Consider the following 288,358-nt stretch of genomic DNA (forward strand, 5'->3'; position numbering starts at 1 on the left):
CTCAGTGTGAGCGGCCATATGCCGAGGCCGACTGGGGTTCAAAGAGACAGAAGCAGAGATGCAAAAAGCAACTGTTAAAGGCGGCCCCATCCAGGAAATACACAACCAGGCAGATGAGCTCTGAGCCAGCTCCCTTGTGAGAGGACAAAGAGAGCACATCAAGCTAGTCACAGTCAGAGAAACAGGACTAAACTGGAAAAACAGGCTGATCTCCAACACATATAAACAAAGGTGTTGATGTCAGCAGCACAGCTGATATTTCTCTCCAGGATGGTGTCATGGCCAAAAACAGGAACAAACCAGATGAAGCTACTATGATGAGAAAAATCAGAGAGATCATAATGTTAGAGATTGAACTAACAGATTCTGCAGATTGGGAGAATAGAGATAGAATGAAACAGAATTATGAAATAGGGGTCCCTATGTCCTCCAGCAGTCTAAGCCTATAGCAGCATAACTATAGAGATAGCTCAGGATAACATGAGCCACTCTAACTATAAGCTTTATCAAAAAGGAAAGTTTTAAGCCTAGCCTTAAAAGTAGACAGGCTGTCTGCCTCACGGACTAAAACTAGTAGTTGGTTCCACAGGAGAGGAGCCTGATAACTAAAAGATCTGCCTCCCATTCTGCTTTTAGAAATTCTAGGAACTATTAGTAAACCTGCAGATTGAGAGTGAAGTGCTCTGTTAGGAACATAAGGAACAATCAGATCTCTGATATCAGATGGAGCTTGGACATTTAAGGCTTTATATGTGAGAAGGAGGATTTAAAATTCTATTCTGGATTTAACAGGAAGCCAATGAAGAGAAGCCAGACTAGGAGAGATATGATCTCTTTTTAATTTTCCTCAGAACTATGGCCACTCAAGCCATTGGAACAAAAAACCACAGAATCAGCTACTGTAATTACCCTTGTAAAATCCTTTTAGGATGGATACAAAGACCAAATGGGACATAAATTTGTATGTTATGCATAAAGAGCAAATTAATTAGAATAACTGATTAGCATTGGGCTTGGCATTTAATTTTTTTTTTTTATTTACGCTATTGCAGGATAAATATCCTGAGCAAATTTTACACAACAAGCCACAGTAGCCCTGCTTTGTATTAGTGTGATGTTTATTTCAAAATGTATTAAGCTTAAAAATACATTTTAAGCTTAATAAATTTTATGCTAGCTGGTTTTAGCATGGCTAACCAAACAGTTAATGGGAACTGAAGTCAAAACTACTCGAGTGTCTGTTAAAATCAAATATCGTGGGGAGATTGCGATTTAGTTTTTTACCAACTTTTAAAACTTTTTATGATAAAAGGAGGGAAATATTGTGCTTCTTGTCAAATGTTTCAGTTGAAAGAACATTGGGAAAGCTAGCTTATAATTGTAGAGTAAAAAGTGAACACAACATCCATGAAAGACAGAGAAAGTTTTATTTTAGTATCAAACAACACATAATAAATGAAAAAGTGCATAGTTTTTTATTTGATTAATATCACAGCCTTTAATTTAAAAAAATATGGATGCTAAAGTTATGTGCAACAATAATCGGTCCAATCCTTTTTATGAGAAAATTAGATCAAACTAACAAAGATTTCTCGTTTTAAACAACACACTTGTAACAATTCAACACAATTAATTTCTAAAGGCAAATTATGTAGCAATGAAAAAAACTGTTATCGATACACTTTAAACTTTTACAGAAAACTGTTTCATAATAGAATGTGAAGGAAGCAATAAATCAGAGTTGGCAAAATGTAAAGTGAATAAAAAAATTATAATTAGATTTTATGTGAGAGAAAATAATTTTCCCCACCACTTCTAGCAACTCATTTAGTACAGTAGATTTTGGACACTTTTAACTATTGTAGAACAGTAAGAAACAAAAACGTGAGCTGCTGTTCAAAGCTTTAGTTCTCTTCATTTTCCCTTTGTTTTCTTTTTCTTCGCAGGATACCATCATAAAAATAAATATTGCAACAGTAGATTGGTTTATCCACGGTTTCTCTTCATTAGATATCAAGTTAGGCGTACTTTTAGTCCTGATCTCCTGTAAACCACTTCTGGCCGTGACTGCAACCCGTTAGCTGATTGGTGCTCCCGTCGTAACCAGCTTGTAATAAGCTCCATTCATGGCCATGAGCTGGTCATGCGTCCCCTTCTCAACGACAAAGCCCCTGGACATGACAGCGATGATGTCAGAGTTCTGAATGGTGGATAGGCGATGAGCGATGACGATGCATGTCCGTCCCTCTCTGGCTTTGTCCAGGGCTTCTTGAACAGTCTGTAATTACCATCAAAACACACGCGTATAAATATAAATACATCGAAGTGTGTGAAATAGTGCTGACACACGCACTGCAGACGAAGGCATGATCTGATCTCCGACAAAGGAGACCAAACCATCACAAATTACAGCTATTTGACAATCACGTGTTGATTACTATCATTAGTATGTTCCAGTGGATCAGTGCACTGCAGAGGTCTCTTTGCCGCTCAGCATGGTTCAACCCTTTCAGATGGAAAAGCTACCCAAAAGGGCCACAGATAATGTTCGTCTAAGAGAGTCTCTACCAGAGGGTTGGGATGTACTGTAAGCAGCTTGAGATAATAATAGACATGATGAATGATAATGATGTTAACGATGATAATAATTAACAGCCTGTCCTCTTTGCTGGGGTGCCCAGAGAGCACTCAGCAGCTGCACTGTGTTGGGGGGAAAAAAGCCTTTCAGTTTACTGAAGTGTACCTTCTCGCTCTCCGTGTCCAAGGCGGAGGTTGCCTCATCCAGGAGCAGGATCTTGGGGTCACGTATGATTGCCCTGGCAATGGCGATGCGCTGTTTCTGACCACGAGACAGCTGAGAACCCTGAGAGCCCACGTTGGTGTTGTATTTCTGGAGAAGATTTACATTTTTCAAGACCCAGTCACACCTTGACGATTTAAACTGACATCTTCTTACCCATTGGCATACGCTGAACTTTCCATGTATTTTTTCAATTTTGGGCGTATATATTAGGAGTCCAGAACTTATGTCCAAAGACAGCCTAACTTATACATAACGCAGGGCAGCCTAATGCCCATGAAATGACACAAGCCAGTGTCCTGAGGGGGGCAGCGATGCACCCGCAGGCGCCCCACCTGCATAATTTCATCATAGTATTAATCTAGCTGCTGTTTACCGCCCACCAAAAAAAGGGAATAAATAAATCAATAATAAGAAAAAAGAAAAACAAAGAAAGAAGGTTTCCAGTCGCAGCAGATTCAGCATCATGTCTGGTAGGAAGTTTGTTGGTCGTGGGCGTGAACGCAGGGAGGATCCATCAAACTCACCTTCTCGCTCACCCTATGATGGGGATGAAGTCTGGAGGAGAACTGACAGTTTCCTCCTGAGAACCCCCATTTATACCAAAATGCTGCCAATACGCCATTTTACAGTAGCTGTACGTTCAGCGGTTGTCTGGAACATGTCAAACACGTTGACATGTATTAGAGATAAGTTCTCAATAAGTTATGCTTAACTTATGCCCAAGTTACTCATAGGTTTTGGATAAGCTAGACACCATTACTTGTGTGTAACTTATACTTAATGTATGTCACAATCAAATAACTTACCTGAAACTTATGCCCGAGGAATGAGCGTACTTCAACGTACTTGTTTCACGGTGTTCATAACTTATTCAAAACTGACCCATAACTTATCCAACGCATGCCAGCGTCATTGCCAGATATTTCGTACGTCAGGCATAAGCTGGCTAAATTGTTAAGGTGTGACAGGGGCATTATATTTTGCTGGGTAAACCTTTTCACCACTAGAACAGTCTGGGTTTGGATAAATTTGTTATACAACAGTAAAATGTTAATTGCAAACAAGTTTAGTCTGGATCTGGTTCAGGGTGTACCTTGCCTTATACCCAATGACCCATCATGGGTGGCTTAAGTTGCCACATAACTCAGTGTTAACAGAAGCAGATCCACACTTCCTGTTTGACACATTGAATATTGAACATCTGCTGTACCTCTGGGAGTGCCATAACAAAGTCATGAAGCTGGGCCTTCTTGGCAGCCGAGATGACTTCGTCCATGCTGATTTCTCGCGAGTTGTCTCCATACTTAATGTTCTCCGCAATGCTGCAGTCAAACAGCACAGGCTCTTGTGAAACAATGCCAATCTTGGAACGAAGGAAGGGCACGTTGACGCGAGTTGATTCATGCCCATCAATCAGCTGCAAGAATAAATGTATTTTGCCATTAGTGGAAAGTGGTCTAATAATCCCAGAGTGGAAATACAATCGGCATAATGAGCTATCATAGCACTATCTCTGCTGTAATTTTGCTCCTAAATGTCCAGAAATGATTTTGTCCTTTTTGAATATCTGGCTGACCATTAAGGCAATGTGATCTCAAACCATTTCCATCGCAGTTAAGACCATTTGATTCCTGGCAGAGATCCCTGCCTGGCAGAAAGACAACCCTCTGGTACAAGAACTACCCTTTTTAAAGAGGATGCACTCAGCATTTCTCACCAGATCAATAAAAGTAATGTCAAATACTTCCATCAGCACCTGCATTGTAAGTCTAGCAATTATTTCTTGAATATAAAAACATCAAGCGTTTCATTTCCAGTTATGATGTGCCTCATTATAGTGATTGTACATCACATTTAGCTAACTGAAAGTTCAATATCTGGCATTTCTCAAAAGGTCAGCATCAGCTGTGACAGTGTAATGGTAAAAGGAATTAAACCCATACTTCTTCTCTGCAAGGTTTGAGCTGGCATGTGACAAGCTTGGAGTTAAAGCTGTGAAATAGTTTGTATCATGTTGATTTTAGCATCATCATGAACTGAATGACCCTCAGTCCTCATTAAATGCACAACCCAAACTCCAGCTCCCAACTCAAACAGTACATGTTGCTGCAGACTTTATTGAACAAGTACAACACTGTCCCCAGAATAAAAATGACTTTGAATGTCTTGTAGCTTTTCTCACCACTTTGCCATGATCAGGATCATAGAACCGCTCTAGCAGCTGCACACTGGTGCTCTTCCCACAGCCACTGCTGCCCACGAAGGCCAATGTCTGTCCAGGCTTTACTGAAACATTTAAGCCATTCAGCACCTGGATGTCAGGTCTAGTGGGGTAAGTGAACTTGCAATCTATGAACTCAAGGTTCCCTTGGAAGTTATCCTAAAAAAAAAAAACATAAGATAGTGGGATAAAAGCAGAACACAAAGTTTGGATAAAATTATTTTACTTTTATTTTTTACTTCTTCCCATACCCATTTTTCTCCCCTGTTGCTGTAGACGCTGATGGTAGGCACACGGTCCAGCAGCTGGAAGAAACGTGCTGCTGATATCTTAGCCTTGGCATAATCCGGAGTGTAAGAGGAGGCTCTGCCTAAAGCGGTGCCGCTGGTGACGATCGCTGAGATCACCCTGAAACAGAGATAGGTTGTTATTTCTCTTTCATTGTTCCTCCTGGGAGACATTTTTCATAACTCTGTCGTCTGATCTTCAGCAACTTTTTATTTTTCATTACAGTCTCAGACTCCTAAAATGAAAAGCATTGTTTATGGTTTGTGACAAGAAATGTGGAATGCTTCATAGCTGATCTTTTTTTTTTCAAATTCAGTACCACATACATAAACATTTTTCATTTTAATTGTAATTGTATATACACAGTGATGTGCAGGGGGGAGAGGGCAATTGTTTTTGAAAGGTATGCTAAAGTGGCCTCTTGGGAGCCAAAACATGTGTTAAAGTGCCCTTTCTGTAACCCAAATGCATCTTCAGGTGCCCCCTTGGGAGCTAAGACGCGTATTAAGGTGCCCTCTCCTGAGCCAAAATGTGTATTAAAGTGCCTTTAATACACATTTGTAAGCCAAAAGGCATGTTAAAGGGCCCTCTTGAGAGCCAAACACATGCTTAAATGTCCTCTTGGTAGCCAAAACGCGTTTTAAAGAAACACATGGTAAAGAGCCACTTTGGGCATCAAAAAGCATTTAAAGGGCCCTCTTGGGAGCCAAAGCACATGATTAAGAGTCCCCTGGGGTGCCAAAACATGTGCTAAAGAGACCATTGTGTAGCCAAAACACATATTAAAGCACTCTGAGGAGCCAAAATGCATCCTAAAGTGCCCTCTACAGTTGTGACGATGCACTACCTGCACCTTTTGTTTCTTCCCACCCCTACCCTGTGCATGCCACCAAGTATACACATCTAAGTAAAGACACACTTGGGCTCATTTCCCTGCTAATAAACTTAGCGCTGGTTGTGCTTTACACCCTCTAAGCAGCTTTAAAGTAATATACAACATAAAAGCATATAATAGTGGGGGAGTGGTAGCCTTGTGCGTTGGAGCAGTCCGGTTGTGCAAGGTTGCAAGTACCCTGTTCAATCCCCACAGCCTGCACTCTGGGTCCCTGAGCAAGACCCTTGACGTCACACTGCTCCCTGGGGGCCACACAATGGCAGCCCACTGCTCCCCAAGGGGATGGGTCAAATGCAGAGAGTTAATTACCCCATTGTGGGGCAATAAAGGGATTTACATCTATCCCAAAGTTATGCACTACTTTGTGTCCATGTAACACACACAATTCTAATAGTGTGTGATGTTACAAGGGGCGTGAACATTTTTTAGATTGCCCTGTCTGTAAAGCTATATTAAGGAATAGAAAAAGAGTGGCAAGGCTTTGTATAGTGTTCCCACCTGAACACCAAGCTGAAATGGAGCCCCTCTTGTTCCACCAGGTAACCTCCAAACCTGAAGGACGCACCATTCGTCAAGAAGATCACACACTGGGCGAAACCATAACAAGCCCCGTACACGTTCGCCTTCTTCAAGGCCGCTTGATACGGAGCGGTCAAGTGAGCCTCATACGTTTCCACAAAGCTCCTCTCCTTCCCTAAGCCAGCAATGGTGCGAATATTGTTCAAGGCTTCCCCTGAAATCTGCAAACAAATGAGAAGAGTTGAGAGCGGAGATTTAAGCGGCAGACTGAGCACAGAACCTGTTTCTGATTCAGATTTCTGTTCAAATGTGACAGAGAGGAAGATCTAGATAAGACAGTAGCTCTATTCTTATCTGTATCTTCTTCTATTGCTGCTGCAATAAGCCAATTTTACCCCCACGGGGATCATTAAATTTTCATCTAATCCACTTTTCTTGGATGGGTGGCGTTCACTGCATTGCTATAATTAACATGGCACAAAGAAAGTTCACAGTAAATTGACTTCTGAACACTTTTCATTTTGAACTTGCTTTTGTTGTGTTGTCCCTTTCCTCTGTTTTTTGTCTCTGCTCTGCCCTTTAGGTACATTATGCTTTAAGCTTCAGAAGCCTAAGTGTTTTACCCAAATCACAGAAGCGACCGAGAAACGTCTTTCCTGCCCAAAACTGAGAGAAATCTATTTATTTTTATGAAGAGGCTCAAACTTTGAGCTTAAAATAGACACTGCTGTCAGGTCTTCTCTTGTCAGCTGTCGAAAGGTAAGACAGCAGATATCACCCAACACCTTTATGGGTACCAAGATTACTGTGATGTGACTTCCTGACTTGTCATTCGATATCTGTATGAATCCATTTTCAGACTGTCCACTGAGTTCTAGTTACATGTAGACATATGTTCTGTATGTTTTTTCTGACCTGCCCAGCAGATTCCATGGCCTGCTTGTCCTGCTTGGCGAAACCTGTGAGCATCTTGGCCTGAAAGCCACCTGAGAGAGCGATGAACGGCAGGAAGCAGAGGATGAGGAGTGTGAGCTTCCAGCTGAAGTAGAAGGACATGATGAGGGCCACGCCGATGTTGGTCAGAGAGTTGACGATCATACCAATCTGGGAGCCTGTAGCCTGCGGAGGAAATTAAAAAGATCATCAGGTCGCTAAACGTATCCCCTAAGCATGATCCTTCCACCACCATGTTTAACCATCAGGATGCTTTGTTCTTCTGGTTTTGGTCTCTATAGCTCTGTTTGTATTAAGCAAACATTAGTATTAGTATTTAATTAATACCAATTTCATGTTTCATGGTGGGATAGGTTTTTATATTTTTTGTTATTTTTTAGGATCTAATCAGTATCTCTTCTAGGATTTCCCACTTCCTTCTTCCCACCAACTCTGACCAACCTCCCTCATCACAATGCTGCCACCACCATGTTTCACAATGATTAGTTTTTCTCCTTTCATATTGGTTAAAATTTAAAAGATCAATGGGAAAAGGACCTGGAGTCACAAATTACATTTAATCTCTCTTAGAGCAAAATATTGTCACTGGTTAGCCTGCTAGAAAACCCCACAGGTTTAATAATGCAGCTTTACAAAGTAAGACAGATGGGATATTTGTTTTATCAGTTACACAACCAAAAGCTGAACGAGTCCCTGACATTCTTTATTACTATTGAGGCTTTAACTCTCACCCCTTGCACTTGCGAAGCATCAGTTGCCAGACGAGTGGTGAGCGCCCCAGGGCTGTTCCTGTGATCATCAAACCAACCAATTTCTTGCCCAAGCATGGCTTTGAAACCGATTCGCCTTAACCTGCGGGTCAGCAGCTCTCCAGACTTGGCAAAGGCATAACCCTGCAGACACATGGAGAAAGGAACCTTTTATTAAATCTAAAACACCCTCACATCATCAGACGGTTATATGCCTAATCTGATTCATAAATTCCCGAGACTCAATACCCGATCTGAAGGAGAAAAGATAAAAAATTTCTTTATTTGATAAAGGTATTCATTTCTCAACCTGGAAGGTTCCCCTGTGACTGTCTTTGCTACTTTGATGAAAGGAGAGAATGAAAGCAGTAGAAAGCGTTACAGCAATCAGTCATGTCAAAGCTAACTGCTGTGCTACCTGCAGCATCTGGGTGAAGAAAGAGACGACTCCAACAATAACAAAGAACACACAGATTCCATCAATCTCTTTCCTTTGAGCCTCAGGGTCTGTCACAGCAAACGTCTGCAACACACAGAGTAAACATGCAGAAAAAACAGTATTAATTTGAACCATCACGCATGGATATGTGATTTTTCACATTGCAATCTATTATATCGTTTTGTTTTTTTTTAGGCCAATAATGTAGAGCTTAATAGTGAAGTAGATGAAAAATGATTCATTTTTATTTGGCTCACTGAATACTTTATAGATCTACTTAACATTTAATGTATTGCTCATCTTGAGAATGAAACTTTTTCCCACAATTCTTAGCAAAGGAGCTCAAGCTCTGTGACTTTGACATGAATAATATTTAGCTGTGTTCCCGCATCTTTTGCAACCTCTATCAGGTTTCCTTAAAGCTCTGCAAGTAGCTCCATCCTTCTTTCTGCCAAATCTAATCTTTTCCTCGAACCTCTGCCAAAATAAAGCAACCCCATAGCATGATGCTAACACCACCATGTTTCCCTGTGGAGCTTGCCTATGATGATGTCATTTGCTGCAATGTACTATAAATATTTTTAACGTAAGTCGAAGTATCAAAACAACAAATATGAACTTCATTTACAAACATCAGAAGGCAATTGTTGAACCCCATTTTAGGCAAGAGTAACAGAGTAACATCTACTTTCTGTCTGTAACATAAAATTCCCTCCAAAACACTCATAAATCCAGGTTTTTTAATAAATATGTGATTACAGTGTTACTTAGGAAATTGTCCAGAGATTAGTTGGAAATCCCTCAGATCATACCGCCAAGATTTGACTGAACAGCAGTGCATAAACTGGGTTAACTCCTCCATTAACTGCAGCCCCAAGAGATCCAAAAAGCATGTAAGGCCACTCAGGCGCGTTGTACTTCAGAATCCTGGCAACTGGAGCAGGTTCTACAAGTTCATCGTCATCCTCTTCTGGTATGGCTTTCTGTGGATATGCAGTAAAAGGGTTATTAAAACAACTGTGCTTTCTCTCTATGGATGGATGAAAAACTATAAAAAGATTTAAAAAATGGTGCAGATAGATTGCAACATACCTTAACTTGATCTTCTTGGGGCATTGCGAAGGCTCTGGGTGCGAGATCTCCAGCAATGGGTACTGAGGATTCTGGGACCAGGTTGGAAAGCTGGGATCGAGACCTCTGGCGGATTGAGGCTCTGTTCAAAGGAAAAAGAGTTTCTGAACATCCTCTGCTTATTGTTTATATAACTATTCAGGTCTAATGTTAATACTCCACATTGTTGATGTAATTTAACTTATTCACAGGAGCCTTCAAGCCTCTCTCTTCTCACCACATTACATTAGCAGCTCTAGATACAGAATCTAAATGTCGAAGTAAATGTAAAAGGTAATTAAATAAATTACAGTGCAGGTGACTCCTGTATTACAGACAATTTTAGCTATAAATAGACAGCAGGAGTAATCCGTTTTAGATGCACATTCAGAGCTTAGTAAATGGTGTTGCCAAAGTGGGTGAAAAGGCAATTAATGAAGATATGGGTTCCGAAAATACCTTAAACTGGCACGATAGCTGCCCGCTCTGGCGAGATTTAACCGCTCTGGCTCCTGTTCTTCTTCATCAGCCACTGATGCATGACAGATAAAAGGAAAATGGTGGACATATTTAATACATTAATAGCAATAAGAACTCAGTTCGTGTGCTGCGTGTAAATTTCCTTGGTTTTAATGCATGTAATTTGAGACCAATTTAATATTTTCTCTACTGATTATCTTGTGATGAAGAGCAGCGACCATCAGGGTGAGAACTGGTTGTGAGAAGAGGCAGAACTAGCACTATTATGGGAGCGGCCACAGACCTTTACTGTCATTATGAAACCAGTATGAAGGTGTTTAAATAATGTATGATTGACACAGAGTCCGACCAAGAAGACCCTCAACCATCAAAGTTTATTTTGTCCTTCCAACTTTCCATACAAGAAACCTATCAGCAGGTGTACATATGAAAACAAATTTTGACGTTTCTGTCACGGTCTTGGTTCGGTTTAAGTTTTCTTTTGATTATTTAGTTCCACTTTTATCCATGTTTTTCTTTGTTTTATTGGTTTAATTCCTATTTTGTGGTTTCTGGATATATTTGGGTTCTTAGGTTTTTCTTGGTTGCCCTCTGTTGCCCACTTGTGTTGGTCTCCTTTTGCCTAGCTTCCTTCTAGAAGCCTCTGTTCACACCTGCTCCCAATCAGCTCATTAGTCCTGTCTTTGTTCAGTCTCCCATATAGACTCCCCTGTGCAGTTCCTCAGTGTTGGTTCCTCGTCTTTTCCTGGCTCCCCAAGTGAGTTTTCCCATGAAGTTGTGTTTTTTGGTTATTTTTTACTTTAGTTTTTGGATTTTTGCCTCAGTTATTTTATTAAATCTTCAAGAACACACCTCTGCGTCCTCACCTCTGCATTTGGGTCCTCAAAACCTCAACCCAACCCTGAACAAACAAGACTTCAATCAAAGACCTGGTCTTCTACAGTGATACAACTCCAAATGGAATAAAGACGTCCACAGATATGTTGCCATGCTTGTCGATCAAGTGCCAACAGATTAGCTGTGTTTTATAATTTACACTACCGGCCAAGTGAAAGAGAAAGTTTCATGAGCAAAGCATCTTTATAAGAATGGATACCTCAAAAAATCTGACAAACAAACCAGGAAAGAAGGCCTTCAAACACAAAGCCTGTAACTGATGAAAGAATGGCTGTGTTCAGGGCTCTATTTTTGTGTTTTTATTTTAAGGTATATTTTTACTGCAGATAAAAATCTGAGTCAGCTGTAGTTATGATCTGGTGGAGATTTACAGTTAAAGAACAATTCTTGTCTCCACCACTTAGAAAAATGCTCTCACTAAATGTAGCTTAGGTGGAAGTTCAACTGAAGAAGATGATTGCTCGCCTTCATCTGCCTACGACACAGCCAATCAGCTTTGAACCACACCACCACGAAAGCTATTCAACATCCAGAATTCATCATAAAAGGCCTCCAATCAGCAACTCGTCTGCTACCTAATCCGCAGGTGGTGGTTGCACTGTGTGACTTTATTCAGATGACCCTGCTTCAACCCACCTCCAGCCCCTCCTCCACCTTTCGTAGCTAAAGCTTCATCAGAGTGTCATTCCTCCCAGACTCTTTCTGCATTCCGCATCTCGTTTCAACTGGTCCGGCAGAAGACCGCCATGTTGAGCCTGGTTCTGCCAGAGGTTTCTTCCCAATGGGGAGTTTTTCCTCTCCACTGTCGCTTCATGCTTGCTCATCATGGACAGGTTCTCTCAACCTGTGTTATCCAAACTGGACTTCCATCTTCCAGGCCCTGAGTGAAGCTCTAGTATTAGCTGAAGCAGTCCACTGGATCTCCCCATATAGCTCAGCAGACCGTCTCGCTAACCAGCAGTCTACAGACTGACCGACTTCATCTATCTCATCTCCACCACCAGTTTCTGGCCTGGGGGGGGAACAGCCCTGTTCTTTACCCCTGTTCATGCATATCTATCAAAATTCAGCGCTATGTTTCCTGCTGAGGTCTGAGCGCCAAAGACCAAGTAATTGTATCAATACATTTCTTCTAATTGTCTTTTTTCTTTGTGTGAATTTTTCAGATTGAAATGGTTGGTATAGGGAAGTATTCAGTGGATCAGACACTTGGATCTTGTATTTTTTTAAATGTATTGACACCATAGTGGAGAATTAATTGACAAAGGACTGGACACTTCAGAACAAATAATCAAAGTAAATATAGCTGAAATCAGCTTCCTCCATTGGGTAGATGGATTTACCACTACTTTAAGAGAGTTAGGAGTAGAGTGGCTGCTCGTCAGGAACAAGAGGGGTCAATTAACCTGGGTCAGCCATGCAATCAGGACTCCTCTATGTAATATCGAATAGTGTGGAGACCCTATGGCAGACTTAGATTAAGCTAATTGAATAATTTCTCTTCTGCCCAGAATGAGCAAAAGTGTGTGGCTGAGGAGAGTGATGTCTGGGTATCTAGTCTGGATATGACTTTGTCTTAGATAAATAGAAGATGATGAATCAATGAATGAGTCAGGATCCCTGCTTTCATTGTTTTCTTTACAGTTCGACACCAAGATGCACTTTGGGGGAAAAATTAAGCCAACTACTGAGGTTTTGTGCTTTGGGCAAAGTTTTGCTTGAAAATCCTTGGTCTTGAATTTAATGTGGATTACTGTGACACTTGTGATGTAAGTTACTAATCAAGCTCTTGTCTATATGCAAAAAGATGTTTTCTGATGGCATCAGCATCAAATTAAAGGAAAATGAATCTGTGCATTCAGAAAAAGACAATAATGTGAAGAGGAATGCTGCAGATTTAAATACTAATCTGTAAACTCTACCTCACAATTAGAGACTTTAAGAATCCTAACCCTTATTCAGGCACTTTGGTGCCAAATAGTTTCTAATTCCCATGACTCAATTGGTCTGGAAAGGTTTGGTCTCATGAGGGAAACTCTATGTCTGATACTCCACTAATATGGGAGGGAATTACGTTAAATGCTATACTTACTTTGCCTGGCTTTCTCATTCAAAGCCTTGTCTCCTTGGCTCTGCAGGGTTACCAGAGTGAAGTATACCCCCTTCCTCTCCAACAGTTCGTTGTGTTTGCCCCTCTCCACTGCCCGGCCATGTTCGAAACCAACTATCACGTCTGCGTTCTTAATGGTGGACAGTCGGTGAGCAATTGAGATGGTGGTGCGTCCCATGCGTACCTGTAAGGAAGATCAAAACGTCACCTAACCTGGCCACATGACACAGAACTTATTGCATTATGACACGATTAAGCAAATATCTCACACACTTTATCCAAAGCTTCCTGGACAATAGCTTCACTTTCATTGTCCAGAGCAGAGGTCGCCATGTCCAGCAGTAAGATGCGTGGGTTCCTGACCAGCGCACGAGCAATAGCTATCCTCTGTTTCTGCCCACCGCTCATCTGGCCCCCACCTTCCCCTACCAAAGTGTCAAATTTCTGCAGGATTTTAAAACAGAAAAGAAAATTATACTTTTTAGATTTGAAGTTAAACCACGTTTCACTCGTTCTTCTTATTTCTGCGCCTCCTTCACCTGTGGAAGGTCCATAATGAAGTTGTATGCGTTGGCCTCCTTCGCAGCAGTGATGATGTCCTCCATAGAGACCCCGGGTCGACCATAGCGTATGTTCTCTGCAATGGTGGTGGCAAACAGTACAGGTTCCTGCTCCACGATGCCAATCAGAGAGCGCAGCCATTGGATGTTCAGGCCTCTGATGTCATGACCGTCCAGTGTCACCTGAGATGGAGGCCACAGTGAACTGGAGCTGACGCTAAACTTGATGGATGATGCTTTTAAAGCACTGTACCACATAAATGTTCACTTTTTTTCTAGTAACAAGTAGTTTGGAATGAAAAAAAGGTTGTCTGTCTTTTTGGACAACCTTCAGAAAGCAATATGTCTTTCCTGAAAGGCTAAAAAAGGGACTGGAAATTGTGTGAGGATCTGTAATTCCGGTAAAAATGAAAAATTAGGCTTTTAGGAACCATTAACTGAATAATGAAACAGATTATCATGTACCTCTCTTGCCCACGGGGGACGGTTATTTTTGAGAGCTGAAAGGGAGAGAGGAGTGTGTGGAGGAAACTTCAATCTCAGGAGAAACGATAGTAGCAGCGACAGAGAAACCAGCTCACTGTGGTGTTCTGAGCGTGGCGCTTACCATCCCTACTTTAGGGTCGTAGAAACGCTGAATGAGTTGAATGGCAGTGCTCTTCCCTGCTCCGCTCGGCCCCACAAAGGCGGTGGTCTCACCCGACTTCACAGCGACGTTGAGCTGGTCCAGGATCTGATTACACACAGGTCATTGCTTCACATGAGAGATATAATTATACCTAATTCCCCTTATATATATATATATATATATATATATATATATATATATATATATATATATATATATATATATATATATATATATATTGTGCAAATTTTTAAAATTTACAGAATAGATGTTAAGTAGGCAGTGAGGGTTGTTGGCCCATATGGGCAGTTGCCCAGGGTGGCATTATTAGGGAGCAGAGCATGGGTGGGATCATGCATGGTGCAGATATGTTGGTTTGGGGAGCCACTAAATTTAACTTGATCTTTTTTAAGTGGCTGATAATCTGAATGATGCAACATTTGAAAATTTCTAATGGAAAAAAAAATGAATCCAGGCCAGTAAAAATGTTTAGAAAAAATTTGCTTTTTTTTCCTCCAATTGGCTTTTTTTTTTTACTTTTGTTGAGTTGGAGTTGGCTTGTGTGCTCCTCTGAAAATTATAGAAAATAAATCTTCAAATCTTTTAAGCAGTACTTCACCTTAACTTCAGGCCTGGATGGATAGTGGAAGGTCACGTTGTGAAATTCAATATCTCCTTTCACCCTGTCCAGCTTATATCCAGCCTCTGATAAACAGTCAATCTCTGGCTCCTTGGGTAACAAATTGCAGAAACATAACATTTATGATAAGGTAACTAATCAAAAACATGAAGTTTCAATAGGAAAGTCTAAAGCGTGACACATTCCTACCCTGTCAATAGTCTCAAATATTATGGTTGCGGCTCCACGGCCGGATGCAAATGACTCCAAACAAGGGGAGGCTTGTCCCAAATTCATGGCTGCAATCAGCACCCCGAAAAACACCTGAAATATAACAGTAAGTTTTTGTAGGATAATTAAATCACAGGGCTGCATTCCATCAATACCAATTGAATACCTGCAGTAGTGTTCCCGGAGTGTACTCCCCTGTGTCTATGACAAGAGTAGAGCCGTACCAGAAGGCCAGTGCATAGCACAGGAAGATGATCAGCCACATGTATCCGGTGAAAAAACCCATGATCATACCCTTCCTGATCCCCCATCGCTGAGCCGAGATCAAGTTCTTGTCATACCTTGAAATAATTGTATACAAGTCCAAATGTAATCATGTGGAAAATAATGAGCACACTGGAAAAAAACGAAATCTAGATTAGTAATTTTTTTCTTAAAATAAGTGGATTTGTCCTTGAATTGAGGAGGTAAAAGAGGCATTTTGCCAATGGAACAAGACATTTTACACTTAAAATAAGAAAACACAATTCCATTGTCTTATTGCAAGTATATATTATCTAATTATCTTATTTTAAGAGTAAAAGTGGAAAACTATCTGATTTACCTACTCAAATTAAGGGTAAATACAGTTAATTTAAGAAAGTTGTACTTATTTCTAGATTGTTTTTCCAGTGCACTCTTTGGTAAAATATACAGCCTTGCATAATCAATACCTTTCTACTTCCTTGTTCTCTCCTCCAAAAGCAGCTACAGTTCTGATGGCGGAGAGGACCTCGTCAGCCACAGCTCCAGCTGTCGCGTAGGCCTGCAGCTCCATTCCTGTCAGTTTAGCCACGAACTGCACATCAGAGAAACATGAAAGGATGACTGAGATGGGCTGAAGCTTGTGTCAAATATTTGACATTAGATAAATATTCTCTCTTGAGTCTAAATGTCTTTTTTTACCAAAGCCATGAGACCTGCTCCAATCCCAATCAGTGGACTGACAGCGATGATGACGAGCGTCAGCTTCCACCCTTTGACAAACCCGACGCAGAAACCACATACAAACGTGGTGAAGCGCTGGATAAATATGGCCACCTGGTCCGCAATGGCGTCATTGATCTTGTTTATGTCACTGTAACACATACATGAGCGCTGTAAGTCCCACTCTCAGTCTAAGAGACAGTCTGTAAGTCTGAAGTAATGCCATCCCTTCTTAACTCACTCTGACATGCGAGTGTTGAGCTCCCCCACAGAGGTGCAGTCAAACCAGCCGATCTCCATCCTCATCACTTTGCTGAAGTACATTTTTCTGATGAGCTGAATCTGCCTGGCAGCGGCTGTCACCCACAGAGAGATCTGACAAAGGGAAGAGGAAGGTTACACTTCAGTCATCTTTAGATATAAAGCGAGCGGTGAAAGGGTAGTATCAGATGACATTTTCCATTATGGAAGGATTACACACATTTTATAATAATATATCTAAAAGACGCCTTCTTCAGGATTCTATACTGAGGATCAGCGGCGTTTGTGCATAAAAGGAAAGCTGCTACCAAGTAACATATGGTTTCCATGATTTAAAAAAACAGTTTTACATGCTTAGAATTTTGCCATTTTCACTCCGACACCCTCAAATAAAATGTAGTCCAATCAAATACATTCAGAGGTCTGATACTAAGTCTACCAGAGAATCAGAAAAGAACATGGTGACTCTGAATTTTTCAAGAGACCAAATCCACAGATATTGACTTAATGGCTTTCTGCACGGTGGTGTAGTTTGTAGCATTGTTGCCTTTCAGCAAGATGGGTTTGAAACCCATACTAGGACCTTTCTGTATGTAGTTTACATGTTCTCCTCATGCATGTTAGGATTCTTACAGGGTACTGCAGCATGATAAGCTGTTCAGGAAGGCCAGCTCTGTGATTGGATGCCCTCTAGACTCAGTGCAGGATGGGGGCAAACAAAAGGATCTGTTAAATGTGGAAGTTATGTCCCCTTGAAGGCAGTTGCGCCTCAGGACTTCCCTTCCGGTTCTTTTCCTGGGAGCAAGTTATTTACTACTCTTAACTCAAACTGGGTAAAACCATATAAAAAAAGGACTATAAAAAACAGAAGTAAAATAGTAACAGAGTTTATTCCAGATCAGGTCATTACAGGGCAGAGAAAATGCTTGGAGCTTGTACAGCTGTGGGCTCAAAAAAGGTCAGCAAAGATTGAGCCCCGAACAAGGTCATCTCCTGCTTCTTATACCTCATGGGTCTATGTGTTGCATCAAGTGGATGCTTAGCTGTCCGTATTGGAAACTGACACGCCATCCATGCCCTGACCTGTATGCATCTTGCCTCTATGCCCAAGAATTATAGATAGCTTCCCTTTATCAGTCCGGCTCCAAGATGTGCCCATATCCTGTGTATCTTTAAAGGACAAGAAGGCTGTCCTATTTAGATGACCTCCTTACACACAGTGACATCCACAATGTGAAGGAAGGCCTTCTGCTCTCTCTAATCTGGCCCAAAAGTAACAATGCACATGATGTATAAAGAATAAACCTAAAAGATCCTAAATAGATAAACATCTCTGTTTGATGATGTTTCTCACCCCATGCATGAAACTGTTGCAGAACTGAAGAGCTCCTTCAGTGACAGCCTGCTGCACCTTAAATGCACCAGGGAGCATTATCACAGATCCTTCCTCCCAGCAGCTGTAAGACTTTATAACCACCACTGTTTCCAACAACCTCAATAAGTTGTTACAATCATGCTGATTTCACAGAGTTTCTACCTTAGTCAGTTAAATAACATGCTGCTGTCATTTTGCACATCTCTCATGTTGCTGCTATTTTCAAATATCCATTACTGTAAAAATACCCATAGCTGGATATTGGTTATTTATTCTCCTTTTGGACAGTTTTATATTGTGAAAACACTTTACAGTACAGTATTTTTAACTCTTCACTAGCATATTATTCTTATACATATTTTTAGGGTCCACATTTGAGTGACATTTTTTTTCTATAATCTTTTTGCTGCTGTAAACACCAGTAGTGGGACAATAAAGTGGGACAATAAAGTGATTTCCTATTTTATTCTATTCTATTCTATTCTATTCTATTCTATTCTATTCTATTCTATTCTATTCTATTCTATTCTGGCTTCCTCTCACAATCCAAAAGCATGACTAATATTGATAGACCAGAAGGAGGAATGGATTGACTTAATGGAAGAAAACCTAAAGCACATTTTTGGTAGCCTCGTGAGACCATCCTGATCTTGCGAGCTTTCAAAATTTCACTCGCAAATCAGTCTGGAGACTCTCCGTTGAAGAACATTTGAAGCCGTTCACCAAATGAACGTCCAATCAGCGTTGGCTTTGAGGCGGGTTGAGGTGTGACGCAATGAGAAGCGTGACAGTTCAGTCTAAAGAACATGGCGGCTTCAGCCGATGAAACTAGCGTTAGCGTGGCTATCGAGCAAGTTTTATTGGAATTACAGAGTATTTCTTCACTGAAAGAAGAGCAAAACACTGCTCTGGAGGCTTTTCTCAGAGGAAAAGATGTTTTTGCTCTTCTCCCGACTGGTTTCGGCAAGAGTAGCCTGGCTTGTGGTTGTGTTTTCGTCGTGGCTCTGTTAGTACGTCATATGCTTTGTTGATCTGATTGGTGCATTTGGCCCGTCTATCACCAACATAGGCCAATCAGCTAACCAGTATTTTCGCCCCTTCCCAAAATTACTTAAACGGAAGGTTTCCAGATGGATATGCTGAGCAAATCCATCTGGCGGAGTCAGGTTACATTTTTGGTGCCAAGTTGATAGAAAACTAACATCGCCCTCAACCTGTGCATGGTCAAACATGGAGGTGACAGTATTCGCTGGAGTTGATGGACAGATGATGCAGCCAAATACAGGGCAGTCATTTTACTGGCAGCACAACTGCCTTAGTTGGAAATTTATTTTGATTGATGTGTAAGTCTGTTAAAGCATAGTAATACCTGTCTGTTGCATGTCAGAATTAATGTTTTCTCAAGTATTCCTGTCCAGCTATACAGTTATCATCTTCATTGTGTATGTGGCAGTGGCGCCATCAGGGGGTTGGCCAGGGGTGGCCATCGCCAGGGTAAATTATAGTTGCTTCAGTTTAGCATTTCACCCCGTTATGCACAACCAGCGACGTAACATAAAAAAAAAATCACACAATAAACTAAAATATGAATAGGTGTTTACTTAAGTCTTTATGATTTTTACAGGCAGGTTTACCACAATAGTAGATTCAGACCCTGAAATTATTGCTTTAAGTTTGTGTGGCCCCATCTGGTCCCCCCTTTGAAGCAGGAGGCGCCACTGGTACGGCAAAGATTTGGGAATAGAATGAGAGCTATGCCCTTAATCTAAAAACAAAGTGTAATATTTTAATAAGGCAGGAGCCATGGATGTCTCCTCATCTGCAAACGTGTATGATGTAATGATGTGAATGATGTAATGATGTGAATGATGTAATGATGTGAATGATGCGATGATGTGGCAGACTGGAGTTGTATAAAAATGTTCTTTAACTCTGAATCGAGGCTACTTCAAAGAGATGTGAGCCTGGCTGGTAAGCTGCTGCATTCTGAAAAATAAAGCAACTTCTCTGGTCTGACTAACATTACAATTTATGTCTAAATATGTTGTCATGTCTCATGTTTATTTACATTATGAAGCGTTATTTAAGGAGTTTGTTCTGAGTGATCTCTTCTCTGGAAAAGAACCGGAGAGAGAAAACCTCAAGGTGTAAATACAGAGCTTTCCTTTCCTTTAAGTAAAAATAGATCAATATCTAAATGTATGGTGTTGCAGATAGGTAGTTACCCCCTTCAGCTGTTGCAAAATCAAATTCACAACATACATGTTACACATCTGATGTCTGTTAAAGGTTAAATGATTGATTCCATCAATAGATTTCTAGATGACTTGTCTTGTTTTAATTTTAGGATTAAGGGAAGAAAACATTGTGATCATTTCAAGACTAACCTGAACGTATCCGAGTATGAATACAGACAATCCTATCCCAACATAATAGAAGGCAAACATGGTCATTTCGTGTTCGATGTCAAGAAGCCTGAAAATCAGCAAGCGAGGCGGTTAATAAAACATACAGAAAAAAATTTAATGCATATCTGGATCTTTTTTAGTAACATCTTCATGGTAGATTTACAGCATCAAACATCTTTTCTCCTCCATATTTAAAGCCCACTTACCCACACGACATGTTTCCCAGTGGAGTGAACATCTCTAATGTGGAGTTGATAAGACCCAGGTCCGACAGGTTCAGAGGCAGACTCAGGTCTGCTGCTGCGCTGTAGTTCCTCTTCCACTGGATGGTGTTGTTCACGCACTCCTTCCTGTCGTCGTTCAGCTCGGTGAGTTCGATGTCGTACTCGATGAAGGTGTCGGTGAGCATGCCGAACACCAGCAACATGAGGGGCTGGGCCGAGCCATGCAGCACTGCACACAGGCTGCCCACCACCATCATCACAACATCTTTGCAGGTGGAAAAGCGGAACTGGGAAGTAATAATTGGGTATTAGGAGAAGAAACCTCAGAGATTAAAGAAACAAAAAAAAGTGGATTTTTACCAGCTGGAAGAAGCTGACTCTAATAGCAGGTTGGTCTTGGTTTCCTTGAGCTCTGTGTGAAAAGAGGAGGTCAACCATTTTTACATGTTAGTTGAATGCAGTTAGATATCCAGAACATCTCCATTTGGTACTCACTTCTCCGTGTTCTTAGAATTAGTCATGGACCTGGAAGGAACAAAGCAGAACAGTGAGTCGTTGCCTCCAGGAAACCCTTGTGAAACTATGGCACAATGAAGACTTAATATAAAATCCCTTCTGTTCTCATTATGCAAACAGTTAACAACAAGATGTTCTTTTAAAATGTTAGCTGGAAATCACTCAGCAGTGTTACACAAACCACAATATTTTCCCATGTCTTTGCCACAAGCAGAGGTGCCAACTTTTATGTACTACGCATGCATTAAAGCAAGTGAGAGGTTTCAGTCTCCAAATACAATGAGTAAAGATAATCTGCATGTCCGGCTGTGTAGATTAAAGCAATAACAAGCTGAAAATCTATCAGATATAATTTACTACAAGCTATAAATACAAATCAAGCCAATTGGCTCAATGCTTTTATGCATCTAGTCTACTAGTGTTGGAATTGGATGGAAAAGGGATTTGAGTGAATCTGACAGTTGCATGTCTGTTGTGGCCAGATGGTGTGCTATTTGCACAACACATTTAGATCAGCAGATGGGCAGCGGCAGCAGAGAACCACGCTACATGCCACTCATGTCAGCTCAGGGCAGGAATCAGAATCACTGCAGAGTGTCTCTTTAAATGTCAGTTTGCAAAAATCTCAGCATATTGAGGTCTACACGCCTTTCTATTTCATGTATGTGTTTTGACCTGATCTGCGTTGCAGCTCTTGCGCCGTGTTGAGGGTTGTTGTCCCGTTTTTTTCTACAAGAGCTTGGATTTTTCTGTATTTGGCGCTGTTAAAATTTCCTTCTCAAAACAGTTTTCCTGCCTCTTCTGAAAACAAAGCATCCCCATAACATAATGCTGCCACTACCCTGCTTCAAAGTGAGGAGGGTACGTTCAAGGTGTCATACACTATATTGCCAAAAGTATTTGCTCACCCATCCAAATTATTGGAATCAGGTGTTCCAATCACTTCCATGGCCACAGGTGTATAAATTCAAGCACCTAGGCATGCAGACTGTTTTTACAAACATTTGTGAAAGAATGGGTCGCTCTCAGGAGCTCAGTGAATTCCAGCGTGGAACTGTGATAGGATGCCACCTGTGCAACAAATCCAGTCGTGAAATTTCCTCGCTCCTAAATATTCCACAGTCAACTGTCAGCTGTATTAAAAGAAAATGGAAGTGTTTGGGAACGACAGCAACTCAGCCACGAAGTGGTAGGCCACGTAAACTGACGGAGCGGGGTCAGCGGATGCTGACGCGCATAGTGCGAAGAGGTCGCCAACTTTCTGCAGAGTCAATCACTACAGACCTCCAAACTTCATGTGGCCTTCAGATTAGCTCAAGAACAGTGCGCAGAGAGCTTCATGGAATGGGTTTCCATGGTCGAGCAGCTGCATCCAAGCCATACATCACCAAGTGCAATGCAAAGCGTCGGATGCGGTGGTGTAAAGCACGCCGCCACTGGACTCTAGAGCAGTGGAGACGCGTTCTCTGGAGTGACGAATCGCGCTTCTCCATCTGGCAATCTGATGGACGGGTCTGGGTTTGGCGGTTGCCAGGAGAACGGTACTTGTCTGACTGCATTGTGCCAAGTGTAAAGTTTGGTGGAGGGGGGATTATGGTGTGGGGTTGTTTTTCAGGAGCTGGGCTTGGCCCCTTAGTTCCAGTGAAAGGAACTCTGAATGCTTCAGCATACCAAGACATTTTGGACAATTCCATGCTCCCAACTTTGTGGGAACAGTTTGGAGCTGGCCCCTTCCTCTTCCAACATGACTGTGCACCAGTGCACAAAGCAAGGTCCATAAAGACATGGATGACAGAGTCTGGTGTGGATGAACTTGACTGGCCTGCACAGAGTCCTGACCTCAACCCGATAGAACACCTTTGGGATGAATTAGAGCGGAGACTGAGAGCCAGGCCTTCTCGTCCAACATCAGTGTGCGACCTCACAAATGCGCTTCTGGAAGAATGGTCAAAAATTCCCATAAACACACTCCTAAACCTTGTGGACAGCCTTCCCAGAAGAGTTGAAGCTGTTCTAGCTGCAAAGGGTGGACCGACGTCATATTGAACCCTATGGATTAGGAACGGGATGTCACTTAAGCTCATATGTGAGTCAAGGCAGGTGAGCAAATACTTTTGGCAATATAGTGTATATCCCTTATAGATCCAACCCCAAAGCTACCATCAACTAGTAAAGTAAGTTGTGTTATTAATTATTGTATCTATAATACAATGCCTCATCAGGCAGGTGAGCAATTTAGAAAATATTTCCTGACAATTAAGTGACAACCTCCTGACTTGGTAATATTGATCAAAATGACTAAATGTGTTAATAATTTCCCTTGGCACTTATTAATAGTTAGCCACACTAAACCAAAGCGATCGTTGCTCAATAATGTACTAATTGGACTTTAGATATTAAGGTGGTGTTTTAATGGATAAAACAAAAACATTTTTAATCTCTTTTTAATTTTCATTGTATATATAATAATGCACTAGTATTTATGATGCTATACTTACATGTAAGAGCCAGCTGGTTCTGAAACAAAAACACAGGAAATGTGCTGTAATCAAAGGTTCAAACTGCTAACTGTAATATAGACATCATTCCCCCGCTGATTATCATTAGGTCAGCGTTTTTTATTGTTAGATTATATATAAAATAGAGCATTACCTTCGCCGGAAACCTCATAGCTGTGGTTATCCTGTCCGAGTTTCTTGATGCTTTGTAGTCTTACGGATCCCGCTGGCATGGCGGCACTATCAGTTTGGGTTGACTCCAAATGTAAGGGATTGTCAGGGATGTTCAGATCTGGAGGCTTTCCTATCCACGATTAGAAATGGATCATTTGTCCAGGTCAGTAGAAGCTCCACGGTCCGGTTGGTTGATGCACAGCTTCTGGAAGGTGGTTGCAGTTGTGACAGAGTGTCAGGTGGGTACAGGTAGACACTCTTTGCACGTTGGCAGCAGAGTCACGTGGTGTTATTTGGGCTTGGTTGGAACTTGGGGTCAGATTGCTTTGTTTGAAGGTAAGTGTCCTATCGGTTCCTCTACTGGAAAGGCCAGTGACCTCGCACAGCAAACATTCCCCCTGCTGAAGCCCTTCACTCTTTCTGTGTATTTGCTAAATGTGGGCATGTGGGTTCATAAAAATCATAGCTTTAAATGATCATTATCTACTTCCTTATGAGAAATACAGTCTGGTAACGAATTAAATAATATAACAAGCTTTAATATTTCAACTGACATGTGCATAACAACGCTGACTGAATAATGCACGTCAATACTGTTAGAACCTGCTTAGGCCCAGAGGTCATTAAAGGTAAAAGTATCAGCAAATCCACGTAGCAGTTCAAGAGCAATTCTTCAAAGAGAAGGTTTAAAAGTCTCCAAGATCAATAACAACTCTGGTTCTTCTAGTACCAGAATTATTGAAATTGGACAGAAAAAAATGTCACTGATAATAAATAGGAGTGCTGATTGTAGTGAGGATAATAACAGTTTTTCTGGATGGTATTCAAAGCCATAATTATCTATTGATTTGATATATTTGACCTCAATTACATGTTTTAACTTGCTGTAAGCCTAAATAATCTAAATTAGCTCACATAAACATCTGTCATTTCATCTCATCAGGGCCTAGTTTTATACTTTGGACTGAAATACTACTATTTTTTCCTACTTTTCTGTTGAGTTTTGTTTTAAATTGAGCTTTACTGCGATTTGAAAAAAAAGCACATTAAAAATAAAGTGTTTAAGACAAGAAGAAGGAGATTCTGTAAACGCCGTAGTCGTATTCTGTGATTCATCTTAGCACCGCTGGAGTTTTATGGTATGAGCAGCCATTGCTTATAAGATAATGCAGTAAATTTAACTAACAGCTCACAGATAGTGTCAGCAAGAAGTAGCTAAATTTAGTTGGTGGGTGTAAAGAAAATGAATATTCCAGTTTGTTTATGATATCTGGCTGTTTATTTAAACTGGCACATTATTTATTTATATTTTTTATTACAATAGAACAATGTCACCTAATGACTGTCTGGCTAAGAATGTTAAAAATATGGTTGCACGAGTTTATGAGTTAAAACAAGCAGTTTCCCCCTTTAATTCTGCTCCTTGTTGGTACAATGTGTTAACAGAGCCGCCATCTTTGTACTCTCCCTTCCTAGAGATGTTATTTTTGTACACTGTCTTGATTCTTCCTTCCCATTTTAAGCTATCTTGGATGAATGTTTGACTGTTTATCTGTTTTTCTTTTATGGAAGAAAACAGAGAGGGACCCGTTTACCCACCTTCACCTGTTCTGAAGGTTAGCCCAGTGCAATTGGCTCTTAGACTGTCTCAAAGACAGAGTCCTCAGTCAGTCCGGGGCGGACAGAACACCTTTGATGTCATCAGTCTATGCACAGGCTCCCCTCAGGGCTGCGTCCTGAGCCCCCTGCTGTTCACCCTGATGACACATGACTGCGTCCTCAGGTTCACCACCAATCACATCGTGAAGTTTGCAGACGACAACACAGTGGTGGGCCTTATCAGAGACGACAACGACCTGGACTACAGAGAGGAGGTGGAGCAGCTGGTGAACTGGTGCAGAGATAACAACCTAATCCTGAAGGTGGAGAAGATGAAGGAGATCATCGTTGACTTCAGGGAAAACCGTCCTAACCACGCTCCACTGGTCACTCTCACCTGGACTGAAAAAAAAAAAAAAATCACTGATAAAAAGGACATAGAGGCGCATATACTTCCTGCAGAGGATGAGGAGAGCCCACCTGCCCCCACCCATCCTCCACACCTTCTACAGAAGCACCATAGAGAGCGTTCTGACCAGCTGTCTCACTGTGTGGTGTGGAGGCTGCAGCGCCTCAGACTAGAAGAAGGTGAGGAGAGTAGTAAGAACAGCAGAGAGGATCATCAGGGCTCCTCTTCCCTCCATAAAAGACATTTCATCCCAGCGATGCGTGTCCAGAGCCCATAACATCATAAATGACCCTTCACACCCCCACCATGGACTGTTCCCCCTGCTGCCCTCTGGGAAAAGGCTTCACAGCATTCAATGCAGGTACAGCAGATTCCAGAACAGGTTCTTCCCCACCGCCATTAGACTGCTGAATGTTGAAAAAACTCTAAATCATGTCACAGACATCAAACTGACCATATCAATGCATTTTTTTTTCTCCCACAAAGTTTCCATTTTATCACTGCTGCACTTTAAGAAATGGAAGAGTCATGAGAGCTGCACAAAACGAAATTTCATTTTGTATGTACAAAATGACAATAAAAGTTGTCTAAGTCTAAGTAATTGTACCATCTGGATCGCTGACATAAACAAATTATCCATCAAAAGGCTCTTAAAATTCTGAGAGCTGGAAAAGGCATAAAAGTCTGACTAATTAAGTTTATGAAGACTATTCATGCTTTTTTGGGATTGTGTTTCCCCCTAAAACAAGATGGCAGCCACATTTCCCTACTTGAGTTAATATAACGGGTTTTAGCTAATAGGTAAGATAAAATTAGTAGGAAGCTTTTCCCTTTAAAGTTTTTTTTAAAAAATCCATTAGACATTGTTTCCAAGGTTTGAAGACGTTTCGCTTCCCCTCCAGGAAGCTTTCTCAATTCAAAATGTCTGGATTCGCATTGAGTTTGAGGCTTTATAAAGAAAAGGCCTTGTATTGCTTGGAAACATGTAAATTGAAACTGACGAACGGGTCGTTTGGTTCCATTGTTAGCCTGTAATATCTGAAACCTGTCTATGATTCTGAAAGGTCGGTCGTTAAAGGGGAGGATTGTACTAGGAGTCTTGTTTCCTCTATTTTTAAACTTCAATTAATGGTCCTAATTGATCAATAATGTCATGAGCAGACTTTTTAACCAACAAAAAAATTTTTTTTTCTTGGAGACCGACATTTCACAGCATGAGAGCTATCCAGCCCCTGCATCTCACATCAATAGGACTATTGTAGGAGGAGAGGGGAACAATCCTGACTATCTATAGTCCGAGAAAGAGAGAAGTGACTCTAGTTTTCAGCCTGGTGCCTCATCAGATTGAGATGGGGAACCAGTGATGAGGATGAAGAAAACACTATTTCTGAAGGGCCAGTCAGAGCATGATAGCAGAAGCAGCGAATGTTTCACTGATAGCTTTGGTAAAAAGAAGAGGAGGAGGTTGCAGGGTAAAAAGAAAAAAAGCAAAAAAGCTGTGCACGTTATTATAGAAGAGAAGATAACAATGTAACCCTCAGAGTATATATGTGTTGCTATTTTCCTTCTCAGCAGTTGGGGAAAATTGAATTTGAACTTCATCCAACTGCTTTACTATTGAACCTGATGAGCTAATGAATCCACTTCCCCTTAATACTTCTCTAAACTATTTGATCAGGACCTCACTGAGAACATAGCTCACTAAACAATTAGGTTATTAGATGCCAAATTAAAGCATTGATTCTACTGGAGCTCGCCCTGGGTGTGGTGAAAAAGGCCACCAGTGGAGAGTTAATGGTGAACCAATAGCAGGTTTGACCGGATGTCTGATGTAACGCCACTGAAGAAATTCAAATGTTTGTCCGTTAATCATCCGTATTTGTCATTGTAACTTCGTACATTCCAATGAAACATGAGGTGTTCGTTAACCCATCCATTGGGGAGTCGTTAAGGGTCCCAGTCTGTTGGAGTCAAACCAGGAAGATCTATTTTAGGAATAAATGTTTACTGTAATTCAAAACCATTTTCCAATTAATAAAATACCAAGAAAAGCTCAAAGTCTGAGGCGGTATCTACCCTTTGAACCTTTATTATCTTTGTGTGAGCAGGTGTGGCTTTGTGTATGACCGCTTGGATTGCACTGGGAAGTCTACACTGTGTGCAGAATTATTAGGCATATGAGTATTTCGACCACATCATCCTTTTCAGACATGTTGTCCAAGCTGTATAGGCTTGAAAGCCAACTACAATTAAGTAAATCAGGTGGTGTGCATCTCTTTAATGAGGGGTGTGGCCTAATGACATCAACACCCTATATAAGGTGTGTTTAATTATTAGGCAACTTCCTTCCCTTTGGCAAAATGGGTCAGGAAAGGGATTTGACAGACTTTGTCAAAAATTGTCGGATGTTTGGAAATTTCCAATCAAGCGGTTCATGGCGAATAGCCAACAGGGGCGCAAGACAGTGTTGCCAACTCCTCAGTAAGGAAAGTAGCTATTGGCTGTGCTATAAGTCGCTAGAAGTCACTGAATGACGTCATTGCATAATTTGCATAATCTAAAAAAAGTCGCTAGATTTGTCGCCAGTCACTTTTTTTGAAAAAGAGTCGCTGGAGGGGTCTGAAAAGTCACTAAATATAGCGACAAAGTCACTGAGTTGGCAACACTGGCGCAAGAAGCATGTTGAAAAAAGAAGATGTAAAATAACTCCCCATGAATTGAGGAGGATCAAGCGTGAAGCTGCCAGGGAGCCATTAGCCACCTGTTGTTCCATACTTCAGAGCTGCAACATGTCTGGAGCGCCGAGACGCACAAGGTGCTCAATACTCAGGGACCTGGCCAAGGTAGGGAAAGCCGAAAAACGGCCACCTTTGAACAAGACACACAAGACAAAACGTCAAGATTGGCCAAGAAATATCTGAAGACTGATTTCTCCAAGGTGTTTTGGTCTGATGAAATGAGAGTGAGTCTTGATGGGCCAGATAGATGGGCACCAGGCTGGATCAGTAAAGGGAAGCGAGTTCCTTATCGATTCAGACGCCAACAAGGTGGAGGTGTGGTACTGGTATGGGCTGGTATCATCAAAGATGAGCTTGTGCGACCTTTTTGGGTTGATGACAGAGTCAAGATCAACTCCCAGTTTCTGGATGACACCTTCTTCAAACAGCGGTACAAGAAGAAGTCGCCATCATTCAAGAAAAACCTGATATTCATGCAGGACAATCTGCGAAGGATTGTCAACCTGTCCAGAGTGTACCTTGCCTCTCGCCCATTGACAGCTGGAGATGGGCACCAGCACCCCTTGCAACCCCAATTGGGACAAGCATGTCAGATAATGGATCGATGGATGCAGGGAAATGCTCCGTCACAAGCATCAAAATACACCACAGTGTGGCTGGCAAGATAAAGTCTAAAAGGGGAAAAAAATTTATGACATAGCCCCCTTTTTCACCTGATCTGAACCCCATGGAGAACCTGTGTTCCTTCATGAAATGTGAGATCTACAGGGAGGGAAAACAGTCCACCTCTCTGAGCTGCACGCAATGTGGATCGCAAACAGAACAAGACACTGACAGAATCTATGGATGGAAGGATTTTGAGCGTCATGGTGAAGAAAGGTGGCTATATTGGTCACTGATTTGTTTTTGAATGTCGCAAATGTTTATTTCTGAATTTTGAGTTGTTCTGTTGGTTTACCTGATAAATATAAACAAGTGAGATGGGTATATATTTTTTACTACGTTGCCTAATAATTCTGCACAATAATATTTACCTGCACACACCGACATTGTCATAAAATGACCAAATCTAAAAAAAAAACCACACATTTACTTCCGAAAATATGAAACTTTGATATTAAGGAGGCTTTTGGGTTGATTGAGAACACAACTGCCAACAGTTAAAACCCTGGCAAAGAGTTTGGGTTAGGAGGAAATGTTCTACAGCTGTGCCAAACTATCAGAAACACTTCATATCATGTTTAACTTTACATTGATTTTAATATAAAAAGGGGCCATTAGCCTTAGAGGTCTGGAAACATTTTGGAAGAACAGGTTGATTGGTTGGATTTGGAAGATGATCAAGATTTATTGACTGTCGTGTGGACAATCCTACAGGGCTGCCTGGTGTCAAATAGCAAAGAGCTAAACAGTCACCCTGCTGAGCTCCTGTGTCTCTGTCAACTTTACAAGCAAAGTCCAACACTTTTGAAAAGGGGGAAAAAGTCGCAGTGCCAGGCCTAAAGGTTGTGTCAGAGTGCAATCCACTCCTCCACATGGGAGGAGTGAATATGGCTGACATGATTGCTTTTTCTCACACTCCTGCAAAGCTACACTGCTGGTAGATGTCCATATTTTGGGAGATAATTTACTTTGCTTTCAGCAATTCATGACTCCTCCAATGATTCCATGATTCCCATTGGTGCTGAACTTTAGTTGGATGTTTCCAGAGGAGTCATTTGACGTGAACATCAGAGAAGATACTCTTCCACAGGATCAGAAAACCCATCAAAAATGTCACTGAACATCCCTTTGATGATATCCGTTACGATGGGATTGGCCTCTTCTTTGTCATGGCGTTCCAAGATGGACAGATCTTGGTCAAATGCAAGATATACAAAGTGAGGCATTGTATTAAACAGAGCATCTAGAATATTTGCAATTATGCTCTCAGTGGGGGAGATGTTTGTAAAAGAACAGAGAGAAATAGAAAAAACATTTGGATGACAGAAAAATTGTTTTTTATGTCTATTTTTTAAATTCAATGATATTAGCTGAATCATTTTCACTTACTTTTAAATGCTCGTTTTTTTTTTTTTTTTGCTTGACACCACTTCTTAATATCTCAAAATACAGATTCAAGTAACATATTTATTCCATTATTTAGAGTGTTTTAATGTCTATTACATGAATACCTACAAAGATGTTCAACTACATTTTGTTCAACCCTTAACAAGCATTGTACCCTGGGGGTTAATTGAAAAATTAAGGTCATAATTAAAACAAAACCATAAAATCGTATTATATTTGTGAAGGTGAATTTGAAAAGGGTAATTAAATATTTTTTATATTTACTTACTTGTGTATTTTCATTTAAGGTTCTAAAATATGAATAGAGATTTAAATAAATATATGTTTAGGGGTTTCTTTGTCATTGGTTAGATCAGCTTTAGTCTTCATTCATTTACAACCAGAAATGCAACACTTAGAAAATAAAGTTTCTGTTTTTTTGTTTGTTTTGTTTTTTAAGAAAAGAAAATATATATTTTTTTCATATTAATGAAAATGTATTAATACACAGGGCTTCAAAAGATCATTTGCATATAATGATAAAGCAATCACAGTGTAAATAGATGTCAGTGCTTTGATAAAACAACACTAAATCCTTGTATATATTGTAATTGTGATGGTAACCTGTGCAGAAAAGAATGCCAAATGTCAAAATTTGGCATAAAACAGAACTTCAGCGATTGAAGATTCACCCCTGGATACAAAATATACTCAAATCTTATGATATTTGCATCAAAATTATGTAAATTTGTTTCTTAAACCAACAAAAGAATGTAAAGTGACCCGGGAAGATTACTGTCCGGTCAGGAACTGGCTCCTGAGGGGTCTGTCAGTGCACCGGTGGTTAATGCCCTCTTCTAGCTACACATCTGGTCGTTCATGTTGGCCAAAAGCCACATTCAGACTGAAGCACAAAATGCTTAACATCTATAAAAAATGTTGAAGGTAAACTAATAGAGCCTAAAATAGAGTAAAACATTAAAAAATTGCCCTTTTCCACATAAAAGTTTCTCGGCTAGTAGAACAAACTGGCATTTAAAGAAAAGTTTTTCATCTATGCTTTCTTGAAATCTGGTTTTTAAAAATTAATTTTTCTTAAATAGAAACTTACGGCAGATTTCTATAGAAAAAAAATTCAACGCACAGATAATTGTTTGTCCTCGTTCGTTTGAATGTGATTCTGAGGTTCATCATGACAACAATCTACCTGCTTTTGTACATGAAAACAAGTGGGTTGCAGTGAACAGCTGGTCGTTCACCCCGGCCTTTAAATGTTATCAGGACAAATCCAACAAAAAAAAAAACGTCTGTAAAACTCTGCATCTGATACTTTAAATGCAATGTTGCTTCATGCAGAATAGCCTCCTAACTAACAGACAGCAGCTGCAAGTTTAAAATGAACTGATTTATAGGGCACTCAGGAAATACTTTGAAAATCAACATTTTAAGCCAATTGTGTTACTGGAATCCAGGACAAGATCTTGTTACCTTTGTAACATTTTGATGGCAAAAATTATCATCAATGCAATAACAAGAAACGTTAACTTCCCCGAATATATTAAGGAAAATAACAAAAGTGCTTCTATAAGAAATTCCTGAAAAACACAAAAATGCTGATACTGACACTTATGTTTTTAGTTTATAGACCTAAATGTAATTGTTAACTTGGCTTATTAACTTTTTTACTTTTCTTTTGATCTTTTCAATTAGCTTTTTAACTTTTTTTCTTGACTTGTTAATCTAATTAGTAAAATCTTTAAATAAGATGTACAGTCATGTAGCAGCATCTTTACTGAATGGCTGGATATCATAGATCTTGTGCTTCTAGAACTCACTGAGGGACTGGCATCAAGTAAACACCTGATAGTATTTAAATAATTACAATTTGTTGTTCTCTTTTGTAAGTGTGGTATTTTTTTTTTCTCCCCCAGAAGTGAAAGAAAGTGTGACAGGAAATGAATCCGGAAACTACACTGCTGCCACCTGGTGGAAGATATGTGAACAGCTCCCCACTCAAGAAAACTTCCCCAGTGTGATTCCTGGCAGACTGAAAGTGTTTTTTTGTAGCAAGATTCATTGTCTGCATCCTTGCATGGAATAAAACACAATAACCTTAGAAAAAAAAAAAAACGTAATAAAAGATTTTTCTTTTAAATTCCAGCTTTAGAAGCTAGGGAAGCATTAATGTATAAAGTATTTTGCATCTCTTCCTAAAATATTCACACTTCTTGAACTTCTTCATAATTTACAATAAGCTTCAGTGTATTTTATCACAATATGCTGTTTTGCTTGTTGCAATATTATTGTTTTGTTTTTGTTTTTTTTCGTAAAAGTTTACAAGAATAAAAGTCTTAAAAATGTGAAATCAACTGTATTTCTCCCCCTTTTTCTTAAAACCTGACAACAGAATAGAAATCTCCAAAAGATAAGAAGATATTTAGGGGTATCAGAGGGGAAGGGGAGCACTTTTATTATGTACTTTCTCATTTTTCTTTTTAACACATTATATGCCCTGTAATGCACTTAGAGGAACGCTTTAGGTAAGGAAACCCAGCCACGGCTGCAAAGAAAAGAGAAGCGGCAAGAAAAAAGTAAAAATAGATCATATAATTAAAGATATATACAAATATATTAGATTTTAGTTCAAAATTGTGCAAACAAAAAACAAAAAAGGTGGAGAATTAAACCCACAGGGACTGTTTTGGTGATGAATGCTAAGATTATCTTCAATGTATAGAAATATGATGCAGATATTGGTCAGATATTAATGAATATTCCATATCTAGACCTGATTCAACAGCTAAAAGATAAATAAAAAATAAAGGAAATGGTTAAAATGCAGCAAAATGTGGAAAAGTTGAAGGCGCATAAAGTTTCCTAAGGCCCCGGGTCCCCTGCCAACACTCTTCACCTTCATTGATGGCATGTTGATGAAAGTAATAAACAACCGCAACCTTTATGGGCCCTTTCTGGCCTTATATTATAATAAAATCCAAAGAAATCTCAATAAAAAACGCTTAAAGGTCAAAACAGAAAGCCTCGCTCGCTGTTTGGTGTTGGAGCTCAGCCAGTCTCCAAGATCTTATCTGGACTGAAAAATATCTATTTTTTTATTAAAAACTTTTTTGCTCTATCTTTTCACCAACTCTGCATTTGTTAATGTTAGCTTGGTTTCATTAGCCTGTGAGATTTAAGGAAATGTACATTTATAAATGAATTAAGAGGGAATGGATGGGGAATGTATTTCATCAGAGTCGGATCCATCGGCAATGCCCCCTATATTCAGCTATCAGTGTTGGACTTTATCATCACGTCGTTATCGATATGTACGGAATTAATGAGCCGTTTTTAGGAAGAAAGAAATAAAATGTAAAGACATTTGTATTCAAATGTAGTGAGTAAAAGCAAAACAAAGTATTTATACTGTTATTGGACACCTTTGAGTTCTGGCTCTGGATAAATCCCATGTGGACTTCATCCAATAGAAGGTTGCACAGGTTAAAGTTTTTGATTTTTATTTCAAATTTTCATATTTTCCAAACACTCAAATTGCAAAAGTTATCATTTTAACTTGTGCTTCAAAGTATAAATGCTAGAAGTAATTGGAAATGTACGGAAATGTTTTATATTGTTAAAACTCTTTACAGTACAGTATTTGTTTATTTTTCAACTCTTCACTATTAAGCTATTCGTATACATTGTTCTAGGGTCCACATTTGTTTGACCATTTTTTTCTATAATCTTTTTGCTGCACTAAACACCAGAATTTCCCCCATTGTGGGACAATAAAGGGATTTTCTATTCTATTCTATCCTATTCTATTCTGTTGTGTTCTATATGATTCTATTCTATTATGTTCTATATAATTTTATTCTATTCTATTCTGTTCTATTCCATTCTATTGTATTCTGTTCTATATTATTCTATTCTGTTCTATATTATCCTATTCTGTTGTGTTCTGTTCTATTCTATCCTATTCTATTCTGTTTTTATCTATTCTATCCTATTCTGTACTGTTCTATATTATTCTACTCTATTCTGTTGTGTTCTGTTGTGTTCTTTTCTATTCTATCCTCTTTTATTCTGTTCTATTCTATGGTGGGGTTTTTTATCTATTCTATTCTATCCTATTCTGTTCTTTTCTTTTATATTCTATTCTATCTTGTCCTATTCTATTTTATTCTATTTTGTTATGCTCTGTTATATTCCATTCTGTTGTGTTCTGCTCTATCCTATTCTATTCTATCCTATTCTACTCTACTCTATTCTATTCTGTTCTATTATATTCGATTCTATTATCTTCTATTATATTATCTTCTATATTATTATATTCTGTTCTATTCTATTCTATCCTATTCTATTCTATATTATTCTATTCTATTATGTTCTATATTATTATATTATATTCTGTTCTATTAAATTCTGTTCTAGTCTATTCTCTGCTATTCTATTCTCTTCTATATTATTATATTCTGTTCTATTCTATTCTATCCTATTCTATATTATTCTATTCTATTATGCTCAATATTATTCTATTCTATTCTATTTTATATCCTAAGGGCTGTTTTAAAATCTGTTGTATATGTAATGCGCCAGCTTTCGCCACTAGGTGGCGCATGGTATTTCGTGTTTCGACATCAACTTATCAGATTCTTGTTTTTGTTTTTTTTATCTCATTAGGTCCCCTCCAACAGAAGACACTCTGTCAGTCCACGGACATTCACAGTGCCGCAGGTAAGACTGGAGTTCCTTTCCCTAACTTTTCCAGCATATAATCCAGGAATGTTGACAGATTAACAGTGCGGTGAAATCCGATGCCACTCTGCACATTATTTTGCTTTTTGCTCTCCATGCACTCTATCGATCTCTGAATGTTATCTCAGTCTTGCAACAAAACATGGCGGCATGAGAGTTTCCTCCTTTTGTCATCTTAAAAGAAAAGGAACTGTTGTGTCTAGCTTAGTTTCAGTTCTCGATACTTTTTAGGAAAACGTTTGAAACTTTCTACAAAGTACTTCTCTCGAAAACGTGACGTCATGTTTTAGGCTTTGACCTCTAATTACCTTTCTTAATTAATAACCTGCTGAATGTGATATATTTTAGTTGGTAGGTTTAAACTCACTTCATTAAATAAGTGTCTGTTAGAGAAGAAAGAGGTGAAAGACGAGCCTGTGATCTGCAGCTCCAGTATGGAACCACGTTGATGCCAAAATAATAATAAAAAAAAAAAAAAAAAAATATATATATATATATATATATATATATATATATATATTATATATAATATATATATATATATATTATATATATATATATATATATATATATATATATATATAATATATATATACTAATATTTAAAATTCTGGCCTTCTGACACCGTTTAAATAGTAAGTTGTGTTTGGCTTTGTTTAAAAATTAAAAAGAAAAATAAATAAATAAAAGAAAGTAGCAAAACACAATAAAATTTTCTGAAGGCTGATGATGTTGCAGAGTGGGGCTGCAAAGCAAACAGCTTTTGTTCTCCTTAACCCAAAGATGGATGACTGGGACAAACATGACTTAAGTCTGTTAAATGCATTTTGCATTCATATCTTGTCAAAAAGGGAATATTTTAGAAACTAAATCTACTGATGATTTGCACTCTTTGTTAAAAGCATCCTTGATGTTTTTCTTCTTTTTCTTAACTGCTGTTTTGTTGGCTCAGCTCTTGGATACCATCATATACAGGTGCTGGTCATAAAATTAGAATATCATGAAAAAGTAGATTGATTTCAGTAATTCCATTTAAAAAGTGAAACTTGTATATTATATTCATACATTACATACAAACTCATATATTTCAGATGTTTATTTTGTTTAATTTTGATGATTACAAATGACAACAAATGAAAATCTCAAATTCATCATATCAGAAAATTAGAATATTGTGAAAAGGTTCAAAATTGATGGCCCCTGGTGCCACACTCTAATTAGCTAATTAACTCAAACCACCTGCAAAAGCCTTTAAATGGTCTTTCAGTCTAGTTCTATAGGCTACACAATCATGGGGAAGACTGCTGACTTGACAGTTGTCCAAAAGACGACCATCGACACCTTGCACAAGGAGGGCAAGACACAAAAGGTCATCGCTAAAGAGGCTGGCTGTTCACAGAGCTCAGTGTCCAAGCACATTAATAGAGAGGCGAAGGGAAGGAAAAGATGTGGTCGAAAAAAGTGTACAAGCAAGAGAGATAACCGCACCCTGGAGAGGATTGTGAAACAAAACCCATTCAAAAATGTGGGGGAGATTCACAAAGAGTGGACTGCAGCTGGAGTGAGTGCTTCAAGAACCACCACACACAGACGTATGAAAGACATGGGTTTCTGCTGTCGCATTCCTTGTGTCAAGCCACTCTTGAACCACAGACAGCGTCAGAAGCGTCTTGCCTGGGCTAAAGAGAAACAGGACTGGACTGCTGGTGAGTGGTCCAAAGTCATGTTCTCTGATGAAAGTAAATTTTGCATTTCCTTTGGAAATCAAGGTCCCAGAGTCTGGAGGAAAAGAAGAGAGGCACTTCATCCACGTTGCTTGAAGTCCAGTGTAAAGTTTCCACAGTCAGTGATGGTTTGGGGTGCCATGTCATCTGCTGGTGTTGGTCCATTGTGTTTTCTGAGGTCCAGGGTCAACGCAGCCACATACCAGGAAGTTTTAGAGCACTTCATGCTTCCTGCAGCTGACCAACTTTTTGGAGATGCAGATTTCATTTTCCAACAGGACTTGGCACCTGCAAACAGTGCCAAAGCTACCAGTACCTGGTTGAAGGACCATGGTATCCCTGTTCTTAATTGGCCAGCAAACTCTCCTGACCTTAACCCCATAGAAAATCTATGGGGTATTGTGAAGAAGAAGATGCAATACACCAGACCCAACAATTCAGAAGAGCTAAAAGCCACTATTAGAGCAACCTGGGCTATCATAACACCTGAGCAGTGCCACAGACTGATCGACTCCATGCCACGCCGCATTGCTGCAGTAATACAGGCCAAAGGAGGCCCAACTAAATACTGAGTGCTGTACATGCTCATACTTTTCATGTTCATACTTTTCAGTTGGCCAACATTTCTATAAATCCTTTGTTTTTATTGGTCTTCAGTAATATTCTAATTTTCTGATATGATGAATTTGAGATTTTCATTTGTTGTCATTTGTAATCATCAAAATTAAACAAAATAAACATCTGAAATATATGAGTTTGTATGTAATGTATGAATATAATATACAAGTTTCACTTTTTAAATGGAATTACTGAAATCAATCTACTTTTTCATGATATTCTAATTTTATGACCAGCACCTGTACACTTCCAGCTTCAAAACAGCTAAAACACTGAGCTTAAGTTCCCATTGTGCTCTATGTGTGTAGAACAAAATAATTTGTATAAAAATAAATTAAGCTGATTGAATTTGCTTTTAAATGACTGACAATTCCTTAAGAAGCAAACGTATCTTAAGCTGATCTGGAATAAATATGCAAATTTATTTAACACAATTATTTGTTCATATTTATACTGTGTTCCAATGAATCAATTGTAAATAATATTACTTAATATTAATAATAATGATAACAATAATAATAATTAAAGTGACAGAGGAAATAGATAACAGGATTTAATTCCTACCTTAAGATGAATTGTGGAGGCCTTAAATTTAACAATTCTTAATGGATCCATAGCTCGGATATATATCTGGAGGTTAAATTGACTGAAATGTTATGTTCTGATGAAGAAAAAGAGTGGAAAAAATATAAAATGAGAGAAAAACAACAAACATGAATGGTGCTTTTAAAGAAACGGCTTATTTGAATACTTGAAATACATTACAAGAAAAAAAAACGGCGAAAATTTTGACTTTAAAGCAACAAAAAATAAAGGTACTTCCTCTGTAGGTTAGCGGATCCAGATTGGTAAATAAAATCTAAATAGAGATGTTTTAGCAGAGTTATCGCAGACCTAAGTGTGACACAAGCATCCGGGTTAGCGGAAACAGTTTAGAACCAATCAGATGATGCAAAAAAGTGTTTTTTATAACGATTATACGGCAGCCAGCTGTTAAAATTAGAAAAAAAATATTTCTTTTGGGACATTATAAAGAGCATAATGAAAACGCAGCTGAGCCCTTCAGCATGATGGACCCGCCTCCTGTGCTGTAATTGGTCATCAGCTTTATCAGCCTGAATTACCTCCTGTTTAATTCAGTTTGGCTGGTAACGCCAGGAAATTGTTAAACCTATCCAAGACTTTTCCTGTGCCCATGTGCTTTAGACAATAATTAATCGTTTTAGCAAAAGAAAACTCCATTTGGGTTTGGTTTGAAGAAAAAAAATCTTTTAGGGAAACTGTTTTATTCTCACTGGTAAGTAAAGCGGACCAGGTGTAGGCTTTTAAACGTATACTATGCAACCGGTGTTGATTTTCCAGCGAGGCTCCCCCCAGATGGCGAAAGTAAAAGTGCACTGTCGTAAATATGCTCAGCTGTTCTCCTGGTTTCTCCGTCAAGCCGGGCGCGGTTGTTTTGAGCTTAGCAGACAGGCGAACGCGATGAATCACCATGTCTCTAAGTGACTATTTTGTTCCGATTTTCGAGTTTGAAAATTTAGCATGTTTCCGACATGGGCTTTCGCTGTTTTCTCGCTGGTTCCGCCATAGTAACTGCACAAATATTGCCACTGCACTAGCAACTAGCATGCCTTTCACTGGGGGCGTGTAGCAGTTCTCGCCGTAAAGCAAGACCGACTCTTGCGATGCACGAGACTTCTGAGCCTGTGGGTGCGGGCCGAGGGCTCCTGCAATTGCAAGTACGGTATTTCCCCTACAGACCACCAGGGCGGCCGAGAAAACCTTTGTTCGACCTGAAATGACTCGTTTAATCATCCAAAACGTTATGGAACACATTAACTGAAAAATGTTGCATAGTATGCCTTTAAAGAGTTCTTGAGAACCTTATTGGAGTTCATGGCATTATTGACCATTTAAAATACAAGGATTTATGGACGAAAATATTTGGCCTCTAAACCAGACTTAAAATCCTTTGGTTGGGGATGAAGAGAGAACCCAAGAATCAGTCTGATGTAGGGCTTAAACAGTCATTGGATTAATCATTATTAGTCAATTATTGAAATATTGATCAACTAATTAATCGTCAAGTGGAGTATAGAGACTCCAAAATATGGCATTAGCTTAAAGACCAACCACCTCCGAGAAGTAATTACACTAAAACAGTTTGCATTCAAGAGAAAATAATTTTTGTCTGTCAATATGCTCTATCTAGAAGTCTTCAAGTGGCAGAGTTAGCTGAATTTGGATAAAATCAATTATTAATATTAATTAGTTGCAGCCCTGATATTGATCCATAGAGAGCTTGAAACCAAAAAACGCAGAATAAGCAGATATTATGCCATAGCTTATGTGTTATAATCTTTAAGATGAAAGCAATTGCAATATAAGCTTCATTTATTATATTAAATTATCATAAAATTGTCTTACATGTATTCAGGGGTCATATGAAGGTGTCTACAAATGACCATAAGATCAAAACAAACTGGACAAAATGGAAAACCGCACTGGTCTGATGGCACTTCTCTCTCTAAAACCAATTCAGATCAAATAGTTTCTAAAGAGCTCTTGGGCCAACCAGATTGGTTCTGTTGCCGGTTCAGACGTTGGGTAATTTTGTTTTTTCTGTCTTAGCTGCTGAAAAAGCTGCTCCGGCTCTGAAAAACGATTTTAGAAAAACATCAGATTTGAAGCACATGCTGAAATAAAAGGCAGCTGCAAGCACAGAATCTGGATGATAAATCAACTATCTGAATAAAAAAGAAACTCAGTCTGTCTAATCTGCTCACTAAAGGATGGTGCAATCAAATGTGAGGTTTAATTGCACCGTGAAGGGCATATCTGCTAGCTAATCTGATAGGCTTCTTAAACCCTGAACAGTATGCACCTTGAATGTCAGTATTTGCTGGAAAGTTGGGCAAGACCTGTATTTACTTCATTTTTTAAATTGCCCCTTTACATTTTTCTTATTTTTTAAGCCTTTTAGTTGCAATAATACATTTTTTTTAGATTATCAAATAAAATGTATATCAGAAAAATAACTTGAGTTTAAACAGATTTTATCGAAGGAGCTTTCTGGACCAGGTTGGGCCATTTTCCATTGATTTAGGGAAATTTTTACCTGTTCTTACCAGAATGCAAGAATTTATCCACATTGGATGGTTTCTCGAACATGAAGACTCTCTTCAAGTCTCTCCAATCACACCAGGAATCATCAAAATTGTGTCCCTTCTGTATGATTTTATCGCAGGGGTAGAACATGTCACCCATGTTTTGGGGACTTTTACTGACAGCAAATGGTCAAATAAAATACACCACTATTAAAACAGACTGGGTCCATATGTCCGCATTGGTTTTGGCCTTAGATCTTTTTCATTGACTTAATTTTAGCCCAGTCTTTTACGTGAATTAGCAAAATCATAAACGATTTTATATGTCATTCTGTTCTGTTTATACTTCTGACGCATAGCCTGTGCAACCGACAAATCTGTCTCTGCGCGCCACCACGCCCCCCGCGCAGAGGCTCTGCAACCGTCGTCGCGCACATCTTGACTACATGTCAGACAGTTGCAAACCCGCACAGACCTCAAGCAGAAGTGCGCAGACAAAAAGCAGCTGTGATTGGTTTTTGGTATAACTTTCTGGCTGTCTGTGTGGTCGCCCTTCTCGATTCGGTGCCTGGGCGCGTCATTTTTAGAAAGCCAAGGAATAAAAACAATGGATACTCTAGATCCATCTCCGTGTCCGTGATATCTTCCAGACGGGCCATTGTTGTTTTGGAAAATAAACACTCCAGGCGGTGCAGACGAAGAAGTTCTCGTGACCATCCGCCGAAGATCTTGCGAGTTCTCGAATAGGCTCTTTGCGCTTTGGCGGGAAACTACTGTCCATCCCTAGAAATTGCAGAACGACGGTGCAGAAGCATGCCAGCAAAACTGGTTCACAACAAGACACAAGCGAGTTGTAGAAGTATAATCCGCCCTTAAGTCATCAATGTGCCCTTGACTAGGATGACCAGTCATATGGAAGTCATATTTAAATGTCAAATCATTCTGGCTTAAATATGTTTATAAATGTATTCTTAATCAGACCATATGTCACAAAATTTTGAAAATTCCTATTTTCAAAAAAATCCTGTCTTAAAATCTGTTTTTTCCGTAATTTTATGCAGGCCAGTTATACGTCAGCCTGAACACCTAAATTCAGCCAATCATATATCAACGGTCATCTGTCAATCACATTTTTTCGGTCATAGCATCTTGATTCATATGTCGCAGCTAGTATACGCAACGGATGAAATAAGAAATAAAAATTATTTACTTTCCCATTGAGTTCCGTCCCAGTGTTCACGTTGATGGACGTCTGTGTCTCCGGCAGGCGTAGAGCTAACAGAACTGGCAGCGTTGCGAGGATAGGGCTCCAGCATGTACGGCTGGAAGCCTTCTACACCAAACCAAGCTTCTGCCGCCCTGGCGTCCTCTTCCACAACATCTTTGTCCCCGCTTTCCTCCTCTAAATAAAAAATGTATCCACGACTTCCGACACAAAACTCTGCATGTTTTATGCTGTCCATAGCATTCCTTGACAGTGTCGTTACTAAGTGCTAATTGGTCCCAATGTAATTTGCCATTGGGAAACTGCTAGTACTAAGTTGCTAACTGGTTAGCAAGATGCTTCCGACAAACCGGCCACAACCAAACATGCTGGCGAACCTTCCGCCACAACAATCCCGCCCCCTTGATAAATGACCAATCACATTCACTTTATTCACCTGTGTAAAGTCGGGCACTTCTTGGGAAAATTTCGGAAACGCAACGGTTGGAACAGCCGCTTCACTACGACTTTAACTGAGTTCCCTATAAAGTCCACTGTTAAGTCCCTGCTGTATATGGACACAGTAAGCTTGCATGAGCTATGAGAACAGCAAATTTGAAACGTGCACGAGGTCATGTGCATTGGATGGCGCACATGACCTGAAATATATATTTGTAAACATTAAACCGAAGCCAAGATTAATGAGTAAAGTTTGTTTTAAAAATGTAAGGAATAGAAAGTACAGATACTTGTGTGAAAGTGTAATGAGTAGAAGTCAGAAGTAGGAAGAAAATGAAGTAATGGAGTAAAGTATAGGTACCTAAAAACTACTTAAGGGACACCTCTGCTTTCAACCCACTCTGGTTCAAACTGCAAAGGTGCAACTTTTAGGTTTAGGCAAGACATAGATAGCACTACAGGACTTAGCAGACGTAAATTATCCAGAATGCATTGCAATGCAAACAACATGGCGATGTTTGTGTGGAAATAACTAAAGCTTAGAGTAGTTTAACTTTAATTTTTAGATTTCAAAAAAATATTTCTAAAAGTTTTTTGTTTTTTTTACAGCTTGCTCCTGTTGATGTACAGGAACTAATAAGAACAACCGTTTAAATTACAGACATGTTCCTGTATCTTCTTGGCCTGGTCGTCCTCTTCTACCTGTTCCGTTGGATCAGAGAGGTGCCCAGGGTGGGCGATAAGGCCAGCAAGTATGTGTACGTCACAGGCTGCGACAGCGGCTTCGGGAACCTCCTGGCTCGCCATCTGGACAAGTTGGGCTTCCGAGTGATCGCTGGATGTTACACCGAAAAGGGAGAGGAGGGACTGAGGAAGGCCTGCTCTGACAAACTCATCACAACTCACCTAGATGTTACCTCCAAGGAGAGCTTGGCCAAAGTTGCTGCCATGATTAAGGACAAAGTGGGAGAGCGCGGTGAGTTGGGTTATAGATGGACAGCTATGCATCAGCAAATATTAATTTGTGCACTGAGTTTGTGCATACTTTACAATTTCTACTTAAAATCTGCATTCTTATTTTGAGTTGTACATTAAATTTGTGTCTTTTCAGGTCTTTGGGCTGTGGTGAACAATGCAGGTATTGCTGTTCCTTCCGGCCCGTGCGATTGGCATACCCTTGACGATTACAAGTTAATGCTGGAGGTGAACCTGAACGGAGTGATCGGCTCCACACTAAGCGTCCTGCCTTTGATAAAGAAGGCCAGGGGCCGAGTGGTGAATGTCGCAAGCGTGTTTGGGAGAATCTGTGTCACTGGGGGCCCATACCCTGTCTCAAAGTTCGGAGTTGAGGCATTCAACGATAGTCTCCGGTGAAATATTAACCCGTGTTATGACTAATCTGCCAATGTAGGCCTACTACATGCTTTCTGGTTTTGAATACAAATGCATTCCTCTCAGGTTCACCATGGCTCCGTTTGGTGTCAAAGTCCTCTGCATTGAGCCAGGGTTCTTCAAAACCAGTGTCACAGACAGCCAAATCCACATCAAAAATGCAGAAACGCTGTGGGCCAGACTGCCGCAGGACGTCAAAGACGACTACGGGGTTGACTACATCGGAAAAAGTAACCAGAAATCTTCCACATATTTCTACCATTCTCAACGTATTTGCTTAATTTGATTATTTTTGTTTTTCTAGCAAAAGAGGTGATAAAAGAAAAGGTTGCCCAGATGAGTGACGGTGATCTGATGAAGGTGGTGAGCTGCATGGAACACGCCGTGTCCGCTGTCTGGCCGCGCAAGCGCTACTCCCCCGGTTGGGACGCCAAGTTTTTCTGGCTGCCGCTGTCGTACATGCCAACATGCGTGGTTGACTACATCTTCCTGAAGACTGCCATTCCTATTGCCAAGAAGTTACAGTAACCCTCCAGCTGTGCATCTACTTCATGCAATACTCATTGTAATACTTTCGGGAGTCTGCTCACACGTTTTGAATTGTTTACTATAATGACAAGGCCAAACTTTAGTCTCAAGGACATTCTCAAGGCCACCTTATCCTCTGTTCAAAGAAAGCTCAGCATTGATGATAGCCAGGTGTTAAAGGTTAAGGAAAAGCAATAAAACACCCAGCCTACTTCTTATATCATTACTAATCAGGCTGCGGCAGGACTAACATCTCGTTTTCAGAAAGAATTTAAGCATTCTATATGCCCAGAATGGAAATCCGTTTTATAAAACCTGTGTTTATACAGTGGAATCAGACGAATACTAGAGCCTGATTATTTGATTTGAATTTTCTCAGACATTGATGGCCTCAAAGGCTACGTTCACACTGCAGCCTAAAGTGACCCAAATCTGATTTTTTTTTTTTTTTTTTGCTCATAGCGGCCCAACCCAGGCCACTTGGCTCTGTGGTCCTGAATCCGATATAATCTGATCTTTTCAAATGCAACCTGCATCTGAACGACCAGGTTGCATTTATTCAACCTGAACGCCATCAATACCCAACAATTGTCACTATTCCGGGTCTTTCTATGAAGAAGTGGCAAGAAAAAGAACCCTGGCAGACGATGATGCCGAGAGCAGTATTTATCTTTAACCATCCTGAAAAGATTGTGCGCTAGATGCCCTCCAGTACTACCATCCATGCTTACTTCCATAAACACAAAGGACGATAGCCTGTGAGGTCATTGCGTCCTCTACTGGGCCTGCAGGAGACTTGTGTTGTATGGCTGCAGTTCACACAGATCACATATTTGAATTTTGGGAAGGGCAACACAAAAAAAATTGAGAATTGAGCATCAAGACCTGCAGTGGGAACGTAGCCAAAGTCTTCCACTTGATTGACAGCATTTGATTCCAAGATCACTGCTGTTGTGCACCCTGGCACACATCTATTCTTTAGAAAGGAGCTTCAGTTAAGGGACAATAGTTTGTTTTGGGCATGGAAGGGTTGGATTTTAATCTTTAGCAGCCTTCCAAGATTAGATACAACTGATATCACCGTTGGGCAAGAGCAATTTTACATAAGTTGAAAGGGAGCATCTTTACCCTAAGACCGCATCACTCTTTAGTTTAAAGCCTTCCTAGAAGACCTGTCATTTTTATACAAACGTCTCCCTCCACCTGAAGGTTTGGTGTTTAAAAATGGACCAAATGTCCTTCAGGAAAAGTAACTTTGCTTCTTTTAAGTTTAAGTGGTGTAAATTCAGCGTTTTGAAATGGCAATGAAAGCTCAATAAATGCTTTGTGGATTAAAACAGGCAATCATGTAGTCTACTTGCTGTATCACTCTTAATATTTGCTTTTGAGTTTCGACACTTTGCTTCAAGTATTTCATAATACCTAGTTACACTAAACCTCTTAAAACATGTATAATGCTGTTCATTTTACAAATAAGTTGCCTCCTCCCAATGTTTCCTAAGCATTATCCCTCTAAGCTGTAGTACCACCATGTGAAGTGACCACCTTTAAAGTTGGAGACAATCAAGTTTCTAATTGTCGTTTTATTTCCAAACATAATCTGCAACACATTTCAAATAACAGCTCAAGTACGCCATCTTGTGGTCGGGGTAGAGGACAACCATTTTATGAGATTCCTCACTAGGGACAGAGCTCTATTACAATAAAGCTTATGAAATATGCATTTGACAAGTCTGTTTGTGTAAAGACAGCGATTTATTCCATCTTTCTCTGGAAACATTAAATAGAACTTTCTTCAGGATGACATGACAGGTACATTTGTATGTTGACATGTTTTACAAACCAAGTGCTCCTAACCACAGGACCCTCCCCCTCTCTAATCAGAATGTTTAGGTGTTTATGAGTGCTCCTCAGCCAGCTTCTCAGCTTTCTGGACCACTTCCTCAATGGGACCAACCATGTAGAAGGCCTGCTCAGGCAGATGATCATACTCTCCTAGAACAACAAAAGAGAAGGGTTATTTTGACGTATTAAGATCTTGAGGACAAACTGTGGACAGTTCTAAGAATTTTCCTGAACTTGCCTCCAAGGATGCTCTTGAAGCCCTTGATGGTTTCTTTGAGGGGCACCAGTTTGCCCAAGTGACCTGTGAAGACCTCAGCCACCTGGAAGGGCTGGGACAGGAAACGCTGGATCTTACGTGCGCGGGCCACAGTCAGTTTGTCTTCCTCAGACAGCTCATCCATACCCAGGATGGCGATGATGTCCTGAAGGGACTTGTAGTCCTGCAAGAAGAGAAACCGGTTACTGTAAGAAAAATTTAGAAGTAATAAATTTAAAATAAAAAATCCATTCCCCAACCTGGAGGATCTTCTGCACACCACGGGCGACGTCGTAATGCTCGGCTCCTACAATGTTGGGATCCATGATACGGGAGGTGGAGTCCAGAGGGTCGACAGCGGGGTAGATGCCCAACTCTGCGATGGCACGGGACAATACAGTGGTGGCATCCAAGTGAGCGAAGGTGGTGGCTGGAGCGGGGTCAGTCAAGTCATCAGCAGGCACGTAGATAGCCTGGAGAGAAAAAAGTATAAATGTCAAAGACGGTTCAGCAAACAACTCGAGGATCCACAATATTTTTATTAAGGAATTCAATTTACGGCTGTAGACACTCAATTCTATTTAAGAATAATCTCAGTTGCCTCCTAAATGTGCATGATGGAACCTGCTGCTGACTGCATTTTTTAGGCTTAAGCTCTGACCAAGTATTTAGACACCGTTTATACTATGACTTAGCATCACTTTTACATTTGGAGTCAAGCAGTTATATTTCTCAAGCCAGTCAGTTATTGAGAACATGGGAAAGAACTCCATGCATGTTGCAGTTTTACACATAACGCAGTTCTTTCCCTTAACATACATGAACGTCCTTTGTACAGAGGGCTTTACCTTGGAGTAGACAGGACTCAACTTGTCTTTGTGTTAAGACACCACTATCTGCCAAGTGTCTGCCATTTTTTTTACATGTTTATAAAGGATAACATTTTCTGTAGAGATTTTCCTCAGTTCCTAAAAGTAAAAATTTGTTGCACCTTTTTCCTTAGCTAGTGTAGGACATACCAACTAATTTGATTCAAATTGTATTTTATTTTTTTGCCCTTTAGTAAATAATTATACATTGCAATTTAAACAACGTTTTACAATTCAAGAAATAAAAGGTCAACATCTTCTATGAAGTAGCATGACTCAAATATGCCTGGTTGTTCAGATCGTTGGTTGCTGCTATTATAAAAGTTCTTGGTGCAGCGTTTTTAGCAGCCATATTCTGAATGCTATCTAAAGTTGACTCAGTTTTGTATTTTTTTTTATTTTTACACAATGAAAATCATTTTATAGTGTGTATAATTAGCAACGTATGAACAAATCAGGCCCCATGCTATATCGTTGTCCTCCACTAGAGGGCAGAGGATAAGTACAAACCAATCTTCAAAAAAGTAAACTTTGCAGAATTACTTGCAACAAAGACATTGTGCTGCTAAAACCGTACCTGCACAGATGTGATTGAACCCTTCTTGGTGGTGGTGATCCTCTCCTGCATGGTACCCATGTCAGTGGCCAGAGTGGGCTGGTAACCCACAGCAGAGGGGATACGACCCAGCAGGGCAGACACCTGAGAGGGCATGGGGTCAATTTAATTGGAATATTTGGAGTTAAAATCCACATTTACTGTTAATTTATTAAGCGTTGCAGACCTCTGAGCCAGCCTGTGTGAAGCGGAAGATGTTGTCGATGAAAAGAAGCACATCCTGACCCTCCTGGTCACGGAAGTACTCGGCCACAGTCAGTCCAGTCAAAGCCACTCTGGCACGGGCACCTGGGGGCTCGTTCATCTGTCCGTACACCAGCGCCACCTACAGGGGAAGGCAACAACATTAGGAAACCCTCCTAAGAATACCACCATGTCAAGGACACCATTTCTAAAAGGATCCTGCCAAACCCAACCTTGGAGGTGGTGTCCTTCAGGTTGATGACACCAGACTCAATCATCTCGTGATACAAGTCATTTCCCTCACGGGTACGCTCCCCCACACCGGCGAACACGGAGTAACCACCGTGGGCCTTGGCCACATTGTTGATCAGCTCCATGATCAACACAGTCTTTCCTACGCCGGCTCCACCGAACAGGCCTGGGAGAAACAAAGAAAAGTGTTTCTATGCTGCAGAGCAATGCAGGAATGGAGCATTAGCTTAGCATCAACAGGACAGTCCAGTGGGTTTTCTTTGTGCGATTCCATTCATCGACTAACAGTCAAAATTTTTCCTTGTGACACAAGTTTCTGGGAATTTAAAATAACCAAACCTTGCTTTTAAAAACATGAGCAGGATATAATTGAAGTGGTTATTTTGATCCTGCAAACCACTATCACATGTACAAGGTCCTGGTTTAAAAAAAAAAAAAAACCTCTATGATTTAGAATCACAATTCAATTCCTGACAATGTTTTTTATAAATAAAGTTATCCCAACATAAAAAAAAATAGCTTATGGATTTAGATAAAGAAATCAAGAGATTGATTAAACTGAACCTGTATGACAAGTGGGTTCAGTCTGGATTTTAGCACCAAAGTCTAATCAAACCTTTAAATTGAATTAAAAAAAATAATCACTTGTGGATCATGCTGGGCAGTCTACAATCAACACATATATCCATAAGGTTTTATTTTCAGTTGTTCAATAATCACCCTAATGAGATCAGGTAGGCTATATAGCCTGTACAGCTTCTTTAATACGAGTCTACAGCCAAGTAAACGAAAGAATCAAAAAACGCTTCCCAATTTCAAACGGACATGGTTCTGCAACAAAGCAGAGTGCAGAACGGATGCAAAAAACTCATTTCACTGGTTGATGTGCAACACAGAAGTTGTCCCGTTGCAGAAAATCTGGAATTTGTGATCCTCCCAAACCGTGTATCTGGATCAGATTGATCCAAACCAACATCGCTCATGAAAACCTGAAGATTACTCGATCCTGGATCCCAAAGGAAAGGATGAGAAAATGCTCAATTTCATCCAGATTAAACTTTGAAAAACAAGGCCAAATTGCCGATTCCCTCCCTTGAATTTATCTGTTAGCTATTAAGCTAGCATGTCAACATCTAAAAAGCTCATAGTAGATATGCACTCAAATCAGCTGGTAAATGAGAGCGATTTCCAGCAACTGTGAGGTAGAAATAAAGAACCCGTTTTTGAAGCGTCTCTAGATTTGAGGTGTCCAGTTATCTGTTCTTTAGAAGTTGTTTTATTGGACAACGAAAGGTTTGTTGCATTTCATCATGCCAATGCATACCGATTTTTCCTCCCTTGGCATAAGGGGCCAGCAGATCCACCACCTTAATGCCAGTCACCAGGATCTCCTGCTCCACGCTCATGTCTGTGAATTCAGGAGCCTCAGCATGGATAGGTGCAGTCCTAGGAAGCAAAGATTTAAACATTTTAATTTCCAAGACAAGGACGTTGTTTTGAACAGGTTTATTTAAACATGCATTTGTTATTTAGACGCACTGTTTGGTAGTAATGGGACCCCTTTCATCAATTGGCTCTCCGATCACATTCATAATCCTGCCCAGGGTCTCGGGGCCAACTGGGATTCTGATGGGGGCACCAGTATCCAGAACCTTCTGTCCACGAACCAGACCCTCAGTACCATCCATAGCGATGGTTCGCACTGTGCTCTCCCCTGTAAATGGAAGTTTGTTTAAGGTTATACTCCAGACGCTGGTGAATGTTCTCCATCATCCAGGTCATAGTAATTCCAAAAAAGTTAAAAGCAATCCACTGGACTTGGTTTCCAAGTTTGAAGAGGTTTTGCTTAAAGTATATGCTTAACCTTTAAAATCATATACAATTTCTTACCCACTGGAAAAATGTTAAAGCTATGGAATATGACAGAGTCAGATGATTGCAGTTTCTGTTGTCAAAAGTCTGAATCCACCCTGCATTTGTTTTGGTATGGTCTATTGTGTCTATTATGGGTGGAAGTTGAAAAAAATTATTTAAGGATTGGTCCATGAAGCTTGATGCATTTCTCTTATACTGGGAGAATTTATCAACAGTACTGACTTAAGTTTATTTAACCATTGTACTTGGCCAAAGATTTATCTTTAAAGCCAAAAATAGATTTTCACTTAGTATTAATTTCTTTAAAACATTTAGCCTTTTTTAACTTTAAAAAAAGGCTATATGGCTGAAACCGATGAAGCCAGAAAATATAAAAACTGATGGGAAGTTCTCAAATGTTTATTCTGAAAAAGTAATTTGTGGACGAATGAATGGATAAATGAAAGTGAATGCGTGTGAGGGAGGCTTTTGGGTTGGTATATTATCTCTGTAAATGCATCCTGTGTTGTCATTTATGTTGATTTAATAAAATAAAAAATAAAACCTGGGACTCAACGCTATTCCTGACATTTTGAATTGAAAAAGCTTCCTGGATAGGAAGCAGAACGGAACTCAAACAAAGTCCAGTGGATTGCTTTAAATGTGTTTGGAAAGTTACAATCCAGATTTCTCACCAAGATGCTGAGCCACCTCCAGGACTAGCCTGGAGTCGCGGCCGGCGACCTCTAGGGCGTTCAGGATGGGAGGGAGGCCCTCATCGAACTGGACATCGACCACGGCGCCGATGACAGCCACGATGCGGCCGGTGGCGACGCTTGCAGCAGCCGCAGGAGCAGCAGCATAGTCTCTGCCTGTAAATGGAAACATCCAGAGTGCAGGTTAAACACCGTTACATGCTAAGATTATCTTTAGCTAGATTTTTTGCAGCACCACAACAATCTGATTATTAGGATTTAGCTAACTACAGCGCCTCATTGGGGAGGCAATGTTATGAATGACAAATGACTAAACAATTTCTGAAGCCAACTACTTTACAAAAACATGTTTTATATACATACAGCTCCTATTTGCTCATTCTAATATGTCTGTTTAACGTTGTCTTTTTTGCAGAGGATGGTGTAAGCTTGCTAACCTGCTAGCCTAGCAGCGCCCCATGTCATTTCACAAAGGTCATTTCTGATAACATTATGAACTGCACAGATTGTTGCTTTTTAATACAATAAAATAGTTCAAAATACATTAAGGGCAGCATAAGCGCTTTTTCTGTTTCCCAGTAGGTCAAAATAAAGTTAAAAATTGACCGTTTTATCACAGAGGCCTACACCGTCACCGGTAGGCTAGCCAGCGTGTTGCTAGCTCGAGCTAACGCTGCAGCTGCCCTCGCAGATTAAAATCCATTTTCTCGCGGTTTTCTCTCAAAATAATCGCCCGGCATGCAGGGGACTCACGCGAAAGAACGGCTGGGGATCCGACGAGGGCCTTCAGGGGCTGGACCCCAGGCTTGAGAGCCTGCAAAGCCCCGGTGCAACAGCGTCCCACAGCTCCTAACATGGTTAAAATGGCTGAAGGTGGAAGGAGACGGAGCGATTCGGGGCTTTATAAATCAGTGAGCGTCCGGGCGGACTGCGCATGCGCCGTTGGACTGGACATGCGCAGATGCGATGCACAGACAGCTGACATTACTCTGCCCTCCAGAGCTGCTGTCTGGAAGGAAATGTGACTAGCAAAACAAAAGGTTAAACATATACTTTATTTGCTCTTTTGGAAAGTAAGATAATAGATAGTAGATAAGGTTATTAAAAAAATAAAAAAGATACTTAGGTCTTAATGAGATGTTTAGTTGGGTATGAATGGGGAAGCAGATAGGAAAGCTATAAGATTAGTTTATATAAATCTAATTAGGTCTACAATTGATTATAGAAGTATAGTGTATGGATCAGCATCGGAGACGGTACTTAAAAAATTAGATATCATACACTATCAAGCATTGCGTTTGATAACTGAAGCAATTAGGACAACTTCAGCATCAGCTCTACAGGTGGAGGTGGGTGAAATGCCGTTTGCACTGAGAAGAATACAACTGTCATTAAATTACTGGGTTAATTTGCAAGGACACAATCCTACACAGGTAACTTTACATTCCTGCAGGGAGAAAGAAAGAGTTAATAATAAGTCATTTGTTTGGACAATTATTCAGAAAGCAACAGAATTAAGATTAAATCATTTAAATATTAGTAAAACAGTTCCATTATCAATAACACCACCTTGGATTTCACCTGAAATAATAGTAGATTTAACAATATTGGAAAGGAAAAATAGAGAATAAATGTATATATGTAATTCTATAATAGTGGAGGAATATATAGAACAGTTTTATAATTATGTAAAAATGTATAAGGAGTTTAAACTGCATATAGGGAGGAAATTAAATTGATTATCTGCTTATACGGCAGAAATTATTGTATTGTTAGTTGATGTAGAATGGATTGAGGAAGTGAGACCACTAAGAGCTTTTATATGTTCAGATTCAAGTTCTTCATTGATCAGTTTACAAAGAAATCATTCAGAAAGCCGTCCAGATATTTTATTAGAAATTCAACAAATATTGCATCTTATTCAGATGATGGGGTTAACAGTAGTGTTTCTTTGGGTTCTTGCACATAATGAAATGGCTGATAAGAAAGCTAAAGAGTCGATAAACAAAAGTAAGGGTGATATAAGAATTGACATGAGTAAATCACAGGTTAAAAGTATCATTAAAAGAAAGATTGAAGAAAAATGGGAAAAACAGCAGGAAGAAGATATAAAAGGAAGATGGCTTTACAGAGTACAAAGGAAGGTTGGGGAAGTTTGAGGGCAAATTGGGAGGAGCAGAATACAGGAAAAGATGATAAGACTACGGTTGGGACATACAGGACTTAATTCAACATTACAGTTAATAGGAAAACATGAAACAGGAAGCTGCAATGTATGTGGGGAATCTGAAACGATAGAACATGTTATGCATAACTGTAGGAAATATCAAAGACAAAGAACACAGCTGATAAGGAGTCTTAAAAAAGGAAAAAGAGCAGTATTATCTTAATAAATAGTTTAAGGAAAAGCACTTACGATTTAGGTTATAAAATTATGTTTCATTATTTATTTTTTTAATAGTTTTTTTTTTAGCATGTTTGTCCTGATTCCACACTCCTTACTGGTTGGTGGGGGTAATGCACCATATAGTTCTTTGTCAACCACCAATAAATTCTAGAAGAAGATTTTTTTCCTTTAAATTTTTCAGCTTAGTTTGACAATCAATGTCTAAAAGTTACAGTAATACACATTATAGTGGTGTTTTCTGCAGAAAGGTGAAAATCTGTCATGGTGATTTGTGGCTTTTAATAGATTTATTTATTTATTTCAGTCTGAAAAACTCACAAGAAGAGAAAAGACAGACAGGAGAAAGGTATTGACAGTGTTGGGAAAGTTCTCTTTCTACGTGAACTAGTTCAAAGTTCAGTTCACACATTTTAAAATGAACTAGTTCAGTTCATAGTTCACAATTCCAAAAAACGAACTAGTTCATAGTTCTTTTTTTTTTTTCATATATTGCTCAATTACACCATAGCCTACTGTAGAACCACAGACAGCAATTATTTTATCAGTTGTAACACTGAAACTGTGCGTCAGATTTCATCTTCATATCCAGTTTTGAATCCTTATCCAACCAGGGTTTACATTAGCATTGAGGGGACAGCATTTCCCCATTGTTGCTTTAATGCTTTGTTGCTGTCCATTCACTTCACACTAGTAGCAGCTGCAGCTTTCACCCCTACAGTATATTCTCAAAAACATCAGGAAAAATGTGCTGCTTGAATGGTCTTTTTTATGAGTAATTATTAAAAGAAAAATAGGAAAGTAGTCTTTAAGGTGCAAATGTTTTTTTTTATTTTAATAATTTTTTCCATTTGAAATTCCATTTCAATACATACTAAAAAGGAATCCTGGAAAATTATACCAGGCAGGTTTAACAAACAAGTTACATGGATAGTAAAACCCTCAAGAACAGGGGTCTTCTATGTTTTCCAGACCAAGGACCCCCAAACTGATGGTGAGATGGAGCGGGGACCCCCTATTTATATATATTGTATGAAATTGTGTCCTATAGTCACTCTATTACAGATGGAGTAATGTAAAGAAATTAATTTCTCCCTGGGATTATTAAAGTTTTTCTGATTCTGATTCCTGGTTGATGGGACAGGTGTTGTGAAGGAAACGGTGCCCAGCTTGAAAGAGCTCCTGTGTGTCGCTGAATGTGTGCATTGATGACTGAAAGACATCTTCTGCCTCCATTTATCTGTTTATTACAGTGTGTTGATTTCATGTTAATGAGTATTTAAAGACATTTCAATAAGTGGGAAAAAAAATGCAGGGGGGGGGGGGGGGGGGGGGGGGATATAAAAATATCAACTAACCATGCAGACTCTCATGCAGTACCCCCGTAGACCCCCTAGGGGTCGCGGATCCCCTGTTGAAGACCTCCGCTCAAGAAGATTTTACTAACACAAACTGAGGGACCAGGCTGAGGTAGGAATTCAAGGTTACTGAAGTGCGGATTTTTTTACTGAAAGCCGGCGGGCAACTTGTTGCCATCATCCTCACCGACCACCTGGTCATAAACCTGTTTTAAGTCGCCTCCATGCTGCTGTGGCTTCCACGCTGCATTTTGTTTTGATGACGCACGCGGCTGTAGGCTACGACGCTGGTAGCTGCTGTTGCCAGATTGGGTGTTTTTCCGCTACATATTAAGGCCTGTTTACAGTGTGATTTAACCGGGGTTTCGCCTGGAGGGCTTTATAGAAATCTGGCAACCTATTGAACGGAGTTGAACTGAGAGAGCGTGCAGTTCACAGACGCCAGAATGAACGAGTTCACAATAACGTTCATCAGGCAATAATGCAGTACGTTCAGTTCACGTTCGCCCAAAATATGAACGAGTTCATGAACTTTCGTTCAATGAACGCGTTCAGGCACAACACTGGGTATTGATACAATTACTTTAGCACTGGATGTGCATAAACAGGAGTAAAGAAGAGGGCTGTTTCCCCCCCCAGGCCTGAAACTGGTGGTGGAGTGGAGATAGATGAAGTTGGTCAGTCTGTAGACTGCTGGTTAGAGAGACAGTCTACTGAGCTTTATGGGGAGATCCAGCGGGCTGTGTGAGCTGATACTAAAGCTTCACTCAGGGACCTGGAAGATGGAAGTCCAGTTTGGATAACACAGGTTGAGGGAACCTGTCCATGATGAGCAAGCATGAAGCGACAGTGGAGAGGAAAAACTTCCATTTGGGAAGAAACCTCTGGCAGAACAGGCTCAACATGGCGGTCTTCTGCCAGACTGTTTAAGATGAGAAAGGGAACGCAGCAAGAATCCAGGAGGAATGAACTCTGATGAAGCTTTAGCCACGATGGTGGAGGAGGTGATTGAGGTGGGATGAAACGGTGTCATATGAATGAAGTCACAGCGTATCCGCCGCCTGTGCACAGGAGAAGACAAGTGGATCGGAGGCCTTTTAAGATAAACTTTGGATGCTGATTGGCTTTCGTGGAGGTGTGGTTTAAAGCTGATTGGCTAGCAAGACGTTTCTTCTGTTGAATTTCCGCCTAGGCTCAATTTTTCCAAGGATTTCTCTAACTTTTACTCCATCTTTTCAACCACTATGACCTGCTTTTCTGTCCCTGCTGTCATGCTACCTCCAGATGTTGGTGAATAACTTTTTTTTTGTCTCTGACAATAGCACCATACTACAGCTATTTTGTGTTTATCCGTAAATGATAGTGGAATAGTTTACTGTGAGCTTATCTGTTTTAATCAAAGAGGAGCAATTACCCTGTAAGATTTTCATTGGACACATGAGCTACAATGTAAAAATGTACAATCCTCCGCCTCTGAGATGCTTCAAATGGCAAAAATTCATAAATATAGCAACATTATGTAAAGGAAAACAACGGCATGGAAGCTGTGTTGGAGAGTACGAATATGGAAAATGTGGGAAAGAAGTTGAAACAAATGCTGTAACTGTGGTGGAGAACATACTGCTGCATATCGCAGTGTGAAGTCAGTAAAAGATCTGAAGAAATAAAAAATAAAAAGTGAAATTTGAGCTCGGAATAACTTGTGCTGAAGCTGTAAAAAGGATCCCATCTCAGTCAGAAAAACCCAAACCAACAGTTCAGCAAATGTCCCCAAATTGAAGAAGATTCATTGATTGTAAAAAAGACAAGGAAAGCCAAAAAAATCCAAATAAAAGTGAAAGCTGCAGAAAAGTATCTCGAAGTTAGAGATTTAAACTGGGAAACGGTTGAAAGCCTGATGGGAAAACCAGTAGGACAATCAGAAACTGGTAGAGTGATGATAACTTAAAGATAAATTAGAAATTATGAGGACAAATGTGATTAAGTATTTATTATGTTGGGTTAAGTTAAACAGTTCAGAAAATTATTTTTTTTTTATTATTGTTTTTCCTTTTTCTGGGGGTGAGTCTTGTTTCCTGTTTCCTTGTTTATCTCCTTATTAGTTGGTGGCGGTAATGCACTTTAACTAGTTTGCCAACTGCCATAAAATCTCACAAGAAGAAGAAGAAGGTTGTTTATTGTGTAAATGAAGTCACTCCTGTTAAAAACAAAATAACATTTTGCTGTTGCACAGCACTCCTAAACCTTTGACCGGGTACCAACTTCCAACCCACAACAAACCAAGCTTTGCACCATTCTATTTCAGGACATTAACAGCCTAGGTCTGTATTTAGTTGTAGTTCTTGTATATTATTATTTATTAATTTTCTTATTACATCAGATTAAGGAAGTTAAATTTGCAAAAAAAAAAAAAAAAGAAAGCCACGTTTCATTGTAGAATCATTCAAATTCATCTTATTGTAGAATGTGGCTCTTTGGACCCTCTCCAGTGGCTCTTAAAAGTGGCTAAAATGTATATAAAGAGCAAAATAATGTATTATAATAAATACCAGTATTAAAAGCTTTGGTGTTTTTTTATATGAGATGGAAAAGATTAAGATTAAATGAACCAGAATATGTTTTAAGAGCCATTTTCCTTTACTTAGCTTTAAAATGTTGTGTTTTAAAATTATTTTAAAAGCAAAAAATACATAAATTGTTGATTGTTTGAGATGGCAACGAATTTCCTATACGAGATAATTGAAAAAAGGTTGTTTAAAAAAAAAAAGTCATGTTATAATTAAATTTTCGGCTCTGAACAAGTTTTACTTAGTGGAAATCGAGGCAAAACGGCTCCTTGGATAAGAAAGGTTGCAGACCCCTGATGTAGAGGGGGCTTCTTCTTCTTGGATTTATTGGTGGTTGGCAACAAACATTTAGTAGCATTACCGCCACTTACTGGTATGGAGTGTGGTTCGTGATGGACTATCTACTAATAAACATGTATATGATTTCTAAGGGAAAAAATAAAATAAAAACTACAAACTTATACATAACTTTGTATTCTACTCGTCTATATCATACACACATTCACCCTCTCTATAATCAAATTCTATGAAATAATTTAGTTTTCTTTAAAAATCCAATAATTATTGGTATATGTTTACTGCCCAAATTCTCCCTCAAAATATCTAATAAAGGAATCTTTTCCTTTATACAGTCAAACTCTCTCCTCATGTATCTGCTCTCACTTTCATATGTATGACATTCCAGTATAACATGATCTATTTATTCAGATTTTCCACAATAATCACTTTGAAAAGTGTATAATTAAGTCCTGTATGCCCAAATCTTAACCTTGTTATCATGCTCTCCTCCTTTCTATTTCGTCTTCCATTTCTTTTTTCTACCATCTTCTGAATTTTATAAAACCATTTTCCTGTTTTTTCTTCATTCCACCTTTTTTTTGTGCCTTTTTCCATCAGTTTTTCTTTAATAATACTCTTTCCCTCTGATTTACTTGTTTTAACTGTAAAAATAATAGGATTTTGAATTGCCCTCTTTGCCATTTTATCTGTCCTCTCGTTTCCTTCTACTCCAAAATGGGCTGGAACCCACAAATACAACTATCGAACCAATATTTTTTATTCTGAATAATGTCTGAAATATTTCTAATAGAATATCTATCCTACTATCTGACTGATTATATTTTAAATTTAATAATGCAGAGGTTAAATCTGAACAAATTACTGTTTTTAATGGTTTTATGTCTTCTACCCATTGTAAAGATAATAATATTGCCAACATTTCCCCTGTGTATGCTGATAATCCATCTGAAATTCATTTTCCTATTTTTAGACTGAGTTTTGGTATTACAAAAGCTATTCCAATTTCCCTTGTTATTTTTGATGCACCTGTACTAATAACTGTACTAAATTAATATCTACCTTTTACGATTTATCTTGTTTCTTTTCCATTAGTGACTTATCTACTATTGCTTCTGGTAGAATCCATGGTGGTATAACTGATATTAGTTTCTGAGTGATTTCTAAATTAAATTCTTTTATTTTGTTTTCAATTATCCATCCAAAACTCCTCAATTCTTTCTTTTCTTTTTCCCAACATGGATTTAAAATTTCCCGAGTTGGATGGTTGTGTAGAGGACTGTAAATATTTTAAATCTACAAAAATGTTCAGTACCACTAGAGGGAGCCACTGGCACACTTTTAAAACCACAAGGGCTAATTATAAAAGTGTCTGATCCTTCAGAGCCACCATTCTCCTCTTAGAGCTGAGAGTCTTAACCAATATGTCATCCTTCAGCCTGTATATTTTTTCATTTGTCATATATGCACCTCTCATAAAATAAGTTGATAGAAGATAGTAAAAATCTGAAAAGTGCGGCGTGAGTTTAGATTCAGATCGTTATAGGCTCCTTAAAGCCACTGCAAACAATAGCTCCTCTTCAGAGGACACCTATTTCATCAATAAAGGTAGAGATTTGACAGAGAACTTTAAGATTTATAATTTTTCACATGAATCATATGGGAGTTGCTTAGGGCGACATTAGAAGGATGCTTAAGTACGTATATGAAAATTTTGGCTATTTCTTGACTGAGCTTTTTTGTTGCGTTTATATGCAGTCATAGGCGGGTTTAAACAGGGGCCACCAGGGGCCAGTGCCTCTGTAGAACTGGTTCAGGGCCTTGTAATGGTCCTATGACCTAATGTATTATTATGATATTCACTGAAACATCGTGACAGATTTTTTTCTTTTTTCCATCTCATTTTTTTTCCACCCTTACAGTTCTATTTTAACTATGACTTTATCACATTTACTTACGTTGTACTTCTGAATTGGTTCAAACTGCTCATTTTCCTTTAAATTAAGAAATAAAAACACGTGTTGTTCCTGAATCATGAATGTCCATTTACAAATATTCCAAATAATATGTTTACCTTACCTTGACTGATTATTCCAAAGACTATAAACATCATACTTTTGTAAAACTCAATATTTCAGTTTGGTCCAACTTTATTTATTGACTAAGAGACATGATTTATATCTTAAATACTCTATAATGTAGCACATAATCTCTAAAATCTTCTAAAATTTTCAAATGCCTTATAGTCTTTTTTCTTATTTTGCTCTTTGTGATATTTTTGCAGCCAGTAGATTACAGGCTATCATGTTTAATTATTGAGTAAAACCCATTATTTTTCAAAACAGAAACTTTGCCCATGATGTGGCATTACTGGCCACATCCACCATCACCACTGAAAACAAATAATGGAACCATTTCTGGCATTTACTTAATCATATATAGTTACTTTAACATATTTTTTTCATGCTAGCAGAGTAGGACATTAAAAAATTGTGTTAAAATAACTAAATATGATTAAGTAAATGCATTATTTTTTCAGTGAAATGGTCAGCCAATGAGGTCCCATTCACCAGCAAATGAGAGTGACATCACGTGGTCATGCAACTTGAATTAGATATTTAATCGGAAACTAATTATTACAGTTTATTTTTCCATGATAACGGAGCTTAAATTTTTGGTAAAGTGAAATCAACAGTTAAAAGAAAAAAAAAACTATTTTCAATTGGAACAACATACCATTTAAATGTATCTACATTACACTGACATTTCAACATTTTTAATTCTATGCCCCCATGAAAATTCTTGGGCCCCACCCTGGCCCCCTTGATGAATTTTTCTAGAACCGCCGCTGTATCTATTCAATGCATAGTTTCTGTCATCTGCACACAGTTGAGACAGATAGACTGTATTACTTTATGTGTGCTTCAAGCTGATTCCCACATTTAGATTATTTCATAAATGTAAAGTGATTTTGGGGTTGGCTCAGGCAATCATTCAACAGTTATCCGGGAAACTGAGAAACACCGCAAACAGTTTAGACATAAAACAGCAAAAGGGTTTAAAGCAGGGTTTAATATTTACTACTTTTTCTGCATGAAAAAGAACACTGGTCAGAGATGATGTACGGGGTTAAATAAGGAGCAATTTTAGACACAAACGATCAAATTCACACCTGAAGTTGATTAAAATAATATTTGAAGACAAGCTCTCTGACCAAGCTGGGCTGGATTTTGCAATAATTTGGGTCTCTTGATATGCAAAGGGCATGAAGATTAGTGCATTGCACTTGGAGTGCAGAGAGTTAATTTTGTTGCTTTGTACTTCTGACAATGTAATGGCAATAAAGTTGAACTCTATGGTTCTGCAAAGTATTGACAAGTGGGATAAAAAGATTTGTAACCAACCTTTGAGCTCTATTTTATATTATCATGAAGTCCTAATATATTTGAAGCTTACAGTTGTGACATGTATCATAGTTGGTATATGATCAAAATTCCCTATAGGGATCTGTGAACCTTTTTAGATATGTAGAAAATATCCATATATTTACACTAGAGGGCGCTGTTTCACAAAAGGACACAGACAGGTTGTTGTTCAGTTAGAATAGCAGCATGTAATTTCTCTTTAGATGACTTAAGTCATCGATGGCTACCAGACCGTGAGCAGAATCTGCCAAACCAGAGATTTTCCAAGCATCTATAATTAGTTAGCTTATCCAAAAACAGTTAAGATCTACTTCAAGTCAAGATACCACTGTTGAGTAACTGGAACATATCTCAGAAACAGTTCCTCTTCCCTGTGTGTCTGATATCACAGCAATTTTATTTAACCATGCTTGGCATTCTTTCCCAACTCAGCAGATGAATATCCGACCATCTGCACGCTTAGACAAAGCCCCGCAACCGTCTGACTTCATCTGCAAAAGCACGGCACAGGCAGCATTTGAATTAGGCATGCCTCAAAGTGAAGCCTGATGACTGATGACTGAGATCGCTGCGTTGCCAAGCTTTTGTGTTTTGTGTTTCTTGATTATTGCAGACACACGCTGGGGTCGCCAGCAGCTGCCAACACATGGGTAGACTCCTAAATATTGAGATAAATATTTTTTTTTTAACCAAGGAATGGAGCTGAGGTCAATAAGTTGGATTCCTGTGTGGAAGGAAAGAGTGTTAGGTTTCTGTGACTGACTGCAGCTGCACTGGTTTTGATGGAAACCTGACTGAACATGTTTCCTAAAGAAGCATATCCAGCCTAGAAGGTGCAGTATTCAGTAGAAAACTCAGAGACCAATGTGTTGAATTGGTTTAATAAAGATAACCTTCATGCAACCTTTATGTTGTTTTTGTTTTGTGAAGTATTTTGGCTAATCCATGCTACTGTATTAGAGTCAACCATCAGCAGACCCCGTTAGTGCTTTTGAGCTATTGTTTTATTTAAGAGTTCATTTGGTAAACTGTACTGAGAGTGCTGAAGGGATGCCTGCAATTATAATCACTTTTTGTTCTTTTATATCCACCACACTGCCTGCAGCATGCCTTCAGGCTGTATAGTAATGCTACAAGATCCAAAGGCTAAAATGCATAAAAAATTCTGATAGAAACTGTTCTGAAAATGATTATAAAATACACGTAACCACTGAAATACTGGGTATGCTCACCAGTAAATGCTGTGGTTTCCTTTTCCCTTCAGGATTGCCTTTATTCCTAAAGGCATATAGATAATGTGTTTTTGGGAAAATATTTTCATTTTTTTCTTTAGATTCACTGGCTGCATGTCCACCATGAGAATTGGCTACTCCAACACATCCCAAAGGTGCTCTGTCATTTAGAAATGCGTTTGTGGAGGTCAGTGAATGTATCGCGCTAAGGAACTGGCTAAATAGCAAATATAAGCGTGTTCCAATCAGTCCCAAATCCCTAATTTACACAAGAGTCACTATCATGTCAATGTGTGTGTGAATTCATTATTTTTTTTATGCTTCTATGGAATAAAATGTTATCTAAATTAAGGCTGCAATAAATCCTTTTTAAAAATACATTCAGTGGATGTTTAAAGTTAATAAACTTTTAAAAAGACTTGAATTTTTTATAGGAATTAAAGGAACAGCACTGGTTTAAATCCTATCTATCTGATCGATTTCATATCTTCAACATGCTCAAATGTTACCTGTGGAGTACCACAGGGATCAGTGCTAGGACCAGTTCTCTTTACTATATGCTCCCAATCGGTAGAGTTATTAGACAGCATGGGATTAATTTTCACTGTTATGCTGATGATATTCAGCTTTATTGGTCTATAAATCCAGATGAAGCTAATCCATTACATAGATTACAGGCATGTCTTGAAGACATAAAAACCTGGATGACTCTTAACTTTCTCCTTCTGAATGGAGACAAGGCAGAAGTCATAGTCTTTGGACCAGAGTCTTTGAAAAAGAAGCTGATTAGTCAGTCACTTCATTTGGATGGGATTAAACTGATTTCAGACTTGGTATTTAAATCCCATATCAAAGAGGTTTCTAGAATTTAATTCTTTTATCTGCGCAATATTGCAAAAATTAGAAATATTCTGTCCAGGGGTGATACTGAGAAACTAGTCCATGCATTTGTGACTTTAAGGCTGGACTATTGTAATTCTTTACTATCAGGAAGTCCACAAACTGTAGTTAAAAGTCTTCAGCTGATCCAAAATGCTGCAGCCAGAGTTCTGATGAAAATGAAAAACAGATCATATCTCTCCTATCCTGGCTTCTCTTCATTGGCTTCCTGTTAAATCAAGAATAGAATTTAAAATCCTCCTTCTCACATATAAAGCCTTAAATGGCCAAGCTCCATCTTATATCAGAGATCTGATTGTTCCTTATGTTCCTAACAGAGCACTTCGCTCTCAATCTGCAGGTTTACTAGTGGTTCCTAGAATTTCTAAAAGTAGAATGGGAGGCAGATCTTTTAGTTATCAGGCTCCTCTCCTGTGGAACCAACTACCAGTTTTAGTCCGTGAGGCAGACACCCTGTCTACTTTAAAGGCTAGGCTTAAAACTTTCCTTTTTGATAAAGCTTATAGTTAGAGGGGCTCAGGTTATCCTGAGCAATCTCTATAGTTATGCTGCTATAAGCTTAGACTGCCAGAGGACATGGGGACCCCTATTTCATCATTCTGCTTCATTCTATCTCTATTCTCGCACTCTGCAGAATGTGTTAGCTCAATTTATAATGTTCTGCTTTGTCTGCTTTTTCTCAGCATAGTAGCTTCATCTTGTCTGTTCCTGTTTTTGGCTGTGACGCCATCCGGGAGAGAAATATCAGCTGTGCTGCTGTCATAAACACCCTTGTTATAGATGTTTCTCTGACTGTGACTGACTAGATGTGCTCTCTTCATCCTCTGACATGGGAGTTGGCTCGGAGCTCATCTGCCTGGCTGTGTGTTTCCTGGATGGGGCCGCCTTTTACAGCTGCTTTTTGTATCTCTGCTTCTGTCTCCTTGAACCCCAGTCGGCCTCGGCAGATGGCCGCTCACACTGAGCCTGGTTCTGCTGGAGGTTTCTTCCTGTTAAAAGGGAGGTTTTCCCCTCCACTGTCGCTACAAGCATGCTTAGTGTGAGGGATTGCCTTCAAGTCAATGAGTCGATGCAATCCACTGGTTTTCCTTAGATAGAAAACTTTGAATCAGTTTAAATGTATGATCTGGGTAATTGTAAAATACCTTGAGATGACATGTGTTGTGAATTGGCTAAATACAAATAAACTGAATTGAATTGAATAAGTAATAAAATCATACAAATTAATTTAGCATGTTTGCTAACCTTAAAAATATAATAGAATCAATATTTTACTGTTTTTCAATCTTCCAAGGCAAAATAGAAAGTAACTCTCAAGGACTGTGTCTTAGTAAAAGATTTAAATAGTATTTTTTTAGTAGTAGTGTATTAGAAATCAAACTATGTGTAAATTTTTTATATCTGTTTTTAAATATGTCAGAGTCTAAACATGCTAATGAAACCGTGTTTTAATCTTTTCCTTCTCTTTCTCATTCAAATTTTAAGAACTATTTTGCTACATTAACATTAATTGTTCCAATTTAAAAAGAAACTGACAATCCTTTCCTGCGATGTGTTTTCCCCCTGCAGTTTTCTCAGAACTGGCTACATTAGAAGCAGGGTTTACTTCAATCGTTCCACTTAACTGGAATCATAAGGAGGCATTTTTCTCTACCAGTTAGGAAGGAAACTGATCACAGCAGCATCCGATTAAATCCAATCCAAGTAAAAGTTGCCAAGTTTGAACAATGACAATGTTGTACAACAACAACAATGTTTTACCACAGACGGCATGCTCAGTGAATGTCTCAGACAATGGGGTACAGAAGATGAGGTGCTATATGCCCCTACATGGGATGTACCACTCAAACATAACCGAAGTGGCAGATATCAGGAAATCCTACCAATGGCTAGATAAAGTTGGACTGAAGGACAGCACAGAGGCACTCATCATGGCTGCACAGGAGCAGGCCCTGAGCACCAGATCAAAAGAGCCCAGATCTACCACATCAGAGAAGACCCCAAGTGCAGACTGTGCAAAAAGGCCCCTGAGACAATCCAGCACATAACTGCAGGGTGTAAGATACTGGCAGGTAAAGCTTACATGGAGCCCCATAACCAAGTGGCTGGAATAGTATACAGGAACATCTGTGCAGAGTATGGGCTGGAAACCCCAAGGCCAAAGTGGGAAACAACTCCAAAGATGGTAGAGATGGTAGAGACTTCCAGATACAGATGGACCAAATGGTAATGGCAAACCAACCGGACATTGTGGTGGTGGACAAAAAGCAGAGGAAAGCTGTTGTGGTTGACATAGCAATACCAAGTGACTGAAACATCAGGAAAAAAAGAACATGACAAACTAGATAAATACCAGGAATTCAGAGCGGAGCTGGAGAAAACCTGGAAGGTCAAGGTATCAGTGGTACCCGTGGTCATTTGGGGCCTTGGGGCCCTCGGGGCAGAGTGGTTACAGCAGATCCCTGGAAATACATTAGAGATATTGATCCAGAAAAAAGTGCAGTTCTAGGAACAGCAAAGATACTGAGCAGAACCCTCAAGCTCCCAGGCCTTTGGTAGAAGACCAGAGCTTGGAGGAAAAAAAGGGGGAAGACCACCTGCGATGGGTAAGGAAGTTTTTTTTTTATATATATATATATATATATATATATATACACATGTACAAATATATATCTTTATTCAATTATTATAATTTTTTTGCCAACACATTTGAAAACATTCCTGATTGTGGGGTTAGCTTAAACTGGTTCAAGAAGAACATTCTAGTGAACAAAGTCAATAGTTCTTTGCATATTGATCCCAAAGCATCCTAATTTTGCAGGAAATCATAATCATTAATTTTTTCAGGAAAATATAAAATGTCCCATTCTTACTTTCTCTTTAACTTTGATCCATGTGTTTCATTGGTTTATTTCCTACTTTGTGTTTCTAGATGTATTTTGGTTCTCAGGTTTTTCTGTTGTTGTTCCTTTCCTCTTGGCTCCCTCGTTGTCTCCACTCACACCTGCTCCTTATCAGCTCGTTAGCCCTGCCTTTGTCTCAGTCAGCCACTCTCCCTCTGCTGTCACTCTTTGCTGGTTCCTTGTCATCGCTGGTTTCTCATTGCTGCTGTCTTCCTACTTCGTCTCTCCCTGGCTCATTGTGTTCGGTTTCCCCTGATGTCTCCATGGTCCTGGTTTGTTTTACATTTTAAGTTGGATTTTTCACCAATTAAACTGCAAGAAGTCACCTCAGCCTCTCTGCCACTGCATTTGGGTCCTCGGACCTTAACCGAGCTCTGACATAAAATACAACTCAATTCAGTTAAGAAATACTTTATTAATTCCAAAGGGAAATTAAATGTTGCAGTAACTCATAATTAGTGTTTTAACCAGTTTTTGCGGGTATTGATAGCTGTAGGCGCTAATTATTAGCTTAAAGGTAGTGATGGTGAGATGATGCCTGATGATGCATTGAACCGTTTGGCCAAATTGCTTCAACGATTCCCACAGTTTATGAGGCTCCATTTGAACGTGTCACCCCCTACTGGTGGAATGCAGAACTACAGTTTGTAATAAAATCTGTGATTTTTTTTACTATATTGTTTTTCACCTTTTAAGGTCCTTTGAAATTGTTAATTGTTGGTGTGTGTAATAAAATCTTTTGTAATTTTTTTTTAAGTGTAACATTTCCTAGAACAATCATTAAAGGTGCACCGTTTTTCTGCCATTTTAGTGAAATAAACTCCAGCAGACAGTGAAAGTGTTTGTGAAAATTGGGCAATGATGAGCAAAATGAAAAGTGTTAGTCATTTTTATTCAAACATAATAGTTTTTTCCACAGTTTTTGGTTTTAATCGGGTTGGAAGTTGTATTTAACCAATCGTTTAGCTAAGCCGGCCTCATTCAGCAGCATTTTTACTAGGGCAAACCAATGCAAATTAGTCTCATCAGCCAAAATAATTTAGTGTAATCGCAACTATCAAAAGTTAAAGGCAGGTCTTCAACCATCAACTTATAGAGTGAGAGCATGAGTCTTGCAGATCACGCCACTGATGTGGACAACTTTAGAAGGGAGAAACTACTAATTAATACTGAGGTGTTAACACTAACTGTGCCCTGTGTCTTGCTCAGATTTTGATCATTACATTGTTCTCACCAAAATATTTTTCAACAATTAAATTGGTTGGAAAAACAAGCAATCTATTCTAAGATTCTATCTAAACTTTATCCTGAAGCGGTCACATTGTATCACGGTAGCGAGACTTCAGACGTCATCAATTTTGGCCCCTCTTCTAGATGAATCACGCCTCGACACACGCTTCGGGGGAAACACCCCCTCCATTATTCGACACACGCCTCAAAGCCTCGGCTCATCCCATAACATCACTACTTAAAGGTATAGTGGAGGACCTGCCCTCTCCACTTAAAAAAAAAAGCACATGCACAACCCTGTACCCAGTGCTGAGAGGGAACACCGTGCAAGAGCCCATTTCTCCTCGTGCACGCTCTGTTTAAAAGTAGCTGTTTGCATCGCTCATACAAGCTTACCTTCCAAAAGAAGATTTGCAATTTTCCGCTATGTCAGACTAACCACCAGTAAGCGAAAATGGGGACGAGCCTTACGTAAACATATATATCCAGAATGATTGACAATTAGGAAGGCCACTTATTTTGATGATCCACCCGGAAAAAGAACATCCTTTACTATACCTTTAACATTAAAAAATGCTTAATTTCTACACAACATGCAGCTGTATTTTTTCCCATGACTCGCATAGAAAGAATTTCCTAGATTTCTCGTTGATCTCAACTATTTTAGATTGTTTTCCTTCTTTAAAGAAATCTAAGAAGATGCATTTGCTGATTCTACAGTGGAGATCCACACATGCTGGCCACCATCTTAGCCATAACTATAGGTTTAAAGAGCCCATATTATGTTGTAAAAACAGTAGTTATACCAGAGGGACAGAAATACCCAGAGGGGTTATGGAATATCAAAGAGATAAATGGTTGTTTCCTCAGTTTTATAGAAGAAAGGCTTGCTCTTATTTTCTTTATGGCCCACACCTGTTTCAGAAAAACAAAAGCAGGGCAAAAATGCTATACTGAAGCTCATTGTTGGTGATTACATCCGAACACTTAGAGGTATGGAAATGCCAAATTCCAAACCTCTCTAATGATTATAATATTAAGGCTCAGTACCATTCAGTGTCCTCGTTATATATGTTGTACTTTTTCAGTCATGTAGGTCCAACCCAGGAATCCATGCTGCCACAGGAGAGAAAAGGAGCTGAGCAAAATTTAAGACTATCTTTTAAGAAGAGCATTCTTGAGTGACAGCTGACCTTTTCCTTCTTTTTGAAAAAGCGGGCAATAAAGCGCTCCCTGCTACCCTTGTTGCTGGGCTGTATGACTTCAGTTTGCAGGCTACAAAGAGCCCAATCGGTCAACAAAGATTTTCCATTTAAGGATTAAATCATACATTAAATATATCCACTATGCTGAAAGATTAGTAAAATCTAGATGGTTTTATTAATTGAAACGGTTGACTAGAACTGAGCAAAATAGCCTTTTTAATGTTATTTCAACCCCCAGTATAGTACTTTTTTCTTTGCAAATTTAGAAAATATTCGTAAAATGTTTATTTAAGTTGGCTAAATGGTGCTTTTTAACATCCACATTTCATTTTTTTTAATCGGCCGATATTATTTCATCAGCCTTTTTTGCAAATAAAACTTGCTATTTGCATTTATTTTCATCAACCTGAGACCCCTAAATAAAATCCAGGGTGACTATTTGCCTTTTAATGTCAAATATAATTTTTGTATAAATAGAAATACAGCTTTTCTGTTTGACTTTAGTGAAAAAAAGCACCATTAATAGCGAAAAACACACCGGACAGGTTGGAGATAAAGTTATGGAGAAGTTTAAAGCTCAACACATCATCCCTGTAGGGAATCATGGTGGTGGCAGTGTCATGATGAGGGAATCCTTTTCTTAAAGAGGGGCAGGTGAAATAAGTAGATGAAACTAAAAACAGGGCAATAGACTGCAAACTTCTTTCGGGTCGAGAAGGTTTATATGCGTCAATGAATAAGACAAATAAGACGTTTACTTTTTTAGATCTAATTATCGGTTTCAGATAAGATCAGATAAGGTTTAAGAAAATATTAGAGATGGAAAAACACTTGAGATTTAAGAGGATTATTAATGCTCTTGCAAGCCGCTGAATCTGAATCTGAAAAAAAAAACACCCAGCACCCTTTATGTGACTGTACTTCTCTCCGGCTTGTGGAATTATGCAGTTAATCATGTCAAAACCGTCAATGACACAAGAATGAAAAGATGTTTTTTTACAGGAGAACCGTAGCTGGCTGCCTACAAAGTGTTTAGCCTCAGGCATAGATCTTCAGACTGTTTTTCTTGATCATCATATGGGCGAGGCTCTTAAAACACGATTACTGAAAACAAATATAAAGAAAGAGGCTGCATTAAACCCATTCACACTGAGTAAACTTACAGTATTTCTTGCTTGCTCAGCACCAACCAGTAGATGATTGCGGCGGCTCTTAATTCTTCCCTCGGGTGTTTTGCAGTGATCAAAATCAACCCTGAACATAAATAAATGATACTTCATTCTTTAGCATTTCTAAACCGTAATTAAAATCGGATGATTGATAAACACACTTAAAGCCTTTGTACATTTGCGAATGCAAATTATGTCCATCAAGTTGGGGCATATACGAGAGATTAGAAAGTATTTTTCTTTACAGCAACCACATATTCTAATGTTTAAAATGAGCCGATTTAAAAATACCGAGGATTTTAACTCTTTCTTTGTAAATAAAAGTCCTTCAAATTAGTGTAGATATCTGACACAGTGAGCTATTTCATTTAGATTATTGAGATAATAGTTATATATGCAATTAAATGTTTCCAGTATATTTAACCTCAATATAAAGTTGGCTCTTGTGGCCCAGCTTTTATGATGTGGTTGGTCTAACAGTGCAAATCCAGATAAACTTACCTTCATAATATCTCAACAAACGTAAACCAGCAGCTTTATGCTTCATACAGCTTTAAATCATGCAATAATAAACAACCTTCAGCTGGGTGAATAAAGCAGATTTAAAGCTCTGCCTTAAATTTTATTCAAAAATCACTATATTCTTGTAAAAATGGGACTTTATGTCCTCTGATTTAAATCTATTTTTGCTCTACCTGAGTCAAAGCTGCATAAATGTGGGCAGAATCGAGTAAAAAACTGAAACTTTGTGGATTGAAAGCAAGCTGTCAGGATGTCTCATGTCTCCAGACTAGCTGAAGATTAGAATCCGATGATGTTCCGCTGGTTGCCTGCAGATCATCTGACAGCTACACATTTTAAGAACATACACATTCAAACATCTAAATGTGGGTTAGCCGATGAACCCCGCTACTGTACCTGCAAAGATATGGATTATACCACACAGCATGATGCTTCCACCTCCATGTTTCATTATGTGGATGATCAAGATAGTCTGTAGTGCCTGATTATGTCAGTTTAGTTTTAGTGGTTGATTTGGAAGAACCAAATGACATAAATTTGAAACTGACATTTTGCCTCATAATGAATAAAAGGTATTCGGGGTGGATCATCAAAATAAGTGGTGCTCCTAATTGTCAATCATTCTGGTGATATGTTGACATAAGGCCGTCCCGCGTGCTCGTCCCCATTTTCACTTACCAATGGTGAGTCTAACATGGTTGAAAAATTGCAAATCTTCTTTCGGAAAGTAAGCTTGTATGAGCGATGCAAGCAGCAAGTTTTAAATAGAGCATGCATGTGCATGCATTTCGCTTTATAGTAAAACCTTTATCAGTAAAATACTTTAAAAAATCAAAACTTCAAGCCAGTAGTGTTATTACCTTTGTAACATTCATAAAATATGGATATTTTGATGGCAAAAATGAACGTCAACAAGAAACGCCGACTTGCCCGAATATATTAAGAAAATTAATAAAAGTACTCTGAGAGTAAATGAAACACATTTATTTTGGTACAACATAACCTTAGAGGCATTAATGCTGACACTGGCACCTAAATATAATTGTTATGTAGGTTTATTAACTTTTTTACTTTACTATTTAACTCTTCAAATAGCTTTTTATGTTTTTTTCTTGACTTGTAAACTTTTTTTTCCAACTTAATTTCCAGTAGGTAATATATCATTCCAGGGCTCATCTAATTGGTCAAATGCCAAAATAAGATGTACAGCCATGTAGCTGTAGCTTTGCTGAATGGCTGGATATAGATCTTGTGCTTCTAGACCTCACTTGCAAAACCCTCCATTTGTAAGTTTTATGCAACTGATAAAAAACGCTAACTTGCCCTATAAAGCAGAGGTCTTCAACAGGAGGTCTGCGACCCCTAGGGTGTCAGCGGAGGTACTGCATGGGGGTCGCGAAAGTCTTGGTTGATTACTTTTTTTTAATATTCCCTCCTGCAATTTTTTGCACTAATTAAAATGTCTTTAAATACACATTAACATGAATTCAACACACTGTAGTAAACAGATAAATGAAAGCAGAAGATGTCTTTCAGTCATCAATGCACACATTCAGCGACACACAGAAGCTCTTTCAATCTGGGCACCGTTTCATTCACAACACCTGTCCCATCAACCAGGATTCAGAATCAGAAATACTTTAATAATACCAGGGAGGAATTACTTTCCTTACACGACTCCATATGTAATAGAGTGACTATAGGACCAGTTTGATATAACACAATTTCATACAATATATATAATTAGGGGGTCCCCGCTCCATCTCGCAATCAGTTTGGGGGTCCTTGGCCTCGAAAACGTTGAAGACCCCTGCTATAAAGGGATAAGCGTTCCTGCGAGCAGGTACAGGGTTGCGCTTTTTTTTTTTTTTTTTTAAGTGGAGAGGGGGAACTTTTCAAAAATTTACAAAAATCCTCCACTATACCTTTAAAGGTTTCATTGTAAATTAAACATTATTCAAGTGTCTTAAAGTTTTATTGCTTATAAAGCTGGTTTCGTCTCTCCCTGGTCTTTTTAAGCGTTCTGATTTTATTTTTGATCATTTCAAAATGATCATTTGGAGCTTTTTTTAAATGAATTGTGGATTTCACTTCAAATTTATCTAATTGTTTTTCTATTGTTAAACAGTGATTGGATAATTTCCTTGACTCAATAGTACAGAAGATAACTTATTGTTCCTAAAAACAACCAGAGAAAATCCAGATTTGTTTTCACCAATCCGACAACAAAGATCTTATCCCTGCTTCCTTTTCATGCAGACCATAGATTAAAATGTGAAAATGCCCATAGAAAAAAATGGGAAAATTTAGAGTCATAGAGAGGGATTTTTATTTTTTTTTCCTCCACACCCACAGCCTGTTGAAAAGCTTGTGAGGGAGTGGGAGAGTTTAAAAAAAGGGCTGGACCATGTCTTCATTTACTTGAGGATCTCAATGACTAGAATTTAGGGAGTCCCATGAGAGACGGACAGAGTGAGCTTTCAACTGCTTTACCCAGTAATGCTGCTGCTACCTCTGCCTGCATGACTTCATGGTGCCTAATTGGTCCAACAACTGGAAACAGACTCTCAGCCTGATAACCTGCACATGGAAATCTGAACCTTTTCCATTACTTAAAGGAGAGCAGCACCTTAAAGCCTGAAGCGCTGAGTCAGCAACATTTAAAGGTATGCATCCTTAATTACTAATACCCACTAGAAGATGAAAACTTGTTCTATTTGTTATGGAATTGAAGTTCAGATTTTTATTTGTCATTTCAAAACCTCATGTTTGCTCTTATAGTTCTGAGAGGAAAGTCATGGTCCCCTCCCTGCACTGGCTGCTCCTGCTGTGGAGACTTCAGGTTCTGTTGGCTCAAGACTATGAAGGAGACTTAGAGGATGAGGTGGTCACCCCGAGGAGGAGAAGCAAACTTCTTGCACCTAATTCCATACCACAAAATGGCAGACGTAAGTTCCTCCTAATATAAAGAAGAGGTTGATAGTAAAAAAATGCTTCCAAAGTAAAAAAAAAAAAGAACATGATACAGAGCTATTGCTGAAGGATGCATTGCACATGAATTGATCATATCTCTCCTCTCCAAGCAATCCATCTCCAGTGTGACCGCTTAGTGCTCTGTTATCCAAATGTTTTATTCACTCAGAATCCATTTTTCCTCAGGCGCATTCTCTCTGGGACATATTCATGGGAAGATTAATGTGGTTTATACTCAGCCTGTATTAGATCTGCAACCTCCTCCTACAGCAGAAGGTTGATGTTGAAAATTTGTCTTGAAAATAAAAAGACCCACTTTCATAAAACCTATAATGCTTTGAAGAAATGCTGCAGAAGCTAAACAGCCAGTAAGTCAGCTATCCTGCTGCAGATGTTTTTTTCCACCCGTAAAGCTTCTTACTCACTGAGTCATGTTGATTTTGACCGGTTGGATCTTCATACTTGGCAGACAAAGAAAGAGATAAATGAGTTATTGATGAAAGGTTGAAAAGAAGTTTGGCTCCAGGAAACTGAAGAAAATAAATACACTTCTGCAGAACATGTGTTCGTTTTGAAGCCAAAGCGGCGAAAACAGGATATGGTCTTCTTAACCAATTAGGCCCCTTGTGACAAAATGAATCATCCCCTTGTAAAATCATTGATTATATCTAAAGAACTAAGCTAATCCTACCCGTTTTGACTCTTATTTATAGATTGGAGGATTGTTACCAACCAATAATAATAAAAAAATTGAACTGTAGTGAACTTTCCCACCAAAGGTGAAATGTCAGGCTCCAGAATAACATTTATCTCTAATAAATTTCTCAAATGGTGACTATATTCTCCCCAGCTCTCATTGATGAAGACTGCAGTTTGGAATTGGCCTTTCTGGTCGACAGCTCGGAAAGCGCCAAGGACAACCACGAACAGGAAAAGCGTTTTGTCGCCAATGTGATGGACCGACTGCAGGGCCTCCGGCTGCAGACCGGCCGGGGACTCAGCTCCCGTGCTGCTCTCCTCCAATACAGCAGCCAAGTCAAGATAGAGCAGACCTTCAAAGACTGGAGGGGCATTGATAATTTCAAAGCTAGAATTGCTCCCATTCCATACATAGGCCATGGCACCTACACCACCTACGCCATCACCAACCTAACACGCATTTACCTGGAGGAGTCGGACAGCAGCAGCATCAAGGTGGCCATCCTGCTTTTTGATGGCGTCTGGCACCCAAGGAACCCAGACATATTTTCAGCTGTGTCTGATGCGAAGAACCAAGGTGTTCGGTTCTTCACAATAGGGATCACTCCTGAAGCCAATGAAGCCGCCAATGTTAAGCAGTTAAGTAGGATTGCTAGTTCCCCAGCTACCCGCTACCTCCACAACTTGCAAGATGTTGGCATTGTGGATAAGGTCATCAAGGAGATTGTAAGTAAAACATATTTACTTGCTAGTAGACTAGACTGCATGCTGTATTTCAGAAAAATTAAGACTGACTTTTTTGTCATTTGTTGAAGCAGGTTTTGGTTATTTTTCCCTGCAGATACAAAAACGATAGTTTCAGAAACAGCTTTGAAAAATTCATGATGCATATTTGAAAATGTTAGTAGTATGTTTGCCACAGCCATTGGTGGCGCTATGACACTGCAATGCATGCACAACAAAAAACATTATGCATGTGTAGAAGGATTATGAGAGACAGAGCAATATGGCGGCAGTAAGGAACATGTGAACTGTGACCCCCGGCTCACACCGACTGCGGTCTTACCGTTGCGGTGCGGTGGGTGCGGCGCCGCAGTGATTCCAAGTCATTAAAAAGACGTAAACCTCTCTCACCTGAGCTGTCCGGCTGCGGTTACCGAGACACTCCGGCGCTGCAGAAAATTCAGCAAGAAAGCTATCCTTGCGGCGTGCCGGATCCCTCCGCAACAAGCTCTCGCAAATATCCTTATTTGGGCCGTGTTATCGCGTGAAGTTACGTGAACTCAAGTGAACTTCTGAGTTAAATCTCCGGACCTGTTGCCGGAGCCGCAGAGCCGCACCGTAGTCAAAAGGGCAGTGTGAGAGGGGGTGTGCGGGAGTTGCGGTCTCCGTCGGCTCGGTAACCGCACCGGAGCCAGTGTGAGCAAGGGGTGAGGGTTACATTGTCTTGTCGCAGTGTATATTGGCCCTTAGTCAACAGTTTACCAGGGCAGAGCCAAGCAGATGCATGAAAATTGAAGAAGCTTTTTTAATTTGCAGCAGTAAAGCATTGCATATTTTGGGAGTCTCAGTCTTCTCCTTGCTTTGTACCTCCATTAACATCTGGTTACCTGATTGCAGGACAGAGAAGGGGAACACAGGTGCAGTAGCTTAGCAAGTGATGAGGAGGAAGACCAATTAAAGACTTGATGACAAATAGACACATTTGAAAATGAAGTCCAGCTCTGCAGAGAGGAAAAAATGGGAGTAATAAGCCAATTCCTTTGTGTTCCAGCTAAAAGGGCTTATCGTTGTTATTGACAGCTTTGTTTGACTCAAACTCAAACCCTTTCGCTGTATTCAAGGGTTGGTACAAATTCCATATCCTATCTGCCTAATAGTAAATATAAATGCCAGTAGTGCTTAAAAAAATCAATAAAATTATACGGTTACAACAGGGCCAAGAAATATCCGAAATGACACTGAACAATACTGTGAATGTCTTTATCACTGATCCACACGTACGCTTCCTGTTCAGGACAGGATCACACAGACAATTCAGTGCTTTAAAGATGTGATGGAAAGTTAGTCAGTAAGAGGAATGGATGGAGCTTTCGTGTTTTCACATCAAGGACTGGATGGTTATTATTAATGAACGCCATATATTTTTTTCATCAAATCGTTCAGCCAAATCCAAGGAATACCCATAGCAACCGCCTTAACAACCGAAGGAGGTTATTAGAGATGGTGTTTGGGTTTTGATTGATTATTTTTTTGCTGTTATCTATAATGACAAGGAGATGTGTAGCGAAAAAAAAGAAAAGGCTAAAAATGTTCCTCATCTGAAGAGGCATCAGGCTGGAACATATGGGGCAGCAGTTAAAGGAACTATTCTGTTTGTCATCCATTGAAATACATCCACTTCATGGGGATTCATAACTTTGGGGAAGCCATAGCTATCCATTTCAGGATGTATATCTGCCATTTTGGCAATAATCCGGCTTTGGTAAGGGTAAAAAACAGTAGCCTCGTGAGACCATCCTGATCTCGCGAGCTTTCAAGATTTCACTCGCAGATCAGTCTGGAGACTCTCCGTTAAAGAAAATTTGGAGCAGTTCACCAAACGAACGTCCAATCAGCGTTGGCTTTGAGGCGGGTTGAGGTGTGATGCAACGAGAAGCGCGACAGTTCAGTCTAAAGAACATGGCGGCTTCGATGAAACGAGCGTTAGCGTTAGCGTGGCTATCGAGCGAGTTTTATCGGAATTACAGAGTATTTCTTCACTGAAAGAAGAGCAAAACACTGCTCTAGAGGCTTTTCTCAGAGGAAAAGATGTTTTTGCTCTTCTCCCGACTGGTTTCGGCAAGAGTAGCCTGGCTTGTGATTGTGTTTTCGTCGTCGCTCTGTTAGTACGTCATATACTTCGTTGACCTGATTGGTTTATTTGGCCCGTCTATCACCAACATAGGCCAATCAGCTAACCAGTATTTTCGCCCCTTCCCAAAATTACTTAAACGGAAGGTTTCCAGATGGATATGTGGAGCAAATCCATCTGGCGGAGTCAGGTTAAAAAAACAGAACCGGCAAAAGGTTTCTTTATTTTTCATCAATGGCATATTTCAAGAATCTAGTGCCAGCAGTAAGAGTTAAAATTTTAAGATCTTTAATCCTCCTGTAATTTTTTTTCATATTAATTGATTAGTAAGGCCAAAAACTTCCAAAATTTGGCTTTTAAGCACTGAATTAATCACTAAAACTGAGTTGTGGTTTTAGTTGAAGTTTAGGAATGTCACATTTTAAACTTTAATCCTTGTTCTGCTTCCAAAAAATTGCAGAAATTGTCTCCTTATAAGGTGCAGATTAAGAATCTGTGCCAGAGCCTTATAAGACATTTAATGGTTTCATTAGACTAACACCTGAGTTCTGCTCAGACAGAAAAAGTAACAGGTTGCTCATTTTCCCAAAACATAATATATGAAAACTTGGCAAGATTTTGAATTCTTTCAAACAAATTAATTAAGGAGACAGAACAGTAACATGTTTTCTGTGTTCATGCTCCGACTTGCAAAAAACATCCAAAGCTCACAACATTTCACTGGAACTTATGTCACCGGTGAAATTGCATGTTTGTTTGATAATTGTTTTTCTCCAGAGGGCAGAAATTGATTGGAGATGGAAGCATCAAAAAGCCATTATGTGAACAGGCGCTTTCCAAATGTTAGCACTTCTAGTTTCACAATGCACCCCATAACAACTTCCCCAGCTTCCGCTGCCGATGACAGCCAACGCTATGATTTCCTGGCTTATTGCATCCCTAATGTACACCTGCTGCTAGACTAACAGGTCTACTCTAAACGCTGGTAACTTAGATTGCCTCCTACACGCCTACTCAAATCAGCAGCAGGGCTAAAAAACATAGAGATTTGTCTGTAAACATTCATATTTAAAATTTAGAAATGCCAAAGCATTTGCACCTGATTGTTTAGGTTAACTTTAATGATTTTTTTTTATAAGCCACTGTTGGGTTAATAACAATATGTGCTGCACAACAACATCCCACAGTCAACATCTTGACTTTTGGTCGGCACATATGCTAGGTATTAAAACTCACTGTGGGGAAAAAAGGATGAAGTAAGCGCCAGAATCTAGTAAGAACATGCAACACATGCAATTTTATCCAACAAACACTACTTTAGGCTGGAGCTGAAGTGTTGACACAGGTGGTACACATCGAAATGCCATGAATGGTAAAGTTTATGGGAAACTTGTGCAAAAACATCCAAAGCATAGCATCTGACAGACCACATTCTGCTGGCATGCTAAGGCTCAGCAGCAGCTAGGATCAGACTTTCATCTCATTTCCTTGTAGAGGCAGCATCTGTATGTCATAAGCATGTGCCTCTGTACCAGCTCAGAGGTTTTCTTTCATCTTTGGTCGCTTCATTAAAGATGTAGCTCTATAAGATCCTGCAGCCTGTTTGCATGGCTTTACGTCCCATTGCTCGACCTTTTGTCGAAATATTTTATCGCTCACCATGTTTTCCTTTAAATGGATGTAGAGTTACATATTGGACAATTTGATCTGCTTTCAAAAGAAATCAGAGTTCTGGCAAGATGGGTCATATAAGACAAACAGGATGTAATCTGAGGAACCAGATGGGTTATTGTTCAGTCCTTTGTGGAGAACGGATTTAAAAAAGGAGACTTCAAGAAAGATATTTCATAGGCGACTGCTTAAACCATCTATTATTACATATCATAAGTAAGCTTCAAACAAGAAGATCAATCAGTCCCACTAAGCTGAGCCCTGTCATGCCCAGTGCAGTATATAAATATACAAGTCTTCTTTTAAAATCCAGTGACTCAGACTAATTGACTCTGTTGTGTTTTTTGCCCACAGACAGCGCTGGCAGATGAAAATGTAAGTATTAAAACTACAATTATTCTAAATTGTGTTTGGTTTTTGGTCCATTTGCTCTTTTTCACTCTCAGTTTTGATGGTTTTGCAGTGTCCATTATCCCAAAGTCAGTGTCAATGTGAGAAAGGTGAGAGAGGACCCACAGGTTCTCCAGTAAGTTATACTTCATCGTTATCCTATCATACATAATGGCTTTTATGTGGCTTAGTCATTGAGCAGCTAACAAGGTACTAATCTGGGAATAATAATTTTGCTCATATGCATAAATTAAAGTAGTTTGTAATAGCATTCAGCCATTTTAAACCATAGGTAACCACAGTATTATGGATATATACATGTGACTCAAAGGCAGACAAACCTGAAATAAAAAAAATAAAAAATAAAAAAAATTAGAAAATTGAAAAATCATAAAAAAAATAAAATAAAAAAAAACATTTTTGGAAAAAAAAAATCTAAAATAATAATAAAAAATACATTCAAAAAGCATCCAAAAAAAAAAAGAAAAAAAAAGAAAATCTGTGAATCTCACTTTGAAAATTGTAATTTCTAAAGCATAATCTGAAAAAAAAGAATTAAAACAAAAAATAAATTTTTAAACCATAAAATCTGAAAATATATATAATGTTTGGGAAAAATGCAAAAAAAAAAAATGAGAAAATAAAAAAAACAGATAAAAAAACTTTAATCAGAAAACAGCAAATTTACAAATTCTAAAATCTTTTTTATTTAAATGTTTTTCTAAGTTTCATATTTGAACTGCATTTTCCTTAAAATTCAATCAACTATATGTGTTCTTTGCTTGCAACAATGAGAGAAAAAAAATTGACTTCTTTCTTTACAATATTTGGCTTTATTACATTTTTAAAAAAAGTCACTTTTAAATACATCAAACCTGGAAATGTCATCAGGGGCGTGTCCAGACATTTTTGATAGGGGTGGCACCAGTGGGGCACTGACTTATGCAGGGGTGGCATGAAGCATGAGCAGGACCGCCTGCGCACAGACATATATACTCACATATGCACGCACACATGCACACAAGAAAATACACACCCACACCTAGACTTTGGTATATATATATACGTATTGATATTTGCTTGATGAAACTGTGCAGAACTTGGTAGAGGTACAGACTGTACAAAACAAATATAGCTTACCTTACCATGCCAACATAAGTAAACAATGCACATTTAAAAAAAAAAACCTATAAAGTTTTTAAACACCAGTATTATTGGTATCCTGATCTAAATAAAAGAAGATACTGTGATGTTAATTTAAAAAAAAGGTAAAGCATACATACTATGCTGCATGTGTGATGGTGAAGGGCCCTCATCACAAGAATCTTCACCTGATTCTGCAATAACACATAGGTGGTCATTAGAATGAAAATGTGCCTAATTATATTATACTTCATATGAAAAATGAATTGTTAAGACATACCAATAGGTCCCGGCTGGCTATAAGAGGCTCCCACACCACTATCCCCCTGTGGATGGCCTGCAAGAACCTCAGCACTGGACACACCTGTAGCAATACAAAGATTTTATCAGTTCATTATAATTCAAATTGTCACATTTAGGCTTTTCACACCAGTATTGTTTAAAAAATTGTCTACACACTTAATGACAGTATATGACACTGTAGTATATTTGAAATATCTCAGTTCGAATCAATGTACATAATGTTTTAAAGAAGGTAAATTCATACATACCCTGATATGTATGTGATGTTGAGGGTGACTCTATAATAATACATAAGCTGTGATTAGAATGATAATACAATCAGCCTTTCCTAAGTAAACTAAGAGGTATGGTACAATCAAACCAAATTAGTAAGTTCAAACATGAGAACAAACTTGAACTACCAGGATTTCACATACCAATGTGTACAGCTGAGGCTGAAGGCTGGCTCTCATCCTGTGACTGACTGCTCTGCCCCTGCTCTGGCTCTATCTTAGATTTCTTCCTTGATTTCCTTGATTTCTTGATTTCTTCCTTGCGAATTTCATACTGTAATAGTCCCATAATGCACGACATTCTTATATGTTGTACAATAAATAATTGTGCACACACAAGAATGAAAATGAAATGTAAATGATGTTATAGGGGTCTAATATAACAGTTTTACTCAGTACAGAATAGCTAAATGTTAGCGTTAGCATCGTTGACAGTCAAAACAGTGTTTTCTAACTAGATGAGGAGACGACAGCCGTGTGCCAATTACAATAAAACAAACAAGACAGGGTACATGTTTAGCTTATTACCGTTACAGCTTCTAACTACAGGCACAGTAAGTGTAGTAAAATGTAGGCTACTCACATATTTCACAACGTCGCGCCAGAGACGTGCTGCTTTCTGATAGACTGGAGAATGTATTCACCTGTAGGTTCATCAACGTCTTCTTCGCGCCTTCTTCAACTCAAAACAAGAGCGCATTTTACGTTCAGTGCAGTGGCCCGCCTCTGACTGGGCATATAGCCAATCATATTTTAAAATTTTGGGGTGGAACTTGGGGTGGCCAATCAGATTTCAGGGGTGGCCTGTGCCACCCAAGGCCACTCCCTGAACACGCCAGTGAATGTCATGAGGTTAACCCGAAATTGTCTTGTATAAAAGATCCTTCATTAGGCTCATATAAAGCTGGTTTCACTACAGCTTTCTGGCAGGACAGGACCATCTCCGTCTTTCAGCATTGCTGGAAGAGAGATATAAAAATATCTTGTTTTTCTCACTGAGGCTTTTCAAAACAAATCTTTCTGTTTAATTTTGAAAATTGAATAAATGACTGCCTCATTTATCAATCCTATCATACTTTTTCTAATAAAAAGGAGTAATTAATTAGGGGTGTTAAACAATCCCAACATGCAACGCAATAAATAGAGGTATTTATTAATAGAAGAAGAAAAAAATAATCTTTTGGAAAGATTTCTCCCTCTGATCGTGTCACAGCTTCAACCTGTGATTCACTCACGAGAACAACCAAAATATTTCCAATTTTAATTAGTCTTTCTTGCAACTTACAATTTCTGATTGGGAGCTATTTGTGAGGTGCTAATCTCCTCTTGTGACCACTTTGTAAACTGCACAACGCACAACACCTGGTTGGGCCAGGAGTCAGTCTGATCCCCAAACCTCTGACACAACTGGGAAAATCACCTCAAAAACAACCTGGAATGGTGTGTGCCAGGCTTTAGGCTCGTCCCAAATCAGAGGTTCAGTCCCTTTTGGAGTCCCCAAAATGACCTTAGAGGAGGGGTAAGACTAAGGCAGAAACACAAACTGGTCTGAGTTTGGCAGATGGAGGCCCCCTACTGGCCAGTACATACAAAATCTAGAACACATGTCATGCCACACTATGCAGATGCTCTGTCTGCACAGATGAAACCTGCCAAACAGTTAAAGTGGCTGCAGCAGCATAACAGGCTGCACATAACAGGCTGCTAATTAGTGCGCCGATACCAATACCAGTATCAAGCACTAAAATGGTGGTATCAGCGAGTACCAACAAATAGGGCACCAATACCATTTTGAGAGTCAAAAATGTATTCAACAATTATCACCCATTCCAGATAGGCAATAAAAAGTTCTACTGGATTCACTTTGTATTAGTCTTTTTCCTGCTTCACAAAGGTAGGCAGCAGCTTGACAAAGCCATTATGGCAATTATTTTACATTCAAGTAGTATGCAGTTCTTCATATAATAGACATCTAACCAGAGTAAGTGCAGAATAGCAGATTTAGACCAGTTATCTCAAAAAGCAACAATACATTCAAAAAGGGGTGCATAACTGATTTCTCTACCATTCCTGCAAATATGAGAGGGCAGTAAATAGGTAGACTGGTTCTGGCACTAGGGATGAGGTATGTACCCAAAGGAGAAAAAAATCTTAACTCAGGTCACCAAGCCTCTTTTACAGCTATTACAATTACTTCTACCTACCAACCAGTGGTTTAGGCGACACCTCAGGAAAACAGCCTCTCTGTTCTATTATCAGACAATCAAACGTGAAGTTTACCAAACCCTCCTCAGACCAGCAATGCATTAAAATTATTAACCCATCAGCATAGTAGAGGATCTATAGTAATGTGGGCCTGATTGTCTGAGAACCTTATTAGAAAGGACCAGAAGCTCTGGATGATCAGAAGGATGCAAGAGGGATTTTACAAAGAAAACCCAACAAATGGGGTTCAGGAAGTGTTTTTTACCCATTTCATTAAAATCACTAACCACATCCATAATAAACCACCTCTGCTGTATTCTGCTCCTCTGCTGCTCCCAGGCATTAAATCTGTCTCCTTTACAGTCAGTGAAGAGGACGGCACCGCAGACAAAGACTCCTACAGGCCACATAATTGCAGGGTTCAGAGGAGTTTAGTGACTTGTGCGGGTTTTTAGAAGTCTTGTCTCCCCGAAGCAGCAAGAGTAAAGCGGATGCCTCACATTCCTCCAACAGTTTATGGAGAACAGGTCTAAACATATATTTACATGGGAAATCAGCAGGGTCACGTCTGTTGAAGGAATCCAGCCTCTTGGGGTCTGTCTGAGAACACATGCTTGGCAGATCCAATGCTACATGCAGGACTTTCTTTGCTTGCCAGACATGTCGTGATATGGACTTGCCTTTTGGTCCAAAGAAAAGGTCAGTCTCAATCAGACAAGGTGATTATTGCTTTGAAGTATTTTCTCTGGATTAGAGCAAAGTAATTACCCAGAAGGAACTCTGAACAAAAGCTGTTATACATCAGGAGCGTCAGGGGATGCAGTGATGGAAGCAGTGTGTGTGGCCACAGATAGCAGGGATAGACTGAACACTGGAGTGTTCACAGAATCAAATACTGGTAAAAAGGGACAATTAAGCTTTAGTTAAGTTCGACTGATGACCTAAGCTATGTTTTTTTAAACAGATAATCTCTTCTATTGGTATGAAGAGCTTTAAGTGCTGAAGATGGAAGTTTTAAAGACCATTAATGGTTCTATTCAATGATGGATCTCTATGATAACACCCAATACTTCTGGATGGTCTTTATTCATTAATTTAATTCAATTCAGTTTATTTAGCCAATTCACAACACACGTCATCTCAAGGCACTTCATAGAGAATATTTAACCAGATCAGACTGGGTCAGAGTTTTCTATCTAAGGAAAACCAGCTGATTGCATCGACTTAATGTCTCAAAGGCAATCCCTCACACCAAGCATGTTTGTTGCGACAGTGGAGAGAAAAACTCCCTTTTAACGGGAAGAAACCTCCAGCAGAATCAGGCTGAGTTTGAGCGGTCAATTGCCAAGGCCGACTGGGGTTCAAGGAGACAGAAGCAGAGATACAAAACGAAGCAAAGGTACAAAAGGCAACTGTCAACCAGCTCCACAGGTGGCCCCGGCCAGGAAACACACAAAGCACAGCCACGCAGACAAGCCCCTGAGCCAGCTCCCGTGTCAGAGGATGAAAGAGAGCACATACACTTAGTCACAGTCAGAGAAACAGGACTACACTGAAAAACAGGCCAAGCTCCAACATACATCATCTATAAACAAAGTTGTTGTTGGCAGCAGCACAGCTGTCACGAGTACAAGGCAACGAAATATGATTTGCATCTATCCAGAAGTGCTATACAGAATATAAATATTATTACAGGTGTATGTAAAAGCAAAAAGTAATAGTTAGGGACTGTAAAAAGTTGTGTATAAATATGAATATGAATATGGGAGCTACATGCACAGATTATACAGAATATACAGGAATGTTAGGAAAAGGATTATATATGTATTAGCGGGTTTATAATACAAGATAAATAATGGCAGATAAGATTTACAGATTGTATACAGATTGAGTGAGGAACAGTGTGAGGAAAGTCCATATGTTATTATTGTATGGGGGGATACAGTCCTTATAGTTGTGTCAGGAGGCGTTCAGGAGCATGACAGCTGTGGGAAAGAAGCTGTTCCGGTGCCTGTTGGTACTGGTCCATAGGCTTCTGAAGAGATTGAACTAACAAATACTGCAGAATGGGAGCATAGAGAATGAAGCAGGATGATAAAAAGGGGTCCCCATGTCCTCCAGCAGTCTAAGCCTACAGCAGCATAACTATAAAGATAGCTTAGGTTAACCTCAGACACTCTGACTAAAAGCTCTATCAAAACGGCAAATTTTAAGCCTACCCTTAAAAGTCATCTTCAAACCCATAACCACGACTCAAAGAAATTAGAAGAAATATTCAACAGCTCAAAGCCCATTTATCAGCTTGTTGTCCTTGACTTAAGAGTTATTACACAAAAGAAGAAATGAGTAGTCTGAGGTGGTTAAGATGTTTTTTTTTTAATCTTAAAACGCCTGACTTGTCTTCTTCAACAGGGAAAGAAAGGACGTCCAGGAGAAGATGGAAGCCCCGGCCTGAAGGGGAAGAAGGTGCTGCTAACCCTCAGCTATAAATATGTTTTTCTAAAAATAAATCTACTATACTAAGATGCCCTTTTCAAGTTAAATCAAATCATCTTCCCTTAGGGTGAAAGTGGCCTCAGTGGACTTCCAGGTCAGGAAGGAGCAGAGGTGAGCCTAAGGTCTTCCCTTTGGTCCACTGAGTTGTCCTCTGTGCAAAACATCCACCAAATGCTATATATTTTTTTTGCAAATTGGCATCTCTTGTGTACTCCTGGGTAAACAAAGCTGTCTTACACACACAGGGTAAGCCAGGATACAAAGGAGAGAAGGTACTGTATGGATTCTGGTGCAAACCCCTCTTCTACCTCTTTAGTTTCCAAAACACAAGGTTCCCACATTCATTTAAAGTCATTATAAATGGCAGTAAGAGGATTATGAGCTTTAGACATGATGACAGGCTTCAAATGTAAAAAGACTGTGGCATTTTCTTGCCCTTTGTTCAACCATGTTTCCTCTTAAAACTGTCTGCATGTGTCTGTACATTCTTGTGTCTGTTTCTGTGTATTCCCATGGCATTAGTCGTGCAAATGAGCTCCGAGCTAAACCCATAAACATATGTATTTTTTTAAAGCTAGATTGTGTTTGAGACTGCAGTATTTATCAGAGGCATGGTATTTGAGTTGGATGCCTTGTAGGAACCTGAAATTTGTTTATTCTCTCACAGGGAGAGAGAGGAGAGTGTGGCACACCAGGCGTTAAAGGAGACAGAGTATGTTTGTACATATTTCTTATTCTAATGTTAGAGTAAATATAATCTATTTGAATATAATGTACGTTTGCTTTCCTTTTAAATCTATCAAATTACTTTCTAAAGGATAAAAATGTGTTTTTCAGGGTCCTGAAGGCAGTATTGGTCCAAGAGGAAACCGTGGACTTCAGGTTCTTCTAACTTTTCCATATTCTGATATCAGAATCAGTTAAATCCAGCTACTGTTTATTCACAGCCAAAGATGTAAAGTTGATAAAAAAATATTTTTAAATTTTTAATTGAAAAATTGCATGTAGCTATACAAACTAAATGTTTTTATTTTTATTTTTTCTGACACTGTTTTTATGCTTTTGTACGGTGTCCTTGAGTGTCCAGAAAGGCGCCTTTTTAAATAAAATGTATTATTATTATTATTATTTTTTTTGTTGCTTTTAAGTCCACGTTTCAGATTATCAAACAGGTGATAATTACAAAATATGAATGAGAACAAAAAGCAGCTATTAAATCATAATTTCCTTTTTCATTTAAGGTGGTTTGTATAGCCTTTGTCACTACTTAAAGAAAATTAATCTGTCTTTTTCATGACCTCATTTGGTTTTGTATTATATTTAGACTTGATCTGAAATGTTTTTAATTAGGAATAATAAACTGTAATTGAGAATGTATGTGTTAACAAATAGGAAAAAAATCAAAATGAACATTTGTTTTTTTAGGGCTTGCCTGGGCAACCAGGTGACATGGGACCTGAGGGAAACATGGGCAAAAAAGTAAGCGTTTACCTCTGATATTCTTCAATTTTAATATTAATCTTTTTTTTTTATAAACTTGCTCTTTGATTTAATTTTGTGATGTAAATTTTAACAGTTCTGTTATGAGCCTAAGGATTAACCAGTAGTGCTGCCTTCAATAAAGCCATGTTTTTTTTTCTTTACAAAGCAGCAAATGTGATTTTTTAAGTGGAAAAACGTTTATTTAATATGGAAAAATTTCCACTTCAACATAATAAACTTGCTTTTCAAGGTAAAGCAAGTTTATTATGTAGCACATTTAAGTAGTGCAACAATTGAAAGTGCTGTAAATTAAAACAAAAAACAACAACTGCATTGCAGTGGGATACAGGCAATCCAGATAATAAGGAGGATAAAAAATGTTAATTAGAATAGGATAATTATATTTCAACATGATTGATAGAAATGAAAAACGTCTGCCTGAACTAACAAATAATATTTTTTAGATAGCACCTGCAAAGGCTGCTCTTAAGAAATGAATTCTTAATCTGGATTTAAAACAGTTTTGGGTTTATGTCCTTTTTTTGGTTTTCTTACTCAATATTTGTAAAGCATTCAAACTAAAAGCTGCTTCTCCAAGTTTGGTTGTGCTTATGGCAGTACAGAGCAAATTACAGGTCTGGGCGGGTGATAAATTGAAAGCAATTTGTGATGCATATTGGAGACACTCAGTGATTTATAGACTAACAGAAGTATTTTAAATATTCCCTGGGAGTCAGGGAACCACTGTAAGGACTTTAGAACTGAGGTGATGTACTATCTTAGTACTAGTGAGGACGCAAACAGCAGCGTTCTGAATCAGTTGCATAAAATGTTTTTTCAAGGTCCTACTGCCACATTAGTCCTTTAATCCTAAAGATGTTCTTTACATGATAGAAGGACAACTTTTTTACCGTCTTCACATGCCTTTGAAGTCTCAGGTCTGAGTCCATCACTACACCCAGATTTAGTGCCTGATTGGTTGGGTTCTTGCTGCGTAAACTTGAGCTCGGTGCTAACTTTTCAGCACTATTCCTTTAGTTAAACAACGTGTACTTCAGTTTTGTTTTAATACAGCAGAGGAAAATTGTGCCACGTCCATGTATTGATTTCTTTTTTGCATTTACAGCAGCAGTTGAATTGGTTCATAGTTACCTAGTGATTTCATAATGTACAGCAGTAGGTCGTTCAATTGGATCTGAGTTAGGGAAGCATGTAGATTGTAAATACGAAGGGCCCTGAGATGGACTCTTGTGAAACGGCACATGTGATATTTGTTTCTGATGTAAAATTCCCTACTGACATAAAAAAAACCTGTTGTTTCAATACCATTTAAACCAGTCCAGCGCTGTACCAGAAAGGCCGACCCAGTTTTTCAGCCGCTCTAATAAGCTCTTGTGATCAACACTGTGGAAGGCTGCACTAAGTGCAGTAATGCCAGCACTGTGGTTCTTCCAGTCTGCATTTATATGGGTGTCATTGAAAGCCTGACTGGAAGATATCGGAGACACAATTGGTCTTTAAATACATTAAATACTGTAACATATGTAGTTTGTTCAACAGCCAAAATAGACCATTTCCCCCCAACGTGTTCAAGATTATTTTCCTGTGCAACATAAATATACAACATCTACAACACATCTCATGCTACACTATCCAGACGCTCTGTCTGCACAGACGAAGCCTGCCAAACAGTTAGTGGCTGCAACAGCATGATAGGTTGGACTATTTCCTGTTTAGTTCAGCTTTTCATTATTTAACCCCTCAGCAGTGGTAATAGATATTGAGTTTTGAGATAAGTTTGAGATAATCTCAAAAAGCGAACAATATAAAAGAAAAAGTGGTGCATATATGATTTATCTTTATTTAATAATTAGATTTTTGTCATCATGCACTTTATATCAAAATGATTAGCCTTTAATACATTTAGATGCAGCTTCAAATGGTAAAATATGATAACACTGTGAAAGCAGCTCTGTGACCAATAATTAGACATTAATCTGCCAAAGTAAAACTTTCTTAAATCAGTCCAACATTTCATTTACTGATTCTCAGTCGAGAGTCCTTTGAATCAGCTTTTTTCTTCTTGATATGACCTTTTGTTGTCACATCCAGTCGCTAAACAGCTTCATCTTTGGCAATCATCTTTCCCCAGCAGTGGCTCACTGTTGAACCTGGGTCAAAAATAGAGGCTGACAGGAAACCTTCCACATCTCTCCCTTATCGACAAATAAAGAGCATAAGGAGGTCACCTGGAAAGACTAAAGAGTTACCCAGTTTGTGATGGAGCATGACCTGAAGGATTACAAATTTAGATTCTCCTATTCACGCCTTTCTTAAGCCTTTTATTTAAATTAAGACTGTGAGCATTATGGGCTGATAAAACATTTTACAATCAAAAATATTGATATCCTAATACAAAAAAACAAAAAACATAATAGACACATTTATAGCTCCTATAGCAATCTTATATTCCAGTTCTGACCTCGGAGACTAATAATTAGGTGGAGGGAAATTGATTACATTGGACTATGTTTGAAGCTGTTAAAGCTAAAAAAAAAAAACTTTAAAAGAGCTATATATATATATATATATATATATATATATATATATATATATATATATATATATATATATATATATATATATAGCTATATAGCTAAGGAACTGTTTGTGAACATCAACTTATGATTAAAATGTCCAAAGCCATGAAAACCTTACAAAACAATAGCCAATGCAGCATGCAGATGCAGCAACATGTACTGTAAGGGAACATAGCATTGTGTTGGAGGAGTTGACTTATACTCACATCATATAAAAAATGATGACATACCCTTTATTAAGGCCATTAATCAGCATATTTAAGCTCACTTCTGTATATTTGAGAAAATAATCCTTTCTGAGTGGAGTTTGGATGGTGGGCCTGTGAATGCTCAGGGGTTCTCTGGTTACTCCACTGCCCCCCCTGAGCCAAAAAACATGATTTTTCAGGTAATTGCAGACACTCATGAATATGAGGTAATGGTAAAGGTTCTTTGTGTTGCCCATGTTATAGACTAGTAACCAGTCCTAGGAACAATTCCTGAAATGATCCCTGAACAGATTCCAGGACCATTTCCTTGACTGGACCGAGAGTAGGGATACACCTTTTTAGCCTTTGTTGATACTAACCTAAAGACGTTTGGTTGAACTAGATTTTATTTAGGAGTATCAGCATGAGGAAATCTTCTAACCGATGGATGACCTTTTGCAGTTGATCTGTTGAATTATAAATAAAATCCATGGAGATAGTGATGAGAAAATGGTGCTATTAAATTTATCGTTATTACCCTTTGCTCTAGTTGCAGATCACATAAATAAGCGGTAAATTAAGGCCCAATTTGAACTTGGTTAGTTTTGGTTTGACCTCATCCTCAGTTTTAACTTCTTTAGAAAATAAAAACTTAAATATCCTTTTAAATCCCATTGTTCTGACTCAGAACCTGGAAAACGATGAAGCCGTTTGTTACATCATTCCAAAATCCAAGAGAAGAACAAAACCAAACTTCCAGAGGCTTAGAAATTACACTGGATCAAAACCACTGCCAACTTTTAAATATATCCATACAGAAGACATATCTATGATATCATCCAAACTTCCTGTTTGATCATTTTTAATAATCCTGGGCAACATCTTAGTGTTAATGTCAGCTTTTAAGTGCCAGATGAGTTAATAAGTAACCCCGATCTGTTTTCTTTCAATCTGATTTTTGGTATAAATCCTGGAGAAAAAACACCGACCATGACCCACATACTGCAATACCTGCAGGAATGGTGGGGGTTAGGAAAGATAAGACTCCGATGGAGGCATGTGATTAGAGAAAAAAAAAGATTGATCTTGAGGGTTTTTCTCAGAATAACAGCGATAAATAACACCCGCTCTCACGAAGCTGACATTTATGGTGCTTCCGATTAAAATCACCTAACACTGGCATAAATAACATCAGAAATGTCAAGTATCTTAAAAAGCTCATAAAACGGATGAGGAAACTATACATTTGAACATTTATTGGTGAGTTGCAATCCGCCGTCGCTGTGACATTTGCAACTCCTCTGAAGAAGCTCATCTGTTATTAACTCGTCGGCTCATTTGTCGGACGCTTCTGCTTTTAGCTCTCCGTACCGGCTTCTACCTGCCATCTCTGCCATAAACGCATGCTCCCCACCAACTGGTCGCCTCCTAATTATTTTAGAAGAATGTTCATGGTAATAGTCTGGCTGTCATCCCACATCAACGTAATAGCATAGTAATGTCTGTCTCAAAACATTGTCCTAACTTGCTTAAAAAGCAGAGAAAAAAGCGCCGGTATGCACCCAGGACAACTTTCACGCCCCTTTTCCCGCCTCCCACCTGCCCTCTTTGTGAACACAGCTGTGATTTACCACCACGATGTAAAGAAGCAACTGCATTTAAGAAAACAATTAAGTCTGGAATGAGGTATTAAAACAGGACAAAGAAAGTGTTGTGTTTTTTGTGGAGTAACATTTATTTTCTTGCATCTTGCATCAGTAAATGTTGGCAGCTACACTTCGTAAACAAGAATGTGCATAAAAACTATGGTGCCTTTTTTATAGGGGGAAAGGGGGCTTCCTGGACCACCTGGAATTCAAGGTGAAACAGGGATCGGCCTCCCAGGACCAAAGGTAACATTTACTGCCATTTTGTTCTGAAAAATCATTTCATAGGAACATAATGATCAACCTGTGTGTTTCACTCTGTCTAAGCACTACCTTGGCTATCTCGCACTCTGCAGGGTGATGTGGGTTTCCAGGGGCAACCAGGGCCTCCCGGTCCTCCAGGAATTGGCGAGTCCGGACCACCGGTGAGTTAGAAACGAGGACAAAACATGTCACTTGTGTAATATAGATGGTGGTAGAGGAGTAAAAAAGGAGTCTGTTATTATGCTCTGAGTTTTTACTCTTCCATCTGGCTTGTTACCATACGAAGCAGTGGCAGTTCTAGATGGAATTTTTCTGGGGGGGAACAGTTTTTTTGCCATGGGGGCAAAGAACAAAAGGATAAAACAATAAGAAAGAAAACAGAGCAAACACATTGTTTAGTGTATAAGACAATGGCGATCCTATGTTAGGTACAGCTCAAGGTTAAAACTGACAGTAATTTCTAAATAATAGTCAAACTAAATTGTGGCTAAAGGTAAAATCAGTTACAGTCCCTTAATTTGAAAAAGTAAAGGAAAGAAGAAAAATAATTAAGTGCTATACACTTGAAATAAGATAGTAAAGTTGTTTTTTTTCTTATTTTAAACATAAATCATCTTATTCCATCCCCAAGTTGTCTTAACTACCTAATCATATTAGGTAATATCAAGGTACTAATTTTAAGATTAATTAATTTGATCTAAAATCTTGCAGTTTATGTTTTCAGTACAGGGGCCATGATTAGTTTTCATGGGCACTGGCCCCAGTAGGGCCCCATCTAGAACCGCCCATGTGAACTGCGGACTTCTAGAGGAACTTTTCGTCTCTGTTGAATTTTGTCCACCGTCTGAAGAAGATATAAAACTATGCAAACACTTAAATAACAAACTAATAGTGTTAATGCATTTAATAGATCAGTGATTTCAGAATAATATGTAATTGAGATTTTGACATAAACATTATGAAAATCATAAAGTTACATTAGGAATTAGCATCCTCAGTGTTGCTCTGTATGAGTATCAGTCTCCATTTGTACTTACTATAGAATGTAGACATTTTATATCCTTAAAGGCTTACATTTAATAACACAACACCATCTTTAGCACGGCCATTCTCAACATTGGGTTGCAAGATGATTCCTGGAGGTCAGCAAAACCTTTTGAGAAAATATAAAGCTCAAAATTAAGCTTCTGTAGCTTCTGACTGGACGGCGAGCGGTTGGTTGCAGTTGGTCATCAGAACTGCGGGACGCCGTGCTGGATCTCTGATCTCACATTACTGTTTTCTCTGCATGCACACTGGAATGCACACTGGGTAGTGTTGACCTTGTGGTTAGAGCAGTGCACTTGTGCTCTGAGAAGTTTGGGTTCCTGTGCAAGAACTGTAACCCCCGATTGCTCCCTGGGCGCCACATAATGGCAGCCCACTGCTCCAGAAGAGGATATGTTAAATGCAGAGATAAATTGGGGATATAAATATTTATTGGGGATGGAAGGGAATAGGTAGCCTGACGTAGTCCTACTCAATTCTAGTCAGAATATGAGTCTGATTCTGCTCCATAGAGCTGTGATTATGGGGCGTGTTTTGAACGAACCAGGATTAAAAAATTCCTCTGCACTCAATTGGATAGACCTACAACCAATAAGAGTAACGGAGTGCGTGACGTATGTTAAGCGACGCATAGTTGTTGTCAACAAAAATCAAAGCGTGCAGTTGCACACCTAGAATAAGAAGATGAGCCTTGATCGCGTTTCTCTGTTCCTCTTTTAAAATTAATTTGCTGTCGATATCTTCTAGAACAGACCTAATAGCAGAATCTACACACCTCAACTCTCCAGCGGCAGCCATTGTTGTCACCCAAGCGAGCTTTGGTCACGCGGTTGATTACGTTACTGTTGATCATCTGTCCATAATCGTATAAAGCCCGCCCTGACAATTTGATTGGCCCGCCAGATATTGTGCGAGCATACTCGCGCTACTACGGAGCAATGCCAGACCGAACTTCGGGACCTCAAACGTTGTGGGCGGGACTAAGTTCGGAATGGCACCCAGGCTAGGGAATGGGGGGGTTGTGGACAGCACTGCATGTTAAATTGTGGATTGCGACTCCCAGCTCCACTATGTAGCCTACTGAATAACAGTTCTGAATCTTTAGTTAAGTATAAAATAAAAAGCGCTCATCACAGTCTAGCTGTGAAATAAAATTTCCCTTTTATTTACAACTCAGTTATGTAAGTCACAAAAGGAAGTTAGAGGTTTAATATTTTTTGTGAGGTTACAAAAAATGAGCATCTTTTGTTCTTTTTGGTATCAGGACCACCTTAGATCTTTATGATTCGGACTCCCCTGATGAGCTTAATGTTTACTTCCAGCCTGTATGCTGAGAACAGGACAGCACAATGGTCGCCCACATGTTCAATTTTAGCAGAAAAGAGCTTCAGTCACTGTGCAGGCTGGACAAGCACTTCTTCATGGGTTTGGAAGCTAAGGAATTTATATTAACGCCCTTTGGTTTTATTTAGGGACCTCAAGGGCCTCAGGGAGTCCAAGGAGAAAGAGGACCGACAGGAGAAGGTCTCCCTGGACCAAAGGTGAGTGGGTGTCCGTGTCTTTTATGTCTAAAGCTCCTGGGACAGACGGTATGGCCTAAAAGAAACATGCACTCAAGCCGGCTAAAAGCTTCAGCCTTTTGACTCGTCTTTCATGCATCCGAGTTCACTCCACCGGTCCACCTTCTGACCCGCGCAGAGAAGAGATGTCTGGGCTCCAGATTGTGAAGCATTACTACAGGAAATTGACATGGCGTACGGATACTAGACATGATAACACATGACAGAAGCATCATAAATTCCCACACGGAGCTGCAGTGTTGCTTCCATTACCTCATGCCGTGGTGAAGTCTATTGATCGACCCGACAGGAGGAGATGAGAACATCTCGGCGCGCAGAAGATTCAGAGACGGAACGGGAAAAGGGGGAATAAAAAGGCCAGGACACCCCCACAGTTCAGACAGTGATTCAGTAAGAAAGACCTGATCTGTCTTACAGTGTCTGTGTTTTCTCAGTCCAACATCTATAAAGAAACAAACAGAACATCTCTCACATGTAGAAACACTCCTCCTTTCTAGAGGCAAAGGAACGTGATGTTATTTATCATATTAATGTTAACTTATAGTGTTTGTTTTTTCTGTACTTTATCATATCACAACCAACACAATACAGATTTGTTCACTGGAAAATTGTTTTACGAATATATATTTTTTATTTATATCCAGCCCCTTTTACTCTGTTACCCTAAATACCAATCAATGCAATCAGGTTAAGACTTTAGAATGATTTCCCAAACTTTTAACATCTATTTAAGAAGGATGATAACTTTTACAAAGCAAAATTTGAAATGCTAAATGTTCAAATTACAGCAAAATAATTTCTTAACAATTGACTTATTCCTTTGGATAATTTTTGTCCAAAGTTGCTCACAGTAACCAACTAAAACCCTGATGATTAACGTAAAAAAAATGTCAGACCTCAGGTTTGAATTCCTATGGAGCTTCTGTGTTTCGACAGAAGAAAATATTAAAGGAAGCCTGAGCAAACTGCCTTCAGGACATGACATATATAATTACTTTTTGGTTCTGTTATATTATTTACCGAGAAGCCTTGAAACAGAAGGTCAGCTTCAGGTGAAAATCTTATTTTACACTCGCACCTTACTGTCATGTATGTAATTCATCAACTGGCGCAGATGCTCTGAAAAGTAACAGTTTCCACCATAAAACTGGAAAAGGTGTTTCCCACCCACTGTTAGATCTCCCTCAAGGGTGCACTCTTTCTTTTCAGCCTCTGTGCCGCTCTCTTTCTTTGCCGCACACTTGGCTGTGATCTCACAGATGGCGTTCTTCTCCAAAGCAGCGTTCCTCACATGACGTGCCTCGACATGCTCCAGATTTGCAGCAGCGCTGAAGCATTGTAACCCTTTTTCCACATCATTAGCGCCTCTGCATTAACCTCCGATCGCTGGATTTATGACCATAAATGCAAACTTCTGGAAGCTTACATGTAAATGCAGCATTGCTATGCTAATTACTGTACATCTTTTGCTAGCTTTGTCTTTTTTCCTTCCTTGGATGACCTTGGTGAATTTTACTCAAAGTAAAAAAAAGGTGACTCATCTGCAGAAGCTTTCTCTTACATAGTGCTGGTGATGGAGGCCATTGCTGTTTTCTGGGCAGTGTTTGTCCCTGAAGCCTTTTACAAAGCCTTGGACAGGAGATTGTTTTAACGAACAGGGTCTCAAAAGTCGATCAACCTTTCCTTGACAGGTTCTTTCTACAAACGGTGTTTCTTAGATTACTTTTTTTTTTTTCAAAATAGGTGAGATTTTGGTGATCAGGAGAACACTTTGCAATACACCCTGAGGGAAGCTGGGAATTGAACCAACACCCTCTAATTGATGAAACATCCCCAGGGAGCTTGACCTGTCTCAATAATTATTAAATAGCTGAGCCTAATGTTGCATGTACTTATCGATTAAAGGACATGGGTTTTGGATTTAGTGCCATCTAGTGGAAAATCTGTAAATTGCTTAACAAAGCAGTCTTGAATCCCTGCCAAGCACAAATCTGTATGAGAAAATCCACTGACCTCACTAATTCAAAGATAAGTTATTAAACTCCAGGATTACTTTAGTTCAATAACTGTAAACTTATTTTTTTATTAGTGATACACTGCCTTATAGGAAAGCAATACGCATGGACTCATCTACAAGGTGGAGTGTAATAGTGAAGCAGTGTCACCGTTTAACTATTAGAACTGTTAACTTGATCCATCAAACTCAGCGGCTGCCATATTGGACTGAAATTAGATCTCTTGTGAACTTATTAAAGATATCTTAGACCAAGCTAGGGGGTATAGAGGCTGGAATCACTCAAAATGAGTTTGTTTTTAAGAAATAACCACTATTCTTAAAGTTATTTCTGAACTTTCTAGCCAAGGCATTGACCCTTTGGAGCAGGGGTTGGTAATTCCAGTTTCCAAGAGTCGGGATCCTGCAAGGTTTGGATTCATTCTTGGTCCAACACACCTGAATTAAATGGCTGAATTACCTTCTCACTATGTGTTCAACTGAGAGTCCTCTTTATCTTCTAATTACTTTATCCAATTCAATTCAATTCAATTCAGTTTATTTATATATCGCCAAATTCACAACACATGTCATCTCAAGGCACTTTACAGTTCACCAGATCATACAGTCAAATTCATACAAAGTTTTCTATCTAAGGAAAACCAGTTGATTGCATTGACTCAAATACAATCCCTCACACTAAGCATGCTTGTAGTGACAGTGGAGAGGAAAAACTCCCTTTTAACAGGAAGAAACCTCCAGCAGAACCAGGCTCAGTGTGAGCGGCCATCTGCTGAGGTCGACTGGGGTTCAAGGAGACAGAAGCAGAGATACAAGAAGCAGCTGTAAAATGCGTCCCCGTTCAGGGAACACACAGCCAGGCAGACGAGCTCCGAGCCAGCTTCCATGCCAGAGGACGAAGAGAGCACATCCACCCAGTCACGGTCAGAGAAAACAGGACCACACTGGAAAACAGGCCGATCTCCAACATCTATAAACAAGGGTGTTGATGGAAGCAGCACAGCTGATGTTTCTTTCCAGGATGACGTCACAGCCAAGCAGGAACAGACGAGGCAAAGCTACTCTGAGGAAAAGCAGAGAGAGCAGAACGTTAGAGATTTAACTAACAGATTCTGCAGAATAGGAGAACCGAGAGAGAATGAAGCAGAATGATGAAATGGGGGTCCCTATGTCCTCCAGAAGTCTAAGCCTATAGCAGCATAACTATAGATCCAGTTAAGGATCTAAAAAATTGTAGGATATCGGACCTCTGGAACTGGAATTGCCAACCCTGCTTTAGAGTCATAGCAAACATGGGAGAAGGTGACTCAATCTGAAAACAGCAAAATGGATGTCTGTCACCATTTTCCATGATAAGTGCTGTTAAAATAGTGCTAGAAGTAAGGAAGGGGGTATGAAAAGGAGGCTGTATGTTTCCTATTATAGTATCTTTATCCTAGGGAGCTTGTGACATTCCTGCCCTTTATATGACCGGAAAAATACACTATGCTTCATGTGTACACATGCAAACATGTGCATCTTTGTATGTTATGGGTGTTATAATGAAGAGCAACTTGGGTTTTTTAGTTTTTTTCTTTTTTTTTTATTGCTGTCCCATTTGACAAGTGTCATCCATAATGTCCTCAAGGCTGTCCACACAGCAGACCAGACTTCCTTTCCATGCCAGAGTAGAGTTCTTACTCCTGATGCCATGAAAGATGAAGAACAGAAGCTAAGGACAGGAGATAGAGGTTCCAACTTGCTGTTTTGGAATCGGGCTGTTGTCTTAACTTGATAATTGAAGCGACTAATCTGGTGTTGGGAATTTTTTTAGGGGATGTCCTTTTTTCACTAAATTTGATGGGTCAGTTTAAAGGATCAATAAGTTGGAAATTTACTGTAAAGTTAATCAAATACTTTCATTTGTAAACCACAAAGGAAGTAAAATTCCCTATAAATGGGTCCTCTCCATCAACAATGTCGTAGACTGTGTCCATTTGTCAACCCTAACCCCTGCAGAGAGCCTTATATAGGGGTCATGCCATTTTATATAAGAGTCCGAATGTCGTGTGTTTGAATGTTGAATGTTTAGTGAAGGGAAAAGTAGTGGACTCAAAATTTCCCACAATGCACCTTGAAAAGTGGTGGCCATTGTCCCTACCCGATCCGTCCGGGAAGCACGATCCGTCCTGCGCATGCGAACACATGAACATCCAGGTGTCCATAAATAATGTAATTATAGTACTAAATTTACTTATTTCTATCCTTTACTCACTAAAGAATGCTAATGCACAACAACAAAAAATGTTTTATGATTTTTGTGAGAGAATTTTTATGCTTTTTAGATTTTTTTCATTAAACTGCTTCTCTGACGTCATCAGACATGCTGAAAGCAGTCTTGCAAAATATGATGTTTATCTGCACTTTATTTGTTTCTTTCTTTAGATTACGCACTATAACATAAGGTTAAAACAAAACAAAAACATAACATAAAACTCAAAAAGACTAGATTTATGTTTAAATCCAAAACCACCGGAAACGGCGTAGGATCCCATTTCCGGAGGAGATCGGGTAGAGATGAGTGATAAAACAGAAAGGATTATAAGGCATTTATTTACCCAGAAAATACATTATTAACCTTTAACACATAATATTTTAGTACGTTCACTATTTTTGGGAAGAGAAAATTTCATTTAGGTATTTTTAACAAAATCAAGCTGATGGCGCATGCACAGAACAGATCGTGCTTCGAGGGATGGATCGGGTAGTGACAGTCATCCATGATCACTAGATAAGCAGATTAATACCAGAATGGTTTTGTAAGAGCCCTCCTTGCAAAGCATCATGGGATTCGTTTAGGTGGCAAGAAAAAACAAACATGGCGCAGACCAACGAGGAGAGAAAAGTAGCAGTGTATTCTCATTATCAGTTCGTATGAAATCGTACGAAAAGTTATGCACAGTAATTTCGTACGTTTTTGACGTTTTTTTTCGTCGCATTTCGTCTTATTTTTACGTCTTGTCTCGAGACAAGATATCCTTACGCATGCGCATCTTGCGCACCATTCAATAACATAGAATTTAACATACAATTAACCCTAACCCTAAGATACAAAACAGCAAGCAACCTAGTTAGAGACCTGAAGAAGTAATTATTGCACTGTTTTTCCCAGTTTTACGTCCGTCCGCGGATCTGCTTTTTTCGTCTGTCTGGCTGCGCATGCTCACTGATCTGTTTTTTCGAGGAAAAACGTCAAAAACGTACGAAATACTGTGCATAACTTTTTGTACGATTTCATACGAACTGATAATGAGAATATGTTGAAAGTAGTGATCATCGATCTGAACGGTCAGTTAACTAAGTTCACTATAAAGTCCAATATTTAGTCCCCGCTCTAAAAATATGTGTGCTGTTCCCATTTAAAACCGTAGGTGCCAATTATACACATTACTATTTCATTGTAAAACCATTGCTTTTACCATGAAATGTTTAAGGTTATATTAAATCATTAAAACATATCGAATTAATAAATTGTATATTTAATTATTCAATAGTGCATTCATTTTTTTAAATTAATTTACATAGATTGATTTCATTGTATATTTGTTTGTCTGATTTTGGCCCTTTTAGGCCCCCATACAGACAGCAAAGACAAATCTCAGTCAAACCAAGATGCCTTTCCTCGAATGAGATTTTACTGCAATAAATTTAATCAAAAGAACCCGATAAAGGATATTGATATTCACCTCTTGGTTTATTATGGCTCTTTGTAAACAGAGGAATATGAATTTTATACTTTTAATTCACTAATACACAGAAGCTGATAGTTTTCGCTTTATCTGCATTACATCTTAATTGAACTGGACTTTTCCATATGGGAATTTCTTTGGCTGAATAAAGTGGTATTGACCTCAGTATCTTTGGGTTTAAAAAAGGTGTGTTGTTTAGTCCCTTAGGGTGGCTGATAAATTAAAATGTTAATTTATTTGTGTTTTGTTGATGAGTCTGTTTTTTTAAGGAAACAGAAAACATAAACCATCTAACCAGGAATATTTTAGAAAGCTTTTTCCCGGCTTTTGAGCCCATATATCATGTCGCCCTATATGCTGTATGTGAATATTACTTCACGGTGGGTAATAAAAGTATGCTTTTATGTGTTTGAGTGCTGCTCTTCTCAAAGTAGCCGGGAAATACTTTTTTACTTTCACTGATATGGGGCATACGCTGTTGCTTTGCCATTCCTGTGAGCACATCTAATATTTCAAAAGTCAAAATGCAATAACTTTTCTGCCCGCCTTCACAGGGCGAGCGAGGCATAGAGGGGCCACGGGGGCCCAGAGGACAACCGGGCCCAGGAATCAAAGGAGACAAGGTAGAGTACAGAGAGGCCATAAATGAGGCACCTCGCTGAAAAGACTTTATAAAAGCAGAGAAAGCTAGAAAGCTAGAGCCCTGTTGTGAATAGGCCAAAAGCACCGATAAATGCACCAAGCATGGTGTTATATAGGAGGTTACAGTCTACAGGGTATGAATTGAGGTTAAAGCTTGAATGGTGTAGGAGGACTGCAGTTTAATGGTTTGGCTTGGTTGTATAAGGGAACATTAACACTCTACCGGTGCCTTTAGACATCAATGTAAAGGAGAGGTTTTTATTTATCAGAATGTGCTGCAGATCTTTGAAACCATCTGGATTATTTTGACTCACAGATGTATGAGTTTGAAATATTGAATATATTTACTAAAAAGAATTCCTTTTTAGCATTTATATGACCTGAAAACATTTTTGTTTTAAGCCATCCATAGATACATTTGGATAAACTACAATCAGATCTCATGTAGCTGATTGGCTAAGTCTGAATTTCATGTGTAGAGAAAAAATAAAGATAAGTACTCTCCAAAATAATAAATCTTAAAGAAATACTACTGAAACTGAAGTGTGATGCACTGTTAAATTATGAGCACATATTCCATGTTAAAACTTCATACCTCCTTCTTATAGGGGGACTTTGGCCCTCCAGGTTTTCCAGGCCCCCTTGGTCTCCCAGGTTTAGGGATCCAAGGAGAAAAGGTATGTAGCTGCTTTGTAAACTATTTTTGCCATTTTTTTCCCTAATGTTGATTATTAAGAGTTATTATGATTTTATTTGATTCTTTCTTTGACAATATGTACTTTTTCAACTGTTTTTGACTCACCTCTACTGATATGCAAAAGAGAGCCTTACATTTTCTGAAATAATTAAAACTAGGATTAATGCAGTGCTGAGAGAGAGGTATAAATTTAAGATTATTTGAGAATATTCAACATGTTTAATAAGATATTGATGAAGATTTTTGTTTGTTGAAAACAATGTAGGGAAATAAAACTGAGGGGGTGGAAATTATTGATTATTTCCCTTTCTTTTAGGGAACAGTGGGTCCACGGGGGCCACCAGGAATAAGAGGTCCACCAGGAGAGGGTTTTCCAGGACCCAAGGTTTGTCCTGACAAAATCTACCTAATTACGTTAAATTCACACGTTCATTTTGCATGGCCTGTGAGAGAGATTCCATGGCTTGAGGATCTTTGCATTATTTTAACAATTAACCAGTAAGTCTCTAAGTTCTAGCAATGAATGTAACGCTGTCTCACACAGGGGGACCAAGGGTTGCCTGGTGAAGTTGGAGCTCCAGGAGAAAGAGGGGCTGGTGAGCCTGGTGCAAAGGTGTGTTTTTTATTTTTTTATATGAATTTAAAAACCCACTTTAACAACAATAATTTCAGGTCCCTTTCACACTTGGTCAAGATCACTCTACATTATTCTGCATCATCTTTCAAACTTTGCTGGTTAATAGCAGATTTAGAAATTCCTGTTTTAGTATACAACACATTTTAACACTATTGCACTTTCCATATATCAAATATGCTTTTCTGCTCTGCTTATTACAGTGCTATCTGTGAGGACATTGATTTTTTTTCCCACCAGTCTGCTGAATTGGTATAAACTGATTTGGAATAAATAGAGTATTTATTCACCTTAAACATTAGTTTTGATCTTGCTCTGTTAGAGGAAATAACTGTAATTCCATCTGCCTTTTAGCAGAGTTTTGTGATGCTGCTAAAATGCAGGGAGAGAGCGAGTGAGAGATGAGGGGGGTAGTGACAGGTGTATATTTATAAGCTATGCTTTCCTATGTGTGGGAATCTGTGACTTATTTGCCAATATTATATATATTGAAGCAAATGTGTGAGATTCCTCTGATTACTCTGAAAGCCTGTTATACAGATGCTCTGAAACATAGTCGTTTCAATAGAACAATGGAAAATTGGAATTTAAACTCCATAAGCTAATTTTTATCACTTTGCTCATCTTTCTTCAGCCTAATCTCTTAAAATGCAAAATCCCTCCCTTTGACAGTATAAAAAAATACAACTTCTCTCCACCTTATATGTGCAATATGGAGGTGTATGCACTGTCAAGTGTTCCAGTTAAGCAGTGTATGTGGCACAAGGGGGTGCCAAAGTGATAAGTGAAAAAAGTCTCAACAAACACATCTAAACTTGTCTCACTATCTTTGCAGGGCCTTTCCATTGATTTCTGGTAATATCTACACCCTAACCTTAACCCATACCCTAAACCTAACCATTTCGGGTTCACACTTAACGCCTAACCTAACCTCAATTCATACCTTAGTCCAAAAAACAGCAATTCCCCTTATGGGGTTTAGGCATTGGGCCTTACAAGGAAAAGTCGGTCCCCACAATGGGCTATTTTTTCCAGAAAATGGGCCCCACAGTAGTTGGTAAGCAGCTGCCTTCTGTAACCATAAGTAACTTCTCTAATCTGAGTAAGATTACAATTTCTATCAAAATCTCTTGTCACGTCTCATGGTTATTTAATACATATATGTTATGAAGTGTTATTTAAAGAGTTTGTCCCGAGTTATCTCTTTTCAGGAAAAAAGAACCGGAGAGAGAAAGCTTCAAGGTGTAAACACAGAGCTTTCCTTTAACATAATGATTTATAATGAAGAACAATGTAGGAGATGCTCCAAGATTATCACCATCTACATTTTAAATGATTTCTGATATTATAGTCTAGTCATTGTGTTGTGTGAATCAGGCCTGAGCTTAATAAGCTGGTAAAGTCTGCAGTCGATACTTTAACTTTTCTGCAGGGTGAGCCAGGATCAGCAGGACTGTCAGGTTTGCCTGGGCTTCCTGGAGAGGATGGCGCTCCAGGACAAAAGGTAGCAAAAGGAAGACTTTTCTGTATATTTCATAACACCTAATGAAAGGGAAGTTTGTTGAATGACAGAGTTTTGGCTTCAGGGCGAGCCGGGAGCTGTCGGTCTGCGAGGTCCAGAAGGTGCACCTGGGATTGGCACTCAGGGGGAAAAGGTACTTAATTTTCTATTCATTGCTTTTTATCTCTTCCCATGTGATGTGATTTCCTGTTTAGAAGGGGTGACTTTATCTGGCTTTATATTTGCTATATGAAATAAAAAATCAACACATTTCCCTTTGTCCAATGGGTTCTTCTGACTACTTTTATGGCCACTTCTTTCTAAATCCTTTCTGTGACCTTTGTATTAATGTATAAATACACAACCTTTTATTAAAGTTGTTATAGTAAACAGTCTTTGTTGTTCTGTATCTACATGATTAAATTAAGAGTTAGTCTTATGCAACGTTCAAACCTAACGCGATTGAAGCAGCAGAAGCAGCTGGTTTACATTTACGGTTGATGCGCATCAAGGCACATTAAAAGGTCCTGCAGTGCGTCTAGAGCGGCAGGAGCAACGCATCTTTACGCATCTGAGCAGCTAAGGGGCGGGACACACTTCACAAGCAACTTTTGCTGCTCGACGCACCACGTCAACCAATCAGAGAAGCTGATCTGGGAGCTGTCAGGGAGACGGACACAGAACGGCTGATTCAGATCTCTACGATCACTCCTCTAAAACAGTTTATCAATGCATAAATGAACATGAAATGTCAAAACCTGTCGGCAAAATATGTTTGCTGTTATTATTCTGGTGCCTCCAGTTGGTACCACATACATGAAAATGCTAATACCTACTTCCAGCTGCCACGAACCGTAGGGGAAACCCCCCATCTGCTGCTGGGGATTCTCACTGACAGCACACCGCCAGTATAGGGGTCTGAATAATGTTTTAAGGCAGGATCGTAATTTTGATGAACTGACTGCACAGACAGTGTTTACAGGTTGACTTTCTCATTACAAAATATATGAAAACTAGTCTTTACCTATTTATCAAATCTATATTATTTAGCGGTCGATCTACATTCCTACCCTCATCTATGGTCATGAACTCTGGGTCATGACCGAAAGAACGAGATCGCGGATACAAGTGGCCGAAATGGGTTTCCTCCGTAGGGTGGCTGGGCTCTCCCTTAGAGATAGGGTGAGAAGCTCGGTAATCCGGGAGGGACTCAGAGTAGAGCCGCTGCTCCTCAACGTCGAGAGGAGCCAGTTGAGGTGGCTCGGGCATCTGGTTAGGATGCCTCCTGGACGCCTCCCTGGTGAGGTGTTCCGGGCACGTCCCACCGGGAGGAGGCCCTGGGGAAGACCCAGGACACGCTGGAGAGACTATGTTTCTTGGCTGGCCTGGGAACACCTTGGGGTTCCTCCTGAGGGGCTAGAAGAAGTGCTGGGGAGAGGGAAGTCTGGGCCTCCCTTCTTAGGCGGCTTCCCCTGCGACCCGACCCCGGATAAGCGGAGGAAGATGGATGGATGGATGGCTGGACCTATTTATCACAGCAAATATAGCAAATCGACCCTCTGCCATTGAACAGACAAGCAGTACATGCATCAGTCGCATCTGGACACACTTTACTGGATGCACTTCAAAGATGCTCCTGAGGCGTGTCTGTCCTTAATGTATCGAAGCATCAATAATGAAGCCGCAGGCGTGTTTTTGCTGCTCAAATCGTGTTTGGTGTGAACGTAGCAGCTGTCACATAGATAACATATCTCCAACCCTGCCTATCAGGGTGACCAAGGCCAAAGGGGAATAAGAGGACTGACAGGCCCACCTGGCATTGCTGGACCCTCGGGGCCAAAGGTAAAAGTCCCTGAATGCATTATTGGGTAAAACCATGAACAGCCTATTATTGAATTAATGCATGATGATAATGGTTTAATTTTTAACCAGGGAGAACCCGGGACCCAGGGAAGGCCTGGTTCCGCTGGCCCACCAGGACGTTTCATTACTGGACCTAAGGTATGCACTCTCAGTTCTCACAGTGAAAAAAAAAACACACTTGCTTCCTGCATGTTTTCAAGTTTGTTTTCAGGTGATAATTATTTCTCACTTAATTTTCAGTGAAAGCAATTATCACTTTTTTTCAACAAAGACATCATTTTAGCTCAGCTGGGATCAAAATATTTTATTCACTCAAGATAAATTCCTGTTTCTGCAACATGCATATAGGGAAAGAACTTTGTACCATAATAAAAAGCAAGAAAGCGAAGGTAAAGTTCATGGTTAGCAAAAGACTAACACGGATATTGTGAAAAGAAGTTAATTAAATGCTAAAATGGGTTAGCCATGGCAGAAGGAAATTGGTCCATTGCATTCATGATACTGGTTATTATACAGTAAATCTGCACATTTAACTGCTGCTTCAAGTGCATTGAAAATATTCTTCTGGCTATTAGCTCCAAAAACCTTGTATCTCATTGCTAATCTTTAAAATGAGTATTTGAATGAACCTGAGTTCATAATGGTGGGGAAAAAAGTATTTTATCCTTTAAGGTTTTCACATTCTCTTTCTTATTCTCACTGAATTTATGGGATGAGAAGAAAATTGAATTTGTTTTTTGGGAGTTTTATTAAATGGGTTTAAGAATTGTTAAGGTAGGTTAGGTCTTTAGTCCAGAGTGAATCAATAAGGACACTGAAGTTTAATTTTGTTTTTACCTACATGCACTCAGCACCTCTCAGAGATAATCTTACGGTAAGACTGTTTTTCTAGAGGTGTAAAATTGTAAAAGTTAAACCTTTAATTATCAAACAATCTTCATCTCATATTTGTAAAAGTACATTGAATCATTTATGAAATTTATGACATTTCGATACATAAATTTTTTCGACAGGGAATGAGTAGCTTAGCAGTGAAAATGAACATTTCCAATGTATAAAGTGCAGTAGTGATCAAAATGTGAAAACAGTGTAGGAGAGACGGCTCAAACAGGCATGATGTGGAAGGTTTAGAGCAGTGCAAGAAATAAATAAATAGATATGGTGCAAAATGCAGTAGAAACACTGAGTTGAATTCAATTTAAATGGATTTGAAGATTTGCCATGAAGTGCAAGGATGATGTTTACAGTGTAATGCAGAGTCTCGATTTCTGACTTGATTAGAGTTTTAAAGTGCTAGTATTTATTTTTCCATTTCTCTGATTTCATTTAATGTAAATTAATTCTACCAGTGATATTAGTATGAAGGAATAATTAATCACTGACACTGGAAGGAGAAACGCAGGTATGTGACCACAGTCATCTGACGGGAGATGATTATCTGGGTGAGTCACTTACCTGGTTTAACAGCCGATGGACTGCCAAACGAGAGCGCCCAGAATGTCCACGATGCAGCAACCTCAATGAGCAAGCAGGAGTCTGATCCAGGTCCGATCATACAGGAACAGTTCTGGAATCCAGGAGTCCACAGCCTGGTCAGGGGTTCCGATTAGCACAGGAACAGACAGATCCAGGGTTACAGGAACCAACAGTGCGTGAAGGGAGATTCAGAGTTCCATGCAGCGTGCAACCAGCTCAGATAGAAATGCACAGATGTAGACAGACAGGCTTAGTTGTTGAGGGACAGAGACAAGACATGGTGACAGGAAAACTGCAGGAACTTTAAACTGTACTCTACCTAGGGGCCAGGACACGATCAGGAGACAAGACAAACACCAAGACCCTCTCAACCCACTGGCCTCCAGGGACGAGGACATGAACCTTGGACTAAAACTAACAGAACAAACATACATCAAACAATGATCTGGCCCTGATAGCTGGGATGAGCCGAATATAAAGGAACAGACACAGGTGGATAAGATGAGGAATGATTGAGAACCGGGCAGAGTTAGGCAGGTGAAATAAGTAAACAATTAAGGACAGCTATCAGGGCAGATCATGACGCCTTTCCTGGTTTTAGGCCCATTCCTCTTTACAGGGCTTCCTGTTTTGTAGCCCAGCTTGCTTCATATATTTATATTATCTGTCTATTTTGTAGCCCAAGCTTTAACAGTCTAACAGCCTGAGATGATGCAGTAGTATTTCCACCTTTGCTTATGATGCCATCAATGTGAAGGGCATCGCTCCCTCTTGACCATGATACTGGCACCTTCATAGTTCAAGGTTAGCATGCTTCTTTAGGTTGCTAAGTGTATTTCTTTTCCTCTGAATATAACAATCGCTATTCAGTTTTAGTTTAATCAGAGACATGTGGTTCCTCCTCTGGTGTAGCCTATTGGCTGTTTGATTTTGTTCTCCCCATGATGACATGCAAGGAAGCAATGCGCTTAAGTTGTTGCCAAAAAAAACAAAAACACCCAAGGACCTTTAAGTCACATTATGTGAATTAATCCTGCACAGATCTTGTAAAGCTCTGATATCATAATCCAGGTTTTCTATATTGTTTAGCAACATGAAAATGTGTGTTAACCCATCAAATTAAGGAAAATTGACATTATTCAGCCGTTTAGCAAATAAAAAGCACATTTTATATCCTATCTGATCTAAAGATGGAGACATTTAGAAGTGAGAAAAAAAAAACATTGAGATTAATTTGACATGTGTATTGTCTATTAAGTACGTTAGTAAATCTGCTGAACTGTAATCCCGGATTGATGGTTCTTGTTCTAGTTTACCTGGAGTACTCTAAGATGACCACAAGGGAGAGCTAATGAGGTTCTGTGACCATGACCATTGCTGAGTGTTCCTTGAAATAATTAGTTAACATTAAGTTAAGTTAGATAACGTGATAAGTAATCTTAATGTGCTTTAAGAACATAAAATAATTACTTTTTGTTACGTTTATATTCCTCCATATTTGGTTCACTTCCCCTCTCATCCAGCCTGTGGTTAGGAATGTGGGAGACAGGAATATTTTAATTGCAGAGAAGCTAATGAGATAGGTGCGCCTGGCTGAGCAGTTTTGAAATGTCCTAATGTCATAGTTAATTAGTTCAAGTTGGTGAAATCAGTAGCTGGAAATAGGAGGTTTCTTAACAATATTCATGGAAAAATTTATAAAATTGCCAATATTACAGATTTTAAGAGGCTTTAATTTTGAAATTCAACATCAGACTTTGATGAAATCTGGTGAGAAGCATCTGGGAAGTCCTACTGTCACCCTGAAGTGGAATCAGCAACTGGAAACAGGAAGTTTCTTAGCAATGTTCATGAATTGCTTTAATTTTGAAATTGCGCATCAGACCTTGATGACCTCTGGTGAGAAGCATCTAGGGGTCTCCTACTGTCAAAGAAAATCAGTAACTGGAAATAAAGTTTTGGTTTATCATAACTGAAACTTAGGTAAAATAAATAGGCTTTCTTAAATTAAGTGCATAAATTAACTGTGTAAAGCGGTACCTACATAAAAAAACAAAACATTAAAATATTTCTCATATATCCATATTCACAAGAGCACATACAAAATTATTTGTTAGAGCACAGAGGTGTAAATTATATCTTATTGAAGTTAATAAATGTTAACTTGTCAGTTTTATTTTGAAAGGTCTAAACAAGTGTTTCTACCATATTTCATAGTATATGGGTGACCAATAAAAAGCCAATCCTCATTGGCTTTTTACTTTTGCTTGACTTTAATCATATAACAGATGTACTGAGAGAATGTATTAAAGTTAAAATAAAGGTAAATAAAGTCAAATCAATACAAACTGGACCATAACAAATGCAAAAATATTTTTATAATGTGAGGAAAAACTGTTTTAGAGTGACTGACATACAACAAACATTTATAAAATGTGTGGCTTGACTGAACATTTTTTCCTTTTTTGAGTAGAACTGCTTATATTTCCTGCTAAAACAATGACGGGTATTTTGGTTGAGTTTAGTTTTTTACTCAGTCTTATAGCGTGATCCGGACCCTGACCTCTAGTTAAAACAGCTAAACGTGTAGATGTGTGTGTGTGTGTTACTTAAATCAGAAACACTGATACTATGAAACCTTATTGTAGGGTGATCCTGGTCCAAGTGGTCCTCCTGGTCCAATCGGGGAGACTGGATATGGACTTCCTGGCCCGAAGGTAACAGAAAAATTTCCTCGTGCTAAAATCCAATCATGATACTTTTACTGGTATGGGGAAAGTTCTAATGAACTGAGTTGAACTTTAAACAAACAAGCCCTCAGATGTCCTGACCAAACCGTTTTCTTCGGAAAATCAATTACCAGCTTGCACTTATGGGAGGCAGACTGGGCTGCACATGTTTGCACCGTGCAGAGCTTCCCTTGGCAAGAGCTGAGAGCGTATCATAATGAGGAAATTAAAGAAAACTTCACATCTTGTTTTTCTTACCCTTGTTCCAAATGTTTGGCTTTTCTTAACATTGTTTGCATAAAATCTTTTTAACTTTATACTTCTTGTTCTGTTATAGGGGGATAGAGGTGATCCAGGCCCTGCAGGTCCATTTGGTCCTAAAGGAGATGGCTTTCCCGGTCCCATGGTAAAAAATATCAATTTGATTCTTTACATAAGCACCATTTATCACATATTACACTCGTTTCTTCATAATCTGTCTCGTATTTTCCAGTTTATGTTCATCGGTTCCATCTGTCCATCCATCTGTTAGACATTTATTACCCAAAAGTAGCAGAAGAAGTCCTGTTTATTCCTGCAGCTAACAGAGACAAAAAAAGGACTAGATTTACAGGCTTACAGGAGCAGATTCTTATTTTGAAAAACATTTTCCCAAATGGATAAATGAAATTTAGGGACGTGAGGATGTTGCAATTGACTAGAAGATGATAATTATGTTGAGAAAAATAAAACTAGCGAGTACGCCTAGAGATGCTGCATAATCCTCTATTGAATGATGGTTTGTGTTGTTTAGGGTCCTCCTGGCCTGCCTGGGCTTCCTGGAGAACCCGGGTCGGAGGGTGTGGGCATCCCAGGACCAAAGGTGAGAACACGTCTGAACTAGATGGACATTAAATAAGAGAGAAACCAAGATTCTGATGTTGTTGGTGACCCCTAAAGGCTAGACACAAAATTACATTCAAGTGAACTTTTTTTTTTACACGATGTATGAAGAAAAAAAAGCTCTTTTCTTCAACATTAGGCTGCAAACAGTCCCAATACATGACAGCAAGAGCATAGTGATGTTATTTCAACCTGGAGAGACTTGCAGATAAAAGTCGAAATTAGAGAATATTCAATTTATTAATATATGTAACACAATCATATTCCTCGAGATATTTCTATCTAAGGAAAACCAGCTGATTGTGAGGACTCATTGACTCTCTACAATCCCTTGCACTGAGCATGCATGTAGTGAAGGTGGAGAGGAAAACTCAGTTTTAACAGGAACAAACCTTCAGTAAAACCATGCTTAGTATGAGCAGCCATACAGAGGCAGATAAAGACGAACAAAATAAGTTATTTGGTGCTCGGGCCCCGGCAGAAGACTTTGATGCTGTAAATCGACATATGCTTAGATGAGTAACCAAGAAAATGATTAGAGTTGTAGTCTTCCCTGGGTCCGGGACACTTAAGCCTAATTTCTTCCTTCTATCACTGGAGTTAGTACAGTATATGATCCTCACCAGATTAGGCCATGTTCGTTTGAGGAAGTTCCTCTTGAACGATGTTTGATCCTTTCTCTCGGTTCATTGCGATAAACTTGACCAGAACTGGTCAATATTTCAAATCCTTTTGATAAGAAGCAACCCTGACATTAAAGTTCTCCCCTTTTCCTTTTGTACAAATGAATTACCTGAAAGATCATAGAGCATAATTCACCTCAGAACCAGTCCTTTGCAAGATCTGCTCTGGTGGTAGAATGATTACCTACACATTAGAAAGATTTGGTTCATTCTGAATCTCAGGTTCAGTTGTAGCTGGACTTTAAACAGTTCAGACACCAATTTAAGTTGAATTTGGCTTAATTTATTCTTCAGCAAACCAAACTATAGTAATGGGCTTGCTTGAATGAATGACATTATCAATATAATGATCCAAACTGCAAAAGCACAAATTATCAATGAATAAAAAACAGCCTTCACCTAAAGATCCAGTTTATGTTTCAATTCAGCTCATTGTAAAGAAAAACCCTGGTTCAAATGAAAAAAAAACATGAATATATCATCGCTCTGATTTTGTGAATGCTGTTCCATTTTTAAATATGCTTTATAAAAAGGTTAAATGGGTTCATACAAGTCCCATTATATCCTAAATAAAATGACCTCTAAAGCTGCTAAGCTGCTGGCAACAGAATGTTATGATTTTGATTACGTCTAATTCTAAGATTAAATATTTTTACTGAGCGCTTGAATTGGTTTTCTCAGTAAATGTACTGTATGTAGTTTTTTTTTTTTTTACTGACCATCTTGTTTGTTCTGCAACTTTTCAGGGGGATGTTGGATTCAGAGGGTTGCCTGGTTTACCTGGACCTCCAGGTGAAGGCGTCCAAGGTCCTCCGGTAAATTTAAAAAGCCTTTTCAATGTTTAGAGATTTTCATTTAAACTTCTTTTTAATTGAAAGCACAATGTGAACCTAAATCCTGCAAACCTGAATTGAAAGCAGGATTTGAAGATTTCTTTTGGATGTCTTTTTTCCACAAGCATTTATAAAACTTTTTCTATATTCTGTCAAACCTCTTACCATGAACTTCAATATAATTGATTGGGTTGAATCACAAAAAGGGAAAATCATATGATTAAAACATTTGCAAAACAAATCTAAAACAGGCTGGAGTAAAATTTTATTGATTTATGGGCATTGCTGACATCCAGAGAACCTCTTTATACAGTAACTCTAATCGTAGTTATGCATTTCACAAATCAAGCATTTAGCCATGAAGAAGCCCTCCTATACAGAAATATTAGAGACGAACCCCAAAAGATCTGAAGCGCTGAAAGCTTTAAGACCTTCTGGGGATTTTAGTTCTACAAACCAGCAGAGTTCAGTGATGCACATTTCAGATTCTGGTTAGGTAAAAAAATAAAAAATAACAGAAAACTTTCCCCAATTCCCTAAACCAGCTATGCTTTTTGTTGGTTGTGAAACTTGTCAAAACTTGTTAATTTGGAGCAAAATTCAGATAGATGCTCAGATGAAGCGTAGAGAGATTAATCTATTTAATAAACGACGGGCAAAGAAACAGAACACTGGCGTGTTATCAGGGGAATACAAATTAGTAAACACAGGTGAAGGAAATCTACTGATTAGCTGAGGACTTTGAATGAGAAAGAAATGTTTAAAGGGGGGGGGCACATGAGAAACTAAGAGAACCTGTCTAATCTATTCAATTATAAAGAAACGTCATACTAAAAGCACTAAAAAATATAAAAGAGAAACTAGATAACACCTGGCAAAATGTAAGAAAAGAAAATAACTACAAAAATAAGAGACATTGAAAGCCATTATGAAAAAAATCAGAACCTAAATCTTAACTTTTAGATCATGACAGAAATCTTTAAATAAAAAAATATGATTCTGACCTTGATGTTTTATACAATGATCAAAAAGAATTGAACATTTTTTAATCAGAGTATAATACCGAGTTAGTCAAACCCCTGGAATTATAATCTGGGCCATTTAATAGCAGATGTCAACAATGGTTGGTGAGGTTGCTTGAGGGCCCAAATGCAGAGGCAGAGGTGAGTTTTTGTAGTTTTAATGGAATTACTCAGTGCTCACAGGCAACTGAAGCAAGAATCCAAAAATCCAACATAACAAAATGTGGAAAAAAACAGAAACTTGGAGACATCAGGGAAAACAAACATGAGTAGCAAGGAATAGACGTGGGAAAAATGAGGAACCAGCACTGAGGAACTACACAGGGAGAGTATTTATGGCTGAATGAACAAAGAAAGGACTAATAAGCTGATTGGGAGCAGGTGTGAACAGAGGCTTCTAGAAAGGAGCTAGGGAAAAGGAGAACAACACAAGAGGGCAACAGAGGACATAAAAAAAAACCTAAGAACTCAAATACATCCAGAAAGCACAACAAAATAGGAATTAAACCAATAAAACTAGAAAACATGGAGCAAAGTAAAACTGAATACTAAAAGAAAACTTAACAGAACCCAGACTGTGACAGATAAGGCTTACAGGTGCTGGTCATAAAATTAGAATATCATGAAAAAGTAGATTGATTTCAGTAATTCCATTTAAAAAGTGAAACTTGTATATTATATTCATACATTACATACAAACTCATATATTTCAGATGTTTATTTTGTTTAATTTTGATGATTACAAATGACAACAAATGAAAATCTCAAATTCATCATATCAGAAAATTAGAATATTGTGAAAAGGTTCAAAATTGATGGCCCCTGGTGCCACACTCTAATCAGCTAATTAACTCAAACCACCTGCAAAAGCCTTTAAATGGTCTTTCAGTCTAGTTCTATAGGCTACACAATCATGGGGAAGACTGCTGACTTGACAGTTGTCCAAAAGACGACCATCGACACCTTGCACAAGGAGGGCAAGACACAAAAGGTCATCGCTAAAGAGGCTGGCTGTTCACAGAGCTCAGTGTCCAAGCACATTAATAGAGAGGCGAAGGGAAGGAAAAGATGTGGTCGAAAAAAGTGTACAAGCAAGAGAGATAACCGCACCCTGGAGAGGATTGTGAAACAAAACCCATTCAAAAATGTGGGGGAGATTCACAAAGAGTGGACTGCAGCTGGAGTGAGTGCTTCAAGAACCACCACACACAGACGTATGAAAGACATGGGTTTCTGCTGTCGCATTCCTTGTGTCAAGCCACTCTTGAACCACAGACAGCGTCAGAAGCGTCTTGCCTGGGCTAAAGAGAAACAGGACTGGACTGCTGGTGAGTGGCCCAAAGTCATGTTCTCTGATGAAAGTAAATTTTGCATTTCCTTTGGAAATCAAGGTCCCAGAGTCTGGAGGAAAAGAAGAGAGGCACTTCATCCACGTTGCTTGAAGTCCAGTGTAAAGTTTCCACAGTCAGTGATGGTTTGGGGTGCCATGTCATCTGCTGGTGTTGGTCCATTGTGTTTTCTGAGGTCCAGGGTCAACGCAGCCACATACCAGGAAGTTTTAGAGCACTTCATGCTTCCTGCAGCTGACCAACTTTTTGGAGATGCAGATTTCATTTTCCAACAGGACTTGGCACCTGCACACAGTGCCAAAGCTACCAGTACCTGGTTGAAGGACCATGGTATCCCTGTTCTTAATTGGCCAGCAAACTCTCCTGACCTTAACCCCATAGAAAATCTATGGGGTATTGTGAAGAAGAAGATGCAATACACCAGACCCAACAATTCAGAAGAGCTAAAAGCCACTATTAGAGCAACCTGGGCTATCATAACACCTGAGCAGTGCCACAGACTGATCGACTCCATGCCACGCCGCATTGCTGCAGTAATACAGGCCAAAGGAGGCCCAACTAAATACTGAGTGCTGTACATGCTCATACTTTTCATGTTCATACTTTTCAGTTGGCCAACATTTCTATAAATCCTTTGTTTTTATTGGTCTTCAGTAATATTCTAATTTTCTGATATGATGAATTTGAGATTTTCATTTGTTGTCATTTGTAATCATCAAAATTAAACAAAATAAACATCTGAAATATATGAGTTTGTATGTAATGTATGAATATAATATACAAGTTTCACTTTTTAAATGGAATTACTGAAATCAATCTACTTTTTCATGATATTCTAATTTTATGACCAGCACCTGTAAATCAGCATCAGCTTTTCTTTAGGTGGTAATGAAATAAAAAACAGGTGAACTAACGGGGCAACAATAAGACAAGCCCTGAAACAGAAATGGTTCTGCAGGTGGAGGCCAGACCCAAAGGAGGTTCCACAGGGAATCCAACTCCATCATGATGACACTTCTATACATGCCATTGTCAGAAAGTTGGCTTGGTCTTCCAGGAATGTCTGAAGAGCATCAAGTAGATTCTGGAGACAGGGCTGTTGGACGTTTGTCTTTCATCAGCAGGACTGTTTCCTTAAACGTGTCCGAATAAGAATAATAACATATTGCAGCATCCATGAAATGAGTTGGCTTTCTGATGGATAACAAATCTGTAAAGATCTGTTTTTGGTGAACTAAGTAACTTCAAGAATATGGTATAAAGGGTAGACCTGGGTAGTGCCCACTAACAGGTTAGCCTCTTTAAGTTTGGTCAGTTACCCAAATTAAGCTACACGACTTGTCAACAAGAACTGTCCAATTTCTGCAAGTAGAATAACTGTTGTTTTCTTTGTCTAAAATCTCCAAAAAAGTAATTTTTGGTAAAACACTTAGACCAGCTTATGCCTGACATATGAAAGATCTGGCAACGCTGGCATATGTTGGATAACTTATGGGTATGTTTTATTTTGTAGTTATGAGCACACTGAAGCACTCTGGCACACGTCAATATACAGCAAGTACTTATGCCAGCATATGCCATACGTGGGACATAGAGCTGGACGTACACTGTACGATTTTTTTTTTTGCCCTTTTTGAGATTTTTCCAGTCGTGCGAGAATTTTTCAATCCTGATGACTTTCAGCCTGATCATGCGGTGTGCATCGTGTAGTATACAGGGGGTAACGACAGGCGATCTCACGAACACCTCCTGATAAGGAATCATGAGGTCGGGGATCGCTCAGTGGGCATGCGCAAACAAGGATTCTTCATTCTTCCTTTCAGAAGGAAACACAAAAGCATGGCGGGGAGTGCGAGTGAAATTGAATTCTTTATGTAAAATTGACAGACCATAGTACCCATGTTTGCTCAGGCATGTATTTGTCTAAATACATCGTTGCCTTTTCTTTTTAGGGCTTTCAGCACACAAAATTGCAAAAATTGCCAAGGCAGTGCGTTTCACTCTAGTGTGCTTTATATTTCTCTTCTTTGGCTTCCGGATAGAAGTGTCCAAGTAGCGCCATCTTACTGTCGAGTTGATTCCAACTTGGTTTTTAGACATACAGTGTGATCAGGTAGATCGCATCAAAGCGTCGGGCCACACAGTGTGAGCATCGTGTGCCACTTGGAAACTGTATTGCGCCCGATTCATAAGAATTCGAATCGTTTCCTGGGTCTCAAATTATCATTACCTATTTTACATTTCCTTCAGCGACCTAAAGTAGCCAAAAGTAGAAAACCGTCATTCTCAGTCTTGATGGCAAGTATGCTGCCTGCATCGTGATCTGTGAACTTTTAAACCCTGCGGTTTCATTGTACAGTGTGAGTTGTAGCTGCATGCAACGATTACAAATATTGCACATTGTATGCCCGGCTTAAGTGACAGGTAAGTTATCTGATTGTTGACATACTTTAAGTGTAAGTTACTCATAAGTCGTGGTGTCTAGCTTATCCAAAACCTATGAGTAACTTAAGCTTAACTTATCAAGAACTTCTCTTCAATGCATATCAACATATTTGACATGTTCCAGACGACCTCTGAACGTGTTTCTAACTTACAGCTACTGTTTAATGGCGTATTGGCAGCATTTTGGTAGGTAACGTGGCTCACAGGAGGAAACTGTCTGTTCTCCTCCAGACTTCATCCCCATCATAGGGTGAGCGTGCAGGTGAGTGTGATGGATCCTCCCTGCGTTCACGCCCACAATCAACAAACTTCCTAGCAGACATGATACTGAGTCTGCTGTGACTGCAAGCCCTCATATATTTTTTGTCGGGAGATAAACGGCAGCTAGGTAATTACCACGATTAAAGAAAGCTTTTTATGCAGGCTAGGCGCATTGCTGCCCCCCTCAGGACACTGGCTTGTGACATTTCATGGGCATTACACTGCCGTCTGTTATGCATAAGTTAGGCTGACGTTGGACATAAGTTCTGGACTCATTATAATTACGCTATGTATACACCCAAAATTGAAAAAATACATAGGAAGTTCAGCATATGCCAGCGTTTTAGAAGATTCTGGGACATCAGGCATACACTGGCTAAATCGGAAAAGGTGTGAAAGGGGCTTAAGATGCAGAACGCAGTACTTGCCTTCAAGACTGAGAATGACTGTTTTCTACTTTTGGCTACTTTAGGTCGCTAAAGGAAATGTAAAATAGTTGATGATAAGTTAAGACCCCTGAAAAGATTAGAATTCTTATGAAATGGACACAATACAGTTTGTCCGAGTGGTATTCCCGTGTTGTGACGTCATCAGTTCCCCGAGCAGGTTTGGTACCTACAGCGTCAGCTTCAGCACTAGTGTCCTGTTGTTTTTGCAGGTTCATTCAGAGCTCATGTTGTGCTACCTGCAACATTCTTTAACATGAATTTCAACATATCTATGGATCAAAGCGTAGACATGCACAGGATGAACGATGGAAGACTTGCAGACTCAATTAGCTGTCATAATGAAAGCCTCAGATGTTTTGCTGCCGCAGTGAGTCTTGGACTCATCCTGGTCATTCCTCCTGTGCCAAAAGTAAGTAGGCTGTTCCTGGAAGATGAGGGAATTGACTCATCTCCATACTCCTTTAATGCAAATCCAATAATAGATCTGTGGGATGTCATGTTTTGGTGCTTAAACCTCCGACTGACCGGGAACAAAGGAATACTCTGGTCAGGATGTGGGAGGAGATACAGCAGGACAACATCATGCATATTACGCATGCATGCATCTTAGGTTTCAAAAGAATTTATATTTACACTGCAAAAAATCTAAATCTAGATACGTTATTTTTATCTTAAAATAAGTGCATTTGTTTTTGAATTGAGGAGGTAAAAGAGACATTTTGCCAATGGAACAAGACAATTTACACTTAAAATAAGAAAACACAATTGCATTGTCTTATTTCAAGTGCATTTTATCCAATTATCTTATTTTAAGTGTAAAATTACTCATTCCATTGGCAAACCATCTCATTTACCTATTCAAATTAAGGGTGAATACACTTAATTTAAGAAATTTTTACTTATTTCTATATCGTTTTTGCAGTGTATTGCTCAAGTAGAAGTATAAATCTTGCTGTTTGAAAATAATTATGAGTCTTAAATTAAGCTTTTTACTCAGTAAAAGTGAAAAAGTACAATTTTTAAAACTACTTGAAGTATAAAAGTAAAAGTAATGCAGGATAAAATGTTAAGGAGAGAAGTTTTACTGCACTAGACGATTAAAGGAGCATTTTTCTACAATTCTGGATGATAAATTCCTTAGACTTAATTTTCTTATTTTCATAACTAATGGTGCTGTTAAATTTAGCTTTGCATCATTTTGAAAAATGATTTATTTTAGTATGTGGTGAACAACAAGTTGGTGCAGCACAGAGTTCAACCACAACGAAATGAATTGTGTAGATAAAACAAATTGTTTTGATGGTTTTAATTTTTTTTAAATACCAACAGGCCATCACACGAATGTGTTTATATGATCAAATAATACATTTTTAAAATGTAAGGAGTAGAAAGTAAATATTGGCAAAAAAAAGAGTAAGGAATAGAAGTAAAAAGTTGTCCAGTAAAGTATAGATAGCCAAAATGTTTTGTAAATTGGACCAATGTGCCTCATTTTCGAAGTTTCCCTTCTTCTTTAACTCTGAACTCCTGTGAGATCAGTAAAGATCTCCATCACTTTGATTTCTTTTTTTCCAACTGAGATCTAATGTGTTATTCAAGTGCTCCTTTGATTTTTGTTGAACAGTGCATTATCACCCCTACAGCACTCTGAACAGTGTGAATCTCTTCAGACAGATGTTCTGAGGAACACTTGTCCTAACAAGCATTGATTAAACAACCTCCAGCACCCTGTATGTCCTCACAGACCCCGTCCTTGTTCCCTGTGGGCTCCAGACCAGTGTCTCTGGAGGTCGGAGCGCTTCCACAGTCATTTGCACTAAACAAGATTTAATTAGGAGCTCAGATGAAGTCCCAGACAGCAGAACAAAGTGAGGAAACACATCTCTTTGACAGATGTCAGGCCGTGTTCAAGCCGTGTTAACGATGATAGACATGACTCATGTTAGAGAAGACAGTTTTTATGTCTGGATAACTTTAAACAGCCCTCTATGACATTTAGCTCCACTTTAAGATGTGCTTACAAAGGTTAATTAGGTTGGCATTTAACATAAAACTTCCCTAAAATGTTCTTAAAGTATCACTATAGTTAGCTTTGGGCAGATGAGACAAAAGTGGTACTTTTTGAAAGGAAATAGTTGAGCATCACTTTATTTTACCGGGACTGATTGGGATTCTTTTTGCAGGGAAACCCTGGGAGGCCAGGTCCACCGGGCCAAATGGGACCACAGGGACTAGGAGTTCAAGGCCCCAAGGTAGGCTGTGGTTTAATGCACTCAAGAAGTAAAAATATATTCAAATATATTCACGCAATTTATCTCTTAGTGAATGTTTTAACTCTTTGTTTAGGGTGAACAGGGCGCCCAGGGTGTGACAGGACCAAGGGGTTTACCTGGAGAGGGCTTTCCAGGAGAAAAAGTCAGTCATTAGGTCCTTCTGAACGTTTCCCTCATTATTCTCACAAGTAAAATGTTGATTGCTGCTGTTTTGATGTTTTTTGTGCATCAGGGTGACAGAGGCTCATCTGGAGAAAGAGGACTAAAAGGATTTAAGGGAGAATTTGGGGATCCGGGAATGCCGGGACAGCCTGTGAGTGATAAGAAATTTGATTTAAGGGGTTTCCCAGGTCAGGATAGACGTGGAGAATGGAAACGGATCATTTGATAGTTTTCTACCTGATAAGAGCTCAATGATTTTTCCCTTTAGGGGCTGCCGGGTGTAAAAGGGGAAGCAGGCCTCACAGTGAGTCCCACTTCATATTCTTTTTCATTACTTATTTAATGCGGTCATTCATGAGCTCATGTTGTGATGACGTATTGATTTCAGAGAGAGGACATCATTCGAATGATCAAAGAGATCTGTGGTAAAGTATCCTCTGATCTTTCACTTGTCTGTATTAGATTAGCAGCACAAACGTAACAGGAGAGGGTTTGTTTTCCGTTTAGTCTTATCTGTAGATGGTTAGATCAGATTTCACTCACTGAAAGTGACACTTAGGCGATGATCTCATTCAAGGATGCGGGATCAAGTGCAAGGAGAGGCCGATGGAGCTGGTGTTTGTCATCGACAGCTCAGAGAGCGTGGGCCCTGAGAACTTTGAGATCATCAAGAGATTTGTGACCACTCTGGTGGATCGGGTTACAGTAGGCCGCAATGCCACCAGGATTGGTCTGATAGTCTACAGCCTGGAAGTAAAGCTGGTTTTCAACTTGGCCCGCTACTCCAACAAAGAGGATATCAAGGAGGCCATCAGGAACATCCAATACATGGGCGAGGGCACCTATACCGGTACCGCCATCCGTAAAGCCACTCAGGAGGCCTTCTACAGCTCACGCCTGGGCGTCAGCAAGGTGGCTATCGTCATTACCGACGGGCAGACGGACAAACGGGAGCCTGTCAAGCTGGATTTAGCCGTCCGAGAAGCCCATGCTGCCAACATTGAGATGTTTGCTTTAGGGATCGTCAACAGTTCGGACCCAACTCAGTCCGAGTTCCTCCGAGAGCTCAACCTGATCGCCTCTGACCCAGACAGCGAGCACATGCTTCGTATCGATGACTTCAACACTTTGCCAGGTAAGAATAGAAATAAAGACCAAAAGATTACATAAGCCATGTAAAGAAAAATACTAATTGAATTGCAAAATTATTTATATTTCTTTAGCTACCCAGGACTGTTTTACATTTTTCTCCCTCCATCTTACCATCAAATATATATTATACATTTATATTCTGTCTGTTTGTCTTCACTAACTTAAAATCCACCCTGCAAAAAAGTTTTTGGTTTAACATGACAATCATAAAAATATTAGTACATTGCATTCATTTAAGTGTCTTTATTGTGCTCAGTGGCCTGGCTAACTGCTATTAGCAATGCAAACCAGGAACCTTAAATTTGTTTGCTTTGTTTGCCAACATTAACATGTTCACTTATAAAAACAAAGAGAGAGAAGTAAAAAACAAGCTGTGATCTCCAAATAGCAATAGTTGCCATGTCAGCTGCAGCCATTTTGAATTTCAATCTCTTTTTTTCTAACCTGGAACTAGATCTACAACGATTATTTGCAAATTGATTAATCTATTGTTGTTTTTTTGATTAATCAATTAATAATCAGATAGTATTGGTTCTTAAAGAAGATTTTTTTACGTAATTAAACCAGGTGAAACTAATTTTTTTCCACCTGAGGGGTTCTGGATAGAGCATATTGGGAGATGAAAAATATTTTTTTTTATTTTAAATGCAAAATATTTACCGTATATATTTTTTATAATTCTGATATAATCACTGCTCTAATTGGGTTGTTCTGACAGCTAAAGGCATATTTTACAGTCTCTTTACTCCATTTAACAATTAATCGATTGCTAAATTAGTTGATGATTATTTCAAGAATCGATTCACCCGATTAGTTGTTTTAACCGTACCTGGAACCATAAAAGTTCTAAAAGCTCAATGAAAATCAAACAGAAGGCTAGCCTTTCAGAGTTTTTAAAGTTAAGGTTAAGGTTAAGAGAGGGGTTCCATAACTTTTTTTTATATGTTCATACTAGTCTCTGCAGCCTCTGGTGTCTGCTCTGCTCTCGCATTCTTCATTCTCTCTCTTTTTCTTCTTTGATCGGAAGATTGAGACTTTTGAGGGCATGGCTTCTCATTGTTGTGTTCTTGTATTTTCAGTCTTCATTATAATACTCCTTGACTTTTTGAGACTGATGCTGGTTCTATATATACAGATGCTGGTGCTGCCCCCCTCTGGTTAAGGGGGGAACTGCTTTTTTCCAGCATATAATGTTAAATAATCCTTTAAAAAAATCTTGTATCTGGATTATGATCTGGATCCTCACCAAAATGTTATCTCTGATAAAAAATTCATTCAAATCTGTTCATAACTTTTCAAGTAAACAAAAGAAAAACACAACCGAGGAAATAACCTCCTTGGCGGAGGTGATCATCTGTTTCACACAAATAGCCAATTTGTTATTGTTGCTGCAGAAATGGAAACAAATTGATGAGCTCTACATAGAGTATTTGAAGTAGCATTAATAAAAAAGTCCTTTCAGTTCATTAGTTTGAGTGTATCTAATAATGTAGAAAATGAGAGAGGCAGATTGGTAAAAGAAAAGAATAAAAAAGAAGTGATTTCCTGCTGAATGCCCTTATATCTGAGTGGTGAAGCAGATGCAGTAAAATTCAGGCAGCATGACTTGATTGAAAGTGTACCGTTGTGGCTCAGTGAAGGGATCAGGTCTGCGGTTGGCTCAACTCTCCACGGCTGGCAGAGGTGAAAGATGGAAGCTGTGTTTGAGGAAGCATGAATGCACCAAGAGATCAGTGTTTTATGCTAAGGCTAACACAAACCCAAGCCATCCTCCTCTCAGATGGTCGCCTTCCAGGAGCTTTGGGCTATTTGTGGTCCTTTTTCATTGCTTGGTAGCTTTTTCTCAACCAGCTGGCTGGTTTGCTGTAGAAACAGGTGGGGGAGGGGCAGGGCTGTGTTACTTGATTCTGCGTACAACAGCAAAAAGCTGCAGTCACTCTGATACCTTCTCTGGCACTTAATTTCAATCGCTTTAGGGTGTATTAAAGTATTTGGACCTTCTACAGTTTACAAAAATATCAAGTGTAGATTTGTAGATCAAATTGATCTAGAAAAGTTTTTGCCGGTCTTTTCTTGTCTTTGTGTCAATCCGGCCCCAGGACCAGTTCTTTTTTTTTTGTATAAATAATCATTTCTACATGATTTAAGATATTTAGATGTAAAAATGTATACATTTCTCATGAAATTATTTGTTTTGTTTGGATATTCATATAAAAAATCATCATAGATCCCAAATAATTCATTGTACATGGAGGCGCGTTGCTGCCCTGGTGCAATGTTCATCCGCGTTCTCAGCGCAGCAGAAAATCGAATGAATCTAATAAAATCCAACATAAACTGCCAATCAATTAGACCAATAACATTTAACATCTGTAATGTTTTTATTCCGTGTATCATTCATTTTTCAGTTTAAAACCTACAATGAAAATATGATAAACAACTTTGAATCCAACAGGAAACAGAATTGATTAATTGATTTAATGATTGACTTTATTGATCTCACAGTGGAGAAATGTACTTTATTTACTTAAATCAGTTTAAATAGTCAAAAAGAAGAAGGTGCCAAAAATAGAAAAAGGTGCATGGGATATATATATGTGTATTTATATATGTATATGTGTATATGTATATGTATATATGTATGTATATGTATATATGTATATGTATATATGTATATGTATATATATATATATATATATATATATATATAACATTTTACAGAAAATTAAACCATCTCATTATTTTTATTAGTTTTTATAATTATGAAAATATAAATAAATTATTTTTTTTTTTTTAATGACAAATGTTCTAGTGAATAGACCTTCAGAAACAATCATGAATGTTGATTTTTAAAAGGTCTTGCAACAGATGCAGCTCTTAATATTTTTATTTCGATTAACACAATAAATAAAATGGCTTTTTGCATCGTAAAGGTTGCAGACATCTGTTTTATACCATATACACATTTTTGGCTAATTTTTTTGTTTATTGATGGACGTTTCAGGTTAACACTCATCTGATCTTACCAGCCCGTTTACTCCTTTACTCTCTTATGTTCATTCTCAGCTCTCGAGTCCAAGTTAGTCAGTCAGTTCTGTGAGGACGAAAATGGAGCCTTGATATACAACCGGATAACAAACGGTTACAACGGCCAAGGAAACAACGGCTACAATGGCAACAGGATTGGTACTGGGAGCTACGCCACTGGTGGTTATGGGTACAGGCCGATACCTCAGCAAGACCTGCTTAACGGCCAGCGGACCGGCTTTAACTCTGGATCTGGTACTGGGAGCAGTAAAGGATCCAGCACCATCCACGTAAGGAACACAGTACAGCACACTGCAAAAACAATCTAAAAAGGAGTAAAATGTCTTAAATTAAGTGTATTTACCCTTAATTTGAGGAGGTAAATAAGATTATTTGCCAATGGAATTAGTGTTTTTACTCTTAAAATAAGATAATTAGATATTATGCACATGAAATAAGACAATGCGATTGTTTTTTCTTATTTTGAATGTAAATTGTCTTGTTCCATTGGCAATGTGTCTAACTTACCTCCTCAATTCAAGAAATATGCACTTATTTAAAAAAATTACTTATTAAGATTAAATTTTTTTGCAGTGCAGATATAGCTGTACATTACTGAAGCTCTCTAACACCACAGTAATCTGCTTGTTGTTTCCTCAGGTTGCAGGAGGACAGCATGAGGCCACAGTAATAACCAATAGAGGAAATGAACGGGGGGACACATTTAACCGTGGCACCTCAGACTATAGAACTCCACCTCCTGCCAGAGAGGGATCCTCTGGTAGCAGAGTTTCTTCCTCATCCTCATCCTCTAAAAACATAAGCACCTCATCCTCAAGTGTTTCTGTGAAATATGAGCCTCCACCGCGGCCAGCTCTTCCTAAAGGTACACCAAACCATACCACTACTCTATACATACTCTATACATATTTTTTGGGTTAGTTTTGCATTTTTGGTCTTTTCTCCCATAAGTTTGCAACAGAAAAAAAAGCTTTTACAGCTGGCAATTAATGTTTCCAGAATAAAAAGAATAAAAATGAAAAGAAAAAGCTCTAAATGTAGCTTGCAGCATATCTTTTAAATCTCAGACAAAGCTTTTGCATCTTTGAAGTAATGCAATGGGGAGTTTTGGAGTACTGTTTAATAAATTAACTGAAAATGAAAAGACTACGCCATAAAAATTATTTTTTTTTTAAATATGCATATTTGCCCTTGACTTAAGTATGTAAATAAAACAATCCTTTCAGTGGAATAGGAGTCTTATTTCAAGAAGTCTTATTTTAAACGCAAAAATATGATTTGCATTTGTAGATAACTTACTTACCTGCACAAATGCAGGGGAAAAATCTTATTTTATAATGTTTTACCTATTTTAAAATACATTTTTGCTGCTTAAGTCCCACTGTAACTCTGAAGGAACACTCAGAGCTTAGGTGGGAGAATCTTTTTAAAAGGATATGCATATGTGATGAAAACTAACTAATCACTGTGAACACAACTACCTCCTATATGCTGGAGACGTGCTACATGGAAACTGGTCAGAGTTTATGGAAAGACATATAGAGGAAAGGAAACACAGAGAAATACTAAAAAATAAAACTGCTAAACTGTCAAAGGCAAGGCAAATTTATTTGTATAGCACAATTCATTACAAAGACAATGCAAAGTGCTTTACATGATTAAAATATAGGGAAAAAAACAGAGTCAAAGACTTTTGACACTGTAGAGCAATGGATAAGATTGAATCAAATGTGAATCTAAGGTTCCTCTTTATCCAGTGTGACTAAAATGCTTCCATGACAAAGAAAACTCCATTAAAAGGGGCTTTATGCACCCATTATATTAATCATTGCTGGTTTATATCTGAAATAAGTTTAACTCCCTCCAACCAGCCACAGCTGGGAAAATTGCATGAAAAATGAAGCAGGGATAAATGCTAATAACACAATGCTAAAACCCTCCACTTCTAACAGTTAAGTCAGAATCATTAGGGGTCTGCAGGAGCCCCTGCAGTGACGTGACATGATTAGAGCCTCTAGTAAAGTGGCGGTCTGGTGGGTTTAGTGAGCCGGTGGCAGAGAGGGCACAGCTTTGCTCGATGTATCCTCCATGCTGTGTGTGCAGCGAAGCGAGGAACAGTGAAGCCAATTATTTTTGAAGTAGTGTTGCTATTATCGTGGAACCGGCTTCTCCCTGAAGAAACGGAGCGGAAATGGTCACTCTGGGGGTAGACTTTTGTATTTTTTTTTTTGTGTGTGTGACTATGTGCGTGTTCTTACTCCTTATCACATGACATCTTCCTGCAGAGACCGTACCCTTGGACCCTCGCTGCGGGCTGGTTCTGGATCAGGGAACATGTCGAGAATATAACATCCGCTGGTATTACGACAAGCAGGCCAACGCTTGCGCTCAATTCTGGTATGGGGGCTGCGGCGGGAACAGGAACCGCTTTGACACAGAGGAGGAGTGCAAGAGGACATGTGTGGTTTCCAGAGTAACAGGTATACCTTCCTATTACTATACACGCATCACATCAATCTCTGACCTTCTACTGACCTTCCTTGCATGTTTTGTCCCTTCAGCAGCTTGAGCGAAGGCGTTCATCCAAAACCTGCTGTAGAAACGTCAAGGAGGAGTCGTAAAACGTTGCCATTTCCCAGCAGGTTACAGAAAGTCGGGTTCCAGTTTCTCAGGCAAACACGTACACATTTCATTTTCTGGTATTTTATAACTTACAGCAGAATGACTTTGAAAAGGAAAAGTTTTTGTTACCATGGAGATCTTTGATCGTTGCTGCTCAGGTATACAGAGGAGGGCTCCTGTTTGCTCCAGCTTTCCTTCATCTACAGTTCTGTATGTTTTATTTCCCTCACACTCAATGGTTACTGTGAACACAGTGAAAAGATGGACTGTTTGCAAAACGGAGATGATTAAAATCCTATAACTTAACAGGTTCTGTCAGTGTTTTAAACGTCTTGGTTCGTCCCTCGTTTATTTACATGTTTGCTTCCTTGTAGTCGGACTTTCATGTGATCTTTTAACCGATTTTGATGAGTATCTGTTCAAACATTTTGAAGGTATTGACCTTTTTTTTTAAAGAAAAAAAAAATACTATTCTGGTTATTCTTTAAAGGAGATATTTTTACTGACTCATATTAACAGGATCAATTTGCAATACAGATTTATTTTCCTGAGTATTGTATCAATATCAGAATATTATGATACATTTAAACAGGTCTTTTACTCAGGATGATATATATATATATATATATATATATATATATATATATATATATATATATATATATATATATATATATATATATATATATATATATATATATAAATAGATATATATATATGATGTAAAGTAAAGTATGCATCTAGCTAAATCCTGGCACAGTTGTGGTTCGTAGAGACTAAATGCTGAAATTAAATCAACTAAAAATTTGTTCAACTAATTATAAGTTAAATGCACATTAAGGCTGCTAAGTTTCCCCCGATCCATAAAGATGTATTTTAATTAATACATGTCATATTACATGTGTTTAAGGCATTTCAGTGATTTTCTACATCATAAAAACCTTCTATTTTGATCATTTGAGTGGAATTTTTTTGTCATTTAAACGGTATTTCAGTAGAAAAAAACAAAACAGCCAACCCACACCAGGACTTTTGGAGAAGATTATTCAGGAAATTGCGTCTTTGAGGGGCCGCACCTCATTGTATTTTTGTACTGGCTACAGTCTAAAATCAACAATTTTGAATTAGGTCAAGAATATCTGGAATTATACCAGCAGCAGGTGTGTTGTGTGTTTTATAACCACTCCAACCTAAAAATAAAATAAAAATGCATATACATTTCAAAAACAATCTAAAAATTTGGAAAAAAATGTCTTAAATTAAGTGTATTTACCCTTAATTTGAGCAGGTAAATGAGATAGTTTGCCAACGGAATGACCAATTTTACTCTTAAAATCAGATATTTAGATAAAATGCACTTGAAATAAGACAATGCAATTGTGTTTTCTAATTTTAAGTGTAAATTGTCTTGTTCAATTGGCAAAATGTCTCCTTTACCTCCTCAGTCCAAGTACAAATGCACTTATTCTAAGAAAAAATGACTTATCTAGATTTGGATTTTTTTCCAGTGTATTTGCTCCAAATGATGCTTCATCTTGGCAATGAGGATGGCTTTCCTCACTGTAATTAACAGATATACTAAGCAACACCTCCAAGCAGGAATAGAGGATTGGGGTGAAGCTGACGGCTGTTGCACCCCTGCATCGGGAGGGAATGTCAGGGAGGCTAATTTGTGAGTGGGTGTGAAGTGTGTTAAGATTATACAAGGCTTGATATTCAACATCCCTGCTGTTTTACCCCACCAGATGTGGCCGGCTCAAGTAGGTTTGCAGCATTTTTGAAACCTTTAGGTAACTGACCTTCTGTTTTTATTTAATTTCAGGAAAAAAAACATCACATGTTGAATTTATAATGGTAAATTTATCAGGTTACGTGTTTGCTCTTTGTCTTTAAAACCACAACTGCAGTATTTATCTAATTGTACTCTTACGCACACTGTGAGATCATAATTTTACACTTATCCAATTCAGAACTTCTTGAGACACACCAAGAGTAGAGCATTTAAAAAATGAAAAATGTCTAAAAGATAGTGATTAAAAAGATCTTATGGTCTTTTAAAGGTGGGGACTTTTGCACACTACTGTGCACACATTAACGATAACTTTCTATTCGTGAAACGATTTTGTACATTTGTTTGTTTTCATTGCTATAAAATGTGACTTTTTTTCAGTTTTATCCGTTTTTTTTACTTGGAGTAATCTTTATAAACTGTCGCACATATCACCCTCTACTGGGCAACATATGTGTCATCCGCTGAATTAGACGCTTCAGTTTCAGTGGGAGGCTGTTCCATGTTTTGCCCAGATGTACTGACTTCATAAATGCATAATTACTGTACTGTGTAATGCCTTGTTAAAAATGTCAACCGTTTAAATAAATCTGATCTTAATTAAAACATGTAAAAGTTTGTTGATAGGGGTTTGGAATTGGGCAAAGTTGGATCAGTCACCTGTAATTGAAGTCCATGTTTGATTAAAAACAAAATGTGATCCATTGACATCACATTTAGATAAAAAATATTCATACCCCTTTTACTCCTTTCGAATGCAAACTTAAATGTATTTTATTTGGATTTTTTTTTAATACTAAACCAAAGTATATGTGATTCACAGTATGTGTGCATTTGTAGTTAGCCCACTTTACTCTGATGCCCTAAATAAAATAATGACGATTGAATCTATGGAAACTCATTGAATTGGTCCAAAGAGTCCACTTTTCAGTGAAAGACTGAGCTTTGTTAGAGAGCATTTTTGATTAAATTGGCTAATGAAGACAGCAAACAGGTTAAGGTGAAAGTTAGGGATACATTTAAAGAAGGGTAATGGTATAAAATCATATCCCAGGCTTTAAAGATCTCACAGAACTCTGCTAAATCATCCTTTTAAGAGTATGGCACAACATGAAAACTAATAAAGTTATAGAGGCAGCCAACAGGTCAACATTGTTTATCAAAGCATGTCCATGTGGTAAAATGGCCTAGTCAAAGTTTAGATTTAAACCAATCAGTAATCTCTGGTTAATTTGACACAATTTCAGCTGGTAGATTATAAAGTCATGGAACATTCCCTTCTATCTTATACTGTTTGTATTCCGTCACACATAAACTGCTATAATAGAATGTAAAATTCAGTTTTATGATATGTTAAATCTCACTTTTCCTAAATGTCACTGTCGCTTTATGAAAGTAGTGGAACTCTCTTACGCACATCAGCTCTTCCCTTCTGCTTAAATTACATTTTAGAGGCTCCTCGACATGTGGCGTAGTCTGATCTATCTTTAGTGCACCCTGCAAGAGAAATGCTACCTTACTCTAAAGTCTTTTCAAACTTTATCAGGCTGCAGAAATACAACAGAATGAAAAAGCCACTTTTATTATGGCAGTTCCACCAGTTAGAGGGGAAACATGGCTGCAAGCGAGCAGAAATCATCTGTGTCAGCAAAGGAAGGGGGAAAAAAAGTATGTCTAATTCTAAAATTATTATCTGCGACTGACGCGTTTTGGATGGAGAGCTGCTCAGTCAAACACACACTCTGCTTATTTGCGGAAATAGCTGCTTGCTCGTGTGACTCTCACCTGTTTTTCTCACAGCTGCCACGCTCAGAACTTTTTTAGGTCCAATTATAGCACAGCGTTCTGCAGCTTTCGCTAATTAACACTGAGATGGGTACAAAAGAAAACAAAGGCTGGGTGACATAAAGATAATTTTCTAAATCAGCTGTGCATTCACATGTTAGGATAAACAAAACTTATATCAGCAAAGTGTTAACCCAGCTAATGTGTAATTCATGAGACAAGAGCTTAATAAGAGTACGGCAGTTAAAAAGAAGGTTAATGATCAAAATTATTTGCTATAATTTGAGAAGCATAAGTGTAAAACTTAAAGGGCTCTTTAAATAATCAGAGACAAATCTTGTCTATTATAGAGCAGAACTTGTTTTCTTGTTTAAGGCCTTTTTGTTTCCTTTATAGGTGGTTCTATGGCTAAAAACTGGAGGTAGACTCCATGCAGCCCTTCCACGTGGACCGAAATATGAATCAATTTCTAAAGATGAGTTTACCTTTTTAGATATGACATCAACTACTAACCTATCACCCCATTTATATTTAACTTAGGCTTTAAGGGGGCTATTTAGGTGCTTTGACACTATTGTCTTTGCTTTTAATGGATCACATGACACTCTGGGAGCTGAATCACTGTGGCATGTCTCCAGCCGAATATCCCAGCAGTTGCTACTTTCAGTCTGCAGCAGCAGGTGCTGAAGCCCAGGCCTGGACTGTTCTCTGATTTGGCCCATTGAGATTCCACTGAAGCTGAAGCATGCTGGGGTTAGTGGCAGCTATATTTAGAGGTGGGGGGATTAAATTGCTCCGTCTTCATGCTGGGAACCCTTTCTCTGTTCAGCCTTTTCCAGCCAGGACTGACTGCCAAAAGGACCTTTGGCGACCATCTCCTTCCATTGTCCGTAGATACTTTTGTTTTAGTGGCTGTTACCCCTCTTGACTAGCAATGGACCCCAACGCCATCAAGGAGGAGCTGCGTCTGTTTCAGAGCACCCTGCTTCAAGACGGCTTAAAGGAGCTTCTGAATGAGAACAAGTTTGTGGACTGCACTCTGAAAGTGGGCGACCGCAGTTTCCCCTGCCACCGGCTAATCATGGCCGCATGCAGCCCTTACTTCAGGGATATCTTCTTCACAGAGGACGGAAAGGAGGTGGAGAACACCAAAGAAGTGGTCCTAGAGGACGTCAACCCCTCTGTCCTGGACATGATTATCCAGTACCTCTACTCGGCTGAGATTGACCTCACTGATGACAACGTTCAGGATATAATTGCTGTAGCAAACAGATTTCAAATCCCCTCCGTCTTCACAGTCTGTGTCAATTATCTTCAGAAGAAGCTGTCGCTGGGTAACTGCATGGCCATCTTCAGGATGGGCCTGGTGCTCAGCTGTCCAAGACTTGCTGTAGCGGCACGAAATTACATTGCAGACCGCTTTGAGCTTCTTCATAAGGATGAGGAATTCCTCAAGCTTGCAGCCCATGAACTGTTTGCTATCATAGGTGGAGACTCGCTGAATGTTGAGAAAGAGGAGCTGGTGTATGAAGCGGTCATGTCTTGGGCCCGCCATGATAGGGAGAAACGTGTCAAGGTTTTAAAAGATGCCTTCAACTGTATCCGGTTCCGGCTGATGCCAGAGAAGTACTTCAAAGAAAAAGTGGAGAATGAAGAGATCATCAAAGCTGACCCAGAGCTCCAAAAGATGATTCAGGTCATCAAGGATGCCTTCAAGGGGAAACTCCCAGACAAACCTGCGAAAAAAGAAGGCGAGGAGGGGGCCGGCAAGGAGGGAGAGGAGGAAGACAGCCCATTCCCCGGGTTCCTCAATGACAACCGCAGACATGGCATGTTCGCCCGAGACTTCGTCCTGATGATCAATGACACAGCGGCGGTGGCGTACGATGTCAATGAGAACGAGTGCTTCCTTGCTGCTATGTCAGAGCAGGTCCCCCGTAATCACGTTAGCCTGGTGACGCAAAAGAACCAGCTCTACATCATTGGAGGACTGTTTGTGGACGAGGAAAACAAGGACGTGCCTTTACAATGTTACTTCTACTTGGTGAGAATTCCTGAAATTACGCAGATAAAATGTCTGACATGCTGTGGAAACATTTAGCGTCCCAGATAAGACGGTCCTAAAAGATGAATGAAAGGGTTATTTCAGGAAAAACGAGACAGTAAGCTTAAAAAGTGTCTATAAAGTGTATGAGAACAAAAGAAAGGCCTCAGAAAACGTAGATTTATCCCAGAATGCTTTGCGAGGAGATTTTAAAGGATTTGCAGTCACAGCGGCCAACTGTCGCCATAGGCTGTCGCTACCCGGCCGTGGGGGACTAATAACAAAGATGGCGCATGCACCGCATGTTGGAGGAGGAGTTAAGTGCATATGTCTGAACGGTCAGTTAACTGAGTTCGCTATAAAGTCCACTATATAGTCCCCGCTGCATGTGGACACAGCTTGTATGAGCGATGAGAACAGCACATTTTAAACAGGGCATGCATTAGGAGAAATTGGCTCATGAACATTGCAGGTGCATTTTGCAGGGCGGGACATTCAAAAAAACCTCCATAATACCTTTAACTGATAAAATAAAGTTGTTGATCATTTTTATGTTGTTACCAATTACAAAACATATTGGGAATACTTTTTAAATGTGTTTTAGCTTCCAAAAGCCTTCTCAGTTGGTGTTAAAGTTAATCTATAAGCCCATTCAGGAACTCAGGAAACAACTAAACTAACTGAAAGAAGAGTAGAGTATCTTTTGGTGATAATTATTTATTCAGCATTAAAAGACAAGGGTATAGGGTATACAAAAGGTTTTATGTTCTCTATGCAGTCACCCTTATGAAGGCTCTTATCTTTTATTGTGCCTTTTCTTCCCCTCGTAGTTTGATCCCCTCACATCTGAGTGGGTCGCCATGCCACCCATGCCTTCTCCAAGATGCCTTTTCAACATTGGGGAGAGCCAGAACCTGCTGTTTGCCGTGGCTGGAAAGGATCTTCAGACCAACGATTCGCTGGACACTGTGATGTGCTACGATGTTGAGTTAGTGGTATTACTTTTTCCCTGCTATGCCTTCTTTTCATCTTTCCTCCCTCTTTTCCCTCTCTCTAATTTTGTGAGTGTATTCCAGGTGATAATTAACTTCAGGCGAAAAAAACCCTCTCTTTACAACTTAAAGTGTTTATAAATCTCACATACCTTAATTAGCTTTGCCTCATTTAGTACTTGCTAATGAATAACATGTAAATTTATGTGTAAGAAACAAAATGAAGAGTCAATGCTAAGACCGAAGTGTTCGATAAATATGGATGAAGATATACCCAAATATAACGACACATCTGTTGCCTTCTTTAGGAAGATGAGATGGACTGAAAGCAAAAAGCTTCCTCTTAAGATCCACGGCCACGCTGTTGTGTCATACAAAGGACTGGTCTACTGCATCGGAGGAAAAACGGATGACAAGTAAGTGTGTTTGCACACATGCCAAGGCCACAAACTGCTGCTGTTCTCGATATTTCATCCAACAAGCCAGGAACACTACATGCTTCACATCACAGACAAAAATTGCAGAGCCGCAGTCCAGGGTTTTTCTAATACACAGCAATAATGGAGAATCCTGATCCCCTCTAATAGCTATAACACAGCTACTGTTTATTGCCACAGCCTGGGGATACAGCACCGTTGCACACAGTGCAATCACTGTGCTCTGCAGGAAGATTGACCTCTACAAACCTAATTTGATGTTATGGCAAATAAACTTACTGGAATTAAATTGTGTCACTAATTGTGCACCAATGAAATAATGCAGCCATTTTAGCTGTTAGTTACTCATTAAAGAAGAAATAGTTTCTTTTGGTTTACATTTCAAATAAAGTAGAGCTAAACTGAACTATTGGCTCAAAATATTACATTAAAGAATTGAATATAAAAGCAATAAAATATATATATTTTCAGTTTGTTACTGTTATGTTTTACAACCCTTTAATAATAGTGAACATTTTTGAACAAAATAAATTAAACAGTCTTTTATGTTACCTGCTGCATGAATAGATTGGGGTTTAGCAGGGATTTGTAAAAGCAGTCATTTCCATAGCATAGTGCTGATTTTTTTATAAACGTAAAGCTACAACCATTCCCTAAATTTAACAGTTGTGTGGTTTGTTGCGTCTGTATGTAACTACCTAAAATACACTGATGTTGGTGATTGTTATCAGTGGCGCCTACAGAAATGTATCATAGTGGTGGCCAGATGGGGCCACTAAAAATCTTGGGATGGCCACTGAAACTAAAACCAATAATTCCAGGGTTTGAATCTACTATTGTGGTAAACCTGCTTGTAGACATTATAAAGATGCTAAATGGTACTACAATTTACACTGGCAAGTGGGGTAGCCAGTGGGGTGACCAGGGCATTGCACAGGGTGACCGTGGCCACCCCTGGCTATCCCCTGGTGGTGTCATTGGTTATTATTTGAATGGTCACTGATTGTAATATAATAAATAAATTACCCAGGTTTTAAAGGGGTCATAGAATGGAAAACCAAGTTTATATTATCATAGATGAGTAACAATAGTTTTTTCTCTGCAAATCTCACAATTCTAAACTTGCACCATAAAACGGGCGATTTCAAGCGAAGCAAAGAAATGACCTCAATTTGGTGATGCTGCCTTATTTGGTTTTGGCCTGTACTTTTGTCTCACCCAGAAATTGACATCCAGACCAGCCCACTGGTTCACTAGCCCAAGAACATGAATAGAGGTAAATTTAAGACACCAGTTTAGCTGTTTAGCCTACAGTTGGGTTTACTTCTACAAGAATTACAAAGCAGGCAGTTTCTCTATTGAAAATGAGCCAGAACCAAGGGTGAAAATGCAGAGTTCCAGGCTGCATGGAGAAAGGGGAACATATTCAGTCCTCCCAAGGATCCGAATACTCAACATGCATGGATTATTTTTGTGTATCAGAAGATCCCTGCAAAGTTTGATGACTGGACTGGACCGGGCATTCGGGAAGCACGGGGCCCCCATTGTCCAAGCTACTGGAGCTGATGGATCGGCTCTGCTGCACTGTAGTCGACCAAAATCCGGGAAAATTTTGAAATTTTCCCCGGACGTTTTTTTAGGTTTGAAAAGTAGGACATGTTCGGGGGAAAAGAGGACGCCTGGTCACCCTACTGGTCACCCTACTATATCAACAATTTGATGTTTCAGTGAGTGAGTGCTTGTTGCTATGATGCGTCTTTGCTCAGCAGCTTTGCTCGTTATAAACTAACCAATCAGCACACAGCTCATTTAAATATTCATGATCATACCATAAAAGGAAGAAAACCTGTCGTTTCAATCTAGGGCTTTTAACCAGGCTTGCTTTAGGGCTCATAGAACAATATGCCATTTTCAGCCCAACCAATGTTACACACCCTATTCAGAGACCTTGAGGACCATTACCAAATACCCTATAGAATAATTCTATGACCCATTTAAGTTTCCACAGTCTAGTCTCATTTGGATGCTTGCATGTTTTATCTTTTCTTTTGTCTTATCTTAAAAGATGGATAATTTCTGATGTGTGATGCAAAATCACACCATTTGGAAATGAACTTGATCCCTGAATATTATCTGTTGTTTGACAGCTTTTCACCATCAGTATTACCCATATTTATTCCCTCTTGTGAACCACAGCAAAGCCCTCAGCAAAGTGTTTGTGTACAACCACAAGCAGTCTGAGTGGAGGGAGATGGCGGCCATGAAGACACCCAGAGCCATGTTCGGAGCAGTCGTACACAAGGGCAAGATCGTGGTCGCTGGCGGAGTGAATGAGGAGGGCCTCACAGCTTCCTGTGAAGCCTTTGATTTAACAACAAACAAGTATGTATGAATCATAAAAGGTCAAATAATCATTTATTTTTCACATTACTAACAGTTTTAATGTCTTCTATATTATAAGGCCTGTTATTGCGAAATATTACAAAATACCTTTTTTTTCTAGTTTAAATAGTTACAAATGTTTGGTTTACCTTTTTATGAATACAGTATTGCTTAAGTGCAATACAGTGAATTTATTATAAAAATGTAATTGGTTCCTTTGCCAGTTAAACTGCTTCTTGTTTTCATTGGAAAAGAGGCAATTTGTGCTAATTCTAGTTTGTACAAAAAACTCTGGATTTTGTTTTGCGTGTTTTTTGTGTGTATTAAACCTAAAATATTAAAACCTTATTCAACTCGTGTTTGAAGTACTAAATGTTCATGACCAACAAAATAGTTTTTTTCACAGTTAAAAGTAAGTCTTATTGACAGCATGAATTAATCAAGGTTACATTCTATAATACTACATTTGTTAGCGGAAGCTATTGGTGCTGTCAGTCAGCCTGATCTGCTGCCATGCAAAAATCTGCTCTAATGGTGTCTTCATGTGGTATCGTAAATGTGGTGAATACCAAAATCCGACATCAATATTGCACATGAACACCCACTTATGCTGAAATTTCACTGGAAGATAAAAAAAATTCATGATATCCGAGATGAGGTAAATGTTGACCTTTCAACATGGTGGAGAGTGGAGAAATTTTTTTTATTGTGAATACTGGATTGTACTTTCCAAGCTTACATCCATAATGGACAACACCTTCCACCCTCTGCATCAGACTCTGTTTTTAAAAAGGAGCGCTACCACAGGTCATTCATCCCTACTGCCATTGGACTGTACAATGTGGCACTACAATGGCAATTACCTGTGCAAAATCTAATGTGCAATTACCATTTAATACCCTGTGCAATAACCCTATATAGTAATCCTGCTAAACAAGAAAATTCAGCTATGTTATATATATATATATATATATATATATATATATATATATATATATATATATATATATATATATATATATATATATATATATATATATATAATAAATATATAATTATCTTGATCAATTAAGTCAATAAAATTGTTCAATTGCTAAACGCTCTCTTCCGTTGTATTTGCACAAAAGGAGTTTTTCCTCTCCACTGTCGCTACGAGCATGCTTAGTGTGAGGGATTGCCTTCGAGTCAATGAGTCGATGCAATCAACTGGTTTTCCTTAGAAAACTTTGAATCAATTTGACTGGATGATCTGGTGAACTGTAAAGTGCCTTGATATGACGTGTTGTGAATTGGTGCTATAGAAATAAATTGAATTGAATTGAATTGCAGCCTAGCAACGGACCCCAAAGATGGTTTGTATGCTGTGGCATACATTTAAAAAAAAAGAAATATCGCCATTTAAACCTGTGTCGTTTTTAAAATGACCATTATTATTTTAATTTGATCAAATTTTGCATCCACTTCTTTTTGTAGCAGCTCATTTAGGAAGCCCAACTGTCTGGCCCAAGTAGCAGAAAAAGGATAATCTGTGGATCTACAATGTTTCTCTACACTATGACAACAAAAACACTTGCGCACAAGTGGATAATGTCATCTTTAACATACCACATGAAGGCAGCATTAGACCACCATGATTGGAGCAACATGCTTCCTGTTACATATTTGTTTGGAAATTGTCCCTATAAGCAGGAGTTGATGTAAAACAAGCTAAATACGTCTGTAAAATATAGTTTTAATGCAGACGTTATCTAACCTCTTTACAGTTGCAAGTTCTAACTTATCCTGGAGCCAGATGGTGCTGCTGGCAATACTTCATCCATGTGAGATGAGGGGGATGGAGTTTATTTGCTCCAGAAAAAAAAAACCTGTCTAATAACTGTAGGATGGTCTGAGCTTCTGTTGGTGTGCTGTGTCTCTGCAGGTGGGAACCCTTCACTGAGTTCCCCCAGGAGAGGAGCTCCATCAACCTGGTGAGCACAGGAGGCCTCCTGTATGCTGTGGGTGGCTTTGCTATGGTGCAGATGGAGAATAAGGAGGTGGCTCCCACAGAGGTCACTGATGTCTGGCAGTAAGTCTTCCAAGCTTTGGATGAAATACTTTTGTACTTTATTACACAGATTAGACAAACTGTCTGAATAATAACAGATAAACCATGTAAAGACAGTATAAGTGATCTTTGTTTTAACTTCTCCTCTCTTACAGTGTTTTGGTTTGAATGTCATTTTATTTGTTTATTTTTCCCTCAATGACTGAAACTAGTTAACATATAGAAAAAAGTGATAAAAATCAAGAACAAGTGAAGTGTATATTTATTAAGCCTGCTAGCTTTATGGTTGAAATGCTAAAACTGGGGACTGATGTATGGAAGCATATTGCAGTCAAATTAAAGAACAAAAAAAAAAAAAACAATTGTATTTTAGAAAAAAAACAAGATAACTTAAAATAAAAAAAAGAAATTAAGCATAATTTATTTTTTACTTAGCAAGATAATCTTTCTGAAAAAGAATTTAAAAATCCCTGTTTCTCTTTAATCACGAGATAAACTGTAAAGAGACTGAAACAACGATGCCCAGAAAGTACCGTAGGTGTGTTCACAAAGACAACAAATTAATAATGATCACATCTAAATAACCAAGAGACAGGAGAATTTCCCAGTGTCTCAATCCCAAAAGAAAGTAAAAACGATTTAAACTAAAAAAAAACGGGACATGTTGAAGCTTCCCTAAAGGAAAGACATCTTGCTTAAACAACAGAACATCCTCTATGAAATCACAGCAGAATTATCTCCTTAATTCATAAAAACAGAAAAGCTTTGTTTATTTTATGAAAATCATCTTAATAATTCGAAAAAACAAAATTAACACACGTTCCTTACTTCCTCCGCCCTATAATGATTTTACTTGCATTGTAGTACACAAAAATCCTGTTTGGGTTTCTTTTTCTGGAATAGTATAACCCTTGTTTAATTCTATTGCAAAGTATATTAAGTATTATTATTTTAATTATGTATTTTTTTTCTTTTTCTTAAATAAAAGTAAAATTTTCATGTTTATACCTATGTTTATACCTATAAGCAAGAAACCTCCCATCTACATAATCATATTACAACTAATTTTTCAAACCCCACACATCAAAATAATGCAGACTAGTGCACACATTTAGATTATTTATTTAGTAATTATTAACAAGCATGTTTTATTCCATAATTCAACCTTTAGGTTTATTTAAATTTCCAATAAAAAGAAAGTTTTACAAATTCTTCGACATTTTAAATTATTAAAAGTAACTGCATATTTACTTTGGCAAGCAACGAGTTACTTTCACTGACCAGTTACTGAGTTACTAACTCAGTTACTTTTTTGGAGAGGTAACTAGTAACTATGGCGGGTTATTATTAAATATATAATGTTTCATACGTGGTAAACTTTATGCCCATAAACAGCAGCTGTATTACTGTTAGTGGTCTGGCTGTTAACTTCCTGTCTGTGTTGTTATCTCCCAGCTTTGTTTTTTCCTTTTGCTTTAAATCAAAGATTCAACTTTTTTTTCCTTTTTTATTTAACCCTGGGGCTATTTGGAGTAATCAAGAAATAGTTTTTACTTTTTTTGTTGTTTTGTTTTTATACTTTCAAGGTGGACATTCATGCTGCATGCATTAGTGATTTTATTTAAAAAAAAAATGAGCTTATAACATCTTTTTCCATTCGGAGCTAAGAAATAGTCACAAATACATTTTAAATCTTCCCATTTGGACAGTTTTTTATTCTAAAGAAGTCAATTTTGAACACTTTTAAAATACCTCACTCTATTTGAACCCAATTTAAAAGGCTAACAGTGTATGTTTTGTTGTATTTTTCTCATTGTTTACAATATGATACCTTTACTTTTGGATGCTACACATGCTTGCAAGTTCAGCTTTAGCATTAGCACCCTGATTTCTTGACTAACAAGAAACATCCCTACACCTACTTTTCTAGGTTGGTGTATTTTATTATTAAACATTCTAAAATAAACTACCAGCTTTATTGCATTATAAATGATTAACAGGATAAAAGCTTGCTTATATCATGTAGTTAAAGCTTAAACCTCATGGAACAGATATTGTTTTTAAGGTAAAATGTTTTCTTTGTGTCTATAAGGTATGAGGAAGACAAGAAGCAGTGGAGCGGCATGCTGAGGGAGATGCGCTATGCCGCAGGCTCCTCCTGTGTTTCTATGCGCCTCAACGCTGCCAGGATGCCCAAATTGTAGACAGAACCATTTTCCCTCTCAGCCTCATCTATTTAACAGCTTCCAAAGACTCCCTCCTCCTCCTTTTCCTCCTCCGAGCTGCTTCTAAGGCGATGGGTTGATCTTTGACATTAATATTTTCTCTGAACTCAGATGATTTTTATCTGTACAATAAAAGCTCCCTTCAGCTTCTCTTTCAAAGACGCCTCATCCCCTGAGCATAAAAAAAGAAGTCGCAATTTAGTTTGATCTCTAAATCTCTGTTTACACAATTTTAGCATGTCTTTTGTAAAAAATAATAAAAAAAAATATTTCTCCTTCTTGCCTCTGCCTTTGCTTTTTCTGCTTTTTTTATGTTGTTTTTTTAGGGCAGCTTGGGGCTGCAGGTAATGCATACTTGTAGAAACTTTCAGGTAAACATGGAGGTGGAGAAAAACAGCGACTACAGCCTTGACACTAAATGACTGGGTAATGATTTTTTAAACGAGGCTTAGGTTGGTGTCAAACTGGCTTCTGAGATAAAAACCAAAGAATCAGAACAGATGTCTGGTCTTTAACTCTGGCTGTAAATAAAATGTGTTTACTCTAACTGAAAAATTGTTTCAACTAATTAAAAAAAATATTTAAAAAAAACATTTACATGGATTTTAAATGCTTTTTAAATTGATTCCTAGCATTTTAACAATGTTTCTTTTTTCTTTTTTCCTTTTTTTTACCTGACGTCAGCTGTTTAAAATTGGACACCACTGGGTTTTTCACCAGGACACTGATCCCAAACACAGTTCAAAACTGCTAAAGACTTAAACTAATTTATTGTCATTTTGTGTAAATAGTGTGTATGCAAAACTAAATTTTGTTTATGCAGCTTTCCGACAGTAAATGAGCAGCCGCTTAGCGGTGAAAATCAACATTTCCATTTACAAAGTGCAGCAGTGATCAAAATGTTAACTGTATGGGAGAGACATGGTGCAGAGGAACTGGGTGAGCATCAGTTCTTTGGAAGAGCACTGACTTTAAAGGGTCTCAGTCATGTTAGCAAGCTTAGCCTACTAATATTCACATTGATGTCGAAATCCAGCTTTTTTTGAGCCTGAAAAGAATTTATGCTATGGCCGCAGACATGGACATTACTGTACGCCGTCGCCATCTGCTGGTAGCTGACATATTAGATATATTAGTAGGGCTGCAACTAACGATTATTTTGCTAATCAATTAATCTATTGATTATTTTTTCGATTAATCGATTAATAACCGGATAGCCAAAGGCTCCCTAAAGATTGTTTTTACTGAATTAAACCAGATGAAACTAAAACGTTTCCACTTGAGGAGTTCTGGAAAGAGAATATTGACAGATGAAAAAAAGTGTTTATATATTTTTTTGCAATTCTGGTATAATTGCGGCTGTAAATGGGTTTCTCTGTCAGCTAAAAGCATGTTTTAGAGTCACTATACTTCAGTTAAAGATTAATCGATTACTTAATTAGCTGACGCTTATTTGACGCTTATAATAATTGATTAATCACAATTTAATATTTTTCCGATTATTTGTGTCAGCCCTGTATATTGGATATATTTTTGTGCTTTTTTAAACTTAATATTGGGCTTCTCTTTTTACATTGTATTAATTTGTCATAGATAATTGATTAAAAAAAATTCTAAAAAAAGACCAAAAACAGAAATATATAATTCTCCAAGATGGCACCATCATTTCATAAGAAACCCCTTTAAAGCAAAAGGAGGGACCTATTGGTAAGGAAATGTGTAACATTATAGTATGTGACCTTTAATTGTGATGTAATTTTCTCTGCGGTGTGCTGAGAGATTTTTATCCAAATATTAACAGAGGGGTGCATATTAGGTGGGTGTAATTTTAACTTTGTGTCGATGGGAAAAAAATCACAAAAGGTTCAGTTTTAAGCTGTTTTTTGAAGAAATTGTTTGGTATGTGTAATATTGTTATTCAACCCTAGGCAGTAGGTTTGTAGAAATTAAAGAGGATCTAGCCAATGGTTTCCCAGAAAGGCAAAATCTCAAAACTTTAAGATCGTTTTAAGCAAAGAAAATGACATAAAATAAAATGATTTTTTTTAGAAAAAGCAAATGTATTTACATGAACACAAAGTGAAACATAAATGTGAAATGGAAGGAAGATTCATGGTTTAAAACCAGATATATCTGTATTTACGGCTGCTCAGTGGCGCAGTGGGTAGCACTGCTGCCTTGCAGCAAGGAGGTTGCTGCAAGGCCCAGGATCTTTCTGCATGGAGTTTGCATGTTTTCCCTGAGCTTGTGTGGGTTCTCTCCGGGTACTCTGGCTTCCTCCCACAGTCCAAAAACATGATTGTTAAGTTAATTGGCTTCTCTAAATTCTCCTTAGGTGTGAGTGTGTGCATGAATGGATGGATTGGATCGATATCTGTATTTATAACCAGATTCCCTTTTTTTACTGTGTATTTATGTTTACTATGTTAGTTCTAGTTCTCATAGGTTTACTATGAGAACTAGAGTATTAGTTTCCTCAGTTTTGGAAGAGAATTTGGATGTATGAATTTTAATGGTCCAAGTTTATGGTAAATGATTAGTGCATACATTTTTAAAGCATTTGAAATAAAGACTAAATTAAAGTAAATAGATAAAAGAATGCCGAAACCCCTTTAAAGAGCAGTAAAAATACCACGGTCTGGTTTATTAGAAACTCTTTGTTAAGAATCAAACAAGAAGACTTTTTTTTAAATGGCTGCATAAACACAAACAGCTCTTCCTTTCTGCATATTTCCCACACCTCCTTGTTTTTCTTAAATGACACACCATGAGCATCTGTGCCAGATATATGTTAACAGGTGTCAAAGTCTTTGAACCATGTGTCAGCCTGGGAAAAATGAACAAAGACCTCAATTGAATCACCTGTTTCCTGAACAAAGCAGCACTCAGGAGTTTGATTTAACGAGACAAAATAAATATTTCACTCTCTCACTTCTCCTTCATTTCCTGCAAACTCCTATGAAACCTGACCTTTGTCAGTTTTAAGCATGGCACAGGAATGTTGTCTGCAAATGGCTAAAGGTGATTCACACAACAGTGCACCTTGGAACTGAAATATCCTGGAGTTCCCCCCCTGGGTGTGGAAGGCTGAGTGGGAGGTGAAGAGATGAAGGAATGGAAGCAAAAACAAAGACGACACACTAAGGACTTGGACCGCACACTAATGAGGACACATTCATTTCAAGTAGGTTAAATATATATATATGTTTACTTGTATTGATCTGTGTTTTTCTGAAATTATGGGGCATTAATTATAACTGCAAATGAATGTTTTTTTTTTCCAATGTCCCATCGTTTTCAATGTGTGACTGTACGCAGCACATCTCCTCACATCCATAATAGGACAAGTTTCACAAGCAAAGCTACAGCTGTGATATCCTGAGAGGCTTTCACAGACCAAGCTGTTGACAAGGAAACGAGATACCGTTCGCTTCTTTCCCACTGAGGCGCTTTGATTGCTTCCTTTCTTCCCCGCTCTGCTCACCTCTTGCTTTTCAGTCCTGCTTCCTCTTTCCTTCCTCTGCAGTAATTGCTGCTGACCGTCTAACGACAGGTATGGGATTAGAGCTTTACTTCTGGTCTGTTTTTAATGTCAGTTGTTATTCGTACAACTTTGTTGGGTCAGCTGTAGATAAAAGCGACAAAAGCTGACCTTCTTCCAGATGGTTTGTGACCCTAAAATGCAACCGTTTTCCATATGATCATTTTTAGAGTACAATACTCTATTTGATTTATTTTCCTATCTGTTATCTTCATGCACTTTTCTAAGGTGCACATTGTGTGACCACTTCTACTATAACCTTTTGCAGCTGTAAACACCACAATTTCCCAATTGTGGGACAATAAAGACATTTTCTATTCTATTCCATTCTATTCTATTTTATTTTTCAGTATTTTATGGACAATTTTGTTTCAATTGCTGTAAATACTGGTTTATAGGGATGATTTGTAGCTTTTTCTTGTGAACGATGATGAAATTCTATCGTCAAATTAGTCAATATTCAAGTATGTATTAATAAAAATAAAACAACAGACAAAATAGGTCTTTTTTTGTAGCTTAATCTTACTAAAACAAAAAAATACCTGTAATATGAGAGCATTCATCATGCATTTACAATAATAAAATTATTAGATTTCAAACCCAGTTACATTTTCTAAACTCCAACAACTATCTAAACATAGTTTTCCTCAGTTGTGTTTTTTTTTTTTATATATATATTTTTCTTTTTGTTTCATTCTATCAGTCATAACAGATTCGATGTTAATGATCAGTGTTTGCTTAATTATAGAGGTGACCTATTTAGATTTAATTTAAAGTCTTTCTCCAAACTGATTAAACAAACATATATTTTTTTCATTTAAATCAATGCATGATGTTTTACACGTTTTATTTAAGTAGATCTTAATTTTTGTTTCTAGATTTTATTAAAAGCTTAATTGCACACATTTATTGTTATTAAACCAACCAATATTTTTTAAAATCACATGAATATGCTTAATTATCCCTCATACTCCACATTTATTTACTGATCAGTTTGTCCTGTTAATTTCCAAAGAGATATATGTTGAAATTAAAACCTGCCCCTGATAGCATTCTGTGTAATGAAAGTCTAAATTTAAATTAAACTAGCTAAAGTTGAACACAAACCTACATTTTTATTTTAACCCATCTACTGTCTCAACCACAAGCAACAGCTTGATATTAACGTGTTACTTTAGCTTGATAGATAAATACTTTCAATTGCAATTGAAGAATTTATTAATTTTAATTCGAGAAACTTTTGTAATAAGCATTTGAGGAATAAAAGAGGATTTTCGGGAATGTTTTTAAAAAACCGGTCCTCTCCACTTTAAATAAACAATGCACATGCACAACCTTTTAACTGCTCCCAAGAGGGAACGCCTATCAAACGCTAACGAGAGCATGGACGTCATCTTTACAAGTCATCTCTGCGAATAACCACGATTAATCACCAATCCCTGCATATAAGACTACTGGTGCATTAAAATAAAAATAAAAAAATCATGAGCTGCAATGTAAGCTTGGACATGTTTGCCGGGTAAGCCACCGTATAATGATGCAAATTACAAAATAAATTAACTTATCTGCCCTAGAAAGTTACAATATAGAGGTAGATAACCTTTTCCAGCAGTGAAATGGATTTCTCCAAATAGCGTGCTAAATTTATCTGTTGAATAGAAACTTTGCAGCGGAAGCCCGACCTGTGCTTTCATTGTACGCCATCGTATTAAGGAATCTCCCAAAAAAACTCTGGTCTTGTTTCTCTCTTCTGTGGCCTTTCTCTTCTTCTCATACACTTCGTAGACTCGTAAACATATCACCAGAATGATTGACAGTTAGGAGGACCACTTATTTAGATGATCCACCCGGAAATAAAAGATCTTCCTCCAGACATTTAAAATACTAGTTAGCATCTATCAAATTTTCATTTGGCATTAGCTTCATTTTAGTATTCGCACTCTATGCAGCTAACACAGAGTGACGCTTCCCCATATATACAAAAATTAGATGATGAATATTTATTTTGACTGGTTATAATCAGTTTTTTTTTTTTATTTATTAAACAGGGTTTTTTCCATGGCTGGTCTCAACAACAGCTGCACTTTCTTGGACGACTTCTTGAAACGTTACTACCTGTCAGCCTCTTATGGCATCATCTTTATCGTGGGTGTGATCGGGAACTTAACGTCCATCACCATCTATCTGACAAAGCTGCGCCCGTGGAAGAGCAGCAGCATCATCATGGTCAACCTGGCGCTTACGGATCTCCTCTACGTCCTCACCTTGCCCTTTTTGGTCTACTACTACAGCAACGGGGAATCGTGGATGCTTGGAGACTTCATGTGCCGCTTTGTGCGTTTTGCCTTTCATTTCCACCTGTATGGAAGCATCCTGTCCCTGACCTGTGTGGCGGTTTTCCGTTTCTTGGTGGTGACCAAGCCGCTGAGGGTGGCACAGCTGCAGCAGAAGCATTGGGGCGCTGTTGCTTGCCTGGTAGTCTGGATTGTTGCTGCTGCTGAGGTCACACCAATGCTCACTATCATATCTCTGACCCATGATGATAACATGACTTTTTGTGTTGACTTTGCTAACACAGAAACAGACGGCAGCATTAGGACATATAACCTGTTGCTCACTGCATTTGGGTTTGCTCTACCCTTAGTGCTGGTGTTCATCTTCTACATTGGGATTGTTAAACGGCTCGCCAGGGGATCCAGCCCCACCTCTTCCTACAGGATGCGTGCGCGCCGTGTGACCATCCTCATCCTGCTGGTGTTTGTCATGTGCTACCTGCCTTATCACATCTTGCGAGTCCTGTGGGTAGAAATTCGAATGAGCTCTACAACCCAGTGCACAAAGTACATAGTGCATGCAGCGTATATTATCTCCAGGCCTCTAGCAGGACTTAACACGTTCTTTAACCTGGCTTTGTACACCCTCTCAGGTGATAACTTCAGGAAGGCCTTTCTGGACATTTTTTGCCGGGAGCAATGGATCAGCAAGGCAAGATCTCTGCTCCACCTGAACATTAATAACCGAGCAGAGAATGGGACGCCTGCTGCATGAATAAAATTCATGCAGACCTGTTGTTTTTTGTAACCAAAAACCTCAACGAACACTTTCAGCTTATAGATTGTTACTTCGTAACTGGACAGTTGGTATTAGAGCAGTTTCCACTGAGTTTACATTATTAGTGCATTGAATTAGCATTCATCCTTTGTTATTTTAATCTTGATCTTCTGACTGTATTTATTATAGGAAAGTTTGGGTGTGAGGCTATAATATTTTTCTCATTATGTTTTTCCTTTCTTGACCAGTATGCTGTTTTGTATTTGCCCTGTATATTACAATAGTTCATACCATGGGTCTGCAACCTTTACAATCCAAAAATACATTTTTTTTCATTCAGTTCATCTAAAGAATACCTTTGAGTCAGAGCTGTTACAATATCTTTTAAAAAAAAGCAACATTCACAACTTTTATTGTCATTTACAAAAAGAGCATTTACTTCTATTTTGTAATAATGATAAAAGGAAATTTAGCATTAAAAGGATTTATTTTATTTTGTAATATTTTATTTTTAGACAGTTAATAAAAAAAAACTACTTTTAAAAACTAATAAAAAAAAAATATAGAAAATATATTGCGGATAGTTTAAGCGCATTATTTCTGGAAATTCAGTGTAACTATTTCATCAGAAAAATCAGTTTAGACTTTATAAATTTTAGCTAAAGTTAGAAACGGAGCCAACCCAATGCATGAACAAACTTGTCCTGACTGCGCTTTTTGGTTGTGTTTACGTTTTTTGGGTTTTTAGTTATACTTGGATTCATGTCTTTCTGTGTTTTCCAGTTTATTGGTTTACTTTCCATTTTGTGTCATTCTAGTTGTTTTTGATTGTATTTGAGTTCTTAAGTATTTCTTGATTGCCCTCTGTTGCCCTCTTGTGTCAGTCTCTTTTTCCCTAGCTCCCTTCTAGGCTCCTCTAGCCATACCTGCTCCCAATCTGCTGATTAGCCTTGTCTTTGTTCAGTCTCCCAATTATACACCTCATGTGATCAGTCATCTGCCTGTTTCTAAGTCGCTTGTGGAGAAATGTCCTAGGTTTTAAGAAAAGAGGAAAAAGGAAGCGATTCTTGTGGGATGGAAGAAGGAAATAGTGAAAACAAAGAAGATTGGAAGAGAAAAAAAGTGGAAAAATATCAACTAAAGGGGAGCCCAGATCAGAACAATCTAGTGTTAAACAATCTAGAAATTCCACGGGAGAACAAAATTATTACAAAGTCATATTCACACTAGTTAATCAGGGAGACTCTTTTGTAGATTCAAATCCGGTGCAGTTAACAAAATCAGTACACAAACTTGTAGCAGAAGTCCGAAGTGCCAAAATACTCTATGGTGGAGACCTTTTGATCAACTGCAGGAGTCATTGGAGGACTGCCTCTAAAAATAACTGACAAAGAAATACTTGAAAATGTAAGTGGTGCTAAATTAAAAGAGGTGAAATGGTTAAAAACAGCAAGAAATGGAGAAAGGTGTGAAAGCTTATCAGTGTTGATGAAATTTGAAGAAGAGCAATTACCCACACTGCAAAAAATAGAAATCTCAATAAGTTATTTTTTCTTAAAATAAGTGTGTTTTTCCTTGATTTGAGGAGGTAAGTAAGACACTTTGCCAATGGAACAAGACAATTTCCTTTTAAAATAAGAAAAAACTATTTTATCGTCTTATTTCAAGTAAATATTATCTAACTATCTTATTTTAAGAGTATAAATACTCATTCCATTGGCAAATCATCTTATTTACCTGCTCAAATTAAGGCTAAATATACTTAATTTAAGCCATTTTTTACTTATTTCTGGATTGTTTTTGCAGTGCAGTAAGGTTTTTATTGGATGCATGAGCTACATTGTCGTTATGTACAATCCTCCACCTCTAAGATGCTTCAAATGTCACAAATGTGATCATATAGCAGCAGTATGTAAATGCATACAGCGATATGGAAGGTATGCTGGGGAGCATGAATATTGAAAGTGTGGTAAAGCAAATTAAATGCTGAAATTGTGGTGGAGAACATACTCCTGCATATCCCATCCCAGTCAGAAAGACTCAACAGTTAAGAAAATTACAATTTGAAAACCTCTGGGAGAGTGCCCCAACATTGCAAAAGACTCATTGATTGTTGAAAAGAAGGATTTTGTTCTTTTTATGGTAGAATTTATCAATTGTAGTGCTCAGACGGCAAAGAAAAACAGGAAAAAAAATCTAAATTATAGTGAAAGCTGCAGAAAAGTACCTTGAAGTGAGAGATTTAAACTGGGAAACTGTTGAAAGTATGATCGGAAAACTAGTAAGACAATCAATAACTGGCAGAGACAAATTAGAAATTATGAGGACACATTTGACTATGTATTTCATTATGTAAGGGTTAAAACATACTGTTAATTCTTTTTTTTATTATTATTTATGAATTTCTTCTGGTGCAAGTCTTGTTTCCCATTTCCTCCTTATTATTTGGTGGCAGTAATGCACTTTAATTAGTTTGCCAACCACCATAAATCACTAAAGGAGAGGAAGAAGATTACACCTCATGTTCAGTCACTGTTTGCTGGTTCCTTGTTGTTGTTAGTTTCTTCCTTGTCTCTGGCTCCCGGCGCGAGTTTTCCCTGATGTTTTCTGTTTGTTTTTTGGTTCTTTGTTTTTTGGATGTCTGCCTCAGTTACATATCATTCTTGTTGGTTAACATTAAACCAACAAGAACTCAACTCTGCTTCACTCTTCTCTGCATTTGGGTCCTCAAGCATCCTTAACACTTTACTTGAAAAAACTAAGCTGCTTACACTGGAAAAAAATCGAAATCTAGATAAGTAATTTTTTCTTAAAATAAGTGCATTTGTTCTTGGATTGAGGAGGTAAAAGAGACATTTTGCCAATGGAACAAGACAATTTACCCTTAAAACAAGAAAACACAATTGCATTGTCTTATTTCAAGTGCATTTTATCTAATTATCTTATTTTAAGAGTAAAAAAACTAATTACATTGGCAAAATACCTGATTTACCTTCTCAAATTAAGAGTAAATACACCTATTTTAATACTTTTTTTACTTATTTCTAGATAATTTTTCCAGTGTAGGGCCTCAGGGAAAGAATTGAGCCCCTGAAAACAATTAATTATTAGGGATTTTTTCCCCCAAATAATTAATTGTTAATTCTATATAAATATGGTCACAAAAAGACAAAATTTCATGATGAAATAATTATTATCTATTACATCTAAATATCTTTAATCATTTAGAAATTCTTATTTAGACCTGGGAAAAAAATTTGGGGGCCAGATTGACTCACATATGAGGATTCACTGGTGTAAACTTCTCCGAAACAAAGGTATGGTTTGTTTTTTTTTTGTTTTTTTTTTTTGTTTTTTTTAGGTTTTTACGGCACTAGTGGCTCACTTTTTCAACAGGACAGGGGGCATGAGAGAAGACCACAGGTCGGATTCGAACCTACGTCGGCCGTGCACGCCCACAAACTTATGTTTTTAAAGATACACTTGATATTTTCTGTTTTTCGTCTGTTTTTGTAAAATTATTATCATTAAAATTATTATTCTAATGTGAATTGTAACTGTAAAGTGCCTTGAGATGGCAGGTGTTGTGAATTGGCACTTATAAATAAACTGAATTAGAGCAAAGCAACAATTAAAGCAAATAAAAATGGCTGAAAAGTGGAGAGGAGAGGAGAGGAGAGGAGAGGAGAGGAGAGGAGAGGAGAGGAGAGGAGAGGAGAGGAGAGGAGAGGAGAGGAGAGGAGAGGAGAGGAGAGGAGAGGAGAGGAGAGGAGAGGAGAGGAGAGGAGAGGAGAGGAGAGGAGAGGAGAGGAGAGGAGAGGAGAGGAGAGGTTTCATTGAAAACGCAAAAGGGTTCACAAAAGACTGAAAAATATGAAAAGGAACAAAAATATAAAATTCCAAAATACTTTCTTTAGCAAAGGGAAATAAAGCATCTTAGAAAAGAAACCGTTGTGCAGTGTTAACTCTTTTCAATGGTCCACGATTCAAATAACAACTGCAGCAGATATGCAGAAAAAAAGAATCACTCAGGGCTTAGTACTTTCTAAACCAACCACTTAGGTTGTTTGCAGCTTTTCTCTAAAAACCATTGAGGTTCCTTTAAGTCTTGTTTTTGTTTATCAGGGGATGTTTGAAATATCTAACTGTAGACTTCGACTTAGACAGACTTTAATGTCATTTTGTTCACACAGAGTGTATACAAAAAGAAATTTAGTTCAGTATAGCTTTCAAGATATTTTCATTTTTTAAAGTGCAGCAGTGGAGAACAGTTCATGGTGGGGGTGTGAGGGATCATTTATAATGTTACGGGCTCAGGACACGCAGAGCTGGGATGATCCTCTCTGCTGTTCTCACTACTCTCCTCACTTTCTTCCAGTCTGAGGCGTTGCAGCCTCCACACCACCCAGTGAGACAGCTGGTCAGAACGCTCTCTATGGTGCTTCTGTAGAAGGAGGTGAGGATGGGTGGGGGCAGGTGGGCTCTCCTCATCCTCCTCAGGAATGAGCATTTCTGCCCTTTTGATCAGTGAGGTGGTGTTTCCAGTCCAGGTGTGTGTGTCTGTGATTTGCACCCCCAGGAATTTGGTGCTGCTGCCCACCTCTACCGTAGCTTTGCCTCATTCAGGATCAGGCTGTTATCTTTGCACCAGCTGCTCCACCTCCTCTCTGTAGTTCTGGTAGTTGTCGTCCACCGTGGTGGCGTCTGCAAACTTCACAATGTGACTGGTGGTGAACCTGGGGACGCAGCCATGTGTCATCAGGGTGAACAGCAGTGGGCTCATGACGCAGCCCTGAGGGGAGCCTGTGCTTAGGATGATGACATCAGGTGTTCTGTCCGACCCGGACTGACTGAGGTCTGTTGGTGAGGAAGTCTAGCAGCCAATAGCAGAGGTGTGTATTGAATCCCAGCTGTTTCAGTTTTCCCATCAGATGCTGTGGGATGATGGTGTTGAAAGCTGAACTGAAGTCCAGGAACAGCATCTGCACAATGGTGTTCTTCTCCTCCAGGTGTGCCAGGCTCAGGTGGAGAGCAGCAGAGATGGCGTCTTCAGTGGAGCGGTTCCGTCGGTAGGCGAACTGGAACGGGTTGAATGTTGGCGGCAGACTAGAGACTATGTGTTCTTTAACCAGCCTTTCGAAGCACCTCATCATGATTGGAGTCAGTGTGACAGGCCGGTAATCACTGAGTGAGGTGACCTGAGGCTTCTTTGGGACCGGAATAATGGTAGCAGACTTGAAGCATGCTGGCACTACGGATCGGTCCAGCAAGGTGTTAAAAATGTCTTAGAGGACACCAGCCAACTGATCTGCACACTCCTTATTCACACACCCAGGGATGTTATCAGGCCCTGTAGGCTTCATTGGGTTAGATAAGTGTCAAAGAAAAGTTTTGCATATGTGTCTGAATATATAACTGTAAGACTATAAAGTAAATAAAAATGGTTTGTATTTGTTCCTTGTTGTCAGCTTGTGTGTACATGTGAAACCACATGCTTCATATGTAAGAACACAAGTTCAGAAGTTACAAATACAAGTTAAAACTTTGCAACAATACAAATACAAATCACACGTTTATGATAATGAATCACAAAAACGTATGAATTTATGAGTAAATTCAAGTTTTACATGCACAAATTGCAAATTCATGAATACGAATCACAAATTTAAAGGTATAAATGACCAATTTACGAGTGCCAATCTGCAACACCTGATAAAGCTGTTACACTCCTTGCCAGATGGTGGCAGTAATCTATCCGCAGTTTGTTCGCCAGCCGGCAACTATCAGATGAATTTTACAATGCATGTGTTAAAATGTAATGCCTTAGCACTTAATTTTCCTCCTTTTTTCACATCTAAAGCCGGTTCTTACAGAATTTCAGGTGCATTACTGACACCAACTGGTCAGGAGGTTAACAGCTTCATCAAGTTATAGAACTTGTGATTTTTTTTTTCTTGTGTTGTATTATGTAACTTGTATTCTTGACTTCTAAATGTGTATTTTCACAGATAAAACATCTGATGTCAGTTATACATATTAGAAAGGAATACAAATCTAAAGTTCTTACTTATGTTGGCTTGTGGCTGCGGTACTTTTTGCATCTCTGCATGCTGGTCTATTAGTTTCTCATCACTGTGGGTCTAATTCTTGGTATGAGCCTCACATTCTGACATTTTTTCTGCCCAGAAACCACTGACTTACATGACTTTCAGCACTATCTGTAAGCAGCATCTTAACAGAGCTTCTGATTTGATAGTTAAAGTGTTCTTTACATATTTACCACAGCAGAGATAACAGGTACTTCAGACATCATAAGCCTCAGACATCCTGTTAGTTAAAAGCTGAATTTTTTTCTCACTTGCCTCTCAAGCTGATTGTATCAAAATGCAAATTAGCTTTTTTTATATACTTAAGTGAAAGGTAGACATCTTATTATCATATTGTGTTTATTTTCCTGACAATCTAAACCCCTCAATAGGCCATCAGACATTCTTATAAAGGTATGACACATCTAGGAAACAAAACTAATCAGGGGAACCAATGCAGTAGGGAAATCTGGAGATTCATTTCCCATGTGACATGTCTCAGGTCTGGTCTGGGAGTCTTATCCACTGATCTTTATTTATTAACTGGTTTGCCGATAGGCCGAAAAAAGTGAAGCCACCGGCCGGCTTGTTGGTTCCCACTCCCACAGGGACACACCATAAAAATCCTTATGTGTAGCATTTGACTGCAAAAACAAGCAGTTTGCTCGCTCTGGAAATACATTTAACAGGTAATTTCAAAGTCAGTGGATGTACTAACCAAGAAGATCAATATATACCCTGTTGTATCCCATAGTATCCTGTAACATTAGTCTGACTGTCTCAGACCGACTCGAAAATATTGACTTGATTCATCCAGTGACATTGTGTCTAACATTAGAAAATAGAAAGTAGATTAAATAGAAAGTAATTCACTGTGAAAAGTCAAAGGGGTAATTCTATATTAATTGGATGTCGCTGTTTTTTTTAAGTGTTTGTTGTATTTCTAATTTGATAAAGTCATGTGCTGACATATATTGCTAGCCTCGTGAGACCATCCTGATCTCGCGAGCTTTCAAGATTTCACTCGCTAATCAGTCTGGAGACTCTCCGTTAGCGTGGCGATAGAGCAAGTTTTATCAGAATTACAGAGTATTTCTTCACTGAAAGAAGAGCAAAACACTGCTCTGGAGGCTTTTCTCAGAGGAAAAGATGTTTTTGCTCTTCTCCCGACTGGTTTCGTCGTCGGTCTGTTAGTACGTCATATGCTTCGTTGATCTGATTGGTTTATTTGGCCCGTCTATCACCAACATAGGCCAATCAGCTAACCAGTATTTTTGCTCCTTCCCAAAATTATTTCAACGGAAGGTTTCCAAATGGATATGCGGAGCAAATCCATCTGGCGGAGTCAGGTTTATATATTGCATGTTATATTGACGAAAAACAAAGCAACTCAAACACTTTTAAAGGCTAATGCATAAAAAGTATATGCCATCATTCATGCATATTTTGCAAATCGGAAAAAACTATAGCAATAACAGACATGTACTTGCAATTCAGTCTTGATGTAAAATCTTGAAATTATATGTAATATGAAATTACCATGACAATGTAATCAATACATGTACCGGTATATTACATGCACATCATCAATTTAACAGTTTTGGCACATCTGTATCATTATGCTTAACACATTAATTTTGTTGTGATGGATTTGTATGATATGTAATATTACATGACATACATACTATTTATTTTATTATAGGTTAAAGTAATCTACTTATGCTATGAAACAGCAAGTTTGTGTCAAAGTGATGAATTTATCTTTTTTTTAAAGAGGCCCCCCTGAAAATTAAAACATAATCATAGTTCGATGCTGTAGGGCATGTATTGTTGTGACCGGTCTACCTAGGGAGTACCAATATGGCGACCAATGGCTTCACTTTTTTCAGGCCGATAGCCCATTTCAGTGAATGAATTGAGATCAGTGGTCTTACCCTTAAGACATACATACTGTAGAGAACCTTCAGAGAAGCCAACCAGAGACCACCTCTCTTATTTGTTGAACTGAAATTGGCCAATCAGTATTATATACGGAAGAGGATTAGGGCCACTGAAAAAAAAAAAAAGTTAACTGATTCTTTTTTATTTTATTTCAGTATAGTATGGGAAAAAAGTCTGAATTCTGACTTTAATCTCATAATTCTGACTTTTTTCTCAGAATTCTGACTTTTTTTATTGTCAGAATTCTGTCAGAACTCTGAGAAAAAAGTCAGAATTCTGACTTTTCCCATTCTAAACTGAAATAAAATGTCCACTGGCCCTAATCCTCTTCCGTAATTAGAGGTTAATGTAAGCAGCACAAGCTTTAATTTTTGACCCTTTAATTAGGAGGAACATTTCTCTATGCTGGTTTGTTCCCATAGGGACACAATTCATGTGCGCACTGCATGAAAAAACAAAACGCAATTCTCAATCAAGCCAGAAGGGGGCACTAGTGCCCTTGAGAGTTAACTAGTAGCTCAATTACAGAAGAAGTTGTTCACACACGATTGGTTAAGGTGTTAACGATGCTACCTGTGCCATTAAAAGCCAGATATTCCCGCCGCCAGAAGAGATAGGAGGTAAGTTCGCTTTTTAATTTGTGGTATATGGCTAATATGTGTTAGTTCAAAAAGATATTTAAAAAAAAAATAAAATTTTTGTTGGTACGCACGCGAGTCACTAGCTAACAGATTGATTGTGTCACTGTTAAATGCAAAGTAAAAAATTTGTAAAAAATTTTTTTAAGCTCACTGTTAGTTGGTGTTAATCTATGGAAGAAAAAAAATCATGAGAATAAGCTTTAATGCATTTAATTAATTCCTGCTAGCCTATTTTAAGATTAGGCTACATAGGTCCTACTAAGAGTTTTTTTTTTTTTTTTTTTTTTTTTTTTTTTTTTTTTATCTCTCAGGCATTTCCTAATTTTAATTTTTTTTGTAACAAGTCTCCAGAGCACAAAAAGCTAAGAGTAATAAAAATAATAATAATAATAATAATATATATATATATATATATATATATATATATATATATATATATATATGAAAACTAATATAGAGTAATACTGATTCATATTTAATAAATAAAGATGGGGGCGTGGTTACATCAAATATTTAATCACTTAAAATGTGACCTTATTTATTTAATTTTTTGCTGTTTGATATAATGCATTAGGAAATGTTTTTATAAAAAAAAAAAAATCACTGTTCATCTTTACACGCGAACCAGCAGTTGTAAAGTATCCACAAATTGTACACAAGTAAATGTACCACTACTTCAACCTATTTTCTGTTTTGTTTTGTTTTACTTTTTAATAAAATCATAACTCTAAAATAATTCAAGTAGAAGTAGAAAAAAATCAATTGTTAAAAATGTTACTCATATCATTGAACTTAACTTTTTGAGATGATGTAGTCAGACAGAATTTATGTGCAAGTTTTGGTATTTTAAATACTAAAATATGAAAAGATGATTAAAAAATAAACAAAGTTGATGCAGAAGTAAAGGCTTTTGAATTGAAAAATTGTTTTCAATATAAAACTAATGAAACCAATCTTTACTTTTAGAATTAAATACAGATTAGGACAGGGGTAAAATACTCCCACTGACAATTTCTATCATTTGTAGCCAGCATGTTTTTGAGGTTTCCCTGCTTCAGCACAGCTGATTTCCATTGATAGCTCGTTAACAGACTTTTACTGAACTGCAATCATCAAAATCAGCTGTGCTGATGCTGAGAAACATTGACCGTTTCTCAGTCCACAGGAACGTGACTATGGATTCATATTCTCAGCCAGTACCTTCTTGTCAAGAACACAGGAAAGTATGGACTTATGATGCTTATGGATCACTGGGAACAGAAGCATGTTCGTAACATCACCAAATTCAAAGCCATGCAGGAGCTGCATTTCACCTCCTGTTGTTAATAGTCTCTAGGTAATAAATTATTACTTTTTTTCATTTAGTGGGGGAATAATAATTGACAGTCATATAAACACAAATAAAAAAGGTCATATAAAGCAAAAATAAAATAAAAAACGCCATCAGAGCCAGCGGTACATCACACAAGGCTATGCAGACAGAGGGCTGCTGCAGACGGCTAACGTTAGCCCTGGCTGTGGTTAGCCTTGGAGGTCCGCTGGCTGCAACAGTCCTCTCAAAATTTGAACTTTAAAAATTACGCACTAAATCAGTAAATGGGCCATATTGGGAAGCTTAAAAGTAGTGTTGGTCAATACCATAGTGATACCATCTGTTTGAAATTGATGTGTGTGTGTGTGTATGTATATGTATGTATATATATATATATATATATATATATATGAAGAACTGTATACTACTTGCATGTAAAATAATTGCCATCATGGTTTCACTACTTTTGAGGCCAAGAACCCCCAAACTGATGGCAAGATTGAGCAGGGACCCCCTAATTATATATATTGTATGAAATTGTGTTACATCAAACTGGTCCTATAGTCACTCTATTACAGATGGAGTAATGTAACTAAAGTAATTTCTCCCTGGGATTATTAAAGTATTTCTGATTCTTATTCCTGGTTGATGGGACAGGTGTTGTGAATGAAATGGTTCCCACCTTGAAAGAGCTCCTGTGTGTTGCTGAATGTGTGCATTTATGACTGAAAGACATCTTCTGCCTCCATTTATCTGTTTACTACAGTGTGTTGAATTCATGTTAATGTGGATTTAAAGACATTTCAATTAGTGGATAAAAATTGCAGGGGGAATATAAAAAATAAGGCTAATCAACCAAACCTTTCACGACCCCCATGCAGTACCTTGGCGGACCCCCTGTTGAAGAGCTCCGCTCTAGAGGTGGAAAAAAGACAGCATGGGATACGAGGAGCCTGCAGGTGGACAGCGCCATGGAGCACGGGGAGAAGGTGACTCCTGGTCAATGCGGAGGTAGGACCACCAAACATTTCTTCTAGGGTTAAATTAAAACAGCGTTTTTAAAAGCCGCCTAAAACATCTTAAGAGCCTTCCCGTATCATCCTTTGTCAAATTTATTTATTCTATCTTCCATTTTGATTTTAAAAAAGCTTGTCTCCACTGTCTCCATCACTAAAACAGTGGTCACTTCATAGTTTCTCATCTAATAATACAATGTCAAAGACGGCAGTTGGAGAATTTATAGATTCAATGCTGTTATCGGCAGATACAGATTTTTGTGATAGGCGCTGAGCTCCCAAAATCCTAACTGGTGCATATCTAACAGTCAGTGATATAAAGGACGTGTTTAGACCGATGCAGTTTTGGAAAACGTGCACTTAGAGCAAAGCATAAAAGTGATAGGTGTAGGGGATGTTTGAATAGAGCGAAAAGAAATATTTGCTCGAGCTTAAAAATTTTGACTTTTCTTTGCATTGCTTTAACCAGTCAGGAACTAAATGTGGTTGTGATGCGGGGTCATAAAGTGCAAATAAGACAAAACTCTTTTTTCTGTCAGGATTAAAAAACAACCTTCAGGAGCTTCCGTCAAACTGCAGCAGCTCCTGATCCTGGGTTCTGGACAGGTGGGCATTTGATGCTACTCTGATGAATCTGTCAAGATGAATGACTTTGACAAAATCATTGTTACGGGGAAAAAAAAAAAAAAAAAGGATGATATTTTCGATAGATCAGAGGCGGAGCCAGAAAATGTTGTTAAGAGTGGGCAGGCAGGGACCAATTTGGACTGAGTGGATGCCAAAAACTGATGCCGGTCACTGCTGAGTAACCCCAAAACCCATCTTGAATATAAAACTAATATTGTTGGCTAGGTTGGACCCCATCAACATGGTTGTGCTTGACGTCAGATGCTCTGAACAGCGCCGGAACTTCTAAACCAAAGTACATTCAGGGAAAATAGGCTACAGGTTTATAGATGCATCGGTGCTGAACTACTGAGGCGTCAGTCTGCTCATCAAACCATGTTTTGAGTAAAACCTTACAAAATGTCTCTTTAAGACTGTTTGATGACTACAGAGACTCATAACTGTCTCTTTCTTCGCCATTAAGCACAAAACCTAGCTCTGAAAAGAGCACATGTTCAGTTTTGTGTAATGTTAATATATACAAACTTTTTTTGTTGTCAGTTTTTGAATCAATGAAAAATGAAAAATATCTAATTATTTAGGACATTTCACAAAGAGAGTCAGTGCTGCCACCCTCTGGTCCCGATGACAACTGCTTGTTCTGGAGGTGGCAAAGTATGTTCCCATGGGAACAGAAAACCTCTTGTTTAGGTTGGACATAGGGGTGGCTAATGAGGGGCCTTGGGAACCCCTGGTGCCCTTCTAGCTCCGCCCCTGGTATAGATCATCCTTTAAAGCAGGGATAACCAATTAAAAGTCAACTTTTTAAGTAAAAATATAGACATTTTTGGGGGGGATTTTAAAATCTAAAGTGTTTTTTTTTAGTAGAGAACAACAATCATTAAGTTTGGTATATAATGTCCTGATTCACATATTTTATACAATACCTTAACTGACCGTTTGTTTTTTCCTTTTTTATGGCTTAATGAGAGCGGTGGGCTTTAGGCTGCCCTGCAAGGCTTTAAACGTGGGTTTGATTCTCAAGCACATATCAAGGTGCTCATTTTGAGGCTTGATCGATATTTATTTTTGATAATGTTCATGGTGGAGAATCCTGCTTCATCCTAAATGTTTTAAATCAGGTTGGGTCCGGATCCAGACTGTGGTCCACTAATCTGTGACCTCTGCTCTAGAACCAAAGTCTCCTCTGCATGGGACTCTGGTAGCTAAGAGAAGTAGTCATGGTGACAGAGTCTCAGTGACTCTCTACATTTAACCAATCCTTTAACTTTTATTGATTGTATTGTATTATTTAAATATTCTTACTGTGATTACTAAATGTACTGGGCACATGAATTCCCCTATGGGGGATTGGTAAAGCATCTATTTACATCAGCACCATAAATACAAATGTCTTCACCTCCAATCCTGATGTACTAGTGGAACAAACAAACCTTGACTTGGTGATGGATTGCATTTCAAGTTTAGACCACACCTTATATATTGTTGGAACTAAAAAAAAAATAATAATAATGTTCATCGTTGCTGCCTGCTAAAGCCAATGCATGAAAATTCTGCATAAGCACTTGGACTTCACCTATAATTTCTTGTAATAAATTATTAATCTATCTTTTTTTTTTCAGTTAAAAACATACTTGCACATTTACATTTATAGATGAACAAAAATGTGTAATACAGGAAAAAAAAAACATTTATTGCACTTTTGAAAAACAATTGTAAGTGGCAAAATGTGTACAAACTTGATTTATTTGAATATATAACGAAACAATTTGATCTTTAGTGACGCAATACTATATATTTTATGTTTTTGTAGTTTATATTTGTTGCAATTTGTCTTAATTACTGCAGTAAATAGGTCGACTTCAATATTAGAGGATTTATCAAAATTAATCCAAATAAATGTTTCAGCCGTTGTAAGAACAGACAAACATTCTTCTATGGTGTCTTGAAGTTTCAGGTAAATTAACTTTTTCAGGTGGCGCTAAGGTTTTATTTTGAAAACTTTTTCAATAAGCGGTGGAGTACAGCTGTCGTGGCATCATGAGTAGAGACAAAGAAGCTGAAACTATTTTGAGTTGATGGGAAGAGATGCTGTAAAAGGAAACAGAAAAATAGATTCATTTTTCAGATCGGCCTAGTCAAAGTTCACCCCAAATCCAAACGAGCATCTGTGGAAAGTCATGTATAATTTATGTTTTTTGAAGAAGGGTAAAAAGCTGGTGCAGAGAGACCCTAAAACACTAAGTTTTTAGATAACATGAGTGTTTCTCTCACAAAACCCTAAAGTCTCTAAGTTTTGGTGCTAAACTTTTGTGAAAAGTTCATATTCTCTACCAGCTGAGACAGAACAAATTGCCTCTACCAACAGAGAATTGATCCAGATGAGGCTTCCTTAGTATGAATTTGTGTTTTTAAGATACCTGTTTTCCGTGAGCAGGTGTACAGAGTAGAAGTGAGACCTATTATGGATTTATAAAATGTTTTTCTTCTACATGCTGTGCCGTCGGAGCCGACAGCTGGGAATGGAAAAGCTATTTTAGTCTATGGATATTCTGTTTGTGCCTCCAAATTGATCCAGGCGCTACACTTTCTCCCTCCTCCAGGGTGTATCGCAGAGCCGTCAGGAAGTGTGTATCACAGGCGCCAGCACAAGGATATTAATTTTGGGCAATCATCCCAGCACCTCACTTTTAAAGGTCTCCTGTCTGTGGAAATTTTCCAAACCTGATTGTTTTTCTACTGGAGCGAAAATGGAGCGTCCGCCGTGCTGCACTGGTTCTCAGATTGGAGAGGGAGGGAAAAAAAAAAAGCCTCCGGCTTCTTCTATTTTCTGCTGCGGCAGAGTCACGGCCAATTGAAGTTTAAATGATCAATTTGGAAGCAAAGAGCCCAGTGATCAATGCCCTAATGGTACAAATACCAGAGTTCTGTCAGTGTGATGTAAGAGTGTTCGAAGTGGCTCTGACAGCTTGTCTTTCAGGCCCGCTGCTCTCCCCTTCTTTAAGAGTAAAAAAGAAAAAACCTAATCACCCATGCTTGATTTGGGAAGAAATGTGCGATTCTTATAGGGTGGAAATAAGATGTGAATTCATGTGTGTACTGCATCAGGTGGAAATTACCCGCACACTGCTAAAATATTACTGAACTCTTTTGAGAAACCATTAACGAGCCTATTGGCAAAAAATATTTTAAATTGTAATATTTTTAGATATTTTCAGGTTGGATGTATTGCTATAAAACTATATAGGTAATGATAGATTAACCGGAATACATCCAACCTGAATTATTAAATTAAAAGTTAAATATTGTTCTTATCAGTCATAATACAGAACCATTAGGCTAACATTTTTATTGTTTGTTAATGAGAATATCAGCAAGGGTATATATGTTATAATATATATTATATCATGACGCTTATCAATTGTTCTGTCGATTATTGATTCCTTAAAGAAAGTTTTTTTTTTACAGATTTAAATCAGGTGCAACTAAAACCTTCCCCCTTGAGGAGTTCTGAATAGAACATATTGACACACAAAAAAGCTTTTTTTTTTTATCTTAAATAAAAAATATTTATATATATTTTTACAATATTTGTATAATTACTGCTATAAGTGGGTCGCTCTGTCAGCTAAAATCTTGTGTTAGTCTTTATACTCTAGTTAAGAATCAATTACTAAATTATTTGGTGATTATTTCAATAACCGATTAATCCGATTAACTGTTTTCAGCCCTCATATTAGCTTAATTTAATAAAAAAATAAAAAAAAATTGGGAACATTTCTGTATAGACGTAGAAGTAGGTCAGCTTAAATGTATGAAAGGACGATCTTTTATTTCCGGGTGGATCATCTAAATAAGTGGTCCTCCTAATTTTCAATCATTCGGGTGATATGTTTACGTAAAGCCGTTCTACAGGCTTCTTCCATTAGCTATATTTTTCTGCGCATGCGCACTTTCAGGCGTATATCTGTGGTGAGTTACGGTTACAATCATTGAAGCTCTCTTTTTGAACCGCGGTTCTTTGAAAATGGCCGAATGTCACAAGGAAAAGTGTCAAAAGGAAGTGTATGAGAAGAAAGGCATCAGAAGAATCAAATATATCCCAGAATGCTTTGCAGGGAGAGCTCTCCTGTTGTCACAGCGGCCCACTGTCGCTACCCGACAGTTGGAGGAGTTAAGTGACCTAAAGCAGTGATCATCTGTCCGAACAGATAACTGAGTTCGCTATAAAAGTCCACTATATAGTCCCCGCTCTATATAGTGATTGAGGGATTTAGGAGTTAGAGCGGATGTTCAGTAAGCTTGAAGGAGCTATGACAACAGTAACTTTTAAGCAGAGCGTGCCCGAGAAGAAATGGGCTCATGCATGCTCTTGTTTTTAAAAAAATTATGAAAATCCTCCACGATACCTTTAAGCTTGTGCAGCAGCAGTGCTAATGCTTCAGTCAAACTTGCTTGTTAGGTTATTTTCTAAAGCCTGCAGTTTGTAAAATGTCGCTGTTTTGGAAATGGCTTAGATGCCACCTCATTGGAACAGTAAAGCGAACAGTACATGCTTTAAAAATAAACAAAATATTAATAATGAAGTTCCGGGTTCAATTTATGGCCCGGGGTCTTTCTAAATGGAGTTCGCATGTTCTCCCTGAGCATGCGTGGGTTCTCTCTGGGTACTCCGGCTTCCTCCCACAGTCCAAAAACATGACTGTTGGGTTAATTGGCTTCTCTAAATTCTTCTTAGGTGTGAGTGTGTGCGTTGTTTGTCTCTGTGTTGCCCTGCGATGGACTGGAGACCTGTCCAGGGTTTACCCCACCTCTCGCCCATTGACAGCTGTAGATAGGCACCAGCACCTCTCGCGACCCCACTTAGGAGTAAGCATGTTAAAAAATGGATGGATGGATGATAATACTGACAACAGAATAACAGAAGTTTACTAATCTAACTAAGTAAAGGCTACGGCTGAGTCTGGCCAACTCCAAAGACGTCTGCATGTGCTACAGCTGGACTCAAAGCAGCTATCTACCTGGTGGGAAAATTCTTCTCAGAGAGAAAAGGTCTTCAAATCAAACTGTTTCATATGTGACAGTGAGCTTCGGATTGTTAAAAGTACAGGAGATTGGTAGCCACGTGAGACCATCCTGATCTCGTGAGCTTTTAAGGTTTCACTCGCTAATCAGTCTGGAGACTCTCCGTTGAAAAAAATTTGGAGCCGTTCACCAAACGAACGTCCAATCAGCGTTGGCTTTGAGGCGGGTTGAGGTGTGACGCAACGAGAAGCGCGTAAGTTCAGTCTAAAGAACATTGCGGCTTCAGCCGATGAAACTAGCGTTAGCGTGGCTATCGAGCAAGTTTTATCGGAATTACAGAGTATTACTTCACTGAAAGAAGAGCAAAACACTGCTCTGGAGGCTTTTCTCAGAGGAAAATATGTTTTTGCTCTTCTCCCGACTGGTTTAGGCAAGAGTTTGATCTATCAATTGGCTCCTGTTCGTCATCGCTCTGTTAGTACGTCATATGCTTCGTTGATCTGATTGGTTTATTTGGCCCGTCTATCACCAACATAGGCCAATCAGCTAACCAGTGTTTTCGCCCCTTCCCAAAATTACTTCTATGGAAGTTTTCCAGATGGATATGCGGAGCAAATCCATCTGGCTGAGTCAGGTTAGGAAATTGGCACATTGGACTTTAAAATCTCAAATGTCCACAGAGGTAGTCTGTGGAATCCACATCCCTTTTTAAAGACTCACAGTACCCAGTGCCTTGTTAGGCACCAGGCCTTACCAAGAACTTACAAGGTTTAGGTTTTAAAAAATTGCAAGAAATCCTAAATTTAAAATGATTTAAAATATTCTAGATTTTGAGCAAACATGAAAAAGCTGCAAGTATTTTCTCATAATCCTATTTTCTATTTTTTAGACTTGTCGGCACAGCTTCCAGGAGTTGAATCGTTCTTTTATTTCAGATGTATATTGATAAAAACCTGGTCAAATAGAATGTATTCAACTTGTTACACCATTTTTATTGGTCAAATTGTAACAGTTTGTTTAATCAGTGCAGTCAGAAAGAAGGAAAACACACTGCAGTTTGCCAAGTTTGTGCTTTGATACTCTCATAAAGCCAAACACCACAGAGTCACAAGATTTCAACATAGAGCTAGATAACAACAGGACATCAATGACCCAGTCATCATTTAGGAAATGTAATAAATAGGCCTTCTTTTCATATAATTTACATGTTTTTTCATGTCTTGTATTTTTTCTTTTATTGCAGAACTTAGGGAACATCTTCACAGCCTTGAGAACATTCAAAGCATTTGCAACTGAATAAATAAACACATTTTCCACAATTGCAGTGCTGAAATGTAGCCTTAAGAAAAAAATATAAAATGTTTATGGTTCCCTAGCAAATACATCCATCGTAAATATTAAGACACCTTTCGGCAGTCTGGCGTAGCGCTATAACCCTGTGAGGGCAGGAGGTCCTGGCTGAGTCACAGAACACGGAGGAAATAACAGAGCCGTCTGTCCGTATTAATGCTCTGGCTCCTCACCATCGCACCACCTGGCTACTGTAATCCTCGGTGGTGACTACCTCTTCTAGCACTTTCACCTCCCCCTCTTCTTCTTCTTCCGCAACGCTTCCGCCTCCAAGTCTCAGCAGCTCAACCAGATAGTTCCTGTGCCGCCGTTGCCGTTGCTGCCTGTCCTGCCGCCTCCTCAGCCGCTCCTCCTGGTGCTGCTGCTGCCGGTTAAACTGGTAACGCCGCAGGAAAAGCTCCTTGGCGTACTCGTACAGCTCCACATCCAAGGCGTTGAGCCCCTCGATGCGCCACCGGACCTTTTCACTGATCCCCACGCTGGCGGCTCGCGTGCTGTTGATCTGGGTGAAGGCTTGGATGAAGCGCAGCCCGAAAGTCCTCTCAAACAGATACTGCGTCTTACGCTGGAACTCCGTCAGGCCAAAGAAGGCCATATTGCGTAGGTTAGCCTTGGCGCTGGCGAGCAGCACGCGACCTCGCTCTAGCTCGCTCATTGAGGACATGTTGTAGCAGCCCACCAAACTGAGATCTGCCAGCATTCGAACCTGACGGTTGTTGGCTAGGTTTGAGGGACAGTTCATGAAGTCTGTTAGCGGCACCCCCGTCCAGTCTTCGCCGCTGTAGCAGGCGGGAAGCTCATCCTGAGTGGGAGGGCGGCCGTCACACATGTGGAGGGCTGTTTTCCACGTAGCCCCTCGCTGTACATGCTTCCACTCACTGAGGTAGCGTGACACAGGGTCACGTAGCATAGTAATGTAGTAAAAATTCCTGCAAAGACAGAGATACACACGTTAAGACTTGCATTCTCTCAATGATACTTGCGGTTTGTCAATTTGTTTACTAGACACTTTGGACAAAGACTCAACTGAAAAAATAATTTAAGACAGCCTTTTGTTTGACCCTTTAAAACATGGTTTGATGAGCAGACTGACACCTCAGCTGTTCAGCGCTGATGCAGCCATTAGCCTGTAGCCTAGTTTCCTGAATCCCCATGATGTTTGACCGCTTCCACCGCGTCCATGATGAATGGGTTCAATCCACTGATCTCTACTTCTACTACTAATTCACTGGATTGCTGATAGGCTGAAGAAAAGTAAAGCCACCTGCCGCCGTGTTGGTACTCCTCATTCTCACGTAGTCGCGCCATAAAAATGCCAATGTGTGTAGCATTTGGCTGCAAAAACAAGCAGCTTTCTGTCTCTGGGTAGACTCTTCACAGGTACTTGCACAGTCAGTGGATGCAATGTAGACACAGCATAAAAGTATTTGACATTATACATGCAAAATTTGCATGCATAATGCCATATATGGCTTACATGCATAAGAAATACTATAGCATCAACATGCATGCACTTATAATTCAGTCTTGATGTAAAATCTTGGAATTATATGTAATTATCATATCCATTAAAACATACATTTCGCTGTGATGGATTTGTATATTAGGTTATATTTAATGATTTATAGATTTCATAGACTTCATACTGCCTATGCAATCTGATGTGCCTATATTGTCTATATATTACAGTAATCTACTTATGCTAAGAAACATCAAGTGTTGGTCAAAGTGATGAATTTATCTTAAGTCTTGAGCCCCCGAAAATTAGAAAATCCTCGTTGTTTGATGCTGTAGCGCACATATTGTTTACATTCTGACCTGTCTAAGTAGGGAGTACCAATATGGCAGCTGGTGACATCACATCCGTGCACTACCAATGGCCTACCAGCAATCCAGGGAATAAATAGAGATCAGTGGTTCGATCTTGCAAACAGTGGAAGCGTTATATTCAGGATGGATTTTGTGGATACTTGGAAGCTCATCTCAGACACTATTAGCTACTCAACTGCAGTTCTGTGTCTTGGCCATAGGTGGCAGTATCATTAGAAAACTCTGTAAAGCCTCTTTAGAACTTCTGGAAGGGAAATAAGCCCTTATATTAATGCCAAACAAAATAAGGAGTGTTTATTGGTCCATTTTATGCCCCCATGGGACAGACTTTTTGATAAGGTATTCACCTGAAAGGATCGATTTTTCTGTTTAATTAATAACTGTTTGCAAATTCCCCTATAACCGTTTCCAGGTACATTTTTTTTTTATATCAAGCAATACCACCACACGGTATTAAAAAGAGACACATTCTTTGTGTCTTCCGGTTGATGAAAAATGTCTGGAAAAATACAAACTCTCAGACCTTTTCAACAGACCGAAGAAAAATGAAACTATACATTAGATTTCTCATATCCTGCTGTAGTTTGAAAAAAGAAACATGAGTGGGAAGAAATACCTCAGAGGTGAGAGCACATGCAGTGCACAGAAATTCTGATTAGGGTTTAAATGAAAAACATTACAGAGTGCGTCTGCGGATGTTAGAGAATAATGAGAAACAAACGCAAGCCAAGCATGCATACAGTTTAATATCCTGCAAATGTGGAATTATTCTTGTTTTTGTCACACCAATTTGCTCCTTCCTACCATTCATAATGAGTTTTCTTTTTGTTTCCTGCTTTGAATCACTCCAATCTTCCACAAACGGCACTTTGAAAATGACTGCAACTTAGCTTTCCACAGACAAACGCTGTTTTTTATCTCTATTGATTCAGTGATAACCATCTTAAAAGGGAGCGAGTGGGCAGAAGAAATTGAATGATTTCAAAACTTCTTTTAAGCAGAAGGAAAGCAACTTCTATTAATGTAAAATTGAATAAGGTCTTCTGGTTTGCTCAGATCACTGTGACCTGATATCGCGTAGGAAAAAAAAAGATCTATGAAAGTGGAAAGCAAATGCTGGACATTTCATGTTTCTTTTTTTGTTTGTTTATGTTCTATTCCACAGTTTAATACCTTTAAACCTTTGGTTAACAGCAACACAAAAAACTTCCCAGAAGAAATGTAAAAAAATCTTCCCACAATTTAGGTAATTTCACTGCTTCTTTCGCTTTACATAGTGCTTAACAATAATAAACACCAGTTGAACCTTTTCAAATTTAACAACTTTATTTAGGGCCTAGCGACATTTCTGGATTTTAAAGATAATACGATTTTTTTGAAGGAGATACGAGACTATACAGTCTACATTGAGATGGTCTATATTGTTATAATTACACTCATGCATATCCAGGTAGGTTAATTTGAGCCAAATCTCATGTTTATCTACAGGTGTTGGGTTAGAAAATGTCCCCGCATGATGTATGACGGCTTAAATACATCGAGATATTTTTGGTCCATATCATCCAGCCATAGCATTATTTATACATATGTAATTTAAAATTTGTATATAATGTCTCAAAGAGGTCATAGAATGATTATATAGGGTATTTGGTGCTGGTCCTTAAGGTCTCTGAATAGGGTGTGTAACATTTTTGGCTGAATGTTTGGGCTGAAAATGGCATATTTGCTCTTCTTACTTAAAAAAAATTTTTTCAGTGAAGAAGAACCGTTGCAAACAAGTCAGTGTCTAATATTCACTGTTACATTGTGAGGACCTTTTTACTTAGCAGTTTTCTTTAGAAAAATTAACATGTCTGCTTTCTCAGGAGAAAAAAAAAGCCTGTTGAATGGGATTCCTACTGACAGTGCACCGCTGGTATGTGGGGGTCTGAGCGGCTCCGACAGAAATAATATTGGAAGACAGAACTGACTGCAATGATTATGTTTCAGGTGGATTTTCTCACTTAAACACATAATAAAACTACTTTATTCCCACTGATCACAGCAAATATAGCTGCAAGGCAATTAAAGGATAGAGTAGCTCCGCCCAACGCGCATCAGAGACACTTTTCAACCTAAATTCTATTTCTGAAACGGTTTTTAAAAGAGACCATTTTTAATGATAATGATAAACATTGTACTTTCAATGTGATGCGTGTCCCTGTGTTTGCATGGCTGCTGTTGGTACAGACTGTTTTCAGTAGATCTGCTTTCATTGTGAAGAAAACACAAGGAAATCATGTCCATTGAATTGTGAACAGAATTATACATCTACAAACACACGTCTGTCCCTGATTAGTCGAGGCTAAGTTTGGACTGCTGGTGTTGAGCAGAGCAGAGCCAAGACAAAAACTGGCACAAATCACCTTGGAAGTGTTTGAGTTACAGTTTTTGTCAGCAGAGCTGGAAAAATCCCCCTCAGCTTCTCACGCCAAAGCTGTTTGAGTTTTTTTATGAATATTCTGAAGCTGTTCGTTCAATTGAACTTTATTTTTATTGCAAGGTGTAGATTATACACTGTGCACCATTATGTCATACAGTATATATATTTTTGTTATAAACTTGTTGCATCAGTCTCTTACATTCAGGAGGCTAGATTTCCTATTTCCTGAAGATGTAAAGAAATCATTTCATCAGTATTAAAGAAGACAAGAAGAAAAACAAATCAATTCTCTTTAATAAATTACCCTAGTAATAAATAAAAAAGTCTTCTATTCTATAACATTTTTTATTTGTTTACACTAAAATATGTACCAGAATTTTGTGGCTAATTCCCAATTTGGCAGGTTTTAATTTCATTTTAAGGTCTGTATTCTAGGGCTGGGCGATAATTCAATAACGATATATATTGATCGATAGACGTGTGGCGCAATAGAAAAAAAGAGGGTCGATAAAAGTTCGATAAAAAAGAAACGCAGTTTTCCTTCCTTCTCGTTGTAGCCTAGCATGTAGGTTTATGCTAGTCATTGCTTCCTCCCAACCAATCACAATCGCGGACCCAGGCACGCCGTCACAAAGCGCCGCCCTCTCAAACCACAACACAGAGCACATGAAGATGTCGCAGCAAGGAGAGGCGGAGGAAATTGTTTCAAAGAAGGGATTTTGTAGTTCGGCAGTTTGGCAGTATTTCGGTCATGGCAAGTCGGACCAAAAACAAACCACAGTCATCTGTAAAATGTGTCTGGAACCAGTGAAAACCAAGTCTGATAACACAACCAACTTTTTTTATCATCTCAGCCGCTCACACCCGCAGGAGTACGAGCTGTGTAGGCCCCGGCGCGGCTCTCCTCCGAGGAATCTTCGGGAATTTCTGAAAAATGTATATATATTTTCAGTTCTGGGCAGTTTCCCATGTAGTTCTAACAATTGAGAGAAAAATGCTGAGGGGCCAGAAACTTCAAAGTAATAACTCAGGTTAAAGCAGGAAACGGGGGCGGCGGTGGGGGGGGCATTTATTTATTTGTTATATTTATTTTGGTCACTTTAGTTTATTCTTTGTCAGTATTTAATAACATAACTCAGGTCTCTTAAGTTATTTTTCTTTAAAACAATTCTGTTATGGTTAAAAAAGTTGGTTAAATAAAGATTTAATTCGAAGTCTGTGTTTGTGTTTTTTATTAAAATTAAATCATTTAGCAATATTATAAAAAGTCCAGGCAGAGCTGCACATAAAATATGGTTTCAAATCTTTTCAATAATTATCGATATCGATCAATATGCATTTTTTTTATCGATAAGCTTTTTTTCTATATCGCCCAGCCCTACTGTATTCTAAGTTTCTTTTAAAAATAGTATCAAATCCCTGGCTTTTTTATTTAGCCTTCCTGTTAGCTGCATAAAACCTTGTTCTCATTTGCTGTGTCACATCCAAAATGAACTGAAAACGTGGTAGAAAACAGCTTTCCGACATCGCATTATAAAAATTATCTTACATTTGTTGTGATAAACAGCCACAGTTTTTTTTGGCACCTCGATGTACTGTAATGCTTTGTTTCCAAAAAAATCAATGCAGGCCATGATTTTAACAGCTAAAGGGAGAAATTAAAAAGCTGTCATGAAAACGGTCAATTCCGTCAATCTACTGGTCATACCAGTGGTTTTAATTACAAGAATTATCCTGATCTGAGGGTAAATCTCAGCAGTGTCCCTGACATATTTCTTATTTAGGACTTGGAAAACAGGTTGCCACCTGGTTTCCACTCCTATAAGAACATCTGCTTTAAATTCCCTGTCAGCCTAGTGTGCACAGCTGCCCCTTTTCCATGGTGCCATCATGTTCACCCTTCCCTGTTAATAATCCCATAACTGGCTCTTTGCCTGCCACTTTCCAAACACTGGTGTTCTTTTTCCATAAGATCCGTAAGATTTGCCTCGTTTTCTGTTTGAATTAACTGGTTTTTATGTAGTAGATCACAGAAAGTAGCACAAATTGTTAAATTGAGTGATTTCTTTATTAAAACTGTTATATTTCCAAAGTGTTGCCATTGGAAACCAATTATTTGGATTGAATAATTTGTTTTGGTAATATACATCGACCTGCAGTTATTAAAGCCTAGCCGTTTCTGATTGTAATGTGACGTGTTGCATTAATGGGCAAAGGGTATTATCAATTTAAGCCTTCATTACAAATCTGCTGTGTTTTAGATGAACAGAGATCATTAGTTTTGCACTTCTAATGATTTCACTTCACGGCTCAATAGAGACATTTGATTGAAAAAGCAGCCCTGATACTGAGCCAAGAGTACAGAGGCAAGTGGCCTTCAAAGGTCAACAATTTAGCAATTAGAGTCAGACACAAGATATCAATCAGCAGCGATATATACTTAAGTGAGTGCTGTGATGATAGCACAGTACAACACGCAGTCGCAGACAGGCACAACACCAATAGATAACAGCAATCCACAGCGGGAGCTAAGTGAATTACTCTGCCATCTGGGATAGATTGGAAAGCAATGGATACATAGATGGATAAACACAAGCCCTGAACTGAAGAGGCCTTTTGTTGTGCTTCCTTGAAAACACCTCACCCCCCCCCTTCCCTCCCTCCCTTCTTATCAGCTATCTGAAACAGCTAAACCGCAGGACAGGCCGATCAATAAGTGTCCATGCAAACCTGCCTTTTTGCTTCTGGTTTCATCCTGACCTATTGACAGGAGCAGCAAATGTCAAAGCTCTCTGGTTACTCATGTCAGGGACAAAGTTGGGGTCATACTAGGAAGGTCATCAGTAGTTTCTCTCGGATGTAAGGCTGGGGTTTTATCATGTAGGAAATCCAAAATGCCCCTTAGTTCAAGCATTTTATACCAGCTATCAAAGAAAATTGGGGGATTTATTCCAGTTCTCTGGATTTCTCTCAAGCCAACTTGAGGCGTTGCTCATGCTTCTGTCAGTAGACCTGATGATGAGAGCCCGCCCATTAATATTATTGGGTTTTTGACCTGCAGCTTCAATATTTTTTCTATCGTACAACATATTTCCAGTGCAATGGAAGTCGGGGTAACTATGGCTGGTTACCTCTGTATTTTTCGTATCTTCTTCTAAAGCTTTCTTGGGTTATAAGATAAGTGTGGGATCATTGGGCTTCATACGAGAAGCATTCGCACAAACACCTTTGTACAAAAAAAACCTATTTCTAATCTTCTCTCAGATTTTACGAGCGCTCCAGACGTATTAGACTTACCCAATCACTCAGCTGTTATCCAAATTTATTTTTTCACTTAATGACTACATTTGTTGTTACTCTGAAGTAATTGTCTACTTTATGAGGCTACAGCAATATATAATATGCAACTCTGCAATTATAAATTACATTTCTATACGCTGATTACTATACGCTTTGGTCACAAAACCAAAGGTGCACTCTTTGTATAGCCAGAGATGGGGAATCAAGTCATCTCTGTCATGGGTTTGTTTTGCTTAGCCACTGAACCAGGTTAGCCCAATCTTGTTTAATCTGTGCAGATTGGACTCAGCCTGTTCAATGGCTGAGCAGAACAATCACATGACATAGAGATGACTTGTTAACTTCAGATCCCCATGGAATTTGCCCTTTAGGCCATGGGCTAGCAGAAAAACTCAGCTTTATCACTCCAGATTACACAAACCACGCCTTTTTAGTTTAATCATCCAGTTCTGAGCAAAATAGAGCTCAATTTTCAGATTATCATAAAGAATTTATTACAAAAATTGAATCCTCAGGTACGGCTTTCACCAAGTCCTGCTGCAAATCTTCTGAATAATTCAGAATTATGCCAAAAAAAACATAATTTTTAGTCGGTGGTAAATAATACCACCTCTTTATATCAGCAGTCTTTAAATTGACTGACACTGCCGTTTCATTTCATTCTCAGTGCTACCCGTTTTGGTGGCTCTTCTTTCTTCAAGATCACCTTGAAGGAAATTACTATAAAAAGAAAAAGTTGGCTCTACCAAAGGGCTTTGGAGATACCCAAGCATATGAAGTTTACCAGTGTAGATACAAGCATAGCATAGAGCATGCAAAGATACTGACACTGGGACTTTACCTTAGGACTCTGGAAGAAAAACAGTCTCATTGGAATCTGCCTTTTTTTTAACACTGAATTTTAAACACTGAATTTTTTTAACACTGAATTTTAAATACAACATTTTTTTAGACATTGAATTCCTTACACTCAATTTTTATCTGGTAAAAATTCAGCTGCAAAAAATTCAGCCTCAAAAGTGTTTGCCACCGGCCGCTGGCCGAAATGAAGAAAATAAAAAGTTTACCGCCGGCCGCTTCTTCCGGATCAAACCAAGAGCCTTGGCAGACAGGGGTGCCGTACTAGCTGTGATCGGCTCAGTTGTTTCACCCAGTCTGATAAGAGGAAAAACTGACGTAGCTAACTGAGGTTTTGTAATTCTATCTGTTTAACAAAAAATAAAATTCCTCATTCAGCCTGGAAAAGCGCTGAGCGCAACCGTTGTGTCACGTGACGAAATGAGCTAATTAATTGGCTAGAAGCTGCTCGACTCTATCGAGTGTAGATTGCTTTGGCTTGAGTTCACCAAAAGGTCAACACTTTTGCGGCTGAATGTTTTGCAGCTGAATTTTTTTCTGGTGAATTTTTACCAGATAAAAATTGAGTGTAAGAAATTCAATGTCTAAAAAAAATTCAGTGTTTAAAATTCGGTGTTAAAAAAATTCAGTGTTTAAAATTCGGTGTTAAAAAAAAAAGGCAGATTCCAATGAGACTGTTTTTCTTCCATATAGGACAGTCCAGGAAATTCAACCTGTTATGCAGATGTTATTTGTTTGCACTGTAATCAACTGTAACCTTTGACCAACCTGCCAGACAATGAACATTAATTCAGAGGAAGCACAAAAGGTTTAAAATTAACATTAAAAGTATGTTTTTTTCACAAAAATTATATTTTATGAATTTTGCTTTATTGTATTTCAATGTCCTGATATTATTTGCAATGTCACAAAAATACATTTATCTAAAAGTGGCTAAAGACAGAGTAGTTTATTGTTAAATGTTTAGCACTAGCATGCCTAACTCTTTTTTACTCAGACCTCACGTCTTTCAACACCTTTAAATAAAAAGATTTCTGAGGAATCTTAAAAAAAAATCCACATTCCTCAGAAATCGACCTTCTAAACAAGACTTGCTTGACCATAAGAGACACTTTCACAGAGTACATTGTATGTCAGCATAAAGCGGTGTCAGTGGGATGAGGCCTAAGAGCTCCCCAATGCGAGGTTAAATCAACCGGTCGCATTTTGCTAGCGATCCATTGAACGCCTCGTCACTGCGCTCCCATCTCATGCGGCCTGCCACCTTTCTCCACACAGCAAAGCTGCAAACACTATTGATCGCCTTGATCTCCATTTCTCCCTGATTCTCTCTCTCTCTAAATCACCATCAAAAAAAGCTACAGAGGAAACTCACAGCAGCAGATCGATATCTGCCTTGTTAATTCACTCACTGCCATCAAGGACACCATCAGGCTCGTGATAAAAGCCTTGATGGAAACTATTTATATTGTTGAAGAAACAGTCTGCACACAAACTGTGGATCAACGACAATGTGATTTATTTTGGCCTTTGAAATGCATAAAATACATCATGTTTCATGTTGGTATGGGCTTTTCTAAAAGAAATAACTTAATTGCTGTGACTCATCCTCATCCTTATTCAATGAGCCTTGGGCATCAAGTATCCACTTTCCAAGCTTTTGCAATCAGTAATCTGCCATGTTTGCACACCTTAGGGCTCAGATTGAGATAGCCTAGCGCTAGTGAGCATTTTATGGGCCACTTTACAAAAGCAGGATGCTGTCGCTCACAGTGTGCTGTGGCTCTGTGGAACGGGATCAATTAAATTCATTAATTCCATAAAAAATGGAAACATCTCTTTGGGACAGTCTAAGGTCCCAATAGCAAAAAAGGTATTTTCTTTCAGCAAATCTGGTACACTGAGGTTTAAAAGAACTAATTTATTATTTATTGACTGATTTAAGTCGGGGCTTATTACCTCACAGTTGGGAAATAAACTCTTTTTCTTTGGTTTTATACATTGTTTTGCTTCTACTGCAACATGTAAAATCTCTTAACTCTGTACTCTAAGGAATCTTGTCTAAATCATGAGAGTTTTTACAAACATTAACGGCAACATCTGTGATGCAATTCAGAGTCAACATATTTATCAAACAACGGATATATGTATGTCAGTTTTTTTATGTTCTGGCCAATACAATACAATTTGATAACAGACAAGATATCAAATATTGAGATACCCCTGATATCGATATCGGCCTTCAAAATCCCATATCGGTCAGTCTCTAATTTTTTATGAGTCTTTTGATTAACTTTGAATGTTCGGGCTCTTTTATATTTATTTTGAGTATGTAGTTTTTTTTGGCTTTGCCTTAAGTCTGTTTTTAAGTTTTTCTATTTGGGTCTTGTAATATTGTTTTTTGCCATTAGGGTTTGCCATATTTTTTTCTTCCCATTTTCTAGTGTTTTTTAGTTGGTTTTGTTATTGACTTTAGCTAGTGAATACTTGCATTTAATTGCATAGTTTCTCCCTTGTATTTTTCACAGTTTACCCCCTCTTTAAACGTTTCTCCCCGAGCCAGAGCATTCAGCTAATTAGGCTACGTTCACACTGCAGCATGAAGTGACCCAAGTCTAACTTTTTTTTTTGCCCATATGCGATCTGTATCTGATCTTTTTCATGGCAGTCTGAACAACGCAGATCCGATTTTTTCCAATGCGACCCAGGCCGCTTGGCTATGTGGTCCTGAATCCGATATGAAACTGATCTTTTCAAATGCGACCTGTGTCTGAATGGCCAGGTCGCATTCATCCGACCTGAACGCTATTAATACCCAACGAAGGTCACTATTCTGGTCTTGCTATGAAGAAGCGGCAAGAAAAACAACAACTATGGTGGAAGATGAAGCGGACAGCATTATTTATGTTTAACCATCCTGAAAAGATTGGGTTTTTATGGTTGGGATAGATTGCTATATGCGCTCCAGCACTAACATCCATGTTTATTTCCGAAACACAGAGCACGCTGGCTTGTGATGTCATTGCATCCTCTACTGCGCATGCGGGACACACAGGAGATCACATACAAGTCGCATGTATTTGGAAATATAAATGGCAACGGAAAAAAAATTCGGATTCACAAAAAAATCTGAATTGAGCATAAAGGCCTGTAGTGTGAACGCAACCTTAGATATTTCTTGTTTGCCATCTTGTGTCAGTCGCCTTTTCCCTTCTTGCCTCCTCTGTTCACACCTGCTCCCAATCTGCTAATTAACCTGGTCTTTGTTTCTCTCTCTCATATATTCTCCTCATATTCTGTCAGTCTTTGCTGGTTTGTCGTCATTTATTTGCCCCCTTGTTGTGAGAATTCCTGGTTTTCGGTAGTTTTGGATTTTTGTGTATTCATGTTTTTGGATTTTTGCTTCTGTTACCCTTTTCGTTATTAAAATCTACAAGAACCACCTTCAGCTTTTGTGTCTGCATTTGAGTCCTCCTTCAAACCTCCTCCTCCGCTTGACCACCTAATCCTAACTGAACCAAAGAGCAGACTGTTATGTATATTTGAAGTGTAATATCCTCTCATTTCTAGTGTATAAATTAATTTAAATGGTAAAATACAGTAGGAGAGCAGGTTATGTAGCAACTGATGCTATATATCACTCCTCAAGACATCAGTATTGAGACCAACAGGTCAAGCAGGATTCATTTTCACTTGTCTAATTTCTGTAATGGTATAATTTAATTTTCTTGTGACAAGTACAGGCAAAGCGACCGTCCCCATCTGTGCACAGCAGGTTTACTGACACTCTAACAAATGCAGCGCGCTCACATAAAGCAAAAAAAATCAGCATGGCAGCCAGTCTTTTATCTTTAATCAATAGCATACGCTCTGTTCTCAAACGTAACCCGACGGTATGGAATATAAGCACTGTGTGGTGGAAATAAAGATTTATTGGGAGAGTGTTGATCAGAAATGGGACCGACGCTGAAGCTGGTCCCAGAAATGAGATGCTATTTCCAGCTATAAAGAAAAAGCCCCAAGGAGGCTGGCTTTAAAAAGCGAAGGAACCTAAGAAAAGAACACCTCCAGAAAGACGCCTCGTCTGGACAAGTGAGGGTGTGAAGATTGGTGAAAACCGGGCAGCTCAAAGCAATCTACAAAAACGGATGATCATCTGCTGAACCGAGAAATTTTCCAGTGGCCTTATGCTTTAGGATATCAAAAGCACGCCTACTGCATGCGTAGTATTAAAGACAATCGGCCATGTGAAGCTTTCCTGGCTTCAGCGACTTAGCTTCAACGTTTGCTTGATATCATAATCTTTAACTGCTTGGTGAGGTGTCAGCCAGTCCTCCAGGTCCATGTCGATGTAAGGAATAAGAATTAATGGAGGACTGTACATCAGAAAGGTCACATCTACCCACACACATACTGCAGAAAGGCAGTCGGCTTATTTAAAATGTGCGAATGCTGTTTCTATCTCACTGCTGCTTTAAAATTGATCTTTGATTATTCACCTTTCATCTTTTATACAGTGTATTCATACTTGTACTTTTCCTCTGCAAATCATGCATGTCTGTATTTTACCTCGGTAAATTATGATAAAACAGGTAAAAGACGAAGAGCATTTATAGTTCTATCGCATCTACATTCACAAACCTTTCGGTGTTTTATTGGGATTTTTACGAAAGACCAGGAAAAAGTTAATAAAAAGAATGTTTTCAGCATTTGTAGTAATACTACAATATAATGATAATAATACTCCTATAAAATACTATATAATAATAATAATCTTATATTAAAAATCCAGAAGCATCAAGTTGGTTTTATAAATAAAAAAAGGTATAGAGATTACCTGTGTGATAAATTCTAAGATTAAATCCTTTTTTTTTTTGAAGATATCTTTTATGCATCTGTAAAAGCAGCAACTTGACAAATATGCGGCTAAACCACTGATTTTTAGCTCAGCTGAACCGATGTGTGCCACCCAGTTTTCACTAAAACCTCATGGGGGTTATAATGCGCTGGTTTAGACTCCTAGAAAACAGCAGAAGAAGAAAAGAACCATTGATCCATTTTTTTACTAGCAGCGGTGATGTAGAGGTAGGGTGTAAAATGCATGCTCAGAGCCCTCAGTCCTCTGCATTAGGGATGGAACGGTTTATGAAAACCGTCCGAACCGCTCGGTTCGAATGTCTCGGTTCGATTCGCGTGTGTTTCGTTCGGTAGAGTGACCTACGATGACGGCGGAAAGAAAGTTGTGGATAAAATTGCAACAGTGTGCAAGCATTGTGCAACACGTTTTGTTTATGCCAACAGAAACATGACCAACATGTCAGGCTAACCCCGAAATCCCACATACTCCGTCAGCTCTCCGCCCCGCTGCACTCCAGACCGCCTGCACAAAGCAAAGCCTACAGCCTCCACTGTGGCTCCCGTCCCCTCCGCTCTGAGTCCCTTGGAGATGGTAGAGAGCATGCACGAGATGATTAAATTCAAAGCAGCAAAACATGCGGAAATGATCCAGGGTTTCCGCGGATCATTAAAAATAATTACAATTCATAAATTCTTTTGGGATTTTTTCATTAATTTCATGAATTATTTTTTTTTTCCATTAATTTTTATAATTTTTTATTTTTTTTCTGTGTAACAATAAACATATACCGAACCAAACCGAAAACCGTGACCACGAAACCGTGAACTGAACCGAACCGTGGATTTTGGGAACCGTTCCACCCCTACTCCGCATGTACATAGATTTCTAGTCCTAACATTTTCGTCATGTATTCTCATGTCTTGGATCACTTTCAAATAAAGGCTGGTATTGGCACCAAATAAATCAATCAATCTCTTTATTTAGAAACAATTATGGTCTATATATATATATATATATATATATATATATATGATTTGAAAAAAAAATTGATGCAAAGATCCCCTTGGTTTCTTTCATTATGGCCATTATTGGCTTGCAGTATGAAAAGTTTTTCACCGACCCAGTCAGAGTTCACACCTATATCCAGCTTTAGAATCTGTGGCATGAAATTAATTAAAAAAGTATTTATAGATGTTCTCCATCCAGTCTGACTGAACATAAACAAATGTACACAATATGGAAATTTTCTCTGCAGTCACAGCTTCACACTGTAAAATCAAATGGTTTGATTAGCTTATAATCTCCTAGAACATATCTCTAATGTAGATTATTGTTATATTTAATGATAAAGCTTTTCTCAATCCCAGTTCAACAGTTTAAAGTCAAATCCGGACTTTCGGATTAGTGTTCCTACCCACCCCCAATTGGGTGCATAATGAAACCTTTCTTAGACTGCCCCTAATCCGGCCAAGTGTGGAGATTACTGGGATCTTCTGCAACATCTATTGAACACACAGCTGAGCTCTCTAGTAGGTTTATTTGGTAAATGTTTTGACTTATATTTCACCACAAAATGTATGTATTTAATACAATGTGTTTCCATATACTTGTTTAATAACGTTCCTGTTTATTTGAGTTTGTTTCTTTGTTCTTTCATGACTAAAATTAGAATTGGCAAGTTGGGCTATATATATATATATATATATATATATATATATATATATATATATATAATATTCAAAAATAAGGTGTTCGGCACTTTATTTTCCTAGAAAAATAACAGATTTATCTCTTATGACTTAAGAAAAATTATTGAACGCTTTTAACATTTGTTGAAAAGCATAAAAGAAAGTTATTATAGCTAAACAAAGAGCACAGATTATTAGTTTGCTTATTTTTGTAGATGCTAGAACAAAATTCTAATTATTTGTCTTTCTACACTTTTGATAGAGACAACCCTGTCTTTGAAATGTCGTTACATAAAGTTAAACGAGGCAAATGAAAAAAAAGGAAAACATAATCACAATTTATAAAGATTTTTATCATTAACTGAAGTTTAATCAAATTTCTCACTGATCATATCCTTACTGGGTTTATAATTAATTAATGTAATGAAATAAACTTAATTCGGAGAAAGTCAATTCATTTAGCCCACTGTTTTAGCCTCAATCTTAATCTATCACACAAGATGTATAGTATAACCAATGTCAAGACAAATAACATGTTTTATGCATTTTTGTTACTCAGCAACAGACGGCACTAACAAGCTGGTGCGCTGACACCCAAATAGAAGTGCCAAACGTTGACACCTTATCAGCAAAAGGCTGACGTCACTGACCCTGAATCCACCTGTAAGCCAGGGTTGACTGAGGAAACGACCTATAACACGTTTTAACCACCAAATCTTTTTAATTTTTGTCAACCTGCATTTTCCAAAGATCCATTAAATCATATTTAATTAAAAAAAAAAACTGAGTTGAGAGTTTACAATAAAAGTTGCAAAAATCCAGAATAAGTAGAGTTTCTGCTGTATGAATGCTGACAGGCGTCTACATAATGTTAGATGATTCGACTAGTGATTTTATCTCTGCCCAAAATCAAATGCTGAATGAGGAAATCATTAACAAATAGAAAAATGTTTGATGTAATTGCTGTCTTCTATCTCTCTGAGCCACAGGTTTTTGTTGCCCTCTGTGATGCCACCAGTGTCTTACAGACATTTTACCCTCTAACCAACAAAATGGCACAGATACATCACCACAAAAATTAATTAACCATTTGCATAACTACACTGGAAAAATTATCCAGAAAAAAGTCTAACTTTCTCAAATTAAGTGCATTTTCCCTTAATTTGAGCTGGTAAATATGATGATTTGCCAATGGAATGATTATTTATACTCTTAAAATAAGATATTTAGATAAAATGCACTTGAAATAAGACAGTGCAGTTGTGTTTTCTTATTTTAAATGTAAATTGTCTCGTTCCACTGCCAAAATGTCTGTTTTACCTTCTCAATTCAAGAACAAATGCACTTATTTTAAGAAATAATGACTTATCTAGATTTAAATATTTTCCAGTGTACAAGCCCTCTCCCAAACTCACTTTTATTTATTGCTCTTAAGTCTAACAGCTCTTCTTTATTGGGGTTTTATAAGAAAGTTTTTCAAGTATGAAATACAGCTGTGTGTAACAGCATGTTTTTTGTTTTGTTTTTCTTTATCAACTGCGTCTATTTCACGCAAAAGGCGGGTTTTTTTTAACTAACTTCAACGACTAAGTTATTTTTATGAGGTATTTCTGGTCTACTGTAAGGAAATATGAATCTGAGAGAAAGGTCAAGGTTGGGTAAGTCGTTTCTTTCTTTCAAGCTTTTATTGTCATTACACAGAGCAACAAAATGAACTCTCTGCATTTAATCTATTCCTTTGGGGAGCAGTGGGCTGCCATTGTGTGGCGCCAAGGGAACAGTGTGGTGGTTAAGGGTGTTTTGCTCAGGGACCCAGAGTGGCAGTCTGTGGGAGTGGGGCTTGAACTAAGAACCTCAGGATTCCAAGCTCTATGCCCTAACCACTAGGCTACCACTCCCCTGAAAGAGGGGATAGCCATAGTGGGGGATTGGGCCTTATCAATTCATGTAAACATAATCTGGCCTTTGGGATTTAGAATGTCACTAGCTACGTTTACATGGACACAACTAATCGGATTGAAGGCCTGATCAGATCAAAAATGTTTCATGTAAACATGTCAGACTGAAGATTCTAATCCGATTCGGTCCGATCGGATCTAAATTTAATTCCGAATGAGAGAGGTGGTTTTTGCCGATCGCCATTCCGATTGGCGTCCATGTAAACACCCATTCGGATCTGAAGAGTAAAATAATCTTCACTGCGCATGTGTGCGACGTCAGCGTGACGTTTTTCCGCCTTGTCAACAACAGGAAACCACCGGTCGCTCTCGCTCTCGCTGTGAACAACATGGCGGGAGGAGTCTAGGAACGCCGACTTATACACTCAAGTTCATTTAAAGCTGCAGGAAGCAGGAATTTATCCTCTTCCTCTTTTCTCTCTCCACAGCCCACTCGCTCTCCCACGCCGGTTCAATCGCTCATTCTCTACGTTTTCTATCGGACATTTCGCTGCCAAGCGCTTTTTTCCTCCTCTCTCCTTTTTTCTTTCCGCTCGCTCCGAGCGCATCGTTTGTCAGGCCTCCCAAAAACCAGACGCAGACAGAACTGCCAAGTTTGGCAGGAAGTTCTGCGCATGCTTAAAAGATTTAATCTGATCCAACGCTTGGTACATGTATAAACACGTCATGATCGGATCATTTCATTTAGTGTCCATGTTAACGGAGATTTTGAATTTCCGATCAACCAAGGTTTGGATCGGATCGGGGAAATTTTGCGCATGTAAACGTAGCTATTGTTGGTTGAGCAATACCAAGTAGGTATATACAGTTTGATCAGGGATCTTTCCTAGTCTGTGGGGATGAACAGATGCTCATCTTGGACTGAATAATGATGTCACTTGTGGTGTTTTAAAGACATGCTTTTCGTTGTACTTCTTTAATAGATATGCCAATGTCCCTTAACAAACATGGACAAAATGTGTTACTTGGTACTAGGTCAGCCCAGGTCAAACTGTGAAAATCAATTTTGTTACCGTTTAATCAGACTTGCAGTGTTAAGAAGGTAGAAATTTCAACTGAACACCACTCACTAGAGATTTATCTGCTGGCAGGAGAGATTGCCTCACAGACCTGATGAAGCCGAATGTGACGGTGCGCTTAGATCACCAGGCAGAAGACCATTTAGGAGATCTATAACTAGGTAAACGCATTGTTTTAGGTTACTGCGTTAATGTTGGGAACATGGAATTGGTTAACAGGTCTTCCAGGACCTGTGAACTGAAGTTCACTGATTCTAGTCATGTTGGAAACCAAAAGACCTGTCATTGGACCCTAGTCAAGTTAAAAAGGGAGGACTTTAAGGCTTAGTCAGCACTTGGGACTCCTCAAACGGCAGACAGGGACTACAGCCGAGTCAGCTGAGGTGAGATTGGCATCTGATTAAAAAACCTCCTGGATTCCTCTCTTTGGAGGTTTTCAGGGCATGTCTCACTGGGGATACAGTCTGGGGTAGAGAGACTAAACCCTTCAGGGAGACAGGATTTCACTTCTGACCAAGAAACCCCTCTGGTCTTCCAGGATAGGATGAGAAATTAGCTTTATGTCTGGTTTTCCTTTTCAGACTTGTTACCCCATAATGAGGGGAAAAGAAAGCAATGGAATGATCTTTAAATGTATAATCTGTTTAGTTTTCTTCATTTACATCCCTTCTTGACAAAACAACCTTTCTTTTATCAAAGTCCAATAAATCCCACAGATAATCGTCATGTTTCTATCTGAGAGTAATGTGTTTCTCATTACAAAATGAGAACCTGGTCGGACCTTTTCAGGCTGCTTACACGCAAGTTGTTAATATGTTGTTCCTGAATGATGAACGAAAACCTAAATTACCCATTTTAAAAAGTCGAAGCAATAAAGACTGGCCGGTATTCGTGCTGTTATCTCAAATAATTAGGTTCATTATAAAGTTACACTCTCTGAGTGCCTTGTAAAAGGTCTAAAGCCAAGTTTTAGAAGGGCAGCACTCTGACTGAAGTAGGTTTGACGTCTGTCCTTACAACAATTAGATTACCTGCTGGGATGTGCTGAAAGCAGGGCCCGAAAAGGCGAATAGGGAGAATCCAGAAAGCTACATTATCTGGCTGTTATTCTGTGATTAAAATATATATATATATCATAGCAAAGAGAGGTGTGTATATATCTATATATATGTTTAGTGACTAGTAAACGAAATGCCAAAAGATGACTCCAGCTAAAGAAGAAATGGTTAGAAATCTCTTAATCACATCTTTTAATTAGCTTGTTAGTGCAAACAGGATTCGAATAACGCATTAATGTAACAAGCTCTGTACAAGCTCTTAATAACTAGGGAGGGAGCTTTTTCTTCTTTCCAGTTCAGTCATTACCGGTTTGTATCTTACCTGTCAAAGACATTATAAAATAAAACCTTCCTAATGAAAGCTTGGAAGCGTTTATGTAATACTGAGCAGTTATCTGTGTGTGTTCATGGTTTTATTAGCGGTGGAAGGATGTGTAGGAGAGAGGGGATTTCAAGGTGACTGCAAAGTGCAGCTCTAAAGCAGACAGATGGAGCGTCTGTGTAACTGAGCAGCAGGAACGCGAACATACACCAAATGTACCAAACATTCATCTTTTTTCCCTGAGACGGTGATGAGATTAGTTTGGGTGGAAGCTGGTTCACTGCTGGGAGTCACAGTTTTAGCTCTTGAAACATCTTTGTTAAACGTGAAATAGAATAAAAAAAAAAATCAACCCTTCCCTTTCTAATCCTGTGAAATACTAAACAAAACTTTGATTCCTTTGTTTCAGTTATACTTGCACCACCCATAGTTAATTACTGTAATAGTAGAAAAAAGAATCTCCCTAAATAAAACTCGTCTGTCAACATAAAGTCAACCAGTAACATTTAAAACCACATTTATATTGGTTAATTTAGACATTGGTTCCAGTGTATACAAACCACAAAAAGGAACTTTAAGCCAATCATATAGCTTCAGGAAGGCGTTGGTGACTCATCCGGAACAAAAGAACCCTAAACAAGGCCATCCATGATTAAACAGAAAAGAGACTGAACAAAAATGGCATCCATGAGAAAAAGGACAAAAAATACACCTGATTAAAGAACATAAAGACCCTTTAGATTTTCACAACGGTTTAAGAAGAAGAAAAACTTTTTGTGGACGAATCACTCGACAACTGGATTCTATATCAAAATATGCTTGATCCGAAAATGTCCTGACGTTCCTATATTTGGTTCTCCAGAGAATTAGTACGAATATGAAGGGCGTAGTTAGAAACGTGCATGTCATCCTCTCATTACAACCCATCTGAGACCCAGTTATTATATCAGGAGAAAGATGGTGGAGAACTAGCCAGGGGCAAGTTTAGACACTTCTGAATATTCCTATTATTGGAATAATTGCCCTGCAGACACAAAAATGGGACTAAAACATAAAATTAGGTCTGCTGATTTAAATATAGGTAGCTTAGAAATTCTACAGGTTATGCCATGTTAACATTTTATAGTGAGATAAGAATAATTTTACAACTTTATGCTTTAAGCAGAATGTAGCTTTGTTTAATTAATCAACAAGCTCTGTAGAATAATAGATGTATTGTTTATTGATTGCGGTTCAAGATTCCCAAGAGGTTGACAAAAAAACTGGTATAAAACTATGCCTAGTGTATGGAAGTAAATCTGTGTCGCTGGGATTTGAATTAAAAATGCCACTGAAATTTAAAGGTTGTATGTTTGTACTTACGGTTTCAGTGTTAAAATATATTCAGAACACATTTTTGACCTAAAAAAAATTCATTGTCATTATTTCTACACAGTTTAAATTTCATTTATTTTCTCTTCAAGCTAAAAATTCACACTATTTCAAAGTGGTTACATTTTCTATGCTTATTTTTCAGTGTTAAAAAAATCAGCATATAAAAAAATTCAACCTTTCAAAATTCAAACTCAATATTTTCAGCCTCCTGAGATTCAACTGGCTCTATTTCACTGTCTTAAATTCAGCGTCTAAATTCAGTGTAAAAAGGGAAGGGGTTACTCCAGGTCACAGACATTAGCAATGGATTGTGGCGTCCAACACCCAGCCAGTCCCGTTACGTTTTCTTAGTCACGTGATGTGACGTTTGTGGCGCTCATACGGAAGGAAAACCAGCATGACTGAGCCGGTCATGCAAGCTAACGCTAACTCAACTACAGAAAAATGAAAGTATTTATTACTTTCACCGTTGAGTTAGGCATTTTTAATTCAAATCCCAGCGACACAGATTTACTTCTATACACTGGAAAAACGATATAGAAATAAGTAAAAATTTCTTAAATTAAGTGTATTTACCCTTAATTTGAGCAGGTAAATGAGATGATATGCCAATGGAATGAGTATTTTTACTCTTAAAATAAGATATTTAGATAAAATGCACTTGAAATAAGACAATGCAATAATTTTTTCTTATGTTAACTGTAAATTGTTTTGTTCCATTGGCAAAATGTTTCTTTTACCTTCTCAATTCAAGAAAAAATTAACTTAGTTTAAGAAAAAATGACTTATCTAGATCTAGATTTTTTTCCAGTGTACTAGTGTGTTTAAATCGCTGGTTAGCAGGACAAAAAAAAATGCTCATTTTATGACTGCTTCTTTGGTTAGAGACCTTAGTGACTGAATATTTCCATTATGTTCAGTTTAGAACAAATATTTCCTTTATCCCTTTTCCATAGGTCTTAACCCTATTCCCATTATTACCACAAAAAGATTTTATAGATGCACTTTCAAGAAGTTGTAGCTAAAACGATGTAAACTCCCAAGGCTGCTATATCAATCATATCATGTCTCATATCTTATTCAAGAAAATACTTTCCTTGAAGTTTTTAACTACTGCAGGCTTGAAGAATAATACTTTAGATTTTTGAAAATGGATTAATGGGTAAATTAAAATGTTTGCTAAAGATTATAAGAAGACATAAAATGCCTGCTAATATATATTCAGGTGTAGGCCTACTTATCAATGTTGAAGATAATGCATGTCCATCCTGGATATTTAGTGAAAGAGAGTAACCATAAACATCATGATCAACCAATCTGAAGTGGAATTTGGACCAGCGGCTTCAAGGCCACCAATTAATCGGTCGAGTTTTGGATCCATATGGTTTATTTCCTCTGTGGTTCGTCTTCTAGTGGTCTTGAGCACTTCTTTTTCTGTGGTGCGAGTTTGCTGCTGTTTTATTATTTGCATAATTTGCAGAGTTTTGGTTTTGTTCATTGTAGGTTTTTTCTTCTATTTTAGTAACCGCAGCATTTTTTTGCAGCTTTTTTTGCTGTTGCACTTGTTTTTTGTAATTGCATGTTTTCAACTGGTTTGTTTTTTGTTTGCAGTGTTTTGTTGTCTTTTGTTGCATTTTTTTATTCCTTTTTTTCTTTGTTTGCGCCACATGTTTGCAGCTCGTTTTGTCAATTACTGAGAGTTTTCACCCGTCGGCCGCGTTGGTTTTTTTCTTTATGTGTCGCCGTGGCCAATTACAACATTTTAGCAGCCACACCCTCCTTATGCCATCCAGGCAGCCTGATTTTCCAGACTGCACACCTAGAAAAACATTTTGGACGATCAACTATTCCTACTTGGGTAGGTTTACAAATATAAAAATTTAGAGACATCTTATAATTAATTTATATAAATAAATATAACTGATCAACTGGTTGTGATAAACTCTTTGAGTGGAAAGTCACTCTTGCACAAAGAGGCTTTGAAAAGCTTCTGTTTTCTACCTCTATTGTACATGTGTGGTGTTTTATACCCCCCTAGAGTGGCATAACTCAGCCTTTAGGCTTAAATTAACAACCAAAGAGAAACGGTTGGAGATTTAGAGAAGCAACAATGAGCTTCAGCAGCAATATTAGGCAAAGTGAATAAGTTGATCGTTTTAGACTTTAAAACTATTTTTCATGAAAACATATAGCAATTTAAAATGCTGAAAACCTGTTGGAAGACACAAGATGAAAACATATTTAATCTAGAAACAACATGGAGAAGCTGCTGTTACAGTTAGCAATGCTAATGGATAAAACTTCATCTAAAGTCCGTTCCTCCATATCACTAATAGCATCCCTTGTCCAGCTGTTTTTTGTATCTCCTCTCTATCACATTTGCATCTATTATCGGACATGATTAAAAATAATTACCTGGTTTCAGCAGGAGGGCTCATTATCTCACACAGTTACGGTAGGATTTTGTTAGTGGCTGTGCTGTTTTTTTTTCCTGGAAAATAACAGCAGTCAAAATGCAAAACAATGACCAACAGTTTATGTGCAAATTACACAGAATAGTTATACTAATATATAGTGATGGTCAATTATGAGAACAACTTTGTTTTTCAGGATGTGCTGCTAAAATCCCTCCTCAGCCCCAAGAAGCTGGATCCATAATTGCCCCTCCATTAATAAGAGCTCCAAAAATAGTCATTATTTGATTTTTAATTTAAGTAGTGACATCATTTTGGGGTGGGTAATTTAACTTCTTCACTCAAATTTAGAGCTAAAATTAAACTTCCAACATCAAAGATAAATTCCTGTTTAAGGCCTTTCCCAGCACATAACCAGGAAGTATTAGCAGCTCCTACGGCTATAAATCCAAAGACCAGTTTTAGTCAAGCTGAATATGTCATTTAGAGACACGTAATAAAAGACAACTTATTATTTTTGTTAAATACCTGCTAGGAAAAGAACCAACTTTTCATTTATATTTTAGGTTTTAGAATAAAGAAAAACGCTAAACCTTGGCATAAAGGGGAGATATGAAAATCTGTGGAATATATGTAAAATAAATTACATAGTTTTGAAGCTAATGATGGAAAAAAAAATATTACTGGTTGTTTTTAATGTCATTCTGTTGGGAATATTGAATCAAATTATTCTTATGCTGTTCAAAAACATTACTTGGTTCTTTTTCATTTTTAGCCACAATTAAGGGCCTTTGTAATGATTCCAAAGAGCCATATATGGTTAACTGAATTATGATTTATTGTGACTAAAGGACAGTGTAAGAACTGTTTATTCCCTCTGATTAAATAAGATAATTTTTATACATCTGAAAATATTATGTAATTTATTTATACTGTTTAGTTAACTATTTATACAAGTGGCTTACTTGGGTTCATTATCGTTACATTTTGTTTTCTATGCATACCTTGAGCTAATTTTAAGTTAAAGTAAAATATTCTCTACCTGTAAATCTATTAATATCTAAGCTGGTATGCAAAATATAACATTCAGGTCGATTTTTGCTCATTCGAAGCCAAAGAAACCCTTATATCAAACATACTTGCCAACTCGTTTCTGAATCTGTCCAACAAATATGACAGTTTCCATCCTAATGAAATGTAAATTTGAAGCAAATTTTTAAAATTTCAAAGAAAAAGAAAAGGAAATGCAAATTTGCAGTGTTTTTTATTTAGTTTGAAGGGATTAAAACAAGTGACAGGGTAATGTCATTGGTTACCGTCCACATTACATTGTCACACATTGCTGTAATAAACAGGAAGTAGAAGCTACAGTCTAGCACTGACCTCAGATGTGTCATGTATACGACCATGATGGCAAGATGCTATGTGAGATAAAAATTTGCGACATCAGCGCTGATTCAAAAACAGTATTTCCATTTCCTTATTTGCGCATCAACTCTTTTTCCACAAAAGCCAAAAAAAAAACTTGAAGTGAGCCCCACTGCAAAACATTTTTTATTAAAACAATTTTTGTTTTTGTTTTATTGAGGAGGAAAGTGAGACACTTTACAAATGTAACAAGACAGTTTACATTTAAAATAAGAAAAAAACAATTGCATTGTCTTATTTAAAGTGCATAACATCTAATTATCTTATTTTAACAGTAAAAATAAATATTCCATTGGCAAAGCATCTTATTTACCAACTCAAATCATGGTTAATACACTTGGTTTAAGATTTTTTTTAAACTTATTTCTAGATTGTTTTTGCAGTGTAAAACCTTGTTTTTACAAATTTGAGGGATTTTCTTTCAGATTTTTCAGCATTAAAAAAAGCTGATGGAAACTCCCCCATTTCCCACAATGGGAAAAGCAGCATGCAAGCCAACTAAGACTTTGCTTCTCCATTCACACTTACTGTGCTACTACAAACACTCTCCATAAGAGACTCCAGAGTCGTGGTTATGCTCCACAGCCTTCATGATCTATTGTGGATTTAAAAAAAAACTCACTTCTACACTTGAAAAAAACTACGGAAGAGGATTAGGGCCACTGAAAAAAAAAAAGTTAACTGATTTTTAAATTTTATTTCAGTTTAAAAAGGCAAAAAAGTCAGAATTCTGAGATTAAAGTCAGAATTCTGACTTTTTACTCAGAATTCAGACTTTTTACTCAGAATTCAGACTTTTTACTCAGAATTCAGACTTTTTACTCAGAATTCAGACTTTTTACTCAGAATTCAGACTTTAATCTCAGAATTCTGACTTTTTTCTCAGAATTCGGACAGATAACAAACATGTTAGCATCAAGCCGTAGCCATGTCTGTTTTAGAGACTAGCTCTCTTGTTTTAATCACCTTCTGCTTCTCCATTAATGAAATAGCATCACCGGGGACCCCTTAGGGACGTAAAAAGTTGCCTAATTCCGTAATTTTCCATCATTGTGTCACTGGCCCTCTTAAACAACTCACATCTCGTCAGTGAAGCTGAGTGCTCCACATCTCTTTCTTCATGGTGCCCATCTACATTAAGATCCAAAATTCTGAGATTAAAGTCAGAATTCTGAGATTAAAGTCAGAATTCTGAAACTGAAATAAAATTTAAAGATCAGTTAACTTTTTTTTTTTCAGTGGCCCTAATCCTCTTCCGTAAAAAACGATCTAGAAATAAGTAAAAATTTCTTAAATTAACTTTATTTACCCTTAATTTGAGTAGGTAAAAGATTTTTTGCCAGTGGTATGAGTGTTTTTACTCTTAAAATAAGATAATTAGATAATATGCACTCAAAATAAAACAATCCAATTGTGTTTTATTATTTTAAGTGTAAATTGTCTTGTTCCGGCAAAATGTCTTTTACCTCCTCAATCCAAGAACAAATGCCCTTATTTTAAGAAAAAATAACTTCTATAGATTTTGATGCAGTGTACCTTTTCCCCTATGCAGCAGTGTTACTGCATTTGGTACAATCTTAATGCCCAAACCTTTCTGTGTGGATACTGTATTCCCTTCTATGTACATCAAGCCTTACAGGAGTCATAGCAGCTCATTCTTTTCAATTCCCAAAGCTAGTGTCTAAAAACATTTGATGAAAAAGGGCTCCAATTTGACAATTTATGGCTGGTTAGCCCTTCCATTTGTCATGTACAAAGCAAGTTTTCAACATTTCTTAAGTGACCATTAGATGGAAAGACACTGCTATCTATTTCTATTTATTTATTTTTTTTTACAATTTTGCTCTAGAGATATAGATAAAAAAAATAAACTCTGTAACCCAAGAGAATTTTTCCTTTATTAAATATCTTCTAAGTAGGATAGTTCTGTCTGCCCAACCAACCTTCACTATCGCCTCTTAAATCAAATGCAGGATATTGAGTTTCTACCCTTCTTTGGCAAATCCAATAATTTCTTACAATAATAATGAAGGTTGATTAACAAGATAGAGAGAGGAGAACAGACAGGAGCCTTATTATATGCCTGAGCTCATATTCCAGAGAACATAAATAGGTCAAAATGGATTTCTGGGCTGTGTGGGAGCTTCTGCGGCCCTCTCAAATCCACATATAAACCAAACAAATCATTACAGCTTATGAATATTATAAATGGAGAAAGTTCATTTGATAGCAAGCAACCTTAATTTGACAGATAATCCATACTCTCCACATGTTCAATGCTTTGTGAGGTCTTAGCTTTCATCAGCCCTCCTGTTACTCTTTTACGTCCCAGGAAATAAGAAGGAAGAAGGAATCACAGCTACAACCTCAGTCTTACATATATATAAACTCTTCCTGCAAAGTATCACAGCCTGATAGATGTAGCCTCAAGATAAATGTGGGCGTTCTTTTTTTCCCTGCATGTCTGATCGCTGACTGTCTGCTCTCTTCTTGCTGCATGCAACCCGTATAAGTCGAGGTTTCCTATGACATCATCAGACTGTTGCTAAGTTGGTAGCTCTGTCAGTATCAGTCGAGGGGGGACGAAATGTTTAAATTCAGGGATATTTTTTAATTTTTAATTTAACCTTTGTTTAACCAGAAAAAAATCCCATTGAGATTAAAAAACGCTTTTTTAAGGGAGTCCTGGCCAAGAGGCAGCAAAGTTACATAACAAACAGAGATACATTAAATTAAATGAAGCCTAGGCGCAACTAAAGAAACTGATTGCTCTCCTACATCCACCTACGACACAGCCAATCAGCTTTGAACCACACCTCCACAAAAGCTATTCGGCATCCAAAGTTAATCTTCAAAGGCCTCCGATCCGCAACTCGTCTTCTACCCAGTGCGCAGGCGTTAGCTGCGCTGTGTGACGTCATTCAGATGATCCTGTTTCAACCCACCTCCAGCCCCTCCTCCACCATCATAGCTAAAGCTTCATCAGAGTTCATTACTCCTGGACTCTTACTGCTTTCTGCGTCTCATTTTAACCGGTCCGGAAGAAGACCGCCATGTTGAGCCTGGTTCTGCCAGACGTTTCTTCCCAACGGGGAGTTTTTTCTCTCCACTGTAGCTTCATGCTTGCTCATCATGGACAAGTTCTCTCAACCTGTGTTATTCAAACTGGACTTCCATCTTCCAGGTCCCTGAGTGAAGCTTTAGTATCAGCTCACGCAGTCCACTGGATCTCCCCATAAAGCTCAGCAGACCATCTCACTAACCAGCAGTCTACAGACTGACCAACTTCATCTATCTCCACTCCACCACCAGCTTCAGGCCTGGCGGGGAAACAGCTCTATTCTTTAATCCTGTTCATGCATATCTATCAAAATTCAGCTCTGTTTCCTGCCGAGGTCTGAGCGCCAAAGGCAAAATTTATTGTATCAATAAATTTCTTCTAATTGTCTTTTCTCTTCGTGTAAGTTTTTCAGATTGAAATGACAGGTACATAAAAAAACACATCAAGTAAAACAATTACAGATCATTGAGGCTGCTTCAACTTCTTTCACTTTCAACTTAAAAGCATTTAAAGATAAAAACTCAGTCGAATTCCAACTTCTTTGTAAAAAATTCTACGCTTTCTTCCCTAGTTTTGTGCGGGCAAAAGGAACAGTGAGCAACAGCTCAGGGCATAAGAAGCCATGCTTTTCTGTGTAAGTAAGGTACAACTGTAAGAGGTTAGATTGTAAGAGGAAGATTCGAACGTTGGATAGAGGAAGAGGGGAGGGGACGATCTGAGCTGAAATTTAGACAAATAAATTTTTTATTTTTTTTAATAGCATTAGTTAAGCTGAGATTGATAGAAGAAAAAATATGCAAACTCATGCTTCAAACCTGGCTTTGTTCCCTGTGCTGCCATCTATGTCAACATCCAGGATGGACCTGGAAGTGACAGGCGAAGAGCCTTTCAGGACTGGCTGAGCCTGGCGATGGCGTGGATCATCCTTAGATGGACCTCACCAGGCTTATTGCTTATTTGACATATCTGTCTTTGAAAGGGTGCAGTCAGGGACCCAAGTGGGCATTATCCTCAGGAAAATCAAAACCCAGAGTGACAGATTTGTGCCACTGAAAAGACAGAAGTATAAGTTCTACACCCTCTATGAAAACAGATATTTTAAATGAAGGATTCTCTATAAACATACAGCCATGTTTGGTGGGTGTCATCCTGAAAACTAGGGTTGGGAATTAATAAGATTTTCGGGATTCTGATTCCCTTATCGATTCTGTGAAACGATTTGATTCCTTATCGATACTTTTGATTCTGTGAAACAATTCAATTCCCTATTGATTCTCTTATCGATTCTGTGAAACGATTCAATTCCTTATCAATTTTCTTATCAATTCTGTGAAATGATTCGATTCCTTATCGGTTCTTTTATCAATTCTGTGAAATGATTCGATTCCTTATCAGTTCTTTTATCAATTCTGTGAAATGATTCGATTCCTTATCGGTTCCTTTATCGATTCTGTGAAACGATTCAATTCCTTATCGATTCTCTTATCGATTCTGTGAAACCATTCGATTCCTTATCGATTCTGTGAAACGATTCGATTCCTTATCAATTTTCTTATCGATTCTGTGAAATGATTCGATTCCTTATCGGTTCTTTTATCAATTCTGTGAAATGATTCGATTCCTTAACGGTTCTTTTATCAATTCTGTGAAATGATTCGATTCCTTATCGGTTCCTTTATCGATTCTGTGAAACGATTCGATTCCTTAACGATTCTCGTCACAGTCATCCAATCTAATGGAGAAGGCATCCGTTTAATGAAAAAGCATTACTGTACAATTTCGTGATATAAACTCATCTCCCCCTCATTTAAATAAACGAGCGTCACCTTTATCTCGCTCCCTGAACTGCGGAGCAACTTTGTAGCATGTTTCATTACATCCATTTCAATAGCTAGATGGATAGGAATAGGCAGGAAATTGGTTTATTTTCTAGAAATGGCATATGATTTACTAGGAACCACATTAAGCACAGCCAGTGATATAAAACTAGCTACTTACCACCAGAGTTGCCTTCCATGCTGGTCGTAACTTTAGCTTCTGTCCGGAAGCATCAAAAACACGTTAAAATGTATGCCATATTGTGTGCGCAGGTGTTTCTGCATGTTGGATGTATTTCCACCCGTGGATGTAATTGCCACTTTGCAATGATTGCAAAGCACCTTGTTGCCTTCTTTCTCTTCCTTAAAATGTAGGGTGACCAGATTTGGGTTTCTGAAAAGGAGGACACTTTTTGTCGACTACTGAGAGCCATGAGCCGCCCGTCCTTAGCCGGAGGAGCAGGGCTGTCTAGGCTACCTAGGTTTGGTCGCTTCATCCCCCGCTGGCTCCCTGTTTCAACTACGCACTGCAATGTAGTCGACTTTTGAAATTACCCCCAGACATTTTTTAAGGTCTGAAAAGTAGGACATGTCATGGAAAAAGAGGACATCTGGTCACCCTATTAAAATGAAGCCAAACATTCGATCGGTTTACCCGATGGGACGCCATTTTTTTTTCTTTTGCTTTTCTAGACTTACGCCTAGTCACATCATACTAGCTTACTGAATGCAGAGTACGTAACTTGAGTAAAAAACGTGACGTAAGTGCTGCCCAGCCATAGGCTCTTGTGCTGCCTGGAATTGATAAGAGAATCGTTAAGCGAGCTGCCAAACGGTGCCATGGAATTGGAACACACAGAACCGGTTCTGAACAGTAACCCGTTCTTGATTCCTATCCCTAGTGAAAACAGAGCAAAAACATTGAGTAATAGGAGTACTTTATCATCAACGCCTGCATGCATTAGTAGAGCACTTATTGGAAACATGACTCTGGATAAAACACTTCCCCGCCCAGATTTGATGCCTTCTAAAATGAAGTCATAGCAGACAGCGAGCTTCTGTTAATGAGAGCTGATTTTCTCCTCCCAACATGACACTGAACGGACAAGTGTGTTGCTGAGTCACTCAGGGTGCTGATATGGCTCTAAGACACCTCTTAGAAACTATTTCAAAGTGTTAAATTAAGTCTGACGGCTGCCACTTAGGTCAGTAAATGGATTCCTGAGGATTCTTAAAGGTGCTCCTTGGTCCCACCGACACGCGCCGGTGCTCTCTGTAACATATGGAGATTTGCTCTCTGAACCAGCTGTAAGCCAAATTGGCTTCGAACGCATAAGCCGCACACCTCAGAGGACCCTGCCGGCTTAAGTGATTTATTCTCTTAAGATTAGCCTTGTTGCTGCTGTAATTACAGGAAACTGAAACAGACTTTTCGGATCAGTAGGAGCCCTTCTCCTCGCTGGCTGTTCCTTGAATGTCTGTGGTGCCGACATGAGCGGCGCTTGTTAACGCTGCATCTTTATCACAAGCTATACATGCCAGTGAGGCATAGACGCATCATTTCCTGCTATATCCCTCAATCTGGAGTCATTTGATGCTTTTTATTGGTAGATAAAAGTAAGTTGATGTGTAAGATCTGCTAAAACTAATAATCAGTGAGATTAAATTGAATAAAACACACAAAATACATAGAAAGATAATATCATCTATTAGGGAAGTTAATATAAGGTATTAATATTAAGGCCTTGGCATAAAAAGGACCAATTTGACGTAAAATATTCACCTAAAACTTAATTATCCTTTAGGTATGAATATTTAGTTTTAATGTTTAAATAGTTTCAGGCTTTTATTTCAGATTGGAGCACCAGGTGTTTTTACTTTGATTGTAAGAACCATAAATCCACATTATTCCTCTTTACTGCAGGCTTTTTCTTTAAAAAGATACTTCTTTAATAATAGATTTAACTTGGAATCAATCAGCCAGTTATTTTCACCAGGTTGCGTAAAATGATTTTAAATTATCCCCTTTTTGAATGTTCATTTTTGGTAAGGGGTTCATCTTTTACACAAAATGTTTGTTTTAAGTTAAGGAAGAGAGAAGATTTTATCTGCATCCTCTGGACAGACTCCACAAGTTGAAGGAATTGGCATCAGCTTGCCGGTTAAAATAAAAATAGACATTAAGGAGTCCCAGTTCATCTCCTTGATACCCAAAATTGTAGAAGATTGATTTTAAGGGAATAAAGAAATACATTTGTGATTATTTATTTAAATGTTGCACATGTTTATCAGTAAAGACTTGTTTCTACTGGGATGCTGATGAAGACACAAAGCATCTCTTCATTGGATGGAATCAGACGAGGGATATTTTCTTAGCTATTTAAAAAATCTTCTTCAGCTCCAAGATTTTTAATCATCCCATGCAGTTAACAACAACCCAGGAGTGTCAAAAAATTTTAAATGTTTTTTTAATTAATTTCTGCTAAATCATCTTCCAATGCTTTATTGAAAGAAAAAGTGCCAAATTCATCACATAGTGAAGGAGGATTGTTGGATCCCGTCTTTACTGAAAAGAAATGAGCAAAATTCCTTCTCCATTATATATCATTTTTCATCTAGACAAATATTAAGAATTTCTTTTTTTATTTCTTAACTGAATTTTCTTTTTTTAACCAAGTAGAAGCGCATTCATACCGCCTTTTTATCCTTCTGATTTTTTTTTTTGTAGATGGATAGATAAATAGATAGAAATAAAACATAGAAAGGTCTATAAAACAAAATCAATAAAAATGAACCTTCGTCCCCTGATATTAATTGTAAAGGGAACATGTATCCATTCATAGTCTATAAACACTGCAAGGTTGATGGTGCACCTTGGACGTGCCGCCAGTCCATCACAGGACAACATAGACACACAGGACATAGATCTGCTAGTCATGTTGGGGAAGAGTTAGAAGAAGAGCAAAGTTCTCCACCAATGCACAGTGAGACCTTCATACACCAGGACCCCAGACCAGGATTTGACCTTATTGCTGCAAGGCAGCAGTGCTACCAACTGTGTCACAGTTACAGTAAGACCACCCCCACCAACAACTACAGCTCCGTGCAACCACTGAAAGAAAATCACCTTTTGTACATCCAGTAAAGGACGGTGATTGTGTTTGAAAAATGAGCTGAAAAGGAGAAAAACTACTTCTCTGTTGGTGATCAAAACTCCTATTATATCTTCTTTCTTTTCCTTATTTTTGCTGAGTCATTGTTACTGATCTCAGTGGTCCTGAGGGGAGTCTGAAGGTGCATTACTCAACACAGAAAAGTAGGAGTTAGTGTTAAGAGTAAATGCTGGAAGTAATATGTGCACAAATAATAAGACTTGCTTATTTTCGAAAGTGTTTTCTTGTACTTTTTGTACTTTTTCTCCCTTATTTGAAAGATAGCAAAATTTAAATTGCTTGATTTCAGTTGAAATAAACCTTTACAACTTCAGCACCATGACTCCCAGTTACAGGTTAAAATGTTTTCTTATTGTACAAACAGAATCAGACTGCAGAGCTTCTACATATCTTAAAACTCTGTTTCTTGCATCATTATATTAGTAAAGAGGTTCATAAATCTTTTTTAAACAGAGCACAGAGAGAAGTAGGGAGAGCTGCAGATTTAAAGGTGAAATATTAACTGGGATATGCAACATGCAATAGAATATATCTCCAAGTTTACCAAAAAAGTATACAAGAAAAAAATATGCTATCTAAAATGCAGCATATCCATATTTTTCTGGATGGATGGAATTAAAATTGTACTTCTAGGGATGCATGATATATATTGATTTTTGCATCGGAATCGGCTGTTAAACCTTATTTTTTTTATACATGAATCTTTTGGAGCCCTATATAATGCACTACAAGGCATCTCTATGACTTAAATATAAATATCAGTGTATTATGATTCTCTTACTGGAAAAAATCGAAATCTAGATTTTTTTTTTTCTTAAAATAAATGCAATTGTGTTTGGATTGAGGAGGTAAAAGAGACATTTTGCCAATGGAACAAGACAATTTACCCTTAAAACAAGAAAACACCATTGCATTGTCTTATTTCAAGTGCGTTTTATCTAATTATCTTATTTTAAGAGTTAAAAAAACTAATTACATTTGCAAAATACCTTATTTACCTTCTCAAATTAAGAGTAAATACACCTATTTTCATAATTTTTTACTTATTTCTAGATCATTTTTCCAGTGTTCTTGTCCTCAACAATACACTGCAAAAAAATTAAATCTAAGTAAGTTTATTTTTCTTAAAATAAGACCATTGTCCTTCAATTAAGCAGTTAAGTGATACACTTAAAATTTAAAATAAGAATAAACAACTGCAATCTCTTATTTCAAGTGCATAATATCTACTTATCCTATTTGTTTTAAGAGTAAAAATCCTCATTCCATAGGCAGAGTATCTTATTTAGTTGTTCAAATTAAGGGTAAATTCACTTAATGATTTTTAGATCATTTTTTTGGAGTGTAGGAAAGCGTTCAATAAATATGTTTGAGCTCATTTTTGGACAATATGAAAACCTAATGAAAGCGTTCAGGTGGAGTAACTGTAGGTCCATCAGGCTCCACCCTCAGAGTGTCCCCACCAACTTTCATCACTGTTTGGCTGTGACTCCACCCTGGAGAGAAATATCAGCCATGCTGCTGCCATCAACACCTTTGTTTATAGATGTTGGAGATCGGCCTGTTTTTCCAGTGTAGTCCTGTTTCTCTGACTGTGACGGGCTGGATGTGCTCTCTTCATCCTCTGACATGGGAGTTGGCTCAGAGCTCGTCTGCCTGGCTGTGTGTTTCCTGGACGGGGCCGCCTTTTGCAGCTGCTTTTTGTATCTCTGCTTCTGTCTCCTTGAACCCCAGTCGGCCTCAGCAGATGGCCGCTCACACTGAACCTGGTTCTGCAGGAAGTTTCTTCCTGTTAAAAGGGAGTTTTTCCTCTCCACTGTCGCTAAAAGCATACTTAGCGTGAGGTCAATGAGTCGATGCAATCAACTGGTTTTCCATAGGTGGAAAATCTATTTGACTGTATGATCTGGTGAACTTGGCTTGAGATGACATGTGTTGTGATTTGGCGCTATATAAATAAACTGAATTGAATTGATTTTGGCATCGGAATCGGCAGTTATTAATTTTTTTTTTTTTTTTTACATGAATGTTTTGGGCCCTATATATATAATGCACTAAAAGGCATCTCTTCAACTATCTAAATATTAATATTGTTGTATTATGATTCTCTTGTGTTTTCAACAATAGGAAAGCATTCAATAAATATATGTTTGAGCTTATTTTTGGAACATACAAAAACCTAATGAACGCGTTCGGGATGAGTAGCTGTAGGTTCATCAGCCCCCATCCTTACATTGCAAAAACAGAAATCCAGAAATAAGAGAAAAAAAAGTGTATTTACCCTTAATTTGATGAGGTGAATAAGATTCTTTGCCAATTGAATGAGTATTTTTACTCTTAAAATAAGATAATTAGATAATATGCACTTGAAATAAGACGATGCAATAGTTTTTTTTTTATTTTAAATGTAAATAGTCTTGTTCCATGTGTGAAGTGTCTCTTTCCTCCTCAATTAAAGAAAAAAAATCTCATTTTAAGAAAAAATGACTTAATTAGATTTTTAAAAAAATGCAGAGTTACAAAGTTACACCCTTAGATAAAAATGATGGATGGTTATCTTTAAATAAACAGCTCATATATCTGCAAGTTTTGCCTGTTTGTGTGTTTTTTTAGTGTGTGTTCCTGATTCATGAGGCAATTGTGCGTTTTTCACTCACTTTTTGTTCTTTGGAGCATTCTTCTTGTCCTTCTTGTTCATCACCACCGGCACGCAGCTGGTCAGCTCCGTCCAGTCTGCGTGCAGCCCGCAGCTCCAGCCGGTGGAGAACCGGGAGAAGAGCCAGGACTCCGCTTTGCCCGGCCGGTGGCAGGTGCACTTCCTCTGGCCGGGCAGACAGTCGCACGGCTGCTCCAGCTGGATGTTTTTCACCAGATGCCTCCCGAAAGTCGTCCCCCCGGTTTTCTGGATGTGCAGGAACACCATCACATCGTCCCCTCGGATGTTGAAGTCTGCGTGCCTGTCCAGGTCCCGCTCCGTGAAGTTGAACTTGGAGGTGAATTTGGCCGGGAAGTCCTCGTCGGGCTCCGGGTACAGAGAGTCGGAAGTCGGGGGTCGCTGCTGGACGTCGCTCCTGAAGCGGCAGGTGTTGCTGTCCCCGGGGCAGACGTACTGGTAGCCGATCATTAGGAAAACCACCGCAGCGATGGGGATGAAGATGAGTCTGCTGAACTTCTCCTCCATGGTGGAGATTTTTTTTTTTTTATCGGATTCACGCCACCGGCACAAACCTGAACGCGATGCCCGAGCGGAGCTCCTCTCTCCCCGGTCTCATCCTGTCACGCTCAGCCTGGAAACTGAACCAGGGGTCCCGTCCTGAGCTCCAGAACACCTCACTCTGCAAACTTCCAACTCTTAATAAGCCGGTTTAAGCTAACGGGGCATGGCTGTCATTAAAAAGTGGGAAACTGTTGCCAAATGTCTTGCGCAATAAAACCTAGAAGGAAACGACTCATCCCCGCAAACAGAGCGTCCCGGATCGGCTGACCTGCAGACTGCTGATCGGTATCTGAGCTGGAGACTCCAGCGAAAAGACCGGCAGAGTGAACTAGGCGACTTCCGGTTCTGACTTTCAAAATAAAACGTTAAGAACGCTGCTTTTCAACAATTATGTTACTCTATCTATGATTTAGTTTTTTTTTTTTTATTGCTCAGTGAAACAGTGGGTAGCACTGCCGCCTTGTAGCAAGAAGGTTGTGAGTTCGATTCCTGGCAGTGTGTGCAATCTCTGCAGGGAGTTTGCATGTTCTCCCTGAGCACACGTGGGTTCTCTCCGGGTACTCCGGCTTCCTCACTCCAGTCCAAAAAAATGAGTGTTAGGTTAAATGGCTTCTCTAAATTCTCCTTAGGTGTGAGTGTGTGCGTGAATGGTTGTTTGTCTCTGTGTTGCCCTGCGATAGACTGGTGACCTGTCCAGGGTGTACCCCGCCTCTCGCCCGTAGAAAGCTGGAGATAGGCACCAGCACCCCTTGAGAATAGTCGTAAAATTGAGCTTTCAGTTCATATAGTGGCATCTGGCTGTTTTTTTTTTAAAGGTTACTTTATACTTTTATACTTTTTTGGAGCACATACTTTTTCACTTTTACTTGAGTAAAGAGGCTGTTTGTTTACACTCCCCCAACAGCTCTCTGTCACGCTTTCTACGTCCCCGTCAGTTGCTCTCATTGGTCAGAGCGTTGTTCAATAGGCAGATATGGTTTGAAAAAACAACAGGTTGTTCTCATCAACAATCTTCTGATGTCTCATTCATCGGGGCCAGACTAAATTACACATTTAATCTCACATTTAGTCTGGTTTATCAGGCTAATAGAAATACATATTTACATACAAACTTGACTTTTTACATTATGGTATGTTTGACCTAAGACATCATTGTATTTATAGGGATCTTAAGTACTATTTAAGCTCTTTTTTTTCTTTTTAGTATAAAAATATATTTGTTTTGATAAAACAAAAAATATATAATAATGTATTTAATGCCTTTTTAATTTACCAATGAATCTGGTATATGTTAAACTGAAATGTAACCAAGTGTAACAAATTACTTTGGATGACTTTAGTGATTATGTCAGATCTAATGTTTAGCTCAAAAGCTGCTGTTGTACACTGCAAAAATAATATGAAATTAAGTAAAAATGTCTTAAATCAAGTGTATCTACCCTTAATTTGAGCAAGTAAATAAGATGATTTGCCAATGGAATAATTATTTTTACACTTAAATTAAGATAATTAGATATTATGCACTTGAAATAAGACAATGCAATTGTTTTTTTCTTATTTCAAATGTAAATTGTCTTGTTCCATTGGCAAAGTGTCTCACTTACCTCCTCAATTCAAGAAAAAAAGGACTTATTGTAAGAACAGATGACTCATTTAGATTTACATTTTTTGCAGTGTATGGTTTTTTGTTTTGTTTGTTTTTTATGCCAGAAATTAGAATTTCATAAACACCGGCTCATAACATCTTAATAATCCTAGAATCAATCAGTTTGGTTTTTATAAAATAATTCTGAAGTGCCATATGGTTAGGAGTGTAGTTCTCATAGCCAACAGGCCCGAGTTCACTCTCATTTTATTTTGAAAAGCCAGTTGTAGTATTTCCGGCTTGGTTTTGGCTGGCTTGTCCTAACATCTGCGCCAGTCATCTGTCCTGGCTGCCGAGCCCATGACGCAACGGTTCCTATAATCACACACAGCCTGAAGTGTCTGTGGAAAAAAAAAATGATGGGAAGAGTCGTGAGATTTTTCTTTAATCCAGGAAATGTTTTGGCAGCAAAAATGGGATTTTGTAAATTATATGTAATTCAATGAACTCCTCCTTAGAGTTTTTATTTTTGGGGAGGGTTTAAATGACTGAAAATTTAGTATTAAGCCAAAAGCCCTTTATAGCTATATATATGCTGCTGATTATGGGTCATCCATAAGAAATAATGTCTACATCCAAGTGGAGATATTATTGGTCTTCATAGATCAGGAGAAATGTCTCTCCATCATTTACTTTCCCATGTAGTCCTACACCAAAGCCTCAGGGTGAGCGCCAGTCAATTCATTTCAGCACCATGGACAGCTTCCAACATGTCAAGTCAATAATTGGCACAGTGTTTGAGGGAAATGTGTAAGAGCGCACTCAGTCACCATCCCACATAGGTTTTCCTTTACCGCTCGTACAGATTGACTCAAGCCTTTAATGGAGATTGAGTGAAATTTACAGCATTCTGTGGACAGAACAGGCTGGAACTAAAGGCATTTCAGTCGTCTGTAAAGGATTTTCTTTAAGCCTGTCCTGATCAAAAGCTTTTGTTATTTTCCCTAAGATGCCCTCCATCAAGGGATTTAACCAGGCGGCATTCTGGTGCACATTGTATTCAATCCTCTTTCATCACAGAGTGCACTTTGCCCCACTCTTGCTGACATTGACTTAATCTGTATGGGAGTTTGGTCTGTGCTTTAATTTGTTTGTGCCATCCTCTCGCATCATAGGCGTAGCCGGGGGTGGCATGAGAAGAATCGGTTATGAAAAGTGTCACAATTGGAGACATTTTCTAAAGGTCAAGTTGAAATGAACCGACGAGCTTTTGCTGAGGTGATGATAACATCCTGTGTCACCGTGCTCTTTACCTGTAAGACCTCATCCAACGGTGCAAGGCTCACTTTGCAGAGGAAACCCATATTTCTACAAATGGCATGCCTATTAAATTCCGAGCTGATGTGAAGGAGCCTCCATTAATGCTCCGAGCAGTGAGGCGAGACTTGTGTTGTTCTGGCTGTGCAATAAGGGTATTTACAAGGTCCCTGATGCTCGCTGCACGCCTTTATGAGAAATAACCCTCCGGAAGTGCTGACTCTGCTGGATGCAGCAGTGCGCAGCTCTCCGAGAAATGAGACTGAAAAATTTTCGTAGAAATGATGATTGGATTGGTTTGGGTTTCCATTAATGCATTTTAGTCCGTTTTCCAATTTCACAAGCAGAGCCAGGCCGGCGTGCCAACAGATATGTGTTTTATAATAACTGGAATTGGTATTGATTTGAGAACTGTCTGAACAAGCTCTCAGAGAGTTTTTGACTCTGCAAACTCAGTAACGAAGTGGAAAATTCAGTTTATAAAGCTAAAAACAAGTCTAATACCTGCACAGAATAACCCAAATATGACATTGGCCACATTTAACTGCTTTGGTCCCTTCAGAAATGTCCTTACTGGACTTTTTGAATACACTAAACCAGCCCTGTATGACTTTAAGGAAAATATTTTTGATCATCATGAAATTTAAAGTTAAAATAGTGATAATATTAATATATTAGGGAGTAAACACAAATGGCTGTTGTCAAAATATTTCCTTTATTAGGCAGAGAGGCAACCTAAATTCAGTTTTGTTGTTTGTAAAGCAAAAAGTAACAACTGCTGTTCTGTCCAGATCCTAAAGCAATATAGCAGACCCTTGCTTTTACACTTTTATGCTAGACTATTCTGCTTCTTTCTTTTGGAAAGTTGTCCTGTTTATAAGACCTATCTCCATAATATTTAAAATGATTAAACATGCAGTATTTAGCCCTAAAATTTCAATATTGGTCTAATCTGAGCAGAGCTTTTCTGCACTCAGACATCATACCTTCCATCTGACTATCAATGTTCCTTTACCTCAAATGCAAAGCTCTTTGCTCTTCCATACTGTTCGCATCTTTGATCTTGTTTGTCAAATTATTGTTGGCTAGAAGTGTGTTTTAGTTTTTCCTATATGCAACATGGACACAACTTTGTCTGTGACCCTGTGATAAACTGTAAAATCTAATATTTGGTACAGTAATTAGATCCTGATGCAAAGTAGAAATAAATTAGAAGAAAAAATCTAAGTTTTTCAGCTTCAGCAGCTTTAATCCTTTGATGCCTGTTGTCACTAATAAGCAACAAACCGCAAGTAAGTCAATTTTTCTTAAAATAAGAACATTTGTTATTGAATTGAGCAGTTAAGTGAGACACTTTGCCATTGGAACAAGACAATGAAATGACAATTAAAATAAGAAAAAAACTACAACTGCAGTCTTATTTCAAGTGCATAATATCTAATTACCTTCTTTTAATGGTAAAAACGCTCATTCCAGTTGCAGATCATCTTATATTCCTACTCATATTAAGGATAAAAAAAATTATTTTAAGAATTTTTTTACTCATTTTCAGAATATTTTTGAGTGTAGGCGAACAGCTAGCATAGCGTTATTGCATAACCCCAGTGCTAGTCACAGTGTTGTTATGTAGTTGTAACTGCTCTTAAAAAATACACTTTACCTTCATTTCTATTTATTTAGTATCATTAACTATTTTAATTTGGCATCTCATTAAAGGTAAAAACATGTACAAAATGTCTTTTTATATGTGCATGTACAGTATATCAATTCAGGCTTCAATGGGTTAAAGAAGTAAAGAATATAACAGAGCTTTATAAAAAAAATACCCGGAATAGGTTTCCCCCTAATAAGGTACAAACTATAGTCATAAAATCAGTAACATTATGATTTGAAAAGAAATATTTCCACCTTGTAGTGCTGGAAGCTGCAAGGTGGTAATGTTTAGGTTGGTGGTACATCTCCAAGTAGAACATCACACTGCCTCCACAAGCCCATCTGCAGCTCCACCGACCCGTATGCTACAAGCTGTGATGTACCGTGTGTTCAGGCACCTCTCCATCATAGCAGGCATGGAGCATTTTCAGTTATGTAGGTCTTTAATGTTGCAGCTGCCTTGTGGAAATAGCGCATTACTGTCCCTCTTCTTTTGCTTTATGTTTATGCATCATTTCTCTCACACATGTACATTCATTTCAGCATGTGTGCATGTAGACACAACAAACAATTCAACCACTGCTCCGCTTCTCTTCCCTGCCTTCTCTCATGTTTTCTCTTATAAACAGTTATTTAAGTATAGTTGAAACCAGATATTTACAAATGTTTATCAAGGAGACCTTTCACAGTTTTTGAATATATGACATCAATCAGATTTAATGACTGAAAATGAAGGTTATCTGTTTTTCTATAGTGGATGTGATCAGAATTTTCAATCTGTGCAGATCCTGGGTTGTTATTTACGCACACAGGAAGAATTGAAGTCCTTAAAGATCTTGCTATGGTGCCACATGCATCATGTTTTTTCTCTAGATGTACAGGTGGGGCTAAAAACGTGGTAGAACACTAGAATAAACTCATGGGAGGTGCAGTGGGTTGAGGCTGTGCAGCTTTTTCTCAGCTGTGTCTTTTACGTCAGCAATCATAGCATTCATCTGCTGCTCCTGGCGTTCCGAGTGTTTCTTATTTTTATATAAAAAAGGTGAGAGATCCTTTCCGCTTGCTGATGAATTCTCTTACCTTGGAATCCAAGTCTTGCGAGCGAATCATCCAAGTTGGCTGAGTCGTTTCCTGGCACTTTTTTAAGGCTCAGAATCCATGACTACGGCAGAAATGTATCCATCAATCTTCTTCTGCTTATTGCATCAGGGTCGCAGTGTGGACGGTGCCTATCTCTGGCAGGCTATGGGCAAAAGGCAGCAGAGATGAGGGGATCTGGAGTAAACAAGTCATCTCTAGGTCATGTATTTGATCTGCCCAGCCACTGAACCAGGTGAATCAAATCTGCACAGGTTGAACCAGATTTGACTCACCTGGTTCAGTGGCTGGGCAGATCAAATACATGACATAGAGATGATTTGATGACTCCAGATCCCCCAACTCTCTGTAAGGCGGGGTCCACCTATTACAGGTTGCCCATCTGGCGCACGGCAACACAGAGACACACGAAGATGTACAACCATGCACACACATTTACACCTAAAATTTAGAGACGCCAATTAACCTAACAGTGATACTTTTGGACAATGGCGTAACGACACAACAATAGGCCTATCCTGGTCGCAATCTTTACTCACTGTACCAGCGACGTCCACCTCTTCCTCTTACTTTGAAAGAACGTGTTTGAAAGAAAGTTTTTTCCATTCTTCCAGCAGCTCTTCCTTCCTTTTTTTTTCTGGAATACCACAATCAAAACCAAATTCCATGGCGTGGTGTAAAAATGTGTTCTTTTAAGATCTTTATTGCGGTTTGAAACATATTATATGGGTGTATTTTTTAACAACCGTCTAATGAACCATACGCAGTTATTAACATAGTAATTAAAAGCACCATTGTCTGCTTTGCTATTGGTGCCGTGTTTAAACGGCTCACCATCATGTTGAAATCTGCCATGTGTTGCGGTATAAATATGTCCGGTGCGGTCGGTCACTTCAGTGTCAGGTAGGTATAAGTGATATTTTACGCACCATTACATCTGCAAAGAGACGTCCTAGTCTATAATTGCTTCAGGGCGAACAAGGTGTCAATGATGGGGCCCCTAAGAGGTCAAGCAACTGCTGTCTCTGCTTACCGATATTTACGCCATTGTTTTTGGATGTGAATTAGCAATATAACCGCTAACTATGCTTGTTAATAACATGCTAAATGCAGCTGAATAAGCTCTTATTTAGGAATGTAGATTAGATGCAGTTTTTGCTTTTACTTGGACAGGAGTGGTGTTATGCCGAAAAGCGCATGCCAAAATCTCTGGCATAGCCATGGGTGTGACGGTGCCGCCCACAAAGGCAGCTGGTACATCCACCTGGTAACCTACTGACCTGACCCATTAGGAGAGACTCTTATTTACTGTCCTTGTGGATTATGATTTTTTTTACAGACGATTGGTCAAACTGAACAACTTTTTTTAGAGTGACTTACTTTTGTGGTAAAATGAAGGCTGCTGCCAACCTGCTGCCTGCATCAGGCATGTTTTGCCTACTGGACAGTTTGCGTGTGAAGAACAGGTTTTACGGAGTTTGGAGAACTCTGAACTCACTGTGTTTGGACAACTAATCCAACAGAAAGTTAACTTTATCTTGGCTGTTCTAAATAATGATACCGGTAAATCATTTATTTTTTAAATTTAGTTGGGGAATAATGATTAACACGGTTAGATAAACGCAAACCCCTCCAGTGCCAGAGGTAGAAATAGAACTAATGAAGTTAAACAAATGGTTTGTTTTAAATAAGCTATCGTTAAATGAAAGTAAAACTAAATTTATGTCGTTTGGTGGCAAAAGGACTAACACTGAGGTAAAACTGAGTTTGAACCATGTTGAAATTGAAAGGGTATATGAAACTCATTTTTTGGGACTAGTAATAGATGATAAAGTTTGTTGGAAGTCTAACATAAAATATGTACAACATTCTAATATTTTTTACAAAACTAGAGATTTACTGAATAAGAACTGTCTTTATTTGCTGTACTTTTCACTTGTGATGCTTTATATGACATAATGTGCTAAAATTTGGGGAAATGTATATAAAATGAATTTATATTCAATAATTAAAGTACAGAAAGGAGCTATTAGAATAATAAATAGAGTTGGACACCGTGGTTCTACAAGTCAGCTATTTATAGGATCATAAACATTTCTGGACATTGTATATTTAAAAACATTAGAAATTATGTTAGGAGTTGTAAATAAGACAATCTCTGTTTGCATTGAAACACATTTTAAGCTAAGGCAGGGGATTTTTTAACTTAAGGGGGTTACTAATTTTTGAAGCCAAAGCCAGTACTAATCTGAAGTACAGATGTGTCAGTTTGGGTACAAAATTATGGAATGGACTAAACGATGAAACAAAGATGTGTAACTCTATAATAGTTTTCAAGAAAACTTTAAAATCTAAAATTATAAAAGGTTACAATGAAATTTGACTGAGTTTGAGTTTTCAGTTTAAGTTATTATGTGTTTTGTAATTATGTACGTATTATTACCAACATTTTATTGTGAATTATTCTTATGATGGTACAGGATAGGCAAAAATAAGCCTTGTGGCCTCAAACTATTCATTTTTCAGTTGCTGTCTGATGGATTCTTTTGTAAAAAAAATAAATAAATAAAATAAAGTAATCATTCATTCATTCAATCATTTATACGTAACACACAACTATGCAGAGAGAGGGCTGCTGGTTAGCCCTGGAGGCGGTTCGCCTCGGGGCTCCACTGGTTGCCACGGCCCTCTCAACATCAGAACAGTTTTTTTTTATTAAGCACTAAATGGGCCAAAGAGTGAACCTTAAAAGTAGAATGTTTTTGCCTCAAACAATGTTAAAATATACTTTAATGGAACAACGGCAGCACAAAAGCTGCTGCTACCGGGGTGCATGCTGGGACAGCTGTAAGTCTGCTCTGATGTATGCTGGGTAAAGAAGGAGGGACGACCACATCCACGGATCCTCTCCGTTCTCGGTCTTGTGTTCTTGTCAACTGGAGCATTTGTAGGGGTGAGGCTGATGACTTTTTCAAGCAAATAATAACGCACAAGTACGCTTATTGAGAAACCGCCTACACACTCCAAAGGTGTGGAGCCATCAGAGGAACATTGATGATGCAAGAACTGTTGCACATTATGCAAATCTAGCAACAAGTGTCATAGCCGTTCCATTTAGCCTATCATTTATTTACTGACACTTGTTATGCAGGTAATACATTAAATCCTCTGTGCCCCACTTCTCCAGGTCGAAATTCAGCCACATAAAAAACCTATGCACAAGATAAATCTGAGTTCAGTTACTCTGGTCTTTCTCAGGGATTCGAATATGTGACATGAAAAATTCAGAATTTTTTTTTATTAAAATTGAATTAAAGGATTCAAAGTGAAGTTAAAAGTTGTTTTTTTTTAAGTTGCAAAAAAAGCAAGTTTATGACCTGGTTTATTTCAGATGGCCACACTTTCTTCTTGTCTGTACCTGCAGAGGACAGACAATGACTAGGAATATGTAATTTAGTATCTTTACTGAACGCAGAGCAGTCTAATAGCTAGACGATGTACTATGAATAGCAGCTATACAGTATAAGAATAACAGTACAGAGTAATAAATGAATGAATTTATAGTACATATAGTGATTTAATGGAGCACTTTGCACATCTAATACATGACGAGTAAACTTTGCCTGATGAAGGTCTAGTACCAAATTGTTACAAATAAATGTCTTCTCTTGCAGGTTGGACAGTGTGCAGGAATCCTATTTGAAATGTAAAAAATAAGATAGTAAATATAGTAAAATATTTCAATGAAACACTTTTTTATTAATGCTTCTTTTCTTTTCTTGTTTATGGATTGTCCCAAATTTTCAAGTCTTTTCACTAATTAGATGATTGTGGAAGCAGTTGGCTGAATTTTTAGAGGTATTGGTAGAAGGAAATGACTGTTTGTTTTAGATTATTACCTGAAGTGATGTGTTGTTTACTACATTTCGGTTGTGTGATTCTTTGTTTTAGTCTATCTAATAAAATATAAATAAAATACAATGGAGGTTTGGTTGTAACTTGACAATATTTGGAAACGTCTGATGTATGAAGACTTTCACAAGATTAGTCAAATATCTCTAATATGATTAAGCTTGCTCCTGCTTAGTTTTTCTTTATGGATTGCTTGCAACACTGCCAACTTTGAAATTTCATCTTAAATTATATAATTAGCTGTCTTAGGTTTCAGCCGATCAACAAATGGGGCCATTTGCCTCAGCTGCATATGCTGCAGTGCAGCGACGGCACCACGCCAGCCATTTCCGGGCTTCCAGCATGAGCACATCCAAAACGTTTAATCAAAACGGACACTCTCTCTGCTTGGTACCGCATGAAAAGGGAGCTGCTGGCCCATGCCGTGCACTTTGGCTGCCTGACAAGGAATTGCCAGCACTGGGCAACTATCCACAGCACAGCGCGGATATTAGAGAGGAGAGCCATGAAACAATCAGTATTTTCTCTCAGGTGATTGAGGCTTTGGCAAAGCAGCAGATAGTAGCACGTCCCATTGCGAGCTAATCGGCCCTTCTGTCCTTAACATATGCACTGATGGATGCTTATCGCCTCCTCGAACAGGGCCCATCTCACTTTAAACATAGGAGTTGATTTGAGCTGCTGAGTGAATGTCAGAAGGGGAAATTGCTGTAATTTCGCACATCAGGATTTATTGCACCCAAACACTGAGGTCACCTTTTGCTGGTACATTTATTCTTTCGCATCCAGCCATGCAATTTCCGTGTCAGACACACCACATGCATGCAGGGAAATTATTATATTTGTAAGATATAGTGCTTGTCCTCCTACTGCAACTACTCTCCCATCAGATCACTGCAATAAAAGAGATCGTAGTGAACAAAATGAAAAGGCATGTAAAATCCAGTAGACAGTGGTAACAGACACCAGGGGTTCCACTACTTGATGAAATATAATTACTGATCTAGTGAGATGTTTGATAGTGTTACAGACCACATGGTTGGGTAATTCTAGTAGTTTATGGGAAGATATTTGAGGCCTGCTTGTGGTCAGAGGCTCTGACTGTCCTTCCTGTATAAAGAGAATGCAACTAGAAATGTTAGCTCCCTTAAATTTCTGCTTGTTTTTCTCCTCAGCAGGGTGGAGATGCAAACAACATTGAAAATAGGAGGGAAGCGTTTTAATGCACGTTAAATTGTTTTGTTTAGCTATATATAAATATGCATCAGGTTTATTATTTTGGATGTAAGATTTCCCTTTTTTCCTTGTAGCATGGTTCCTGGGTATAAAAGGTCTTTCAGTCTGTAATGGTCTTGGTTTTACATCTAACCTGAATATAGAATATAAATCCAACTCAAAATCCATTTCATTTTGGTGCCTCTGCATTAAACTTTTAAGTCCCTGGTTGTCAAGACTAATTAGCATACAAAAGAAAGGTTGTAATTTCCTTTTAAAATGGTGGCAAACTACTGGCTTTAAGAATTCAGAAAAGTAGCATGGTTCTGGCATTAATAGTTAAATTCCAATTAATTTACCCTAGAGAACTATTATGAATAATAAAAATATAAACTTACCTGTTTTGTCAAGCTTTAGAATAAAAACTCTTACAGAATGCCCCAAAATAATTTAAGGGCATTTCAGTGGCTCATCTTGCTATTAAAGAAGGTATGATCAAAGAGATAGGAGCAAAGCAATAGAAACATAATGGAAATTAGAGTGAGGGTGGGTATTTAAAACCTAAATTTGAAGAATATATATACAGTAAATTCTTGCATCCATTTCTAACGAGTTTCCTGTCTCTTTTTCTTGATGTTATACGAGCCAAGAAGAAGGAAGATGTGATCTAAAGATCAAATTTCTTTTAAATGGATAATTGCTCAACAATTGTTCGTGCACATTATATGCTAAATCCCCTAAATTCACAAAATGTCCCCCTGAGCCATTCACCCCATTTACACTACCCTTGAAAAACCGATCCAGGCCGAGACCGGTCCGAGCTTGGATCGGTAACCAGGCCAAGCTCAGTTTTGACGACCGTTCACACGTCACACTTATCTCGGTTATCTCGACGCCTCGACTCCTCGCCTCCTAGTGACGATGTGCGGTATTACTGCTAGGATTGAAGGAGGGAGTCAAGCAGCTGGTGGCGGTAATGCACCAAACGCTGTTTGTCAACCGCCGTAAAACCCAAGAAGAAGAAGACGAAGGAGGAGGGAATCAAGCAAATCAAAATGGCGGCGCCCGTCACATTCAGAAAGTTATGCTTTATTATTATTGCTGTACTTCCGTGTTTGCGGTGGGTCAGGCGAAGACGGCAACCTTGCGCGGATGTACTTGAGAAAGTCGGTACTTGTGAATCGGCATGTTCAGCCAGTCGGCGATGACGCGTTCTGCTCATGCGCTCTTGTTATCAGAGAACCGAGCCAGGAAAAAAACCGAGCCGAACCCACCTCGGGAACTGGTCTGCAGTTAGCGCGGTCCGGTTATGTTTATCTCGGTTCAGTTCAGGTTGTTTCCGTTCACACACGACAAGTTATCTCAGTTACTGAGCTCGGACCGGTCTCGGCTCAGTTTTTTAAGGGTAGTGTAAACGGGGCTATTATTTAGCTGAATATGCCCCAGAAAGTTGCCAAGAACTGTAAGACTTTATTTTATTGCCAAGTGTATGAATGTTATGCCAAGTCAGTCCCATGGCATATATCAGGCTGGATGTTTGACTACTCTTAGAATAATTGGTATTTTACCTGGTCTCTAGAAGGAGAGAACAGGTGGAGTCTTCTGAAGTTTCTCACAAAGTCAGGCTGAATTGCACTGGAGAAATCAATAAACATGATCCTCACAGTGTTTTCTGTCTTGTCTAAGTGAGAGTGTTCTTGTTGAAGCAGGTGTATGTGTCACGGTCTTGGTTAAGTTTTCTTTGCTGTCAGGGTTTGGTTGAGGTTTTGAGGACCCAAATGCAGAGGCAGGGGGGCAGAGGCGAGGCAGAGGGAATCCAAAAATTCAACAAAAAAATGTAAAACAAACCAGAACCATGGAGACATCAGGGAAAACATGCACGAGGAGCCAGGGAAAGACGGGTAAAGACGAGGAACCAGCAGTGAGGAACTGCACAGGGAGAGTTTGTATGGGAGATGGAACAAAGACAGGACTAATGAGCTGATTAGGAGCAGGTGTGAAGAGAGGATGCTAGAAGAGAGCTAGGGGAAAGGAGACCGACACAAGAGGGCAACAGAGGGCAACAAAGAAAAACCTAAGAACTCAAATATATAAAGAAAACACAACAAAATAGGAATTAAACCAATAAAACTACAAAACATGGAGCAAAATAAAACTGAATACTCAAAAGAAAACTTAACAGAACCAAGACGGTGGCCGTTTCTCAATTCACGAGAACGCAAGTCCGTACTCGCTATGGAATGTGAAATCACAGGGGTGCTTGGTGTTGGAATGCTTACATTAAAAGCCCCCCGGTTGTACTAGTATAATCATTCCTCGCTAGAAAAGAAATGGTTAATGCGTCATTAAAAGCTCCAAATTAATATTGTATTAATTCCGAAGATGACTCTATTCAAACATCGGATTATGTATCTGTTTGAAGTGACAAAAGTGTGACGTATTATCCAAGCTGGTTATGTACAAAGTCAGTGGTCGATTAATGACTTTGGTCTAAATCAGGGAAGTTTCTTGGCCACATGTTCAATCATAGCTATCTATTTTACAGACAATATAAAGCAACGTTTCAGTGTGCAATGCTGATCTCAGGTCCCATGATTTTAAGAATTAATTTATGCAACAAAAGGTTGCTTTTGGCTGTTATTAAAAAGTAGCCAAAGCAGTTAATAACAAGCTATCAAAATTAGAAAGTCAGCTACCACCTGATTATCAGGAAGCAATGGTCACATAGTTTTAAGTCAATTTCTGTTTAATGAATCGCTGCCTGATGAGGTGTGTTTATCATAAAGTGACACTTGGAGCGAATTGGCATGCAAACACAAAGAAAAATCAAACATCTTCTCTCAAAAACTCAAGAATTTATTAATTTAGCAACCCCCCTCAGTCCCTCACCTTGCAAGTCACAATAATAATTTGTAGCACTCAGATTTAGATTTTTTTTATTTTATATGAAGCTCTAGCGGAAGTTCAATTGAAGAAACTCTGGCTTACCTCCATCCAATCAGAAGCTGATCTGCCTCTGACGCGAGCCAATCAGCTTCGAACTACTCCACCACGAAGCCCAATCAGCAATCTGCTTTCACTTTAAAAGCACCTTCAAATCCTCGTCTCAGCCTGCTATCCAGCAAGCGCATGATGTCAGATTTTGATTCAGACGACCAATTCACCCACCTCCATCTGACTAAGATCTGCTTAGTCAATAATGGTACCAAGTAAAATGGCAGCAGACGCTGAAAAAAAAAACTCAACATGTAGACTGAATGGTTAGTGCTTTGTTTGTGCAGGTTTGTAGAGATAAAATGATCATTTGTAAGTGATCATTAAAGTATCATTTAGTGATACGTAAGTGCAAATTAGTGAAGGTAAAACCGTCATTTGAGCTGTTATGGTCTTAAAGAAAAAAATTTTATTTCAGCCCATGATGTCACCTTCTGACCAGATGTTAATGCTGCGCTAGTTTCAGAATAATAAGCTGTCGCATAGAATGGTATTACTGTGCTGGCAGTAAATATGAGCAGTAGGTATGTCTACCTTATTTATTGGGTTTAATCAATGTTCCGTCTAAGCTTTGCAATTGCATACTGCTCGCGGATTCTCAGAGCACAAGAAAATCTATGCAGTACATAAAATAAAATCCAATATAAACTTTAGATTTTTCTGTATTATTTTGAATAATTGAATCGTTGGTTTTTCAACTTAAAACCAACAATGAAAATATGAGATACAACTGACCCCCACGTCCCCCAAATAGCGTTGCATAATACAGAGAAATGGAGAACAGTTATTTTTGCTTGCCGTAGTGCAAGTTCAGCAAATGTCTTTGTTCAGCGCATCAAAGAGCATTAAAGTTGCCTAAATAAATAAACAAAACTCTAATAAAACTCTCACTAGTTTGTAACAGCCTATCTAACATGCACAAAGTTTAAGAAGTAGTTTTTGTTGTTTTTTTAAATAAAAGTAGATGATGAGGTAAAAATATAAACAGGTGTCAGTCAGCATTCTCAGATATGATGGCTGCAACACTTAGATGTGAGGAGCTAAAGAGATCTCACAGCTTTTGGATATTTGTGCTACATTTCAAGCATCCAGTGGTGATTATGAAAGAGGATGTATTTTAATCAATCATATCAAAATAGCATCCAGAAAGTGTCTTACCCCCAGATTCCACATACTCCGTCAGCGCTCCGCTCCGCCCCGCTGACGTACGTCGTGCGGAGCGCTTGTCTTTCATGGAAATCAATGAGAGCTGTTCCACATCCACCGCTACTCCTCCGCACGTCTCCGTCCACGTACGTCTTCTCCGTCCGTCACCGACAAATTACGGAGCCGAGCTATTTTTTGCTCCGCTCCGGTCCGGCCAGGTCAAGATCCGCAATTGCAATCGCACCAAACAGGAAAAAGAACATCGACAAATTCCGGTTTGTCAAATTAAAATATAGCAGCAACAAAACTAATACCGTTTATTTAAATGATTGGATCCAAACTATTGGTTATTCACCAACGAGGAAGCAGATTTCTCATCTCCATCAAAATATTTATTTTATACCGAGGGACTTAAACTTTAATCAAATCCATTCAAAAGAAACTTCTTATTACAGGAATGAAAAGAGATGCTGAGTTTGAGAGTAGTGAACAAGTTCATTCAAAAAAAGCAGTTTTGAATTATCCTTATCCCCGTTACAAAAATCTACATATATATATATATATATATATATATATATATATATATATATATATATATATATATATATATATATATATATATATATATATATATATATATATATATACACTATATTGCCAAAAGTATTTGCTCACCCATCCAAATTATTGGAATCAGGTGTTCCAATCACTTCCATGGCCACAGGTGTATAAATTCAAGCACCTAGGCATGCAGACTGTTTTTACAAACATTTGTGAAAGAATGGGTCGCTCTCAGGAGCTCAGTGAATTCCAGCGTGGAACTGTGATAGGATGCCACCTGTGCAACAAATCCAGTCGTGAAATTTCCTCGCTCCTAAATATTCCACAGTCAACTGTCAGCTGTATTATAAGAAAATGGAAGTGTTTGGGAACGACAGCAACTCAGCCACGAAGTGGTAGGCCACGTAAACTGACGGAGCGGGGTCAGCGGATGCTGAAGCGCATAGTGCGAAGAGGTCGCCAACTTTCTGCAGAGTCAATCACTACAGACCTCCAAACTTCATGTGGCCTTCAGATTAGCTCAAGAACAGTGCGCAGAGAGCTTCATGGAATGGGTTTCCATGGTCGAGCAGCTGCATCCAAGCCATACATCACCAAGTGCAATGCAAAGCGTCGGATGCGGTGGTGTAAAGCACGCCGCCACTGGACTCTAGAGCAGTGGAGACGCGTTCTCTGGAGTGACGAATCGCGCTTCTCCATCTGGCAATCTGATGGACGGGTCTGGGTTTGGCGGTTGCCAGGAGAACGGTACTTGTCTGACTGCATTGTGCCAAGTGTAAAGTTTGGTGGAGGGGGGATTATGGTGTGGGGTTGTTTTTCAGGAGCTGGGCTTGTCCCCTTAGTTCCAGTGAAAGGAACTCTGAATGCTTCAGCATACCAAGACATTTTGGACAATTCCATGCTCCCAACTTTGTGGGAACAGTTTGGAGCTGGCCCCTTCCTCTTCCAACATGACTGTGCACCAGTGCACAAAGCAAGGTCCATAAAGACATGGATGACAGAGTCTGGTGTGGATGAACTTGACTGGCCTGCACAGAGTCCTGACCTCAACCCGATAGAACACCTTTGGGATGAATTAGAGCGGAGACTGAGAGCCAGGCCTTCTCGTCCAACATCAGTGTGCGACCTCACAAATGCGCTTCTGGAAGAATGGTCAAAAATTCCCATAAACACACTCCTAAACCTTGTGGACAGCCTTCCCAGAAGAGTTGAAGCTGTTCTAGCTGCAAAGGGTGGACCGACGTCATATTGAACCCTATGGATTAGGAACGGGATGTCACTTAAGCTCATATGTGAGTCAAGGCAGGTGAGCAAATACTTTTGGCAATATAGTGTATATATATATATATATTTGGGCAGAAAATGAACATATGCTGGATGATGGTGGGATTTTTTTAATATGTCATATTAAATTAAGCGCTCACAGGGTTCATACAGGAATGAGTGACTCTAATTTAATGCTATTGGAAATTATTTTAATGCCATCAACAAGAACCATGTACACAAGTTATTAGTGTACATGAAATATGAAGGAGCTGTAAGCAGAGTTCCTTGACTCCTGTATGTATGTAAACACACACACATACACACACACACACACACATATACGTATATATATATATCCTCTAGCTTTTTCTCCACCTCAAGCTTCCTTTCTGAACATACGGCTTTATGATCAGTTCCACGCAAATTAATAGCGATATAATATATCTGACGAAATTGTTTTTATAAGCATTTTTATTAAAGAATTATGAATACTTTTCGATAAACATATTTAAATAATTTTAGTGCCAATTAAGGCCTTGATTTAAAGAAAAAATTAATGAATTGTAATTATTTTTAATGATCCGCGGAAACCCTGGTTCATCTCGCGCATGCCCTCTACGATCTCCAAGGAACTCAGAGCGGAGCGGACGGGACCACAGCGGCGGCTGTAGGCTTTGCTTTGAGCAGGCGGTCTGGAGCGCAGCGGGGCGGAGCGGAGCGCAGACGGAGTATGTGGGATTTCAGGGTTAAAGTGGAAATGCAGAAGTGAAAAAGACAGACGTTGTCATATTGTGGTGACATTTATCAGGGTTTTTTTTTTTTTTATGGATATTAATCATTAATTGCTTATTCTATTATATAAAATATGTTAATAGAAAAGCTAAAAAAAACTGTGAAGATAAAAAAAATGACAGACAGATTTACAGGGATTTCTATCATATCTTAAGCTTCAGCAAACATTTCATTGTGCAACATGTGGATGTTTTAATGTGAACAATAAGTTATGTCTAAAAGGTATAAAGTCTCATTTATTTCAGATCACGACTCTCATGGTCAAATCAGGACTCTTACATATAGTACACTAAACCTCTAAAGACCAACAAGTTTCTTGTTTTGTTTTTTTTTAAGTGGGCCAAAGTTGCTGCTTTAATCTTTTATTCTATTAATAAACAATGTAGCTGACTATAAACCCAGGTTTATAACAAATTTAGTATTGGTGTGTAACCTCAGTGTGCAAATCTAATGTCACTAATAGTGGTCCTCTGTCCTCATACGGGCCTGTATGTATCCTGAAAAATTAGAGGGAGCATTGGGGTGGAAAGGTTGTTTGAGAATATTTAGTATTTAATGTTGTCTTGCAAGCAAGATGGCTTATCGGTTTTTGTAAATGCCATGAAACTCCTAAAAAGAAGTCCATTTTTTTCAAAACACATCGACATCGGGGTGAGAGCTGGAGGATGACCATCATTCCTTCTACGGCTACATTTAAATAGATTTTTTTAAAAGCCAACTAAAAACCTCTAAAAATCATTATTTATTTCATCCTTTGTAAACATTAATTTCTCTATTTTCCATTTTGATTGAAAAAAGCTGAATCTCGGCTGCACTTCTTTAAGCTATGCCGTCCCTGTTTGGTCGCCATGATGCGATTTAATAGGTTCAGATTTTTTCACTTTAGCGGTCACCTCTCTACTCTCTCTTTGTGGTGCTGCTGTTTGACAACATCTCAGTTCTGTCAAGCAGCTGTTGTTGTGAGCGAAGCTGCAACCACTTTCACTGCTGGACACCTAACCCCACTTTCCCACATGGCTTCCATAGAAATACTATGTAGATCCATGGCTCTTGCAGACGACACTGAGTAAAATGGGAATGCACCTTAAGACGCGCTTGCTGTTCCTATTTCAAACATGAAATCAATAGATTCTGATCAAACAGATTGGATGGCAGCTGCCATGTTTATTTTGTTTCTCCACAGCTCTCGGTTTCATCACAGCTATACATCATGCCTTAAATCATAATACAGTACATGATTGGCCAACCTATTTTGGGTTGGTTTCAAATGGTTTAAGTGGCAGTGAGACAAGAAGGAGTCTTGTGTGTTTGTAAATGCACAAATACTTCAAGGATACATCTTCAAGCAAGGTTACTAAATCCCACATATATTTTTAAGTAACACTAACAGTTGCTTTCTGTTTCTTCTGTCTGTCTGCATAAACAGCTAAGCACATTTTAGCATGTCTATCATGCTATGCAGATAGAATATTTTCTACAATCCAGTATGTCTATTTCATACAAAGACGAACATCATATTTCTCATAAATGACTGGAGAAAATGTGCATCAGTGTTAATTCCTGCTGCACTACAGAACTGTAGTATGGATGCCGAACCCTGTGAAACCAATTCAATTCAGTTTATTTATATAGCGCCAAATTCACAACACGTCATCTCAAGGCACTTTACAGAAATGTAGCTACACTACAGCAAAATCGTCAATTACAACCTGTGCAACTCATGCAAGGTACACATGGTAAATGGTAAATGGCCTGTACTTATATAGCGCCTTTTTTCAAGTCAGGAGACTTGATCAAAGCGCTTTACACTACATTCTGTCATTCAGCCATTCACGCACACACTGATGGTGGCAAGCTACATTGTAGCCACAGCTGCCCTGGGGCGCACTGACAGAGGCGGAGCTGCCGAACACTGGCGCCACCAGGCCCTCTGACCACCATCAGTAGACAATGCAGGTGAAGTGTCTTGCCAAAGGACACGACACTGAAAGTCGGAGCCGGGGTTTGAACCGTCAATCCTTCGATTTCAGGGCAAACTCCTACATCTGATGCCACTGTCACCCATAATAGTAAAATGGCAACAAATAGATGCATGCAGGTTGCTGACTTACAAACTCATTGTTTAAAAAGAGAAGGGCTAGCATCTAAATAGGATGGGCCCAATTCTGAGCGGATGCACCAAATCAATTATAAAATCTTTCTGCAGTTCCATCTTGTAGCTGTGTTACATCACAGTAAAATCAGCTTTCACTTCTCCTTAGCTGTCATGATAATGGATTAGTACTTTGCATTATGGGATTAAGAGTTTTAACCAATCTTTTTTTTTTTCTCCATTGTTTCACCCCACTGCTGGGCCCAATGTTCTTCAAATGTTTATCTACACCACTGGGTATTGCTTCACCTAATCACGACGCCTCTTTCTTATATGGGCTGCAGAGATGGAAAACAAATGTCTGAGCAAAATCCACTATTTCTGCTTTTGCTGAAAGGTCAGATCGCCACACATTAATGCACTTACACTTGAAAAGAAGGAATGAAAGTTAAAAAGGACTTATATTGCTCTCTTTGGGAGAGGCACAATTTGAAATGGGTCATTATTGATTGAAAACACTTGTTCAAGAGGCAAGAGGAGAAGCTTTAGAGGGATAGTTTGTCACATTCCAGACATTTAGGAGAAATCAAAATCTTCATAAGTTATTTTTTCTTAAAATAAGTGCATTTGTTCTTGAATTGAGGAGGTAAACAGACCTTTTGCCAATGGAACAAGACCATTTTAATTTAAAATAAGAAAACACAATTGCATTGTCTGATTTCAAGTGCATTTTATCTAAATATCTTATTTTAAGAGTAAAAATACTCATTCCGTTGGCAGATCGTCCTATTTACCAACTCAAATTAAGGGTAAATACACTTAATTTAAGAAATTTTTACTTATTTCTAAATAGTTTTTCCAGTGAGGATCTCTGGGAGGTAACCATACGCATCCAAACATCAGAGCCTTAAATATTCACGTTGCCCAAAGATGGTACAAAGTAAACAAATTGATTATTTCTCCTTCAGTAAACACAGTCAGACAAGACACCTGCCAAATTGAGGAGGAAAAAAAGTCGTCTTCGGGGAAGAATTTGAAAACCTCCCAACAATTTAGAGATGACAGAAAATGATGAGAGCAATAAAAAACAACCCGTTTCCAAGTCATCACAGCAGATACACATAAATCAGACATTTTTCTTTGCAGTTTTCGTCAATAAATCAACTCAACTTCCCACAATATCCTGTTGTCGCCGGTGACGGTGTTATATCTGCCGCTTCTGCTGTATTCGGTGGCGTCTCTGAGCGAACTGTTCACCAGGGTGACTGTAACTGTGAAAGAGGGAACACAGCACCTACAGGAACAAGTCAGAATATCAGAGACGAATGGGCTGAAATTAGTCTGTGGAAGTCCTGTGGATCTATGGGCTATGATGTCTGGTGATGAATAGCTAACCTTGTTTCCTCGACTCTGCTCCACTGCAGCAGCTTCATCACTATGCAGCTCTATCTTCATATATCTAAGTCCAAATCTGATTTATTGGGGGGTTAGGCTCAGGCACCAGACTTTGCATCAAACATTCACTTTGTTAAAGAGTTCAATTGCTTACTTATACTCTGATTCCACAGACGTACTAAAACAAATGATTTGTGAAAATGTGTATTTTTGAAAATACTGACGGCGCCTTGTAAAAGTATCATTTTGATTGAAAGCGGTAATTTTATATCACTACCACAGACTCGACTGGACCGTGGAGCACATTGAAAGGCTGTGATATAAATCATGGCTTTGTAGATTTAGTGTGTTTAATATCATTACCACAGTCATAAGTCTTTTGCTGCCTTTAATAGCTTTCCTTCCAGCATTAATCCAGTCTCTGTCGCATCACAGAGGATTTTAGAAGCATTCTGATCAGAGCGAGGTGCAATTTAGAATTTTCTCTGCTCATACCATTTTGCATGTAAAATATTTTTTTGACTTTTTTAAAATACACACATTCTTTCATATATTTGTTGTTCCCTATATGTTCAGCGCCCATTGTTCTGCATTTTCAGGCGTTTTCCTGCTGTGGCACAATGAGGCGTTCCCCAAGGGTCCGGCTTAGGGCCTGTTGAGCTGAGCTTCATGCCCCGCCCCTCTGGCTAACTATAGGTCTGGGTGTGTATCCCAGTCTGGAGGCAGCAGACCGGTTTTTCCAGGTGTAGATGATTTGATTATTAATTTGGAGTTATTTACTCACAGGGAAGTAAAAAGTAATATGTGAGAGAAATGCTGTGAAAGAAACACTGCAGGACCAAAATGCTTGGCTCAAATAAAAGGAGCCGGTGAGCTATAAACTACCTTTGAAGCTGTGGATTAATATTTAAAGACATACGTTTAGGCTCTAAAAGTTATTTTATTTTATTTTTTTTTTCATTAAACTCTAACATTTTTATCTTAAACAGTAGTATTTGAAATATGTGCTGCATCTGATATATCTATGGTAGCTCCGTTAAGATGTGTGTTTTGAAAGGTGATGAAGTTGAAAATTAATCTGTAAATGTGAATTTACTGTAAGGGTGTGCAAAATAATCGTCATGACGATGCATGGCGATTCTAATTTTTGTGATCTACTGCATTGATTCTTGAAGGCAAGAATCGATTATAAAAATAAAAAAAAATGAACAAATAAAATACATTAATGGTTGGCACACATCAGCCAACCAAGTGGAATACAACTTCCAGTCCAGCAGATGTCGCTGCGGATGTGTTGACGCCCGCTGCCTTGTGTCACAAGCATTTCCGGCCACGGCATACTGAGACATTTGTAAACAAAATATGGAGGAGACTGAGAAAATTCGCCCCGCTTGGATGCATTTTGGCTTTAAAAACAAAGAAGGTAAAAATGAAATTGATATGATGCACGTAATTTGCAAAAGGACCACTGAGGCCATGTAAGCGGCACTGATTATCCTTATGTTGTTATTTTAAGTTTGATGAATCCTAAGATCTTTTTGTCAGTGTGTCCACTCCAGTAATAGTAATATTTCTGTCCAGTATTTGTTTTCATGGCAACACCTCCAAAAGTAATTTCAATAAATACAGCTATGTATGAATTCAGTTGCTTTCAGTTATGTATCAATTGAAGACACTATCCAGATTATACCCAGCCAGTCAGCCACTGGTAAGGGCTGTATCTTTTTCTTACAGTGTTCAGTGAAAATATCGCAAGGCATCGCGATGCATCGCAATATTTCGAGTATCGTGATGCTTTGTGATAGAATCGCATCGTGGCATGTGAATCGTGATTCGAATCGAATCATGACTTCTTTGTCAATACCCACCCCTAATTTGCTGTGGAATTTTTTTAAACCTAAAAAATGTAAGGTTTAAAACAGCAATGAATGGTACTTTAAATAAATTTGTGTGATTAAGGGGTGTTTCAATTTGGATTTTATTATGCCTTGTTTTAAGGAAAATTTTTTTGTATTTAACGGTTTTTCACCTACTTTGTCTCTATTCAGTATTTACTTGCATGATATTGACTCAGACCTTAATAAATAATATAAGTTACCATAACTACGCAGATGACGCACAGCTATACATTACCATGTCAGATGACTATGAATCCATTAAAGTGTTGGGTAATTGCACTGAAGAAATCAGTGCATAATTATTACAATTTCTCTTCAGCTGATTCAAATTATTTTTTTTTATGTTAAACCATCTAATCAGCATGTTTGTTGTACAAAATCTGGACTCTGTGCCCAGTTCAATAAGCCTAATATTAATGAATAGAAAGAGGTTAGAAACAGTTTCTGAGCCTGGTGGTCTGATGATCTTGCTCTAATTCTCATTAGAACTTGTTTAAGGGCAGAGTCTGAAACAGTCTGTATGCGCGAGATTAGTAAAACGAATCTGAATAGTTTTTGCACCAAAAGGAGAAATTAAAAATACCACACACCTTCAGTTAAAACAACTAGAAAACCACCAACCAGACTCTAAATCTGTGTGTATTGATGGACTCAGAGCTGAACCTTCAAAGTCACATAGAGAAAGTAACAAAGTCGGCCTTCTGTCACCTAAAGAACATCTCCAGGAATAAAAAAACTATGGTCTAAATGGTTTATTACAACAAATTAGTTCTGCATCCTGTCTAAAAACATTAGTCTATAAATCATAGGATTGCTTAGTACCTAAATATATTACAGACTTATTGTATCAACCACTCAGAGCTTTCTGGTTTTCAAGCTTTGATCTAATGTGTACCCAAAACCAAACATGGAGAATTAGCTGTTAAGTTCTTGCAGAAAACTATAAAACTGCTGAATCCCTGAGAAAAAACATAGCAGTTGAGAGTTGTTGTATTTGTGCCATCTAAAAATCCTCCGTTAATGTTTTGTGTTGCCTGTATGCCACTATACTTTTCCTTTTGTTTTAATGTAGATCCCTTTGAATTATCTTTCTACTTAAATATGCTATATAAGTGCTTGCCTTCCCTTACAAACTAGTGTGTAAAACCAGACGGTTGGAGCTTTCTGATTGCATGCAGAGGAGGTAATACTGTACAATTACCTGAATCAGTTGAGGAACTGAAATAAAACCTGAAACATAAAGGAAAATGAGTTCCAGGGATAAAAAGCAGTCCCTTGAATATTTCTGGTAAATTGCAGAAAGAAATTTGCTTTCCTGTTTCGTTGATTATCATGTAAAACATAAATAGATTCTCAACTGGAACGACAAATATACATTTAATTTGAGATGGCAATGTGACAATATGAATTTATTTTTAAATCTACCATCTCAGATCTGTAGAGTGCATTACTACTGGGAACATTTCCTTTACATTGAAAGTGGTTTCACGCAGAAATGATGATTGATTAGTTCAGTCTGTGTAACCATGCCAGAGGACTGACCTTTCACTACCTGTTAAATATTCATGCTGTCTTTACGTGGACGGCCCTTTGGGATAAACCTCCATCAGTGTGAGGTATTTAATGTGCTATAAGCGAAAAGCTGATTTCTCAATTATGCTAAGGAAGCAGTCTTAAATATGACTGTGGTCCACAGTTAAGATGTGTATTTCTACCATCTGGTTAAGATTTCAATCGCCTACTCGCCAAGCTCTGTGTTCTATTTTGAGGCTCAGTATTTAAAATGCCCTATGCACGAGTGGATTCCTTGTAAGGATAACACCAGCACTAATGTACAACCTAAGAAGATTGTCTATAAGCCTTAAAAGATCAAATGTGATAGAAAACAGATGAAGCCATTTCAGAGAAAGCTTAAAGTGAGGCTCAGAACCGGTGAAAGAGGTGCACGACCAGAGGTCAGGTTGTTCTCTTATCTTTGTGGCCAAAGCTCTTGGGCAAAGCACCCCTCGTGGCATTTAAAACATGCGCCTCCGATAACATCGTTGGATCCTTTCTCCCTCCGTATGGCCTCAGGAGAGGATCCCTGAGTATCTCTAAATGTCACAATAAGTGCTTCTCTTGTCCCGCGCTAACACGAAAACGAGTCACCCTCTGAATACAAAGGCGTTTTTTTATTGGAGTGCTGCCAGAGCTCAAAGAAAACGACGCTACTCTTTCCTGCTCACTCTCATTTGTTCAAGCTGTCAAAGGTAACATTTAGTCTCTAATAGCGCTGCCCAAAAGTAAAAACAAGACAAAAGACTTTCACTCTTGGCGGTATCTAACATTTAAAGTTAAAATACTCTCATTAAACAAAAGGCGATGCAGCATGGAAAGTTGTATTGCCATTCTAATCAATAAGGCTGAAATTGAAACTCTGTCTACTGAAGACTGAGAATCTGACTGCAGACGGTGCACAAAACTGCTCTCTAATTGCTTGGTAATTCAGCATTGATTGGGAAACAACATTAGACTAAAAACAGGTTATTTAAATGCTTTATCATTTTAAAATACCCTTCAACAACATGACTGCAAAGAAAAACCCTCTTTAAGCTGCCACGGCTCTTTAAAGGTGAAACACCTAATCCTGCCAGGTAATTTGCTTGCATAACGAACATGTAAGTGTCAAACATACCATCAAAAGTGCTAGCATATGTCTCACTGCAGTAAAAAAAAGTATTTTAGCCCTTACCGTTTTTTTATCTTTATTTATTTAATGCCACAAGTTGAATGTTTCAGATCATCAGGCAATAACCCGAGTAAACAGAAAATGCTGTTTGTAAAATGTGCATTTTCAATGAAGAAGAAAAAAGCAATGGGTTGGATAACAAAATAGAATTTGGAAGGTCCTAGTCAAAGTTCAGGGTTTTTTTTAGTTTTTCCTTTCCACTGTCGCTACAAGCATGCTGAGTGTGAGGGACTGCATTCGAGTCAATGAATCGATGCAATCAACTGGTTTTCCTTAGATTGAAAACTTTGAATCAATCTGACTTTATGATCTGGTGAACTGTAAAGTGCCTTAAGATGAATTGAATTGTATTGAATTGAATTTCAGCAGTCTAGATTGGTGTGTTGTGAATCAGAAAGCAAATAAGTACGGTGAAGAACCCCTGATGCTAGGGGCCTGTTTCTCATTCATAGGCTGCGTCCTAATCTCTATATATGGCGCTATATAGCTGTTACACTATTTTAAATGAGTGTTCGGATGTCTAGTGTATGAAAAAGTAGTGGACTAGAAATTTCCCACAATGCACCCTGGCCACTAGACGAGCATATGTATCACAAAATGCTTTGGGAGAGGTCTCCTCACAAAGCTTAATGGGATATATTGTTGCAGCGACAATGAACAAAGATGACACAGACACCGTGCAGGGAGGTGGGGTTACGTTACCAACGGAAGCGAAAAGCAGTGTCCGAACGGTCAGTTAATTGAGTTCCTTTTAAAGTCCACTATATAGTCCCTGCTCTATATAGTCATTGAGGGATTAAAGAGTTAGGGTGGATGTTCAGACACAGCCATAGAACCTCTGGACCCAAGGTTAGTAGATGGAAACATGACATCACAAATGAAGCCTGGCAGGGTTGGCCTAGAATCAAAATAGATTTAAACATGGTCTATCAGCAGCATAATCCGCAATAACTGACAAAATAAACAACAAAAAAGCTCACCAGACAAAACAAAAAGCATCCTTGCTTTGTGGTCATCTTGGTCCCAACCTTTAGTCATGCGGGTTGAGCTAAGGAGAGAGCATAAGAGACCCTGAATCCTCTAGAGATTGTACACAGAGGAATGGTTAGAGATCCAACACTCTCTAGAGGTCATTAGAAGCCACTATCGTTTTTTTTTTTTTTTCTTTAAAATAAAGATTTGGCAAGCCAGAGCCCCCTCAGGGTAGCACAGTGAACATCTTATGTCATATCAGTTTGCTGCGGTCACGCGTAAATACCTCTAACCAACATCAACAATTCACTTTCTATGTATTCAACACGTTTTCCAAGCAAACGATTATGCAAACCTCATTGTCGTCCCCTGAGGGAACAAGAACAGGGAACGCCTGGGAAGAGAAATTGTTTCTCTTTGCCACAGTTTCCTGCAGGAAGGTACAAGGAGAGATGAGAGAAAGGCGACACAAAGTTAATGACATTCAGCGGTGGCATATAAATGCCAAGATTAAGAGAGAGAATGTGGTGGTGTCTGGTGCATCGCAGGAAGTCACTCAGCAGCCTATAGCAACACAGGGCGAGTAATCACCAACTGGGAATCAAACATTGATTTCTGATTATGAAGTGGGTGACATGCAGTATGAACTTTTAGGACATGGCTGCAGTGTTTTCAATCTACACAGCCAAATACAAACTAGCCATATGGCGTTTGAATGATGTAAAGACATATTCTTCATAATATCAGGCAGATGTTTCTACCTCTGTAACGTAGAGTTTAGCTCTGTTGATTTAAGTCAAACTATACAGCCAAGATGTTACTTATTTGGTTTGAGATTTAATAAATGATTTCTTCAGTGTTTTTTCTTGAGATTTTATGTGCTAGAAAAAAGTAAGGCAAAATAACAAGGTTTAAGAAAAGTGTCTCAAAATTCTCATCTGTCTGGGTTCATCTCTGATAGCTCTGCACAAAGACACCAAAATGCTTACCTGCTCATCATCCTCATCAAACTCTGGAAGAACTGAAGCCAAATTATTAACATAAATCGCAAGTTTCCCCACGGATTTTCATTACTTGTACATTTGTAAGGACCCTGACTGGGGCAGTTTAGCACCAGTTGATTGCATTTACTTATTGACTTGAGTGAAATCCCTCACACTAAGCATGCTTGTAGCGACAGTCGAGTGGAAAAACTGGGGTTCAAGGAGACAGAAGCAGAGATACAAAGACCAACTGTAAAAGGTGGCCCCATCCTGGAAACACACAGCCAGGCAGACGAGCTCCGAGCCAACTCCCTTGTAGGAGGATGAAGAGAGCACATCCAGACAGTCACAGTCAGAGAAACAGGACTACACTGAAAAACAGGCAGATCTCCAACATCTATAAACAAAGGTGTTGATGGCAGCAGCACAGCTCATATTTCTCTCCAGGATGGTGTCACAGCCAACAAGGAACAGATCAGATGAAGCTACTATGAGAAAAAGCAGACCAGATGTTAGAAAACAATACTTAAAGTTTGGAAGATCTCATTGTTTAATTAATCAGCTGATGAATAATGAAAGCTGACCACATGACCCTTAACGTTAGAGATTGCGCTAACAGATTCTGCAGAGTGGGAGAATAGAGATAGAATGAAGCAGAATGATGAAAAAGGGGTCCCAATGTCCTCCGGAAGTCTAAGCCTATAAGGTCTTTGTTCTGCTGAACGATGAACCTCTGGACCAAACATAAGTCTCCCACTATCTCAAACGCTATTATCCATGATGGCGACGACCAGTGCACTATGCGAAGCAGAGATTAACGGATTAAAGCAGTGTTTTTTTTTTCTCTGCCCAGAAGTTTCCTTTTCAAGTTGGCAATCCAGTGATGAATCCGTCCTTGGTTGATGAAAGGGTATAATAACAGTTTTTTTTACACTTTTACCCGATGTTTTAAAACATCCAACTGCCATGGACGTGTGCATTGTCAGCTTAACTATAGCTCTTGTGAATTACCAAAAAAGGCAAATTAAAACAATCCACTGGACTTTGTTTCCAAGTTTGAAGACGTTTTGCTTCCCATCCAGAAAGCTTTTTCAATTCAAAATGTGAGGAATAGCCTTGAGTTCGAGGTTTTAGATGAAGGGATCCACCCATTTGGAATGGGGGTAATCTGGCTTATTCTGTTAGACTGCAATACTATGACTATGACCAGGATGACTGACAACCGGCATATCTCATGAATTTAAATGGTGAAGTCCTCTCGAAATCTTAAATATTTGTTATTGATTGCAGATGTGTGTAGTAGTTCCCATGGACTTTCCTTGTAAAGTGGAGAGAATGGTGATAGGCCTATCGCACCGTGACGTCACTGCCGGTTGATGTCAGGAGTGAGGTGTTACTATATTTGGGCAAAATTGGCCGATCTCAGTGATCTCGACAAAATATTATTATTTCTTTAATGATTAACACTAAATTCATTAAATCACCGCAAACATATTAGTTTCAGGTATAAATAATGACACACTTTTCCTTTAATAAAGTCTACATTAGCCGTGGGTCTCTGTAGGCCCTTCAGAGTTATAAGCGTCTTGGTTCTTTATCTGTTTAGGTGGACGGCCATTATGATGGCTTAAATAGTGGTGTCCGGGAAATATTGCAGTTCCTGCTTAAAAATAAAACATCCTGTTGGTATAAATACACCTTAATTTAGACCTTTAGGGTACAGATGGTAGATTTCACTTTGGATGAAATGAGGCCACCTTCTTTGACTTTTCCTCCAATACACATTCCCCCTTGGCTTAGCTTCATGGTTGTTTGTATCCTCTCAGCTGCTCCCTCATTCAGTGGTCACAACGTCAAATGCTCTTCAGATGTGTAAAGTTTTTACACCTTAAGCCCTTCCTGCCCTAATCAAGTTTCAAACTTAGGTCCCCCACATGTCAGTCAGACTAAAACAGCTATACCAATTGACCTAGCTAAGCAATAGTTCTCTCCACAAGTCAATAAAAGCGTTAAGTAGCACAGCACATACTTTTTATAGGTCAGTTTGGCCAACTTGCATTGTGAAGCTTTTTGGGTTAACCACAACAACTATCTACACTAACAATGTGGCTGGCTGAGCTAATATGTTAAGCTGACATTTTGAGGACAGCTGCAGTGTGTCCTAATAGAAAGAGGGGCATCAACAAGGTTTGCCTCAGTTTCTATATGCTGTTTGAGGCTCTTTATTGCAAACCATAAATGGTATATCTGATAAAGCTTTGAAATTTAGCAATTGCATGCATTATGTTCATAATGTGGACAAGACGTACAGGGAATGTGGCTATAATGTCTTTGTTTAGAGTAATGCCCATGAGCACAATTATCATGCATTATTTTTCCAGCGATCTTACCTGCGTTCTCTTGATAAGATCCCCTGCTGTGGCTTATTTTCCCTATAGAGCAAAACCTCCTCGCTTGGTGGGAGGATAAAAGAAAAAAACAGCGAAAACTTCGTCATTTCTCTTTTTATATATATGTATGTGCGTGTAAAATTCTTTAGAGCTGGGGTCTTTTATGACCTGTGCAGCATCACAGGGGACAGAGAAAGCAAACAGTGGGATGCTTAGCTTGTTCTCCCCTCTTCACTGCAGAACTCTTTCATCTCTCCTTCCCACAAAGCTGATTCACCACTGGTGACCCCTGCTGCTGCTGCTGCTGCTTCGTAGAAAATAGGCAACAAAGTAGCTGAGTGGTGAAGCGGTGGGCAGTGGCTGGCTGCATTGCCACTCGGCTCCAAGTTGCCTGCAGTGGTGAGATCTCTTGCTGAGCTAAGCTGGCACTTGTTCCTATCTGAATTGTGGTCTAGTAAAAGGGGCTGACTGGTAAAAAGGTTTCACACGTGACCATTATCAACAGATAAAAAGCCAGGGGAGTAGATGGATGATACAGGGTTATGATACCAGAACTTTGTGCCAAAGGCTGATATCCATGCCTCTTCCCATTCCTTATCTGTCCTTGCTGCTGCTGTTTGGAAAGCTGAAAATGCCCAACACAAGCAGAAAAAAGGAAAATTAAAAATATTTAGACGGTAGGAACTGAACTCTTAAAAATTAGAGGAAAGTAATGTTTTTCGTCCAGTCCTGCCTCTGGTAGTGTGGTTTGCTCATTAAACCCCAGTTTGTCTTGTAAAAGATCACAAAATGATGCAAACTACGAAGGCATGTCCTAATGTATTGTGCCAAGCCTATTGTCTTTATATTTTTGCTTTTCCCAAATTTTGTACATAAGCAAGTTCAGCCACCCAGTTGGTGGAGGGATATCTATAGATATGATCCTCAGGACAGGACTCAGCTGTTCACCTACACCTGAGGACTAAAAGACACTTGCTTGAGGACAACAACGTCCCTATTCTTACAAACGAAAAAAGATGGGGGATTGAGGGAATGAGGGATGTGACCAAAACCAATCCGACAAGGGAGTTAACAACCCATCAGAACCTGCTAATGACCATTAACACCCCTCTTGTGTCCTCCTTGGCCAATCCAGAGGGAGTGATCAAAGTCACCTTTGGTCCCCCCTGGTTTTTGGTAGATCTACAGTATACTAATCTCAGTGCTCCCCACCACTAGTTAGAATTGAAGAAGCCTCTTGGATTAAAAGCGAAACATTTTCTAGTAAACTTCACATCCAGTTGCTTAGACTGAACTTTTTCAAGCTTGACCATGACCTGCATGCCTGAGAATCTTCACAGATGTCTATAGATATGACATTGAAATGTACCATTATGTATATTTAGGGTCATTTTCCTTTTGATTCTACGAGATTTGTGCAGGTTTATATTGAAATTGGGGTCATCTGCTCCCTATCAAGCCTTTTAAAGCCTCCTACATATCTTCTTTCCTGATTGCCCTGCATGTATTTTAGCTCCATGCATCTATATTTCTGATTAACAATAACTCCACAGTATGATGCTGCCACCACTGTGTTGTGTATTGAGACTTTTCTGGCCTATTGCATTTTGTACACAAGCTAAAACCACTACTTAGGTCTAACCTGTACAGAACACCATCAATCTCATGTTTTAAGTCTTCATTTGTGGTAATTACTAACATCCAGAGTGCATTAACACTGAATGCAAAACCAGCAAAAGCAAGTCGCATGGGGGCCTTGCGTGCACCCCCATATTCCTGGTGGTGTACTTCACAGACCTGGACTGTGAACTCCACCTCACTGGTTGAAAGGGCACAGATGCGCTTCTACTTCCTGTAGAGAAAAAGTGTCTCTGCTGGGGATAAGGGAAGCAGGCGAACAGTCCTTCTAGGGTTAAATTAAAACAGCTTTTTAAGAGCTACCTAAAAACCCCTTAAAGGGGTCATAGAATGATTCTATAGGGTACTTGGTGTTGGTACTTAAGGTCTCTGAATAGGGCTGAAAATGGCATACTTGCTGTTCTCTGCCCTAATGCAAGCCTGGTTAAAAGCCCCAGAATGAAACAACCGGTTTCCTTTCTTTTATGGTACGCTCATTAATATTTGGTGAACTGTGCGCTGATTGGTTGGTTTACAACGGGCGAAGCTGCTGAGCAAAGACGTATCATAGCAACAAGCACTCATTCACTGAAACATCAAATTGTTGATATGGTAGAGTGACCAGACGTCCCCTTTTTCCCGGACATGTTCTTCTTTTCATACCTAAAAGATGTCTGGGGGGGAGTTAAAACTCGTCCGGGATTTTGGAATTTTGGTCGACTACAGTGCAGCACATAGTAGAAACACACCTGACATTTGAACCAAGCCATCAGCTCCGGGCTGGTCAGTTCTGGGGATGGAGCAAAATAACCTGACCCGGTGATGGTAGCATAGACACCGGCAGCCACGTGCTTCCCCTCGCCTGCCCGGTAAGGCAGGTGGAAGCATACCGTCATCGGGTCGGGTTCGGTCGCTCCGTCCCCGTCCGCCGGGGTTCCTGGACCAGCCCCAGAGCTCACGGCTCGGTTCAAATGCCCGGTCTGGTCCAGTCAGCTACCCAGCAGCCGTACCTCTGTACTCTGAACCTATATACTAAACCTGTACATCCATTTCACCCACTGAACTATCCTTATTCATCTATGACAATGTAAACTCGGTTTTGCATTCCATGACCCCTTTAAGAATATTTGCAACTACATCCTTTGTCAACATAGTCCTGCTTGTTCACTGTAGGTCACAGCCACGACTTTACAAAGGGCTTCTTGACTTCTTCTCTCCTTTCTGTACTCATGGAGGGTCATGTGGTCAGCTTTCATTATTCATCAGCTGATTAATTAAACAATGAGATCTTCCAAACTTTAAGTATTGTTTTCTAACATCTGGTCTTCTGGGATCGATTTTAAAAGGTGGACTTTTTTTTCCTCTTCTCTGCATCGGTAGATTTTAAGGGTACCAGATTAAGTTTTGGTTTTATTTATGAAAAAGTAAAGAAATGATCGTCAGAAAAAAAATTTGACAAAAAGAAGAGACCATCTATTTCCTCATGTTCTTCCTTTTATGTTAATCCTTTTGCCTCTTCAGTACAAATCTTCTTTTCTGATTATACACAAAGAGGAGAAAGTGTATTTTAATCCCTTTCTTTTAAGGTTTTAATTCTTACATGTTAAACCCTCCAATTATTCTTTTCACCAAAGCACTCCGATGTTTAAGTGGAGCTCATCTGTAGTCCTTTTGTTAAGCTGGATTTCCTTTACCTTTTTAAAACAGCTCCCCATTTTAAAAGCATTTAAATGATCTGGATTATTATTATTATTATTGAACAGAGGTACTGTATAACCTCACTGTTGTCTCTGCATGCAAGAGTGCTCCATCGCATCAGAAGATAAGAAGCTCCTTCATGAATAAAGATGTTGGGGCGTCCTCTACATTCTGTGTTCAATGTGCACTTGTTACAGAAGCCATTATTTATAGTCCTGCTAAGGCCTGCAGTGGTGAGAGTGGCTCTCCTGGGGATTGGGAAGTGGAGCCACAGCTACCTATAGTGGGAAGATATACCACCTCGCCCCCGCTGAGAACTTTCGTACAGGAAATGAACTCATAAATCAAGCAGTAAATTGAGTGTAAGGCTGTGCTTACTCATCTCAAGAGGTCTGCTCCTCTACCTCTGCACTGGCTTTGCTCCTTTTTACTGCGTGACTAATGCAACATCGCAACTCCTCTGCTGTGTGCGTGTCTCGCTTTGGAAAAACTTATCAAAAAGTGTGGATTTTATTTCCAACTTCCCTTCATAACTCTGACCTGAGGGCTACTTTGAATAAAGGAACATAAGAAGATAAAAAGTTAAAAGAAAATTGAGTTTGATATGAAACTGAAGCGAGCACAGCAGTGGTATCATGTCCCACAGATAAATGTAACCTCTCTGTTGGGATAGAGAAGCTGAGAGGAGCCTGTCTTCACCCAGCCTGGGAGGAGATGTTCTCTGCTAGCCTTAGGTAATGCTGCCAGTCACAGGCCTGTCTGGAGGAATTAAGGTATCCATTCATCAGACATCGCCCGAATCCCTCTGGGGATTGGACAGCCTCTCAGCACTGGGCCTCTGATGAAGAGTTTAACGCAATCCAACATGCCTATGCAAATCGGCTGACATCACAGCACCACAGAATGTGACTGTTTTCTTAAAATTACAACTGAATAAATATTCAAATGGCAAAAATGTGAAGACAGAGCAGCATGCATGCAAGGGTTTTCTTTTCATAAAGCAGACTACCCTTATTTCTTTGTCTTAAAGTGCCAACTAGTCAAAAAAATTTAGATCAGAACTCTACTGACCTCTTTTGGTGATTTGATGTAACTGCAGTCATGCTGCAACAGTTAAACCACAAACAGGCTTTAAATGGGGAAAAAAAAAATTGATTTTCACTCATATTTTAAAGATATTTTGACACCTATCCAGGAGTCTTTTTCAATTCTGTTGGAGCTCTGATGTATTTTAGCAGCATGGAGGACCAACCTCCTGCATACATTGCAAGTCAGATGCAAATCAAATGGCCAACCCTTTCTTTTCTGGACTGATGGAGCCTTTTGTTGTGCCTAGGCTACAAAAGGCTGCAACAATCCAGAAGACTGTTGGAGCCTTTTAACAGAGCCTTCAAAATTGTTTAATGCATTTGTTGATGTGAAAACATTTAAAAATATAAAGTTACACTTAAAAAAAAAAAAAAGTTGGGCTTCCCTGATATCATAATATTGTGAAAACAATATTTTCATCACTCATTTTAAAAATTCAACCATATGTTATATGGATTCATCACACAGAGAAAAACATTTCAAAAGTTTAATTATTTTAATATTGAAAATAAAGTTTCATAGGTTATGAAAACCCTCAAAGTCAGTGTCTTAGATAACTACAATCTTCATGAAATATAAAATATTGTTTTACATTTGTTTATACAAAAAACTAAGTCTTCTAAAGACCCTGATCTGACCTAAACAGTCACTGACATCCTCCAAAAAGAGATTAGCCAAAAAAAAACTTAAGTTAAGCGGAAGGAAAAAAGCACGCTATGCAATGGAGATAATCATATAACCATAGCCTAAAAGAAATACTTATACCTAATTTATCTATTTACCTATGCTAATAAATTTTATCAGTGTCTTTTAAAATACTGTTTACGTATAACAGGCCTTATTTTAACAGTTTACTGTTAATTTGTTTTAATTCTGCTTTTGTGTCTAAAACAGTCTGTTTGGCTCCCCTCCTGTCAAGAATGAGTTACTGCATCTTGTTTTCACTTTCACCTTAATTGTAGACATGACGCAATTTAGGAGATATGAGGTCAGTAACTCCACCCTAGGCACCTGTGCTTTTCCTAGTGACTGAAAAAATCAACGCTGGCTGGCTTCTGGGCTCGCCGGTGCAGTGGTGGTGCTCGGTGTTTGGGGGTGGATCCGCGGGTGGCTACTGACTCATTTCCGGCAGCTTTTCCACGGGGCCTGGCCGGCCAGGGCCTGGCTAGGGCTCCTGCTGGGGGGTGGGGCCCCCCTTGGGGCCTCGGATACCTGGGGCCCATGGCCGGATCCACTTCAGGTTGGCTGGCTGCCGGCGGAGCCCACGGACTCATCCCCGCATCTCCTGGGGGCTCCGGCATTGCAATGGCTGGGGGTTTTCCTCGGGGCCTTCTCTCCTCCTCCCTTGGTGGGGGGTCGGATGTCCTGGGTTGGCCCCTCCCAGGCGCCTTTACTCTTGGGGTCCCTTTGGGTGTCTGAGGCCTTGGGTCCCGCTACGCTGGCCTCGGTGCTGTGGAGGGGGGGGTCTTCGGCTCTTCACAACCACTATTGAGCATTTTTCCTTTAGATAAACTTTACATGCACAAGTGTACTCTCACAAACAACTACAGATGCTTGGTTCCAGGTACTTACAGATTCACTTCCATACAGAAAGCCCATATCTTATCTTCAGGTACTACAGTATACATGGTAGATTTAATAATACTACTTATACTTCAGTGATAGTATCAAGGGGCTAGTTTATTGTATCTCTTATACTATATCCGTTGGTTGTGCTGTTCTTCTTACATCTCTTTGCAGGTGATGAAGCAGACTGAAAATGTTTTATCATTATCTCCCTTCTATCTCCTCTTTCTTTCACCTTTTCTCCCTTTTTTACCATCCTTTCCTGTTCTACTTACATTGCAGTGTCCTTATAATCTGTAATACTCCCTGCATGAATTATATCAAAGCTATTTATATCCATTAATCAAGCGGAACACTATGGCGATAGCCGTACTGCTCCGCTTGTGAAAGCAAAATCTGTTGGGCTCCCTTTGGCATCAAGACAATTATTCCTATTGTCACATCGCCAGACAATAAAAAATCAAAAGGTTTTTTGTTCATTTTTTTTATCATGGGTAATTAAAAATCATGGTTGTCTCCATTTTAAAGGTGAATAACAGAATAAATGCATCAAAATTGGATAGAAACAAGTCTGCATCATCTGACCAGTCTGATTTGAAAATGTCACTCACATGACCTATAAGCAATGCAAAAACATTTATCTTGAATAGACAAATTAGGAAATAGAAAACACATTAAAATTGGGAAAATAAGAGTTTTGTGTTTTGATTCTAAAATGTTTAATTGTCCTTTATTCTGTGTCACCTATTGACACAACGTGATAGTTAATAATTTTTGTTTATAAGAGGGATTTGGTTCTGATATTTATAAAACATCCAACATTTGTGGGAGCAGGAGGCAGCCACACAGAATCTCTGGTCCAGCAGCTTAAACTAATGCAACTCTGGCATGATGGCTCCCCCACAGAACCTCCCTCATTTCCTCTGAAGATGGCAGAGATTAATCTGACTGCTCTGTCACAAAACATTCATCACTGAGATTGATCTGCTCTCCATGAGTGTCCTGCTGTCAATCACAGTTGAGACTTTGTCCAGCCTTCAATTCATCCTGCATCTTCCATAGTCACCACTTTTTTTCTTCAAACATCGTAGAGGTGAGACAGAAGTCATGAAAAATTCATTCAGGAGCTGCTACAGTCAAGTCCCTCTGGGCTACAAAAAGTAGGTTTCTTGGAACAAGGAACAACTTTAACAGTGTTTTACCTAAGGAGGAAAAAGAAAGTTGATTTTTACAGTAAGTTTAGATCTTTTTTTTTTTTTGTAAATAAGGTTTCAACCGGTAAACTTGTCAGAAAAAAGACATCAGAACCAATACTTGTCACGATACTTGGGTCACAATAGTACAATATTGCCATATCACTAAATATATCAAAATATTTTTTCCCAGCTATCAAAATTAAATATCCACCCATCTTCTTCCGCTCATCTGGGCTTGGGTCGAGGGGGTAGCAGCTTCAGTAGGGAGGCCCAGACATCCCTCTCCATAGCCACTTGGACAAGCTTGTTCAGGGGAATCCCAAGGTTCTCCCAGGCCAGCCGAGAAACATAGTCCCTCCAGCGTGTCCTGGGCCTCCTCCTGGTGGGACGTGCCCGGAACACCTCACCAGGGAGACGTCCAGGAGGCACAAGCCACCTCAACTGGCTCCTCTCGATTTGGAGTAGCAGCAGCTCTACTCTGAGTCCTCCCCGGATGACTGAGCTCCTCACCCTATCTCTAAGGGAGAGCCTAGACCAGGGGTCGGCAACCAATGGCTCCGGAGCCACGTGTGGCTCTTTCATCCTTCTGTTGTGGCTCCCAGTGACTTTGGGAAATAGAATATTTTATTAAAATTAAATCATTAAAAAATTATAAATTAAAATAATTTTAAAATAAATGTCTAAATCTGAAGATTATGGTAAACTTGTAACATTAAAACAAAAAGTTTTGAACATTTTTAGCACCCAAAATATACGTCATGTCCGCCGATGTGCGACAGGCATTCCTAGCATACCCCACATGTCTGACAGACCACATTTTTTAGCTCACTGATTTATTGACTTTTTGACCCTCGCCTGGAAGAAACATTATGAATAAATCTAAGAAAAGGAAACATCCTGAAGATGGCAGAACATTTAATGCTACGTGGACAGATCATTTTGCTTTCACCGCTGATGAAACTGGTTCACCAGTCTGCTTAATATGTGGCGAAAGACTGGCAAACAACAAGAAGTCAAATGTTGAAAGACATTTCGAGAACAAACACTCTGTCTTTGCTAAAAGATATCCCGAGGGAGAGGAGAGAAAAAAGGCTGTTTCGGAGCTGATGCGGAAGGCTGAAGCGAGCAGGAGTCACTTCAAGAAGTGGATTAACACCGCAAATTCCACTACATGTGCCAGTTTCGTGGCTACTCAGGAAATAATCAAGCATGGTAAACCATTTACAGATGGAGGTTATCTCAAAGAAACATTTGTTAAGATTTCAGAACATCTTTTCTCGGACTTCAGAAACAAAGATGAAATTTTGCAGAAAATAAAAGACATGCCTCTCTCTGCCAAAACTGTCCAAGACAGAACTGTGAAGATGGCAGAAAACATAACCAGACAGCAGATTGAAGATATCAATTCAGCTTTGGCCTACGCAATCGCCTGTGATGCGTCAAAAGACAAAAATGACATTGAACAAATAGCGTTGTTCTGCCGATACGTGAGCGCTACTGGGCCACAGGAAGAAATGATTGATTTAATACCGCTAAAAGGCCAAACACGGGGGGAGGATATATGTGAGGTTGTATTGGACTGTTTGAGAAATAAAGAAATAAAGACCACCCACCTGGTGTCAGTAGCTACTGATGGGGCACCGTGCATGACAGGAGCGCAGAAGGGCTTTGTAACTTTACTCCAGAAGTCATTGGATAGAAAATTGCTGACTTTCCATTGTATCTTGCATCAGGAAGCACTGTGTGCGCAAACATTTCCTCCGGAATGCACAGAAGTAATGGATGTTGTCATTCAGATTGTCAACAAAATAATGGCAAAAGGTTTAAATCACCGTCAGTTTCGCTCATTACTAGATGAGATGGACACCAAGTACTCTGATCTCCTGCTGCATAACAAAGTCCGGTGGCTGTCCAGAGGAGAAGTGCTGAAACGCTTTGCAGCGTGTCTGGAAGAGGTGAAAACTTTCCTCAGCAGCAAAGGGCTCACCTTTCCTGAGCTGGAACAGCCAGAGTGGCTGGAAAAGCTACACTTTATGGTCGATATGACAGCGCACCTGAACACATTGAACACATCTCTTCAGGGGAAAGGAGGCACAGCTCTGCACCTGCTGGAAGAGGTGCTGGGATTCGAGCGCAAGCTAACAGTGTTGGCCAAGGATTTAGAGCGACTCGCACTGCATCACTTCCCCTCTTTGAGAGAATACCAACAAGGTGGGAATGTGATAAATACGCAGTATTTGCAATCTGCAATCACTGCAATGCAAGCGTCATTTGGGAAACGATTCTGTGAGTTCAGAGAGGAAAAAAACACTCTATCTTTCCCTGTCACTCCTCTAAGCATCGATCCATCCCTGTTGAATATGACTGCATTTCCAGGTGTAAGTCAACCTGATCTAGAGATGGAACTGGCCGACATTGCCGACAAAGACATCTGGGTGTCAAAGTTCAAGAGTTTGACAGCTGATCTTGAAAATGTGTGCCATCAGAAGGCCGTTCTCGCTCAGAATCACAAATGGAGCGAAGTTGCCAACCTTCCCAAACAGGACAAACTTGTATTCAAAACATGGAATGCCATCCCCGACAGCTACATCAACATGAAGAGGTATGCATTTGGAGTCCTTGCAATCTTCGGATCCACATACATCTGTGAGCAGGTCTTCTCCAACATGAACTTTATTAAAAACAAGCACCGCTCACGCCTCACAGACGTCAGCTTACGCTCCTGTTTGAAGATGAAGGTGACATCTTACACCCCTGACATGAATACGCTGTGCGGCGAGGTTCAGGAGCAAAAATCACATTAACCAGGTAAAATAAATATTTTAATTAGCTATTGTTTTACATGTGTGTGCGTGGTTGTCTGGAATATAACAGTCAAATATAAATACATACCTATATATTGTTAAGTGAAATAGTCTTTTTTTTTTTTTTTTTTTTATTCAGGAGGACAGGTGACCGCACACACGCGATGGGACACAGAAGCAGACTGCACATTTTTCGGTTTGCATGGTTCGTTCAGTGCCGGTGGATAATATTTGAATAAGTTTTGATTTTTTATCTCCTGAATAAGAGGAGGACAGGTGACTGCATTCTGTTTCTATTTTTCCTTCAGTGCGGGTTGGGTAAGTTTCGGTTTTTATTTCTTAAATACAAAGACCCAAATAGGGTATTTTGTTTGCAATTGAGCAAAGTGTAAAATGCGTTTTGTTACATGCAGAAATAAAATTTTGTGTTCTCTGCAGCAGTTCGTTGATTTCATAAACGCAACATAGTATCGATTTTTGTACATAGCATATACTGTAGGTTTTATATATATGACGTCAAAATGGGTTGTGGCTCCAAGTGCTTTCTTTTTATTGGGAGGCGGTCCCAAATGGCTCTTTGAGTAGAAAAGGTTGCCGACCCCTGGCCTAGACACACTACGGAAAAAACTAATTTCAGCCGCTTGTATCCTGGATCTCGTTCTTTCGGTCATGACCCAAAGCTCATGACCATAGATGAGGGTAGGAACGTAGATCGACCGGTAAATCGAGAGCTTTGCCTATTAGCTCAACTCTCTCTTCACCACCACAGACCAGTACAGTGCATGCTTCACAGCAGAAGCCGCACCAATCCGCCTATCGATTAGAGACTGACATTTTTTTGGGAATCCCACGGGTCACGGGATTCCCGTGGGATTCCCGTGGGATGGGAGTCAGTATTAGTAACAATCACGTGATTGGGACGGTACAGGATTAAACATTAACGAGAGCAGACGGGAGCGGGAGCAAAGTAATAGTAACTAAAAAAAAACTAGGATTGGTGCCAAAAAATAAAATAGAAAAAAAAAATCCAGTACTGGCGCCGCCATCTTGTAGTTTTTTCCTTGAAGCCTACACTATAATGCGAGTCAAAAAAACTACACGACCCAAAAACCAACAGTGCTTCCGCTCTTAGTTTTTCACCTACGCTCAAAAACAACAATGGAGGGACAAACAGTTACTACAGTTAGAGACAGGAACTTAACTGACCCCTCATAGAAATTCAGATTCAATGTATTGGCAGAAATCTTAATGAAGACAACAAGAATGGGAGTGGTGCAGGAGCGGGAGTCATTCTGAATGGGAGCGGGACGGGACAGGATTTAGATTTCCACTCTGGCCCGGGATCGGGACGGGACACAATTTTTTTTTCTGTGGGAGTGGGAGGGGACAAGAGTGAAAATCCACTCCCGTGTCAGTCTCTATCGATCTCCCGCTCCATCTTCCCCTCATTCGTGAATAAGACCCCAACATACTTAAACTCCTGCACTAGGGGCAGTACATCCTCGGCTTAAGAGGCAACATTAAATAATATAGTTAATAAATTAACTGTTGTATATGTTCATCAAAAGATATTGATTATTTATGTATTTTGGTTTCCAAGTTGTTTTGGGGTTTGAGTCAGTCCACATCTTCCACTGTGACGGCCTCTACTACAGTAAAAGGTATCCAAAGAGCTATGTGCCATAGTGGCGGTTCAGAGGTAGCATCGTTTTTTTGTTTTTTTTATTGATATTAGGAACTGAAAGATCAATATTGTATCAGGCAGCCGAAAAGCACAATATATCACCAAATTGATGTTTCCCACACCCCGAATAAATACACAAACTTAACAGAAAACTGCTTTATTTAGTGTAAAAATATATATTTTTTTATCTGCCTTATGTACAATTCTTTAATTAATTTACACCCATACTTATTCAAACTTTAAGAAACAAAAGCTTAAAAAGTCTTGACTTGATGAAGGAAATCTGTGTATCTCTTTAATGGGGCCACATAGATTCCTCTAGTGTCATGTTTGGTGGTCAGATGAAACAAGAAATTGCTGAATGAATTGCTGTAAGGGGCGTTAAAAAGTCGTTGATAAGTCTCAGACTTATCTTTTAAGCTACCTGATCTAGGATGGATAGATATAACACTTCAGGAAAAACAGAACCTTAATAATTATACTTTATTCCAAGCACATTGTAATTAAAACTTTTTTTTAACCTACCTAAACTTCAAAAACAAAATAAAGTTATCATTATTCACTAAAGTTTTTATTATTCAATCTAAATCTGATCTTTCCTGTTAAGGTTTTAACTTCTTCTGACTCCCCTTCTTTTAAAAAGCTCATTTTACCTTCCCCCATCTCATTGGAAGCTTGAACTTTAAAAGAAAGACTCATACCGGAAACCACAAGCTCTCCTTTCAAAGTAAAAGGTACTTCCTGGATGCAGTGGACATTATTTTAATTCAATGCTGTTTAAAGTGTCCATTGCAACTGTTAAGCTTGAAGACCAATGGTTATAAGGAAATACTGTCTTACAATTTCTTATGTCTCCCTGTTTCCATACACCTTACTTAAATTGTTTATTAATATCTCTTGGTGGCTATTTAGGAGGTAATCATCATGCAATATCTTTATAGAAAATGAATGGTTCCGCAACCCTGCTTAAATTACTATAAACATAATCCTGTGAGAATATTCAGGAATATTCTACAAAGATTACAGTAACATTATTACTTTGGAAGCTTTCAGGAAATGTTATATATATTTTTTAGAATTGACCCTCTGTAATGCTTTTGCCAATGGTTTCCTGGGCATTTTCCAAATATTTTATTTCCTATAAAGGCTTTTTGTTGCATTTCTTATAAACTTTAAACAGCCTTCAAAGTATACTCTTTATCTTAAACCCCAGAGCAGAGGTCCTCAACAGGGGGTTTGCGACCCCTAAGGGGTCAACAGAACTACTGCATGGGGGTCGTGAAAGTTTTGGTTGATTAGACTTTTTTTTTTTTATATTCCCCCTGCCATTTTTTCCAGCAATTGAAATTTCTTTAAATACACATTAACATGAATTCAACACACTGTAGTAAACAGATAAATGGAGGCAGAAGATGTCTTTCAGTCATCAATGCACACATTCAGCGACACACAGGAGCTTTTTCAAGCTGGGCACCGTTTCATTCACAACACCTGTCCCATCAACCAGGAATCAGAATTAGAAATAGTTTAATAATCCCAGGGAGGAATTACTTTTGTTACATTACTCCATCTGTACTAGAGTGAATATAGGAACAGTTTGATATAACAAAATTTCATACAGTATATATAATTTGGGGGTCCCCGCTCCATCTTGCCATCAGTTTGGGGGCCCTTGGCCTGGAAAACGTTGAAGACCCCTGCCCTAGATTTTTAGAAACCTTGCAGAACCATCAGGTGACAAAACCTTTTGGTTTATTAACCAAAAAAAAAAAAAAAAAAAAAACACCTTTGAAAGTTTTACTCCAACGAATGTTATTTTAGTGTTCCTTATTAGTTATAACTCTAACATTGTTTTAGGAGACTTGAAGGGACATTCCTTAAAGGTCCCTTAAAAATATTTAGCGAGTAAAAAAATACAGAAAAAGTTCCTGAAAGTATAAATATAATTTATATTTATGGATATCTTTAGAATGCAGACTTAGTCTATTTTATTTATTTATTTTGTGAAAAATTTACTTTAAATTGAGCTGGATAAAGCCTCCTTTTGTTAATCCGCTACATCGTACTCCACAGTCCTTTATTTTGAAGGTCTCGAGCGGAAACCCAGTTTTCTCTCGCGGGAACTTGACGGAGGCCCCTTTTTTCTTTTCTTTTTTCCATACCAAGCAGGGATTTAGGAATGTGGAGACCAGCAGCTACGTCACCCACAAAACTGCCCGGGGTGTCGTAAATGAAAAAACTTTTACAGACTTTACATAATTAAACCCACCATTACAGTAAGTTTATTGGATAAAATACTTACTTAAATTGCTATATTTAACTCGTACAATTGTAAGGGATGGTATATATTTGTTTTAAATTTATTTTTTTTAAGCGAACGCCACTCGTTAGCAAGTTAACGGCTTCGGGACATAATTAGCTTTGGGGGGTTTAAGGAGAAAAAAGGGCAAGAAGTCGCGATATTTTATGTTTAGATGGGAAACTAAGTGTTAGTGAGTGTGGATGAAGCAGGTTCTGGCTTGTTTTACATTGTTTGGGTAGCGGACCAGGCTGAGGTTTTCAAAAAAGGAGATTCAGAAACATGATACCGACTGATTAGCCGCTGCTAGCCCTAACACCACCCTCTTTAACACACCTAAAGGTAAGTCTTTTTATTTTGCTTTAATTAAATCTTTAGTTTTTAAGGTGTATTTAAATGTTAAATGTCTATTAACTCCAGCTTTGCTGTTGTATTCGTTAAGAGGCGCACGTCCTCTACTGGGACGAACGTTTGCTGACTGCCTGCGGTGTTTTGATAACATTTGTCTCCCCAGGGACGCCCGTCTCCATGGTAACAAGCCGTTGACGCTTTCCGCTGCATGTAAAGGGGAGGTGTGGGCGGAGAGGAGAGGAGATCTCACCAAGGGAAGGATGGTAAGCAGGACAGAGGCAGGTCTGCCACCTTCTCTCCCTCCAGCTGATATTTGATGCTTATGTGAGCCGATCATTGAGCTCTTTGATCTTTGTTTCAGCCATTTCACGATGGAGTCTACTACCCCTACAGCAGTGACACCCAGGGGACCCGCTCATCATCAGGGATCCCATCCCTCCTGAATTCCCCGCACTCCGCAAACCATCAACCAGGCATGACTTCCGCCGCTTTCCTGTCCTTCAAGTTCCGCCCGCGCAGGGAGAGCGTGGACTGGCGCCGCATCAACGCCGTGGACGTGGACCTGGTGGTGAGCCAGCTTGACGTGGACGCCTTGCAGGAGCACATCGGCGCTGTGACCTTCTGCAGCTTGGATGGGGAGCGCTGCCAGCGGTGTCAGAGCCCCGTGGACCCGGCCCTGATCAAGCTGCTACGACTGTCCCAGCTCACGGTAGAGTGGCTCCTCCACTGCCAGGAGTTCCTCAGCCTCAACCTGCGGGAGGTGGAGGAGCGGCTGGCGGCGGCCGGCGGAGAGCGGGAGCAGCTGCTGGCTCAGCTCCGGAAGCAGGAGGAGAAGGCGAAGGCGCTGATGGCTGAGCTCAAACAGAGGAAGAAGGTCATACGCACCCAACAATCCCTGCTTGCTCCACGAATCATCAGCAGTCACAAGGTACAGGTCCAACTCCACCCCCGCCCCCCTTCTCTCCTCCCTTTTGGGCCCCCTCTCTGTCATTGTTGAAATCAATTCACAGCTGCAGCTGAGAAATGCAGGGGGAGGCATGGCGCTTTTGTCTCAGCAAAACCTATTCAAATTCTGTCGGTAAGATCAGACCTGAAGAAAGGATTTAGAGCTGCAGAGCAGATGGTGGGCTTTTCTAAGTCTTTTTTTTTTTTTTTTTTTCATAATCCACTTACAAAAAAAGAGGCAATAATCAGTGTTTCTCTCCTACCTCCCCCACCCACCTCCTGTGTTTACGTTTTGGTCGATTGTGTGTCTTCTAACTGAGCTTTACTCATCAGAGCTACAGCTCCCTGCTAAATACTTTATACCCATAAAACTTGTCACATTAAAGCCCCAAACTTTACCTTTTATTAGGTTTTTAAGTGATCTACAAACACAAAGTAGTGTGGTGTATTTATACATGTCAGTGATCCTTGACTGAATGATTGCCTTTGACCCGACCAGGAGGTTGCCATGACTACAGCTATAGCATTTCCTGGTAGAGCCGTTGTTGCTAGGTGTAAGCATAAAGCTCAGCTAACAGAGTGGGATCAATTATTGATAGAGGAGCCACGTGTCTGTGGCACTTGGTTTATCAGTGGATTTAATGCTGAATGAAGTGGATGTCTGTGTTAGATGCAGCATGTGGAGAGAGCAGGGATGCCTGCAGCAGGGAGCGTATCAGCATCACCTACGCCGCCTGGCTTTTTAACATCCAGCTCAGTGGAGCCTCCTGTTCATGAAGGCTACAGGTTCATTCGCATCACTCTGTGATCGGCAGCTGTGTGTGTGTTGGTAAGAGATTCTCACAGACTGATAGTCTTGGAGCCACAGTTTAATGGATTTTAACCCAAAGTATAAAAAAATGTTTGGCTAGTGTAAATTAATGCAGGTAAAACTGGACCTAGTGCAAGTGCATTCTGTTATTTCAAGTGCATTCTATCTAAATATGTAATTTTAAGACTAAAAATACTTATTCCATTGGCAAATCATCTCATTTACCTACTGGAATTAAGGGTAAATACTTGATTTAAGAAATGTTATTTCTAGATCGTTATTCCAGTGTAGCTCACACCTGCTGTGACATCCTAGGAGTTAAAGAGATTTTTGGATTTCCTTTTAATCTACTTAAAGCAAATTTACTTTTTCTGTTTCCAGTAACTGATGATCACTCAGACTCATTTTATCTTGGTTCCTTATTTTTAATAAAAAACCATCGGTCCAAACAGGGATTGGATCCAGAATAGCACAATGAAATGAAGACGCATGAAATGCTTACTTTATGTGAAAATAAATTCAATACATTTTGTGGTGTTTATCTCCATGATTAATTAGAAATATTTATTTATCAAATCCATAAGCTGATGTTTACATGATTGTTTGTTTCAAGGTTAGAAATGAACGACCAGGATGCCATTGCTTTGCTAAAGAAGGAAATACTTTTAGCACTGGTAGCTAAAATACAATATTTATTATTGCTCTAACATTATATTTCCCTGTAAAAAAGTTACCATAAACATAAAAAATAAAACAATTAAAATTTCCCGCAGCTGTAAAACCGTTAAACCTTCTTATCAATCCCTGCTTTTGACTTTTGTCGGTTTGTTTAGCAAGGCTTGGTAAAGATTTGAATTATTGACATAGTTTTTGGGTGTTTAATATCTAAGTTTTTAAACTTTCATTTGCTGTTCAGGTAAACAGTAAAGCTGTCAGGGAAAAAAAACAAGGAGGGGTGTGTTTTTATACAATGTTACTAGAAATGAATTTACCAGTTGAAATAATTTTTATACTGCCTCTGTTTTACCTCGAACAGCTTGCTCTTTCAAGGTCAGGTTCAATTCAGAAGGGGGGGGTTTAGAGGTTTGCAACATTCCTTCATCATGCATACCGCCTACTAAGTGAGGAGGAAAGTTTTCTTTCACAAAAAGAATATCAGGGAATAGCCAAAGCCTATCAAGCTGAAGATTAGTAGACTTTGTTAAACTAACAATAGAGTGGATGGTAAATCCAAGAACTGGATTCTGACAAATACTGTAAACTTTATCAAATTAAATTACAAATCTGTTTTGGATTGACCTTTTAAATCTTTGTTCAGTTTTCTAATTTTGTTAGAATATCATGTAAACCAAAAAATTCACCTTTTATCTTGCCTTTTACAAAACTGTCTCTGCTGCGCTACCCTGTGAAACTGAAGGGATAAGACTCCTGCTAATTCAGCTTTTACATTGGTGAAAATATTCATAAATATATCCATTTAAAAGCTGAAGTAACGCTACTTTATGTTTTTTCCAAAGGGTTTAATAAAGAAATGGTTTCCCGTGACCTTTTTAAGCAAATGTTCCCAGTAGATTTAAAAAGCTACTTTTCCATGTTCCTGTTCAAACTAGCTGTACCGCGAGGCTAATATGAACTTTAACAGCAGATTATACGTTTTTTGTTTACGTCTTTACTTTCAAATGAAAAAGTGTTTAAATCTCTGCTACTGGAGCTGGTTGCTATCTCTGCTCTCCACCACAAGGGGAGCTGCAGCCCCGGTAGCTGAGAAAAAAATCCACTAGAAAATGTAATATCTTCTGCTCTGTTGTCACATTCCTGCAGTTTAGGACATCTTGATTTGATCATTTTTAATGACTGTTGGGAATTTAATTATTCCCAGCAACGTTTTTAGCTGCTTTGTGTTTAAACTGTTTGTTGTGCTATAAAAAATGTAAATCTAAGTCAATTTTTCTTAAAATAAGTGTTTTTGAGCAGATAAGTGAGGCAATTTTCCAATGGAATAAGACATTTAAAATAATAAAATAATTTAAAAAACAACTGCAGTCTCCTTTTCAAGTTCATAATATCTAATTATCTTATTTTAAGGGTAGAAATGCTCATTCCACTGGCAGATCATCTTATTTTCCTACTCAAATTAAGGGTAAATACACTTATTTTAAGAAAGTTTTACTGATTTTCAGAGCTTTTTTCTAGTCAAACTGGAAAAAAGTCGACCTGTGGTGTCTCACTGTAGAAGAAGACATTAAACAGTCGGTTGGATTTCTGCTCTCTTTTAGTGTCTACACTGCGAAAAGTCCTTCCTCAACTCCTCTTTTCTTCATAACCACATGCAGCGCCGGCATCCTGATGAGTACCAGATCCGTAAGTCTATCACTTCCACTGGTAGGATGAAGAACTGAATGCCTTGGGAAAAGTATTCAGCCCACTTGGGCTTTTTCACAGAGTGCAAACACAAACATCTGTATTTATTTTGTTTGTTTTTGCAACAAACAAAACTTTAAATAGCTGAAGATTGATAAAACTCCTTTGGCATCAACTCTGTATCCCCAGAGCATGATGATGATGATGATGAGACCATTTTAGTTAAACCTGCGTATGGTGTGAGGGGATTGATACTTTACTGACTTATTCCTTCCATGTCTGCCTCCACACATTGGGTTATTTTACATTTCCAGAGCTGCAGTCCGACAGTGAGAAGAAATCTCAGATTGATAGTCTCAAAATGGAGATTAGCAGTCTGAAGGAGCAGATAACTCAACAGCAACAGACTCTACAAGTCAAAATTGCTCAGGTAAGATCCTTGTTGAAGGTGTGACAGATGGAGACGATTGGTAGGCTCGATGTGATGTGAAGGTGCTTTTCATGTAGGAACAGGAACAGCAGTCCATGCAAAAAGAGTTGCTGCGAGAACTGGAGCGTTTCAAGGCGGAGGAGAGGGCACGCATGGACCGGAAGATAGAGGACAGCCGGGACGGCATGCGGAGGGAGATGGAGTTCCTCTACAACCGAAACATTCAAGCTCTCACTGTAAGAGGAGGAAGCTGCTCTTTTTACTAAATTATTTAGTTTTTAAAATGAATACTGTCTTATGTTTTCCTTTGTTTATGCTTTTCTTTTCAAGGAAGTGAATCAGAATCAGACCACGAAACCAGGCAGCCCGGTCAGCTCTCAGCCAGAAAGAGATCTGGACATTTATAAAGAGATGAAACTACAGGCCATCCGTAAGCTGGAGCAACAGATGAAGAGACAGGTCAGCAACCTGAGAGACTCTTAGAGAACATGAGGCTCTGATAGAGAAGTCTAATGGGTCACAAACTTTCTCCTAGGATAAAAAGTGGGAATCCAGGCTGCAGGAACTCAAGGCTCAACACGAATCTGAAAAGAACCAGGTACAGCATCACTTAAAGGGTCATCATGAGCTACTAGCAGCAAACGAGAGTGAAGCAGATTGATTTTTATCTCCCCAACCCCCATCATCCTCCAGTTGCTGAACGAGCTGAGCAGAATGCAGACCTCTGTGACGGAGCACCAGGAGCTCAGCCAGCGGCTGCAGCAGGAAATGGGCCGGAAGGAGCAGACCATCAAGGCTCAGAGGGAGCAGGTCAGCCTGACTGTAATCAGCACTCTGGGAGATTATGTCAGGAGAGGAAGCTGGGAGGACTGGTGGCCCTTGTTCAGGATATCCTGCATTTGCTACGTCTGCTGGTGTTAACACATAATGATACTGTACACAGGAAGGCAATGCTGCTTTTTTGGAAGAGCTCCAGATGCGAGCTAATTCTCGTGCACGGACTCTGCTTGATTAGTTGAAGGATGCAGTTTAGTATTTAGACCTGAAAGCTGGAATTTCCAGGTCTGAAGTGGGCAAATAAAAGCTTAATTTTACTAGAAGTTGGAGGTTTTTCCATAATTTCACAACTCCTTTTTTTAATATGGCTTCCTTGCATATATTGCTGAGGTACAGACAGGTACAGACAGTTTTAAGATTAATTGCTCATATTTATTTCCATTTTTAAAGCTGCTACCAAAAGTAGCATATATTAAAAAGACAAAATATAAATATTTTGTTTTTAATAAATGCAAAAAGAAAAAATTTGACGAAAGCTTCGTCATGAATGTGACATTGAAGCTTTTTAATGTCTGAAGCTAAAAAGGAGAAATGGCTGAAAAATAACATGCCGTCAGATATTTAGTAAAAACACCTTTTTCAATCTCACCGTGGAACATTCGTTCTCAACAGAATCACAGAGGCTAGTTGAATTAATGTGCAAAATAAATAACCCAGAAATCTGCAATTGTTTTTAACATGGATACCATATTAGCATAGTATCTGGGTACACTATTAAAGTATAGATACACAGTATTTATACTTTTGACAACATTATTCTGGGTTCTTGGTTATAAACCTGTGTTCAAAAGTAGAAAGTTTTCTAATTTTCTTAAAGAGGCATTACGGAGGTTTGTAATCATACTGCCACCTGTGGCCAAAAGGCAGAACTGTAGCACTCTTTTGCTCGTTCTCGTAGCTCGCACAAACATTTTTTTCTTTGTTTTTTTTTTTTTTTTTACTTTGTGACTTTACACGAAGTTACCATTGGTTTCTAAGTTGAAGCTTGATGCTGATAGCTTCTGAGTATCCACAAAATCCACCTTAAATATAACTCTTCGACAGTTTGCTAGGTCGGACAGCCGAACAGCGCGGGAACTTCCAACCAGAAAAAAATTCATACATACAGGCTTACAGATGCATCGGCTCTGAACTACTGAGGTGTCAATATGCTTTTCAAACGATGTTTTAGTGCTAGAGGGTCGAATAAAAAGGCTATTTTGAAGATATTTTTCAGTAAAAACTTACATTATGTCTTTAAGTGGCATTTACTTTTTGTTTGCAAAAGTTGTATTTTTGTTGTTCTTGTAAATTTCGTACTTGAAAATTGGTGACGGCAGACATGCTTTTGTCATCCTCTACAGGACCAATTAGCAAGTACTTAATTGCTCCAAACCTGTTCCTCGTAGCTCCGACTGTTATGTTTTATTTTGTTGCTGGAAAGTGAACCTCTGGCTCAGTCTCTTGTTTTTTGCTGGTTTTCTTCCAGGATTTTCCTGAATTTCTCTAACCAGCTTTCCTTTCCTTTCCTTACTGATGAAAAGTATCCCCTGCCTCTGCCATGATTTATCATGGGTTTTGATCTTTAGTTACCGGTCATACGGTGTTTAAATGCATAGCAAAAGGGTCAATTTTTGCACCTGAGCTCTGGCTCTGTGCAGCTCATCCAAAGTTGGCCAACCTCTGAGGCTTTCACAGAGCAGCTGGATTTATACTGCAGTTAAGGTGGACTTTGTTTAATAAAGATGGGATTTCTGGAAGCAAATATTGTACTAGATAGATTAGAAAACTTTTGTTCTACTTCTGCTTCCGTATTATACACTACTTTGTGGTAGTTTATCAGAATCAAATCTGGAAAGTACATTTAAATCTATTGTGATCTGACAAAATGTAGAAAAACTAATTCAATCAGGATTGTTTAACGAAATGTTCAATTTATATTCCAGCAGACTCATTTGCATGTAGGCTTGTTTCGATTATTGCAGATTAATTAGTTTGTTTTATATTTGCAATCAATTTCTGACCTTGTTTTGTTTTGTTGTTTTACTTTTTAAAATAGTTTTTAATATTTAACAATAGCAAAAGTTTAAAAACTAGGATATTCACTAAAAGATTGTCTCTAATCATGCTTATGTGTTGTTATTCCACAGATAAAGACCATTTCCTCCAATCCACCCACCAAGGTGGTGGAAACACCCGGTAAGGAATCACTTTCTTCTTTGTCATTTAGTCTGCTGCTGTATTCACAGCTGAAACTCGTCTAAAGCGTTAAATATGTACACCTATCACAGTTTTATTGCTCTCAGCTAACTGCAGAGTAATGCTTACTTTTGTAGTCATGAAGATTAGCCAATTCTAGCTCCAGCGACCAGTTTAATGTTGGGTTAGGATCAGTCGGATTGTTGGAACACATATTATATAACACAGTCCTACTGCCTTACCCCAAGATAAAAGGAAAATGTTTTGTATGCTCAGGGAATTTATTTCACTGTCCATAAGTGAAGGTAATTTAACCTGGGTGGACAAGAAAGAATAAACTTCCTCCATATGGACCCTGTAGTGTGGACAAAATTAGCAGGTTTGTTTCATATAGTTGTGATCAGGCTTTAAATGAGAACCGTGTGCTAACTGCCAAGCATGGTGGTGGGAACATCATGCCGAGGGTCTGTTTCGCTGTTTGGCATCATTCTAGCATTTCTAAACAGTAATAGATAAAGAATGCTAATACTAACCACCTGAAATTAGATAATTATCTAGAGTTGCTCTTTTTAGCCTCTGCAATGACTCTAAATATTCATAACCCTGTATGCCCTGATTAGCTTTTGTTTTTTTTTTGCAGATTAAATAAAGAAATTATATCTTTTACAACTTTTATCCAAAGTCGTTGTAATTGAATGTTTTAAAGTCACAATAAGCTCCATGGTTTATTATCATAGGTGAGTGATCGGTTGCGTTCTATAACATAATTGAAGACGCTACTTTGATGCAAAGAGTATTAACATCTACTGTTAAAACTTAAAAGATGGAATTTGGTGATCTAAACTGTTATACTTCAAGGTTGACAATAACTCGATGTACTTTTAAGGGGGGGAAAAACAATTAGGCTGACGTTGACAAAAGTGGTGTTATTCAACATTATAGCTTTTAAAGAAACCAAGCTGGAGCAATAAAAAATAAGGAATAGAAAGATGCAATGGCTGCTCCTTAACTTCCTGTGAAGGAAATATGTTTACCAGGATTTCTTTAAAAGATATATTTTGAAAAGATTTGCAGGCCTTTTGTTTTTTAGCGTCTGTGAAGTTTCTCAATTATGAGTGCTTCCTGTGGTACGTCCCTGTTTGTAAATAATATTATTAAGGATTATTAGTGCCATAGTAACATTCTGGACTCGGGTTCCACATGATTCTCTCATGGGATGTTTATTATCACAGCTGTAAATTAAATGAAAGAATATAAAAATGTCCCTCAATCAGTGTTTAATGCTTCAGTTTTTCCCTCCATTGATCTCTATTGGTTTTATATTCCTTGTTTGTAGCAACATTCCCACAGATTTGTTTACGTTTTGATTTTAAAATGCTTGTTTTTGTTAGTTTTTTTTGTGTTTTTTTTGTTAAAGATGCTAGTTTAATTATTGTGCTCTTCCATGCTATTTAAATATTGTTGCAACATCTGATAAAAACCGTTAAGATTTAGGATCGTCCCATGTTGGCATCTCTACTTGTAGAAAATGTGAAGGTTTCTCAATTCAATTAGTTGCTAAGCAACATTTGAATGTACATTACTGAGTTAGTGTGTGCATATTTGAGCCTGTATGTGGTATAAGCTTTAGAAAACAATTAAAGTTTGGTATAATCATTCTTACCTTTAAATAAACTTAATGTTTGAACATATCAAGCAATCCAGGGTAGAACTGCATTATCTGAGTTTTTTACAGGTCAGTTCAAATCACTGCAGACTCTAAATACCATATCCAGCTGGTCTATGAATTCCATCATAATAATTGACTGTTCTACTGTTTTATCGTTTCCCAGTCAGCGGACCAGCCCCAGAGCCCAAACCAAAGAGGGTAGTACTCGGTGAGTTAGCCATATTAGAAGCAGAGCATGTTTATCTGTCCACCATTGATTGACCCGATGCTTTAGAAGCAGCTCAGTCTGCTGTTACCTTCTGTAACACCCGTTTGTCCCGGCTTCCAATGCTTGTTTACCTCCATGTGCTTAGAGGAGCCGGTCTCTGCTCTAAAGCTGGAGCCCATACAGGAGCTGTCAGAGGAGGAGAGAGGTAAAAGCGGTTCAGACCGATGGAACCAGACGGCTGCATGATGCTGCATGATTCTCCGCTGAGCGGCTCGTTGCTTGACTGTTTTCAGACTGAGATCAAAAACGTTACAAAACGTTACAAGAGGAACTTGGAATGAGAGGGTTGATTGACCTGTGATCAATTTAGATTGTCGTTTCTATCTTGTTGCCTAGTTGGTCGGCCAAACTGAAGAATGAAAACCTGTTCTCGTCCCTCTTCAGCCACGTCTGTCTAACTCATCCTGCAGCATGGCTGTCCGTCCATATTATATGATGCATGCTTTAGTGTTGAGATGTTTTTGTTTCTGACAGCTTGAGCTCCTTTTTTTTCTGCCAGACTACAGCTTCTCTGAGAGGAAGCCGCTGACCAGTAAGCAGGTGACCGAGACGGCTAAGAAACCAAAAGTAAGCGCCAGTGTGGTGAAAAAGAATCCCGTCATCAAGAAGGAGATGCGATCAGAGCTGGAGCGCTCTGTAATCAAGAAGCTGGAGACCCTGGGGGTCAAACCTGTATGAACAAAAGGATATTTCTGTAAATCTCTTCTCTAAAACAGCAATTTACCTGCATGTCAACTGCTATTTCTTCCCCTGCTGCTCAGGACCAAAGAAGTTTGACCAACAAGGAGCTGAACTCTTTCCTGGCCAAGGTACATTCAAAGCAGGAGGCTGTTGCTAAGGCCATGCCAGACTACTGGCATTGTTGGGAGGAGATGGCAAACGTTGTGGAGCAGAAGGTGTCTGGACAGGGGAGAGACAGAGAAGCTGCTGCAGATTTCCAGACCAGATCCAAACAACCTGTTCAAGGTGCTTTCCAGGGTTGAGTCATCAAAGAAAAGCCTCTTAATGCATGAGATCATCTCTAACTCTGCTCACGATTAACGGATTTCTGTCTGCTTTTAGTGATGCAGGTTCGTCCTCGCTCCAGCAGCCTGCCCTCCAAAGCCAGCCAGGCGGCATCAGTGGCAAACATCAAACAGCCCAGGACACCACAGCCGGCGCCGCGGACAAAAGGCTTCACCCACCCTAAGACCTCCACCCCCAACACGAAACCTGCTGGGAGGATTAGTTCAAACAGGTACAGGTATATTCATTTTACACATCTTTAACTGGTTTTAGTTGCTAAAATGTAAATTTTTTTTAGAAGGATGTGTGGTTTCCCTTTTCTTTTTTGTTGAATGAACAAACTGTACCTCCTACCATTGAGTTTCAGACTTTATGTAAAGTTTATTTTTTTAAAAGCAACAATCCATCACTGATATAAATTGTGATCAATAGCTCCTCATTTCAGCGTTGTGACATAACCGGCTTCTCAAACATAGAACATGGTCCGCTGGTCATTAAAAATCATTAAAAGTCATTAAATAATTATTTTTTAAATTAAGGCCTTAAGTGGCATTAAAATTCATTAAATATGATTATAGTGAAAAAAAAGGTTTTAAAAACAACTTAGATGATAAATGATTTTGCCGGGGTTTTATATATATATATATATATGCTTCGTTGATGGCATTAAAATTATTTCTAAGAGCATTAAAAAGCATTAAATTAGAGTTTCTCATTCCTGTATAAACCCTGTAGAATAGAAGTGCTGTAACTGTATTGTTGTTTATATTTATTTTATAAAAAGGACTGGATCATCACTCTGGATCGGCATCATTTATCAAATATCTGGTCCAACTAACACATCAGTATCTGATCAATAAATCTCTAACTGTTAAAAACTGATTATGCACACCAATGATGAATGAGAAATGATTACATGCCTAAGAATTGACTTGACCCCATTCATCCGAAGTTTAAAATGCAAATTTCTTCCACTAAGGTGAAAGTCGGCGCTGTTTGCTATGTTTCAAGTTGCATAATGTCTGCTTCTGTCTCCTTGAACCCAGTCGGCCTCGGCAGATGGCCGCTCACACTGGAGGTTTGCTGGAGGTTTCTTCCTGTTAAAGGGGAGTTTTTCCTCTCCACTGTCACTACAAGCATGCTTAGTGTGAGGGATTGAATTTGAGTCAATGAGTCGATGCAATCAGCTGGTTTTCCTTGGATAGAAAACCTTGAATCAATTTGACTGGATGATCAGGTGAACTGTAAAGTACCTTGAGATGACGTGTTGTGAATTGGCGCTAAAGAAATAAACTGAATTGAGTAATGCTGAGTTTGTAAAAACATATCTGCTATCCTTTCTTTTTATTTAAATGTTAAATTAAAATATTTCTATTGGTTTATTTAAAAAGTTTGGATGTCAGAGTAAGTGGAACTCTTGCTATTTTGTTTGGGAACCTCTGCTCTAGTACATAAAATTCCAGGAAAACTTTAAAAACTGAAATAAGTTTTGAATAATTTTTAAAAATCAATGTATTTACTATTTTCTCACATATTTTACCTCAAAAACAAACATTTATTGTAATCAAAAGCCTGTATGTCTTCTTTTCTGAAGAACTCCACCATTTAGTTCAGAGGAGGAAGAGTCTGAGATGGAGGAGGAGCCAGAGCAGAGGGCAAAGTCATTGAAGCTCAAATCAAACCAAGCAGCTCCGGTGGAAATCAGATCCAGCAGAGCTACCCCGGTCCTGTCCAGGCAGACAGCAGTCAGCCAGTTCTCCTCTAAACCATCGGTGGGCAGCGTGAAAACGCAAGGAAACGCAAAGACGGAGAGCGAGGAAGATGAGTGGTCGGACGTCAGTGAAATGATGGAACCTGAGCCGAGAAAGCTGCAAGGTTTTAAAGACCAGAACGGTAACATTGATAAAGGAAACAAAGATAAAGGTTTGTTTCACATCAAATAAATTACTTTGTTTTCTTCTATTTTTTAGCTTCACCATTTTTTTTTTTTTTTTTACTTTAGATAAAGTCTTTAAGTTGGTCAGAAAGGTTGAAACGCAGCTGGCAGAGAGAGGAGTGAAGAAACCAGCAGGGGGCGTCAGCGTCCTACCAGGGAGACAGGATGAGGTTCAGGAGCTTTCTGTAAGACCTGCTGTTTGGGTTTGATGCTTTAATGGTGACCTACAGAACAAAGGAATAATGTCGTCGTTTACAGTTTACAGATCTAGAGGAGAGCAGCGATTGGGTGGTCTCCTCCTTAGAGGACAAACCTGAAGCGACTAAGCCAGCACCTCTCCGTGGCTCTGGACCTCTGAAGAAGAGCCTGGACTCATCCAGCACCAGCGTCTGGGGAAGTTCTACCGGAAAAGGCCCCAAATCAGGTCAGTGGCATCTCGCCTCCGACACAGGAGCCTTAAACAGGAAAATCTGGTTGTTTTTAGACCATTTTATCCAATTTTTAAACAAGACTGAGGAAAGGTGAAAAAGACGTTTTTGTTTCAAATAGGTCTGACTGAAGCTGGAACAGGAAGCACTTTGAAGAGCAGCTCGTTCTCCATCAGTGACCTCAGCGACTCCGAGGATATAAGCAATAATTAACAGCAGAGCGGCGAACGTAGCACAGAAAGCTCCCCTCACATCTCCAGCCAATGCCAAAGAGCTTTTATTATTTATTCTACTGACTTTGTACCTAAATGAGAAGAAGCAATACAATAACATTTAAATGACAAAACATGCTTATCTTGTTCATGTTTTAGTGAGTAACTAGATGATGGCTTCTTCTTCTAAGGTGCTTTTCATGCCTTGGTTGTTTTTTATTTTGCCTTAGATCTTTTCAGACTTCATTTCTACCAGGTTTTGTACATCAAATTTTGTATTGATCTAAAACTGATATTGATTCATTAAACAAAAAGTATCAGGTTTTGTATCCACTGACTCCAGTCATCCTTCCACTCATACGGCATCAGCAGATTAAACTGAGTTTATTTCATTTTAGCCTAAGCCGCCATTGGCTTTAACTCCAGTTTTCTGAATTAATTATGTTTATTAATGAACAAATTTATAGTATTCTGTTTGTGCATTAGAATATTTTCTAAAAAAAATATTTGACTCTTAAACATTTATGGTTCAATACAGGAGTCTGGTTATTACAAGAGTTTTCTTTATTTTAAGAAAAATGACTATTAAACATCTAAATGGTGTTAAACCTTAAGATTAAGGTTATGCAAATGCTTTTTTTCCCCCCATGATCAAATAATTTCAGATTCATTTGAAATGATAACCTGATGAGACACATGGTTTGTATTTTGATAAAATTATCAAATATGTAATTGTTTACTTTCCTTTAGGTATTCAATCAGACCAAAGTTGCATTGAATTAGGTTTATTTAATGTGGTTTGTTGTTTAAAACCACAGATTGTCAGACAAAAAATATGGTAGGGATTCAATTCTGAATATCTAAATTTAGTACAACTTGGAAACACATCTGACTACAACCTATGGTGAGTTTAAAGTAACCAATTAACCCATCCAAATGTCAGTAATGTATTTAGACTGTGGAAGGGACCTGAAAGTCAGAGAAAATGCAAAATCTCATCTTTTCCTTCCTGAAAACGATTAGAGATAATCTGCTCACAAAAATGCAACTAAGTTAAACATTTTATGTTATGAACCTAATTGTATTCGAGCTGAAGTTTAACTACCTTTACTTGAATACTTTTCTTGTACTCTTTCCTCCTAAATAGCACCAGCTAATGTGTAGGAGGAACTGCTGTGTTGTCAGGGCAACCATCTGCCATGTTAGTGCACTATAACTGCAATAACTTGTGCAATCACTGTTTAATACCCTGTACAATAAACCTTGTTATATTTAATACACAGTGCAATAACTATATAAAACCCATTTAATACCCAGTGCAATATCCCTGTATATGGACGCTCTGTATATAATGTATATAACCAATGCACCTTTATCTCCGTTTTGCACTTCTTGACTATTGAGCTGATGTAACAAGTAGATTTCTCCACTGTGAGATCAATAAAGTCAATCAATCTGGAGGGGGTTGGAGCTGAGGGAACCAATCAGATTCCAGAGGGGTCAAGTTAACCCAATGCCGCCACCCATCTAGCTCCGCCCTTGAAATGGTGAGTTATGACCGCATCATCATGAATGGTAATGTTAGGATAATTATAATTTATTATGTGTGAGTTTGTTGCACCTTAATATTACCTGCCTGATGTGTGTCAGAACTGATGTTTTTACTGAAATAGTTTATTTAATTAGGCCAGTTCCTTGGTCCGGCTATTTACAATTATAATCTTCATTCCGTACGTGGCAAAGATTTGGAAATGTAATGAGAGCAGTGTCCTTGATCTAAGAATAAAGTGTAATATTGTGATATGGCTGGAGCCATGGATGTCTCCTCATCTGCAAACATGTATGATGTGGCAGACTGGAGTTGTATAAAATGCTTCTTTCACCGTTACTAAGTTTTAAAATTCTTAGTTTAAAGTATATTTAAGTATTTTAGTAGGGCCCATTCTTCTTTACTTCAATTCTTTAAAAAAATCACCAGTATGTAGAAAATAATGTATATTGTGAGAAAACTGTTCCACATAACTATGGGTCACTGATTGTTATTCAGCAACATTTACTGTGCTATAAAAATCCCACATTCTGACACTTTGTTTCAGTTAAATCCTCTGAAAAACCTCCAACCTTATAGCTGCTCTTATCCCCATAGCCTTTTGATCGAATCCTGACAGGGTTTTCTGTCCAAACTATTTCAAAATCTCACCCCAAGGTTTGGTGAAAAGTTGACAGCCTTTGGTTTAGGTATTCCTGCATGAAGTCCAGCAACGAAAGGAAAAAAAAAAAAAATTTTATTTGCAAAATTCCTGCATTGAAAGCCTGATCTAATCATTGCAGAATCAAATCAGAAAATGTTACTTTCATAAAATAAGCAGTAAGCACAAATAACCTTTCTTATTCTTTATTGATGAGTCAATTTTCCATTTTAAAAAAATGCTTAAAACATAACTTTCCATAAAATATTTTGACTTTTCTGCAAATACTCTCAAAACATTGTGTATATTTTACAATGTAAATCACTGTGTGTTACAAATCTTTAGAAACCAGATTGTTTTTATTTAGGAAACTATTTCCGCAGATATGACAGATGACTTAGGCTTGTAGTTAGTTTATTAATGCATCTTTAAAAACAATACAGCTAAAAGCAGAGCACTCAACAAAATGAGAAATTAGGACAAGAATTTATTCATCAGAAAAAAGAGGAAAAGGTGAGATTAGTACAGCACAATGAATAAGGAGAAATTAAAACAAGTTTATTATATTTAAATTACTGTATCAAGCAAAAAACTTAAAAAAAAAAAATAAATAAAAGCATAATTTAAGGGTTCGGTTTCTTACAAAAACAGGGGTTTCAGTAAAGGTTGCTTTACATTAAATAAAAAGTTTTCTTGTTACTCTACCTTTTGGCCCCAAATAATAAATATATTAACTGTTCTTGGTTTGGACAACGGATTCTTATGAAATCAAAATTATATCTCTACCTATTTTATTGGCAAAACTAACAGATTAATAAAATATCTGCTTTAATATGTCAGTTTTACTAACAAGTCTCTTTGGTCTTTTACCAAACGTGGCAGATTTTTTGGTATACTTTCCTCTTTAAACTCTAAAACTGAGTTCTGAGCTCATACAAAGGTATCCCGACTCTGAATGAAAGGAGTCCTTGTTGTCCCTCTGCTTGTCTGACTCCTGCCTGAATAATACAGCGGCGGCACTATCGTCACCCTGGATGATGATGGCGGCCGCATGTACGTCCGTCTGCTACGGACAGTGTCATAAGAAGCCGGCCTTTGAGGCCTTTTAGATGAACTGTAAAGGAGATGGACACAAACATGGTCATTTTCTCCCAGAAAGTCTTGGTAGTAATCATTTCACGTCAGAAATATAGCCTCACCTTGATATGAGACCCTCTTTCCCAGAGAAGAAAGTGAGCACACCTGCCCCACAGATGAGAAGAATGGAGCCTCCCCAGCCAACGAACACAGCAGCACCCAGTTCAAACCTGAATAAAGAGACACCACTCATATTCATTCACCTTTTATTTAGTTCTGACTTGAAAGTTTTATTTTCCTAACAATTCAATGCAACTCAATAATTCAATATCACTCACTTCTGGGCCTTGTAGTTTGGATCCACAAATTGCGATATGACTCTATTAGCCCACCACGAATATGTAATCATCCCACAAAATCCTGCCGGAAAAGTCCTTAATTTCATTAACAATACCTTTATATTTGAATTTTAACAGTATTACAAGAAAGAAAAAATCTTAACCTGAAGCTAAGAATGTTACGCCTCCAGAAAACGTCACCCTCGAGTTGATGATCTCTGTTCCCCCAATTTTGGTGCATTTCATTCCAATGAGCGTCAGGACGCCTCCGAAGAAGCCTGTAATGACTGAGCAGATTGCAAGTGCTCTGAGAGCATGCAGCCAAACTAAAAAAAAAAAAAAAAAAGATATTAAACTTGTTTCTAAAAAAAAAACACAAATCATAAAATATTATTTTATTACATATAGGTACAATTTTAAGCTCAAAAGAGATGTAATATAGACTTTTCCCTAAAATGTCCATCAGACAGCTGCAGCTGATCCGAAACAAAAAGTAGAGCACATTAAACCAGTCCTCAAGTCCTTAAATTTAAACCTTAAAGACTTTAAATCCTTCTGTTAGTCTATAAATCACTGAATAGATCAGCATCTCAATCCATAACAGATTTGTTGTCAGTGGATCAACCCTCAAAGACCACTCAGGTCTTTTAGTTCCAGCCTACTCTGTTTACCCAGAACTAGAACCAAACATGGAGAAGCAGCATTTAGTTCCTATCATCCATTGATATGGAACAAACTTCCAGAAGACTGGAAAATTTTACATTTATTTTTATTCTTTAATTCATTTATTGCACTTTTAATTCTTTGCACTGAATTGTGCTTTATAAATAAACATGCCTTGCATAGGGGCAAACAATTTTAAGAAATTAGTTGGAAAGTGAGTTTGCATTCAGCCGCCTTAACACTTTGAACTAGAATTAAAAAACCCTTTCCTCTTGAAGTCACCTAATATATTGATGCTACATTGATTCTAATACGATCCCAGTTGTTTATATGCTGCTATTAAATGTAGTGTTTATGCCAATTTATATGCCAGCTATGTGTGCCACCGAATGGGCGTCGAATATCTATCAACACACTTATCGTTTAATGCTGTGGTTCCCAACCTTTTTTGACTTGTGTAACCCCTTGGCCATTATATCATACTATGAGTACCCCTTGGTCAAACATGTTGATTATTTTCCAAAAATATAAAGTACAACTGATTATAAAACAAAAGAATTTCATTTCCTCCTCTTGAACATTTAACGTTCAGAGATTTCATTCTTTTCAATTAGAATTTGTGAGGTTAGGAAACTGAGTAGGAAGCATTTTCTTGCAAGATAATATTCAATTTTATTTAACGTCCTTACATGAGATGGACAGTATATAGAAGCTCTGACTTAATCTTCCTAAACACATAGATTTATACTCTTCAAAAATCCCAGCACACTCTCTCTCCCATGAAACTAAAACCCACCACCTGCATAAAAGAGCTTTCTCACACACTTGAACAAAAGAAGGAAAACATCTTAATTCATCAAAGACATACATTTAGTCAGATAAACATTTCAGACAATCCGTTCACACTAGAAAAAGGACGTGAGAACCTTAAACACAGTAAGGACATGTTTATCTATATTTTCCCCCTTGTCTAAACTAGGGAGGAATCTCCTTCTTTTCACACCTGCTTCAAATTCTACATCTCAGCATAAAGAATGGAGGATTTTTACTTTTACTTAGCCAAGAAAAAGCACAGTCTAATATCTCATTTCACAAATAAAAAATAAAAAAAACATAAATATGTTGCCTAGAAGGTGAATACGTTTTGAAATCCTTACAGAGGAAAACCCATCCCAGTCCTATTTTTTTTGTAATTCTTTATCTGGGAAGAAAAATATTAAATGTTTTCATGTACCTCCGATAAAGCATAGGTGGACCACCTATGTACTAGTACCCCTGGTTGGGAATCATTGGTTTAATGTTAAGGAATTTTCTTTTTATTAATGCATTAATCTTTTTGAATGTCCTACCAGGCAGGTCCAGCATGGATGGGTAGTCTTTGCAGTCAGACACCCCTGTGGTGTCGGAGATGCAGTCTCTCCACAGGTTGGAGTAGTAGTTGGCCGTGGTCAGGACGATGCTGCCCACCTCAGAGAAGGTCCAGTACTCTGTGGGGAGAGTAGAGCACACCAGGATCCAGCCACACAGGCAGGACACAAAGCAGCCCAGCTCCACGTACATTATCACCATCCGATATTCCATGGTTGGTGCCGATCCTCCTTACGAAAAAATAACGTCTTCGAGTGGAAGCTGTGGCAGAAGGCTCCCTCTGAGTCATTACTGCTGGGTGTTGTGGTAACAGATTGGGCTTTTTTCTCATCTTATCTTTTAGATAGTTGTGCCAAGTAAGCATCCTTCATCTTCCCAGCTGGGGGAAGGGATAATGTTACAACCACCTCTCTAGGTGCAGCCTTACATGTTATTTTTTAACATGACCGGTGCTTTTGGGCCCAATGTTTTAGAGAAAAGGAAAAAAAGGATGTTCCGATATAAATGGTAGAAATCGGTGTGATATCAGCCGAAAAAAACAAGTAATGGAAAATATTGTGCTGCAGCTAAAATCTGGGATGTAAGCAGGCTGATAGAAATAATCCACTTCTATCTGCTTCTGTTTAGTGCTTATGTAACTCATTGGTTTATAATTAATGGGTAAGTTGTTAATTACTGTTATGTTTAAGCTATATCATCTGATAAGATTTATTTAATATTCAACATGATAAAATAAAGTATGTATTATTTTCATTATAGGTATCAGTAAACACTTAAAGACGCTTATATTGGTGTCTCATTAAAAATGGGATCAGGAGAAACAAAAAGGTTTTCAATTCTTATTATTCATGTTGGTCAAGTTGTTATTTGTTCAGATTATTTAGTGTTCTGGTAAACAGGATGCTTTTAACTACAAAAATTAGACAAACCACTTTTTATGTAGCTTATGTGACAGTGATCCCGTTCATTATTGGCAGACATCAATATTGTCACCAATTATCATATTAATGCTGATCTACCATTGAAGTAAGTCTTCCAGCGCCTTTGCTTTTGGGATCCCTTTTGGTGTCTGAGGCTTTGGGTCCCCCGGCACTCGCCTCGGTGCTCTGGAGGGGCGCTACTTCGGCTCTTCACAACCACCATTGAGCATTTTTCCTTTGGATAAACTTACATGCACAGAGGCATTCTCACAAACAACTACAGGTACTTAGAGATTCACGTCCATACAGAAATCCCATATTCTTATCTTCAACTACCACAGTATGCATGTCAGATTAAATAATACTACATATGCTTTAGTGATAGTATCAAGGTGTTACTTTATTGTATCTCTTATACTATATCCGTTGGTTGTGCTGTTCTTCTTGCATCTCTTTGCAGGTGCTGAAGCAGACTGAAGATGTTTTATCGTTATCTCCCTTTTATCTCCTTTCTTTTATCTTTTCTCCTTTTTTCCTGTTTTTCCTTTCCGGTTCTATTTACATTGCAGTGTCAATATAATCTATAATACTCCCTGCATGAATTATAATAGAGCAATCTATATGCATAAATCAAGCGGAACTCTGGCAATAGCCCTACTGCTTCACTTGTGAAAGCAAAATCTGTTGGGCTCTTTTTGGGATCAATAATTATTCGTATTGCCACATCGCCAGACAGGACACTGTTTTAAATAAATAAATAAAAGTAATTAACCTAAGTAAGTTTTCCAGGTCCACATTTAAACCTCATATTAAGCCGACGACGTGATGTTATTTCTGAAGTAGTTTTATTCAGAAGGTATCGGAACACTTGGTTAGTATGTTTGTCCGGATGTCATCATGATGGTCTGTTATGTTGGTTTATGTTATCTTTGGTCAGAACTGTTTTGGTCGTTTATATGTGGCTTTTTAGCTCAAGCTCTTTAAACCTGAATAAATCACATCAACAACGTCAGTGCAATTCTTACACGACTATAGTGGCTGGCTCATAAGATGAGACCCTTGATTTGTGTATACGCCCTTTCCCTGATAATGCCTCCCTTTTCTTATGTTTAATGGCAGGAAATGAAGCAGGTCTGTAGCAGAGAGGATTCAAAGGAAAGATGGAAAATGTGTCATTTTCTGGATTCTATTATATTTTTTGTAAAGGTAAGTAAACCCTGCATGCAGTTTCATATTGAATGGTTCAACCAAGTGACCAACCATCTCATAGCTAAAGAGATTTAATTGGAAAGAGGATTTTTGTATATATTTCTTAAATTCTTGTGTAACATTCTTACCAAGCATGTTGCCCCACCTCAGTTTTGATGGGTTTGCTTTCCTGTGTAAAAAAGCTGAAGTCACTTTGTTTATGTATAAACTGTAACCGGCCACATCAGAGAGGGGTTGATGACACCGAAAGAAAAACGAGACAAACCAGTGAGTAGGCGTTCCGAAAAGCTGCCTTCAAAAAAAGATAGAGCTTTCTAGAACAGATCCTGCTTACAGCCCAGAAACTGGAAAGCAGACGCTGCCATCAGCGCCCTGTTCTTGCTGCTTGGGTTCCCACCGAGCCAAGTGCACTCCACTCTGGAAAACGATAGCACAATCCCGACCAAACCAAGGCAGAGCCCGGTCAGCAGTAGGCCTCTGACACCCTGGATGTACACTTGCAAAGAGCAAAAAAGAACAATATAAAACTCTTGCTGAAATGGCACTTTTTAAAATGTCCCTTTTATGTTGGGTACCCATGTTTGACTGTCCAAAGCACTGCAAAGTCTACGCAGTTCACTAATAGAAAAAGTGTGAGAAGGATACATAGTTTGAGCCCTTTATTCCATCAGTCAGAAATTTGTCCAGTCACTTTTTACTGGAATTGTAGAGATAACTGCATATTTAGAGCCACAAAAGAGTATATAGTTATAGACTGACATGCATATATATTTTCGCTCAGCAGGTGAAGCTAAAAGTTGCAGAGAAGCCTTTTTTTTTTGCATCTCTGACTGTAAATTATGAATTTCAAGTCTTTTGAAGTCTCTTTTTATTTAGCTCCATCTATTTTCATTGTATCCTTGACAGCTGAAGTCCATTCCGTAACGTCCAGCAGCCTGTATTAAAATCTGTGCCAATATTAAAACTGTTTAGTTAGATTTTTATATTCACAATAAATCAAATCCATTAATATACATCTATAAATCTGGATCATTGCCATAAGCCGCCTGAAGCAACCACCTAAAAAAAAATACATGTTTTGTCATTACATATATATTATAATGAGAAATTAGTTCTCAGGGGCATCAAAAAATAATATATTTTTCTATAAAGTTATAGTGAAACCTAATAGGAACATATTTTCTATTCATGTGTACATAGATACAGCTGTGTTTTTTGTTTTAAATAGGTTTTTTTTTTGATAGGATGTAAATGTAAAGTTTAAAGTCAATGTATATTTGACTGTTTCACATTCTGATCATTTTCTTTTGTAGAAATTTTACAATAACAATTACATTGACAAAGTAAATGATAATCTCCATTGCATCTTTATAGCAGATTTATAGCTTACATAAAAAAAAAATCTTTTTTGGGCCCAATATCAGTGTATTTCATGGTGCTCCAAATTCCTGGCAGCGCCCCTGGTGGCTGGTGACTTCACAGCACTGTGCAATACCAAAGGCCTATCAGCAATCCAGTGAATAAATAGGGATCAGTGGTTACAGCATATATAAGAAGCTGCTCAGTTTTTTCTGCTGCCAATTAGCTTTGCTCTAGTTAACGGATGAAATTATGTTTTCATCTTTTTGCTTTAAATATTTAGAACAGCGTTAATTTAAATTGGTCAGAGTAATGATCCTGCCTCTGCTGTGTTTCACTGCCCATTAAGGGTGATGGAAAGTGTTGGTTTGCTTCTATACATCATTGAAAAAAAAAAGGCAAAAAAGATCAGCTTTGGCCTTATTTGACCAGATCATTTTATTTAAGAAAAGAAAAAATGCAACACCACAAACTGCTGCTGCCCTTACAATGCTTGTTGATGAAGGTTATATGTTGTTTGCTCAAACTACTGTTCACTGCAGATGAAATGTTAATCTTCTTAATTACTTCAAGGAAAAGAAGAAAAAAATAACTGCGTTAGTATTTGATGTTTGAATTAATCAGTTCAAATGTAGGAGTTTTTGACGAATGGCGTGGCTCCACTTCTCACACTGCCAGGTGTGGACACCGTGCGGCTGCTTCGACTGCTGTTACTGCTGCGACTGCTGCTCCTAGATTCGGACAAACTAGATACGCTGGACTCTAAGGAGGTGTATGACCGAAAATCAGATCCAGATCTTGATCCCGAACCATAAACTGAGGTTCCAGCTGATCTGGGGGTCCGCCCCGTCACGGACGACCGCCCTGACCTCGCCGTCTGTCCGGATTTTGAGGTGCGTGCTGATTTAGAGGATAAGGAGGAAACATCTGTACGCTCAGACCTGGACGACAGCTCAGAGACGGAGGAGAGTTTGGTATTCGAGGTGACCTCGGATACAGCAGAAGAAGCTGTGGTGGGCTTGTTTTTCTCCGGGTCTGGCTGTGGTTTCCGCCTGATTACTCTGGAAAATAAAAGAAAGAAGAAGAATAGGTTTCAGATAAATAAGCAGTAGAAACTTGTATCCTATAACACAGGAAACACAAAGTACAACTAAAACAATCAAATGCAAGAATCATTTGTATGATCTCTCTGATTAAAAGTATATTTTTATTTAGTTTATAAAACATTTGGATCTTAGTTGAACAACACAAACTAGTAGAAAATAATGCTAGGTAAACAATACATTGCTTTCCTTATTAATAATGAATAATGTTTGATTATAACCTTTATTTTGCTTTAGAAACATATCTTCCTATTCTCTTTTTGCATAATATCTCAGTCAGACAGGAAGGAGAGCTTCTGTTAATATCAACTTCCAACTTTCTTTATTCTGTAAGACAACTGCGACTTTAATCTTCATCCTTTACTTGGTAGATTTAGGATTGCTGTCCTGGTTGTTGGCAAAGATACAAAACAGTTTCAACTCTTTCTGTCAACGGAGTCTCTTCCAAATGCCGGATCTACAGATTATTCCCAACAGATCTCTAAATCTTTCGCACTTTCCCTGATTTATTGTTTTATTTTTAATCCAAAAATGAAAACTAAACTGTGGTGTTCTTTCACAAGAGGTTTATTGAAATGTAATTTTGTTTGGACAATTGAAAAATTCAAAGTTGTAGGTGTATGATAATTTTTGCAAGTCAGTTTATTGTGATTAAAATAAACTACAATGATTTCAAACCCCTAGGTGTGTCTTGTTTGCTAAATTTGCTTAAACTGCTCCTGTTGTTGTTGCATTCTTTGTTTTTACAGCAACTTTTATTTATTTTTTATACTAAGTAATGCATTTTTTTTTTGTTTTGTCGATTTTGGATCCTTGGCCAATTGTCCTCTTTTATCAAAAACAGATTCACCATGCAATATATGGTGTTTATTACTGTATTCACTTTATTTGGTGTATTGTAACTGTTATTCTAGAGTCTAGTTTATGATTGATTTTATTATGTTGTTTTTATGTGTTTTTATATGTCTTATTGTACTGCTGCCTCTTGGCCAGGTCTCCCTCGAAAAAGAGATTTTATCTCAAGGGACTTCCTGGTAATATAAAGGTAAAATAAATAAAAAATAAAATGCTACAGCAGTTAATGACCTCCTACTGACCTTTTTCCTTCTCCACAGAGCGGTTTGCACACTGACCACAGATAGAAAAACCCGCCAGCCATGTGAAAAGCTGAGCCCACCCAGCCAAGAAACATCGGAGTGCCAAGGTCATACCTGAAAAAAGGTAAAAAGGAGATATTTTTAGATGAATATACATAGATTTGAGTTTTACTACAAATATTTCAATAATTAAAGCTAAGAGATTCTAGGTTTACACTATCTTTATTCCACATTTGTTCACTTTAAAGCCTGTTAACTCACTCAAGTCCATCAGGGCCAGGATGCAGCTTTTCCAGTCGGACATACTCAGCATACACGGCATACGCTGCTGTGGACATTCCACCTGAGAAAATAAGATCTTAAAAATAATCATCAACTTAAAATAGATTATCCCACCAATTATTGATTTAAATGCCTTCATTTTAGTCAAAATTTTCATTTACGTTCAGCCTAATGGTACAGGTCTAACCGTTTCTAATGCATTTAATAAAACTGATTTAAAATATTCAGAAGATTCCAGATGGATTTTAATAAAACATTATATATTCTCCGTCACTATTGTTACAAAATATACCGGTACATGCAGAAAAAAATATTTTTTCTTATATTTTGAATTGTTTAAGACATTTTTTATTCCTAAAACTGATTAAAATGTAGAGTTGTCTTCTGTAAATATATGCTTAATAAAATAAAAAAGTCAGATATGGTTAGTGCCAGCTAGCATCTCTTTTAGCTCTTGAGGGTAGCCTCAGCTGCTACTTTGCTTGCAGAGAATTAATTCTTTCCATCCATTTTCTGTCACGCTTATCCAAAGCGGGGTTGCAAGGGGTGCTGGTGCCTCCAACTGTCTACCAGCGAGAGGTGGGGGTACACCCTGGACAGATCGCCAGTCCATCGTAGGGTAACATAGAGGCAATAAACCATTCACACACACTCACACCTTTGGGAGACAATTTAGAGAAGCCAATTAACCTAACCCAATCATGTTTTTGGACTGTGGGAGGAAGCCGGAGTACCCGGAGAGAACCCACCCATGCTCAAGGAGAACATGCAAACTCCATGCAGAAAGACCTCGAGCCGGGACTGGAACCCGGAACCTTCTTGCTGCAAGGCGGCAGTTGGTATTTTAGCAAGTTTTTTGTTATTAGAAAGGTTTGATGTTTTTCTTGTAAACTGCAATTGGGTGAAAATGGATAAAGCAACTCAAGTCATGTGAAACAAAATGGAAAACATGGAAAGATCAAGAGAGATCATTGATTCATTTGCACATTTAGTACCAAACACCATTAATAATGATAATTTCCCCACATATAGAAACTAATATTTTACCACTGATGATGTGGCACCATCCGCCAGTAAAGATCTTCTTGTGCTTTGAAGGATCTTTACCCCCAAGATAGGTGCATTCCATGCCCAGCAGACTGAGTATAAACCCCAGCATTCCCAGGGAAAGAGCTGCCATCAGTAGGCCGCGAACGATAGGGATGTGCCCTGAATCACACACAGAGAAATAAACAATTTATCTCTATAGATAAACGAATAACGTGCATGTATGTGTTGACTTACATTCATCAGATTTGAGCATAGGGAAATCATAACAGTTGCTGACAGAAGTGGAATCTGTGAAGCATTTTCTCCACAAGCTGGACCAGTGCCAGGCCACTTTGATCATAGAAGAACCAGCCATGCCCCCTACAGAGGCAATCTTCCAGCCCTCCATGGCCATAGTGCAGGCCACAAAGATCCAGCCTAATACTGTCATTAAAAATCCCCAAATCTGGACCACTCTTATCTTCATCTTTAGCCCTCTGCGAGTCTGCTCCCTTCTAGATATTTCATCCAACGATTTTTACCGTCTCAAGCCTCTGGTTTTATTCTTCAGATAGGCAGGAAAGGTCTTTGAGTCTGATGTCCAGGACAGATGTTGATAGATGTTGGTTCTCCAAATGAAGTAGGATGGTTCACCAGTTAAGGTGCTTCTTAAAATGTGGGTGGGATGGAAGAGCGGCTCCAGTTCCCATGAGTCACTGCTAAGGGTAGTCAGATTTGAATCTAGACTGAAAAACGCTGAACTGAGCATGAATCAGATTACATAAGACTTCATGCATCTACTTCAATTTCATCCACTCCATATCCAGAGGATATGTTCAAAATAAAAAATTAAAAAAAGATACAATTGTGTTTTTAATTGATCAATATGACCTTTAGTTTAACAGTAGTGTCAGAAATTAGAATATCTAATATTTTCTTCTTTATTTATTTTAGATTGACAAAGTAATCAAAGTATCAAATATAGATAAAGTGAGTAAAAATGCAGTTTGCAAATATTTTTTAAGGCGGAAAACTATCATAGCTCTATATAAGGTAAATACCCTCTTTTTAATTCGTCCATTATGCTTTGACTTAGGGCATTTTTTCCTTCTTGTGGTACCAAGAATTACCACAATAGGGCATCATTGACACAGTTGTCAACAATGATTTGGACTCATATTTATATACATTTTGAAAAATGATTGTTTTCTACTTACTAAACAAAATGTTTTTACTTTATGGGTAATTATATGTAGTGATCTAAGGTCAACTTAGTTATTTATTTAGATAATCTTGAGCATGAGCTAAATCCTTTTCTTTTAAAAGGAATAAAACACTGCTTTCCATAAAATATTTATAGCATTAATTATATATTAAATTATATTTATAGCATTCATAAGGTGTCTAGTTATTATTATTATTATTATTATTATTATTAGTTGAACAAGTTTAGAAAGCTTAGGAATAGGAACAGTGTTAGTAGGTATTTTGATGAAAGCATAATGAAGAAAGTGTGGGTTAAAACCATAATCACTATACTTAACAATAATATTGCTAATATAGTATTAAAATCATGAAGTAAATCCATTATATGATACATATGAAACAAAGCAGAGGGATATTACATTTTTATAAAAGCTCTAAGTGACGCCAACTTGTCTTTCCTATGAAGTTACTTCAGGCAACAGGGGAGTTTTTTTTTTTTTTTTAACAAAGCTATTCCACTTTAGATTTCCGCCTGAAAGAAAAACTAAGTACCAATTTTTGAACACATCCATTTGCCCAGATAAAAACCCAAATCATTTAATATTTTCTGATATGGGCATACAAATGCATTTATCAATAACTTGCAGAACAAAAATAACCTTACAATTTATTTTTTTTTCTGTCTGGTTTTGTTTTAGTCTTTCCAACATATGAGGATGAGATGCTGAAGAGCCCTGTACATGATTTTCAAAATGCTGATTAATGTGGATTCAGTTTTCTCATTTAATGTGTTTTAAAAGCCCGAGGACGAGGCTTTTATTTTGAAAGAACAAAGTTTAGCATCATTAAAATTAAACACTGGTGTTAATGGGAATAAAAAAAAAAAAAAACACTTCATAATTATACTGAGTTAAAGCGAAAAAACTCCCGTAAATTTTAAGTAATTTAACGCCTGATTGATATCAGTATAAGGTTGGTATTTCCTGTTGGTAACTTACCTGTAACTTTCTTTCTTTGAAATAAAATGTACATCGCTAATAATAATCAATGTTTATTTTATAAGGATAACTTGTCATATGTAATACATCACAGTAAGGTCATACTAATCACATTTCACCAAAATGGTTTGGGTTTAAATACAATTATAAATGGCACATTTTAGTGTTTTCACACTGGAAAAAATCGAAATCTAGATGAATCATTTTTTTCTTGAAATAAGTGCATTTTGTCTTGGATTGAGGAGGTGAAAGAGACATTTTTCCAATGGAACAAGACAACTTCCACTTAAAATAATAAAACACAATTGCATTGTCTTATTTCAAGTGCATATTATCTAATTATCTTATTTTAAAAGTATACAGGTGCTGGTCATAAAATTAGAATATCATGAAAAAGTAGATTGATTTCAGTAATTCCATTTAAAAAGTGAAACTTGTATATTATATTCATACATTACATACAAACTCATATATTTCAGATGTTTATTTTGTTTAATTTTGATGATTACAAATGACAACAAATGAAAATCTCAAATTCATCATATCAGAAAATTAGAATATTACTGAAGACCAATAAAAACAAAGGATTTATAGAAATGTTGGCCAACTGAAAAGTATGAACATGAAAAGTATGAGCATGTACAGCACTCAGTATTTAGTTGGGCCTCCTTTGGCCTGTATTACTGCAGCAATGCGGCGTGGCATGGAGTCGATCAGTCTGTGGCACTGCTCAGGTGTTATGATAGCCCAGGTTGCTCTAATAGTGGCTTTTAGCTCTTCTGAATTGTTGGGTCTGGTGTATTGCATCTTCTTCTTCACAATACCCCATAGATTTTCTATGGGGTTAAGGTCAGGAGAGTTTGCTGGCCAATTAAGAACAGGGATACCATGGTCCTTCAACCAGGTACTGGTAGCTTTGGCACTGTGTGCAGGTGCCAAGTCCTGTTGGAAAATGAAATCTGCATCTCCAAAAAGTTGGTCAGCTGCAGGAAGCATGAAGTGCTCTAAAACTTCCTGGTATGTGGCTGCGTTGACCCTGGACCTCAGAAAACACAATGGACCAACACCAGCAGATGACATGGCACCCCAAACCATCACTGACTGTGGAAACTTTACACTGGACTTCAAGCAACGTGGATGAAGTGCCTCTCTTCTTTTCCTCCAGACTCTGGGACCTTGATTTCCAAAGGAAATGCAAAATTTACTTTCATCAGAGAACATGACTTTGGACCACTCACCAGCAGTCCAGTCCTGTTTCTCTTTAGCCCAGGCAAGACGCTTCTGACGCTGTCTGTGGTTCAAGAGTGGCTTGACACAAGGAATGCGACAGCAGAAACCCATGTCTTTCATACGTCTGTGTGTGGTGGTTCTTGAAGCACTCACTCCAGCTGCAGTCCACTCTTTGTGAATCTCCCCCACATTTTTGAAGGGGTTTTGTTTCACAATCCTCTCCAGGGTGCGGTTATCTCTCTTGCTTGTACACTTTTTTCGACCACATCTTTTCCTTCCCTTCGCCTCTCTATTAATGTGCTTGGACACTGAGCTCTGTGAACAGCCAGCCTCTTTAGCGATGACCTTTTGTGTCTTGCCCTCCTTGTGCAAGGTGTCGATGGTCGTCTTTTGGACAACTGTCAAGTCAGCAGTCTTCCCCATGATTGTGTAGCCTATAGAACTAGACTGAAAGACCATTTAAAGGCTTTTGCAGGTGGTTTGAGTTAATTAGCTGATTAGAGTGTGGCACCAGGGGCCATCAATTTTGAACCTTTTCACAATATTCTAATTTTCTGATATGATGAATTTGAGATTTTCATTTGTTGTCATTTGTAATCATCAAAATTAAACAAAATAAACATCTGAAATATATGAGTTTGTATGTAATGTATGAATATAATATACAAGTTTCACTTTTTAAATGGAATTACTGAAATCAATCTACTTTTTCATGATATTCTAATTTTATGACCAGCACCTGTAAATACTCATTCCATTGGCAAACTATCTTATTTAGCTACTCAAATTAAGGGTAAATACGCTTAATTTAGGAAATTTGATCTTATTTCTAGATTGTTTTTCCAGTGCAGATATGATAATGAAAATGATTGTGTAATAGGATAAATAAATAAATTGATACATTTATTTAAATAAGCCCAAAGGAACATGCTAATGTTTGAATTGTTTGTTTTTATTGCTCTTAGTGCGTGTTCACCAAAGGCATTATTCCATTTCAGCCTTCAGTAAAGGTAAAAAGGGTTTCTTGGTAATTATCCTGTGAGATATGACTGTAAACGATATATTCTGTGGTTATGAATAGTTACTTTGAAGTGTGTAATAACTCTACTGATATGAGTCCAGCTGCTTAAAGCATCGCTCTCAACGTGCCTTGGGCTATAAGCTGTTATTGGTAATTTCACCAGGACCTCACTGCGCCATGGTGCTACAGAAATACACCAAAGAGCCTTTGTGCTGATTTAATTAGAACTAAAGCCATCATAATGAGGTCCCATAGGCAATGAATGTTCTGCTCCTGCTATTAAGTCCATTTTGATTTTGTAATTTTTGAAATATGTTAACTGTGATCAACTACAATGGAGTGAAAATTTGTTTTAGACCAGCGGCTTACAAATAATAAATTATGTAATTGTTTTATGATTCATACTTGTAAAAGGTAGTACCAGAAGTTTATAATTACTGAAATATTTTCAATTATCATTCTTATATGGTGAAGTAATTGGTAAAAAATATTAATCTTAACCCTTTATAGGGCAATACTTTTGATTATCTACTTTAATAATCTAAATTAGAAATAGTGTTATTGGAATCCAAGAAAAGACATTGTTACATTTGTAACATTAAAAAAGATATTGATATTTTGATGTCAACGTAATAACAAGAAACACTAAGTGCTTTTATAAGAAATTCATGAAAAACTCTCCATTTTTTTTGGTCCAACATAACCTTAGAGGCATTGATGCTGATACTGACACTTGTATTGTGTAGTTTATAAACATAAATATAGTTGTTAACGAGGCTATTGACTGTTTAACATTACTTTTCAATTAACTTTTTACTATTTAATTGACTTGTCAACTTTTTTTTTAAGTTAATTTACAGTGGGTAATAGATCATCCAAGGGCTCATCTAATTGGTCAGATGCCAAAATAAGCTGTACAACCATGTTGCTATATCTTTGCATCATGGCCGGATCTAGATCTTGTTCTTCTAGACCTCACTGAGAGATGGGGGGGGGGGGGGGGGGGGGGGATGCAAGGGATCAAATAAAGTATGTGCCAGATATGTCTACTTTACACCAAATTGTAACAACCTTCTAAATTATTGTCCTGTTAAAAGCTTAATAAGTATTGTGCCACATTCTGTTTTAGATATAGATGCTAATGAGTCTTTTACATTAGATTACATAATATTTGACTCTTTCTTCCTTACAGAATCATTAAAATACTTCCAGTTTGATCATTTTAATCAGATTTATTTTAATGGAATTACATTTGCATATTAATCTGGACTTCAGCAGGACATTCCAAAGCTTTTATTTAAAAGTAGATTTAACGGTTTCTTTTAGATTATTGCCCTTTATCTAATATCCGAAATGGATAACGAGACATTCTTATAATCGATTAACTAAAACACGGCCCATAAATTGTTTAATCTCTTGCATTCCCTTTACTGGTGTCCCAAAGCCCTACTAGATCTCATCTAATTGATGAAGCTCTGTCATTTTATTACTCATCTGTTGTTAAATTTTTACATATAAGGACATCATTTGTTGTTTTTGAGATCTTTTAGCTTAGTTTTTACTTACAGGTTTTGCTTAAGCTATTTGTAGGTATAATGGGTTACAGAAACTGAGGTCAGCTTTCCAAATTAATGATGGCTATTATGGCTATATTAATTAAGATGTTTTCTGATTCAAAATAAAATAAAAAAACAAGATAAAAGTCCAGTTTGTTTTAAACATAAGCGTTTCTTCCAAACTGTCTCTTCAACTCCTGTGGTTCCGTTTGCAGGCTGTTGGCTGTCTTGCACGGGGCTCCAGTGTAACAGTACTTAACTCTGTAAAACAATAAAAAAGAAACTTAACCATAAAAGAATCATCAGCATAAGTGGTTATCATGGTAAAAAGTTACTGATACTGACCTTAGTTTAAAGCATTCGGACAGTGGGAGGCAAAATATAGCTCCACCTAGAATACAAAGCACGGATCCAGCCCAGCCAATAAAGAGAGCTGCTCCCAATTCAAACCTACCCAGAGAGAAACAAAAAAACAAAACAAGAAAAGCTGATTTCAATCTACCGTAAATCAAATTTTGGCTGAAAGTCAGAAATCTTTTTTTTTTTTTTTTTTCCTTAATACATACTTCTGTGCAACAAAGAAGGGGTCAAAGAAGTCAGTTGTGATCCTATGAGCATATATGGAACATGCAGTCATGCAGGAGATTCCTGTGCAGACATTAAATAATTACCAGAACACAGTTGGCTATGCTGATTGAATTAAAAAATGTGTCGAAAAATTACCGCTCAAAATGAAGCTTAAGCCCGACAGGACAGCCAGACGAGCCTTGGTCGCCTCCGAGCCTCCTATTTTTGTACACTTCATTCCTAGTAAAGCCAAGGCGGCACCAAAGAAACCCAGGCATACAGCAGCGATCACCAAACCCCGACAAACCTGAATATAAGCTTTGACAGGAAGACAAAAAGGCACATTTCTAGATTTCTGCAAAAGTGGGCTGTCATGGTGCAGTTTCAAAATGGGGTGTTATAAATGTCTCCAACTGTGAGAAGAGCAGGTAATTAAATGTGTGCTAAAGTGCCCTAATGTGAGCCAAAACATGCGCTAGAGCAGGGGTAACCAATTAAAAATCAGTGGGGTCCGAACACAGAAAATCAGTAAAGGTCCGGAGACATTTTGGATTGTATTTGAGTCAATGAGTCAATGCAATCAACTGGTTTTCCTTAGATAGAAAACTTTGTATCAATTTGACTGTATGATCTGGTTGAACTGTAAAGTGCCTTGAGATGACATGTGTTGTGAATTTGGCGCTATATAAATAAACTGAATTGAAATTGAATTTTTTATTATAATCTGTTAATTTAAACAGAATTTAACACGGAAATAAATGCATCTATGTTATACATTGAATTTTTAATAATTAAAAAAAATCTAGTGTTTTTTGAAGTAGAGAAGAATCGTTCAGTTTGGTATACAGACAATTTCCTTATTCCCATATTTTATAAAACAGCTGAACTTAACGTTTGTGTTGTTTTTTTCTTTTTTATTGCTTAATGAGAGCAGTGGGCTTTAGGCTGCCCTGCAATGCTTTTAAAATTGGGTTTGAATGGTGACAAAGCCATTCTCAAGCCCATATCAAGGTTCACATTGAGCCTGTATTGATATTTATTTTTGATTCTGTTCATGGCCGAGAATCCTGCTTCACAGCAGCAGGTTGAGGCAAACATGCTCAAAATGTGCAGGGTCGCCTTTGAGCACACCATTTCACTTTTCTTTCACCAGTTCACCGCAGCTTTTTCAGCAGTCCACCTTTTCTCTGCTTTCTTTTTCTCATAATCTTCTCCTTTTTTCCCATCGCTCGGCTCGCCACAGGTTTTCCTTCTGTGTCTAGAAGTAGCTGGAAGCAGTGACCCAAACTGACACAGCTCATTGGCTGGTCTCGGCGCTCTGGACGGCTTTACAATATTAACAGGAGAAGCGGTGCAAGTGAAGTTGGACACTGTCGTTGGACAACATGCGTTAATTTATAAATGTTTTAAATCAGGACCTCTGCGCTATTATCCCTTTGGGAGTCAAAACAATGCTTAAGTGCCCCTATGGGAGCCAAAAGTCATGCTATAATACCCCCATGAAGGCCAAAACATGTGCTACAGTGCCCCCATGGGCACCAAAGCATGTGCCAAAGTGCCCCTGTGGGAGCCAAAACTTGTACTAAAGTGCCCCATGGGAGCCAAAGCATGTGCCAAAGTGCCCCTGTGGGAGCCAAAACTTGTACTAAAGTGCCCCATGGGAGCCAAAGCATGTGCTAACATGCTCTCAAGGGAGCCAAACATGTGCTAATGTGCCCCTGTGGGATCCAAAACTTGTACTAAAGTGCCCCATGGGAGCCAAAGCATGTGCTAACATGCTCTCAAGGGAGCCAAACATGTGCTAATGTGCCCCTGTGGGAGCCAAAACGTGTTAAAGTCTCCCATTGGGAGCCAAAACATGCACTAGAGTATCCCTTTGGGAGTCAAAACAATGCTTAAGTGCCGCTATGGGAGCCAAAAGTCATGCTATAGTACCCACATGAAGGCCAAAACATGTGCTAAGGTGCCCCAGTGGGGACCAAAGCATGTGCCAAAGTGCCCCTGTGGGAGCCAAAGCATGTGCTAACATGCTCTCTAGGGAGCCAATATGTGTCCTAATGTGCCACTGTGGGAGCCAAAACATGTGATGCCATTTTTGGTCCCGATACACGGTACTTGGATGTGCATTATTGGCCGATACCATCTGTTTGAAATTGACGTGTGTGTATATATGAAGAACTGCATACTACTTGGATGTAAAATAATTGCCATTATGGCTTTGTCAAGCTGCTGCCTACCTTTGTGAAGCAGGAAAAAGACTAAGACAAAGTGAATCCAGTAGAACTTTTCATTGCCTACCTGGAATCGGTGCCCTATTTGTTGGTACTCACTGATACCAATACCACCATTTTAGTGCTGGATCGGTATTGGTGCAACACTAGTTATAAGTGCCATATTTGGAGACAAAATGAGCTAAAATGCCCCCTTGGGAACCAAAACATGTGCTAAATTGCCCCTATAGGAGCCAAAGGTCATGCTATAGTGCTCACATGGGAGCAGAGAACTGATGGGCACTGTAATTTGACAAACTCTGTGTTGACTTGAATGTCTTTATCATTTTGCTTAATTCGAACACATTTGGGGGTCATATCGATTTAGCACAGCTACCTCACTGACACACACTGCCATGGCCATATGCTTATGAAATGTTTTTATCAGAAGAGAATATCAGACGCTGAATTTCTAACAAACTCACCATCCAGAGCCAGCATTGATGGAAAGTCTTTGCAGTTGGACACTCCTGTAGAATCTGTCACACACGTCTTCCACAGATTTGACCAGAAGGTTGCCGTAGTGATCACCGTCCCATCTACGGATGACACCTTCCAGTAGTCGGTCGGCAACGTAGATGAGACCAAGATCCACCCAGAGGTTGCGAGAAGAAAGGCAACGATCTCTGCTGCCATGTGGTCCATTCTTTCGCTCTTGGTGGTCTGGATTTGGATCGGAGATCTTTCCCTCAGGAGAGACAGAGATAGGGTGGGCCGACCAGACCAGGAAAGGTATGTTAGAGCTGGCAGCTTTCTTCTTCTGCCTCACCTGCTCAGTCTATTTCAGTGGTCAGTGGTTCTTTATGTGGATATGCTATTATGGCAAACCCAAGTTAGATTTTTTTATCTGAAAGGGAAATGTAATTGACAGAGGACACTTCAAAAAGAAAAGAAACAGGAAATATGAATGACAGAGAAACTGACCATACCATTTTTCACAAAGTTCAGGCTCTCATTATCTTATAAACTGATGCTTAAGATGCTTATTTATCCCAACTGATCAATCTTTTAATGTATGAACTTTATATGATCTTTTAACTGGTGTACAATATAAAAATTTCACACCAGATTAAAACAAGCATCCTAATTGTTATACAGGATGTGGATGTGGTTCTGGAAAAGATTTGTTTACTCCCTCTATAAGCGGACTAGGACCTGACCCATTTTTTTCAATAAGTTTCACCAGGATTGAATTGAGTTGATTTGCCAGTACTTTCCCTTTGGGATCCAGGATCACATAATCAATGTCAATCACAAGATGGTTTTTTCTAAGCGATGTTGGTTTGGATCAATCTGATCCAAATACCCAGTTTTGGAAGATCACCAAATGCAGATTATTTGCAACAGGACAACTGCTATGTTACACATCAACCAGTAGATTTCAGTGTTCTGCAACTTTTCTGCTTTCAGCTTCCTTGTAAAATATGTCTGACTACAATTGGGTTTAGTGTTTTAAGATGCAAACGTATAATTAGCTGCATCCGCATATCCAAGATTAGCTTGTCACAGTAAAAAAAACCTAGATGAAAAATTCTTCTTCCAGTCAGACAAGGCTGGAAAATCCCTGGAGAACAGAAATAATGCCTCCTGATTAGATGCCCCCTTTAAATACAGAGAATGTACCGTATGCTTCACCCTGAGCCGCCACTAGATGGCAGTGCTGTACCCCTAATCTCTAAAGTAATTTTCATTGCAGCTTTTAAGGACTAATCCCTCTATCCATCTCCTCCACCATCAGTCATGAACAGGACCCCAGTTTGAGGCAGAGCCTGACAGATGCAGAGATTGGCCTCAAACATAGAGGCTCTTTTTTTGGCTCCTTTGTAAACTGTGTTGCACAAAGTCTGGTGCTTAGATCTCTGTGGAGTTTGTATGACCTCTCTGGTACTTTCTATGGGTGCTGTTGCTTCTTTGTTAAGCATGCAACCCCATTGGCTGCCAGAGAGGTAATAATGATCCTGAACAAAACTAAAAGTCAAAAATTAACAGTAGAAAATGTTTTAACTCTAATCTAACTCTTTGTAAAGACCTGACACCTGAAGCACATTCAAAATTGTTCAATTGATTACACGTGATTTTTCAGGTTTTTTGGAAAAATATTTGAATCTGATCAAAACAGGAACTAAAAATTTCTTAGCTTATTTGAAGGTGAAAAAAAGTTATCAAAATTTTCTTTCTTTTTGGTTGTCCTGTTAACCAGAAATAGACAAAAATGGAAAGTTGAGCCATTTAAGTTTAAATAATTTGGAGATCCAGACAATCCTAAATGTTTTCAGGTTTTCAGAGACATTTTAACCAAGGAGGCAACATATTTTGCCTCAGAGGTGCTCTAAACTTTAGAATTATTTATCTTTTTTCAGTGCAGGAGTTAGTGCTGTTGTATTTTAACAACGGAGCCGGACTTTGGGCTGTGATTGGGAAAGTAGGGGGTGGGATGGGATGGGGGTGGAAAAACTGTGAAAATTAAAAGCAAAGGCTAAACATGTTGGGACATGTCTGGCCATGATCAGGCCAAAGTGACTCAGCAGTTTATGATCCTTAATCCTAAATCACAAAACACATTTGGATGTTGACCTGAATAAAAAAAAAAAAAAAAAAAACTAACTCCCAAATCTTAATATCTGGCAGAAAAAAGACATTTCAAATCCCCGTAAACATTATTCAGATGCACCTGGTTACCCTCTGGGTTACCCTCTTTACAAGCAATGATTGGAAGGTGTCGTAAACTGGGAATAGGTCCACCCGACAGGGGAAGAATTCCAGGAAATCCAAGCTCAGCTGTTTTTACTGTCAGTAAATGGCACAGAAGCAGGTGCTAGCAACGTCTTTATGAAATCTCTAGATGGCTAAAGCCTTAGACGTACGTTACCATGGTTGTTGTTGCTGGGATGTCTTAGAAGGTCCCTGTTCTTAATCCTGTAAAGCATCCAGTTCAAAGAGAAGCAGCTGGTACAGCTTGTTATCTGAGACAATGTATAATGATGATCATGTTTTTATCTGATAATCTTATTGGATCAACCTTCCGACCCTTACTTATGGTAATAGGATGGATCATGCCTGAAAGAACAGCCTAATAGGGGTAATTCAGTGTCCATTTCAGATGTCTCCTTGAAAACTTCATTCTGTAGATTTAGGTAGTTCCTCTCACTAGAAAGAAAGCCTGGATTAGCCCCAGAGCTGACTGGAGGGGGCTAAGAGTTCTGCAGATTTTTCAGCTTCATATCCTTTATAACCTCTGGTTTCATCACAGCCAATAGGTGCTGTACTGAACTGAGATTTAGGGACTAGAGGCCAGAGTTGTAGACTGAACTGTTTGTTGAATAACCCAGTTTGAGGTTATGAGAGTTGTGTGACACAGTCAGTTATCCTCCTATAAGTGGCAATTAGAAGATGGTAACCAATTCAGAAGACGGTATCTCAGAGTCAGTAGATGGTATCCCCCAGTCAGAAGAAGGTATCCCCCAATCAGAAGATGGTATCCCTAGTCAGTAGATGGTATCCCCCAATCAGAAGATGGTATCCCCCAATCAGAAGATGGTATCCCCAGTCAGAAGATGGTATCCCCAGTCAGAAGATGGCAACCGCCAATCAGAAGATGGTATCCCCCAATCAGAAGATGGTATCCCCCAATCAGAAGATGGTATCCCTAGTCAGTAGATGGTATCCCCCAATCAGAAGATGGTATCCCCCAATCAGAAGATGGTATCCCCAGTCAGAAGATGGTATCCCCAGTCAGAAGATGGCAACCGCCAATCAGAAGATGGTATCCCCCAATCAGAAGATGGTATCCCCCAATCAGAAGATGGTATCCCTAGTCAGTAGATGGTATCCCCCAATCAGAAGATGGTATCCCCCAATCAGAAGATGGTATCCCCAGTCAGAAGATGGTATCCCCAGTCAGAAGATGGCAACCGCCAATCAGAAGATGGCAACCGCCAATCAGAAGATGGTATCCCCCAATCAGAAGATGGTATCCCCCAATCAGAAGATGGTATCCCCCAATCAGAAGATGGTATCCCCCAATCAGAAGATGGTATCCCCCAATCAGAAGATGGTATCCCCCAATCAGAAGATGGTATCCCCAGTCAGAAGATGGTATCCCCAGTCAGAAGATGGCAACCGCCAATCAGAAGATGGTATCCCCCAATCAGAAGATGGTATCCCCCAATCAGAAGATGGTATCCCTAGTCAGTAGATGGTATCCCCCAATCAGAAGATGGTATCCCCCAATCAGAAGATGGTATCCCCAGTCAGAAGATGGCAACCGCCAATCAGAAGATGGTATCCCCCAATCAGAAGATGGTATCCCCCAATCAGAAGATGGTATCCCTAGTCAGTAGATGGTATCCCCCAATCAGAAGATGGTATCCCCCAATCAGAAGATGGTATCCCCAGTCAGAAGATGGTATCCCCAGTCAGAAGATGGCAACCGCCAATCAGAAGATGGTATCCCCCAATCAGAAGATGGTATCCCCCAATCAGAAGATGGTATCCCCCAATCAGAAGATGCACCCCCCATCAGAAGATGGCATCCCCCAATCAGAAGATGGTACTGTATTTTACCCCTCATTATTGGCAGTCTCCTGTAAATGTCCCGTATTATTGTATTATAAAAAAAATTATAATATTTATATTTTTTATTTATAATCTTCTCCATATTGAACTGTTGCTAGTATCGCGTATAAAAATCAAATCACCTAATTATAGTTAGCAATTTGTTGAGAAGTGTTTGTTTTATATTTCATATGTACATGTCTTAGAATATAATCCGCTTTGCTGAACTTGACATTTGTTGAACCCAGCAAAATTGGATTGTGTTTTAAAGTTTCTCTTGTTCTTAACTGACCGCACTGATGTTAAGAATCAATTTGTTCACACAAACATTCTAGTAGTTTACCAGTTTGTGAAAGCCTCAGACCAGACTGTCTACACTTGCATCAAGGCCTTGATCAGAATCCCTTTATTCCCCTTTTTCTTCCTCACATGATGATAAATATTAGATTTGTCCATGATCCAACATGTCTGAATCAAATGGTTGAATTACCTCCTCAGTATGCAGTCACCTTCCTCAGTCGTATTATTCATCTAATTTCTTGATTCAGGTGTACTGGCCCATAGACGCATCTAAAAGTAGCAGGATAACATCCCTTGAAAACTGGAATTACCCAGCCCTGCCTAAATACACTGAGTTGTTGCCAAGTGATTGGCTAAGGGGCTGCTTGTTTTAACAAGAAATTAAATATGTGTACTTAATAATACACCTGAAGAGCATACTTTTAATTTCTATCAGCATACCTGATATGTCTTTTCCTTTACTCAGCAGCTTTTCCCCCTCTTTATTGGCCTGTTATACTGTGTCACTTACTGTGCAAACAACTGATCTGAGCTTAATCGAAACATGGAGCCATATTCCTTATACACATACTTTAGTAATTAACTCTGTGTAATCAGTTTTTATCTCTCACTGGCCTTTCTTTGCTTTACCCTAGGCTTTTTATAAAAACAATATTGCTTACTACTCGTTCAAACAATCATTTCTAATAGGTATATTTAACTTGTTTATACATTGAGGAGCTTTTATAGTACTAGGTCTATCGGCAGAGGCGTGCACAGACATTTTGGGGGGCAGGTGCTCAGGAGGGGGGGGGGTGGCGCACTTTTTAGTGCACGTGGAACACTTAATTATCTAAAAAAAAATACACACGCAAGTTGAATGAATTTTGACTTTTATTTGTAACATTCTCTAAACGTGAGTTTTCAATGGAAAAAAATCACATCACCAACAGAACTACTTTACTTTAAATTAGTATGCTTGCTCATCTTTCTTCTTCTTTCATCTGGCTCATCTCCTTGTTTTCCCTCACCCATCTGCTCTCCCTCATCCTGGTCTTTTTCTGTCTCCGTGTCTTCCCTGAACTGTTCCTCATCTCCTGTCCTGGTAGATGTTGATGGTATAGAGCTTCCCTGCTGTGACTGGCTACAATATAATAATAACAACCATCATGACAATAATAATGATGATAATAATAATAATAATATAATAATAATAATAATAATAATAGCTTTAACAAATATGCCACATTAGTTTAAATAATGGGCTATTAGGGCAACATGACTGGAAGTCTTGTCACGTGGATATGACTTATGGTAGCCTACAAAGTAATAGCTATTTTAATACCTGCTGCACAAACCACTTAAAAATAAAATGTGAACAGCTTTTAAGATTTTTCAATACGATTAACCCTCCTTTCTTGGCATTGTGCTGCAATTACTAAATCAATATACAATTAAGACAGTAAAGAGACCAAAATGTGTTAATTTATGTTGCCTAACAAAACCTATACAACAGAAAATGTTTGTCTTAACACATAAATTTGTACAGAAGAGGATTAGGGCCACTGAAAAAAAAAAAGTTAACTGATTTTTAAATTTTATTTCAGTTTAACATGGGAAAAAAGTCAGAATTCTGTTTTTTTTATGGTCAGAATTCTGAGATTAAAGTCAGAATACTGAGCAAAAAGTCAGAATTCTCAGCACAAAGTCAGAATTATGAGAAAAAAGTTAGAATTCTGAGATTAAAGTCAGAATACTGAGGAAAAAGTCAGAATTCTCAGCAAAAAGTCAGAATTATGAGAAAAAAGTTAGAATTATGAGATTAAAGTTCATTGGCTTGGGCTACAGTGTAAAACTTTGAGAATCAGAATCAGGTTTATTGCCATTGTTAGTGAAGGAGTTCACAAACTAGGAATTTTTTGTGATACAATCGTGCAACATAAAACATATAATATGGAATAGGTAAATAAAATTATAAAAATATCTAAAAACTGTGGGTATACGTCATGCAATAAAATAGACTAATATATACACTTAAGATATAAATTATGGATACAAAATATAAAAAGTAAAATAGCATCTTACAAGGAGACAACTAGTTTATCAGGTGACCAGTCGGCAAAAATGCTTGTTTGGTGCTGCTGAATGAGACATTTTAATGCACAACAAAATGATTTTGCTTGATCTGTATATTACCTGGCTAATGGGGCACGGGAGAAGCAGCCTGTCAGCGACCGTTCCTGCTATCTGAAAACGCTTACTGAACTGCTATGATGCTGCGCATCTGGCATGCCCTGCGGGCGACCGCGCGAGGTCACGTGACAAAGGAAGAGAGAGAGGCTGGTCGGGTGTGCGCAAGGAGGTGGGTCATTTCAGGGCATTGTTTCAGTCGTTTATAATGGCTCAGGTTTTCAAAAGATAATTTCAAAACCGACCTCAGTAAAATCTTAATAATATTAAAGCTGAAGTCTGTAAGTTTTTAAAAATCACTTTTTTGTCATATTGGCTAAAACTGTCCCTATGTCCAGACAGCAGTACATGTGATATGTAACCTGTGAAAAAAACTGCTTCAATTGGTCCCGCATACTGCCTGTATTTCAATCTGGAAAAAATAATTCGGGACGAGTCAAAACAACCAATCACAGCCAGAGGAGCGTCTGATGGAGTGTCAATCACAGCTCACACACACTGAATCCCGCCCCCCCCTCCCTCTCACCGCTTAACCTGCCGCTGCCGCAGTCAGGAGGACGCGCGTGGAAGTCATGGTGGAGTGACAGCCACCAGCGAAAGAGAAACTGCCCTTACTGCCCCTGCCGACAACTGCTTACACGGCAAACTTCGGTATAACCAGCATCTTATATCTAGCTGCTTGGAGGTGAGTGTTATCGCTCTTACCGGTTCACACTCCATGCCGCGTACGCTGCTTGGACGCTTCTGGTGGCATGCGGTAGCCGCGCAGATGCTGTGAGAGGGGTGGAGCTTGGAGGTGGGGCATGAGTGAAGCAGAGAGGGTGGGGGAGTGGCGTGAAACCTGTTTTTCTTCAAATTTTCAGTCAAAGTCTGCTCTCTTCTCAATGTTACAGACTGCAGCTTTAATAATTAAAAAAATAAAAAACAAAAACGAGTTTCAAAAGGGCATTTTCTTTGATAAAGGGCAAACTTCCTAGTGCTTTAGCACCACCTAGTGTCTATGTATGCACGCCCCTGTCTATCGGTAGTTAAGAATACTGCCAACTTGATGATTTTATAATCTAACTAAGAACATGTAGTGTGAAATGTGTGGCTTTGTTGGAACTGATTGTCTTTCATCTAAGTTTCTCAAAGGTTCACCACTGGCTTGGAAATGACATTCTGTCTCAGTCAAAACTGATAGTTGACGGGGCTTTTTTCACAAATTTTTTCTTGACTTTATCTAGATTATGAAATAATGTTTTGCTCTATAATTATTTTTGTCTAACTCATCCTGAAAGTCGGGTACTGTTTAGGTTCTGCAGGGTCCTTGTGTGGCTGCAAATATGGCTAGATTGGTTTGATTAGTTTTTTCCCATGTTATGTATTATTTTGCTCCAAGAACACCCCTTTTAGGGTGAAGCAACCTTATTCAAATAACACTATTTGTACAGCCTGAGGGGTCTTAACGCATCAGTTCTCAAACATTTCAGCCTGTGACCCAAAAAATAACCCCTTGGGACCCCTTGCAAATACATATAATTACCCCCCTCAATAATTATTTATAAAAACATACAAGTTAAGTAATTATATTTGTTCATAAACGTATAAATCTTTTAGTAACGTTTCAATATGTATTTGATATATTTTAATGAATTATCATGATTGTGCTGACTCTGCCACTATGTTTGTTAAGAATTGCATGGGAAATTGTTGGTTAAAATTTGGAACTTTGCTGACATCTAGTGGACACAGTTTGCATGTGGAATTTTGGGCAGTTAAGCAGAGCTCTTCCAGCTGCACGGTTGCTGTTTTCA

The 288,358-nt window shown here is 38.5% G+C and overlaps 11 protein-coding genes across 15 annotated transcripts; 5 read left to right on the forward strand and 6 right to left on the reverse strand.

The window, feature by feature from the left end:
• Positions 1 to 1,463: 1,463 nt before the first annotated feature.
• On the reverse strand, positions 1,464 to 24,181 carry abcb11b (ATP-binding cassette, sub-family B (MDR/TAP), member 11b). Its single transcript, XM_038295925.1, has 28 exons — positions 23,906 to 24,181; positions 23,752 to 23,770; positions 21,233 to 21,262; positions 21,098 to 21,149; positions 20,720 to 21,024; positions 20,493 to 20,580; positions 16,711 to 16,844; positions 16,449 to 16,620; positions 16,217 to 16,341; positions 15,670 to 15,844; positions 15,483 to 15,596; positions 15,273 to 15,383; positions 14,633 to 14,758; positions 14,005 to 14,208; positions 13,739 to 13,909; positions 13,448 to 13,649; positions 10,438 to 10,510; positions 9,961 to 10,081; positions 9,681 to 9,851; positions 8,848 to 8,952; positions 8,412 to 8,573; positions 7,642 to 7,845; positions 6,706 to 6,947; positions 5,276 to 5,432; positions 4,986 to 5,183; positions 4,014 to 4,220; positions 2,744 to 2,890; positions 1,464 to 2,278 (listed from the first exon to the last, which is right to left on the reverse strand). The coding sequence occupies exons 1-28, from the start codon at positions 23,982 to 23,984 to the stop codon at positions 2,078 to 2,080; spliced, it is 4,095 nt and encodes a 1,364-aa protein (XP_038151853.1). The 5' UTR covers positions 23,985 to 24,181; the 3' UTR covers positions 1,464 to 2,077.
• Positions 24,182 to 35,374: 11,193 nt separating this feature from the next.
• Positions 35,375 to 44,692, forward strand: LOC119790388 (retinol dehydrogenase 7-like). The gene is made up of 5 exons (XM_038295930.1): positions 35,375 to 35,454; positions 43,249 to 43,563; positions 43,699 to 43,957; positions 44,046 to 44,209; positions 44,284 to 44,692. Exons 2-5 carry the CDS (start codon positions 43,251 to 43,253, stop codon positions 44,505 to 44,507), a joined length of 960 nt encoding a protein of 319 aa, XP_038151858.1. The 5' UTR covers positions 35,375 to 35,454; positions 43,249 to 43,250; the 3' UTR covers positions 44,508 to 44,692.
• A 1,383-nt stretch (positions 44,693 to 46,075) lies between these two features.
• atp5f1b (ATP synthase F1 subunit beta) lies at positions 46,076 to 52,012 on the reverse strand. Its single transcript, XM_038295888.1, has 10 exons — positions 51,852 to 52,012; positions 51,078 to 51,254; positions 50,068 to 50,242; positions 49,853 to 49,974; positions 48,510 to 48,694; positions 48,260 to 48,418; positions 48,055 to 48,177; positions 46,869 to 47,081; positions 46,591 to 46,792; positions 46,076 to 46,502 (listed from the first exon to the last, which is right to left on the reverse strand). The coding sequence occupies exons 1-10, from the start codon at positions 51,952 to 51,954 to the stop codon at positions 46,405 to 46,407; spliced, it is 1,557 nt and encodes a 518-aa protein (XP_038151816.1). The 5' UTR covers positions 51,955 to 52,012; the 3' UTR covers positions 46,076 to 46,404.
• Positions 52,013 to 72,725: 20,713 nt separating this feature from the next.
• Positions 72,726 to 127,037, forward strand: LOC119790357 (collagen alpha-1(XXVIII) chain-like). The gene is made up of 36 exons (XM_038295881.1): positions 72,726 to 72,976; positions 73,092 to 73,258; positions 74,134 to 74,708; positions 78,862 to 78,882; positions 78,971 to 79,033; positions 85,233 to 85,286; positions 85,383 to 85,427; positions 85,562 to 85,588; positions 85,984 to 86,028; positions 86,154 to 86,198; positions 86,742 to 86,795; positions 91,410 to 91,478; positions 91,589 to 91,657; positions 94,016 to 94,084; positions 100,420 to 100,488; positions 101,116 to 101,184; positions 101,521 to 101,589; positions 101,749 to 101,817; positions 103,271 to 103,342; positions 103,425 to 103,493; positions 105,110 to 105,181; positions 105,272 to 105,340; positions 109,327 to 109,395; positions 109,745 to 109,813; positions 110,201 to 110,269; positions 111,719 to 111,787; positions 119,515 to 119,583; positions 119,678 to 119,746; positions 119,837 to 119,917; positions 120,035 to 120,070; positions 120,155 to 120,191; positions 120,344 to 120,901; positions 123,985 to 124,235; positions 124,606 to 124,831; positions 126,252 to 126,446; positions 126,528 to 127,037. The coding sequence occupies exons 2-36, from the start codon at positions 73,108 to 73,110 to the stop codon at positions 126,533 to 126,535; spliced, it is 3,651 nt and encodes a 1,216-aa protein (XP_038151809.1). The 5' UTR covers positions 72,726 to 72,976; positions 73,092 to 73,107; the 3' UTR covers positions 126,536 to 127,037.
• A 3,932-nt stretch (positions 127,038 to 130,969) lies between these two features.
• On the forward strand, positions 130,970 to 140,572 carry LOC119790362 (kelch-like protein 41b). Its single transcript, XM_038295887.1, has 6 exons — positions 130,970 to 132,206; positions 133,037 to 133,194; positions 133,507 to 133,614; positions 135,832 to 136,017; positions 137,939 to 138,085; positions 140,157 to 140,572. The coding sequence occupies exons 1-6, from the start codon at positions 131,097 to 131,099 to the stop codon at positions 140,266 to 140,268; spliced, it is 1,821 nt and encodes a 606-aa protein (XP_038151815.1). The 5' UTR covers positions 130,970 to 131,096; the 3' UTR covers positions 140,269 to 140,572.
• Positions 140,573 to 143,320: 2,748 nt separating this feature from the next.
• LOC119790387 (2-oxoglutarate receptor 1-like) lies at positions 143,321 to 147,299 on the forward strand. 2 transcript variants are annotated; one of them, XM_038295927.1, is made up of 2 exons: positions 143,321 to 143,473; positions 145,879 to 147,299. In XM_038295927.1, the coding sequence occupies exon 2, from the start codon at positions 145,889 to 145,891 to the stop codon at positions 146,876 to 146,878; it is 990 nt and encodes a 329-aa protein (XP_038151855.1). In that variant the 5' UTR covers positions 143,321 to 143,473; positions 145,879 to 145,888; the 3' UTR covers positions 146,879 to 147,299. The 2 variants fall into 2 exon arrangements, with proteins under 2 accessions (XP_038151855.1, XP_038151857.1); XM_038295929.1 differs by lacking the exon at positions 143,321 to 143,473 and adding an exon at positions 143,768 to 143,842.
• A 17,201-nt stretch (positions 147,300 to 164,500) lies between these two features.
• LOC119790351 (heparan-sulfate 6-O-sulfotransferase 3-B-like) lies at positions 164,501 to 200,982 on the reverse strand. The gene is made up of 2 exons (XM_038295875.1): positions 200,117 to 200,982; positions 164,501 to 165,808 (listed from the first exon to the last, which is right to left on the reverse strand). Exons 1-2 carry the CDS (start codon positions 200,638 to 200,640, stop codon positions 165,049 to 165,051), a joined length of 1,284 nt encoding a protein of 427 aa, XP_038151803.1. The 5' UTR covers positions 200,641 to 200,982; the 3' UTR covers positions 164,501 to 165,048.
• Positions 200,983 to 244,486: 43,504 nt separating this feature from the next.
• Positions 244,487 to 258,386, forward strand: dzip1 (DAZ interacting zinc finger protein 1). Of its 3 annotated transcripts, XM_038295898.1 has the most exons (20): positions 244,500 to 244,603; positions 244,869 to 244,968; positions 245,141 to 245,240; positions 245,339 to 245,905; positions 249,010 to 249,094; positions 249,409 to 249,524; positions 249,602 to 249,760; positions 249,855 to 249,983; positions 250,060 to 250,122; positions 250,218 to 250,334; positions 252,491 to 252,539; positions 254,372 to 254,416; positions 254,562 to 254,621; positions 254,976 to 255,148; positions 255,238 to 255,442; positions 255,539 to 255,713; positions 257,076 to 257,404; positions 257,484 to 257,602; positions 257,676 to 257,841; positions 257,964 to 258,386. In XM_038295898.1, the coding sequence occupies exons 3-20, from the start codon at positions 245,238 to 245,240 to the stop codon at positions 258,056 to 258,058; spliced, it is 2,655 nt and encodes an 884-aa protein (XP_038151826.1). In that variant the 5' UTR covers positions 244,500 to 244,603; positions 244,869 to 244,968; positions 245,141 to 245,237; the 3' UTR covers positions 258,059 to 258,386. The 3 variants fall into 3 exon arrangements, with proteins under 3 accessions (XP_038151828.1, XP_038151827.1, XP_038151826.1); XM_038295900.1 differs by having other exon boundaries at positions 244,487 to 244,968; positions 245,141 to 245,259; XM_038295899.1 differs by having other exon boundaries at positions 244,487 to 244,968; positions 257,967 to 258,386.
• Positions 258,387 to 260,865: 2,479 nt separating this feature from the next.
• On the reverse strand, positions 260,866 to 264,018 carry si:ch211-181l5.2 (claudin-10). Of its 2 annotated transcripts, none has more exons than XM_038295902.1 (5): positions 263,674 to 264,018; positions 261,826 to 261,948; positions 261,662 to 261,743; positions 261,446 to 261,553; positions 260,866 to 261,360 (listed from the first exon to the last, which is right to left on the reverse strand). In XM_038295902.1, the coding sequence occupies exons 1-5, from the start codon at positions 263,903 to 263,905 to the stop codon at positions 261,177 to 261,179; spliced, it is 729 nt and encodes a 242-aa protein (XP_038151830.1). In that variant the 5' UTR covers positions 263,906 to 264,018; the 3' UTR covers positions 260,866 to 261,176. The 2 variants fall into 2 exon arrangements, with proteins under 2 accessions (XP_038151830.1, XP_038151829.1); XM_038295901.1 differs by having other exon boundaries at positions 261,826 to 261,987.
• Positions 264,019 to 267,652: 3,634 nt separating this feature from the next.
• On the reverse strand, positions 267,653 to 271,369 carry si:busm1-52i16.2 (claudin-10). The gene is made up of 5 exons (XM_038295896.1): positions 270,947 to 271,369; positions 270,710 to 270,871; positions 269,642 to 269,723; positions 269,381 to 269,494; positions 267,653 to 268,241 (listed from the first exon to the last, which is right to left on the reverse strand). Exons 1-5 carry the CDS (start codon positions 271,176 to 271,178, stop codon positions 267,806 to 267,808), a joined length of 1,026 nt encoding a protein of 341 aa, XP_038151824.1. The 5' UTR covers positions 271,179 to 271,369; the 3' UTR covers positions 267,653 to 267,805.
• Positions 271,370 to 276,831: 5,462 nt separating this feature from the next.
• On the reverse strand, positions 276,832 to 280,229 carry cldn10a (claudin 10a). The gene is made up of 5 exons (XM_038295897.1): positions 279,965 to 280,229; positions 277,426 to 277,587; positions 277,269 to 277,350; positions 277,048 to 277,152; positions 276,832 to 276,963 (listed from the first exon to the last, which is right to left on the reverse strand). Exons 1-5 carry the CDS (start codon positions 280,182 to 280,184, stop codon positions 276,861 to 276,863), a joined length of 672 nt encoding a protein of 223 aa, XP_038151825.1. The 5' UTR covers positions 280,185 to 280,229; the 3' UTR covers positions 276,832 to 276,860.
• Between the last annotated feature and the right edge of the window lie 8,129 nt (positions 280,230 to 288,358).

This window comes from Cyprinodon tularosa, unplaced genomic scaffold (genome assembly GCF_016077235.1).
Source record: "Cyprinodon tularosa strain WSP-4 unplaced genomic scaffold, ASM1607723v1 ctg362, whole genome shotgun sequence".
In the NCBI taxonomy this organism is placed as follows: Eukaryota; Metazoa; Chordata; class Actinopteri; order Cyprinodontiformes; family Cyprinodontidae; genus Cyprinodon; species Cyprinodon tularosa.

Bases quoted from the DNA above. Each gene is read 5' to 3' on its own strand.
- abcb11b (XM_038295925.1), bottom strand. From the start codon at position 23,984: ATGCCAGCGGGATCCGTAAGACTACAAAGCATCAAGAAACTCGGACAG. The intron at 15,384-15,482 runs GTAGGAATGTGT...TTGTTACCCAAG, and splicing joins TATTTGAGACTATTGACAGG to GAGCCAGAGATTGACTGTTT. The intron at 4,221-4,985 runs GTGAGAAAAGCT...TTATTCTTGCAG, and splicing joins ATCCTGATCATGGCAAAGTG to CTGATTGATGGGCATGAATC.
- LOC119790388 (XM_038295930.1), top strand. From the start codon at position 43,251: ATGTTCCTGTATCTTCTTGGCCTGGTCGTCCTCTTCTACCTGTTCCGT. The intron at 43,564-43,698 runs GTGAGTTGGGTT...GTGTCTTTTCAG, and splicing joins GGACAAAGTGGGAGAGCGCG to GTCTTTGGGCTGTGGTGAAC. The intron at 44,210-44,283 runs GTAACCAGAAAT...TTGTTTTTCTAG, and splicing joins GGTTGACTACATCGGAAAAA to CAAAAGAGGTGATAAAAGAA.
- atp5f1b (XM_038295888.1), bottom strand. From the start codon at position 51,954: ATGTTAGGAGCTGTGGGACGCTGTTGCACCGGGGCTTTGCAGGCTCTC. The intron at 51,255-51,851 runs GTGAGTCCCCTG...TTCCATTTACAG, and splicing joins ATCCCCAGCCGTTCTTTCGC to GCAGAGACTATGCTGCTGCT. The intron at 48,178-48,259 runs GTCTGCAACGCT...ATGCCCTCTCAG, and splicing joins TCACACAGGCTGGCTCAGAG to GTGTCTGCCCTGCTGGGTCG.
- LOC119790357 (XM_038295881.1), top strand. From the start codon at position 73,108: ATGGTCCCCTCCCTGCACTGGCTGCTCCTGCTGTGGAGACTTCAGGTT. The intron at 101,185-101,520 runs GTATGTAGCTGC...CCTTTCTTTTAG, and splicing joins TAGGGATCCAAGGAGAAAAG to GGAACAGTGGGTCCACGGGG. The intron at 110,270-111,718 runs GTGAGAACACGT...GCAACTTTTCAG, and splicing joins TGGGCATCCCAGGACCAAAG to GGGGATGTTGGATTCAGAGG.
- LOC119790362 (XM_038295887.1), top strand. From the start codon at position 131,097: ATGGACCCCAACGCCATCAAGGAGGAGCTGCGTCTGTTTCAGAGCACC. The intron at 133,195-133,506 runs GTTAGTGGTATT...TGCCTTCTTTAG, and splicing joins GTGATGTGCTACGATGTTGA to GAAGATGAGATGGACTGAAA. The intron at 138,086-140,156 runs GTAAGTCTTCCA...TGTGTCTATAAG, and splicing joins GAGGTCACTGATGTCTGGCA to GTATGAGGAAGACAAGAAGC.
- LOC119790387 (XM_038295927.1), top strand. From the start codon at position 145,889: ATGGCTGGTCTCAACAACAGCTGCACTTTCTTGGACGACTTCTTGAAA.
- LOC119790351 (XM_038295875.1), bottom strand. From the start codon at position 200,640: ATGGAGGAGAAGTTCAGCAGACTCATCTTCATCCCCATCGCTGCGGTG. The intron at 165,809-200,116 runs GTGAGTGAAAAA...CTGTCTTTGCAG, and splicing joins AATGCTCCAAAGAACAAAAA to GAATTTTTACTACATTACTA.
- dzip1 (XM_038295898.1), top strand. The intron at 254,622-254,975 runs GTAAAAGCGGTT...TTTTTCTGCCAG, and splicing joins GCTGTCAGAGGAGGAGAGAG to ACTACAGCTTCTCTGAGAGG. The intron at 255,714-257,075 runs GTACAGGTATAT...TCTTTTCTGAAG, and splicing joins GGGAGGATTAGTTCAAACAG to AACTCCACCATTTAGTTCAG.
- si:ch211-181l5.2 (XM_038295901.1), bottom strand. From the start codon at position 263,905: ATGGAATATCGGATGGTGATAATGTACGTGGAGCTGGGCTGCTTTGTG. The intron at 261,554-261,661 runs GTGAGTGATATT...CTCTTTATTCAG, and splicing joins CCAAACTACAAGGCCCAGAA to GTTTGAACTGGGTGCTGCTG. The intron at 261,361-261,445 runs GTGAGGCTATAT...TCTCCTTTACAG, and splicing joins AAAGAGGGTCTCATATCAAG to TTCATCTAAAAGGCCTCAAA.
- si:busm1-52i16.2 (XM_038295896.1), bottom strand. From the start codon at position 271,178: ATGAAGATAAGAGTGGTCCAGATTTGGGGATTTTTAATGACAGTATTA. The intron at 269,495-269,641 runs GTGAGTTAACAG...ACCTTTTTTCAG, and splicing joins CCTGGCCCTGATGGACTTGA to GTATGACCTTGGCACTCCGA. The intron at 268,242-269,380 runs GTCAGTAGGAGG...TTTATTTTCCAG, and splicing joins CTCTGTGGAGAAGGAAAAAG to AGTAATCAGGCGGAAACCAC.
- cldn10a (XM_038295897.1), bottom strand. From the start codon at position 280,184: ATGGACCACATGGCAGCAGAGATCGTTGCCTTTCTTCTCGCAACCTCT. The intron at 277,351-277,425 runs GTAATTTTTCGA...ATGTCTGCACAG, and splicing joins CTTAAGCTTCATTTTGAGCG to GAATCTCCTGCATGACTGCA. The intron at 277,153-277,268 runs GTATGTATTAAG...CTCTCTGGGTAG, and splicing joins CCCTTCTTTGTTGCACAGAA to GTTTGAATTGGGAGCAGCTC.